Source organism: Amblyomma mixtum, chromosome 10 (assembly GCF_055824585.1).
Source record: "Amblyomma mixtum isolate Tamu chromosome 10, ASM5582458v1, whole genome shotgun sequence".
Lineage (NCBI taxonomy): Eukaryota > Metazoa > Arthropoda > Arachnida > Ixodida > Ixodidae > Amblyomma > Amblyomma mixtum.
In genome coordinates this window covers 179,186,074-179,444,937 of record NC_143021.1, presented here as the reverse complement: position 1 = coordinate 179,444,937, position 258,864 = coordinate 179,186,074, and the positions used below count along the sequence as shown (strand labels likewise).

The 258,864-nt window shown below is 48.7% G+C and overlaps 3 protein-coding genes and 1 long non-coding RNA gene across 22 annotated transcripts in view; 1 reads left to right on the top strand and 3 right to left on the bottom strand.

The window, feature by feature from the left end:
* Positions 1-33,916: 33,916 nt before the first annotated feature.
* Positions 33,917-60,156, bottom strand: LOC149327873 (stromal membrane-associated protein 1). 2 transcript variants are annotated; one of them, XM_089563751.1, is made up of 11 exons: positions 59,897-60,156; positions 58,910-59,043; positions 55,971-56,056; positions 54,742-54,829; positions 52,657-52,734; positions 51,099-51,222; positions 49,293-49,616; positions 47,572-47,648; positions 44,418-44,558; positions 40,857-41,050; positions 33,917-35,132 (listed from the first exon to the last, which is right to left on the bottom strand). In XM_089563751.1, the coding sequence occupies exons 1-10, from the start codon at positions 60,012-60,014 to the stop codon at positions 40,862-40,864; spliced, it is 1,359 nt and encodes a 452-aa protein (XP_089419877.1). In that variant the 5' UTR covers positions 60,015-60,156; the 3' UTR covers positions 33,917-35,132; positions 40,857-40,861. The 2 variants fall into 2 exon arrangements, with proteins under 2 accessions (XP_089419877.1, XP_089419878.1); XM_089563752.1 differs by having other exon boundaries at positions 33,917-35,029.
* Positions 60,157-67,360: 7,204 nt separating this feature from the next.
* On the bottom strand, positions 67,361-208,528 carry LOC149327872 (uncharacterized). 15 transcript variants are annotated; one of them, XM_089563559.1, is made up of 25 exons: positions 188,699-188,805; positions 180,618-181,536; positions 153,237-153,627; positions 150,567-150,724; positions 149,697-149,785; positions 146,082-146,427; positions 143,242-143,443; positions 127,332-127,465; positions 125,801-125,905; positions 124,146-124,880; positions 115,998-116,104; positions 114,230-114,479; positions 111,063-111,194; positions 109,133-109,276; positions 108,439-108,555; positions 108,085-108,306; positions 105,826-105,959; positions 98,120-98,312; positions 95,050-95,436; positions 92,053-92,359; positions 89,327-89,889; positions 84,653-85,339; positions 84,049-84,137; positions 77,923-78,324; positions 67,361-70,284 (listed from the first exon to the last, which is right to left on the bottom strand). In XM_089563559.1, exons 1-25 carry the CDS (start codon positions 188,719-188,721, stop codon positions 70,056-70,058), a joined length of 7,065 nt encoding a protein of 2,354 aa, XP_089419685.1. In that variant the 5' UTR covers positions 188,722-188,805; the 3' UTR covers positions 67,361-70,055. The 15 variants fall into 15 exon arrangements, with proteins under 15 accessions (XP_089419685.1, XP_089419691.1, XP_089419684.1 ...); XM_089563565.1 differs by having other exon boundaries at positions 108,085-108,555; positions 124,146-124,301; positions 124,776-124,880; positions 188,699-188,803; XM_089563562.1 differs by adding an exon at positions 71,740-71,804 and having other exon boundaries at positions 70,128-70,284; positions 108,085-108,555; positions 188,699-188,808.
* A 3,823-nt stretch (positions 208,529-212,351) lies between these two features.
* LOC149327871 (uncharacterized) lies at positions 212,352-214,488 on the bottom strand. Of its 3 annotated transcripts, none has more exons than XR_016285920.1 (4): positions 214,332-214,488; positions 213,370-213,780; positions 213,089-213,253; positions 212,352-212,714 (listed from the first exon to the last, which is right to left on the bottom strand). It is a non-coding gene; the product is annotated as an uncharacterized LOC149327871 (long non-coding RNA). The 3 variants fall into 3 exon arrangements; XR_016285919.1 differs by having other exon boundaries at positions 213,370-213,520; positions 213,633-214,482; XR_016285918.1 differs by having other exon boundaries at positions 213,370-214,481.
* Positions 214,489-250,404: 35,916 nt separating this feature from the next.
* Positions 250,405-258,864, top strand: part of LOC149327870 (uncharacterized) — a 12,496-nt gene continuing 4,036 nt past the window's right edge. Inside the window, exons 1-2 of one of the 2 annotated variants that reach the window (XM_089562462.1) lie at positions 250,405-250,818; positions 257,104-257,178. In XM_089562462.1, coding sequence (XP_089418588.1) covers positions 250,772-250,818; positions 257,104-257,178 — 122 coding nt within the window. In that variant the 5' untranslated portion in view covers positions 250,405-250,771. Of the gene's footprint in view, positions 250,823-257,103; positions 257,179-258,864 lie in introns of both variants that reach the window. The other variant, XM_089562463.1, reaches the window with a different exon arrangement.

Below are 258,864 nucleotides of genomic sequence, written 5' to 3'. Positions count from 1 at the left end.
CTTCCTGCAATGCTGCACGAAGGGTTTATCGCGAGGGGAGACGAGTCAACAGCCCTGCACTGTGTCCTTCTTCGAAAAGGTGTGCGGGGCTGCCCCCAAATCTGCGTGAACCTGAAGCCCCGCCGGACATTGCCAGCTTTCGAGGTATAGTGTAAAGGAATTTAAGTTGTGCAAAGGTTACAATGATGGATTCCCTTGACGAGTACCTGTCTCGACTCCTGTCGTTCTCGTTCCACTGTTTGTAAACTGAATTGAAGGTTCGACTGGGTTGAGGTGTGCCAGGAAATTTTCGACCTGCGATGTCTTCAGAATGCAGAAGCAGTCGTCAATGTAACAAATGAAAACTTTGCTTGAGTGCCTCCTCTTCGATGGCCTCCATCGTCAGGTTGGCAGCAGTCACCGAGATCGCGGCGCCCGCATCGCAGGCCGAAAATCTCCTTGCACACCTCCACTCAGTCGAACCTTCAATTCAGTTTTCAATGGAACGAGAAGTGAACAACGCATTGCCATTCCTTCATAAGAAGAGACGAGGTAGATCTAAGGTTCGGTGTCTATAGGAAGCCAACCCACACCGGCCGCTACCTAAATTTTAATTCCAACCACCCCACTAGCCAAAGGAATCCGTCGTCTCCTCTCTTCTGAGAAGATCAAAGGCAATCTGCTCCTCAGAAGCAGAGAAAAGAGCAGAAGAGGCCACCGTTCTCGCCGATCGACCTGCAGAAGAATGGCTACACACGTGGATTCAACGCGTTGGTCGCCGTCAGGCTCAGAGGACAGGGGGAACAGCCAACAAAGAAGACACGAAACGCACTTGCACGCATTCTGGGAAAATATGGAATCTACGTTGCTCACAAACCTGTTCCGACAATAAGCCGCTTCTTACCACGACCGAAAGACCGCGTCCCCGGAGAAAAAAAAAATCAGGGGGCACTTAATTGCTCTCTAAAGTGCTGCAAGGCGAAAGCGTTTCCTGGCCACTGTTTTTTATTTACTTTTTTATTTTTCATATTTTGTTTTTTGTTTATTTTTGCTCCTTTTCTAAATTTTATTGATTTTATTTTTATTCCCGCATCTTATTTTTATTTTCTTATTTTTATTTTTTACTTTACTTTTCTTGGCTTTCCTCAATTTATTTTATTTATGAAGCCCATGCATTCACTAGATGCGCCTTTATTCATGATGGAACCTTGAGCCTCTTGTGACGCCGAAAGGCGGACGAATCTGCCGACGCGTCTGTCGACACTCCTGCCGACGCGTCTGTCGACACGGCTGCCGACGTGTCAGCTGACGACAGTATGAGGCTTTAAAGGCTTTCGCCTTAACAACCGGGTGTCATTTACAAAATCCCGTGCTCCAAGTTCCCGGCTTCATACGTCGGCGAAACAAAAAACCTCCACCAAAGAATAACGCAACACAAGAATGACGTCCGGCTAATGAATTCGGAAGCCAACCCCCTCGCCGAGCACTGCAAGCCGTGGCGCCAAACCTGTTCAAGAGGTTTGACGCCTCTGAATATCCTAACAGACTCACAAGAAGCGTGTCGAAACTACACAAAAGGAAGGGTAGGCAAAACGACACTCAGGATCCTCAGCGAGGGGACACCCTCGGGGAGGAGAGAGAAACATAACATAATTTGGATACCAGGCCACGCGGGGGTCTGGGGCAACGAAAGGGCGGACGAACTAGCTCGAGGGCTTACTATCCGAGCTGGGGGGTCACAAGCCCCGGAGGAGCTCTGGACTAGCCTAGGGGCTGGGTACTCTGAAACACTAAGTTTATACAGGGGGCTAAGATACAAATACCCCCCACCACACAAAGAACTAAGCAAGGAAGAAGCCGCAAAACGGCGGAAGCTACAGACAGGCTCCTTCCCCAACTTATATATACTAAGCAAGATGTTCCCGACACAATACCGCGCCACATGCCCTTGGTGCGAAGCGAGGCCAACACTATGCCACATAACATGGGAATGCGACAGAAACATATCGTTCCACAAACACGACACACCAAGTGCGGAGCAATGGGAGAGCCGGCTCACCAGCTGCGAGCTAGAGGCCCAAAGGGCACTCATAGCACACGCAAGCGAGGTGGCCAGACTCAGTGGAGCCCTGGACTAGGGGACCACCCAAGGCTGAGGAGGCAACCTCAAGACTTGAAGACGACCTCCACCGCAAGCTAAATCTTAGAAATCAATAAAGTTTCTACTCACTCACTCAAGAGGCGACATGTGGAGACATGGCACATCCGGCTCACAAAGGCGGCGATGAATAGAACCCCAGGAACGCTCCCCTCTGCGTACGTTAGTAGACTGCGCCACGTCTTTAGCGGCTAAAGTGGTGAAAGGCGAAAGTCTGAGTGCTGCATTCTGCTACGCGATTGTTCACTTCACATTCTGTTGGTGCATTAATTAACTGCCAATTAATGACGCTTGTTGGATTGGAAAACGTTTATTGTCAGCACTGAGCCCTAGTGGGCATTATACTAGGTGGCTTCGAGCCCATGGCTCTTGGCGACCTTGTGAGCCCACTCAGTGGCCCGGACTTGCGTCAACGGGTCTGAGCTGGCCAGTATAGCCTCCCACCGCTCTAGAGGAGGGACTGGTAGTAGGTCCGCCGGTGGCGGCGCCTTTTTGCAGCTCCATAAAATGTGGCCATATCCGGCTATCTCGCCGCATTGTTTGCAAGTAGCGTTGTATTGTGTTGGATACATGTGTGCTAGTCTCGACGGGCTAAAGAAGGCTCGCGTCTGGAGCCGACGCCGCGTTACCTCCTGGCTTTTGTCGAGCTTTTTGTCTGGTGGCGGATAGATCCTCCTTTACAGTTTAAACTGATTGGTGTATTCGTGAAATGATATGAATGCATCTCTCGTGAAATTTGGGGACTCAACCCGGCTCACTGCTCGGCTGACATAACCTCGAGCTATACTGTGAGCGAACTCGTTTCCCCTGTTCCCCGAGTGTGCCGGCACCCATATTAGTTCCACCTCTCTTTGGTCCCAGTCTTTATCTCTTAGGATTCGTTCTGCCTCCTGGGAGATCATACCCCGCTCAAAATTGTTGATAGCCACCTTGGAGTCGCTAATTATGGTGACTGCTTTGGTGCTGGCCATTGCCATGGCGATAGCCGCCTCCTCCGCTGTCCCTGAGTTTTTTGTTTTGACCGAACCGGCCGTTAATGTTTCACCCGAGTCGTTCACGGCCACGACCACAAAGGAGCCGCCTCCTTCGTATTCCGCCGCGTCTACATAGGTTGTGTATTCCGAGCCTTCGAGCTTGGCTTCAAGGGCCTTTGCTCTGGCTCTCCTCCTGCCTTCGTGAAAAGCAGGGTGCATGTTTTTTGGAAGTGGTTTAATAGTGAGTAATTTTCTAACTTTGGTCTGTAATTTTGCCTGCGCGTTTCTTTCCGGAATTCTATCATGTAATCCTAGGTTGCTCAGGATCTTTCTCCCCGGGGGTGAGGTCGCAAGCCTCCTTAATTGCGCAAATATATGTGCCTCGCATAGTTCCGTGGTGGTGTTGTAGATCCCCAGTTTAAGAAGTCTTTCCGTAGGAGTGCAGTGGGGCAGCCCCAATGCTGCTTTATATGCCTGCCTTATGATCCCATCTATTTTGTTCTGTTCCGCCAGCCCTAGCTTGAGGTAGGGAACGGCGTAAACTATTCTGCTTATCACGAAAGCCTGAACCATTCGGCAGAGATCTTTCTCTTTGACTCCCCGTCTTTTGTTAGCTATTCGCCTTATGAGCCTGGTTGTCATGTTAATTGTAGACTTAAGCCTGTTTATTGTCTCTGTGTTCTTTCTATTGTCCTGTATTATAAGTCCTAGGACCCTGATTTTGTCAACTCTGGCTACCGCAGTCTTATTTACCAGTACGTGAATGTCTCCTGCGTTGGTATCGCGTTTCCTAGCCCCCCGGATCACCAGAAGTTCGGATTTGCTTGGCGAGCATTTTAGTCCTGCCCATTCCGCGTAATCCTGGACAATATCGATCGCGTGTTGGAGATTTTGTTCTATTTCCCCATCGTTTCCTGTATGCGTCCATATTGTTATGTCATCCGCATATAACGTATGGTTTATACCTTCGACAGTCTTCAATAGCGGCGGTAGGTTCTTCAACGCCAGGTTGAATAAGAAAGGAGAGAGCACTGAGCCCTGCGGAGTTCCCTTGTCTCCCAGCTTAATAGTTTCTGACTGGATGTCTCCTAGATTTATTTCTGCGGTTCTGCCGGTTAGAAAGTCTCTTACGTAATCGTAGGTCCGCTTTCCAGGGGCAATCTCCGCCAGATTAGTTAGTATGACCTCGTGTTTGACGTTATCGAAGGCTTTATGTAGGTCTAGGCCCAGTATAGTTTTGGCGCCCCCTTTGTTCGGCGGGTCTATGATGTCTGCTTTGAGCTGGAGCATGACGTCCTGCGTGGACAACTTGCTCCTGAAGCCTAGCATCGTTTCAGGAAATACCTCCCTTTCCTCTGCGTATTCCTGGAGTCTGTTTAATATGACATGTTCCATCAACTTCCCCAGGCAGGACGTTAGCGATATCGGCCTGAGGTTGCCCACTTCAAGTTTCTTCCCGGGTTTTGGAATAAAGATTACTTTGGCATGTTTCCATTGTGAAGGTAGACTACCTCGTTTCCAGATCTCATTTAGGTAATCTGTGACTGCCGTGACCGAGACTAGATCTAGGTTCCTTAGCATTTTGTTGGTTACCCCATCTGCCCCCTCTGCCGACGTGGTTCTTAGTTGACTCATTGCTCTCCATACCTCCGCTATCGAGATGTCCTCATCTAGCTGTGTGTTCTCTGCTCCTTGGTAAGCTGGAGATGAACCCCCTTTGTCTGTGTTAAGGTACCTGTTTTTCAGTTCCTCTATTAGGTCCGCGGCTGTTCCCTGGTATTTGTGAATCAATCGTTTAAGCTGCCCTTGTGCCGCCGACTTTGTTTGTCCTGGGTCTAGTAAGTGGCAAAGAAGATGCCACGTGTTCTTGCTTGAAATTTGCCTTTAGGAGTGGAACGCGACAGCGTGTTGTAGCGCTGCCAGGGAGTCCACGGAACGCCGCCACCCGTTCGGCGCGATGCGTTGCCCTTTGAACGCAACGCTTTCTGAGGAAAGGAAATGGCGCTGTAATTCTCTGTCATCTCGGTGGACACCTGAACCGCACCGCACAGGAAGGGAGGAAGTGGAGTGAAAGAAGAAAGAGAAAGAGGGGCCGTAATGAAGAAAATGAAAATTGTATTTGGGGAAAGGAAATTGCGCAGTAACTGTCTCTCATATTTCGGTGGACACCCGTCAAAATTCGCGCGCAGTGACGTCACGACCATTCGACCAATCTGAAACACGGACAAATTTGCTAACACGTCTTGGTCACTACAGTATGAGCCATTAAAGGCTTTCGCCTTAAAAACCCAACCAGACGTACAGTCAGGCCGGAATGAAACGCGAACAGAGCATGTCAAGAAAACAAAATATTTTACCTGCCTACTTTCAGCTGAAGTGTACAACTAGCCTGATTCATGTGCCTGGGTAAAGGGCCTACTGAAATGCATAATCGAAAATAGGTTGTAAAGGAATATCTCGCTGCAAAACAGAAATGTATGACATATGCGTGTTCGCGTTTCATTCCGGCCTGACTGTACCTCCGTCGAAGATGTTTTCGTTCACACCATCTGTTAGGCGCGGCGGCTGCTCCCCGAGGAGCACGGGGGTCCACGGACCACGCGACGAGCGGTTTGACCTGGCGTAGTAATGCTTTCGCAATAAATCGGCGTCTAAAACGCTAACGCCAATGCCAATGAACACACTTATCCTCGCGACGGCCTATGGCTTCAGTGCCGCGTTTTTGTAGCGAAAGCTGCATTGCCCGCAGTCTAGCCGCTTCGCGTGCTCTCTTGCACGACCATTACTGCGCATGCGCGAGGAGCAAGTGACGTCACTACGCACAGCTGGCGTGCCTCGCCGCGCGTGCGCTCCCCTTCCTTTCCTTAAAATGATCCGAGTGTAAAACGTTAACGCCATCGCCAATGAACGCCGACGGCCTATTTATTTATTTATTTCATAAATACTGCCGACTGCCCTTTGGCGGTCAAGGCAGGAGTGCACAAAGAAAAAAAAGAAAAAATTACAAAGTAGTAACAACCAAATAACAGCAACAAAGGGCGATTACAGTACGAGAACAAAATTCAATAAGACCAACGGGAAACAAAAAAGTACAGGCAAATCATCCGACGTCAAACAAACTAAGTGAACAGAATAAAAACAAGGAAATCGAAATACACTGTGTACTAGACGCGCTACTGCGATACATGAGCCGAAACAGCAGACAAAAAAGATTCTGAAGATACCAGGTTGGTGATATCGCTTGGCAGTCGGTTCCACTCGGAAATGGTGCGTGGAAAAAAGGAACAAAAATATGCTTTTGTTCGGCATCGTGGCATCAAGATAGTCCGTTCGTGTTTGTTACGGGTGGGGCGTGTTGTGTTGTATTGCATGTAACTCTGAAAATTCAGTTTTGTTTTATTATGTATGATATTGAACAACATTTTTAGTCGGTGCTGCTTTCGACGGGATTCAAGCGTGGGAAGCCCAGATCTGTTGAGCAAATCAGATACCGAGACCTGCCGACCATAAACGTGGTAAATAAACCGGAGTGCTTTCCTCTGGACGCCTTCAAGAATTTTTATATCCGTTTTTGTGTGCGGATCCCATACAGCGTCGGCGTATTCGAGCACTGGACGCACAAGTGATGTGTATGCGGTCAGTTTAGTTTTGCTCGTGCAATGCTTTAGGCGGTGCTTTAAAAACCGAAGTTTTTTGGACGCTGCTGAGACAATGGACTGGATGTGTACGCTCCAGTTCAGGCTGGATGTCATGGTTACCCCAAGATATTTCACCTGAGTCACTGAGTTGATCGGAAGGCCATTGATTTTGTATGTGCATTGGAGCGGTTGTTTCTTTCGTGTTACTGTCATTTTTCCACATTTTGAACTGTTTATACCCATTTGCCAAGTACAACACCAGCTGGAAACTGCTGTTAAGTAGTCGGTTAGGAGTGCCTGGTCTTCGACTGATGTGATACTATGGTATATAACACAGTCGTCGGCGAAGAACCGACAGCGTATGCGTGAGTTGAAGGACAGGTCGTTCAAATAAATAAGGAAGAGAAGCGGCCCAAGGACTGAGCCCTGGGGAACTCCTGAAAGTACTGGCGCTTTTGTGGAATTAGATTCAGATATCTGAACAAACTGATGCCGCTGTGTAAGGTAGGAATCTAACCATTGTACTACTTGCCGATTATTTAACCACCACCTTATTTTTAACAAAAGATTGCCATGCGATACCCGGTCAAACGCTTTTTCGAAGTCAATGAAAATTAAATCTACCTGTCCATTATTGTCTAGCGTCATCATAATTTCATTTGTAATATGAATAAGCTGCGTCACTGTCGACAAGCCTTGCCGAAACCCATGCTGGCTTTCAATAAAAAAACCGCTTCCCTCTAGGAATGAACTTATGTGCTTAAAAATAAAATGTTCTAATACCTTACTGGACGTACATATCAAAGAAATTGGCCTGTAATTCTTCACGCAAAGCTTGTCTCCTGATTTGTGAATGGGTACCACCTTTGCTGTTTTCCAATCGTTTGGAATTTCTCCTGTCCTGAGACTTTCAGTAAATATAATGAAAAGGTATTAGCGCACCACTCAGCATATCTGTACAGAAAAGCGTTAGGGATATCATCTGGTCCAGAGGATTTTTTTGTGTTCAACTCCAATAGAGCCGAAACAATACCCTCCTCGTTAATAATTAGGTCTGGCAGATTGAAATGGCTAGTTCGAGATTCGGAGACTGAGTTGCTGTTACTCAGGAATACAGAAGAAAAGTGCTCATTGAAGGCAGTCGCTAAGCAGAGGGAGTCGGTAACAACTGTGTTGTTAAGGAGAAGTTTGTTAACCGGGTCTTTTTTCTGTGACAGATGCCTCCAGAACTTTTGGGGGTCAGTTTTTAGAAAATTGTGCATCTTGACATTAAAAAAGTGGTACCGTGAAGATTTTATTTTTGAACGCAGTTCAGCCCGAAGAGCCGGCAAAGCACCACCAACTTTATTGCTTGACCTTGATAAGCGCTTCACGCGACGTTTTAACTGTGTGATCTCGCGTGTTATCCAGGGACACGCCATTTTCAGCTTCTTATGTTTAAGCGGCACGTACTTGTTGATACATTGATGAACCGTACTTTTGAATTCTAACCACAAGTCGTTCACACTTGTACGCCCATCAGTGTATTTTTTGGCAAAGGATTCATACGTAAGTTCAAGCTGATCTAGAACGCTTTCATCCTGAGCATTGTTGAAGTCGCGAAACACTTTTCCTGCCTGATGAACAATTACTGGTCGCAGCAATTCGCTTTTAAAGAGCACCGCTTCATGGTCTGATATTCCGGGAAAGACATCTGTCGAAAAGCCCAATTGACTAACAGGGTCCGATATAAATACTAGGTCAAGAAGAGAACTGGTATTTTCTGTAATGCGCGTAGGTTTCTGAACAACCTGGTTTAAGTTATAGTTGAAAGCAATGCTGAGCAAAGCATCCGAGTTAGCACACAAAGTTTGATCGCACAGAGAATCCCAGTTGATGTTTGGCAAGTTAAAATCGCCGCATACGATAACATGGCTATAGCGCTTTGTATGTTCATTTAAAAAGTCGTGCAAGTTGTCCAGTGCAGAAGTATCAGCATTCGGTGGTCGATAAATAACACCTATTAAAAGACTAAGCTGAAGAAGACGGAGAACAACCCAAACCATTTCAGTGTTGGTGTGATGCGGTATCAGCGTATAGTCAATGCCTTTCTTTATCAGAATAGCGACACCGCCCCCTCTTGAAGTGCGGTCGCGACGAACGATTTCGTATTGATCGGATGTGATAACTGCATCATTCGGAATTGCATCATGAAGCCATGTTTCTGTCAGAACAGCAGCGTCAGGATCGTGTGTGAAGAGGAGGCTTTCAAGTTCGTCGAATTTATTTACTATGCTTCTAGCATTAATGTTAAGCACGGAAAAGGAATTCAAGGATGTCTGTGTTCTTAGTGCTCCTGAGCTCTGTGTGTTACTTTGTGCGGACACGAGTTTGGAAACAGACCATCACTTTGGAGCGCAGGGAACTCTTTCATTGCGGGCGTCGTCCCATCGATACAGTTTGCCGTTTATTTTAATTTTGTCAAACTTGAGCATGACCTTCTCTTCTTTCAACCTTTGCTCTTTCGCACTTTCCCAAAGCTTCTTTCGTATTGACTGAACGCGAGGGGAGAAGTCCTCGGATATACTATAGCCTGAGTTTTTCAGATTTCTACAGCTTTTGAGAATTCTCTCTTTGACCCTCCCGTCAACTAGCTTAAAGATAACTGGTCTGCATTTGTCCTCAGCTGGCTTCCCTATTCTGTGGATACGCTCAATAGCCACATCCGAAATTTTCAACCGGTCCAGAAGAACATCCTTGCAAACCATGTTCTCAAGGTCTTGGGGCGTTTCGTCCTCGGTTTCCTTAACGCCAAACACATGGCTTCAGCGCCGCGTTTCTGGCAAACCTTGTTTATTATTAGGGTTAAACGTCCCAAAGCTACCGCCGTAGTGACGAGTTCCGGAAATTTTCGTCCACCTCGGGTTCTCTAACGTGCACTGACATCGCACAGCACACGGACCTCTAGACTCTCTCCTCCATCGAAATTCGGCCGCCGCGGCCGGGATGTAAAAAATGGGGACAGGCGAAAATAACCAATTGGCAGCAATTTCAAACTCAGGACGTCCCTCCCGTACTATTGTCCGACAGTTATGCGGAGTGGGCAACACAGGTCACCAACATACAGAAACAACACACGCAAACACTTCACACCACCGACGAGATCCCCGCAGTGGACAATCACCTCCTGCATCTGTGGGAGGCGCGCCGGAGCTTAACAAAACGATGGAAGAAACACAGGACGAATCGCAAGCTTAGAGCTCGCATTGCACAACTTACAGAGCAGGCTGCGGCATATGCCGCCCAGCTCACAGACACCAATTGGATAGAACGCTGCAACTCGGCAGCGCGTCAGATGAGCTCGAAGGGGACTTGGCGTCTCTTACGCAGCCTCATCGACCCTTCTCAAACGAAAGGGGTGGTGGTGGTGAACACTTTTATTTTAGGAAAAAGAGTTTGTGAGCCACAGAGTGGCCCCGCTACATGGTCGGCGTCCCTAGTCCGGGACACCGCACGACGAGGTCCCGTCTCTCGCCCGTTTCACCAGAGCCCTTTGGGACTCAAGCGAGGAGCAGTTGAGGAGGGCAGTCTCCCATGCCTCTCTGGAAGGGGAAGGGGGGAGGTGGGGATTTTGAGTACATGCCCACACCATGTGGAAGATATCACAGGTCTCCTCACAGTGTGGGCATCGCCCATCCGTGTTAGGATCGTAATGTTTTATTATTGCAGGACAGAGTAGAGTACCTGTCTGCAGGCGCCTTAAAGTTCGCTCCTCCGTCTTACTCAGCCCTTTTGCAGGGGCCGGAAAAAGGCGGTGGTTGTCGCTATAATGTGTTAATATTTCCCTGAATCGCAGCAGCGGCTGGTTAGTCTCCGAGCCAGAAGAGCTGGGATGAGGAGCCCGGTGAGTAAGCGCTCGGGCAGCCGCGTCAGCGGCCTCATTACCTCGTAAGCCCTGGTGGCCAGGAGCCCAAATGATTCGTTTGGGTGTTGGATCAGTGGCAGTCCGTCGTAGAATACAAGCAGCTAAGGGGGAGATCTCCCCTGCCAAGTAATGTTCGCATGCTTTTCGGGAGTCCGTGATGATTATTCTCGAATTGGCGTGGGCGGCAGCAAGCGCTATCGCTACTTCCTCGGCCCGCATTGAATTCGGGGCTCGAAAGGAGAGTCCATCAACGTGCATTTCCTGGTGAACGACAGCGGCCGAGTAAAATCCCGTGGGCGATGGCCCTGCTACGTCAACATAATATACACCGGGTCGGGAGCCGTGTTGTCTCTCAAGAGCCCGAGCCCGCGCTTGTCGTCTGTTTTCATGCATGTCGGTGTCCATGTTACGGGGGAGCGGGGAGACCCAGAGCATATGGCGCCATAGTACTGGGATACGCTCCGCCTCCTCTGGAGTGCAGTCGTGTTGGATGTGTAAGCGGTTTAGCAGGCGGCGCCCAGGAGCCATCTGCGTGAGCCGCGTGTATTGGTTCACGAGGTGGGCCTCCCGCAGCTCCTGGTAGGAGTTTAGCACCCCCAATGCCTTGAGTTTGGCATTAGAGGTAGCCACCGGGAGATCCAGGGCTCGCTTAGTTGCCTTGCGGATGACGGCGTCTATTCGCGCCTCGTCTTGCTTAGTAGTGCGGAGATATGGCACGGCGTAGAGGATCCGGCTAGTCACGAAGGCATAGACGAGCCGAAGCGCGTCCCTGCCCCGCAGACCACCCCGCTTGTTGGAAACGCGGCGGATCATGCGCCCTACCTGTTCGCCTACTCTCTTGAGTTTCGCTATAGTGGAGTCCGGTCTGAGTCTCTGGTGAATGAAAAGGCCCAGAATACGGAGCTCCTCCACCTCTCTAATAGGACCTCCTGACAGAAAGATGTGTATTGCTGTCCTATCCTTTGGGTTCGCTCTGACATGCAGAAGCTCTGATTTCGCTGGAGCACATTGGAGCCCACAGTCATTAGCATACGCATCGACTATGGAAGCAGCCTGCTGAAGGCGGTCCTCCATGTCCCCAAGGCTCCCCTGAGTGGTCCAAATTGTAATATCATCTGCATATAACGCGTGTTGAATGCCTTCCACCCGGGCCAATTGGCTTGGGAGGCGCCTCATAGCAATGTTGAACAGGAGCGGTGATAACACTGCTCCCTGAGGGGTACCCCGTGTTCCCATCATGTAAGGGCCGTATTCCTCGCCCTCAATCCGAAGAAAGGCCTGGCGATTAGACAAGAAATCTCTTACATACGCGTAGGTCCTAGCCCCATAATCGGTAGAACTCAAGTTGGCCAGGATGCTTCCGTGTTTCACATTGTCGAAAGCCCCTTTCAGATCAAGGGCGAGGATGGCTTTGTCATTGTGTTGCATAGTTGTGGGTCGTATTACATCCCTGTGCAGCTGGAGGAGGACATCCTGTGCAGACATGTGAGGGCGAAACCCGAACATGGTGACTGCAAAGAAGCCCTTACACTCCAGGTATGGAGAGAGGCGATCCCGTACCATCGTCTCCATAAGCTTGCCCGCACATGAGGTCAGTGATATGGGCCTCAGGTTGTCCGTATTCACGGCCTTACCTGTTTTAGGGATAAATGTCACAAGTGGCGTTTTCCACTCGGGAGGGAGTGGACGCCCGTCCCAGATCTGGTTGATGTATTCTAATAAATGAAGGTAGGCTGAGTCCGGTAGGTTCGCCAACAGGTTCACTGTTATGTGGTCCCGTCCCGGAGCCGTACCCCGGCGCATTTTTGCTAAGGCCGCCTTAAGGTCGTGCAACTCAAAAGGGGCATCGAGTGTTTCATTAGGCCTGCCAGAGTACATGTACTGTGGCCCAGGCGGGTCCTCCATACGACAGAGATATCTGTCGCACAGAGTGTCCGCAAGTTGCGCCGTCGTACCTTGGAACCCTTGCAGAGCCCGCCGGAGCTGCTTTTGCGTCTCCCCTCTCGTTTGGGAGGGGTCGATTAGACTGCGAAAGAGACGCCACGTCCCCTTCGAGCTCATCTGATGAGCTGCGGCGTCGCAGCGTGCTATCCAATTTGAATCTGAGAGCTCGGCAGCATACGCTGCAGCCTGCTCTGTGAGTTTGGCTATGCGGTCGCGTAATTTGCGATTAGTTTTCTGCTTTTTCCACCGTTTAGTTAAGCTCCGGCGCGCCTCCCACAAATGCAGGAGGTGGGTGTCCACTGCGGGGATCTCTTCGGTGGTTTGTAGTGTTGTGACGTGTTGTTTCTGAATGTTGTATATGTGGTTAGCCCATTCCGCGTAGCCGCCGGAAAATAGTACGGGAGGGATAGTGTGATTCCGGAATTTGTTCCAATCGGTCAGCTTGGCCTGACCCCATTTTTTGCGCGCTGCCTTTGCCTCGAGTGTAATCCGGAGAAGGAGGTGATCGCTGCCTAGAGAATCTCCCAAGTTCTCCCATGCAGCCGCTCTAGCATTGTTAACGAGAGAAAGGTCTGGACACGTGTCGCGGGTTACCGAATTCCCCACTCGAGTGGGATACGCCGGGTCCGTGAGCAACGTGAGGCTGAGGGTGGAGATGAGCTCCGCCAGCTTACGTCCTCTTGCCTGTTCGAAGTGGTAGCCCCAATGAAGGCTGGGAGCATTGAAGTCTCCAACGATCACTAGAGGCTCTTTGGCTGCCAATTTTATCGCGCGAAGGAAGATTTCATTGAAAGTTACGCGCGGCTTACGCGGAGGGCAGTATATGTTGAGGATATGTATTGACGGGTCGCGACGTCTGAGAGGCAGTACTCGGACCATTGTATATTCTTGCTCGGTACTCAAGTCTAAGTCGACCTGAACCACAGTGTAAGCCTTATTCACCAGGATGCACGTAGAGGGGCCCCCCTGAAAGGTGCTGTAGCCTGATAATTTAGCGTCTATGCCGGGCTCCTGTAGGGCAATGAGCGCCGGCATGTCACCTAGGGACTGCAGGTAAAGCTGGAGGTGTGAACGCTTTTTCCAAGATCTGAAACCCCTGCAGTTCCATTGGATGATCTGGAATTTTTCAGTTTTTAGCATGCCTATTACATCTGCTAGCCATCTTGTCGTATTTATTTAAGGGTGATCGGAATAGCTCTGGCCGGGAGCCGGCGCAACCCCAGTGAGGGGCCGCACCGACCCACCAGCTGCCGAGCCTGAACCATGTTCCTCCGCTGCCTGACGGAAGGCTGTCTTACGTTTGAGGTGAGGGGATTCGCAGCTTGTGGCGTTCTTAATTTGGGTGCTGACCCAGGGCTGCACGGCTTTAAGGACCGAGTCAGTGACCTGGGCCATAAGGTCGGGAAGTGCTTGCGTTAAAGCTGCCTTGAACATGTCCTGGAAGGACTCGCGGACTGCTGACATGATTTGGTTCGGGAGGGCCGCCACTTGCTCCTCCAGTTGCTCGGTTTGGCGCTGCAGTGCCTCTAGGCCGGCGACGCGACCAGCTGATCCAACTACCGTGTCCCCGCTCTGCCGCGAGACGCTAGTGAGGCAAGATGTTACGGATGATCCGTCATCCTCGTCGTCTGGCTCAGCTTCTTGCATTGGTTCAGATTACCCGGCCTGTTTGGCCTCTAATTCCTGAATTTTGCGCGCTAGAATTTGGTTCTGGCGCCTGAGCTCCTCTACCTGCTGCTGTAGGGCGGTTTCGGTAGGGGAGGGACGGGTAGGGGAGGGACGGGTGGGGGGCCCGGAGACTGCCCTACTCCAACTGCTCACCTGTGGTTGGACGGGTGCCAAGGGCGGGAAGTCCCTGGCGTTGAGGACCGGGGGAGCCGCCTGGGTCGCGGACTTCACAGGTTTCGATGGCCCGGTTTTGGCCTTGGTTTCCTGATCGGCTGACGCTTTCTTGGCCTTGGGCGGAGGAGCCTGCTTGGGCCCCGTCTTTGTCTTCGGTTTGGATCCTGGTGGGGAGCTGGGTTTGATGGGTTTCCGGAACCGCCCGGCACAGCCAGGAGCTCCGGTAGGGTGGCCGCCTCCGCAGATGAGGCAGCTCGGAACGCAGTCATGTTCCGCCGGGCCGTCAGGAGTGGCATCGGGAACCTGGACTCCGCAGCGTTTGCAGCGCCCCGGCTGCGGTCGAGGGCACGCATCGGCCCGATGGCCCACTGTGCCACAGCGGTGGCATGCAGGCACTGTTTTCTTGTACAGGCGAACAGGGAGCCGTTCGTAGCTGTACAACACCGTCCGTGGCACCTTAGTCCCCGCGAAGGTGATCACCGCAACCGGGGTTCCCCCCAGCTTGCGCACAGACACCACATTTGGTTCCGCACAGAGTTTTCTTTTAACGGTTTCAGACGTTTCGTCAGGCGAAACACTCACGACGCCGCGACAGAACGCACCGGAGAGTTTGGGGTGTCCCCGGAACGGTAGCTCGCGTTCCCCAACCCGCAGCACAACATCCCGGAGTAGCTTCTCCGCGGCGTCGACTGATTTCAACGCACATACTAGCACGTTTTGGTCCCAAACAGGCCACACCGCAAGTCCTGCATTTGCGTCGTCCCCGAGGATGCTGCGGATTGCAGCGCCGGCTTGTCCGGGACCAAAAGTTGCTCTGAGGTCGACCGTGTTTCGCGGTTTCAGCACCACGACGATGTCGTCTTTTTCGATACGCGGCGTGTTCTGCGGCCGCCACCGGAGTTGCCTGGAGCGCTTCGAGGTTGCGTTCAGCGCACTCCCGCCCTGCGTATGCGTAGAGCTAGCCGGCGCCTGTTGCTGGGTGGCACCAGCACCAGCGTCCCTCGATGCCGCCGCCGCGTTCTTCTTTCCGCGCCAGACGCGGACCATATCTTCAAGGTAATCGTCCTCGGTTGGTAGAGGATCCTCGCCTTGAGTAGTACCCTCGGATTGGTTTGTATCCATTGTTACGATCCGCAAGGACTGTGGGTCGTACCCGTCGCGTCGGTGACGGGAGCGGTCGCATGCCACGTCGGCTCCGTGATAGCTCGCAATCAATTGCGATACATCAAGTTTTCCCCCTGTAAGCCTGGTACCATCGTCTCCAGGAACCTCAGCGGCACCCGTCTACATCACGTTTGTAAAGGTGGGGCCAATTTTTGACCACTTTTCGGGCATTTGAAGTCTTCGTCACGAAAGGGGAGACGCAAAAAACAGCTCCGGCGGGCTCTGCACGTGTACCAAGGTACGACGGCGCAACTTGCGGACACTTGGTGCGACAGGTATCTCTGCCGCACAAATGACCCGATTGGGCCCGAGTACACGTACTCCGGCAAGCCAAATCAGGATTTAGACGCCCCTTTTGAGTTGCATGACCTTAAGGCGGCCCTGGCTAAAATGCGCCGAGGTGGGGCACCGGGTCAGGATCGTATAACAGTGAAACTGTTGGCGAACCTCTCCGACTCTGCATACCTGCATTTGCTACAATACATAAATCAGATCTGGGATGGGTGTCCACTCCCACTCGAATGGAAAACATCGCTTGTAACGATCACCCCCAAAGCAGGTAAAGCCGTGACTACGGACAACTTGAGACCCATCTAATTAACCTCGTGTGTGGGAAAGCTCATGGAGACGATGGTTCGGGATCGCCTCTCTCCATACATGGAGGGTAAGGGCCTCTTTGCGGACACTATGTTCGGGTTCCGCCCGCACATGTCTGCACAGGATGTCCTACTCCAACTACACAGGGACATAATACAGCCCACAACCATGCAACAAAACGACAAGGCCATTCTCGCCCTCGATCTTAAGGGGGCGTTTGACAATGTTAAACATGGCACCATACTCTCTAACTTGAACACCACTAACTGCGGGGCGAAGGTCTTCGCCTATGTCAGAGACTTCCTCTCTGCGCGTCAGGCACTCCTCCGGATCGAGGACGAGGAATACGGCCCGTACTCTATGGGTACACGAGGTACACCGCAGGGTGCGGTGTTATCACCGCTCCTTTTCAACATCGCCATGATGCACCTGCCCGGCCGACTGGCTCAGGTGGAGGGCATAAAACACCACTCTACGCAGACGACATTACAATCTGGACCACCGAGGGGAGCCTTGGGGTGATGGAGGACCGCCTTCAGCAGGCCGCCACCATAGTCGAAGCATATGCTGCCGACTGTGGTCTCCAATGTGCTCCCGCCAAATCAGAGCTTCTACACGTCAGGACAAACCACAAGGACAACACGTCTCTACACATATATCTCTGTCGGGCGGTGCCATCAGAGAAGTGGCAGAGCTCCGGATCCTGGGTCTGTTCATCAATAACAAACTTAGGCCGGACTCTACTATAGCGAAACTCAAGAGCATAGGTGAACAGGTAGGGCGCATGATCCACCGTGTTTCCAACAAGCGGGGTGGTCTGCGGGGCAGGGACGCGCTACGGCTCGCCTATGCCTTTGTGACCAGCCGGATCCTCTACGCCGTGCCGTACCTACGCACCACCAAACAACAAGACGAGCGCATTGACGCCATCATCAGGAAGGCAATAAAGTGAGCACTGGACCTCCCGGTGGCTACCTCCAACGCCAAACTGAAGGCGTTGGGAGTGGTAAACTCCTATCAGGAGTTGCGGAAGGCCCACCTCGTGAACCAATATACGCGGCTATCGCAGACGGTTCCTGGGCGCCGCCTGCTTAACTGCTTACACATCCAACACACATGCATACCAGAGGGGACGGAGAACATCCCGGTGCTGTGGCGCCACGTGCTCTGGGTCGCACGGCTTCACATGAAGGCACACGACAAGCGCGGGTTCGCACGCTTGAGAGGCAATATGGATATAAAGAGGGCGTCTACTACGTGGACATCACAGAGCAGTCGCCCACGGGATTCTTCACGGCTGCCGTAGTCCACCGGGGAATGACTGTCGATGGGCTATCTTTTCGGGCCCCAAATTCAACACGAGCGGAGGAAGTCGCAATAGCTCTCGCTGCCGCCGATCCAAAATCGAAAACTGTTATCACAGACTCTCGCGGGGCCTGTGAACATTATCTTGCAGGCGAAATATCACCTCTTGCCTCGCAAATTCTAAGACGCGCTCTCGCCGATCCAACTCGCACAAAAGTGATCTGGGCTCCTGGCCACCAGGGTCTACGAGGCAATGAGGCCGCTGATGCGGCCGCCCGAGCGCTCACACATCGGGCTCCTCATCCTAGCTCTCCTGGCTCAGAAGCTCATAAACCGCTTCTGCGGTTCCGCGAAATCCTAATTCATTATTGCGACAGCCACCGTCTCTACCCGGCACCTGCCAAGGGGCTGAGTAAGGCGGAGGAGCGAACTCTGCGGCGCCTGCAGACAGGAACCCTTCTCTGTCCTGCCATAGCAAAACGCTTCGATCCGAACACAGATGGGCGCTGCCCGCACTGTGGAGAGATCTGCGATATCTTTCACATGGTGTGGGCATGTACTCAGAATCCTCACCTTCCCCCACCCCCACCCGAGAGGCATGGGAGACTGCCCTCCTCAACTGCTCCACGCTGGAGTCCCAAAGGGCTCTGGTCAAGCGGGCGCGAGACGGGGCCTCGTCGTGCGGTGTCCCGGGCTAAGGATACCGACCATGCAGCAGGGTTTTTTAACCCTCAAGCTCTCTTTGGATAAAAGTTTTTTACCACCACCACCACCGCGGCCGGGATCGGTTGGGGTTGGGGTGTCCACTGTTCCAAGAGGGCAGTTATGCGCCTTCACTCTGGTTGTCCATCGAGATGTGGACACCTCGCCCTCACCATGACGTCATCCGCAAGAGCCGCAGCGTTTAAATAGCTGGTGATGAGTGAAATGTGAGTGTATTTCGCGTCTCGCCGCAGATAATTTATGTCCGACCTGTACCGCCGCGTGACTGAGTGAATATTCCGTGAACTGTGCGAAGCAGAAAAGAGCGGGCGCGCTCAGAAGGTTCTACTTTGTGAAAAGGTCGACCCCCCTGTAGGAATGCGGAGGCGCCGGCATGGTGTGCGACGTACAGGATTGCTGCCGCGCGCGTTGAATTCACCGGTATCGAGGCCCACCTTGTGCACGGCTTAAGTTTGCTGACAGGACAAACCTATGAGAGGGTGCAATTACTTGGCAAGCGGGTGAGTCCAAGAGCCGTGCTGAGGGTGCCGAAGGCTGAAGTGCCGTTTTTTGAGAGGTGAGTAATTCGAAGGGTCTGTTCGCTTAGCTGTAGCTTAACTTGTCACCTCTAACTGCTGAAAGTGACGTGTTGCTACGGCTTGAAGCAGCGCTACGTAGCTACAATCAAAACTGCAAAATATTCTCGTGGGTCTGACGCTCGTGCTGCGAGCATTTGTTTGACCGTTCTTCCGCTGGATTTATATCAGTTTCTGCGGCGCCAGTTTTGGAATTTCGGTAGTTAATCGTGCTGTTTATCCGCGATGTGCCCTGCATGACTAGCTGACAGTTATCAACTGATATTAAAAGCTGCAAGACGTGTATATTCTTGCGCGCAGTGCAGCCAGCCAGTTTTGCTGCCGAGTTGAGGCAGCTCTGTTTTATCACGGCACAGAGGAATTCGGCTGCAAACTTCATGCACAATAAGCGTACGCGGTCGCTGATGCATTTAACATCGTGCAAATATGTTACTGATCACTAACAGTTCAGGCCGGGTACCTCACGGCGTATCGTGTTCACTGCGCGAGCTGGCGTGAAAGGACCGCAAACATGGCGCGTTTGCCGCGGCGACGCTCGCGCCGTCTGCATGGTAGCGCGCGGCCTCAGTGAATACCTCCTATAGACAAGCGTCAGGCCGTGACGTCACGGAGATGCGGCGGCGCTGGAGTCAGCAGTGACTTTCGTTGTGTAGGCAAAAGCCGGTACCATGTGCCTTGGGTATACCATGCTTGAGCGTTTTTGAACGCATTTTGCAATAATCCGCCGAGCTGTGGTGCGGGTGGTTGAACCGCAACGCTGAAGAAATGCAGCGGCACAAGTTTCCACAAGAGTATCGCATTTAGATATGGGCCAAAGCGATGCGCAGCGGCCGTGGAGCGGGAAATGTTCGGCGACGGATCGGCTGCGCGGCTAGTATTGCATTTCTGCATCGAAATATGATAGTTTGCGCCTCTTAATCAGCATGTTTGCTCTTCAGTCGCGCGGCGAACAGTGCAGGAATCAACGTCTGCAGCTTGTTCGCGTTCTGTCGGGCTCTCATTATGAGAAGTCGGGACTCGACATTCCATGTGGGTGTGACCGTAAATTGCACGCAGCTGGGACTGTTTTCAGGCGACAATCACCCGCACTACGTCCCGGGCATCTCCTCGCACTAAAAAAAAAAGAAAAAAACAGCTACCACAGTCGCCTTCAGCATTCATGGGGCCACTAAGCGCGACGTTTGAAGCAGCACTGTAGTCGGGTAGTAGGAATATACGACACGTAATTTTTTCTTCATTTTCACTTTCACGAGCTTCAACTTGTACGTTTTTTCACCACCTATCCTAGAAAACAATTAAACGTCGCTAAGGTATCGGCAAAATCATGCAGTGTTATCTCCCATTTTACCTGAATTTTACAATTACTGGTCAATCAGAACCCGGCGAAAACAGCAAATACCCGACGAAAAACCAGTTATCAAGCAGAATAAGGCCTGCAATCAGAATAACTTAAAATATTTAGCTCTGCAGAGCAAACGTAACTTCGTTGCAGCTCGAGGTAAACTTCTATCCATTCGCCTGTGCACCTCTCAAGCAAGCGAATAAAAAGGCAAGCGAATAAAAAAGCATTTTTTCAGACATTACCAGCGAAGATCGCATTTGCATAACCCATTTAAAGTAACTGCATGGCTTCAGTGTCCAGTTGTTTTCGGCGTTCTCCGCACTGAAGCGGCGCGCTGGACGAGAGCAGGCACATCACAAGGTTCGTCATAAAAAAACTTGGCTCGCGTCGTGCATCCCGTCGTCCTTCTTGATCTTAGAGATCGGGTATGCTGTATCGCCCCAGATGTTGACACTGCAGACCTGTATACCTCGCGCTTTCTCGGTTTCATTTAATAAGTCAACCTAGTCGACCGCCGTAGCCGCGCCGTCGCTGCCAAACATAGGAGCGCAGAAGGAAGCCTATGCAGCGCTTCGCCAGATAATTCCGTCTGGCGAACAGGTTGAAAAAGTGCTGAACTGCTCTCCGGTCAGCAACAGAAATGTTTATAACCACAAGCGACGCGCACGCTTTGAAATATGCGCGCACGTGAGTTGGTTTCGAGGGCAGCATCGCTTGGCGCGGTGTAGGCATGCTACGTTTTTGCCTACACCCCGCGTCGCTGCCGACCGCAGCGCCACCTTTGATTACAAACATGACGCTTGTCTATATCCTGGCATAGCAGAGCTAAGCCACTGCCAATTTTTCGCCACAATGCCAACAAATGCAGCGCACATCTGTCACTACCGCCACATAGCTTAAAGGGACTATGCAATGGATAAGTCACGGCAGCCACGAAGTCACGGGTACGCTTCCGGTAGCCGTGAAAATCGTCTGCTCGAGCCGCCGCGCGACCCCCTCGGGCAAGCGCGAGCCAGGGCATTGCCTTCACGCATATGTTTTCAATTTACCTCTGCTGCCTCTTTCTGTCGGGAGTTCGGGAACCACTCGCAGTGCCTTTGTCGCAGTGGCAAGCAAAGAAATCCGACGTGCGCCGCGATCCAGGAAGGCGAAGAGAGACCGGAGAGACGCTGCTGCTGGGGTGCTGGGTGCGACAACCGGAAGTCGCAAACCGAACGTCAGCGATTGACGTATTCATGGCGGGGCCCAGTCCCAGAACCGTTTTCTTTATTTTTTCATGGTGCTCCGCGCGTACGAGTTGAAGGGGGAGAGGAGGAGCGTGATTTTTGATCGTCTATAACTTCGTTATTATTGATGCAAGCTCAAAAATTCTTGCGCTGTGGTGACGAGTGATGGAATTCCTATCTCTCGTCTGCTTTACTTAATCGCAATTAAAGGGTCAGTCTACTCACCGAGATGGGTGTATAAATAATGGCATATTCTGGTAGTTGGCACCCTATACCATCAATAACGAGAGAACTGCTCCCGGTTTAGGCAGGAATTTATGGCTGCGTTCCAATACTCCCGAGTAGACGTCTACTTAGACGTCTTGCCGGACAGCCGCCATTTTTAGACGCGTTCCAATTTTCACGAAGCCGTCCAACAAGACTGCTTCGCCGAAGTCCACATCGATGCAGGCTAACTTCCTGTCTAAAGATGGCGGAGCAGTTGGTGCAGTCAGAGCCAACGTTACTTTGGTCAGAGCTGAGTGAGCCGTGATCTTCGCGGGCACTGGAGCCCGGAGACGCACCATCTTTCAAGTGTCAGTCATTCCGTTAAGTTGATTTTTATAGGAACTAGCGGCAAATAAAGCCGTCTTTGTGGACCTACGATTATATTTGTGAATCGCGCGAGAGGAAATCGTGCGGGTGAGATCGTCTGCTATGCAGGTGAGATCGTCTGCTGAGGCGGTAGCGATGAACGCACCATTATTGCAGAAAAAAAAATAAAATAAGAACTAGCAAACTACTAACAGCGCGTTTTTAACTTGTTTTATTAAGATTTTTTAAGAACATAGGAGTGCAACTATTCGCAAATGTTAGTTCAGTTTATATGCGCAAGGCGGCGCGTGAAGTAGACACGTTCCAATATGTAGACATGTAGACGGCTTCCTAGACGTCACACTAGACGTCTTGTTAGACGTCTAGAGAACTGGAACGCACCCTATATTTTATTTCGGCGTTAAAAGTCGCGTAAAAATGCATGGTGGCGACCCCAAACGCTTATTTTGTTCAAGAAGGTGGTTGTCTTTTTTTGTAAAAGCATAAGTGAATATACTACATACCATTTGCATGCCCCATATCAGAAAAACGCACGTTTTGTTCTAGTAAACTGTAGAAGGCGTACCGCTCGCTTTTTCTGTAAATCACATGAATATTTATAGTTACACGTCCGCTAAACGCCGGCACATTCCCACTTTTAGTGCAGCGTATCCTAGCAGAGACGCAAAAATAAACTCAGCGTATAGTGGCGCCATCTGGTTGTCAGGACGGGAACCATTGCTGTAAACAAACCGACTGTCCACTTAAGCCTAGGAGCGGCAGAATCGTCACTCTGATTATTAAAATAAAGCAAATTTATCTGTTATATGTTTTCTTATAGCCGAGATGAGACGAAGCGAAAGACAGGCGCCCCATTTATGACCAGTGAACGGACAGAAAAAGGCAGCAACAACGAGAATTCAGCCCGAAGCGAGAGGTCCGGCTTCGACGGGCGCCGCCATGTTTGTCGCCGCGCGGCGGAAATCCAGATGGTTGCCAGATGAGACTACCATCTCATACAGATGGGTTCCCACATCAATAAATTCTATTTTAAAATGTTCTACCGCACTTCTTGGCACCACAGCTGGCTAAACGGTAATTTGAGTAAAGAGCTATCGGTAGCCGCAAAGAAAATAGGGTCGATAAAATTCAGTAGACTGACCCTTTAATTTACTGCATAGTCCCTTTAAAGCACGACTGAGGTGTCCACTGTGCCAAGGGGCCAGTTATGCGCCTTTGCTTTGCTTTCCAAGCTCCATTCATTGGCTTCGTAGCTTAAAGCGCCACTAAGGTGCCCACTGTCCCAAGGGGTCAGTTTGCGCCTTTACTTTCGAAGCTGAAGGTCATTTTGAGGTCCCGCACTGAAGCTTTCGCTTCAAAATTCAGTTTTAACCGAGAAAGGTCAGCATTCTTTAAAGTACGCCAGCTTGCTCGCTATTAAGTTACAATATGTCCCCAGAGAAAGAGTGCAGAAGCCAGGAGCACGGGGAGACATGGGATAGTATAGTTCGGTTGTATGTGCTGAGGCACTGTTCCACTACTTCAGATAAATACTGAGTGCAGATCGAGCGTCATGCTTTGTCTGCTAACATAACGCCTTCCGCTCACAGGCTCTCGTCGCAACACCAAACGTCCTGAGGACGTCCTAAAATGGTCAGAACGTCCTTATCCCGAAAAGGACATTCTGAGTACTTTTTGAGTGCATCACGAACAAACGTCCTCGTGATAATATCCTCAGTTTGTACTTTGCTGGACGAATCGAGGATGAAAACTCAAATGTTTTGCAAACGTCCAATCGCAGGACAATATTTTGGCATTAAACTGAGATAATAAAACAAGCTCTATCCCTCGCTCTCGGCTTTAATTAAAAACGTCAGGTTTATTGAGATATACTTGTGTACAATAGAAAGAAGCCATTTTGACTGAAGAAAATATGTGCCTTGAAGAGATATATCTCAAGATATTTTCGCTTCTAAACCTGTACTTATGTACGGCATGCTTCCGCTTAGATTGGAAAGTTTAGATTTCGGGGCTCCAAGTGGCTTTTGCATTGAGGTGGCAGTGTTCAACTCCTGAAAGAGTTTTAGTCATCCCTGTATGAAAATAGTGCATGATGTGCAACCTGTATATGTACCAACAAATGCAGTAAACGAACGAGTGATGAGCATGGCGAAACTTTTGAAGCGGTAGCTTCACTACTAGAGGTCTTGGGTTGAGATTGCCGTGCGTTGCTGATGACCTTCAGGGCTCAGCCAAGGTTACACCTTCAGTTTATAAGTTTGGAGAACCGGTGGATGGTCAATGGCCAAGCAATTGGACAAGTCAAGGTCAAGGTCAACCAAAATTTGGTCACATGGTCGACCACATACCTCCAAGCGCAAATCAGGCGCCCACTAACCTAAGGAGCCAGTCATGCGCATTTCCTTTTGGCTCGCCGTAAACGTGGCGTTTAGGCGATAGGGCGAGACGTCGCGCCAAAGGAGTGCCAGCGCGCCTAGGAATAAGTCGACATGTGGTGTTCCCGTGCTAGGCCGCGAAATCGGGGCTTCCTAAACCAAGAATAACGAAGTAGCACCGGCGCGCCTGGCAAAAAGTGCACATGCGGTTTTCACGTGCTAGGCTGTGACGTCAGGGTCTGCAGCAGCAGCGCGCCTATGCACGAAGTCCACATGTGGTGTTCACGTGCTAGGCCGTGATGTCAAGTGTTCAGGCGAGCATAAAAAATTAACGGTGCTTTAGCTTTGGTTAAACCGAGTGAGAACCAGTAGCGTCACGATGGTTTAGCCTGGAAAATACCAAAGGAACGCTCAAAGAACAACATAACAATGACTCTGCCAGGCTAAACAATAGTGAAGCTACCGCTTCTCACTCACTTTAACCAAAGCTAAAGCACCGTTAATTTTTACAAAATTTGTTTGCTAGAATCTAAGACAAATGAAGCAAAAAGCTGCTTCACAAGTGACCCCTGTGCACACTGCCTACAACAATCAAGCGGATAATGACCCACAATCTCTGCGCTCAGTCGTTATCTCACGTCCTGAAAACATATTGTCACGTAGTGGTGACGGCAGTCAGGCGAACAGGAACACAGCGAGAGTGTCTTCGAAACGAAACTCTTTATTCGGGCTGACTTGCGCCCGCAAAGAACTGAATCACTTGGCGGCGGCGTAGCAACAAGCGTGCTCGGCGGTCGTCGAACACAATGACCGCCGCTGTCGGCCGTGCTCTTTTTAAAGCTGATAGCGAACCTTCGATATAAAGCTTTAGAAGTTACTAGAACATTCTGGCGCAAACTAGAACCGGCTCCGTCCGGATGCGATCAATCGAGATAATTCAAGGCACGTCTTGCGTCACAAACGAACCGATAAAGCGACGTGCCGGCAGCCTTGAAGCATACAAATAAACACAACAAACAAACGCTACAAAGATTCGCGGCATTACTCCCCTCTCAAAGAAGCATCGACTCGATGCTTTAGAACATAATGCGGCTATCAACAATCAAAAACAGATTGTGCAAAAATAAACACCGAATGTGGAAACACGGCGTCCTTTAGCGTGCATGACAGGGCTTTAGGCGCACGACATGGGCTACTTCGAGTCGTACGCGGCGTCGCTGGGATGTTTGGTCAGGGACGACTTCATAGTCCAATTCACCTAGCCGACGAAGAACCTTGTACGGGCCGAAATAGCGTCGCAAAAGCTTTTCGCTCAATCCTCGGCGGCGAATGGGCGTCCAAACCCAGACTCGGTCTCCTGGCTTGTATTCCGCGTTGCGTCTTCGTAGGTTGTAGCGTGTGGCGTCGGTCCGCTGCTGGTCTTTGATCCTTAATCGGGCAAGTCTTCGGGCTTCTTCTGCGCGTTGTAGGTAGGCGGCGACGTCGACGTTATCTTCCTCGGTAACGTTCGGCAGCATGGCGTCCAGCGTGGTCGTGGCCTCTCTGCCATGGACGAGCCTAAAAGGCGTCATCTGGGTGGTCTCCTGCACTGCGGTGTTGTAGGCGAAGACTACGTAAGGCAAGATGACGTCCCAGGTCTTGTGTTCGGCATCGACATACATGGCGAGTATATCGGCGATGGTTTTGTTCAGGCGCTCGGTCAGTCCGTTGGTCTGCGGGTGGTATGCAGTTGTTCTCCGGTGACTGGTTTGGCTGTAATGGAGGATGGCTTGCGTCAGTTCCGCCGTGAATGCTGTTCCTCTGTCAGTGATGAGCACATCGAGGGCGCCGTGTCGCAGAAGAAAGATCTCCACGAAAAATTTGGCGACTTCTGCTGCTGTTCCGTTCGGTAGGGCTTTTGCCTCGGCGTAGCGGGTCAGGTAGTCGGTCGCTATAATGATCCACTTATTTCCAGATGTTGATTTCGGGAACGGGCCAAGCAAGTCCATGCCGATCTGCTGAAAGGGCCTTGAGGGGGGTTCAATGGGGTTCAGAAATCCTGCTGGTCGGGTTGGAGGGGTCTTTCGTCGCTGACAATCTCGGCAGGTTTTCACATAATGTGCGACATCGGCAGACAGTCGGGGCCAGTAATACTTGTCTTGAATGCGGCGGAGGGTGCGAGAAAACCCGAGATGTCCAGCAGTCGGCTCGTCTTGTGAGGCCTGAAGAACTTCTCCGCGCTGACTTACAGGTACAACAAGGATCGAGGTAGGCTGTCTTGTTCGCTGCAAAGTTCTTCTTCACGAGGACATCGTTCTGTAAACAGAACGAAGACAATCCTCGCTTGAACGAGGCGGGGGGTGAAGAAACCTTACCTTCCAAGTATTCGATGAAGCATTTTATGTCGGGGTCCGCGCGTTGCTGTTGTACAAAAGAGCTGGAGCTGCAGGGTCCCAGGAAGGCGTCCTCATCGTCGTCCGGCGGCGGTGCATCTACAGGGGCTCGTGACAGACAGTCGGCGTCAGAATGCTTGCGTCCGGACTTGTAAACGACGGTTATATCAAACTCCTGGAGCCGTAGGCTCCATCGAGCGAGGCGGCCGGAGGGGTCCTTCAAACTGGCGAGCCAGCACAGTGCGTGGTGATCGCTGACCACCTTGAACGGTCGTCCGTACAGGTAGGGGCGGAATTTCGACGTAGCCCAGATGATGGCAAGGCACTCCTTCTCAGTTGTCGAATAATTAGCTTCGGCTTTGGACAGGGAACGGCTAGCGTACGCGATGACCTTCTCCACTCCGTCAATTTTCTGAACGAGGATAGCGCCTAAGCCCACACTACTTGCGTCGGTATGAATTTCAGTCTCGGCGTTTTCATCGAAGTTCCTTGAAGGCTTCTATTTGCGGCGCTTCCCATTTAAATGGCACATCTGCCTTTGTCAGGTGGGTCAGTGGCTCGGCGATGCGCGAAAAGTTTTTGACGAAACGTCGGTAATACCAGCGGTAATACGCGCACAGTCCGAGGAATCTGCGCACAGCTTTCTTATCGGCCGGTGGCGGAAACATTGCGATAGCAGCTGTTTTCTGCGGGTCTGGGCGTACTCCCTCCTTGCTAACAATGTGGCCTAGAAACAGCAGCTCTTCATAGGCAAAGTGGCACTTCTCTGCTTTCAAGGTTAGCCCGGACGATTTGATTGCGTCTAGTACTGTTCGAAGCCTTTTCAGGTGCTCCTCAAAGCTCGAGGCGAAGACAACGACGTCATCTAAATATACAAGACAAATCTGCCACTTCAGGCCTGCCAGCACTGTATCCATTACTCGTTGAAATGTCGCTGGTGCGGAACAGAGACCAAACGGCATCACCTTGAACTCGAAGAGGCCATCTGGAGTGATGAATGCGGTCTTCTCGCGATCTCTTTCATCGACCTCAATTTGCCAGTAGCCGCTCTTGAGGTCCATCGATGAGAAATATCTGGCGTTGCACAGCCGGTCCAGAGTGTCGTCGATGCGAGGGAGGGGGTAGACGTTCTTCTTTGTGATGTTGTTCAAGCGCCGGTAATCAACGCAGAATCGAAGTGCACCGTCTTTCTTTCTCACTAGAACAACTGGTGCCGCCCAGGGGCTCTTTGAAGGCTGAATAACGTCGTTGCGCAGCATTTCTTCCACTTGGTTCCGGATGGCTTGTCGTTCTCGCGGCGACACCCGGTAGGGGCTCTGGCGGAGAGGTCGGGCGTGCTGGTCGGTTATAATGCGATGCTTGGCAATCAGCGTTTGTCAGACCTTCGGCGATGACGAGAAACACTCGCTGTAGCTTCGAAGGAGAGTGCGGATCTGGTCTTTTCTGTTCCGGGGCAGGGCTGGGTTTATGTCGAAAGTGGGCGAGTTCTCTTGGTCAGGCGAATCTTCTACGGATGGGTCGGAGAGCGCGAAGAAGTCTCGTACGTCGGATATTTCGTCGAGGAATGCAATTGTCCTTCCTCTGTTAACGTGCCGGTATTCTTCACTGAAGTTAGTCAGCAGTACTTCGGCTTGTCCTTTGCGGAAATGTGCGATGTCTCTTGCGATGCTGATTCCTCGGTCGAGAAGCAACTGCATGTTCCCCTCGATAATGGCTTCCGTGTTATTCGCTTCCGTGGCGCCTACGGTGATGATAACGCTTGAGCGGGGTGGGACACTCACTTCCTCCAGGACACTAAGCGCAACGTGATGTTCCGGAGTTCTCATCGATGGGATGGCCTCGTCCGTCGAAAGTGTGATCATCTTGGATCGCAGGTCGTTGGTTGGTTTATGGGGTTTAACTTCCCAAAGCGACTAAGGCTATGAGAGACGCCGTAGTGGAGGGCTCCGGAAATTTCGACCACCTGGGGTTCTTTAACGTGCACTGACATCGCACAGTACACGGGCCTCTAGAATTTCTCCTCCAAAGAAATTCAACCGCCGCGGCCGGGATCGAACCTGCGTCTTTCGGGTCAGCAGCTGAGCACCATAACCACTGAGCCACCGCGGCGGCTGGATCGCAGGTCGATGATCGCCTGATGCTCATTAAGGAAATCCATGCCCAAGATCACTTCGCGGGAACATTGACGTAGCACTACGAAGGTCGCGGGATAGGTCACTCGCGCTGTGCATCGTCCTGATGGCGTAATGAGGTGGCCCCCTGCGGTGCGAATTTGTGGGCCGTCCCAAGCGGTCGTTACTTTCCTCAGCTGCGCAGCGAATGGTCCATTCATCACCGAATAATCGGCGCCCGTATCGACTACAGCGGTGACTTTCCGGCCGTTGATAACGACTTCTAAGTCGGATGTCCTGGCTCTGGAGTTGAACGTCGTCCTCGGCGTCGGGTATGTGAATCGTGGGTGGGGCGTGTGGTCGAAGCTTTGCTTGATGGCGGCGTCGTTTTGAAGGTAGTTCGCGTCGTGGTCGAGGTTGTCTTTGTATGCGGCGTCGGCGTAGTGGGTGCGGCGTCTTCATACGGCGTGGTCGCTGGAGGATCTTCGTCGTTTCCTCGGCAAGCAACCTGACCTCCACAGGTTGCTTTGTTCAGTTTCCCCTACGGGGGCTAGGGGACCTTCCTCGGACAGCCGCGGCGTAGCTGCGGCCCGGTGATGGAAAACGTGCGGTGGACGGTGACGGGGAGCGGGAAAACCGCGGCTTGACGACACGTACTCCCCTCTGCGCAGGTAGTCGTCGATTTCCCGTGGTCGCTGGCCAGGGAATGGTCGTGGGGCGTCGATGGCGAAACCTCGCAGGCCGATATATGTTTGTACGGGCAGTGGCGAAGTATATGACCGGCTTCGACGCAATGGAAGAAGAGTGGGCGGTTGTTGGAGGTCCTCCAGGCGTCGCACTTCCTGGGGCTTGGGCGCCGGCGTCGTTCGGGGGACGGCGTTCGGGAACAGCTGGTTCACGTCGAAGAGGCGGACTTCGGCTCTCGCGTTGGGGCTGAGGACTGCGTAGTGCAGCGGCGTAGGTTAAGGCTGGAGCTTCAGCTGGAGGCAAAGATGACGACGTGCCAAGCGCATGCTGCACTTCTTCGCGTACGATTTCCTCAAGGGTCGCTACTTGAGGCTGGTTGGAAGACGGTAGGCGACGCAGCTCTTCCCGTACAATTTTTCGGATAACATTCCGCAGGTTGCCTCCGAATGCTGCGCCATCCGAGATGGCAGTCGAGGTCACTTGGGGCAGTCGAGGAAAATGACGCGCTCGTGCTTCCAAGGTTTTCTCTATGGCGGCTGCTTCAGTGGTGAATTCCGCGACCGTCGTCGGTGGGTTGCGGGTCAGACAACCGAAAAGTGCCTCTTTAGCACCACGCATCAAAAGCTGCACCTTCTTCTCCTCCGTCATGTCAGGATCGACACGTTGAAAAAGGCGCTTCATGTCTTCTACGTACGCGGTCACAGTCTCATTCGGGTGTTGGATGCGCGATTCTAGAAGCATCTGAGCTCTTTCTTAGCGTACGACGCTAGTAAATGTACCCAGGAGCTGCTTCTTGAAGGTCGCCCAGGTCGTGAGAGAAGATTCGTGGTTTTCAAACCACATTCTGGCAGGGCCGTCCAATGCAACTTAGAGCTGTCGTCCCAGGCGTTCAGTGCTGCCACACGGTCGTACATGTCCAGCCAGTCTTCTACATCTTCGTGTGATTCTCCACGAAACGTCGGTGGCTCCCGGGGCTGGCGAAGCACGACAGGTGTTGGCTGTGCACCAGGTTCCATCGTGAGGGGCATAGCTGGATAGCAGATCAGCACCTCCACCAGATGTCACGTAGTGGTGACGGCAGTCAGGCGAACAGGAACACAGCGAGAGTGTCTTCGAAACGAAACTCTTTATTTGGGCTGACTTGCGCCCGCAAAGAACTGAATCACTTGGCGGCGGCGTAGCAACAAGCGTGCTCGGCGGTCGTCGAACAAAATGACCGCCGCTGTCGGCTGTGCTCTTTTTAAAGCTGATAGCGAATTCACCTTCGATATAAAGCTTCAGAAGTTACTAGAACATTCTGGCGCAAACTAGAACCGGCTCCGTCCGGATGCGATCAATCGAGATAATTCTAGGCGCGTCTTGCGTCACAAACGAACCGATAAAGCGGCGTGCCGGCAGCCTTGAAGCATTAACAAATAAACACAACAAACAAACGCTACAAAGATTCGCGGCAATATTAAGAACGTCTTTCAGAGGTAATTTGAGGATGCCCTGAGGACATGCTGTGGCTGGACAACAGAACTTTGTGAGGACTTGCTGAGGACGTCCTCAACAAAATGTCCTAAAGAAAAATCCTCACGGCGTCCTGCCAATGTATGTGCGTCGTCTGGGTCAGCACCACATGCTTTCGTTTCAAAGCACTCCAACTAGGCTCGAAACGAGCAAAGCTCTCTCCAGTGCTTAACACAGGCGTACTCTAGACTACGATAACCTATGCTAGAGCAGTCTGGTGAATTGAGGGGAAACATCAGGCACTGCACCGTGCCGAGGTAGCCGATGCCATTCGATCCCACAGCTGCCATCCACTGTTGGGCAAAGCCTCCCTACATCACCACTATTGGGTCTGGGGCATCCCAGCCTGCTGCCACTGTTGCACAGAGCTGAGCGATGAAACGGTCAAGGCGACAGTAAGTCAATGAAACATTTATACACAATAAATTGCTGATGCTTTATCTTCAGTTAAACCTGGCTTGTAAGCGAAAGCTTCATTCCCCTGGTTACACCAAGAGTGCTGCTTGTGGTTGAAACAATTAAGAGATTCCTAGTTTGGCTTAGGGGAATGACGCCCTTGCTTACACACCAGGTTTAACTAAAGATAAACCATCAGCAATTTTTTTGTTTGGCATTGACCTGACCTATGACCTTATGGACCACCTTGGTGTAGCACCATAGCAACACACCATGGCTCCACTGCGGTTTTGACCTCTAAATTGCTTGAAGGTGAAAACCGCAAGCGCCGCGAAGAAAGCCTGAGGTCCCGTAGTGAAGCTTTCGCTTCAGTGTACAACGGCATTACTGGCGTTACTGCACAGGGGCCGAGAGCACAACAGGCTCACACAAAGGAGCGCGGCAATGCCCTGGGAGAGGTCTCATCTCGCTTGATGTCTTCGTCTGCTCCCCGTCTGCTGCTTTGGGAACCGCTGCAGCAGCCAGCTGTTCGAATACTCCAATCAGGTCACGCCACTGGTCACCGTTTGAATTGGACGAATGGACGAGAGGGGGCTCGGCGGTTCAGTTTGGAGCCGGGAAAGGGCTTCCGGAAAAGCATCAGTTGAGTCTCGAGCCAACGCTAGCGAGGAGATGGGGGGAGGGAGTGATTCCGCCGGGCGAGCGTGGATGAATCATGCTGCAGGCCGCGACATGTCCGAGAGTGCGGCCTTGCTTTGAGCGATGGCGGGTGCGCAGCGCTGGTTTCTACGGATGCCAGCAGCATGCGTGCTCGAGCAAACGTGAATAAATTAATAAATAAAACAGCCGGCTCACGCCCATAATTGTAGGGATGGGGTCCGCGAATGCGCCACCATCTGGACACGTGGCCAACGACTCCACAGGCGCAGCCAATAGGACAGTTGTCCTGCATGCACCATTGGTTTAGTGGATGCAGCCAGAGGCGGGAAATAGGACCGGAAGCTGAGGGTACAAGCTGCTGGGTCTCAAATAGATATGGCGGGGCATCTACCCATCAGCATGCTGGTGATTAAATGGCAGTGCCTCAGTGACCTGATCCTGTAAGACGCGCTGGAAGGTGCAAGTCAGCGACGGGTCATTTTTTTTTTCTTCAACTTCCTTGCGGACAAACTGCCGAGTGTGCTGGAGGAGTGACATAGTCCAGAGCACCATCTGTTACTAGAGCCAAGCTGGAAATCCTCTGGGAAGGCGGCACACCCTGTGGTGAGACGCTGTTTGCGCAGCTCATCAAAACTTTGGCAGGAGCTGATGACGTCCGACAGGGTTAAGGGGGGATGAGGATCTTAAAAACTTTTTTTTTTATTTGTGAACATATATTTCTGAAACTTAGCACCCAGATATATCACTGAATGCTGATTTCAATTATGCATCAAGATTTCAAATATCTCAGCTGGAAGGAAATATATGGAAAAATAACATATCGTAATTAGGTCATTTTTTAGGGGCATATATAGTAATTTATCAGTTAAAGATTTTTTAAGAATAAGCAGACATTTGCAAAGGCCCAAAGCACATCCTGAAGCTAACAAAATGTCTCTAAAGACTCTGTCTCTAATTTTGTTGATTATAAATAAACAGCAAAGTTGGAAATAAAAATGACGTGGCAGTAATTAACCCCCACTTGGCCTAATTGCTAATATATCATGTTTGCAGGAAAAAAGAAAGCTTTAGGATGTGTGGTGGACCTTTGGAAATGCCTGCATATTCTTAAAAAATCTTTTGTAACTGATAATTACTGTAAAGGCCGTAAGAAATTGCCTAATTGGGATGTCATTTTGCGGAGAATTTTCTTCAATGCCGAGATATTTGAAATCTAAATGCATATTTGAGATCAGCATTTTGTGATACACCTGTGTGCCAAGTTTTAACAAGTTATGACGAAAAATAAAAAACAGGTTTGTAAGACCCTCATCCCCCCTTAAACTGGAGACATGGGAGAGGCCTTTGCCCTGCAGAGGCAAAGGCTAATATTTTTTGTGAATTAAAGGGCCTGTTTTCTCTCCTCCGACTAATGCCGCCTAAACAACTTTTTCACTGCAGCTCAGACTTGTTCCACGGAAGTCAAGGGTGCCACACGTCTTCCGATTAAGAGATTTAACTTAGCACGATCCGCTAGCTAGCGCTGGCTAGCTGTTTGCACGCCTGCCCCGTCGGAACTAATCAGAGCGTGCACAGGGCGGCATGCGGAAGCACATAGAGCTGCGCTGTATCTTATACATCCTCTGCGATTTAAAGGCAACAATCAGGAACTTCGCTACGAAGAGGTTTCATGCCCCAGCTTTCTCCATCCTGGCAAGAGCCAAATTATCCACAGAATGATACCAGGTTCATAAGAATCAGCGGCTGCCACTGGCCGCAATGGCGTCCTTTGACGAGAAAAAGCCGCCATTTTCTTGACTCGTATCCGACTATAGGACTCAAGAAGTTGACGCAAAGGATTCTCAACATAATGTCACTTTTACTTCCTTGAAAAAAAAAAAAGTGAAAAAAGCTTGTACAACAAAAGTGTTTTACAAAGTGATAGTAGCCATTTTGTTTGCCTATGTACAGACAAGACTGCGTAAAAAACAAAGCAATATGCAACAAGTGGAATGTATGCAACAGCACACTTGAAAAACCTTGCAACAGTTTCCATTCATGCAAAAACAACCTACTGTAAAAGTGACTGCTACAGCTTTATCAAAATGTTTGCTCAGTCACGAAAATGGGACAGTGCTCTTGGTAGTTGCCTCGTGCTTTGAATGCAAATTTCGCAACACCTCCGCGCTAGCTTTCCAGGTTACTCCTAAATGCGCACAACCTGCGGGCATCGAAACATCAGTAGCCAGGAGTTAACCACTCTTAAAAGCTCTATCTACTCAAGCTCATTTTTCAAGCCAGTCTCGCCAAACGAGAGTTACAGAAAAAATTCAGGCAACAGACAACAACTGCACTTTGTAAAAATCGCATAAAAACAATATAAACAAAAAACAGTATCAGTATGATGGCTGTGGACCCAAAGCTCTGTCAGCTTTGCTGGGGAGGTGATGATGACATCAACACCAACAGAGACAGGGCTGTGGGTTCCAGTAAGAAAAAACAAACGATAAAGTAGTTCTGAGCAGAGCACAAGAACGAGCCCAGAGGCATTGTCCTCCCTCGCATATTCACAGGTTCAATTCCTTAGGAGTGCAGCAAATTCGGCTCCTTTTCAACCGGTTAAAACAAGCAGCAGCATTAGCTTAAACTTTTTTTCTCTTCTTTTGCGCTACGCAAAACTGTACAGTTACATCACTCACGTTTCAAAAGTAAAAAAAAAAAAAGGTGGTGGGGGGGCCTCAAAAAACTAGTTGTGGGCACTGTGGCAGCATGGACTCTTCCTCCCTCAACCTAGCCAGGCATAAATAATACATAACTTAGCGCAAGAGTGGACAGAACGCTTCTTCCTGCAACCGGGATTCCATTGTTTCGCGTAGGCATCCTCGTCGTTCACTTCTCCGGTCTTCCAGGAAGTCGCCCCGTGAAGCTCAGATGCAGGGTCACCGTGGTGGAGGTGTGAACGGTGACATCATCTGCCGATCACGAGGGGGAGGAGGAAAGAGGGGGGAGGGGGGGGGGAACAGAAGTGACGACCGAGCAGTGCGCATGCAGCCAATTTTTGCTCCTACCAGGCACCTGCACATACCAAACACACGTGCCAAACACTGGTGAGAACACTCATCGGTGAAACAACCCGGCGTACCGACCGCAAACAGCACCCTGGGCCCACATTCCAACTCGGGTACCCCGGGATACAGGTGCCCAGAAGCACTCACTGGTCAGCCGACGCAGTGGATGTTGCGGAGTTCAGTCCCACTTTCTGTGCTTAAAGGGACCATGAAAAGAATTAAAAGACGCTTGTAAATGTTAGAAGTTATGCTCAGAAGCACTGACACCAAGTATGAGTCTTCGGAACTGAGCCGCCAATTTATTATGGCTTTTTAAAAATCGCGTTTTAAAATTCGCGGGCCGATTGGTGTCGTCGTAGGGAGCGATTTTGAAACCAAAACCGGGAAAACAGACGTCACTAGTCCCATGACGTCGGTAGGCCACCACACGCTGTCATTCGCTCGAGCCGCGGCAGCTACGACGTCACGGGCACACTTCCGGTAGCGGTGAATATAGTCTTCTGCTCGAGGCGCCGCGCGACCCCCTCGGCAGGTCATTGCCTTCACGCATATGTTTCCAATTTACCTCTGCCGCCTCTTTCTGCCGGGAGTTTGGGAGCAAAGAAAGCGCCGAGACCGGAGAGACGCTGCCGACGCACGCTGCTCCTCGGGAGTGCGACAACCAGAAGTCGTAAACTGAACGTCAGCGAATGACGTATTCATGGGCGGAGCCCAGTCCCGGAGCTGTTTTCTTTATTTTTTCTTGGTGCTCCGTGCGTATGAGTTGAGGGGGGAGAGGAGGAGCGTGATTTTTAATCGTCTATAACTTCGTTATTCATGCTAGCTCGAAAATTCTTTCGCTGGGGTGACGAGTGATGGATTGCCTATCTTTACGTAATCTCAATTAATTTGTTTCATAGTCCCTTTAAGGGGGGACACTGGTCTTGAAAAAAAAATTTTTATTAATGAAGTCAGTTACGAAATCATTAGAGAATATGTATTTCTGTGTGCTGATTCTAAATATGTCATTTAATTTCATGTAAAACAATTCCTTGAGCACTTATGCACTTTTTATGCTAGTATTTTGTGGAGAGTTTTGAAGAAAATTTGCTGCGGGAAACTCGCTGAAATGTATGCCATTGGGTTCTCTTGACACCAAAGAATACAATAAGGGTGAAATTGCCTTCCTGCCTATCATAGAACTTAAGTTAGGGTTTTGAAGTTGTCGCTTCAGAAATGAGAAGGAAAATGTGTATTCCTGTTTCTGAAGTGGCAGCTTCAGTACCCTATAAGTCAAGTTCTATGAGAGCCAAGATGATAATTTCACCCTTATTGTATTCCTCGGTGTCAAGAGAACCCAATGGCATACATTTCAGCGAGTTTCCCGCGGCAAATTTTCTTCAAAACTCTCCGCAAAATACTTGCATAAAAAGTGCATAAGTGCTCAAGGAATTGTTTTACATGAAATTAAATGACATATCTAGAATCAGCGCACAAAAATACATGTGCCCTGAAAATTTCATAACTATGACTAAATTAATAAAATTTTCTTTTCAAGACCAATGTCCCCCCTTAAAACAATGCCCAAAATTATTCACCTACAATTGCAACCCTAAAAACTACATTTACTTCGTACACTTGCCTCTAAACACTGTACAAAACTATTCCTGGATTGTTTTGCCGGAAAGGAGAAAAATGAAAACAAGTAAAAAACCTGGCTTAACCACTTAGTTGGCACTGCTCTGAAAGCTTCTGTTTGCCCAAAAGTGCAAATAGGAGGGCTTGTTCCAGTTAATACGATCACAAGGGCAGTCTCAACGGCCGTTGAAGCAACGGCCATCAAAATTTTCGAGGGCCATCCAGATGCACCACTGCCGCAAGATGAATAATTACCACCGAGTAGTGAGTATGCGATTCGACAGATGGCACTAGGAGTAGCAACACTGAGTGAAAACATGAAGTGAAACAATAACAAAATGAGCTTAATATTGAAGCAAGAACAATTTTTAATTTTTTTTTTCCGGAAAAAGCTACTCAGATAGCCCTTTACAGTTCAGCATAATCCACAAGACAGCGATGACGGGAAGACGATGGGCAACAATGCACACTTTGTTTCAGAAGCATTTATTTTCCACCGGAGAAGCTTCCACAGACCAATGAACATTTTGGTTGTGTCCGCTGCTACTATCACTGCAGCACTTGTGGGGCATTTCTTTGCCTTGGTTCTCGCAAAGCACGCAAAGAGGTGAAAAGGAGCAGAACACAAGACTCGTGACGCATAAAAAGAACGGGGCAGGTTTGTTTACATCAGAGCTGTCATTGTTACTACTGAATGAAAAATTACTTCAGGAAATGGTTATAAAGATTTGCTTTATCTATTCCAAATACTAACACTTTCGTTTCTTCAACGTTTCGTGCATAAGGCTGCTCTCAGGTGCCCTTGAGATGTCAAAGGCCATTCATAAAGTTCCACCGGGTCTATACCCATCAAGTTCAATCACTGAAAACTGCCACATGGCACTACCCGATCCCCATTGAGTATCATGTCCAGTGACTCAATGGCTACTGAAATTGCCCCAGCGACAAAGGTATTAGCTCCCTCCATTCCCTCCATTTGTAGCACAGTTTTACTGTTATGCAGATTGTTCTCTCTTTTTCTAGCTAAATTATGTTGATGACTGCAGTGCATGTATTCTATTGCAACATTCACTTGTATTTCAACTATTGTAGTGCGCATGTAAAATCATTGCATGTATTCTATTGCAATAATCACTTGTGTTTGAACCACTGTAGTGTGTATATGAAGTCGCTGCTACCAAAATGGCTCCCTGACCTTGCCAAGCTGTGTTCACAGCTTTTTTGTCATGGAGGCCACCAATGTTGAAAAAATAAATTTGATTTGATTTGAAAAGGCAGTAGGAGCCGCTGTACAACGAGTGCGACCCGAGACGGTGGCAGCGATGTTTATTTTTTTAAGGCGAAAGCCTTTAATGGCTCATACTCGTGGCCTTAACTCTGTCCGTCCATCCGTTACATCTGAAATGAAAGTCATAACTAGTCATTACTAGTGACAAGTCATGACTAGCCAGTCATTAACCAGATATCAGGTAATTAGTCACGACTAGTTAGTCACTAACCAGTCACGACTACCATATTTTCCGGTGTATAAGACGCACCCGCCATATATGCAGGCTGTCATTGAAAAAGTTAATATATAAGACGCACCCGTGTATAAGACGCACCCCAGTTTACCCAGTTAGCACCCGCCATATATGCAGGCTGTCATTGAAAAAGTTAATATATAAGACGCACCCGTGTATAAGACGCACCCGTGTATAAGACGCACCCGTGTATACGACGCACCCGTGTATACGACGCACCCGTGTATAAGACGCACCCGTGTATAAGACGCACCCGTGTATAAGACGCACCCGTGTATAAGACGCACCCGTGTATAAGACGCACCCCAGTTTACCCAGTTAGCACCCGCCATATATGCAGGCTGTCATTGAAAAAGTTAATATATAAGACGCACCCGTGTATAAGACGCACCCGTGTATAAGACGCACCCCAGTTTACCCAGTTAGCACCCGCCATATATGCAGGCTGTCATTGAAAAAGTAAATATATAAGACGCACCCGTGTATAAGACGCACCCCAGTTTACCCAGTTAGCACCCGCCATATATGCAGGCTGTCATTGAAAAAGTAAATATATAAGACGCACCCGTGTATAAGACGCACCCGTGTATAAGACGCACCCGTGTATAAGACGCACCCCAGTTTACCCAGTTAGCACCCGCCATATATGCAGGCTGTCATTGAAAAAGTTAATATATAAGACGCACCCGTGTATAAGACGCACCCCAGTTTACCCAGTTAGCACCCGCCATATATGCAGGCTGTCATTGAAAAAGTTAATATATAAGACGCACCCGTGTATAAGACGCACCCGTGTATAAGACGCACCCGTGTATAAGACGCACCCGTGTATAAGACGCACCCGTGTATAAGACGCACCCGTGTATAAGACGCACCCGTGTATAAGACGCACCCGTGTATAAGACGCACCCGTGTATAAGACGCACCCGTGTATAAGACGCACCCGTGTATAAGACGCACCCGTGTATAAGACGCACCCGTGTATAAGACGCACCCGTGTATAAGACGCACCCGTGTATAAGACGCACCCGTGTATAAGACGCACCCGTGTATAAGACGCACCCGTGTATAAGACGCACCCGTGTATAAGACGCACCCGTGTATAAGACGCACCCCAGTTTACCCAGTTAGCACCCGCCATATATGCAGGCTGTCATTGAAAAAGTTAATATATAAGACGCACCCGTGTATAAGACGCACCCGTGTATAAGACGCACCCGTGTATAAGACGCACCCGTGTATAAGACGCACCCGTGTATAAGACGCACCCCAGTTTACCCAGTTAGCACCCGCCATATATGCAGGCTGTCATTGAAAAAGTAAATATATAAGACGCACCCCAGTTTACCCAGTTAGGCTAGTGAGGCTTAAATAAATGTGCTTGTGCGACCATCGCGAAATGCACCGTACCTGTCAGAAGTTCTTAAGAAACGCTAAGTGATCGAAAAAGGCAACACTACGCCATACTCACCCACGTTTTAACAAAAAAGAAAGAAAAAATGAAAGAACTCTCCCATATGTCCATAACAACATTTCATTCCTACTTAAAACCTTCGAAGTCTTCATTTTCGGGTGCGCTATCAAGAAGTCTGCCCATTTCTGAAGGCAACGCGGATGAAACATTCTCTTCGCACTACGTACACGGAGCAAAGTTGCAAAAGGTGGCTAAAAAAGAACGTCAGCTTGTCTTGGCTTGTCTTGACAATGTCGAGAGGCGCGATTGTCGCGATCTTTTGGCATTTCACATTACTTTTGCTTGGGGCCTCCGAAACGGTCGAGTGTTTGCGATCCCGGAAGTAGTCATCCCCGCCGTTTCATGATAAAGTTCACCTAAAACGAGTTGTGCACGGTGGCCCCCGCATTGAAGTATTAACCGTGTTACCGTCGCATGATTGGTAGTGATATTTTTTCGGTGAAAAAAGCTTGAACATGAACCTGAGTAATTTCTGAACTCACAAAAAAAAAGGAAAAATTCGTGTATAGACGCACCCTTGCATAGGATGCACCAGCAAGATTTTTGACAAAAAGCCGCGTCCTATACACCGGAAAATACAGTAGTTAGTCATTAACCAGTCACGACTAGTTAGTCATTAACCAGTCACGACTAGCTAGTCATTAACCAGTCACGACTAGCTGGTCAATAACCAGTCACGACTAGCTAGTCAATAACCAGTCACTAGTTAGTCAATAACCAGTCACGACTAGTTAGTCAATAACCAGTCACGACTAGTTAGTCAATAACCAGTCACGACTAGTTAGTCATTAACCAGTCACGACTAGTTAGTCAATAACCAGTCACGACTAGTTAGCCATTAACCAGTCATGACTAGTTAGTCACTGGTCAAGACTAGCCAATCAAAGTCGCACCACAGCCGCCTCGTGTATGCCTACGGCAAGCTGCATGGCAAGGCTTTCATCTCGCGCACTTTAGGTCGTCAAAGTGCCCCCTGAATTTTTTTTTCTTTTCAGAAAACACATGTCCAGTTTAAGCCTTGCCCATTTTGACACATCTCCTCGAGGACATTTCCCGAATATGGACCCAGATGTTCACAGTCCTGGCCCCACACGAACTCAAGAGCTCAAGAACTCACCAGCCTCACTGCCACAGGTTGGTGGAGAGCGTGTGGCCCTGGTGGGCAGGGTTGCTGAGGGTGGCCCAGGGGGTGGCCATGTTGGCAGGGACCCCCCCATAGGGCGAGGCAGCGGCAGCCATGCGCCCCATGGCAGGGGGCCAGGCAGCAGTGTTGGCTGCGCCCAGCTGCAGGCCCGCCATCTGCTGCTGCAGCTGAGGGGGCAGGAGACATCACGCAACAGTTAACGAGAACAGGCATATCAAAGAGGGTATAAAACGTTTCATGCGCAGCAAATTGCTTGCCATGGCAGTACGAAGAAAAATGGCAATGCCCAGACAATGAAAACAAGATTATAAAATCGAAAACTACGCAGAGGACAGGATACGTAAAAAGACGTAAAAAGCAGAGATTAGGTTTGGTTTATGGGGTTTAACGTCCCAAAGCGACTCAGGCTATGAGAGACGCCGTAGTGGAGGGCTCCGGAAATTTCGACCACCTGGGGTTCTTTAACGTGCACTGGCATCGCACAGTACACGGGCCTCTTGAATTTCTCCTCCAAAGAAATTCAACCGCCGCGGCCGGGATCGAACCCGCGTCTTTCGGGTCAGCAGCCGAGCACCATAGCCACTGAGCCACCGCAGCGGCAAAAGCAGAGATTAAAAATACTTTACCAAATCATTCACGGTGAAATTAACACCAATAAAGAAAAAATATCTGCAGCCTCCAGGTAGACTGAGCTCCCGCCTTAATCACCACAAAGCAATTCGGCCATACTTGACCCGAACTAACGTCTTTCGCTGCTCATTCTTTCCGGATGCTACTGAGCACTGGAATAAACTGCCCGCTCACGTTGCTGAGTCTACAGGTGTAGCGGCATTCCTGAATGCACTTGGGGATTCTGTCTAGGAACGAGATTCCTGTAGATGTGCGCGTAACTGATTGTCAACTGACTGATTTCTTTTTGTACAGCAGGTGGCTCTACAGTGGCGTTTCTATGCTCTCTTGTATTGTATGCTTGAAGAGGCTTGTTCATTCTTGTGTGTATATGCTTTTTCTTCTTCATTTTCCCTCCCTGTAATGACCCTCAAATGAGGGTTGACAGTATTCATAAATAAATAAATAAATAAATACAGAAGAGAAGCGGACAGAACAAACGCAGTTTTATGACAAGTTTTATGTTTTATGTTTTCGTAAGATCTACCAACTAGCCCCTCATCGCTCACTCCTGGAATGAATACAGTTCTGAACTTCCATCGAAACACCGTAGGTTTAGTTTGGTTTGTTCGGGTTTAACGTCTCAAAACGACTGAGGCTATGAGAGACGCCGTAGTGAAGGGCTCCGGAAATTTCAACCACCTGGGGTTCTTTAACGTGCACTGACATAGCACAGCACACGGGCCTCTAGAATTTCGCCTCCATTGAAATTCAGCCGCGGCGGCCGGGATCGAAACCGCGTCTTTCGGGCTAGCAGCCGAGCGCCGTAACCACTGAGCCACCACGGCGGGTCACAGTAGGTTTAATAAAGAAAATGTCAATAATGCCGCGAATCTTTGTAATGTTTTGTAGTGTTTGTTCATGCTTCAAGGCTGCCAACACGCCGCTTTATCGCTTCGTTTGTGGCGCAAGACGCGCCTAGATTTATCTCGATTGATCGCATCCAGGTGGAGCCGGTTCTACTTTGCGCCAGAATGTTCTAGTAACTTTCCAAGCTTTATCTCGAATGTTCGCTATCAGCACCTTAAAATGAGCGCCTTAGGCTAACTTCCAAACATCCTCTTTTTTTCTCAATATCCCATAGCAGCTGCATGTATATGAGTTTGTTTTTTCCCCCCCGCTTCTGATCTTTGCTTTCCATTCCGCACAGAGCATTTCAAAGGTGCCCATCAGGGTAGCCATGAATCTCTTATCTAGATCCCTCTGCAGCATAGATGTTGGCACCAACTCCATGACCAGGCACACCAAGCACTGTTCCATACACCACAGGCAATGTGTGTGGCACCGATATTCCAGCCACCTCGGTACAGCGGTAATGCAAGCTGCAACATCGCATCAGGTGAAAACGCAACCCCGAGATTTTTAAGATCCAATTCAACGAGCAGCTGCACTTTGTGTAAATGCGCCTGTAGTGTAGGAGGAAGCAACGCACAGCACGTGACGCACACGCAATGCAGGGGTGTAGGCACCCCACCTTTGCCGCATCGACAGGATAGCTTCCCCCAAAGAAAGCACGCTCCCGCCAGATGGCTTTCCCACGATTTTCCGCAAGGGAAGCCATCTTGTGGGGATCCACTTTCTTGCGTAAAAGCACTTCATATAAAGGGTGTCCCAAAAATGACCGATGGATTTTGAAAAACAATAAAAAAAGACTGAATGAGATAGAATTGTATTGTTTGCGACCTTACGCTTAGGAAATCAGGGAATTTTATCCCTTCAAAATTCAAATTTAGTCTACATTTCCACCAACAGGTGCCGGGTATTTTCTTTGGAAACTGCGCCTCGTTTCAACAAAACTGTTTGGTTTTGTAGGGTTTAACGTCCCAAAGCGACTAAGGCTATGAGAGACGCCGTAGTGAAGGGCTCCGGAAATTTCGACCACCTGGGGTTCTTTAACGTGCACTGACATCGCACAGTACACGGGCCTCTAGAATTTCTCCTCCAAAGAAATTCCAGCCGCCGCGGCCGGGATCGAACCCGCGTCTTTTGGGTCAGCAGCCGAGCACCATAGCCACTGAGCCACCGCGGCGGCGTCAACAAAACTGTGTTCCAGGCGGTGGAACTAACACAAAAACACCGGCTGTTTAACGGAATAAACCATTTTGGTACAGCAGAACTGCAATCTCAATAGCACACGCTATCAGCTTGACGGCGAACTACGGAATGATGAGCTCGAATATACTCTGTTTTCGCTATACCTGTTCCAGATCGCCTGCAGCGCCACCTGTTGGTGGAAATGTAAACTAAATTTGAATTTTGAAGGGATAAAATTCCCTGATTTCCTAAGCGTAAGGCTGCAAACAATACAATTCTATCTCATTCCGTCTTTTTTTTATTGATTTTCAAAATCCACCAGTCATTTTTGGGACGCCTAGTATATTGTCTTCCCTTGGAAGTGCTGCGCAGATTTTTTTTTTACATAGAGTCCTATGGGAAACCAAACACATGGTCACACATTGTTCATCTCTTATCCAAGAATTTGTCTTAAGCGAGTTCATCTACTGCACTTTACGAAACCCTGCAGCTAGACATCACTCGCAGGCGCTTCACAGCCAGAAATCACATTTTTGCACACACTCCCCCAGTTGGCCATTGACGATTGGTTTGGTTTATTGGGGTTTAACGTCCCAAAGCAACTCGGGCTATGAGGGACGCCATAGTATAGGGCTCCGGAAATTTCGACCACCTGGGGTTCTTCAACGTGCACTGACATCGCACAGCACACGGGCCTCTAGAATTTCTCCTCCAAAAAAATTCTACCGCCGCAGCCGGGATCGAGCCCATGTCTTTCGGGTCAGCAGCCGAGCGCCATAACCACTGAGCCACCGCGGCGGGGCGGCCATTGACGAGATGTTGGTGCAATACCTGAGGCAAGTGGTGGAAGTTGGCAGGTTGCGTAGCCACTGGACTTGTGTAGTTGTTGCTAAGGAAGGGGTTGCTGTGGAACTGCTGTGCTTCGCCTGCCGAACCATCGCTGCCGCCCACTGGCAGGTGCGGCTGTTGTGGCTGCAAAGCGACACTTGGCTGCTGAGGTCCACCCTTCGAGGCATGACACAGCAGCACTAGCACTGCACTTTAAACACTATAAATGAAACCTAACGAAAGGTGACGAAGGAATGCTGCTGCTACCTCCACAATGACCAGTGGTTATAGCCTGTTATTAAAGGTGCACTGAAGAGGAATCTGAACTCCTCTTTTTGCCGCGAGAACTCAATCTACACGTTCCGAGCATTCTTAGAAACGTCGACTTATTGCCCTGTGTGGCCGATTTCCCTAATTAAATCAGATTAACATCCAGCTCCCGCCTTTATTTTTTAAATTTTCCCCGTACAGTGGGCGGACTCGACCAACGCGTGGAGTGCCTTTCAGCCAGCTCCGTGGAGGCTTAGCTGTCGCTTTATTTTGTTTTTTAGGTTTCCGTGAATAAATAGTTTCATTCGCAGATAACATAGCCGCAAGATAAGCCCGCAGAAATAAAAATACGCGCGGACTATTTGCTACTACAGATTACTACGTATTACTCCGCCGATGGCAGAGCGGAGAGCCGCCAAGGGACTGGGTGAAAGGCACTTCATGCGTTGGTCGACTCCGCCCACCGTACGGGGAGAATTAAAAAAAAAGACGGGAGCTGGACTTTAATCCGATTTAATTAGGGAAATCGGCCACACAGGGCAATAATTAAATGTTTCTAAGAATGCTGGGAACGTATAGATCGAGTTCCCGCGGCAAAAAGACGAGTTCAGATTCCTCTTCACTGCACCTTAAAAGAAAAAAAAAAACCCGGAGGACTCCATAAATTTCTTTTCCTTGGTAAAACCTGACTGCACGGCTTTTTTTTTGGCTCTGTTCCTGTTTGTTCAACAGCAACAGAAGACTAGATTTACAAATGAACAATTTTTTTAGGCACGTGCGAATAGTGGTTACCTGGTTCAAAGCAAATTCAAAGCGAATTTCCCTCTAATAACTAAGAAGAAACGTGGAGGCTAACAAAGAGGGTTCAGGTTCAGTACAACGCAGTGTGCTATAGAAAGAAAAATGATAGGTGTAACGTTAACAGATAGGAAGCGAGTGGATTGGGTGCGGGAACAAACGCGGATTAAATACATCCTGGTCGAAATCAAGAGGAAGAAATGGGCTTGGGCAGGGCATGTAATGCGAAGGCAAGATAACTGCTGGTCCTTAAGGGTAACGGAGTGGACTCCAAGGGAAGGCGAGCGTGGCAGGGAGCAGCAGAAAGTTAGGTGGGCGGATGAGATTAAGAAGTTTGCGGGAATACGGTGGCTGCAACTGGCAAAGGACAGGGTTAATGGGAGAGACATGGGAGAGGCCTTTGCCCTGCAGTGGGCATAGTCAAGCTGATGATGATGATGATGATGAACTTCTAATTAGAAGCAAATATTTTGAATACTTTTGACGCATAAAAAAGGTCGAAAGGCACAAAAGGCATTTTCAAAATCATGTACTTTTGGAGCACACGAGGCCATTAGATGAAAAAGAATAACTGAAGCATTGTCACACTCATCGAAGCTGCGTCGACTTCCTGCAAAAATGGCCATCGAAAATTGGGGGGTCTACCTACATGAGGAGCCTATGTAATTGTGGGGTGAGAGACCAATCTACGAGACCCCGCCAAATGCTAGTCTTAATTGAGATTGTGTCATTGCACACATATTACTTTTTAAATGATGACTCCAGGAACAGCCACTAGGTGTTCGCAGTGCGCGCCCAGCGCCCCCCTGCACCGGGTCTCCGAAAGGAGAGTTCATTTCCATGTGCCTCGTGCTAGCTTCCTCTTGTGCTCTCACTGTCACACTTGATTCACAAATTTGTTGCACAGAAGAGTGGCTGCGGCACTAGCTCTCAGTTCAGACTCGTTTCGCGGAAGTCAAAGGAACTGCACATCCTCCAATTTGAGAAATTTAGCACAGCGCGATCCACTTCCGTGGAGATACACTGCGCACGTGGAGATCATGAAGATCACCCTGAGGACAGCGCCAGCCAGCTGTTTGCACGCCTCCCCTGTCAGGACCAATCAGTACGTGCACAATGGCAGCACGCGGAAGCAGACTGCCCTGTGCTAAATCTGTCAATGCACGCCGCTGTGCCAGTTACAGTGCATGTGCACCGCACTTCCACTAGCTCAAGACTGCTGCCACAAGCACGAGGAGACCGGCTCTGGCATACACGCAGGTCCGCAGGCTTGTGGCGCAGTGCCATCCCAGAGGAGGTACGCTGAACCGAAAGCGCACGAAGCAAGAGTTCCAGAAATGTTGTTCCCTCTAGTCAAATATTACTTCAAGATTTCTAAACAATCTGATCAAATTGAATGTCGAACAATTTACTATTCGACTGAATGTTCGAAGCTATTGAATATTTGCACACGCTTAATTTTTTTCCCCTGCTACTCGATTCAAACTCCCAACTTCAGTAACAAAAAGGACTTTGCAGTCACCGTTCGGAAGTGAATGGAGGTGCAGCCGAGCCTAAGTGAGCCACAGAAAAAAAAAAAAAATCGTGCTAACGTCATTGCCATTTGCTTGCAAAAAGAGGCAGCAGTAGCAATGCACACATTTCTTTTTTTTTTTTTTTTTGTTTCTAGCTCATAAAAGCTGTTTTCAGGGAGGGTATCCTTTTTGACCCTTAGAATGCGATAATATATACAGGCCAACTTACATCTGCCCTCAGTGTTCTTTTCGTGTGGCATAATGTTAAATCGATCGATGTTTGAAAATGCTTATGCCTTTCAGAGAAATCTGTGGAGCCATGGCAAACAACCTGATCCAACATGCAAGTTGTTACTACATGGCATATTCCTGCACTGTGACCAGTAGTTAAGAAAAGGACCCCTTAATGCCGTATAACAAGATCGCTAGCTTGCTTTGAGCTGTTGCATAGTCAATAGAAAAAGAACTCACCATAACAAATTCTCCAACGTTCACCACAAACTATTTCAAATATTGCAAACGCAAATTTTTCTTTTTTTTTTAAAGCAATGCCACACACCACAACATGGCAATACCTGAGGAAGGTGCATGCCAGCCCCAGGCATGGATGCAAGGCCCTGAAGAAATGCGTTCGGCGGCATGTAGCCAGCACCTGCAAGGCCAACAAAAAGCAGCAGCACACGAGAACATGTAAGCACAAAAGAGAGCAATACAGAGCAGTGGCACATGAGGCACTGCCTCGGAAACACAGAGAATGCGCAAACAACAAATTTCTGGAATAGAGGTGAACTAGCCATCATAGCAACAAACATCTAGCAGTCAATAACAAACAACTGGCGGTCAATGAAAATGCAAAATCCACAAATGACACCAACCTAACTGCACCAAGAGGCATCACTGGAACTATATGAATGGTAGGGGGGCAGTTAACCTGCCTGGGCCTCAGAAATGGTCCCAACCATAACTCCTTCAGAAACCAACAATTCTATGGGAGGAAAACCTTCAACTTTAGTTATTTTGTGAGGATCATTTCTACACTGCACAGACAAAAATTCACTCATACTGCTGCTGAGCCATTATATGTATCCACTCCGACTCCAGACTAATTCTGGGGTCTCAATTACACTTCTTTCGAATAACTTCTACCAGAAGAGGCCATTACACAAACAACTAAGCTTATTTCAGAGCATTTAAAGCACAGATGCATGAAAAACAAGCAAAGGAAAATGGGGGTTTATGGGTTTGCGGTGGTTTAAAGTCCAATGGCAACTCAGGCTATGAGGGACGCCGTAGTGAAGGGCTCCGGAAATGTCGTGCAGCTGAGGTTCTTTAACGTGCACTGACATCGCACAGTACACGGGCCTCTGGAATTTCACCTCCATCGAAATTCAACCGCCGCAGCCTGGATCGAACCTGCGTCTTTCGGGTCAGCAGCCGAGCACCGTAACCACTGAGCCACCGCGGCAGACGGAAATGAAACTTAAAACTCCAGAAGCACACCGATGCTTGTGTAAACAATGTTTCCGCCTCAGAAGCAGTTTTTTGGGTTCATTTCACATACGCCTACCTTGAATCCAGCCATTCATGGAACATTATATCCTAGAAAGGGAGTAGTTACTCAGCATCCACTCAAGCACACCTATATGGAGACGCTTCTGCGGGAGTTTTCTGTGGAAGCTGCACAGCTTTCCTTTGTAGCCATACAGCCGCGCTTGAACAGATGCTGATAAATAATTACTCCCTTTCACAAACCTACTCCGCAGCAGGGGATTCCCCTAGACAGTGGACCAATAATACTTGTATATCCTAGCAGTACCCATAACGACCACAAAAAATTCAGGGGGGCACTCTGACAATCTAAAGTACGCGAGGTGAAAGCCTTGCCACCAACGAGACGACGACCGTAGGCACACACCAGGCGGCTGTGGGGCGCCTGGCAATCACGACTAGCTAGTCGTGATTGGCCACATAATAAACTATCCATGATTGGTTAATGACTAATTCGCCATGGTTGGTTAATGCCAACCATCCATGACTAACTAGTAAGGACTGATTAATTACTAGTTAGCCATGACTAATTAGTTGATGACTAGTAATGACTGGTTAATGACTAACTAGTCATAGCTAACCAGTCATGACTGGTTAATGACAAACTAGTCATGACCAGTCACTTCAGATGTAACGGACGGATAGACAGCGTCATGGCCGCGAGTATGAGCGCTTAAAGGCTTTCACCTTAAAACAACTTGCGCGTAACTATGCTGACACCATGACCGGAGGGGTATAAGACACTCACCCGGAGCCATTCCATAGATGGCCTGCATTGGCATTCCCACGGGCGCCACCGGCGCTGCCCCATAGGCACCGACTGCCGGGGCCGGCTGAGATGTGCTGTACAGGGACAGGATGGACTCCTTGGTGAGCACGTTGCGCTGGGTCGTACTCTCCACCGGTGTGGTCTGGCCAAAGAAGGCCTTCTCTTCGGCGGTGGAGGACGCGTCTGAGACACCGGTGACGGGGGTCGTGGCGGAAGCAGTCGTGATAGGAGCGGCGCTCAGGAACTCATCAAACGGATCGTCTGCAGGCTGTGCGAGGTCACCAGTTCCCGGCGAACCGACGTCTGCACCACAAGTTAAAAAAACCAAGCCATTACGAACGCAGAATCCGCAGCACTCTGTGCACTGTCCGAGCGCTGTTTTTGGCACAGCAAGTAGCTATTTTGAACTGGAAGCTCAACACTTGGACTAAAGCAAACTTCTACATAGGCTGTGCGCTACAAGAAAAAGATATAATTCCTTGCACACGACACAACAAGTGTCTGCCACTGCTCAAGCTCGGATACCACGTGAAGTCGGCTGTTGCATTTGTCTTTTAATTCACTTAGTTTCCACGGTTGCACATCTCTGAATTAAGGCAGAGAAAAAAAAGGTTTGCATGGCTCTACAGCTCCCCACCACTTATGGTAAAGAACAGTGTCCATCATGCAGTAACTTTACAAGGCAACAATGTCCAGCAAACATTCTTGATTGTTGCCCAGTGCAATAGTTGCAGCACCATATGCCATAATCCTTGCCTAATGCTCAGTGCCACTTCTTTAAGTGAATCTGACAACACTGTGAAGGTACTAAGCCCACCGCAGCCAGGGGCAGATTTATGGGAGGAGGGGGGCGGGTGGGGGAGTCCGACCACCCTAAATGAGAAACTGTAAAAAGAAACTGTGCTCAATCCCATTTTTTAGCCGAAAGAGTCCAATAAACTGCATGGTTAGAATGGAGCCACTCCTTCCAATAGAGACCCTTAAATCCGCCCCTTACTACAGCAGTTTAGCCATTCATGTTCACTACTAGGCGAAAGTGGGACGATGAAACCACAATCCAATCCAAGCATGACCAATCCAAGCATGGCGTTACAATCCAAGCATGACCTATGCAGAGCACAGTGTAAGTGCCCATTACATATTTGCCTTTACTCTTTGCACAAACACTGGACAGGGAGCCATTCCTACATACTAGCATGCAACAACACGCAGAAAACACCAGGGAACGAAAATTAGGGGCTCATTATGATATATACATAAAAGAGCAGAGAGCCACCGAGATTAAGGAAAGCAAAATACTGCTTTTATGTTGATGTTGATCAGAATGAGAAATCAATTGCGTACCAGTTGTTTACACAGGAGATGACTTTTCAGAAAGTAGAAAAAAAAAGAGATGACCAGAAAGAGACACCAGTAACGAAAAAAAGGTTTGGTTTGGTTTATGGGGTTTAACGTCCCAAAGCGACTCAGGCTATGAGAGACGCCGTAGTGGAGGGCTCCGGAAATTTCGACCACCTGGGGTTCTTTAACGTGCACTGACATCGCACAGTACACGGGCCTCTAGAATTTCTCCTCCAAAGAAATTCCAGCCGCCGCGGCCGGGATCAAACCCGCGTCTTTCAGATCAGCAGCCGAGCACCATAACCACTGAGCCACCGCGGCGGCAGTAACGAAAAAAAACATTTCCGTACACTTTCCTTGGTTTCAATGACTGCTGGCTTTCTTTCTTCCACATGCAAGCTCGAGATGAGGCAAGGTTTTTGCAAACGGAGTTTTCAGACTAACCGAGACCGAGCAGGTCTGCCGTGTTTTGAGAGGCCGTCGAGGTGTTGGTGACCGGGCTGGGGACCGGTGTCACGTTGCCCTGGGGCCTTGGCAGCGCCACCTTTCCTCCTGCCGGCGACGGCGCCTGCATGCGACACGACGCTCTTACAACCTGCGCCAATTTCTTCCACGCCAGAATTCCCAAGTGCACGTGCAAACAATCCCCCCGAAAACAGTGCAGGACCAAATGAGAAGTGCCAAGTAGCGAAGAAAAGACACAAACAGTACAAGATGTACCCAGCGTAGTGTTCAGCACAACACCTACACACGCCAGAATCTATCTGTTGACATATCTAGGAACATCGCTTTTTCACAATTCATTGTTTGTTTCATTGTCACTGGAAAGCCCCACATTAGATACCGAAGCTAGTGTACAGTTTCTTTAGCTCGCAGCCACTGTGTCATAAGTCATAACTGCCATTGCAAGATACAGCCCCTGCTCAAACACACTGGGTAAGATATGACACTTGAGGCTTATAAACTAGCACATGTCCCTTGACTCGTTCCCTACAGTTGGCAAAATGGCAGTTTTCTGTAGGTTCCTTTTTTCTTCTTCTGTAAAGACTGTCACATCTAAGACAAACTTTATGCAATATAATAAAAAAAAGCTAAATAGATTCGCTTTGTGGCACACAAGTTTGAATATGAAGTTGCATGTTGCAACATAAAATTTTATTGCCCAAAAACTATATTTTAGGAAAAAATTGAACAAAACTTGAAGAAATGCTTTTGTAAATGAAAAAAAAATTTAACAAATTTTTCGAGGTGTACAAAATTTTGAGCATTCTATTGGCCACTGCCTGTGAAAAAAATTAACGTTCAATCTTGAATGGCATTCTTGGTAGATAATAACTGGAAGTCATATAGTAGTTTGGTAAGCCATGCAATGGAGTGCGGCCGCTGATGTTCAGGGCTGGTTTCCAACTTCATCAGTGTCAGAACTGAATTCAGACAATAAGGCAGCACCTTCAGACTCACTGCTGCTTCGTCAATAAAATCGATCACAGACAGAGCGGAGTCAGATCTGAGACGTTTTGAAGTATGCATCGCGGATGTGGATGCTGCCATTCTCGAATGACTACGACACTGCCGCATCTTCGAAGTGCGTTAAAAAACAGCTGACTCGTGCGAAAAAAAGTAAACTGCATCGAAATCGAAACTTCAGTTATGCAACTACATGCTAGATGGTGGTGCGTGTCTATAAGTGACGTGGAAGGGTTCAAAATCGACGCTTGAAGTCACCATTAGCGGGCTAACGTTGCTCAATGGGCGCGGTAGGGAAAGAGTTAATGGCTTCGTTTATTGAGACAGGCTAGAACATGGCACTGGCTCTCGTTTTACTAGCAGAAGCCTTGCCTCTACTCAATAACAGACAGGGCTTTTGCTTGTAGCACGAGTTCACCCTGTGGTTAGCCGCTGGCCACTTTCTTTTCAGGCAATTAATTTGAAACTAAAGTCTGAGAGCAAGCCCACAATGAAACGATGTCGTCCACAACTACAAAAGCAGCCACAGACTCACTGGGATATCGGTGCTGGAAGTCTTTGGCTTGGGTCGCTTTTTATCCTTCTCCTTTCGGCGGTCTTCTTCTATGTCAAACTGAAATCAATCAAGCAATTCGGCATTTTCCAAGAGCGCAACGATTAACATAGTTTGCAGACATAACATGTTCCATCACTAACACTTTCTGCATGTGAGCAACCTGAGTGATGTTACAACCCTCAGCTGCGTTCATATGTAGCACACAGGCAACCCTGACGAACAGTTTGTCCCTGCCCATAACGCTGAAACAGTTAATAATATGCTAATTCTTACTTTCCGAGAACGATAGCAGAATGGAATGATTTACCAGCATCTCTCTTAAGTCCAGTACATTAACAATGTTCGAAAAAGTATCTCCATTCCGCACTAAAAAGTTTTTTCCAGTGTCATACGCCTAATCACTTGGTGATTACAGCTCGCCTAAGGTGAAGGCCGGAAATGTAGAAATGTTTTTCTTTTTTTTCTTTTTCTGTGCGAAATAAGTGTTTCTCAAGTGAAGCTTCTGTAGAAAAAAAGAAAAACATTACGCTGCAAGAAATATGGTTGTGTAGATGAAGATGAACTTTGTATTTTTGCATAATCAAAAGGAAACATGTTACTCCTCAAGTGTCACGCCCCACCACTGTAACGGCCCCACGGCCAACAGTATTTGCAAACAACAACAATAAAAATAATAAATAACTTCATACCACAGTACTGAAGATGTGATGATGTGATGAGGTATAGTAACAAAATGAGTGGGAACTGCACAAGTAGGCAGCAGAGAAATTTCGCCCAAGCCTCACTTCTCAGTGCAGATAATCATGCACAAGGCCCACAATCAAATTTGCCCTCGCGGAAGACATCCTCGCCAAGTGGCATGCATGCATACTGTAATAATTAAACCATGCATTTTGGCACACGTGAAAGCGGCATCCTGGCTACAAGGTCTGCAGCAATGGAGATCTCCAGATAGAAACGGTCTCTGGCTTCTGACCTGGACATTGGCTTCATTACTGCAGCTTCATCTGGTAGCCTTGGTTGGGGTTAGGCTTAGCAGTTGGCCCGAAATTCCGCAAAATGGTCATTTCCAGACACCAGCGATAAAAAACCAGTGCTGCAAGCACTGCCATACTGTCCTAAAACCAGGCCTAACCATGTCTGCAATGAACAGTCTTACTACGGTCACCAAACTTGGATCTTCTCCCAATAACAAATTACGTATCTGATCAAACCCCCATCCCTTGATGCCGAAACACCAGTTTCCATAGCCAAGAATTCATTAGTGAATCACAGACACAGACGCGTAGATCAGAGCACATTAACAATTTTGACACGAAAGTGAACAACGATCAAGCACGGCACTGTGTACACAGGTGTCACTTGGTACCATGTAAATTTCTTGCTCCCTGTAGCCAGCCAGAACAAATAGCTCAACTTTTGTGGCTATGGTCCAGTGAAGGCAGTTGCTATACATAGCAACAAGCTCAAATTACAAAGCTTGAATGGTTTGGTTTGGTTTTGTGGGGTTTAACGTCCCAAAGCTACTAAGGCTATGAGAGACGCCGTAGTGGAGGGCTCCGGAAATTTCGACCACCTGGGGTTCTTTAACGTGCACTGACATCGCACAGTACACGGGCCTCTAGAATTTCTCCTCCAAAGAAATTCTAGCCGCCGCGGCCGGGATCGAACCCGCGTCTTTTGGGTCAGCAGCCGAGCACCATAGCCACTGAGCCACCGCGGCAGCACAAAGCTTGAATGGCTCGACCAGACTCTTAAAGTGACAGAAGAACAGAACAAGAACATTTTGATGCCCTGTTTCAAACAGCGTATCTGCCACAAAAATGCCACACGGGGGCATGGCATCTAACATTTTCAGCAGTGCAATAAAATCTTTTCGCTACAGATGAGGGTGTCAACAAAATGGTTTAAGATTATGTCCTAGTGTGCAGACTTGTTCCACCATTGCAACGAATAAAAATGAACAAGTTCCTTCCAATGATATCACAAGGCTGAGCTTCAAATGGCAAAAAGTGAAATATTTCAGTGCACACTTGTTCTACGAATAACAGACAAACAACTTACAGCAGGTGGTGGCATAGGAGGTGGAACCCACTCTTTGGCTATGTACTTCTTCTGTTCATACTTTGAACGAATGAAGGCCTCTAGGGACCTGTGAGGGGAAAAGTGCAAAGTATGAAAACACCAGAATGAATCAATACACTACTTGGCACACATGAAGGCAATAAATATACCAAACTCTCAGACATATCACAAGCTGCAGCACTTTCACATGCAACATTATTTTGATGAGTAGGTACTGTAGAAAGAGTAGATACAAGAGTGCAAGGCAGCACCCATTGCACATTTCACCCAAGTTGACTTGCGTAATGCCGTGGAGGGCAGACCTTTCAGAAGTGCAGGCCAAGAACATGCTCTCATGGTCATTCGAGCCTCTTCTGAATGACCCACAGCCCAAGATGTCAGCTTCACATCATGAGAGGGAATGAACAGCACGGTGGTGCCATCTGTCCCCAACAACTGTAAATTAAAGGCAAGCCCTAAGCAATTTATTCTCTTGTTTTCGATTCTGAGACAGCTCAGAAGGTTACATATCCCAAAGATGACAACAGTGCTGAGGATGAATAGTGATGCAAAAAAAGGGAAGAAAGTCTCGGAGTTCATCTGCAATTTTGCGAGCAATGCAGTCACCTTTTCATGTATGAAAAGCACTAGTCGTGTTCCCGAAGAGGGTCTAGTTGCCGTCAGTATTCCCTTTCAGTGTCCCATCAAAGGGGACCTTCCTATCTGACTGGATGCGAATGATACTAAGCACCTCTTGGGAAATTTAATCCCTCAGAGACTTACTTCCTATCAGTGTCATTTTTAATGATCTGATTGGAAACTTTTAACGACAGGTCATTCAGGACACACAAACAGGCAAGCTCTCTTAGCCCGATTTGCTTGGCCCATGAATGCAATCTAAATACCAGTGCTGTTATGCTTTACATGCATCAGATTTTTGTTGCTAAAAAGTACCTTTAAAAGTCGCAGTAATCATGCTTAATCCAAAGAAGTTCCACTATTTTGCTTGCCTAAGTGATGTGTTTTGTTTTTCATGGCCTGTAACATATCTTTAGGTTGGTGCAGTTATGGTAAGCACTTTACAAAAGCACGTCTTCTGAAAAGCGTCAGTTATGACACCGCACAAGGTGAAGTGCTCCCGCTGAAAACTGTGCTGAACACAGCCATACCAGGTGCGCAAAGCCATGCAACAAGAACCAGTTTTGTGAGAAAACGAAATAAGAACCTACGAATCTGTTTGAGGACGTCTGAAGTTGTCAGGTAGGTTAGCCTCGTAGACCGCCCTCCCCTTGCTGTTGCCCATTTGCTGGAGGCACTGCAGAGAAACGCACAGGGACAAAGGCTCATTGATCAGGATGGAACGACAGTCAGTCGGTTGACCTGCCCACGCAGCAGATCTCAACTGGACGCAGTTCTCCATTGTGTCTGCACAATGAAGAAGGTGAGCAAAGCTTCGAATGCCTTACACACACTAAAAGTACCGCTCACTTGCAAGGTCCTTAATATGCACAAAAACAAGAGATAGCTTGAACACCATCCTCCGGTGCCATGCATCAATTAGTCACATGATTTAACATACCGTATTTACTCGCATATAGGTCGACCTTTTATTTAAGAAATGATTTGGTTTGGTTTATGGGGTTTAACGTCCCAAAGCGACTAAGGCTATGAGAGACGCCGTAGTGGAGGGCTCCGGAAATTTCAACCACTTGGGGTTCTTTAACGTGCACTGACACCGCACAGTACACGGGCCTCTAGAATTTCTCCTCCAAAGAAATTCTAGCCGCCGCGGCCGGGATCGAACCCGCGTCTTTTGGGTCAGCAGCCAAGCACCATAACCGCTGAGCCACCGCGGCGGCATTTAAGAAATGTTGTCCATAATTAGTTATAGACCTACATCGTGACGCAGGTCTTCATCATCATCATCATCATGCGGCTGCACAGAGTGAATTGCTGTGCGTGTACTCGCATTGCTCTTTCGCTCATTTCTGTGGTCTTATCGTGGTAGACAGCTTAGAAAGCAGTATATTTTGGTGCCCCGGGCAGGAGCGGTTTATAGTAAAGCATGGGAGGTTTTGGAGGCGTACCACATAAGAGAAAAAAGTGTCAGCGATACATCTGTGAACCTTTTTAAAGCTACGATTTCGTATCTTGAACGGCTCTGTTGATTGCACATCAGGTTTCTTTCTTCGCATGCCTAGGTTTCTGTATATTTGCTCTCTTTTCAGAGATTAAAGTCAGATGAAGTGTGTGCTTGTCCTAAGTGCATGTTTTTCAAAAGATATGGGTCGACTTACATTGAAATAATTTTTTTTATATTTTTCGGCAAGACCAATGTATAGGGGTCGACCTATATTCGTGGTCGACCTATATGCGAGTAAATACGGTAATGCTTTACGAGTGCACTTATAAGTTAGCTCTTTCCTCTGATCTTTGGCAGAACAGCAGAGCACAACTGCCAAGATTTAAATCTCGTAGGTTGGGCTCAATACAAAATACAATAAAAAGAAAACCTGTGGGAGCCCCAGAAGTCAATTTACGAAGCAGCCTAGACGTTCAAAATGAAGGAAAAAAGGCACGTTGCAAAATTTACTTGGCAGAAATTGGTGCCATGCACTTTAACGATGAGTAGGATTTCGTGCCACTTAACAATAAGATGTTTTCAGCACGGCCCCTTGAATTCAACACACAATACAGCTGAACTTTATAGAGTAATGAATATTATAAAGGAAATGCATTTCCCCTTGAAATGTAACAGTCATTAAAAGGAATTACACAACAATGGCCACACCGAAACAATTTTACTATCTAATATCACTGCAGCATGGTCTAGTTAATATCTAAAATGTGGCACGCTATTGTGACAGCACACAAGTCCATGCAACCATAACCTCTGTTATCAGCTCCATTATCGGCTTCCACAATACTGGCAATATCAGGTTATTGTGATGGCACTTAAAGGTGCACGAGTCCATGCAACCATAATTTCCGATATCAGCTGCATTATTGGCTTCCATATTATGGCATATACTTCACACAAAAGTGCAGCTTATATACTGGCACTTGAAATTGTTCAGATAGGTGCCATTACTATACAAGCTGAAGCTTTTATGAAAAAAAAAAAATGCAAGGTTACCAAATGCATCCGTAGCTAGGCATAGTACTTAGCTCCCATTGAAGCAATAACAGGCTCAAGTAATTATCACATCAGCACATGGATACAACACTGTTGACAGATTTAGGCAGCAGTTTGAGAGACAATTCTTAGGTCATTCTGAAATTTTACTAAATTGTCAAACTCTCTACGAGCGAGTTCATGCCCCCGGACGTCATCAACCTGTACAGCGTAGTGGAGGAGACTTGTAGAGAAAAAATAAGGGCCACCTATAACAGCCACCACACCAAACAACACTGACTTCGAATGTGGAAGAAATGTATCATATGAAGTACATGTTTGAAGCTCTGAAGGCAATTCTACAAGGAAATAATTTCCGCAAGACTCTAGGAGCAGAGGAAAGCATTTAGACAGCTCTTAAGCAGAGTCAATTTACAGGCCAAGATAGACTAATGACAAGCGCATGCAGCAAGCTCAACCAACAACAGTGAAAGTCCAATTAAAACTGATTTGTTGTCTCACAGCACAGTCTGGGAGGCCAGACTGTGTCACACCATGTTTCTTTTTCTGACAGTGAGTTTACCCACAAAACGGACACACAGGCCTGCCATCACGATGATGCTTTAATAAAGGAGTAAGCACACATCTACCCCCCTCGAGGTTCGCTCAACTTGGCGCCCGAAACTGGCCTCAAAACACTTCGCCGCGCGCTCACAGATAAGAGGGCGCGGTGAAACATCCCGCCTCGAGCTGCGTGGCCGCAGCTGTTCTGGACTCGACAAAAAGGCCGCAGTGAGAGCACACGTAGCGAACGTCAGCGCACAGCCTGCGGGCAAGGAAAATTAAAGAAAAAAAAAAAGAAACTGCACGGCCGATTGAAAGCACGTGACCTCCTACCTACTTTATGCGCTTAGTTTCGCGCAAGTTTCGTCGCGTTCAATATGGTGTGATGTCAAAATGTGGCCAAAACGATGTATCGAATCAGCTGGAGGCGGCAGCAAGTGAAATGGGCATACCCGTAAGCGAAGGAAGTAACTTTTGTTTTGCACTTACGGCCACTTGCTCCGGAGTCCAGGTGTCCAGGTTCACCGACTTGACCCGAGATATGTGGACGCCGAGGTTCCGGTGGATGCCCGCACAGCGGATACAGAGGAACATGCCCAGGTTCCAAGAGGCCCATCGCGGTCCTAGGCGGAAAAAAACATCCCACAAGAATGCCGTCGAGTTAGTTTTGAATTAAGGTATTCGGTTACGTCATGGCCAGTTCCTGTGACACATCGTCTAGCCTGGCGCTTTACAGTATCCGCCAGTCAAAGTTGGGAGGATTCAGCGAACAGCCAAGAAGCCACAAACAATGAGCAGAGCATGTTCGCGTCGTCGCAATCAAAGCGCTTCTTCAAGAAGCCACAAACAATGATCGGAGCATGTTCGCGTCGTCGAAATCATAACGCTTCTCTAGGTACACGCAAAACAGGTTTAGAAACACAGTAACCACTTAGAGCAACAGTTTTGGCGTGCTCGAATCAGAAGATTATCCAATATTTGCGCGTGCATGCGTGTTCGCCCATTAGGTAGATTGATATGCCGTGCGTGTGCGCGAAAAGCAGCCTGCCACAGTGGCAACACCCGCCCCCAGTGAAACGCGAGCTTCTGCTTTCTTCAGTCGCTGTGGGAGCAGCGGTAGCAGGAACAAAGCCTGCAGTGGCAACAACGGAAAGAGACGACAGACAGGATTCGGGCACACACCCCCTGGGTAACAGATTCGGTTTCCCTGAACGCGCACACATGACGACAGCGAGGACATCCACCTCCCTCCCTGCACCCTCTCCCTTGCAAGCAGCGCGCGACCGATTTGGCAACCCGCGCACGGCTACAGTAGGCAATTATTCAGGAAACTGCACAACCGACGTGTTTGAGAAGTGTTTAACGCCCGACATTAGGGGAGGCCGAGACCCCGAGATAGTGAAAGAGCGACGACTCTAAGCCTTGTGAACAGAAAGTGAAGGATAAAACGACGGGCCACAAGTGTATAGCACGGACCTTTGGCGTCGCAGTCAACGCAGTACTTGTTGTCCTCTTCGCGAAGGAGTTGCCCCAGGATGGCCTGGCACCTGTCCTGTATCTGCTTTTGCCTCTCGCGCTCAGACTTGCTTGCCATCACAAAGCGGTCACCACGGCGGGCACACACACACGATCGAACCACGTACGGCCTGGACGCCTCGCAACTGTGTGGCAGCCGTAAGCGAAGACCGACACCAAGCAAGCCGGCCGACTGACTGCCACTGACGTCACGGCAGTTGAGGAAGTGACGCAAAATAACCTGAAGCGCTGAAGCAATTTCCTGGACCTCGCTGCGCTCGCTGCAGCTTGCGTTGATGCTTCGGATAGAGCTCGAAATACATAAGGAAGGGCGCGAAAGCCGCGATAACGTTGCACGTAACGTTACCAGAACAAAAGTGACGTTGGATGAAGGGGGTCGAAGGCCCATGAAAAAGAAAGAGCTGCGAGGAGGTTGTGATATGACGCTCTCAAAGAAGTTAACTGAGCAATAGTTATTCAAAACACTGTTGATCGGATTAAACCTTAAAACTATGCTAATAAAGGAAAGTGAAAGAATGCGTCGTCTATACCGATGGCGTCACCAAGAATGTCGCCCTTACCCTGTGAACCTATCTATCTATCTATCTATCTATCTATCTATCTATCTATCTATCTATCTATCTATCTATCTATCTATCTATCTATCTATCTATCTATCTATCTATCTATCTAATCTAATCTAATCTAAAACTCAGGAGGATTAGAGCTCAAAGCCATGCAGGATATAAATTAGATTGGTTTATAGTATGAATCTGTAGTTTTTGTTCACCGAGGGTTTTTATTTTCACTGCACATTGAACGATTGAACTTAACGAAAAGTATTGTTCATTTTCGGCAGATGGCGACACCATTCCACATGGCAAGCTGAGTCAGGCGTTGCTTCGCGGTTTAGGCGGTTTAATTATTATCGCTGACATGCATGCACACGACGGCGGTTTTGCATTTATGCCGCATACTAGGCCTATCAGTGCTCACTGAGTAATACAGAGACTTCCGTATTTATCTGTCCGGGTTAAAAAAAAATTCCAGTAGGCGCGAGAGATGACGTCACATGTACATACCGTTGCTGCGAAATCCACGTTTCGGTTTGTCGTCGCCGCAGGCGATGTGTGGAATTAACGAACGATTTTGACCAGTTTGGATAAGTGCCCCACCCGAACCAGCGCCATCGAACGTAGTATGGCTTGGTTTATGGGGTTTAACGTCCCAAAGCGACTGAGGCTATGAGAGACGCCGTAGTGAAGGGCTCCGGAAATTTCGACCACCTGGGGTTCTTTAACGTGAACTGACATCGCACAGTACACGGGCCTCTAGAATTTCTCCTCCAAAGAAATTCCAGCCGCCGCGGCCGGGATCGAACCCGCGTCTTTCGGGTCAGCAGCCGAGCACCATAACCGCTGAGCCACCGCGGCGGCTGAACGTAGTATAAAGCAAAACTGACCGCCAAATGTCTCCTGTGTGCGGGAAATTGAGTGGCAGGTCCAGCCGAGAGAATTTATTTTGTTGCGAAAGCAACACTACGCTAGTCGCCGAGCCATTTCGCGGAGCTCTGGAAAGGCCAAGCTGCGCATGCGCGAGGAGCGGGTGACGTCACACGACGCACAGCAGGCGCGCCGGGGCCGCCGCCGCGCTCTCTCCATCGCCTCGCCGACAGTCTCCGTCTCTGATGCGCAGTAGAGATTGCGCATCGCCATCTGCGTGGTTTGTGGTATATATAAATTGGCAGTGGAATTAGCTCTGCTATGCCAGGATATACCTAGCGTGAAGTGAAGGCGAGGTGTCCACATCTCGGTGGACACCTGAACCAGGGAAGGCGCATAACTAGTGGACTCCTCAACCATGCTTTAAGCTAAGTGGCGGTAGTGACAGGTGTGCGCTGCATGCGTTGGCATTGACAACGTTGTGCCAGAAACGCGGAGCTGAAGCCATAGGCCCTCGGCGTTCGTTGTGTTCAGTGACGTTGGCGTTGACCACGTTTCACGCTCCGATCGATCATTGTAAGCAAAGGAATTGCTTTGCAATCCTCCAGGTTTAACCAGAGCTAAACCACAGCCAGTCTTTTTTTTTTTTTATTCGAGCAATGGAAACCTAGCGCTCTAGCCACTGTTCCGGAAATAAACGTGCGCAGTAGAATGCTTCTCTCAGCCAAACGGGTGGATTGTTCTAACTCAAATCTTGCACAGAAATGACATTTGGTGGGCAGAATTGTTTTATACCACGTTTGTTTCGGGCACTTGCCTGGTTCGATCAGAAGTCGGATATTCGCATCGCCTGCGGCATAGAGCTAATATACCGTCTGCTGCGACGAGGAAACAATTAAAACCAGCCGTTATCTTAGTGATTGCACCGGTGGCGCCATCTCGTTTGTCGGCAGTGGAAATTCGGCAAAGGAGCAGGGTGGAGGGCGTTTTGCCTGGATGGAGTGGGTGGAGGGAGTTGGTATATTAGCTCTATGGTTTTGCCAGAGGTTTGATGACGCTTTTTCAAATGCTTTATCAATGATCACAAAAATATTAGTTTGGCCAAAATTCCACTAAATATAAACCTTACAAACAACTTGAAGGCATCAAATCTTTCGTGCTGCAATTTGCTTTGCAATGGCACAAAATACATTAGTAAACTTGGTTTACCCACTGATCTCCACTAGGGGAGCTGGATGCCGCATCGGGCTAGAGTCGGGCACCCGAAAGTGAAGCCACCGGAAGTAAGTGGCCTTGTCCCGGAAGTCAGCCTTTGGCAGTGCATGAAATCGGACCTCAGCACGGTTTTTCAGTTCCAGTTTTGTTTTCCCACTTAGCATTTCATCTTTTCGTCATTCTCGTCTTTTTACATGACAATGCCTACCTGTTGCACTGTCAATTGAGCGAGGAGACCAGCGAAGGCTTCGGGAAAGACGTTTCAAAAGTAAGGGCCCATTGCATCTCAATGGGACGACACTAGCAGACGACAGGACGTCGCTACACGCAGCAAGTATGGAGCCTCGTCTACTCGGCTCGGTGTCGTCCCGTTTGCCTAGCTTCGCCAACTCTGCTCTTTACTGTGATGCTTGTTCCCACGCTCAAGCCCAAGTTATGTTATCAATGGGGGATAAATATAAGAAAGAATAGGTTGAAACATTAACCAGGCAGCTTACTTCGCAGCGACCATTTTACCGAATTATATTTAGCGAGGGAGCGAGGGCTAGGCTACTTATCTTGTGAGGTGTCGACGGTGTTCGGTTGGTTCACATTAGCGCTTCCAAAAGGTATGGTACTGCTTTTTCGACGGAGCATGTCATGTACTGTTTCGTATTGTAGCAAGTTAAGCCTGAATGGACTTTAATTCGTGGTGCTTGGTGCAGTTGACTTCTAACAGCGTTTCTCACGCGCACTGCAGCATTCGTCTTTCTTGTCAGTCGTTCCTCTCGAGCTGTGCCTTTTCTTTCCTGCACGAAAATTCGGTTTTAAGATGACCTAGCCTCATCTTCATTCCACAACTTCTCCTTTACGCTCGGAAGACAGGAACCAGGCAAGAACATGGTGTTTAATGCACGTACCCCTTTGCCGAGGCACGGTGAGACCTGCATGCCGATTTTCTTCGCTTTCGCAGAAATTACAGGGTTCTGCACACAATGCTCACATTTCTCGCGTTCAGCTTGCTTGTTCCTTTCATATAACAGCAGACATTACTCGAGAACAGTGCAAAAAACTGCGAACGAAAGGGCGAAAGTCGCGACTATTTGCATTGAAATACACAGCAGACACCCGACTTCCGGGACAAGCGGTCCAACTTCCGGTGGCTTCACTCGCGCTCGTCCAACACCCGCGGGAATGCGGCATCCAGCCACCTAGTGGAGATCAGTGGGTTTCGGTTCCAGTAGTTGAGCGATGGCTGCGGCGTCACGCACAAGATCACGTGAGGGGCCACAAAAACTGCAACAGCCTTTTGTCCACTCTGCCATTTCGGCTTCTGGAGCAATTTAGCGTAGATGGAGTGAATTGAAACAAAGCATTACACGATACGGTATCTGTTTGTGACGTCGCAACCATCGCACTGCTACTACAACCGAAACTATGCGATAAAAGAAATTCAATTACAAATTATTGTGCGGTGGCGAATTCCACGCAGAGATCCATGTTTACTAACGCCATACGTCAATCAAAGCAAAAACACAAAAAATTGGTGTCTCCTTCCCTTTGGAGAAATATTAGTACATCAAAATTAAACTTAGCTAATTCTGATTATTTCTGCATCTCCAACAATACAGCTGCACTCAAATATGCAGGCGTATACAGTAAATCGACAGCAAGATTCAAAAGTGCTCCATCAGCCAATGCAGCATTAATGATTGCCGAGGGGGTTCATTACCATCAGATTGAGTATCTCTACCATGTCTCTCCAACTAAACCTGCCCTTCGCAAGTTGTGGCCACCGTATTCCCGCAAATTTCTCATCCGCCCACCTAACTTTCTGCCACCCCCTGCTACGCCTGCCTTCTCTTGGAGTCCACTCCACTACCCTTAACAAACATCGGTTATCTTGCCTTTGCATTACGTGCCCTGCCCAAGCCCATTTCTTCCTCTCGATTTCGACTGGGATACCATTAACCCACGTTTGTTCCCTCAACCACTCCGCCCGCTTCCGATCTTTTGACGTTACACCTATCATTTTTCTTTCCATATCTCGCTGCGTTGTCCTTCAAGCTGAACCACCTTTGTTAGCCGTACGCTTCTGCCCAGTAAGCGAGTACTGGTAAGATACAGCTGTTGTACACTATTCTCTTGAGGAATATTGGTAAACTGCCAGTCCTGATCCGAGAGAACCCGCCATTTACACTCTATCCTTCTTATCCTTACAGTTATTTCCTTCTCATGATATGGATCGGCGGTCACTACCTGACCTAAGTAGACATATTGCCTTACTACTTAGCCTATAGGTTCAACTTTTCCAGAAATTGTTCTGAGCGATACACCGGGTGTTGCAGCTAAAAGTAAACAAGATTAAAAACTGGAGTGTCCAAGGCATGTGAAACCAGTTCAGTGCTGTTGACAGTCACATCGTCTATAAGTAGACTTTTTCTCGTTCCGCAGAACTAATTAGTATACGGAACAATCATCTTTTTAAATATTGGTGTCAGGAAAAAATTGTGCCAATGTGGAAGTTCTAGATTGCCTTGCAAAATAGCTTGCAAATATGAGTGCACCAAGGTACCATTTACATAGTGTAGCCTTGCTAGCCTGAAACGAAAGCTCGAAATATGGAGCTTCAACATAATAGCGCTGCTGCTCCAGTCTCCCAAGCCGTATCTTCAAGAACAAAATCTGCTTCTCTCTGGAGTGGGCTTTGCGTGTGCATTATTTATTTATTTATTTATTACAAATACCTTAAGCCCTCGGGTGAGAGATGTGCCAGCAGCTGTCATGTGGTAGCTTTAAGGTCGGTGAATAAAGCTACAGTACAAAACACGAATAATTAATAAAGAGCGGCTTTAAGAAGTCTCTCCAGGCTCGAGCTCAAACTGCAGAAGAGCAGAGACAAGACTGTAGGACATGAAAATTTTATACGTCATCTTTTAACTATTATATACGAGCGAATATGTAATTTTTCTGCCTACATAGCATATTCAGCCCTCGATATAGTTTTCCAGTGGAAAATACCGGCCAGCAATTCTTTTTTAGGGATTTGCAAATTTTTCGCACAAAAAGAGACTATGGTGGGGCACTGTTAGATCAAAACACAAGGACTTGCCTGAGCATTTGACGTATCAGGGATTCGATGTTGTCTATTTCGAAGACACAAATATTGCTAGAAATGCAGAAAAAAAAAATGGCATAGCGGGTGACAAAAACCTGTCTGCATAAGAATGGCAGATATTGTGCTCCCACCCTATTACTGTTATGTACTGCGATTGCAAGTAGGGATAAAAAGGCACTCTCTTTAGGATTATGAAGGGTGCTAAATTAATCTGAAACAATGAAACCTGTGCTAAGTGTAGCACACTCCCAGGGAAAGTTTTGAATTCACAATGTACACTGCAGTGTACAAAAAGCCTCAAAGTGTGAATGGTACCTTAGTGTAAACATTTTAACCAGCCGCTTTTTAAGACCTACAACCTCTGAACTGACACTTGATTCCCGAAGCCAATATCCACAAAGCTAATTAGGTTTATGGTTTTAGGGGTTTTAACATCTCAAAGTGACTCAGGCTACGGGATGCGGCGTAGTGAAGGGCTCCGGAAATTTCGATCACCTGAGGTTCTTTAACGTGCACCGACACTGCACAATACACGGGCCTCTACAATTTCACCCCCACTGAAATTCGACCACCACGGCTGGGATCGAAGCCGGGTCTTTCGGGTCAGCAGCTGAGCACCTTAACCACTGAGCCACCACGGCGGCTAAAGTTAGCTAATTACTTTATTGCTTAATTATCTTAGAAGAATGAAAAAAAAAACCTCTGCAGACTAGACTCAATAGCCCTCGCCGATTTCAATGGACAAGGCCACTCCAGTCTCTTAAAAGCTTGGTTACCTTTAGCTGGGACACCTGAATATCCTCGCCCCTTTACTTTGCTCTTTTTGACCTAATGCAAGCCTGATCAAGCAGCCATGAATTGCTAGAGCCACAATAGGTCACAGTTTACCTCCCAGGTGTCGGGTGCTCACTGGATGACAGAGTTTCCTATCGGGAAAAATTTCCCCTCATTGCCAGGATGATGTTTTTCATTTTAATGGCTGCTTTTTCATTCCCTTGTGATTATATAATTAGCAACCCAACTGAGCACAACTATTTTAAGAAAGATGAGTAAGAAGCACTAATCATTTAATGGACCCTGAAATGATTTAGATGGGGCATATTCTAGTACAACAGACCTGTAGAGGTGGTCTTTTTTGAGTATTCCGAGTCAAATTTGAAAGCTCTGTGCCGACCCTATAATATATAAATAACAAAAATCACTGCTTGCACTAGCTTGCTACCAATTTAGATGACACACTTCATCATGCGTCCTTTACCCCGATGAAGTCAGTGGGCAGATGATGGGGCGAGCTTGAAGGCTGGTTCATCTGTCCACTGAGTGGTAAGGTGTGTGTGTATATGTGTGTGTACACACATACACACACAGAGATCTGTCGCACTAGAATATATATATTCTAGTGCAACAGATCAATCTGTAAAGGTGGTCTTTGTGGGTATTAGAGTCAAATTTGGGAGCCTCTGTGCAGACCCTATAACATATATGTGGGTATTAGTCAAATTTGAAAGGCTCTCAAATTTGACTCTAATACCCACAAAGACCACCTCTACAGATCTGTTGCACTAGAATATGCCCCGTCGAAATCCCTTCAGGGTCCCTTTAATGCAGACAAGCTTTACGAAGTCCCCCCAGGCATGAGCTTAAACTGCAGAAGAGCAGAGAGACACAAGATTGTAGGACATGAAAGTTGTATACAACAAGTCATCTTTTTATTATTAAATATGTACGAATATTACCTAGAAACTTGCCTTTTTTTTTTTTACTCTTCTACATCTTTACGCAAGCACTCTAATAAATGTTCAGTTGCTGCAGCCACTGCACCAGGAAACTTGCACGCAGATATAAAAGAAAGAAAAAAAAAGCAAACAGAATGGGAGGGGGGGTGCAGGCACAGGCCGCCATGTCTTTTTTTCTTTCTACACCTGTGGTCATCACTCACTCGAAAAGGTCACTAGCTTCCTTCTTCCATGCAGACCACCATTCACGCACACGACAGTCAAGCATAAACTTGCTCACACTTGCTCCAGCATCATTATCACGTGGCATCATGGACAATACGGATAGGGGAAAAAAAAAATACAGGACAAAACCGTGTAAAGAAAAAAGCACGTCAGGACAAGAACCTTCACGGAAGACTATTTTCTTTTCTCTCTCTCTCCTGCCCGCATTGTGGAACATTTCCTTTTCGGACTAACTTCATCTCACTGACTGAAACAGAGAGAGACTTGCTCACGCTCTGGGGGCTCTCTCTGTGGTCGAACAGTTTGCACAGAAGCGGTGCTTGTCCGAGTAATGCTCCCCCGCATATATAAAAAGCCGGAAAAACCAAGAAAGTTTTCACGAAACTGGCGAGTGAGCCCGACAGATTGCTCAAATACGCTACATACACGTGCACGGGGTGACGCTGTCGGGTAAAGTTGGCTGTGTGTGGCTCAACTGCGGCAATGTGCTGGAGAAGACTTAAGGCAAGCATTTCAGCATCTGACCAACCATGGGTAGCTCAGCACAGCAGATTTGCTCAGCACAGCAGATTTGCTCAAAGTGCACTTTACTGACCAGCCCCATTAGATAATAAAATGCTACCACGCTTTACTTCAAATCAGTTGGACCACAGTATCATGTACGGCAAATCCACGGGGCCTCAATTGCCACGTTTGCTAAGGAGTGCGCTGCTCTAAAAATTAAGCAAAAAAAAAAAGAAAACCACCATAAGAAAGCAGGTCACCAAAGTGACCCACAAGATGTGGTAGTGGGACATTATATTAACTCCAGGAGGCTCTGTGCTCTTGATAGATGGGGACAAAAAGCTTGGTCGACAGCTGCCAAGCGCCGGCTTAATAGTGAGATGGGGGGGAAAGGGAAAAAAACAAATTGGGGACAAGGAACGTGCCCCTATCTGAACGGCTATGCCATTTTGCGGGGCACTCCCAATATGTGACTGACTCTGGGACTTGTGTCTACATCGACGGTACGCATTGTATAAATGACTCTTTCCCAACCCCTCCACCTGGCCATCTGCTCTCTAAATGTTGCGAGGTCGCGAAGAATGGGATGACAAAGCATCCAATTCTTACCTCGAAGGTGACGCATACAGTTTTCCACACAAACGTGAGCTGTAGAGTGAGAAACTGACGAGTGTGCTTTGTGCCTGTTTTTTTTTACCTACGACCCCTCCTCAAATTAAAACTAGCCACCACAGCAGGGAGAGATATAAACAGAAGGGGACGTAGAGGAGACCCTTGTTCAATGCCACTCAAAGAAAAAAAAAATACACACACACAATATATATATATATATATAAACAATTAACGTAAAGTGAGTGATAGGCCCCTGCATTCCCCAGGTTCAGCACATTTAGCCAGGACCACTGCACTGCACGCAAGTCATGCAGTCATGAGCAACTAATTAAAAATCGCTGCCTCTCAAACATGTACCCAGTATGGTTGAAAGGCGAAGGTTTTCCGACTTAATCTGAAGCTAAAGCAGCGACTGCAAGCATGTCTATGACGCACAGTCCCAACGTTTGCACGAGAGGAGGACTGTTTTTTTTTCCACCTTGCCACCAAGTTTGGCAACAGCAACGGTGTGCGGGAAAAAAAAAAAAATGCAGAAGTGGCCCCCAGAGGTGGAGGGAGGTGGCACCAGACCTGAAAACCCTGTCAGTGCTGCAAACATGGCTAGGCATGGCAGGGCCTGTTTGAAAAGGCAATTTCCTCCCCGCACAAAAAAAAAAGGAAACTATATATATATATATATGTATAGGTGCATAATAAAAGCAACAAAACGTGGGATTTTTTCTTGGCTGCCAAAGTTTGGTGCGCAAAGACGACTTGAGAGGATGCTCCAAAAAAAAAAAAAAGCAGCGGGTGTTCTCTCCAACGCTTTGACGGGAGGAGTGTGACGTCGATGTCGATCGTAACACGTGTGTTCGTCTCGTCCTTCACAGCTGCAGCAGCCGGCGGGGGGCCGTTTTTTTTTTATTCTGCACCCCTGAAAGTGGGAGAAGAGCTCTAAGGCCCACGACACGGGAGGGAGTTCAGATCAGCCATTGCTACGACGTCACGAGGCTGCCTTTGGAGCGGACTTTGGAACTGCTGCCAGCACAGTGCCACCAAAGCCTGGCATTCGTCTCTCGCTTTCTCTTTTTTTGTTTGACCGCACAAAGAGCGGCAGGCGTGCCTGCCGCTCGCTTTCCACGCGGCGCAGCCGATCGCCATTCCTTGGTCACCCGGGATGGCGCGAACTCCTTTTGGTCGGCCAATCCCGATAGCTAGCACTGGCGGCCTGCACTGGCGATGGGCGACGCCTGGTCTCGGCGTGGTAAGCGGCACCACTGGTGGTGTTCCTTCAGCTTTCCGGCCGCTGGTCACTGGTGCCGGTGCATGCTTCGTGGCCCCCCAAACTGCAGGTGGTGAGGAGGCGGGTACATGGGAGGCGGAGAGGTCACGGGCGAGGGCGGCCCTTCCTTCAGCGGTGAGCCCAAGGGTGGCGCTGCAACATGCCTCTGTTGCATCAGCTGGTGTAGCGTTGGCTTTGGCTCGGGGCTCAGGGATGTTGGCGGGCACGTCCGAGCAGCGCCATTCAGCTGGACCAACCTGCAAAGCCCGGACAGGTAGTCAGGCCAGCTATTTCTCCCACCTCAGCCCCCGCTACAAAGCATACTTGCTGTCCAGCACAGCTCATCAGCTCTCATAGAGTCCCATGCATAATAGAGAGTTTTAGCTGAGCGGGTTTACTGTCCGCTCCGCTCGCAGTTCCCAGCGGAGCCACAGCGGAGCGTCGCGCAAGAGTAGAGTTTTAGCGCAGCGTCTTCCCCGTCTGCTCAAGCGAGGCGACTTGTTGCGCCTCCTAGTGGTGGTGACTGGACTTGCCAGAAAATGGTTATAAGTAAGCCTCCCTGATATATGCGTGAATAAATAAATGATAGCTGTTTACATTTTCTGTATGCTTTCTGGTAACAACAGTGATTTGGTTTTAGCAGTGAAGCTTTCGTATTACAAAAAAAAATTTAAATGCCTGCCAGTGCGAGAGCCAAGCCAACACCACCCAAGTCACCCCTCGCAGCGTGTGCGTGTAAGCATTTGTAGCGTTGTCTAGCGTGTGCATTCATCCTCTACGCGTGCGAGCGTCGATCGTGATCGAGTTACGTTTGCAAGTTATCCGACATCGCCTGCAATCTGTTCGCCATGCCAAAAAGTATCCGGCAAGACCCGCGCTGGCGGCCGCCATGTTGAATGTTTACGTTTGGTTCGGCTAGCACGAGCCCAGAAGGCTTTGCGCGACGCCCGCTCGTCGGCCCGCTCCGGACTCTGCTTGGCTCGCGCGGGAGCGGGGCGGAGGAGCCGTTCCGCTCGCGCGCTCCCGCCTGAGCGCTTCGCGCATGCGCAGTAGTGCTCCCGCTAGCTCGCTGAGTGGAGCGAGCGCACAAACTGGCTCGGCTAAAACTCTCTAATAATGAAGATACCTTCTTCTCTTGAAGATGCACTGAAGAGGAATCCGAACTCATCTTTTTTTACCGCGAGAACTCAGTCTACACGTTCCGAGCATTCTTAGACACTCCGAATTATTGTCCTGTGCAGCCGATTTCCATAATTGAAATCGGATTAAACGTCCCGGCTCCTTTGTTTGCAAAGTCGATGTAAACAAAAATAAACATCCAGAAACTTACAAGGTGTTTCACGTAACTTGAACCAAGGATTAGAAAAAAGTGGCGCCCCAGAAATTGTCGACACCAAATGTATATTGTTTCCCGTTATGTTGCGCTCCTCAGAGTATTTTTTAAATTCTGCTTAATTAGTCAATTAGCTAAGATTAGTTGCGCAAAATTTTTCGTATTCACTTCAGGGTCGTGTGCGTTTCATTAAGCTCTGGAGGGGGTTACGAAACAACCGATCCAGTTTTTTGTAGAAACATATCCTTTACATGGTGCTTTTTTCCAGCATTTAAAGAAAGCCCGCGAAATATGAAAAAACCTATGTGACTGTGGTCTTGCGCAACCGTATTGTAGTGCTGCCAAGTGCGTCCAGAGTAAACGAAGCATACGCGCTCACCGTCTCGAAGCGAGCGGCCGACGCCGCTCACAGCATAGTCTCCAAAGTGCGTCAGCATATTCTTCCTGAACATGGAAAGCGCGCGCCGGGATCTGCATTAAGTGATAAGCAGGCTACTGACGTCCATTTCAGACGGAACATCTATTGAACATCTATCGAACATCTATCGAACATCTATTGAACATCTATAGGAACATCGCATAGGCAAAATAAAAAGGAAGGGAAAGCAGTGGGGTCGTGTATATCAAGGTAGCCTCTTTTATTTTTATCATTTTGCAGCCCATCGAACTGAGCGGCGGCCGCCCACTTGGGCACGGTCAGCGTGCGCGTTTAGTTCATTCAAAACGCGGTTCGGAGCGCTGGAATATGGTAGCGCATGAGCGCAGTCACGTGGTTTTTTTCATAATTCGCAGGCTTTCTTTAAACGCCGGAAAAAAGAACCACATGGGAGATACGATACCGTAAAAAACTGGATGGGCTCTCTCTTAACCCCCCCCCCCCCCCCTGCTACAACATGGCACATGACCCTAAAGTGAACCATAGCAAATTTGCATAATTAACCTGAGCTAATGAACTAATTCAGCGGAATTTAAAAGATACTCCGAGGAGCACCACACGACGGGAAACAATATGTCGTTGGTTTAGCCCAGCTCCAGTGAGACACTTTTTTTAATCTTTGGTTCATGTTACTTGCAACACCCTGTATAAATAACATGTGGCTAGATATAAAGTACAAAGAATGCAATGTTGGAAGTACTTTCTAGGCTAAGCCTCTATCAAAGCACTGAAGTTCAGATTAAATAGGACTCATTAACGAGCAGTCTAAACTAGAGTGCACAGAGACATTTGTAAGCATAAGCTGAGAAATGTGCTTTTTTAACCATTCAGCAGCATGCTGTAACAAAAATCACTGCTCCATCTGCTTTAGATGCCGAGACATGCTTCTTGTAAACTTGCAAACAGCAAAAAATTTGTGCTTTCAGGAAATGAAGGATAACTAACAGAAATAAGGTGTAAATTAGAATTACGTCTGATAGTACAGTCAAACCTCGTTACAAAGAACACGGTTACCACGAATTATTGGCTATACTGAACTGTTACTACACATTTTCAACAAACACATGCATTTCTTACTCTATATATCGAACACTGTTTGCCATAAAACGGATATATCGAACAGCACCTGTAGCCGGTTAGGTGGCAGGCGACAAGCTTTGCCTCAATACATGGCTGACTGGTGGTGGAGCGGAAAGCGTTCGCACCATGGGTCACACTTTGCCTTGCTTTGACAACACAGTGGCGAAAAAAGCTGGCAGTCTGCACCCGTTCGTGACTCTTGCAACCGACAATAGCGCACCGGAACCATCGACACGCTCGGCAGTAGCAAATTTCCAGAGTGGAAGTGGTGAAAACGACGATACCTTTCAGCTTGGCATCCAATTTTTTTTGCGACACCGCTGTAATGCGAGGAAGCCACCCTAACTGTCGTTCAATCTGCCGCCGCGTGCTGCGGTGCTGTGCGGCGAAACCAACTTAAAGGGACACTGAGGAGAGCCCTATTAATATATTTTTTATAGCAAAATCCGATAGTTCGGCATGTCATGGCTTTGTTGCCACTTGGCCGGCAGCGAAAAATGCATTGATTTCTAAGAAATTTGGATTCGAAGTTGAAAAGGTTTCTCCCGCCGCTGTGATTCAAACTTGGGATTCGGCTATGACGACAGAGGACTAAGTGACGTGAAACATGACGTGACATGACGTGATGCAGACTCCGTGATTTCTGGCGGCCAGCAGTGCGGCCTAGCAGCAGCCGAAAAGAAAGCTACCGCCGGCCGCACGTTGAAGGCATCTATCGGCTATTGCGGCCGTCGCTACAGTCGCTGCGCTTACGTTTGCACCGGCGTTTTGCGAGCGTTACGATGGATCTCGTTCTCGAAGTCGTCAACGAAGTTCTCGCAAATAGACACCTTTAGCATACCGTGTACCTTGATACCGCTAGCGGAATACCGGGAGCCCGCCTAACGCCGGCGAGCAGGCGCTGATTGGTCCCGATGCTTCAGGCGAGCGCGTAGCTGCCCGGCACGTGGCGCCATCTGGCGACGTCAAGGAGATTTGCGCATGCATTGGCTGCGCCTCAGTGATTTGTGCTTGTCGTGTCCTAGCGTTGCTAGAACCATTGGTTCCAGCAACACTGTTTTGTTATATGACGTCATGACGCTTGTACTTGCGAGTTTGGCCTGTGGCGGCGATACCTGTATTTTGGTTCTTGCTCTTTTCTACGTTACAAGAGCTTTGTTGTCAGTATGAGTGGCGTTTTTGTAATCAGGAGCTGGTATTCTGTCGATACAAGCCAACTTCAATTTCTCCTCAGTGTCCCTTTAACTAGCACTAGCCTCTAGGTTTTTGCAGCCTCCGCAATCGCCGCGAGCCGCTTTGAAACAGTGCTAAAATTATGGAAAATGTCTCTACCAGTTGCGTTCTTTCGCCGACAAAATTTAGCTTCTCCATCGCAAGTTTTTTTTTGCGAGATTTAATATTGCAAATTTCGGCTATACCGAACTATTTTATGATTTTTTACCAGATCGCTACAGCGAGGTTTGACTTTTGTTTGAATGAACGAATGAAAAATATCACAGATAGGTACTATATGGGCCGCAAATTTTAAATATCCTATTTCCGGAATGTTATTTTTCCCGAGATTTCCGAGCCCCCAAGACCTCTGTCCCCCTTTAATTCAAACTTCGCGTGGCATATCAAGCGTGGCAAAACCGCCTATGCAATGCCCACACTGCTGAGCTGAAAACGTTTGGCCTTTTCTTCCCTTCCCTACTCATCACTGCACTTTTTCTAGATTTCCTTTCTAAGCGAACCACGCCGCCTTCTTTCTATGCTTATAGCCAGCTTTCCTTCCGTTTTTTTTTTTTTTTTGTGCGCGCCGCGTGCTTTGCCTCACGGCCCCAAGGCCCTCGAAAAGGTAGCTTCTCCTCGCGCTCTCAAGCTTGGTGGTGAAGCCATCTTAAAAAAAAAAAAGCGCCGTTTTATCGTCTTCGGTATCCATTTGGCACCGAATATTAAACTCGTGATCCTCGACTTCACGCGTTCAATGTGAAAAACTAGGAAAACTAGAAACTAGAACTTTACTAGAAACGAAAAAAAAAATTAGTTATCTATGGAAGGCAACATGAGAGTGCAGTTTTACTTTACTAGATCCAAGTTTACTGTAGCGGGATTCAACCGTAGTAGTTTAGACCTATTTCACTATGCAAACAGCAAAATGCTTTAGCACAACATAAAATATGGGTGAAAAGTACTGATGTCTATTCAACCAGCAGCCCCTGACTGGTTGTATGATTGAAAAAGAGTTATTAAAAAATTTGGCAGTGGCTTAGCTCTGGTTATGCAAGCGAAAAGCTGCAGTTATGCTTGGTTTGACGTCATGGCTGTCGCAGTTCGCGCACAATGCACTGGGAGCACCACGATAACGGTGGAGGTGTTTGGCCGTCCACACACTGCCTGTACGGAGGCGGAGGAGGAGACGGAAATCGGCGTGGTTAAAATTCAGGGGGCACTTTGGACGCCTGGGTGCTTCTCCTTCCATGGCGAGTGCGAGTGCCTATTCTCTGACAAGTGCATTTACAGCCCAGTAGCGCACAGCTGCATCGAAAGGTCAAGCACGCGCAGAATTGGCGAATCTGTGCACCATGGCTCCCGCAAAGCTCGGCCTTGTAGTGAAGCTTTTCGCTTCAATAATGCATTCTACCATCCGAGTAAAATCAAATTAGGACCTCGAGGGACTGAAAAAAAGGTACGAATTATCCTAAGTTCCGGCAGTCGAATGGCTTGACAAAAACTTTTCAGAAAGCAGTTTTGCAGTGCAGCGAATTTAACTGATGACAAGATAAGCAATGGTTGTCTGCTTTTCAATGTAAACTGGGCGGCAATGACAATTTTTTGCATTTAAGTCACGGTGTACTGCCTGCCCACTGCCATTAATGTCAAAGGAGAATGCTCCAAAATAGCAAAGGCCTTCTGTGGCCTCCTTCACAGGTGCAACGCAGTGGCTGGCTGTAGAGCCACCACACAATGAAAAGGTTGTGATGACCATGTATTTTTTGGCACATGACCACATGGAGGGGAGCTGCATATTTTCACCCGAATAGCGCAACACCCCAAAATAAAACAAGACCAGCGACACCCTAATCAGTGTCCGACCCGGCGTGCAGCTGAACTAGGCTCCCTGATGCGTGGCCAATAGCCGATACTGTCAAGGGCTGAGAGTGGAGCGCAGAAAAAGAAACTATGCAGAGACGGGACGACAGGCCCCCTCAGAGCGCATATGAGTTAAAGGTGCACTGAAGAGGAATCTCAACTCGTCTTTTTGCCGCGGGAACTCAATCTACATGTTCGGAGGATTCTTAGAAACTTCGATTTATTGCCCTGTGTGGCCGATTTCCCTAATAAAATCGAATTAACGTCCGGCTCCCGCCTTTATTTTTTGAATTCTGCCTCGTACGGTGGGCGGAGTCGACCGACACGGGAAGTGCCTTTCAGCCAGCTCCGTGGAGGCTTTGGTTTCGCTTCATTTTGTTTTTTAGGTTTCCGTGAATAAATAGTTTCATTTGCAGATAATATAACCACAAAATAAGCCCGCAGAAATAAAAATACGCGCGGGCTTTTTGCTTCTACGGACTACTACGTATTACTCCGCCGATGGCAGAGCGGCAAGCCGCCGTGGGACTGGGTGAAAGGCACTCCACGCGTCGGTCGACTCCGCCCATCGTACGAGGCAGAATTCAAAAAGTAAAGGCGGGAGCCGGACGTTAATTCGATTTAATTAGGGAAATCGGCCACACCGGGCAATAAGTCGAAGTTTCTAAGAATGCTAGGAACGTGTAGATCGAGTTCCCGCGGCAAAAAGAGGAGTTCAGATTCCTCTTCAGTGCACCTTTAACTGGTTGGAGGGGCGAATTTTCAGCTCATGCGGCGCTGTAAACCAGATGTATCCGACCTTGGCCACCACTTTTTCGTGTGCCGGGGGTGTTGGAGAGAGCCAAAAAGTTTGAATTAAGCGAATTTAGGAGAATCCGCGGTACAAATTAAGTGGCTTTAAAATGCACTGAAAATACAGCCAGCCAACCAAAATTTACTGCAGTTCTGCGAAACGCATTACTGCGTGCACACACTGTCGGGAGTGTTCCAACGGAAATACTCTAAAACTGCAAAGGCCTCTGTGACATCGTTCGTGCCGCGATGCGGCGTCGTCACATGCGAGTAGGCTCCACAGCACCAACTGCAAAAAACACGCAGTTTCAACACACTAGAAACACAGAACCACATGGAAGGAAGCGAGGGAAGTACGTGACGCTGTCTGAAAGAAAAATATGAGAGATGCGCCCAATCAGCATCCAAAACAGCACACAGCTGTGCTTGGCTGACTGGCCATTGCGCGGCTGCACTAATTTGTGGCGATGGGACCCTCCAATTACTGTCACGCCTGCTGTTGCACGTACACCAGAAGTGCGCCAACAGCACTGCACCATCCGATTCAGGCTTGAAGAGTGCTACTTGGAATATCGAAAGCCTTGACAGACGTACTTCAATGCAGCCTCCCAATGGGAGTCCATGAAAATTAACTGGCATGAGCCCACCGGCATGCCAACTGCAGAGCGTCCAACACCACAGGCCTACATGCGTTGGCTGGGACTATGCAGGCTAACAAAGAGCTTAATTAAGTTAAGGACAATGCAGCGAACCATGGAAAGAAAAATGATACATGTAAGGTTAAGACATCAGAAGCAGACAGAGTGGGTGAGAGAACATGCACGGGTTAATGACATCCTAGTCGAAATCAAGAGGGAGAAATGGGCTTGGGCAGGGCATGCAATGTGAAGGCAAGATAACCACTGGTCCTTAAGGGTAACGGAGTGGATTCCAAGAGAAGGCAAGCGTAGCAGGGGGCGTATAAAGTTAGGTGGGCAGATGAGATTAAGAAGTTTGCAGGGATACGGTGGCCACAACTGGCGAAGGACAGGGTTAATTGGAAACACACGGGAGAGGCCTTTGCCCTGCAGTGGGCACAGTCAGGCTGATGATGATGATGATGCAGGCACTTTGAATTCCCTGAATTTCCAGACTACGAGTTTTTACTGTATAAACCGCTTTCCCTCTTCCAACAGCACACACCTAAGCAGATCGTCGGTGAGGGTTCGAGTCCGACCCAAGGGTCTTGCACTGAGGGGGTCCGGAGGCAGGCCCTCCGAGTTGGAGCGGTGCAGACCTCGCTCCAGTGAGGCCGGCAGGTTCAGTGGCGGACTGCCGGCCCCGTGGGGGTGCGGGTAGTGGTGGTGTGTGTGCCACTCGGGTGACGACGACAAGGGTAGCGGCGGGAGTGGGCGAGGAAAGTGCGGCGCCGATTGCGAGTGCGGCAGGAGGCGCGAGGGGGGCCCCGGAGCACCGTTTGGTGCGGCCTCGCACAGGGGCCAGGCCGTAGACGAGCTTCCCATGGTACAGCTGCGGAGCCGCTGCCGCAGGCACTCGAGCTCGCGTCGGTGGCGGTTCTCCAGGTCCTCCCGCTCGCGCTGCTGCCTGCGAGAGAACAAGCAGGGGAGCTGTGATTAGCACACAAGAAACGGAACGTTCGCAGAAAATCTGCTCATCAGAGTCACACTCAGGCAACGATGTCATTACAAGGAATGTAGTGAGCATGCTCTGTGGTGGGCATGCACAGTGAAGCAGTTCTGGTTTGGTTTATTGGGGTTCAACGTCCCAAAGCAACTAAGGCTATAAGGGACGCCGTAGTGAAGGGCTCCGGAAATTTTGACCACCTGGGGTTCTTTAACCAGCACCGACATCGCACAGTACACGGGCCTCTAGAATTTCGCCTTCATCGAAATTCAGCCGCCGCGGCCGAGATCGAACCCGCGTCTTTCGGGTCAGCAGCCGAGCGCCGTAACCACTGAGCCACCGCGGCAGGAGTGAAGCTGTTCTGCTCCCGTGTACAGCTCATTCTGACAGGATCATTTGAATGCTTGGTTTGGTTTGGTTTATTGGGGTTTAACGTCCCAAAGCAACTCAGGCTATGAAGGACGCCGTAGTGAAGGGCTCTGGAGATTCCGGCCACCTGGTGTTCTTTAACGTGCACTGACATCACACAGTACATGGGCCTCTAGAATTTCGCCTTCATCGAAATTCAGCCGCCGCGGCAGGGATCGAACCCGCATCTTTCGGGTCAGCAGCCGAGCGCCGTAACCACTGAGCCACCGCGGCAGGAGTGAAGCAGTTCTGCTCCCGTGTACAGCTCATTCTGACAGGATCATTTGAATGCTTGGTTCGGTTTGGTTTATTGGGGTTTAACGTCCCAAAGCAACTCAGGCTATGAGGGACGCCGTAATGAAGGGCTCCGGAAATTTCGACCACCTGGGGTTCTTTAACGTGCACTGACACCGCACAGTACACGGGCCTCTAGAATTTCGCCAACATCGAAATTCAGCCACCGCAGCCGGAATATGCATCGAGAGAGAATGGGCCAGCCGCCTCTTTAACTATCTCTGCAGGCAGTAACGTATGTCCACGAAAACACATTACCAGAGTCATTCAATGCTCCTAATGGTCATGAAACTCCCACCAAAGTTTGGTTTGCGGAGAAAAGCAGCCAGAAGGGGGCGCCACTGGACCAAAATAATTGGTAGCAATACTGCGGAGATATTTTGGAACCGAAAATTTGTGTTTTCGGCTTAATACAGACGGGCATTGCTGTCGCAACCTACCGGTTCTCTGCCGCTGTGAAAGGCGCCATTTAGGATTTAAATGGAGTCAAATGGGCAGGCTGGCTTGGATAGGCTTGGTTATTTGTTCTGCATAGTTGCCACTTGAGACAATGGCACGTTCACCGTTGCCATAGAGATTGGTTTGGTTTGTTGGGGTTTAACGTCCCGAAGCAACTCAGGCTATGAGGGACGCCGTGGTGAAGGGCTCCGGAAATTTCGACCACCTGGGGTTCAAAATTTCCAGAGCCCTTCACTACGGCGTCCCTCATAGCCTGAGTTGCCATAGAGATGGCCTACAAGCCATGCGATTGCATTGAGAATGGGGGAGCTGCAGTGTCTGCTGGGGCTTGGACAACGCAACCAACCCATGGTGCATTCGGAGGAGCTCGCTACCGCTCGCGTCTTTCCGTGTATTACCTCTCTAGATCTAGGCTGTTCTTGCTTTCTGCGGCATGTGCATTTTTTCGTGGTATGTCTTGTGGCCAAGTCGCACTGTCTGGTATCGTGACGCGAGCTGGTGCGGACATGACGAAAGCACGACTGTGGCTCAGATGAAGTCTGCTATTATCGCTCGCAAGCGGAACATGGGGAGCAGCGAAGTTTGAAATTTTTAAAACCGGTTTTCTGCAGAAAGATTTTCTTTTGATATTCACGGACTTTTCAGACTGCTCGATTATTTGGACCATTTTCTGGGTCCCACCGAGTCCAAAAAAATCGGTCTATGACTGTATTTATAAAGTGACAATGCTAAGGCACAGTGCATTAACTGCCCTGATCCTGAGTGAATAATGCCATTTTTAATTGGAACGTCATATTATTTTCACAACTTACCCACCACAGTCTTCAGCGGTGTACATGCACAAAATGGAAAAGTGAATGTCTTGTACAGAATGAACAATTTATTCACATATACTAAGAAGAATACAAAAGGAAGCTTTAACGTAGCAGTTGTTAGTGGCTCAATTTGTTGCCTCCATTGGCTGAGCATCTTGCACGTGCAGTTGCATGCACAGTCGTGACCTATCTTGGCATTGAGATTAACTGTGATTACCGTAAAAACCGGAATACAGGTCGACCCCCCCACTAACCAATTCTAAAAATGAAAAAAAAAAAAAAATCTTTTTCAATGGCAAAAGTACCGAAAGACACCCTTACCTTGAAACAAATGCGACTCAACCGGTTGCACAATGGTGACAGTATTTTCATTTAGATGCTGCTCATATGTACGCCCGGCCAATTCTTGAACACTATTGTGCGACCATCAACCTGCGTGCTTGTGAAAGCCTTATTAAGGGGACACTGGTCTTTGAGACCAAAAAATGACCAAAAAATCGGTTTTCAAGAAGTGACATTTGTGGAATCTCAAGCTATTATTTTCCAACTGTACCAATTTTTTCCTTCAAGAAATCAGCGTTTTGACCATAATATCCAATTCAGATCATCGTTTGAGCTGAATTTGTGCAGGAGCAGACAATTTAATGGCATAAAAATTTTGGACATCTGGCTGTCTTAGTATGTCGATATCTCAACATCTAGGACAGACAGAGATGTCATAGTGTTTGCTAAGGGAAGCTGAAGGCACAGTGTGTGCAATAATCGAAGCAGATTTGTTCAATCGCACTTCAAAATTTTATAACTTTGCAAAGTTTATCGGTGCATTACACACACACCTTGAACATTGATATTCCAAGTGCTGTAAAATTACTAATGAGTGTAAATTCGAAAAATGGTTTTGATTATTGCACTCTTTAGTCACCATACTATGTAGCCATGGATTAAAAATTATTCTTTATTCAGCAGTTTTTTTGCACCGAGGTACTAATGAATGACTAATTAAAATTAATTATCTTGGGAACCCACTAATTTGTGAAAAAGGTAATTACATTGTTGAAATCAGCATAAAAAACTGAGCAAGGTGGTACAGTTTCATTAGGATTGGACTAAAAATAAGGAAAATAGGTCTAAGACCAGTGTCCCCCCTTAACAGCGCTGAGCGGCGAAACAAGTGAGATACGCATGTGTATACATATGCGCTTACTCTCGCTTCTTTTGCCGCTCCGCGATAAGGTGCTGACAAACACGCGAGGCAATGGATGCGCAATAGTGTTCAAGAATTGGCCGGGTGTACAGTAGAGTGAAGGGCACGAAGTGCGCAAGCGTTACTCCGAGTCATCCGAGACATCTGAACTCGAGTAGTCGGATGACCATTGCTTCTCGCTGCCCACGTCCCCTAGAGCATCATCCTCTGTGCCGTTTAGCGCATTGCTTAAGGGGGGACACTGGTCTTGAAATGAAAATTTTATTAATTTAGTCATAGCTATGAAATTTTCAGGGCACATGTATTTTTGTGCACTGATTCTAGGTATGTCATTTAATTTCATGTAAAACAATTCCTTGAGCACTTGTGCGCTTTTTATGCAAGTATTTTGCGGAGAGTTTTGGAGAAAATTCGCTGCGGGAAACTCGCTGAAATGTATGCCTTTGGAATCCCTTGACACTAAGGAATACAATAAGGGTAAAATTATCATCCTGGCTCTCATAGAACTTGAGTAATAGGGTACTGAAGCTGCCACTTTAGGAACAGGAATACACACTTTCCTTCTCATTTCTGAAGCGACAACTTCAAAACTCTATAACTTAAGTTCTATGATAGGCAGAAAGACAATTTCACCCTTATTGTATTCCTTGGTGTCAAGAGAACCCAATGGCATGCATTTCAGCGAGTTTCCCGCAGCAAATTTTCTCCAAAACTCTCCACAAAATACTAGCATAAAAAGTGCATAAGTGCTCAAGGAATTGTTTTACATGAAATTAAATGACATATTTAGAATCAGCACACAAAAATACATATTCCCTGAAGATTTCGTAACTGTGACTTCATTAATAAAAATTTTTTTCTCAAGACCAGTGTCCCCCTTATGCTGCATTTTCTAAAAGACTTGCGCACCATCTCTGCGCGGAGAGATCTCCCCGCCGCCAACACCCAGCCACAAACCAAAATAACTTTGTGACAACGGAAACGCAAAGTGGCGGTGTCTCAACGTTGCCATACCGCGCTGCTGCTGATGGCGTCGGTGATGGAGGCTGTTGACTTTAGCCGCTCATTGTTGCAAGACTTCTGTAGTTTTTCCGCCAATGACTGGTATATAAAACGGAGGTCGACTTTTTGCCATGTTTTTTTGAAAAAAAGTTCGACTATATTCTGGCTGTTACGGTAGCTGCTTCAGCAGTGTCGCCAAAGGCCAGGCAGTTCGGGCATGAGTTATCTGAAGTGCCCGCTATGCAATCTGGCGTTGCTTTGTTGATGGTCAAGAACATGGTTTGGGCTTGGGTAACTATCGTGGGAGTGCTTCGAGTATCCTAGGGACAGCGTCAGGCTTCAGCTTGGGCAGCTCATGTTGCAGCGACACTCTGTCCCCATTCACTACAACTTGTCATGGTGAACGATGTTCGTGGAGATCGAAACGTTTCTCACAAACACGCACATTTGGCCAATCGAAAGAGAAGCCATTAACTTCTTTTCACGGGGATGGCCTGTCTCCACTTTTCTCACAGTTCGGCATTGATGAGAAACGAAAAAATTCAGGGGGCACTTTGGCGAAAGCGTTTCCTGGCGCACTGTTTGTTTTTATTTACTTTTATTTTTCATTCTATTTTTGCTCCTTTTCTTGTTTTTATAGTTTTTTATTTCCATATCTTATTTCATTTTGTTTTTATTTTTGATTATTTTGTTATTTTTATTTTTCTTTTCTCGACTTTATTCCTTTTGTTTTATTTATGAAACCTATGCATTCACTAGATGCGCCTTTATTCATGCTGGAACCTTGAGCCTTCGTGGCGGAGTGGTAGCGTCTCCTCTTCAAATGCCGAACCCTGGTTCGATTCCCACCCTCGGCACAATTTCTTTTTAAGCAGTGACGCCGAAAGGCGGACAAATCTGCCGACGCGTCTGTCGAAATTCCTGCCGACATGTCTGTCGACACGGCTGCCGACGCGTCTGTCGACATTCCTGCCGACGCGTCTGTCAACACGGCTGCCGACGCGTCTACTAACGACAGTATGAGGCATTAAAGGCTTTCGCCTTAAAAAGCGACATATTTTTGTCGTTGCTTCAGTAGCCGGAGTGGCAGCCTACCACACAACAAGGTGAAGGTGTCGTTCACAGCCTGCCCTCGCTTGCTCACGAAAACGCATGCGTACACATACTTTGATACTGCGCCTGATAAAAACGGCAGAACAAGAAAACGACACAGTGCAAAACGCTGCTTTCTATGCAGTTAGGAGGCCTCCCACTTCGCCGCCGAAAGAACATCCTTCTCGACCAACGCCACCACTGCCGTGCGGCTCCCACAGAGTTACAGAGAAGTTTCAGGACCATAAAGCGCTACTGAAGGACTCTGATGGTACTTTAGACTACAGCTGTTTTTTTTTTTTTTTTTTGCAAACGTGTATCCGGCACAAAAGAAAACTGTTTGCTCTTTCTTTTTTTCCCCAAGGCCAGGGAAACAGTCCCACACAAAGTGGCAAACCAGACTCCACTTACCGTGCCAGGAGCTGCTTGAGAAACTCCTCCACATCTTCCGGCTCTTCCGGTTCCAGCTCCCGTGTCTGGTCGGAGGAGGTAAGAGCGGTCTGCGCAAGAGACCAACGAGAAAGAGAAGCCACAGGTGCCAGCGTATAAGGCTCGAGAAGCGAAGCTGAGGTTTTGAAAAGTGGCAAGTGCGGATTTCAGTGAGGTGGCGGAGCCCGTGGAGTCCCAGTGTCAGGCGCCATCAGCCAGGCTCGCACATTCACAGCCACCCCTCGAGTTCAAAGCCGCACACCTCCACCGAACAAAGCGGAAAGAGCACAGCGAGACAGGAGCGAGAAACCGCAATAAAGCCGAAGAAAAAATAAAACAAAAAGGAAAGCGACAAGCACCTGCCACCTGCTTGTGGATGTCTGCAGGTGAGGGGGTAAGGAGGGTGGGGTAAAGCCACGAAGAAAGGTGCCTTGGTTGTGCACAGTGTAGCGTGCCGCCCCGAGAGTTGCAGCCGAGAGAGGGATACCCAAGCTAGAAGAGACAAGCGCAGCTGCTGTCGGGCCCAAGCGGCTAAGCACGTGTGTTGGGGGGGAGGCAGCTGTGTCTCGATTGACGCCACCCTTACCAAGAACTGACTCAGGGAGAGGCTGCGCCCACAGTCAACCAGGCTTGCACCGGCCAACCTCTCACTGCTGCCCGGTATATTGCGCGGGGCACTCCGGCGTGGCGGCGGCGAGCTGCAGGGCGAGCTCCAGGGCGGGGATGCCGCGGGGCTCAGGCCCGCGCAGCGCTCGCAGCCTTCCTTCGGCCGGGGGCTGAGGGACGAGAGGCTCCGCGCCTTGGCCAGGGTCGGAGGCTCCAGGGACAGCAGAAAGCGCCGCTGGGTCGACAGCGGGGACGGCGCCGCTGGGGTCGCCGTGTTGACGGACGCGTTCTTGAGGGGCGGCCGGTCTGTTTGCGTCTCCACATCCCGCACATGAACGCGCACCTTCCAGGCCTCGCCCGCGAGGGTGGGTGGCGGCAGCGATTCCAGAGATGCCTGGGACAGCGAGGACAGGTCGCCCGAGTCGGAGGAACGCAGGTAGCCCCGCATAATCTTTGCCAGGGCAAGTTCGAGTGAGGTGGGAGCTTCGGGGCGCCTTCGGGGGTCTCCAGCGTATGGGAAGGTCGCGTAGGGGTCGACAGAATCATCGAGTGTCTGGCACGACGAGTCGTGGCTGAAGAGGTGAGACGTCAGGCGGCCCCGGGCAGACGGTAGGTCGGGATGCAGAGTGTGGCGGGATTGCGGTGGGGGTGAAGAAGGGGTCTCCCACTGGAGGCAGTACGTGCGTTGGCAACACAGGGAAGAGCTCAGATATGGCGGGGCAGGGGGAAAGTATGGATTGCTGTGTAGAGGGGGCAACTTAAGGACTTGGACGCTGTGCTCACGTGCACCAGGCTAGCAAAATTTTGCAATTTTCACTGGGGAGGACTAACACTGCGAGAGCAGCCGCTCTGAAAGAACCGAGACTACGAGGCCTAACTCACAAGTCGAGGCTTTCATTTTACTTCAGCTGATACAGGCATAACACACACCGCATGTGGTATTAGAATCTGGCTGCCAATGTGGCTGTCCTAAGGCAGCCGGTTCTTAGCCGCAAGCTCAGCATGTGAGAACGAATAATCTTTTTCCCCAAATCAGTTTTTTGATGGCCTAGTTGGCAATGCATCTTAGTGGGGGAAATTAAATGCGTTCTGAGCAGAACAGAAATGGGGAACACGGCAGATTCAACATTCCTTGCCACCAGCCAACTAGCTCAGTCCCAACCCTTTGTTATCCCTTGCTTGTCTTCCCTTGCGAACCCAAACTCAGTTCAAAATGGGAAAATAAGTTGAACACTGTCAGGTACTACTAGGGAGCAGGGAGCAATTACAGCAAGAGCTGAAAGTGACTTCCCTAGCCATCCAGGACCACAACTGAATCTGGCACTCCAAACCCTTTTAATACAGCAGCCAGAACTGAAACATCACCTGGACGTTGCATCCGAAATTACCTCGCAAACCCTCCAGCATTTGTACGAGGCCATGTAAAAACACTCTTATGTCTTCAAAAGGAACCCACGCTTCCCCACGAAGCACAAACAAAAGCAACCAAGACTTTGAAACCAGAGGAGAGAACAGGAAAGTATTACTACTAATGTCTTTTTTTTTTTTTTTTTAGAGAGGGACAGTAATTCATTCACCGCTCAAGACGGGATGCAATTTGACAGTGTAGAAGAAAACACAATATACCATCGGTGTGAGTAGAATGGCATATTGTCACATGCGGTGCGCGCTACCCACAGTGGCTCCCCCTTCATAATATTAATGAGTCCCATGTCAAATGCTTGGAATCCCTTGGCAAGAGCTCGATCCAGACACTTGCTGCTAGGTGCGAATACACTTTCTACCATAGAACTTAGTTCTGAAAGGTCAATTAATTCACTGCTTCAACTGGTCGCTTCAAGTGGGACACATTGCATTTAGGGTGCACCCATCCCCAAGCACTCAAATCACCACGTGCAAAAGTTTGGTCCGAAAAACCCAAACAGATGTGAGCGGGAACACAGCAGTGATGGGAAATGAAGAATGAAGTGAGAAACCTGCATGCTCGAAAATAATAATAAGAAAAAAAAAGCCCAGCCAGAACAAAGAACTGAGGAGCAAGTGCAGTCAACTCGATGAAACAAAAGTGACAGAGCACAAATGCTTTTCCTGCACACATAAACGTTGCTTTGTCAGTAATCTTAAATTTAAGAGCATGTGAAATGCCTGCAAGTCAACTGCATGGCAAAACGTGTCACAACAATAGGTAGAGCAGGGGCACAACTTATAAAACCACTGGCGATTGTAAATGCCAGCACCAAACATACTCATAAGCCAAGCAAAGCAGCATGGCCGCCATCAGTACCAGCTATGGCACTGTTAGCACCTTTTCTTTTTCTTGAAAAATTAGACACCTTTAGCATACCGTGTGCCGTGTTACCGCTACCGGTACCAGATTACCGGCAGCCCGCCCACCAACACGCGGTGATTGGCTCCGACGTTGCGAGCGCAAGCACAGCTGCCGGGTATGTGGCGCCATCTGGCGCCGCCAAGGCAACTTGCGCATTGGCTGCGCGCAGACTCCCGGTACTCCGGTAACGGTACCACGGTACCACGGTATGCTAAAGGTGTCTATTGTTCAACAACCTGCAGCAATCGATTCGGTGTAGAAGCCTCAGAATAACTATAACTCAGACGTAAGTTGGTAGTGCACAGTCATGATGGTGACAGTAAAACCAAAACTCAAGACGAGTGCACTGTTCCCATTAACCAAGAGATGGCTGGCGTGATTGACATGCTGAGGCAGCTCGCGAGCTCGCAGCATAAGCAAGACGCGCATAACACCGTTGCTGCTGGCCAAGAAAAGGCAGAAGTAAAGAAGCACTTTAACCACAAAAAAAGGCTTTTACAGTGATTTGCCTGCAGAGCTTTTTTGGCGGATTCTTAGCATGCTAGGAGATGAATTTCGATATAGCGAAATTTCAATATTACCAAGTAAACTGCCGATTTTACCGACTTCGTTAAACTGAGGTTTAACTGTACAAACCACAGCTTTGCATGAACGGCGTCGGCTTCTGCGACCTCGGTGTCATTTAAGAGGCAATACAGTTAAACACTCAAGACAGAATCGAACGCAGAACAACCATCTATGCAGTGCTGCCGTGCCTCCACTTCTTTCCACGTTCGTAGCCAGCATTTTTTTTTCATGCGAGCTGCACACTTTACCTATCAGCTTTAAGAGTGTCGAAAAGTTGGTCTGTCTAGTAGCTCACAAGCCTGGTGGTTAAACCATATATATAAAAAAAAAAAGCATTGGTTTATCATCTAACGCTAATCTCTGTTTGCCTCCAAATGTTGGCCTAGTGATTACGCCGCTACCTGTGAGCGGCTCTCAAATGTTCTAGACGGTGCGCATGCCACAATGTCGTCATTTTGCGGGAGGTATGTCCCCATGAACAGGCGTTCCTCACTATAACCTTGTATTGGGCGCTCTTCACTATAACCTTTCCTTCATTAAAGATGTCTATAGACTATATGAAAAAGACTGCACTGTTAGTCGTAGATGAAGGCAAAATGGGCCTGCAGTACCACTTAACTGTATCCGAGTTTTACCATATTTGAGTCTAACATAGTGGGGTTCTACTGTACTAATGTATCACACCACATTTCAGCTTGACGTGTATGAAAGACGAGCGAGTGCGCCCTCTGGTGGTTTGAAAAGTCACCCGACAAACTATCTCGACCTTGCATTTCACTTAGCACTACCCAAGACCAATTAAAGGGACACTGAGGAGAAATTGAAGTTGACTTGCATCGACAGAATACCAGCTCCTGATTACAAAAACGCCACTCATACTGACAACAAAGCTCTTGTAATGTAGAAAAGAGCAAGAACCAAAATACAGGTATCGCCGCCACAGGCCAAACTCGCAAGTACAAGCTTCATGACGTCATAGGACAAAACAGTGTTGCTAGAACCAATAGTTCTAGCAACACTAGGACACGAGAAGCCACGAATCACTGAGGCGCAGCAAATGCATGCGCAAATCTTCTTGACGTCGCCAGATGGCGCCACGTACCCGACAGCTAGCGCGCTCCTGCAGCGCCGGGACCAATCAGCGCCTGCTCGCAGCGGTATGCGGGCTCCCGGTATTCCGCTAACGGTAACAAGGTACACGGTATGCTAAAGGTGTCTATTTGCGAGAACTTCGTTGACGACTTCGAGAACAGGATCCATTGTAACGCTGGCAAAACCCCAGTGCAAACGTAAACGAAGCGACGGCCGCAATAGCCGATAGATGCCTTCAACGTGCGGCCGACGGTAGCTTTCTTTTCGGCTGCTGCTAGGCCGCACTGCTGGCAGCCAGAAATCACGGAGTCTGCGTTACGTCATGTGCACGTCATGTTTCACATCACTTAGTCCTGTGTCGTCATAGGAGAATCCCAAGTTTGAATCAGAGCGGCGGGAAAAACTTTTCCAACTTCGAATCCAAATTTCTTAGAAATAAAGGCATCTTTCGCTGCCAGCCAAGTGGCAACAAAGCCATGAAATGCCGAACTACTGGATTTTGCTATAAAGAAATATTAATAGAGCTCTCCTCAGTGTCCCTTTAAAATTGAACCTAGCACAGTGAGTACATGCAGTTATTATTTGGTTAGATTCCAAAGATGCCCTTAGTGCACATCCAGACCCAATCAGCAGATGGATAAAAGTAAATGCAGGCCAATCGCTTACCTTTGTACGCTCACTCAGGTCAGTGACCGACGGCTTTGGCTCAGCCAGTGGGAGTGTCGCTGCGGCCACATCGTCCACTACCGTCGTCACTTGAAACCGACCCCGGTTCACTGGAGCTGGAGCCGGTGCTGAAGGCCCCACGGGGGCTGCCGCAGACACCGGCGGCCGATCCGTTGCCTTCATCTCTGTGCTGCTCGTCTGTGTGGCCGTGCTCACTACAAAGCCCCCGCGCGTCACCTCGGCATCCACGTGGTTGCCAACCACCGCATCGTGGGGGCACGTAGCTGTGGTCAGTGCCGACAGCGTTGGTGGAATGGGCGACGTAGCCGTGGTGGCTACGGTCGGCGGCTCGGCGGCAGCGGAGGTGGAGCTGTTGACCGCCGTGACGGACTTGGCAAACGTGGTCACAGATGGCGTTGGCGTGGTGGCTAGGGTGCCGGAGAACGACGACGATGGCGTCGACGGCAGGCTGGTGGAGCTCCCGAGGAGAGGGTCATCACGGACGGGAGTCACGTGGAAGCGGGAAAAGCGGCCCGTCGCCGTCGTCGTGGTAGGTGGCGCGGCTGTGATCACAACGACAGAAGGTCATGAACATGCTCACGAACCACTACCTGTCACCTGTTGGCCTGTCACCCTGAGAAGGAACAGAACTCATAGATAAGGGACGAAGGAAGCATTTATGAGTGCCAAGTTCGCACTGTGGTGTCCTTTCCTTCTGCCTTTCCCTCAAGTACTATTAACTTCTCAAGATGACAAACTAGCCAGCAGGCTAACCTAGCAGTTCTCATACACAGCATCACTGAAAGCAGCACAGCTACTGCACCAAGTTTGCTCACCATACAGTTAGGCCTTGCTATCCTGACAACTAAAAATAACATGACGGGTAATAAAACTTAAATACAGTAGCCGACCGATATTTCGGACTCCAATAATTTGGACTAGCACGATATTTCGGACTTGGCTGAGGAAACATCGCGCACCTCATAGGAACGTGTACACTTTCACGACCGATATTTCGGACTTTGCGGAGTCTAAAAGTTAGAATATTCCGACTAAAATAGACGCCAAAAATATTGTGGTGATCGTTTTTCAACTGAAAGTTTGTTTTTTCGGCCTAATATAGACGCGAGCATGCATCGCTGTCACTTCCAACCCGTTTGCCGCCACTGTGAAAGGCGCCATCTTGGATTTAAACGGAATCGGCTCGGCGGCGCAATCGGACTGGCTTGGATAGGCTTGGCTATTTGTTCTCCATCGTTGCCATTCGAGATAATGAGATGCTCTCCATTGCCATTAAGATAGCCTACAAAGGGCGCGCGATCGCATTGAAAACGGTACAGCGGGACAGCTGCATCGTCCGCCGCGGCTTGGATGACGCACCCCGCGGCGCGGGGCAGCAAACGTGGCAGACGAAGGGGAGGGGGGGGAAGGACTGAATTCGGAGGCGCTTGCTTCCGCTCGCGTCTTCCCGTGGGTTACCTCTCAGTCTTCGCGAACGTCATTGCCCCATGCAAAGTGACTGTTTTTGCTTCGCGCTGCGAGTGCAATTCATTCGCGGAGTGAGTGCGGCCGCGTCGCACTATCGGTACCATGATGTGATAGGGTGTAGAAGGAAAGCACGGCTATGACTCAGATAGTCTAATATTATCACTTGCCGGCGGAACATGGGGAGCGGCGATTTTCGCGATTTTGAAAGCCGGTTTTTCACAGAAAAGTTTATTTTTTAAGTTCATGGATTTTTTGGACTGTTCGATTATTCGGACCATTTCTCGGGTCCCGCCGAGTCCGAAAAATCGGTCGGCGACTGTAATTAAGTCATCGAGGAACCAGCATAAATGCCCACGCTAATCAAAGGTCAAGCTGGGTTCAAATGACTGGCGAATGTGCGGCTGATAGCCATGGGCTGTGGTGAAGCTCAGTTACCAAAACTTATCAGCCAGGCTTCTTTTCGGCTTAGCGAGAGGGGTCCTGTTATCTTTGTCATGCTTACCGTTTCACACATGTTAGAGGTATGAAGGTTACAGTGCACCAAGCAAGAGGCAGGAATTTTATCCGATCACTTGTCCTGCCAGATGCATCGCGACCTGGCCACCCTTTGGGAGCCCCAGGTGATGTTCCGCAAATGGGCTTTCCCACAAATAGACTTTCCCTCATGCTGGATCAGTTAGGAAGGCAAGAAGACAAGTGCCATGGATGTGGGCATTAAGTGCACAACACATTATGAAACGATCAAACAATGACTCCCTTGTGATCCCAACTGAATTTTACAGATCTGGTACTTGCTCTAAGAGCACAGAATAGAGGAGGCAGAATTAAAAGGCATAAAACTAGAGCTCAGCGCTGACATAACATTACCGGGAGAAGAAGAGACTCCGCACACTGCCTTGGTTCACTTTGCTCAGGTCTAACTTGGCACACCCCGAATGAAAAGGACTGGGCAGCAGAGACAACAGGAACTTCAATAAAACTTCGGTTCGGCCTAGTTGGTACATGTCTGTTAAGGTGAAGGTTGTGCAAACACGGGACGATCCACAATGAAGAGACACAGAGACACACACAGTAAAACACACTATTGGTATGGTTGGTGTCTTGCCATGTGAAGACTGGAGCACTAAGAGACGACACACTGAAGAGTGAGTGCAAGCTCCGCTGCCGCTCTTCAACATGGCATCTTTTAGTCTCTTTTATCGAAGATATCACAAAGGTAGCCAGCTGTCTCCACTCACCACCAGCATCGGGGGGTGCAATGGGCACTGCCTGCGGCCGTGCAGCAGCCGGTTCCAGCATGGTGCAGGGCGCCGAGGTGACGATGGACACCGGGGCAGCAGTGACACCGACTGCAGTGTTGCCCGCTGACACGAGGGTCACCGGCGCTGGAATGTTGCAGCTGGTGTCGGTGGGAATCTGGCCCGTCGAGTGTGCTGTCACGAGCACGGGGGTCGCCGAGACGGCCCCGGCGACCGACAGCAGCTGCGCTTGAGGCATGACGGCCCCGACCGAATGCGAGATTGTGGCTGGGTGCTCAGCGAATACCTGCACAAACGACGGCAAGAGGGGGGGGGGCATGCTTAGATATGGTAACTGTCTGGAATATGTCCCGGGTTGTGTTCACATCATCATCACTTGGCATGCACAAGAAACGCACAAGGCGTGCACATGCAGGATGCTGATTAGCCTGCTGATCTCTGTGCACGCACAGTGACATAACGGCCTTGAATGGCCAATAATGACGCTCATACACTGGGCGAGATGGTGCTGCCACATTCTTGGCACTCCCCTTAAGGCAGGACACTGGTCTTGAAAAAAAAAAAATTTATTAATGAAGTCACAGTTACGAAATCTTCAGGGCATATGTATTTTTGTGTGCTGATTCTAAATATGTCATTTAATTTCATGTAAAACAATTCCTTGAGCACTTATGCACATTTTATGCTAGTATTTTGCGGAGAGTTTTGAAGAAAATTTGCAGCGGGAAACTCGCTGAAATGTATGTCATTGTGTTCTCTTGACACCAAGGAATGCAATAAGGGTGAAATTGTCTTCCTGCCTATCATAGAACTAAAGTTATAGAGTTTTGAAGTTGTCGCTTCAGAAATGAGAAGGAAAATGTGTATTCCTGTGTGTGAAGTGGCAGCTTCAGTACCCTATTACTCAAGTTCTATGAGAGCCAGGATGATAATTTTACCCTTATTGTATTCCTTGGTGTCAAGAGAACCAAATGGCATACATTTCAGCGAGTTCCCTGCAGCAAATTTTCTTCAAAACTCTCCGCAAAACACTTGCATAAAAAGTGCATTAAGTGCTCAAGGAATTGTTTTACATGAAATTAAATGACATATCTAGAATTAGCGCACAAAAATACATGTGCCCTGAAAATTTCATAACAATGACTAGATTAATAAAATTTTCTTTTCAAGACCACTGTCCCCCCTTAACCAAAGATTGAGCTCCGTGCGCTTAACACTGTGAGGAGTCTGTATGCCATGCTCAGCCACTAGGTGGTGCTGCTTCTGAACCATTGCATAGCCAATTGTAGCTGCTCGGTAATATAAAAATCACTGGTGACTAAAGAAAAATGCTAAGTAGGTGGGCATTATGAGAGTAGGATAGGTTATGGTTCATTTCACCGAGCACAAACTATGAGACCTGATGAATTCCACCTGACAGTTGCATTTGTCATATGCAGGGCCAATTGTACATGCCATCTACCACAAGTCATGTGCCAGAAATATAGCATACCACAATTTCTGGTTCATGAGCAGTGATTTTTTTTTTCCTGAATTTTTCATTGATGGATCTTAGACAATCTTAGACATCTGTGACGTACGTGCGGCAAATATGACACCCAACCGCGCACCATCATTTGCGCCAAGGCCAGTAACAGAGCTTGAAAGAAAATATAACAAGAACTAGTTATTTTTGAAGTGTTATCTTATGGGCAGAAACAGTCATGAGAGTTTTGATTTCGTTGTCACCTCCATTCGCCATGTTGCTACAGCATGCTTTGCGCATATTACGCGTGGCTCTGGTTGAACATGATGCTGCCTCAAATGGGGAAATTGTGCAGCAAAGAAGCAGTTTGACATCAGTGAAAAGATCATCCAGGACTGGCACAAAGCCATTAGAGTGTTCCGGTTGCGAACAACAAAAAAAAGGTGGACAACAAGGGGAAGGCACGCTGACCACACCTCGTTAATTTGTCGGCGCATGGCGGCTGCTGCAAACGTGTTTTTTCCATACTCTTTAACGAAGGGATCCTCATCGCATTTTTAATCCGCTTACAGAATGAATAGGTACGGCTTGTACACTGTGCAACTTACGTGTGATCTTTTTCAGAAAAACTGCTATTTGCAGGGGAGCGACATATACACAGATGCAACTTGTAGACTGGAAAAAACAGTAACTCTGAATCTCTATATATGTTCAGAGCAGGAAGCATGAAGAAAGCTTTGGTTAAACCTGGTAGGTTGCGTAAGCATCCATAGCGTTCCATTCGGGATCATCACTGGTTGTAGACGCTTCGGTTTCGATAGAGGCGCGGTGCACCCGTCTAGCAGCGTCTTGAGCGCGCCGCTTAGCAAGGCACTGTTCGCGTTCATCTGTCTCCGAAGCCCGTTGTCATTTCCTGGCTTCGTCAAGCCGACGTAGCCTCCCTTTCTGTTTATCAGGCGGCTTAACGACGGAGCCGGCAAGTGAGCGAATGCATTTTATATTCCCCCGCTCCCGTTCTCCAGCCTCCTCTCCACACTCCGCAGCTGGCGAGAGCGCGCCGCCCTTCAAGGTCAAACGTGCCTTGCGGCCGCCCCGACGCGAAGGGCTGAAACCTGTCGTAATATTGGTTTGGTTTGGTTTATGGGGTTTAACGTCCCAAAGCGACTAAGGCTATGAGAGACGCCGTAGTGGAGGGCTCCGGAAATTTCGACCACCTGGGGTTCTTTAACGTGCACTGACATCGCACAGTACACGGGCCTCTAGAATTTCTCCTCCAAAGAAATTCTAGCCGCCACGGCCGGCATCGGCCCTGCGTCTTTTGGGTCAGCAGCCGAGCACCATAACCGCTGAGCCACCGCGGCGGCCCGTAATATTGCTTACGCAATAAAATAAGATTACGCCATTATAGTTACTTCCACATACTGCACAAGGTTCTGTAAAGGTGGAGTCAAGGGCATGTGCAGCCCGAATCCACACACAAAACGCAAAGCACGGCAGTGGTGAACACTCACCACAAAGGGGGGTACCTGCGGCTGTGAGTGTGCCGGGGTCAGTGCGGGGGCCACGGCGTTCTGCGAGAAGATGGCCTGCAGCCCCTGCTCGATGTTGCTCTTCATCGTGTTGCCGTGCAGCTTCTGCAGCTCCAGCTTCAGGTCCTCCAGGTTGGTGGCAACAGCCGGCTTGCGGGGCTCGGGTGGCACTGACGAAGGGCGCGAGCAGGGCGGGGCCGCCACCGCAGTCGGCACGGGCGTGGCCGTCGACACGACGGTGACGGCCGTGGCCATGGCAGCGGAAGTGGCTGTGCTCAACGCCGGGTGCTTGGGCGAGGCCGGTGTAACGGTCGGGAGCGGCTCGCCAATGCTGGCACTCGTGGGGACGTGGTCGGCTGCGGGTGGCTGCTGTAGGGGAACGCAAATACCCGTGTTGTCGACGCCGGCCATTCTCAAGCGCACCCGAGTCATTTTTCACTCATTGTGCTGTCACCACGTAGCCGTTTGAACACACCACTCTTCCGATCCACATGAAACAGTAGCCTCAGCATTTTAAGGTGAAAGCCTTTAATGGCTCATACTGTCGTCCGTCTGTTAACAAAGCGTGTCACACGTGTTTAACTCGGGAACTAAAAACAGATAAAAGAAAACCACTGGTTGCTTCAGATAGAGGAGAAAAAAAATGAACCTAGAAACCAAGTTTGATGACTGTAGAGTAATTCGCTAATTTATTAGAGGCAAAAATGTTGAAATTGCGTCGAAATAGCGCGGACGTCGATATAGCCATGGAACGATGTGATGTCACATCCACTGGAAGTCGCCACGGCATAGTGAAAATTTGGTTATAGGTTTGGTTATAGGGGTTTAACGTCCCAAAGCAACTCAGGCTAAGAGAGATGCCGTAGTGAATGGCTCTGGAAATTCCGACCTCCTGGGGTTCTTTAATGTGCACTGACATTGCACAGTACACGGGCCTCTAGAATTTCGCCTCCATCGAAATTCGGCCGCCGCGGCCGGTCATAGTGAAAATTGTCACAGAATGGTTGGAAAAACGTCGGATTTGTGTCAAATTAGATGGAAAAATGTGTAATTATGCGTAATAAACACTTAAGATCCCCGAAAGATTATAATTTGGGTATCGATATAGCCAAGGGAACGGTGTGACGTCACATCTACCGGAAGTCGTCACGGCGTAGTGTTCTCGGCTTTCGCGTCTCAACATTTCAGTTGCCAAAGCGTCCTCGCAATTTTTCCAGCAGACATACATGGTGTACCGGTCTCCACTGACTAACCGTATGAGCTAATCTGGAACCTTACACTAGTAACAATCATTTTGAGCATCGTTAGTACTAAAGCATCATTTTGAATGTTGGTAGCATTAAAGCTAGTTACAACAGCATGAACTGATAACTACCATGAGCTCTTGCATGCGTGATAAAGATAACTTGCTGGTATGTGCTTCCCACACTCTTTATCACTTCCACTGCCTTCTGAAAAGCAGCGACTGATTCAAAGTCCAACTTGCAGGAGCATCGGTGGACACTGTCACCGATGCAGACATTGGGAGCTATTGCCCTGCTTTTTAGACCGGTACTGTACCGGAGACATGCCTCACACTCTATAAGACAGGTGCACCATGCCATCAGCAAGCATTTAGGTAGACTTCCCCAGCTGACTCTACACCGACCAGCCCTCCCACAAATGCAAACAAGCCATTAATGTCCAAATGCATGCTTGACTTGAAATTACACTGAGGACAGTGCAGAGGGCTCTGAAATGCAAAACAATGGGGGCAACATTATTTATTTATTAATTATTTATTAGAGCCAGAAAGGAAGAGCAGCACGGATTAGGGAAAAAACAGAAGATGACAACATGCTAGCCGAAATCAGAAAGAGGAAATGGGCATGACACAAGCACGGAATGAAGAGAACAGATAAATGACAGTTCTTTCAGGGGGCAAAGAAAGTTCCAAGATAAGGAAGACGGGGCACCTGATGACCAGAGAATCAGGTGAGTAGATAAGATTATAAAGGTTGCAGGGATGGCTGGCTGCAGCAACCTCAGGGCAAGTTTAATGATAGATAAACGAGATAGGCCTTTGCCTTGCAGTGGACGCATCCACATATACTACGATGATGACGATGGTGATGGCGACACAGAACTGTCAAGACCAGCTAATGTCACATAACGTATTGCCGTTGAGGACCAGACAGGACACTGCCACACTGTTGGCCAAACCCTTGACTATGCTCGGAAACAGATGTCACAACAGACGTTCATGCCTGAAGAACAGTTTGATAGCAAGTACCCAAGGGTAAGCCTGCCCCTATGCAAAGCAGCTCACTAAGCAATAGACAGTTTTAGCTGTGCGTCCGCAAGGGCTTAGCGTACGCAAGGAGCTTGCGGGGACCGTAGTGCACATGCGCAGAACGCAAGCGCGAGCCCTGCATCTTGCGTACGTACGCAAGCCAGCAGACTTTGCGTTGCGTTGCTTGCGTGGCTTGCGTAGCTAACGTTGGCAACATGGCGGCGCCCTGCACGCCCACTTCGAACCAAATACTGCGTCGCCGCTGCATTTTTCGACGCGATAGCTCGCTCTAAACGGTTGTATTCACTTTTATTTTGTGCATTCTCACCCCTCCGTAACGATATATGTGACAAATAGTCATCGTTTTTTAGATAAACCCAAGAATTTCTTGATGTTAAGCCTAACTATCTACGGCGTACACTGTCGCATAGCAACGACCTCCGGTAAAGTACTTCTCCAACTTTGCGCTAGAACTTATATTTTCATTTGATTCAATTGATTTACATTAAAAAAGAAACAAAGACTTCGAATGCAACCACCACTGCCATTAATAAAAGAAAAAAAGTTTCCTCAGCACACAGTTCAGGAGCTTTGACTTGCTGTCGCTAGATGGCGCCACTGTATCCTACGCTTCCCGGGCGCTACGCTAGCCACTCCTAACTAAAACTGTCATTGCCAGGACGGGTGGCACTGCGCGTAAGGTGCGCCCGTAGCGTACGCACAGCTTTTGCGGACGCACAACTAAAACTGTCTAATACGAGGGGGCCTCGGCTGCCTTACCAAGAGGGTTGTTGCAGTGACAGGCAGTGCAGCTGAGACTGCCACGTCAGACGGCAGGCTGGCAGCCACCGACACAGCTGGCGGATGGACAGTTGCCGCAGCGCTGCTCGGTGTGGTCAGCTCCACCAGCCTTTGCTGAAGGTGGCTCAGATCGGTCACCAGGGCGTATGCTTGCTGAGGCAGCGTCGAGCTGCTTTGGAAGGGGGAAGTGGGGAAAAAAAAAAAGCAGAAAAAAGAGAAGCCCAGATAGATCAATCATCTCTCACGACAACCATCACTTCTTCAGCAGTCTCGACACGATGCTCCAGGCAGTGCACAATTTGCAGCTGGAATTGTCGACAAAATAACGCACACGCCTGGGGATGACTAGAAAAGGCAGCTCATACAAAAAAAGTATATATATCTACGAAAGAAGTGCCAAAGGAAACAAGGGCAGACAGGACACACAGCATGATTGATGAATGAGCAATTTTTGTGACCTGGAGATGTGCTCAAGTCTAGAAAAAATGACCTATGGAAAGAGGACCGCTCTCGTGATCGACATGTGCTATCAAGCTAGAAAAGTCTTGACAGTCACAGCCATTTCAATTTCAGCTTACGAGGCTATGCCTTTTTATATCTAGCCACGCCCATGAATTTTAGTAACTGAGCGTGCTTTCGAATATTGCCATGTTTATCACATATATCAGATCTAAGATCACTCACACAGACTTAGAGCGAGAACATTTTTGCCCCTTGTCTTCTCAGAGTAATCACTTCTTGCTTTAACCTCACCGACTCTAAGCAGTGGGGCAAAGACATGTAATGCAGTGGTATAACATCAGAGTCCTCTTGATTTTGTTCTTTTCTAACCAACGGCCAGTTGGTAAATCACTTAAAGATAATTGATTAGAAAAGCAGAAGAAAAAACAACAATGTGGTTGTTTTTTCTTCTGCTTTTCTAATCAATTACCTTTAAGTGAAAACGTATTCAGTAATAATCTTCGTTGATCAACACCACAAATATAAAAATATATAAAAAAAACTCCTGTGTTCCTCGGTTTGTGTGGCTGTTGGCTTCTCTAAAATATATAGTACTGTGCCAACTGTGACGGGTTCTGCTACCGCCATGCGCCGACACTACGCTGCGCCTGGCGACGACGAAGTTGGCCCGCTATATATATATATATATATAACTATTTCTCGTATTGACGTCAAAATGGGAGGCAGTGGCAATGCCCGCATGTAGTTCATTTTCTGGCCTTCTATAGCATACAAAAGCTCTGCATTCACTGAAAGCAGTCTGTCTGCCATTAGATAGGACACAGTAATAAGTCGATGTAGGCCAGCTTCAATTTTATCCCCTCAGTGTCCCCTTGAACTCAGCTCACAGTAGAGCACTGAGAACACAGCCATAAATGTTCAAGGACAATGCTCTTGGAGTACTACGCTATGGGAAAAGAAACAACTGTTATGGTTAAGCTTGTGGCTTGACACAAATAACTCAGCGTGCAGCTGACACTGGAGCTTGGTTTAGCCATGAACTCTATCACGTCCGTGCTTGGCTTCACACATGGCTGGGTCTTATCACTGCTCGTGCTTTTGCTCCCAGTCACGAGCACATCTGCGAGCGGCCCCACGGATGGCTGCTCAGAAGGTACCAAGACCGCCATGCAAAACTCACTACAGTGAAACCTCGTTATAGCGAACTAGTAAAAAATCGTAAAACAGTTTGCTATAGCCGAAAATCGTAACATAAAATTTCGTCCGAAACGCGCGCAATTTAGTCATTGAAAGGACAGCAATTCTGGCGATCCTTACAAGAGAAGCGGATAGATGTTTTCCCAGGTTTTGGTGGCGTTTCGAAGACGCTCGCGGCTATTCTGAAGACCACAAAAAAAAAACGGAGCGCCAATTAGGTTGGCTCCCCCGCATAGCACCGCAAGCGCAGATTAAAGGGACACTGAGGAGAGCACTATTAATATTTCTTTTATAGTAAAATCCGATAGTTCGGCATGTCATGGCTTTGTTGCCACTTGGCCGGCAGCGAAAGATGCATTTATTTCTAAGAAATTTGGATTCGAAGTTGAAAAAGTTTTTCCCGCCGCTCTGATTCAAACTTGGGATTCGTCTATGACGACAGAGGACTAAGAGACGTGAAACATGACGTGCACATGACGTAACGCAGACTCCGTGATTTCTGGCTGCCAGCAGTGCGGCCTAGCAGCAGCCGAAAAGAAAGCTACCGCTGGCCGCACGTTGAAGGCATCTATCAGCTATTGCGGCCGTCGCTACAGTCGCTTCGATTACGTTTGCACTGGCGTTTTGCCAGCGTTACGATGGATCTCGTTCTCGAAGTCGTCAACGAAGTTCTCGCAAATAGACACCTTTAGCATACCGTGTACCTTGTTACCGCTAGCGGAATACCGGGAGCCCGTCTACCGCCGGAAAACAGGCGCTGATTTGTCCCGATGCTTCAGGAGCGCGCGTAGCAGCCGGGCACGTGGCGCCATCTGGCGACGTCAAGGAGATTTGCGCATGCATTGGCTGCGCCTCAGTGATGCATGGTTTCTCGGTTCCTGGTGTTGCTAGAACCATTCGTTCTAGCAACACTGTTTTGTTCTATGATCTCATCACGCTTGTACTTGCGAGTTTGGCCTGTGGCGGCGATACCTGTATTTTGGTTCTTGCTCTTTTCTACGTTACAAGAGCTTTGTTGTCAGTATGAGTGGCGTTTTTGTAATCAGGAGCTGGTATTCTGTCGATACAAGCTAACTTCAATTTCTCCTCAGTGTCCCTTTAAGCGTGGAAAGCGGTACTGTGGCTTCTCCGCATCACAGCTGTGTCGCGTGGAAAGCGGTACGTCAAGAGTGAAAGCTGACGCCGTTTTCACCACCTCCGCGACAGCGAGCGCCAGGATTGTTACTGAATGCTTAGAACCACCAGTGCTGCTTCCATGGCGCTGTCGCCGGATGCCAGAGGCGTGAACGCGTGCTGACTGCCGGACTTGCAACCCCACATGCCGCTGTTGGCGAGTGCGAGATGAAAGTACAAACCTTGGAGCGAACGCGTGCCGCATCACCACCAGTCACTTGTGCAGTGCGGCGAAATCTGCCGCCTGCCATCCGAACGGGCAAAGTTTGGCGCCATGGAGGTCAATATACTCGTTTCATGGCCAGCCGCGTTCGATATATAAAGTAGAAATTGCATGAATTAGTCACAAATATTTACGAAGAGTTCGATATACATGATTTTAGTTTCGATACCTGGGCGCCGCCATGTTTGTTTTACTCGAGCGCCGCCTACCGCCGACGCCATCTTGGGCTGATAATTTGCAGCCCGTGGGCTGCAGCCGAAGCAGCGTGCGATCTCTGAAAGTGTCATTCGCCAGTTTTATTCCTGCCAAGCCTAGAAATTTTGGGTGGGCGCTCGCCTCGTGTCCATCCTCGTGTGGGCTATGCCATTAGCTCCTGCAATAACCAACTGGGAGCAAGCGACCATTCCTCGACGAAGCGAACGATCAGCATCGGTGAGTGCCATGCTCGCAGTTCACGCGTGTAGTTTTTGTCGCCGGTTGCCTGTAGGGCAAATGCGGCACGGTGTTGCATGTTAGAAAAACGAAAGCAAAATGTGTTGAAACACAAGATTGCGGAGAGCAATGAATGTCTAGTTTTCCGTTGAGCTCAGTTTTTCATGAACGGTTTCGCTGCCTGCTAGAACATGGCGAGTGTGACAGTTTAGATGCTGAGCTTTCGACAGAGTACCCCGTTTACAAACTGAACATTTTGGAAACAGCGAGTACATGACCGAAACGAATCCACTTCTTATGATTAGAATGTTTGTTTGCGGAGATACGCGCGATGAAATTGAAATTTGGCCCCTCCTGCCGCTTGCGTAGGGCTGTTCGTACTACGAGCGATACAAGCCAGTTGAGTGAAAGCAATTCGCATTCTCGCCTTCTCCACTGCCGCCAGTACTTACTGGTGCACAAATACCAGAAAATGTACAATTACAAGATCTAATAGGTTGGCACGCTAATGGAACGCTATTACCACTTACTGACAGGCAGAATTGCCACACCTGTGTTGAGAATTCCAATCTCAATCGGGTCGGGGCACTGCTCAAGTCGCTGCGTTTGTTGTATCTCTGGCACGGTTATGCATAGTGTGGATTTTTTTTTTACATTGCATTAGATGCGATTTCAGTCGAATAATTTATTACAATGCATGGCAGAGTTTACCGTCCTGTGCATGCCGTGTATTTTTTCATCTTACGTTGCCATGGCTGCATTTTTCCTCACTTGTCAGTTGGGTAAAAGTTCATGTCGCCACTTCTATTCATGTCATGCTGTGCAAATTAAATTAGTATTTTTGCACTAACGACATGTTTATTTTTTTCAGGTGGCGATCCCCACACCCTCCCGAAATTGACGATCATGTGGGGCGGCGAAACGAAGTTGTGGCCAAATTTGTGAAGTCCTCACATAGTGTACTGCTGAATTAAAAGAGTTCTGCCAAGGCCGTCCAAATACTTGATCTTTTAAAATTATGCACAGAGTATAGTTTGGTAACCCAGGCGCTGCGCTTCGTTCCGCGCCCGATATTAGGCACAGGCAGTGTGTTTGTTTCTGTCTGCATTTCGTTCACAAAGTGCGCTAATGTTTAAGCTTTTTGTTGGCGCAAGTGTTTTTTGTTCGCCAACTACGTCCACTGCCAATGCAACTCGGGACCGGCGGGAAAGCGGTGAAGAAATGGACTCCGCAGACGTGCTGAGACCTTCGCATAACATGGTGCGCGTACATACTGGCGGCGTTTGTTTTTTTTTCTACTTTCGTCGACTATTTCCGAAACCGACAATAAAACAGTGATGCCCAGAGGACGTTGGTGTTCCGTACAACATTGCTGCTTTTGTTGTACAGACGCAAACACGCGCTTGACCGGTAGCTAAGCAGCCGCGGACGTTGCTCCGCGCGCCGGATTATCAGCCCAGGGAAGGACGGCAACAGTGGGGTGTCGCGCAGCGCACGTGTTTGAGAGTATTTCTCCCTCTCCTGCCCGCTCCTCGTAAAATGGTGTATAGCCAATAATTCGTAATATCCGTGTTCGTTATATCGAGGTTTGACTGTATAACATGCGCCACAAGCTGTTCCACAGTTATATATACAGTAAAAAGTTGTTAATTTGACCCCCCTCAATTCGAACTGCCGGTGAGGTCTTGGTCAATGCCCATGCAAGTCTATGGCATCGTATGCTAAGGGTGTTGCACCAACTAATTATTCCAGATCCTGAAGGGAGGCCATGTCCAGGTGCAACTGGTGCAGCAAGCGTATGTGCAAATAGCCTTACTTAAACCTGAATTCCATGCTGCAAAGTCGCTTGCGCACCTTGGACATGCATGCAATGGCGGCGTGACAAGGGGATGGCCCTGTCTCCTCCAAGAAAAGTCAGACTGCACATTTTCGGTTTTGCTTTTCTGAGCTTTGCGCCAGCCTGCATGGTCAGCCAACCGAGTCCAACCGCACGCCGTTTCAGATGCCAATTGGAGAATTGATGGTGTTTTGTATCCTTTTCTTTTCTCGGCGTTTCTGTGCCACTGAGCGTGTACGTCACCTAGTTCTTCCATTCTTCCAGTGCACTGAAACTGTGCGCTCGTCATGTGCCATTCACTGTTTGTGCAGTGAAGCCTCCAGCATCGCTGCCGCTTGTGAGGGGTGCAATGCATTAGCAACCGAGTTCTACCGCTACCGCGTTGCACCGTGAAGGTTGCCGGGCATACACTCCTGACAGTATGTACACAATAAAACATTGATGGAAATGTGAAAAACTGTCACTGTCGAGCCGTTTTCATCTCAAAAGCAACTGAACATTACCCCGTCTCTCACCAAATAAATTTACTGTGATACAAGCGGTTCTTGTTGGTTTTTATGGAATTGTTCAAAAATTCAAACAATTTTTCCTGCCCTTTGAAGTTTGAATTAACGGGCATTTACAGCATATACCGTATATACTTGTGTAAGGGCAGCACTTTTTTTCCGCGGTTTTGACACAGGACCGACATTTTTCCGTAAAATTTTTCCGACTGAAGTAGAGTCCCAATTATGCGTGCCTTTTTTATACTGCGACATGCATTTTTATGACGAAGTAGTGCAGTCCCGGTGAATCCTTCAAATACGTAATGAATTTAAAGTATGAACCAAAGGAGGTGAGCGCCTGACAATCGGCACGAATTAACCAGAAAAAGTAAAGCAGGTAGTTATAGACCACTTTACTGGTAGACGTTATGTGATTATAATTTAAGATCAACATCCTCTAAAGATCTGGCACTCAAATGAGTGATGGTATGGAGTGGCACCGTGCATGCGACATGCGGCCGTCAGTGTAAACATTGTTTAGTATGTTGTTCACTGTGAGGGGGCGTTCACCTGGCCTGCTTTTCCGCGCTCTTCACTGCCGAAGGCACAGCTGAAATCAATTATAAGTTCATTTTAAAGAGAGGTTATTATGTGATGGTAACAAGGCTGGATCTTTTATAGCAAACCATGGCTAGATTCAAAGCACTTTCAGTGCAGCTTTGATGCGCAGCATGCTAGGCCTAGCTACACCGGGCGGACGGCACGCTGCTATGGTGCCCGAGCCTGACGGGTGGCTTATCGCCGCAAAGAAATGCGCTGCTAGCACGGGTGCACCCCATTCCAGATTTTTTGCGCAGCGTAATGTTTCGTCATTTCTGGTGCGAACGCCGAGCGTGCAAGAAGTGTTAACTGCGCTGCAGCACTACATGTTCACGGTTTCAGGCGGAGTCTGGCGCGAAGGAAGACGTACCGAGTGTCGGAGGTAGTTATCCTCTATCATCTCCCAGCGTAATGTAACAAGTGAGCAAAATTATGCACACATGAAGCGACTCTTTTGGATGACCTTTTTTTTTTTCTCCTGAATTACCGGCTGCCAAGTTGGAGGTGCGGCCCTCACATGGGGGTAGCCCTTACACAAGTATATACAGCGTATATATGGATGAGTGTACAGAGCCACCACACGGCTAATCTGCTGTGCTGAAACATGCAGCGCCACCTATGATGAGTCAGTTTCACAAGGACTGGGGTGTGGTGGTGGTGTTGGTGGGAAAAGAGGGGGGGGGGGGGGGGGGGGGGGGGGAGGTCATGTGACCGGTGGTGGTGTAAATGTATAGGCAGGGTTGGCCTTACAGCGGCCTGTCGGCAATTGCTATGGCTGAGTAACTGATTTACGTGATTATGGCTCTACCACTGTTCCACAAATTCCGCCACCCTCTGGAAGACGTTGAAGTAACGAGCGTTAGCTGTTTGGTTTACTAGAATTGATATGAATGAGATTAAAGGAAGGTACACCAATGGAAATACGAATTTGTACGCTTATTTTCCCATATGATAAACACACTCACGAACACATCTACCATACTGGACCATGACGTCACCATTGGGACGTGGCAGGTGGTTGTATCTACAATGCTATTGTAGATGGCGCTACAAGTCTCAACACGGGATGTGCTGTTTTCTAGTTGCTACCACAGATGGCGCTGTGATCTCGGGGTGGTAGCAGACCCCACGAAATCTCAAAACATGATGAGTAAGAGCTAGCGCTCTTAAAAGGCCAGTGTCCTCTAAAATCTTCAATACTGATTGTGACACTAATCGCCGCTCAGTTCGGTAGCCCTCAGCTCCGACGAGAAACAGCAGAGTTGTGGAAGCTTACCCAGGATCTGACTCCGAGAAGCTGTTCTCGCTACTGAGGGCGTGGGGTGTGGCACCATGGGCAGGGGGCGTGGCCGCCTGGCTGGTGGCGCTGGCCTCTGGCACATTCTGCTGCACCGGCAGTCGCACTTCACCCTACGGCACAACGGCCACCCAGGAAGGAAACAAGACGGCTCGCATTCCCCTCTCAACTATAACACGCTGCTTGCAGACACACACGCGTGACTGAGGTCCGAGCAACACATCCATTCCTCAAGTAGTATTGCCCAAAATCAATGAGGAAAGAAGTCAACACAGAAAGCTACCACAACATCATACCTTCCAGCAATCTTCTTTGGGCCGTCGTGGCATAACCCTGAGCTGATCGACAAGGCACAAGTGCTCCCCTTTCTTTCATGTTGTTCTTTTCCTTTCTTTCATTTATTATGGCTCTGAAGCAGATGATGAAGAGGGGCCAGTGCCCAGACTAACCTGTCCCCTAACATGCCTCAATATCAAATCAAACAAATTCCGCTTTCTTGATGCAGTGGGAGCTGGGGAGATCCTAAAAAAAATGGGAGCAGTGCCTGAATCAGTGAGTGTCTGACACCATAAACTTGCATGGTCTTAGCCTGGACCACATTTGTTGTCAAAATTATCTAAACCTGGCATAACGAAGATAGAATAAACTACATTTTAGGTAACTGTGATTACTAACCCAACTGGTAAACATGTTTTGCTGCACGATCCCTGACCAAAAACACAATCCTGCAAACATGAGCTATGTCGCATGACCAAACAATTTAGGCGTGCATGCGCCAGCCATTTCTCTTCACCTTTCAGCTTTAAACACCTGCAGTAAAAATACGAGCAATCAAGAGGGCACAAGAGAGAGAGAGAGAGAAAAAAAATGTGTTGTATTACCAGCCCTTTGCTTTGTGACTGCACTTCAGTGCCATCACAACTTGACAAGCACTAGAAAGCAAGGCTACAAGCAACACCAGTGTGCACAAAAGAAATGGTAAAAAAGCCAGGAGCCACAGAAAAAAAAAACAAGAAAAGGGGAAAAGACAGAACACGGCAGCGAGCGCAGGTGCAGGCGAGAGCAGCTGTGGTGCAACAAGTGCACAGAGGGCTTGCTGAACACTGCCAGGTATGTGAATGTCGATGGTCAGCACTCCAAAAGCTGTCTACCACCTAAAGTGTGCTGCGAACAAAGCCGCAACTACAGGCCCCACCCCCCCCACGACAAGTGGTGCCGAGAGAGGCTTTTGAAAAGTGCTGTCCAAATCGCTAGACAACACTACTGCAAAGTGCAATGCAGTTAAACTTCGACATAAGAACTTTCATGTAATGAAATTCTCTATGTAATGAAGCATTCTGGTTTTCCCTCCTTCGTGTCCACAAAACGCCATGCATTTTCAGTTTCAGCCCAACAAAGTAAACTTTATCGCACTTCCAACGTAACAAAATTTCGTTGCTAGCTTAGAATGAACCAGAGGAAAAATTGAACCTCGAGCGCGAATGACTGAGGCTGCACATGGCATATGAAAATGCGATGATGGTGGAATGTGCTGCCTGCTACGCCATCTGGGCTAGTACGGCCAAGGTTCGCGAACAGGTGTCAGGCGTAGCCACTAGGTGGCACAAGCGTATACACAACACTAGATGGAGATTACACAATGCTAAAAGCAACGCAGCCAGCCAAATCAGTCACAGATCTTGCGATCTTGCCCAATATCGGCACCGAATGTGCTGCACTGCCTGTGCTCAAAGAGAGCATGCTATGATTACCATGTTTATCCATTCCTAAAACTCGGTAAAACGACTAGAAGGGTTGGCACACACGTCAGCCTGACACCCTTGCTTCCCACTCAGATGTGTGGGCATCTGCCGCTTGCGCACTAAGACGCACCTGCTCGCACCTGTGGTGAAAAAGCAACAATGTTGCGGCGTGATATGTCTCCGGGGTGCTATGTGTCTTTGCAGCGCGGTGCACCTTTAGTGCATTTAATTTCCAATGATTCCCCAATGCTTCAGTTCCAATTTGTGTTTGATTTGTGAACCTAAAAATTGGTGCACGAAATTCAGAGGCTGAAAAATCCATGCACAAAAACCTTACGAGCCGATTCTCGAAAGCTAGCACGTTTGAAGTGGCACGCAGGAGTGCTGAGACCACCTTATCAGCCGCAGCCCTCTGGCCGGATTGCACCACGACTGCTCCCTCTGCCCGATGTGGCAGCCAGACAACCAGGCATGCTACGCCCCCACCCTTACTCACAGGCGGAAGAGAGCTAGCGACAGCAGCAGAGGAGGGCGCGGACACGACCGCAGCTAGAGCAGCCCCAAGCGTCGCCGGCAGCGGAGAGTTAGCAGCAGAGGAAGCAAGCCCCCCAGTACAGCTCAAAGCCGGCGCCTGCTTCTCATCCCCGCCAGCACAGGGCGAGGCCAGCCGTGAGGTCGAGGCCGAATCCGGAGTGCCCCGCGCTGCTTCTGGAATCACCTGAGCAGCGGCGACAGAGACAGCAGCTGCCTGAGCGGGGACCGCCTTAGCCACCGGTGTGGGTGGCTGCACCAGGGCGACCGGCACAGGTGGCAGGGCGCCCGGTGCCCCGGTGGCGGCGACCGTGCCTACCGCGACATGCTGCTGCAGTGCGGGAGACGACGCTGCAGCGGCTACCGGCAGGAAGGTAGCCGGCATGGGGGGCGCCTGTTCTTCGATGGGGCTTGACGCCAAGTGGGCGATGCCGGCCTGAAGTGGGGGGGGGCGGCGGGATGGGACAGAACAAAAGCAGAGAAGGACGCGCTGCATGCAAAGGACAAAGAGACGGGGCCAGGCCAGCCAGTGGCAACAAACAAAAGCGAGTACCCGACAATTGCACTGCCTGCGAAGCGAGAAGACAAACGGAAATAGAAAGGCAAGAAGAGTGAGGTGTCTTGCGCCAGCAACCCCGCCAACTAGCATGCCGATGACATCCCTGAATCAGAGCCAGCGGCAGACTGAGCCGACTAAAGGTCGCCCAAAATCCGATTAAGGCAGCCTTACCAGCACGTTGCATCGCAAAACAGTGTCTCACCTAACTCTGCTTTTTGTGTATGTGATGACTGTTGGCAGCACGCGTAAAACATCATAATTTCAAACGAACACAATACACTGGCTGCCAAAGGAGTTTCTCATCTCTCTCTTTTTTTTGTCCCCATTCTAGGCTGGCTTTCCAACAGTATCGGCAGCGGCGCTCTCAGTGCTTTGCGGTAAAATCGAGGCCTGCTATTCCGTTACATCAGGCAAGCACAGCAGGCCAGCGGCGCGCCAAGGCACGGCTGCCCACCTGGTGAAGCTGAGCTGCTGGGAGGGCCTTGACCTGGCGCACTGGTGACCCCTGGCACGACCCAGGGGGCTCGCTCGACTCTTTCTCAAGTCGCCCGGCTGTCACCAGCACTGTGCTGTTCTCCATGTTCTCGAAGCTCAGCCGCTAAAGGGATGTAACAGCATCAAGGTGAGGCAAGCCACCTTACTTACCATAGGCAAATACAGTGGCATGAACGTCACATGTTGATCGATTGCAAACCAAGCTCAAAATATCTAGCACTCTAAGGCACTCAAGTAATCGCTTAGGCTAAGCTTTTAGTGTACACTGAGTTAGCGCATGTTTGTGAATTCACATGCTTAAACAAATAAAGACAATAAATTTTAAGGCTGCTAACGCCTTGGCAAAGACCTCCTGCATGTAAAAGGAGGCATAAAGACAAGTTGATAGCAAAGGCAAGCAATGCAAATAATACCCTATCTTTTGATTTTAAGGCATCCACGATCGAGCTCGACAGCTCCCAGAACCTGTCGTGAGCCGTATCGGCAACACGCACGAATGGGGCTCTGCAAATATGCGTCTCCCGGCATATTGACATGTGACTAGCTTAAAAAGCGTGCCGGCCACAAACTTGATGTTTATATCAAGAAAGTAGCTGCTGTCTGGCCTCGCACGTAACCTAGCAAACCTCACTCTAAGTATTCAAAAAATAGAAAATTATGAACTTTCTTGTTCACCTCAACTGCCAGCAGAACCCACAGTGCTTCCAAACGGTGCCCACTAGTTAAATTCACATCATCTCTCGCTTGTCACATTGTATACCTTGCTCTTTTCTCGTATAGTTGATTGCTAGCAGGCACCAAAACTGTATATGTAGTGCCGCTACTCAAGGTTTTTGAGCGGCATGCTGTGATGTGGTTGACTGACCTGATTTGACCACCAAAACATACAAGTTGGCAGCCAAAGAAAGGGCGTTAGGAGCATGTGGAGATGAAGGCGTTTGTTGCAACGGACCTAGAAACGGGCATTGCCACAAGGGGGTGCTAGGCGCAGGACAGTGAGAGGAAGACAGATGGGACAGAAGGGAAGTTGAATAATAGTTTTTGGTGTGGGAATCCCACTGGCCGGAGTTGCGTGCGGTGTCCCAGCTGAAGTGTGACAAGGGAATGGGCACTGGTGGCTCGCACGGCACTCCTATCGCAGTCATATATATATCCTTTTCAATCAACGCGACAAATTTCATGTCGCACTCTGAAGCAGAGCTTCTGGCTCCCACAGTGGCTGACGGTAGCACAGTGGGTGACTCCACTACATGCACGCCCTCCTGCGTTGTTTCGGAGGTGGGCGCTTACATACTGCACGATTTTTGGTGCGTTACGAAGATCTCGGAACTACTACTCTAAGTTACAGGTGCCAAGAAAAAAATTAAGCGGATGACGAAATCAACTACCACAAGATGACAGAGTGCAACCCTGCGCAACTTAATCTCGTACAGCGCCGAGTCCCATGCACCATGCCATACTCTCATTTTCATGCCTGTAGTCATGCGCTTGCTCGCTTCTTTGCAGCAATGCAACCTCATCAGCTGCTGTGACAAAATTCATGTCCACCTGCAATGCAAACACGTACAAGTGCGGAAAAATCTAAGTATACGAGGAACACAAATATTCAGTTGGAAGGCAGCGCCTGCGATGTATATTCTCTCCTTCGTACCTTGTCTAGTTCGCGCTTCTCCAACTGCCTATGCAGCAGAGAGCTTTCGGCACATGCACCATTCAAAGCAGAAAAAGCCTCCGTGATCGCCCGCCTCATCACCACCACCAGGCCCCTTCCCTGAACCGATGCCACACTGCCACCCCAGCCCTGTGCACTGCCGCTGATGTGCAAAAGGGATCAAAGAAGGAAGAAGTGCGCAGGCAGTGTCCCTTTCTCGGCCAGAGAGCTCACTCACCCCGTCGGCAGCCGCCAGTGGGTTGCACACCGTGGGCAGCCGGTCGGGGTGCTCCTTCAGCTGCTGCACAATGTCCTGCACCTGCTCCACAAACACGTCGGCATGCTGCTCGGCCAGCAGGTTCGTCACCACCTGCAGGACGACACAACGACACCACCGTCAGGGCAACCGCTGTCCGAACAGCCAGCCCCACCCTGGCACTGTCCACTGAAGCGACGCTGAGAAGTGCTCATGCCAAAGAGGTTATGCTCACTGAAATGCGAGTCTTTAGCAGCTAGAAAACAACCATAAAGTGAAATTTTGATTTATCGATTTATTGGGGTTTCACGTCCCAAAGCGACTCAGGCTATGAGGGACGTCGTAGTGAAGGGCTCCGGAAATTTCGACCACCTGGGGTTCTTTAACGTGCACTGACATCATTGCACAGTACACGGGCCTCTGGAATTTCGCCTCCATCGAAATTCAGCCGCCGCAGCCGGGATCGAACCTACTTCTTTCAAGCCAGCAGCCGAGCACCGTAACCACTGAGCCACTGTGGCGGGTCACAAAATGAAATGCAGATGCCACCGTCACTGGCTGTTGTCACCAGGAAACTGCAGCAATGTCAATGCTTTTATATTATTTTATTTTTTTACACAGACTCCCGAGGTTAGGCTTAATCGCTGCCCACTTTAAGAAGAGTGATCACAGAGTTCTTTCATTGTCGGGAGTGCAAACTCAGTGGCGGGAAAAAAATATTCTCAACTCTTAAATCTAATTTTTTTCAGCAGTAAGTGCATCACTTACTGGCGAGCAAACGTCAACAGGGCCACAGAAAGCCAAACAATCGATTTTCACAAAAGGAGGAAAATTTGATAGCATTGTCCTTAGTATCCCTTTAATACAGACAACATTCTAGCAGAATCACCATTTATTTGCTAATGTAACACCCAGCTACTGCAATTCCATTATGCTGTATCCCAATCCAGCATACCCCTCTCCATTCTCCAGCACATTAAGGCCCAAACTCTGAAAGCTTCCTTTCCTTAGAAGTCTTCCTAACCTTACGTGAGGCCGCCTTTCCGCGAATGTTCGATGGAGGAAGCCAGTCTGAAAGCTCTCCTCGCCTCTCCTCAAGTAAGGAACGCATGCCGCGTGTCTGGGTTTGAGGGTTCCTTCACATCGGCCAATAGGACGCCAAGTAGGAAGTTGCATTCCCGCGGCGACAACAAACATGGCGGCGCCCTTCGAAGCTGGGCCCCTCGATTCGAACTGAATTCGTCGTCGTTACTGCGTTTTTAAGTGCGTTCGCTGGCCATAAATGAGTCATCGGTCTTTCGCTTCCTCTCATCTCGCCTCTAAGGAAAGTATGAGCGATAAATTTGCCTTATTTTTTTATTTAGATTGGCGATTCAGCCGCTTTTAGGCTTAAGACCATCGGTTTGTTGACAGAAAGGGTTTCCGTCCTAACAACCAGATGGCGCCACTAGGCTGAGCTAGGCGGAAAACTTGTCCACCAGATGCAAACGGAATAGCCACATAAACGTCAATCGTCATGTCATTGCGTCGCTGTTTGCATAAGCTGAATTAAAAGTGGAAAGTTGAGAAACGTTGTAACGTCCCGCAAAATACCTGCGTTTAGCGTACGTAAGCATGCACACGCTTACGGTACATTGACAGCATCGATTTATGCTATTTGCTAGCCATATCTCTCACGCCACGAGCGGCGACGTGGTGGCTGGGAGGTGTGAACGAGGCAACATTTCGGCGGCGGCGGATTTCGCTCGCTCTCGCCGCCGAATGCCCAAGTGTGACGAGCCGCACCGCTGCGGAATTTGAACGCGAATTCTTCCTCTGAGTGCACTTCCACTGGATTCACCGCGTCGCGAAGCAACCTAGCTGCTCGAGGATACAGGTACACTTCATCGAATGCGTATTCACAAGCACGGTTAAAAAATTGCGTGTAGTCGCCCGCGTAGCGGTCAGTCCACGCTGCCATTTTCTCCTGTCTGCTCAACTGCGCTCACGCCGGGCTCGCGTCTCGCCGCCCGCGTGAGTGTGCGGAGTCACTTGAGGCAGCAGTGAGGTGAAGCGCTCCTCCAGGGCCAGGAGCGACGTAAGGACGCATGAAGGCAGCTGGCAGCTGCCTCAACTGTGAGGAGGCACCAAGGACGACCTTACTTAGGGCTCCTCAGTAAGGAAGCTTTCAGATTGACATGAGGGCTCCTCACTGCAGCGAAGGCTCCCTTACTGATGTAAGGAAGCTTTCAGAGTTTGGGGGTAAAGCTTCTCTCGTTCTGACCTGCTTAAAGCAATACCACATACAGGGTCTGTCCTGAAAGTAATGAGACTAGTCGCGGTGTGGCGAGTGCTTGCGCTAGATCGGGAAACCGTTTTTGGGGGAAGGAGCGGGAACCTTCAGCTTCACAATGCGACGAGCTTAGTTGGCTGCGAGCAGGCGAAGCGAGTGGACATCTTCGAGCTTGTAGCCACATTTCGTCGCTGCGTCGAGGAATCCATGGAGCGAACGTTGGAACAGCGCTACGCGGTGAAGCTTTGCAATAAACTGGGTAGGTCACCTACCGAGTCAATCAACGTGATCAAGACAGCATGTGGGAACAATGCAATGTCCACGTCGTGTGTTCTAATGGCACAAGGCATTTAAAAACGGTCGTGACAACGTTTACAACAAGCAGCGGTCCAGGCGCCTGTCGATGACGGGTACGGACGGTAACATTGACTGTGTGGTCCTGAACGTCTTCACGGCCATTTGTAAATGCTTTGTGCCATTGGAACCCTTGCGATCTGGACATTGCATCATTACCACGTGCTGTCAAATGTCTCGGTCGGTGATTTATTCAGTTTATTGCAAAGCTTCACCGCGTCGCGCTGTTCCATGGTTTCCTCGACGCAGCGACGAAACAGGGGTACACGTTTGAGCATGTCCACTCGCTTGACCTGCTCGAAGCCAACTGAGGTCTTTGCACTGTGAAGCTGAAGGTTCCCGCTCCTTCCCCCAAAAGCGGTTTCCTGATCTAGAGCATGCACGCGCCACAACGCAACTTGTCTCATTACTTTCAGACAGACCCTGTACGTGCACTTACTGCAAAAACTAACATGGAAGACGCATTCATTACACAAAATAAAATTTACTCTGGGCAATTACAATTAGCGGACAACACACGCACCAGGTTGTTGGCAATGTCCCGGGGAAACATGTCGTGTATGTCGAACTTGAAGGTGACCGTCTTGCCCTTGGAGGACTCGAGCTGGCATTCGACCACGGTGCCGCCCTCCACGGAGAGCACCAGCAGGCGTGGCCACCGCTCCGCCTGGGTCCTCCGCCGCTTGTTCACCTTCTTGCGGGCCCGCTCGCGCGCCGACGCACTCGAGTCCGTCAGGTCACTCGCCTCGCTCGCCGAGTCCAGCGCAGAGGCACTGCACGCAACAGTTATGCAGGTGGGAACTTGTGAAATGCAAGCCACATGGCTACAGCAGGAGGGAAAGAAGAGGGACTCAGTCAGGAAGGAAGAACAGCAAACACAACACAGCGCCCACCATCTTCCTGGCTCATCTGCCCTTAAAGGTGCACTGAAGAGGAATCTGAACTCGTCTTTTTGCTGCGGGAACTCAATCTACACGTTCCGAGCATTCTTAGAAACATCGACTTACTGCCCTGTGTGGCTGATTTTCCTAATTAAATCGAATTAATGTCCGGCTCCCGCCTTTTTTTTTTAATTCTCCCTCGTACGGTGGGCGGAGTTGACCAATGCGTGGAGTGCCTTGCAGCCAGCTCCGTGGAGGCTTTGCTATCGCTTTATTTTGTTTTTTAGGTTTCCATGAATAAATAGTTTCATTCGCAGATAATATAGCCGCAAAATAAGCCCGAAGAAATAAAAATACGCGCGGACTATTTGCTTCTACGGACTACTACGTATTACTCCGCCGATGGCAGAGCGGCAAGCCGCCGCGGGACTGGCTGCAAGGCACTCCACGCGTTGGTCGACTCTGCCCACCGTACGAGGGAGAATTAAAAAAAAAGGCGGGAGCCGGACGTTAATTCGATTTAATTAGGGAAATCGGCCACACAGGTCAATGAATCGATGTTTCTAAGAATGCTCGGAACGTGTAGATTGAGTTCCCGCGGCAAAAAGACGAGTTCAGATTCCTCTTTAGTGCACCTTTAACCATGAAGGTAGCACAAAGCGGCAAAAGAAAATAGCACGTTGGCAATTCTCAGCTCGGACCCTTCCGAGAAATCCCCCAACCTGGCAAGAAACCCTATGGGCATTACTCACTGAGTGTCCAATCAAAGGTAAAGCAGACATCAAAATTGCAAAGGTAGAAGCTGTGGCAGGTATACCAGCACAAGAATAAGTGGCAAGCAGGTTTTAAGCTTCCAAGGTGCAGGGTGGCATAGAGAAGGATGAACGCAATGGAACGGCAAACAAATAAAGGTTGTCAGCGCAGAAGCAATGGTCAGAGTTGTGTCACCACTGAAGTTCGACAAGCAATATGGTCAAGCATAAAAGAAAGCTGTTACAGGGTGCATGTTGTGAAATCAAAGATCACACAGAAAACAGCTGACAAGACCATATGAAACAGCTAAAGCAGGGAAGAGAGAGAGAGATGATATTTCTAGCACCCAATCTGGCACTCTGGCCATGTTTCTACCATTTCTTTCCCAGCAAGTTATGGACTGGGTTAGGCTAGGAGCAGCAGTAAAATATGTTGAAGCTACTTTGTGCGTGGCACAAGCCAGCCCTTCCATGAGGTACGGCGCAAGTTTTGGAAAAGAAGGCGTAAGGTGTTGGACATTAGTGGTGGTGAGTGTGGGAATTCACACATCGCGTGTGTATTTGATGGCAATGGGGGCAAGATGAGCATATAAGCAGCCCTATACACGAGGTATGCACTGGGGAGTTAACAGTCTTTGAAACCACGAAGCACACCCACCTGTCGCCACGAAGGTCGTCGTAAAGCTGAGATGAAACCACCCCGTGCTGAGCCTGGGCCGGATAGGTTTCCAGGTCGTGGGCTGAGGACTGGCCGGCCAGTTCATCCTGCAGGATGCACATCAAAGTCAATGTCAGCACTGTGCGAGTAGCGCACACACCACCCATGAACTTAAACTGCCAGCTCAGTGCAAACAACACGGTAGCCACAGCTACATGCGATGCCTGGATGTTACAGAGCACTTTCCCCCTACTACCATAATGCAAGACTAGACAGCTACCTTTGACGCCTTACATTTTCCAAGCTGAGACAAAACACACACCGACTTCTATTTTTTCCCTAAGTTCCTCTTCATTCAAATTCCGCAAAGCTGCCTTTTCATCCAATGAAGGAAAGTGAGGAGTCCCAGATTCAATTCCTGCATATAATTTTGCATGAACTCCAGCAAAATTAGTTTTTTGTTTATGAGTAGAGCACTACCCTTATGGCAACGGGTGCCAACAGTGTCCAGAAAACTGGACAAGGTGAATGAGCTTGATACAGAATAAGACACAGAAAGGCGCAGCTCAAAGGCCAGCTTTTGTACTTTGTTCGTATCTTGTTTTATTTCTAGATTGCTTATCTGCTCCAAAACGTTGCTCCTACTGGCTAAATACCTAGCTACCTCTGTTGAAAGCCTTGTAAAACAGCACCAAAAGAAGAGGCTAACAAAAAAAAAAATGCATACACAAACAGAAGGTTAGGAATACAAGATATTTCAAATATAAGACATTTCAAGTTATTTGCATACGCATCAAACCCTAAAATCTCATAAAAGCACAGCAGAGTTGTATAGCCGCACTGTAAAAGCTCACGGGGAATCCTTTTGCATGCGAATTACAGGCATCAACACCAACATAGCAATCTTCATTGCAAAGATATTTACTGAGACAGATTGTGAAAGTATGAGTACCAGCGAACACCTTAAGAGGAGCGCAGAGAACAACTCCATACACCTTTTGGTCTTGGTAAATATTGAGTCCATGGCTCTTTCCAGCTATGCTTATGCTTGTCCAGAAGCAGCGGACACATTTATTGTGGTGAAAATTGCATTCAGAAGTTTTCCTTCCACTCGATTCAAACCTGTGACGTCTACAGCGAGAAGAGCCCCGTGATCGCTGCTCTGAAGTGAAAGCCAGTGTAGCCTAGCTCCTGGGATTCTAACCCCTTCCTAAACTGTGTCAATGCTTCACGGTTCACTGGCAAAATGATGCCGACACCTGTATTTACAGGTGATGCTGGTGACAAAGGTGATTTAAAAGTTACAGGGAATTTACAAGCAATAATACAGGCGATGCTGACAACTGTACTTAATTTTTCGACTCTTTCAACATATAAAAGCTCCATTTTCTGCGAAAGTAGTGTCTCTTTCAACAGAATCAGACAATCAGTTGATGTAGGTCAACTTCAATTTGTTCTCTTCAATTTCTTCTCAGCGTCCCTTTAAGGGGGGAAGAAGGTTTTAGAAATGAATTTTTATTAATGAAGTCACAACTATGAAATCTTCAGGAAACATGCATTTTTGCATGCTGATTCCAAATAGTATGTAATTTAATTTTATGTACACCAAGCCCTTGTGCACTTATGCAATATGTTAGGTAACTTTAGTCGATGGTTTGAAAGAAATTCTACTGCAGGGAACATGTTAGATGGCATGCCATTGGTTTCTCTTGACATCAAGCTTATGCAAAAAGGGTAAAATTATCATCCTGCCTATCATAGAAGGTGAGTTATAGTATTCTGAAATCATCAGTGTCTTCCCGTTTGTGAAGTGGCGAATTCAAAACGCTGTAACTCAACTTCTGTGATAGGCAGGATAACCATTTTGCCATTATTGCATAGACTGATATCCAGACAACCCAATGGCATGCGTCCTAGCAAGTTTCCTGCCGCAAAATTTACTGAAAGCTCTCGGCAAAAAGTTATATAACGTATTATACAAGCGCACAAGGACTTGTTATACGTAGCACTAAAGTACTTATTTGGAATCAGCATGCAAAAATAGATTTTTCTTGAAGATTCCATTATTGTGACTCCATTAAGAAAAATATTTCTTCTAAGACTAGCTTAATGGCCACGAGAGATGTGAAGAGGTGCCACATGTCATACTATGTGCACGTGTGTGTGAGGGAGAGAGAGTAACCAAAAGAAGCAGTCAGAGAAGCAGCTGGGGGGGGGGGGGGGGGAGCTCTCAAAGTGGGCTCTAATGGGCCGAGCCGAAACATGGACATCAGCCCGTGAAGAAATGGGAGCAAGCGTAATGGCACAAGCTTCTATCTTGTCGACACACGGAAGCGAGGTCTGCATGATGGAGGGTGTCACGTGTGAGCCAGACGCAATGGAATAAGTAGCATGGTTGTGCGGGGATTGGGGGCAAAAGATTGCATGGCCTTCAAGCATAGACAGTCTCCAATCGAGGACAACATGGAGAACATCATGCAAAGGTTATTGGCTGTGGAAAGGAGGAGTGAGACCGATGCCACTTGTTGCATGGGGCGCATTTAAGGGCTAGTGCAGGCAAGTGAAGGGGGGACACTGGTCTTGGACCTATTTTCCTTATTTTTAGCCCGATCCTAATGAAAATGTAACACCTTGCTCAGTTTTTTATGCTGATTTCAACAATAAAATTACCTTTCTCATAAATTAGTTGGTTCCCAAGATAATTAATTTTAATTAGTCATTCATTAGTACCTCGGTGCAAAAAAAACTGCTCAATAAAAATTAATTTTTAAGCCATGGCTACATAGTATGGTGAGTAAAGTGTGCAATAATCAAAACCATTTTTGATTACAAGAACATTTTTGAGCCCTCTTTAGTAATTTTACAGCACTTGGAATATCAATGTTGAAGGTGTGAATGTAATGCATCGATAAACTTTGCTAAATTATATATTTTTGAAGTGCGATTGAACAAATCTGCTTCGATTATTGCACACACTGTGCCTTCAGCTTCCCTTGACAAACAATATGACATCTCTATCTGTCCTAGATGTTGAGATATCAACATACTAAGATAGCCAGATGTCCAAAATTTACATTGCTTTAAATTGTCTGCTCCTGCACAAATTCAGCCCACAGATGATATGAATTTAATATTATGGTAACAATGTTGATTTCTTGAAGGAAAAAATTGGCACAGTTGGAATATAATAGCTGTGGATTCCACAAATGTCACTTTTCGAAAAACCAATTTTTTTTGGTCGTTTTTTGGTCTCAAAGACCAGTGTCCCCCTGAAAATCAACATCTTCATCTTCACTTTGAAATGTTAGTAAGGAAATAAACAGACGCCATCACAGGATGGCATCAAGAAGACCTGAGTGGCACCCACAGTCTTTGTGTGCTTCTGATGTGCCCATGCAAAGACGCTGAAGCCAACAGACCCCTGTTTGGTATGTCACGCCAAATGTGGGACTCTGTTATGTACTCTCTAGATGGTGGCAATGAAGGCTTCACCCCCTCCCCAATCAGATTATCATTATTATTTATTATTATTATTTTTCAGAATTAAACAAAACTGGTTGGTCGTTTTGAAGGCACAAATGGAAACAATGTGGTCTACAGGCATACATTGGTGTTTTTTTTTGGATTCATACCTCTTTTTCTTTTTACCAGGGTTCTAAGACACTAAAACAGGTCCCTGAAGGACCTGCTAGGCTTGTTGGTTCGTACATTCGGAAACAAGACCAACGTAAACCAAAGGCCAGGACAAAGAAGACAGATCAGGTGCTGTACCACAGTGACAGTCCTCTCCCCTCTTACACTTATGCTGCTAAAATTTTTGCAATCTTCCCCTTGGCAAATGGTGCCACACTGGGCACAATTTTTGTACGGGTGCTGGTGGAGGCAGATGAAAAAAGTAGCTGGCTCCTCCTTCTGTCCTCTTCAGACTGCCCTACAGTCCCTATCATGCTGAACCTTAGCGAAATGGAACTGTATGTGAGCTGGCGGCACAAACACATGTCACTATGCTGTCCCCTGAGAGCTGGTGATGCAGATCAGTGTGCCGATTCCTCTGTACTGGTGACAAAGAAGCATAGCCACTCTGCTGATCCACGCTCTGAGCTGGCGACAGTGAAGCAAACTGCGGTGCTGATCCCTACAAATGGCGACACCGAAGTAAATCAATGTGCTGATCCCGAGCTGATGACACAGCGGCAGATCACTGTGCTGACTCCCACGAGCTGGTGACACCGAGAGAGATTGCTGCGCTGACTTATGAATAGATGACACCAAGGCAGACCACTCCTATGCTGTGCTGATTCCAGTGAACTGGTGACACTGAGGCAGAACGCTGTGCTGACTTATGAATTGATGACACCAAGGCAGATCACTCCTATGCTGTGCTGATTCCAGTGAACTGGTGACACTGAGGCAGAACGCTGTGCTGACTTATGAATTGATGACACCAAGGCAGATCACTCCTATGCTGTGCTGATTCCAGTGAACTGGTGACACTGAGGCAGAACGCTGTGCTGACTCCCATGAGCTGGTGACACCGAGGCAGATCACTCCTATGCTGTGCTGATTTCAGTGAACTGGTGACACTGAGGCAGAACGCTGTGCTGACTCCCATGAGCTGGTGACACTGAGGCAGATCACTGTGCTGACTCCTACGAGCTGGTGACAGTGAAGAAAACTGTGATGTTGATCGCTATGAACTGGCGACACCGAAGCAGATCAATGTGCTGGCCCCATGAGATGGTGACACTGAGGCAGATTACTGTGCTGACTTACAAGCTGGTGACACCAATGTAGATCACTCCTAGGCTATGCTGATCCCTATTAGCTGGTGACACCGAGGCAGATCACTGCGCCGATCCCTACAAGCTGGCGACACCCGAGGCACCACTTTCAGATGCCACTGGTCATTTCTTTTGATGTGCTAGCAGTCCAGTGGTACATGTTGGCAACATTTGTGTGAAGCCTCAGTAAATGCGGAACTTGAGGCGGAACTTGCATGGCGTCCGAAGTCCAGGGCAAGTTAGCAAAAGTGGTCTACCGTCGCTTCGGTAGCGGGGCCGAAGGGCCAGGTCGGACCCACTCAACTCTACCCTGCAGAAGTGCCACCCAACGCCAGCCCACCTACTTTCGCCCTCCACAAGGTCTGCACCCACTAGGAGCCCACCCAGCAGCAGAACAGAAAAAGCGAGAGCGAAACTGAATTCAAAGACGCAGTGGGAAAGCCAGCTGCACCTCCAGAAGCACCACCAACCACCCACCACCCACCCACCTACCCACTCCACCCACCAGACGCCTCACTGCCACCTGCAACCTACCTCCCAACTCCACCATCCATCCCACCCACCCACCTCCGCTCAACATTCACCTGCTGTTTGTGCGATAGAGCCAGCTCCAAGGTTTCTGTGCATTTTTGCATTTTCGGCAGGCAGAAGGCAGAGGGCAGGGGGGGGGGGGGGGGGGTTCAGTGGACACCTCAGCTGTCGTGCAGGCATTCCGGAATCACAGTGTACAAGAGTGTTATGTGAAGATATTGGAAGATATCTATAACGACTGAACAACTACCACAGGAGGTATTTATCCGGAGGCCTGAACTGGGAACAGTTGGGGATAAGAGTTAATGGAGAATACCTAAGTGATCCACAATTTGCTGATGACACTGCCTTGCTAAGTCACTCAGGACATGAATTGCAAAGCATGATCAGTGAGTTGGACAGGCGGAGCAGAACGGTGGGTCTTAAAATTAACACGCAAAAAACCAAAGTAATGTTCAACAGTCTAGCAAGGGAACAGCAGTTCAGAATTGGTAGCGAGGTGCTGGAAGTAGTAAGGCAACATGTCTGCTTAGGGCAGGTAGTGACCGCTGATCCGGATCATGAGAGGGAAATAACGAATAAGAACAGGGTGGAGCACATATGGCAGGTTCTCTCAGATCATGAATGGCAGTTTACCAATATCCCTCAAGAGAAAAGTATACAACAGCTGTATCTTACTGGTACTCACTTATGGGGCAGAAACGTGGAGGCTAACGAAGAGGGTTCAGCTTAAGCTAAGGACAACACAGCGAGCTATGGAAAGAAAACTGATAGGCACAACGTTAAGAGATTGGTAGCGGGCGGAGTGGGTGAGGGAACAAATGCGGGTTAATGACATCCTAGTCGAATTCAAGAGGAAGAAATGGGCTTGGGCCGGGCATGTAATGCGAAGGCAAACGTAGCAAGGAGCAGCAGAAAGTTAGGCGGGCGGATGAGATTAAGAAGTTTGCTGGGATACAGTGGCCGCAACTGACGAAGGACAGGGTTAATTGGAGAGACATGGGGGAGGCCTTTGCCCTGCAGTGATCATAGTCAGGCTGATGAAGATGACGATGAGGGGGCATTTGATGACTCAACCTTAGGATGATTCAGGCTATTCTTAGGGTCCCTTGAGGTCCAAATGAATGAGGCTTTACTGGCCATCATGTTATTTTTAGTTGCGAGACATGCGCCAAATCACAGACTCCATTTTGTCACTCATTTTGCATAACCACATTACAGGCCGAATACTGTTATGCTGTCTATCAAGCAGTATATATTTCTGTGAGGGTCAAGATTCTTTTTCTTTTTTTTGCACGGTGCTGAGCCAACCTAGTTTTTTTTTTAATTTCAACTGCAAAGGACATGGACTATTAAAAAAAAAAGCAAGCACAACAACACTTTCAGCCACAGCTGCCCGATGGAACCCACTAAGAACTACAACTACCAGCAGTCCATGTGGCTACGGTCACGTGCTGAAAACTATAGTGCGACCATTCTTTTCTGGCTTCTCAGACTAGACAATAGAGGGACTCCACAGGTTACATCACAAGAACTCCGAGTGGTTACCAACTGTTCTGAATATTGCATAGGCAGAGTGCAGCTCTTTTAGGTGGAGCGATAGAGACAGATTTCACCGACTGTTTCACTACGCCACTGGTGCTGCCGTTGATGCCTGCAGCTTTAATTAAGTATATGTACAATTCGAATTAAAACTGAAATTTTAACCCCAGAAACTACGGCTGGTGTCTTCTTTCGTCATTTCACTGCATGATTGGTCAATCTGAGGTCTACAGCATTTGCTTCGTAAACCACAATCTTTCAAAATGTTATCTGCTTGTTGCATTAAGAAAAACACCACGAGGCAAAACACTCCAATGCAGCTACACTAGGTACTTGTCCCAACGTTGCCTCAAGCTCAACAGCAGTGGTGATAACTACAGCCATCATGGCCACCACACAAGCTGTGCGCACGTGGAGAGAGTCTGACAAAATCAATTAAGTTCCCTGTCCCGCTACTTTGACTGTCAGAAAAAGACAAAGCTGCTGAGACCTTTACCTGCCTCAATGTGCACATGCATGCAAAAAGACGACTGAGCACTAGTGCAGTGATCTAATTTTAATTTCCCCATTACTACTGACCACACAGACCAAAGAAAAACACAAGTGCGCGTTGCATCAAAGCCCAGAGGCTGCATCAACCGGTGCCCGCTCTTGGTGCGCCTTCTCCATTTCCAAGAGTGCTTGAAGAATGCATCCAGTTAACAGCACATTCTGGTCAAAGTCCAGCTTCGCAAAGCAGATAAGTATATTGCAAGAGGCCCATGACAAGAATGCAATCCTTGCTAGCATGGATACAAAACGAACAAAAGCAGGCTCAACATTGAGTAACCAAAGTAGGTTACAGGCTTTCTATGAAAGTTTCCTAATGGTCGCCTTCCTCAATGACGTGCACAAAGCTTGCAACTCTCAGCGAGAGGTCAGCACTAACTATCAGGTCAGGGCTGAAACAGGAGGCTGACAGCCGAGTTCAGGCCAAGCAGGCATCGTACAAGCCAAAACGCTAAAAAGGCACGAAACCAAGAGAAACAGAACTGGGACCTCCGACCAAGCGCGAAACACATGCTCATCAGGGTGCTCCCGACAACTGCAGGAGGAGGAAACCAGTTGTAGCAGCGCTTGGGTGCGTCCCCTCTTGTCTAGGGGTTGGAAGGAGAGCGAGAAGAGAGTGGGTGTGCAAAGCCGTGCAGCAGCCAAGCGCAGCAGCAGCAGCCGTGGGAGGGAGGAAGCCGCCACCGGCGCGCCGCATCCCCCAAGCCGGAAGAGTGCTGGCGGGAGGGAGAGGCCGGGGCACTACCTTGGCAGCGACTGCACCCCCGCCGACACTGCCCGCCAGGATGGTGCTCAGCTGGTGACACGAGGCCGGTCGAGCCAGGGTCACGGCCGCCGGCACGGCCGACAGCGGGGGTGGGTCCGGCACCGACAGCTTCCGGCTGGCCGCCTCCGTCACCGCCTGGGGAGGCCCAGCCGAAAAGGTGCTCCGCACAAGGCTGCCACCCCGCACGCTGGCAATGGTCGTCACACCCTGCGCCATGATCCTTCGGCCCGACGCCCGAAACGACTGCTCCATCTCGCGCCCCAGCAGGGCAGCCTCGAGGCGCCCAACGTCAAGCGAGGCCCCCAGCTCGCGCCGGGGGTGGGGGGAGCCGTAACCCGCATCGTCCGAGGCCCCGACCCCTCTCCGAAGGTCGGTGGCCGACAGGGAGCGAGAGGAGGCCACCAGGTGACGCGAGTTGCGGCGCGCGGGTGGCGGCAGCAGCTCAAATGCGCTGGGGGCAAACACGTCGCCGCCGGCGACACACGCGGGGGTGGGGGTGAATGAGCGAGGGGGGGACAAGAGGATGACAGGGCTGTGGGGGCCGCCCTTGGCCAGCTGCACCAGCTCGTCCAGCGGCGGGGGGCGCATGCGGGCGGGAGCCGGGCCTACCTGCGGCTGAAGGGGCTGGGGTGCCGCCGTCTCCAGCAGGCCAGCCAGGGGAGCAGTGGGGCCAACGGCAACAGGTGGCGCACCCATTGGCTGGGACACGGGCACCTGGGGGCCACAGCACACCAGGCACGCATTGAAAACGTGCTGACATGCCCCACATCTCTTAGTCCGATAACCCAGCAATCAATTCCCTGCAAACTACCCTCAGCCCACTCTGGTACCAAATGAGGTCAAACGGGTGACTTTCGGCAACTCAATATGTTCCTTCTATTAACCCAGCAATCAATTCCCTGCAAACTACCCTCAGCCCACTCTGGTACCAAATGAGGTCAAACGGGTGACTTTCGGCAACTCAATATGTTCCTTCTATCATAGGGTGAACAGCACAACCAGACATTTACCAAAAAAAAAAAAGCTCACGGTGATACATCAATGATATGTTTGGTCAGCACCTTTCATTGATCTATTGAGTGGCTGTGCTGTTCTTTCACTGCAAGATTAACGAGCAACTATAAATCAGCTGGAAAACATGCAAGTGGGAAGCATGCGCTGTCTTCGTGTGACGTGGCCAGTAAAACTATACTTTTCCTGGGCCACACACCAGGTTCTATACGTACGCTTGCAACCACGAGAGATACCAGTAAGTTGGCATCACAAGCAACAGTAAAGTTGTGGCGCAGTTGTGGCGCAGTTGTGTCAGTTTCTACCAGTGTAGCACAGTGAAATCTTGCTAGTTTTGAACTACCAGTTTCTTTGAAATGTGGCTTCGGTCTCACCAAAACCAAACGTAATAGAAATGCTTTTCTCAATTTGTACTCCACACAACAACTTGAACAAGTTTTTTGGTCCTGCTCAGAGTTCGAAACATCAAGAGTTGACGGTAGTGTGGGCGCAGCTGCACAGTACTGAGTACAGTACAGTACAGTACAGTACAGTACAGTACAGTACAGTACAGTACAGTACAGTACAGAGTACTGCACAATACTGATTTTGCACAGTACAGAGTACAAGATCACAATAACCACCTGAGGGGCCGGACTTGTACGAGTTGCTGACACGGGAACAGTTGTAGGAATGGTTGCTCCCGGTGTGCTCACGTACTGTGGTTGCGGCTGATGAGAAGTCGTCTGCTAGAAGACAAAGAAAAAAAAAGAGAAGTAGCACAATTAAAACTTGGCCATAAATTCAATTTATTAAGCTGAGTGAAGTACTTCCCGGACCCCTATAGAATGGAAAGCTCCTCCTCTCTCAAATCCAGCACACTCTGCCAGTATACACCTACAAACCAGCAGAGTGAAGTCAAAACACCCCCACTTCCCCATCGTCGTAAATTCTCCCGATTAACTCTTTTTCACAAAATTTACCATCATCTTTTGCTTCACGACGATTTCTTTCACTTACCCACAGCAGTGTTTCCACGCCGTGACCATCCTTTCAAGATCAAACGCATCACATGTCACACTTCAAGTTTTGCCAAATCATTCATACCCAAAACCATTATTGATTGGAACCGGCTGCTTTCCACAATCGCAACTGAAACTAACGCGACATCATTTCATGAACTTTTAAAAAATCAGAGCGATGTGTAGTTTTCTTCTAGTTCTGTTCTGTTCACCGTAATGTGTTTGAGTTTCGCTTTTCGTTCTGTTTATTCCGGTGTTTTTATTTTTTTTGTTTTTTTTTTGCGTCTTGTTGTTCCGCCACATTTCGATTGTTGCTGACTACCAGTTATTGCTCTTTTCTTGCTTCTTTTTTGCCCTGTTACTCATGTTAAATGTTCTTTTTATGTATACAATTGGTAATTTTTACCACCCCCTATGTAATACCCTCGTGAAAGAGGGCCTTTAGGGGTATCTTGAAATAAATAAATATCTTGAAATAAACTTTGTGGCAGCATGAAGTCATGCTCAACAAGCATCAGTTGTTTCCTTCCTCATGCTGCCTGTTCAGGAAGCATTCACTCCACAAGAAATCCTCGATTTTTTCATTCACCCTCCCTCGGACTAAAGGACCTGTGCTGTAACCGTACTCACTCGTCTGCCGGGCTCACCTGGACTGCATGATCCCATCGTTGGCTTAATTTAACAATTCTGTTTTCCCATCTCTTGCTCTTCATCCCTGGCTGAACCACACTGCTTGTGTTATTATCGCTCCGTTTGATTGGTTTACGGTTTACGGGGCTTTAACGTCCCAAAGCCACTCAGGCTATGAGGGACGCCGTAGTGGAGGGCTCCGGAAATTTCGACCACCTGGGGTTCTTTAACGTGCACTGACATCGCACAGTACATGGGCCTCTAGCATTTCTCCTTCATAGAAATTCAACCGCCGCGGCCGGGATCGAACCCGCGTCTTTCGGGCCAGCAGCCGAGCACCATAACCACTGAGCCACCGCGGCGGCCACCATGTAGTCTAATAGAGAAGCAAGTCCCCACACACAGTTCTTGGAGTAAAATGCTTAGCAAGCCACTCTTATGAATTATACTGCAGGTCATATGGGATGCACGGAGCAGACTAGGAAGTGCAAAACGTAAGCAAAGATGTCGCGGAACCACCCACCTGAATGGGTAGCTGCCGACCGGCAGGTTGCGCCACTGACGATGACACCACAGGCATGAAGGCATTGTGCAAGTGGACCACGGTGTGGGTGGCATCGCGCGGTGCGTGCAGCGTGTCTTCTGGCGAGCCTTCAGCTGCACAAGAGACACCACACACATGCCATACTGAGCTTTTCCAGTCAACAGGCCAACAATTGGTAATGACAATAAAGGGTAGCAATATGGCCACAGCACCCTCATGGGAAAGCATGTCAGTGAACATGTATCGAAAACCGCTGCAAAAGAGGGGACCAGAGCAGGCTCCCCATGTGCCATAGGCATGAGTTTTAAAGGGACAGTGAGGAGAGCTCTATTAGTATTTTTTTTACAGCAAAATCCGATATTTCGGCATTTCATGGCCTTGTTGCCACTTGGCCGGCAGCGAAAGATGCATTTATTTTTGAGAAATTTGGATTCGAAGTTGAACAAGTTTTTCCCGCCGCTCTGATTCAAACTTGAGATTCTCTTATGACGACACAGGACTAAGTGGCGTGAAACATGACGTGCACATGACGTAACGCGGATTCCGTGATTTCTGGCGGCCAGCAGTGCGGCCTAGCAGCAGCCGAAAAGAAAGCTACCGCCGGCCGCACGTTGAAGGCATCTATCGGCTATTGCGGCCGTCGCTACCGTCGCTTCGTTTATGTTTGCACTGGCGCTTTGCCAGCGTTACGATGGATCCCGCTCTCGAAGTCGTTAATGAAGTTCTCGCAAATAGACACCTTTAGCATACCGTGTACCTTGTTACCGTTAGCGAAATACCGGGAGCCCGCCTACCGCCGGTGAGCAGGCGCTGATTGGTCCCGATGCTGCAGGCGCGCGCATAGCTGCCGGGTACGTGGCGCCATCTGGCGAGACGTCAAGGAGATTTGCGCATGCATTGGCTGCGCCTCAGTGATTCATGGCTTCTCGCGTCCTAGAACCATTGCTATGACGTCTTCACGCTTGTACTTGCGAGTTTGGCCTGTGGTGGCAAAACCTGTATTTTGGTTCTTGCTCTTTTCTATGTTACAAGAGCTTTGTTGTCAGTATGAGTGGCGTTTTTGTAATCAGGAGCTGGTATTCTGTCGATACAAGCCAACTTCAATTTTTCCTCAGTGTCCCTTTAAAGCGGAGCTAATTAAAAACCCATCAAGCTGCTCAACAACATCTTCTAGTAGTGGTAGTAGTAGTAGTAAATGGTTTTAATGACATAATGAATGGAAGGAAAAGGTTTTTGCTTGCCCCGGCATCTGCTATCGCTGCTGGAAGCACCTGAGCTGGGGCAGCGAAAATGTAGGATAGTAGGCAGTGTGTAGAAGTGAAATGAAAGGAGTGAGGGGATAATAGAAAGGACAGGGGGAGAGCTACACTGTAAAGAATCTATTTACATATTAACAGCAAATGCACAGGTCGCATGCTCGTGATGGTCTGGTTGAGTACAGTACACACACAAGCGCACAACACAATGCACAGAACAGCTGGAGTGGGGCGACCAGCTGATCGTCGTCCAAGGTAGCAAACGGTAATAACAAAATTTTACATGCCAAGGCAAGCTCGCTGCTGTAAGGCATGCCGCAAGTGAGGGTTCCAGATTAATACCGACCCCCCAAGGTGTTTTAAACATGAACTAAACTCTCGATACACAGGTGGTTTTGAATTTTGCCTCCACTGAAATGCTGCCGGACGTCACAACCACCGAGCCACAGCGACGGATCAGCACCATCTTCACCTTATTGTTTAGTTTCCCTACAAAGTGCACTGTATCATCACATCCCTGCTGGCTACAATCACAGCCTGTGTTTACAAGATAGCATTTTGATAATGCACCGCAGTAATCAATTAACTAAAGAACTGATGCATGACACCACTCTTGACGGCAGAAAAGCTGTGCCTTTCGGGCTATTTTAACCTGGAAAAAAGGCAATTACAGAAGTAAAGGGGGTGGGAATGCCCAAGAACGAAGTCATCCAAACCAAATTATGAAATACACCTGACCCCCTTCAAGACAAACTCGAAGGGACCAGAAAATTTGTTAGTCTTATCAGAAGTTCATCTTAACAGAAGTGCCCTCGGAAAAAGATATGTGAGCATGCTATGCGTGTTCAAATGTCTTACATGCAAACAATGAATAAAATGACCTTGACACGAGAGGATAATTGCAAATGGAGAACATACGGTGCTGTGAATGAAGTGGGCTGAACCATAAGGGAATGAAACGAAGTCACGTTATCCTACTTGAAAACAGCATTAGTGTAATTTTCTTTTTTTCACAGTCTCCTTTTCCCTCTTTCACAAGAGGATAATTGCAAATGGAGAACATATGGCGCTGTGAATGAAGTGGGCTGAACCATAAGGGAACGAAAAAAAGTCACGTTATCCTACTTGAAAACAGCATTAGTGTAATTTTCTTTTTTTCAGTCTCCTTTTCCCTCTTTCTCCCGCACCGACTGCGATATGTTTCCTTCTTGTTCCTTTCATTTTTGAGGCTCCAAGTGCTCTGAAAGTGTCCAGACGCAGTTTCAGTTAAAGATTCGGCTCCCAACTGTTTTGAGCCCTATGTCTGTGAGTAGGCGCACTCCGCACCTGTGTGCCTTTCAGTCCTCCAGTGCCAATGCATGGTATGTGACGCGCGCACAATACCAAGATCTGGCCTCTTTGCACTTTGCACAGACAGGAGCCAAGGTGCCCTGCCTTTTCTGCATCAGCACAAAAGCTTCCCACCACATCTTTTTGTATGCAGTTCAGCAATAATGGTAATTTTTTTTGCATGAAGAAGGAAAAAAAGAAAGGTCTAGTATTTTCATGTTTAAGCTAAGTCATTAATAATGCATCGACTGCATCAATTACATGGCAAGTCAATATTAACACCTATAAGTGATATGGCATGGCATGGCATGACTATGGCATGACTATGACATGACTATGGGATGACTATGGGACGACTATGGGACGACTATGGAATGACTATGGGATGACTATGGGATGACTATGGGATGACTACGGCATGGCTACGGCATAACTATGGGATGGCTATGGCATGGTACAGTATGGTGCAATATGATGTGTGGTCTTGAAGCTACATGTGGACTTTTGAGAGATTCCATAGTGGAGGGTCCTGCATTGATATCGACCTCCCATAATTCTTTAACATGTTCTCATATCGCATTGCATATGGGTGCTTCTGCATTTGACCTTCATCGAAATGCTATAACAGCCATAATTCATATTGCGTAGAATGTGCCTCTAGACACCCTTACGTCTGTACAAGCCAAAGGCCCACAAGTGAAGCACAGTGAACTGTAGGCACCGTAAACAAAATGACTGAATAATGTAAGGTAGCCAAATCAAGACGAAGCTGACAGATTTCCCAATAATGCTGAAGACCCATGTTTCCTTTCAATGAGAGTAAATGAATGAAGCAAGAAATTTTTTTCTGCGCTTCTTTCCTTGGTGCATCAGTTTCAGGAGTACCTAGCACTTGCCTGTAATTAAAAAATTTCGAAAGTGCTTTTTTTGCTCTTCCTGCTTTCCAAGAAATGTGTTCCCAAAGCACCACAGACAGAGTAATGCCTCCCCCCCCTCCACAATAAGCTGATTTTAAAATGCACACCAAACAGAAGCGTGGAGACATGAGCAGACAGAAATGACGATGAAGAGGGGGAGGCAGATGTTACCAGACCAGGCGCTGTCTGCCTCGCAACTTCGTGAGCACCTATATTTATATGGCAGCCACCTTTTTACAGGCAGTAAAAAAAGAGAGAACGAGGCAGACCGACGCGTCCTACCACCGAGATAAACCCAGCGCCCTCGCTGCCACCAACTAGCCATAAAGCTCCCCTTGCAGTACAATCATGCGTCGACTTATAAAATACTAACACACAGCAGTATGTGCACCGTGTCCTGCACAGAGTTGCCAGAGCCATTACGAAGATGCAATGGAAACTTATCAAATTCGGGGTTACAAATAAGCTTAGAGAAAGGAAAAAAAAAGCATTAGCACAGAACGAAAGAGAGAGAGAGAAAGAACCAAAAGGAACCCTGCACAAGCTTGAGACTGCACAGTGGCTACTATGCTTTCACTCGCTCTGTTTCCACAATGATACCAACCATATATTGACACCGACCTTCCCTTCCATTCTATACCTGCACTTTCCAGTAGCTCCCCCGTACATGCTTCATCTGGCAATCTGAGAGGTGAATTTTGCACTTGCCTCACACTATGCTGCCACAGACAAAACAACTAGTTTCACATCCTTTCAAATTTCTCATGATAATTTATCCACATAAAAACGAGTTGCGCTCTTTTTTTAAAATCATGACATGAGCGGAATCCCCAGTGGAGTGCACCTTCCCACCGCAGGCTTGTTTAAGGGGGGACACTACCCAAAAAGTGAACTTTGAACCGCCTGCTTGATTTCATTGAAACTTGCGAATATCACTTCTGGGACCACCTCTGCCAAATTTTATTATTCAATGGGGGGCTTGTCTTGAACACTATAGTGCTTAAAATGAAATGGGATGATTTTCAATCATGTGAGTCTATTTTTCTCATCTCCTGTTTCTTCAGTAAACTGTCAGCTTAGAAAAACTATCATTCAAATATTACTTGATAATATTGGAATGGAAAATAAATGGAATGAATAATATTGGAAAGTGCAGGTTTTCTAGAGGGAAATTTTATGAGAAACACAACTGTGCACTCAGTTTGTCAATTTTTTCCCTTTTTTCACACTAAAAAATGACTAAGAAAATTGACATAAAATGAAAATCCAATGTCAATCTTTATATGGTATCATTTTTTCAAAATATAGGAGAACTAAGCAAAATAATTCCATAGTTGTGTGTTCTGGACATTCCCAATGCCACATAACACAAAATATTGAATAAATTAACTTAATTTTTCAAACAATAGTTTTCTTAAGTAAGCATAGTCATCCTTGGCATAAAGGTTGCATAACCTACTTCATACTTATTCTAGAATAATTAAATTTGGTAGAGGTGGTCCCACCAGTAATATAAACTAGCCCTACAAGTTTCAATGGAATCGAGCAAGCAGTGCAAAAGTTCACTGTTTAGGGTAGTGTCCCCCCTTAATGACACTGATAGCCAACACCATTGACAACTGCCAGCCTCCTCAGCTTCCCACTTGATGCCCCATTTTTCTTTCTTCGCCGATACTCAAAAGGTACTTTCAAAGCGCATGAAAACTCTGCCTTCTACGCTTAGAAGATGGGTCTACTCGTGGCTCCCAAGAAAACAGTCCTTCGAGACCTTCAGATGAGCAGGTAAGGGCTCAATCATTTTGTTACTGCTCAATAAGTCATGCAGGAACAATTCCTTTTAGAAGACCACAATCAATAACAACAGTAAGGTTATTTGTGTCATTTTACTTTATTTTTTGCTCCAGTGCTTTACTGACAGCACAACTTCTGTCAGAACTATAATGCTAACAATGAGCACAAGAAATCTTTCTTTTCGAAACATTGGATGCATTTACCATCAGATGCACACCTTTAAAATGCTTAACTGTATCTTTGCCACAAAGGCAGAGGTATTTGCCTCCTACCTAAGCGCGCACGCACGCACGCACGCACAAAGTACCAGATGACAACACTATGTCACCACATAACTCTTAGTGCCCTACACTGGGTCTAGAAATCATGAATCTATGACTGAACACATGTGACTACACAGTGTTTAGCTATGTTTCTAGAAAACAGCCCGTTGGTAGAAGTAACTCAAGAAGCGATGCCGATCTCTCTCTCTCTCTCTCACACACACACACACACACACACACACGCACACACACACCAAAGGGCCGTACACAGAGTATAAGAAAACAAAGCAAAGATATAAAACCTACACACCTCAGAGCACAACCTAAGTGGAAGGCAAACGGATAAGAAGTAACGACCCCATGTCAATCAACGAAAACGCCAAGAGTGACATCGAAGATACATCCCAATCAATGCCAGCGCGAGCAGCAAAACAAGGCGGGAAACTCACGGTGCCAGGATGTGCAAAGGGGACACGGCCGCTGGCCTGCGCACCGGGGGTTCAGGGCCCAGACCCGAGCTGCCATGGCAGCCACGGGAAGCGACACGCGCCAAAACACACGGCCCAGCCTCGAGACGATAAGTCCCTTACACGCGTGCGCGAGAATAAAAAAGCAGAAGGAACCACGCAATCACCGCCTTATCTCGTGCCCCGGACAGCACCTCTCCGGTGTCTTTGGCGACAGACAGCTCGTACGAGACACGATAAGGTGCTCGCCAAAAAAAATCCAGAGGCAAATTTTCTGCTCGCAAAAGAAATGCTTTTCGAAGTCAAAAGACGACGAAACGCTGGACAGAAGCTCCGACTAGTCCCCCGTTTCCGCGCAACCGAAGGGGACAGCTTCACGCGTGGTGTGGAGTGTAAATGCTACAAAACGAATCAGTCTGAACGTGCTTGGACTGATTTGCTTTTCCACACTAATGTCAATGATTTGCTTCCCATCAACACTACTATACCAACATGAGGCAAACAAACACCTTGTGCAAAGAACAATACTAAACTCTCGCCTAGCTGTAGCACTCCACGTGAAAAATTTTGAAATACAGCACAAGCTAGAATTTACCAAAAGGACAATGAATTTGCAGCCATCATCCTATCTTGGCCGAATGAAGTAATGGTAGTTCAGACAAGCTTGAACACCCAAGCAACATAGTTGTTAAAGTTGGTCCCAAAAATGTTCACAAACTCATCAAAAAACGGCTGTTTCCAGTCACAGCGGTGACCAACCATCTTCTTCTAGTTGTTTTGTAATGAACCTATATGCCTTGTAGTGGTCTCGACAGAAACCACTAGGAGAAAGCTAGAAATAAATAGTTTCAACTCCTAACAACAGTGCCGTCAAGCCAAATTGAGTCTTATCTGTTACGTTTTGTGCGAGCAAAACAGAACGTTCCCTCTGCCATCTAATGACCCTTATTAGGACCATTTATGGTGTACAGTTTATAAATATAAATTTAATGATTATTTTTTTTTTTATTTATTATTGCAGCAACATGACTGACTAGTCATTTCTGAGCATTTGATGCAGCCAAAAATGGATTTTGGGCAGTGGAAACAAGCTTTTAAGACCGGTAAATTCATTCATAAGGTACTGAATTTTTACAGCCTCTATTTTGCTTTTCAGTATCGTTGAACGAGCAACAAAAGTACATAATTCAAAACTTGGAGTGTGCTCTAACAAGCACCGAAGTTTTTTTTTTTTTTTTTTTAAGGAAAAAGCAAGGTGGTGCAGTATATTATAACCTTGTGAATGCTAATAAATGTTATGTCACAAGCTTCTGGTGTGCCTTTTCATCAGCATATGGTGTGCGCACAATTCTGCCCAATCACCACCAGCCTTTCTCACACTACTGCCTCCAATGCTCATAATAACGATAAGTAAGCGACAGGTGATGGTAAGATCATGGAATGTGATTCAAGTTTCTCCAACTAGATACCTTTATACTTGTCTGCAAATTTTATCTCTGGCAAAAATAAAAAGTGCACGCACAAAAAGAAAACAGTACCAGATGACAGCACTATGTCATCACACAGCTCTTGGCGCATGACTCCGGGTCTAGAAATCAGGAATCTATGACTGAGCACATGTGACTACACAGCGCTTAGCTACAACACTGCGGCTAATCTGATACACTAGGTTTCTAAAAAAAAACAGCGCATTGGTGGAAGTAACTCAAGGAGCGACGCCTACAACAAAATATTGCAAGCATGTTTAGAGCAACTCAAAAGGCGACAGACAAGAATAGAGTATTTTGCAAATGAGTACTAAATACTGCCAGCACCATCTGACCAGAAAATTTGGTGGCTTGAGATCAGCTGATGCAGGGCACAGCTCACTGGGGACGACAGAAAGAAGCTGTTGTACCGCACTAAACTTGAATAAGCTGATGACGACTGCAACTAAGTGCTGAGATTTCGAAGCGGTACAGCTGACTTACATTAACTAGACGAGGACGTTGCATGCAAAGTCAGTCCAAATTAAGGAGTGATATGAAATTTGACCAAATAAAGCTAGCATTTCATTGAAATATATAGAGACTGTGGTTTTTATTCAGGCTTCAGATCCGTATGCAAACAGTTCTCCCTAGTTTTAATACCAAAATAGTTGAATGCCTGCACTCTTCTTCACTGGAAAGTGCGAGTACTGGCCAGCAGATATTATCCCAATCAAATTACTAATACCGACTCAGCGCTTAAGACACCAAGTCGCCTGTGTTTAAATGCAACAGCATGAGCAAATTTTTTTCGTTATACTCAGCATGAACTCATGGCGACCAGCTTCAATTTCCTACATGGTCTAAGGGATGGCTTCTGAAGGGACAGACTAAGCACTTGCTATCAACAAGAAAATTGCATGAACTACAAAAAAAATGTTCAGATTTACATACATGCACTGCTACTCCAGGTTTAAAGAAACAATAATTTAAATGCGCTTTTCTGGTCCATTACTCCTTTTTGCCAATATCACCATTGCCAACTTGCAGTGGCCAAACTGCGTGTACAGCAAGCAGATTCAACTTTAAGAAGAAGAAATTATAGATGCTGGCAATAAAATTTCGACCCTGGCCTCAAAAGATTTGCTAATGCCGGCAGCAGGAAAAAAACATCTGCAAACTAAACGAAACAAATCATCACTTAACTGCATCACAGTAATTCTGCCTATCTTCTTTCGTATAATAAACTTCCCAAACATGGAGGATGAACAAAATACCCTGGTAAGAGAAACAAATCTTTTCTTTGAATTCCCATGGCATGCAACTGGTCGTACCTGGCAAAGGGCCAACACAGTCAGCTGAAAGAACCCTAACAAGATAAAAAAAAAACATTCCAGAAGTCGCCTGTGTCATCAGCTTACCATATGGTGCACACTCATACTTTTGCGCCCTTTTATTTTGATAAAAACTACATATCTCCGGACATCTAACAGCGATTCGCATTCAGCCTGTCAACCAAAACTTGCTAACCGTGATTGCTAGCTGCCGCGGTGGCTCAGCGGTTATGGTGCTCGGCTGCTGACCCGAAAGACGCGGGTTCGATCCCGGCCGCGGCGGCTGGAATTTCTTTGGAGGAGAAATTCTAGAGGCCCGTGTACTGTGCGATGTCAGTGCACGTTAAAGAACCCCAGGTGGTCGAAATTTCCGGAGCCCTCCACTACGGCGTCCCTCATAGCCTGAGTCGCTTTGGGACGTTAAACCCCATAAACCAAACCAAACCAAACCGTGATTTTACGCCAACTGCAGGCGGCGAACGCACCACGGATGGACAAGTACACGGGACAAAAACAGGCTGCACCAGACCTGCCGCACTCTAAGCGAAACGGGTAAGTGCTTGTTGAAGCTCAATGGAGATGCCAGCCACAATACTTGTACCACACCATCAGCAAACAGATAGCCTTACCCCAGCAGCCCGGACACAATGGAGCGCACTCGAGTGCACTCGACACAGTCGGGGGGAGCACTTTTCTATCGTTTCTGCCGAGGGCTACAGTCAACAGCGGCTGTTGACCGCAGCCTGACGTTCGAGATTAGCGGTAGCTCGGGCACACACAAAACCGCTGGAAGGCGATAAGCTGCGGCTGGCAAATCGGACCACAAGAAAGGCTGAATCGAGGGAGACGGAGGTTGAATGGAAGTCGTCGAAGCGATACAACTTCCACTTATTATCCATGCTGCCGAGAGGCAGCCGGCTAAAAATAAACCCCAAAACACTTGACTGGATGCTACTGGCTGTACCGCTAAACAGCTCCCTGTGTAGCCCAGCACAGTGCGCACAAGAAAAAGACTTTGAACTTGCGTCCTTCACTGTATATAGAATTGACAGCAACAGCCATATCAAGCATGCCTGCATGAACATTTTATTAAAAATTTTAGTTTTTCTTCCTCCCAAGAAATGGACGTACTTAAACCTTATGTTTGGCACATAACAGCCTTTACTGCTTACATGCCATATAACGCAAAACAAAAATAACCACAAGCCTGCATCCAGCAGGCCTAAATTAAGGCCCACCTCGATCACATGAGCACAGACAGCACAAGAGCTAATGGTAAGGCCCAGGCCTACATGGAAACCATTCCCTTTGGCAAACAGGTGACTGAACAGCGGATTTTTGAGTTACAGCACACCACGACACCATTCCGATGCGCGGAAGAAGTTCCTTGTACAGTTATCACTGTGGAACAAATACTGCCAGCAACTTGTGGAGAATTTCAAATAGTTACAGTAGCCAAATGCAACAAATTTAAGGGTACATTTGCCTGCTATGTCAGCAATAAAAGAAAGCCACCCCTGCGGCTCACCAGGCATTAAGTGAAAGTCCGCATAATCAACTCCTTACCAGGCCAAGGCCTTTCACTTCGACCTGATGGAGTGAAGGCACATACGCAGCACAAAGTAAAGCATACGCAGAACAGATCTGCTTTAGTAAGAATAGTTTAAGCAAAAGAAGTTCCTTGTTAGGTTAAAGCTCTCCTTGCCTGATAGGTTACGCTGGTTGCCTGTACTGTGACAGTCCTTTACTTTTGCTCCTTTGCTATTTGCTACCTCCTTTGACACTGTTTGTTTGCAACGTCAAAGTGACGTAATAAAAAAGCGAGGTCTCTATACAGTGACACGAGCCATTTCAACTTGGCGAACTTGTAGACAGTAGCACCAAGGAAGTTTTACAGTAGCAGTTGTAACTGAGGGTTAATGGCATAACACCAACTCGAGCCATATTGTGCCAAGCACAAAGTGATAAGGATTACTTACAGCAATTAACATTAGAGTGTCATCACTATCTCAGGATATTGAGAAAGGGTCCAGGTGGTGCACACACACCGCAACGTGAGCCGAGACCAACTAACAACACTGTGATGAGATCACTAGCCGGCCCAATTAGAAAAGTTACTGAGATCACAAGAACCGTGTGAAGCTTGCATTACATGTGGGCAAGTCTCGGCAGGGTTTGCAGAACAAGAGTGCAGCCAATGAAGAACCACAGACTAAACGAACCAGGTTTCGACGCAAAAAAATGGTGCCCCCTTCAGCCAAATGGACAACAGAAGCCAAGCAGAATAATGTGCCGCGGCGTTTTAGAGTACAGGACTTTTACAGAGTACAGTGTGCGTTTTGGGGTACTAAGCGTTAAAGCTGCAAAGGCAACTAGGACAAAGAGTGTCATGGCTAACATTTTCTTGGTCAACTTGAGGTGGGGTCACACTTATTTTCCCGAGCGTTTCACCCCAGAGAAGCTAAACGCCAGGCCAGGGGAAGTGGAAAGCCAGTGAGTATCTGGCGGCACTGGTGACTCAAATCCGCACCTCATGCATAATGGTGGTTTGAGCTAGTTGGTACATCTTTAAAATTTCACCAGCGCTGCGACTAGGAACAAGGACACAGAAGGAAGACAAGGACAAGCGCTACTAACAACTGAAAGTTTATTTTAAAAAACACAGATTATATGCACACAACTGACAACCCAAAGCGCCTGCGCTTCCCGCAAAAAGCACGCAACAGAAAGTTACGAATCTAGATACAAAATTTCACATTCATGTAAGTTTACAGATGGTGTGCTAACGCACGTGTCGCTGTTCTTGTGAATGTGATAGGCTTCACACAACTCCCTAGTCAACTGATCTGGATGTCTGAATTTAATCTTTACCTTTTAAATGCGGCAAGAATTACATTGGGCAAACCGGGAAATGCATAAATACACGCTTACGTCAGCATAAAACCTCTTTGAATGGTGCTCCTTCATCAAATCTGTCCCTTCATTACAGAGATTGTCATCTGAACAAACCCGGTGTGTCTAATAAAAAAGCATGCTTTCCACTGCTTAACAGGGCAAAGATTAAATTCAGACATCCAGATCAGCTGACTAGGGAGTTGTGTGAAGCCTATCACATTCACAAGAACAGCGACACGTGCGTTAGCACACCATCTGTAAACTTACATGAATGTGAAATTTTGTATCTAGATTCGTAACTTCTTTTGTGTGCTTTTTGCGGGAAGCGCAGGCGCTTTGGGGTTGTCAGTTGTGTGCATATAATCTGTGTTTTTTCAAATAAACTTTCAGTTGTTAGTAGCGCTTGTCCTTGTCTTCCTTCTCTGTCCTTGTTCCTAGTCGCAGCGCTGGTGAAATTTTAAACCTTATGCATATGATGCCACCACTGTGGTACGGTGTGGTACGCGCTATTCTGCACTCATTCTGATAGCATTTGGGCTATTCTGATGCATTATTCTGACTAATAGTGCATCACCGGCCACTGCGCATTATTGGCGGGCCCGCTCACTTGGCACTGTGGAAACTAGACACGCCCGCTCCACGCATTGCCACCAGCCTCTTTATCCCGTTGAGACACTCTGCAAGACACCATCGGGCTTTTCCTTCAAGCCCTCATCCAGCCCCTTCCGTTTTCATGCACTAGACCATTCTTTTCATTTTACTTCACGCATTTTTTATTCTTTTAATAAAAAAAGGTTGGCAGCTTACAGACTTTTTCAATAAGCAGGGCACGCTTACACGAAACAAATAAGGCAGTCTAGTTCCCAGTCTAATCTTATTCGCAGTCTAAACCCTCTCTTGGGTTTCAGGTAAGGAAAAGTGAATAACCGCTGCACTTTGTCGGTGGGCACCTGGACTGCCCAAAAAAAAATGCTACCTGGCAACTCAAGCATTTAAGTGTTCAGGTGTCCACTGAAAAAGACCAAAACCAAGAGAGGGTTTAGACAGGGAACTAGACTGTCTTATTTGTTTTGCGTCCCTGTCTCACTAATGGTTCATGTTTCAGTATGTGGCAGTTGGAACCTGACACGAACAGTTGCCTTTAATTTTCCAAGGAAGTAAGCTACAATCACATAGGTTTTTTTCTTCGCATGTGTGGGGACCTGGTAAATAATAGTAAATGCTACAACTATAAGAAACGAAAAGGTATGCTTGTTGCATTTTCGTACCCTCAGATGTTCAAAGCACTTGCCAAACACGCCACTATGTCTTGCTTGAAAATTGAGAAGCTTCAGACATTGTACATGCAAAAACAGCTACACTGACTGCTTACTCCCGTTCGTTTACTTGAAGTAACAGCCGGGTGGACCACATCAGCGATGCCGTCCTTTGGTCTCTTTGAGTACGGGCGGATGCCTTTCGGGCTCCGCAACTCTGTTCAAACCTTTCAGCGGTTCACTGCCGAGGTAACGCGGGGCCTCCCTTCGGTGTTCGCGTACATCGAAGACGTCCCCATCGCCAGCCCTACACCTGAACATCACGAGCGCCATCTCCACAATTTCTTCCACCACTTACAGCAGTGTGGCCTGGTCGTGAACGCAACCAAGTGTGTCTTCGGCGCCTCTGAGCTCGAGTTCTTGGGACATCATATATCATCGCACGGTATCCGCCCTCTTCCGTCCCACGACAAGACCATCCAGGATTATCCCCAGCCCACTACATTGCGCCAGTTATGCCAATTCCTGGGGCTGGTGAATTATTCCCAGCGCTTCGTACTGCACTGTGCAGAGCTGCTCCGCCCACTCACCGACCTCCTTCGGTGCACTGGTGCCCCGTCCTCTGCCATTTCCTGGTCAGCAGAAGCCGCCTTCACTGCTGCCAACAATGCTGTGGCGAGCGCTGCACTTCTCTTTCATCCACGCATCAACGTCCCTACTCGACTCATGGTGGATGCCTCTAGTGTTGCCGTCGGAGCCGTCTTATAGCAGCTCCTTAACTCCCGAGTGGTAGCCTTTGTCCTTTTATTCTCGGAAGCTACTTCCTGCTGAGACCCGCTACAGAGTGTTCAGCTGTGAACTCCTCGCCACCTATGCTGCCATACAGCACTTTCGCCATTTACTGGAAGGATGCAAGTTTCACGTGCTCACCGATCACAAGCCACTTGCATATATTTTCCGGACCAACCCATCGAAATATGTGTCCAGCGAACTCTGCCATCTCGCTTACATCTCCAAATTTACAACTGACATCCATCGTCACGTGAAGGGTGCCGGAAACAGTGCTGCTGATGCCCTTTCGCGTATAGCCGCGATTGACTCTCCAGCTTCAACCATCGACTGGGCCGCATTCTCTTCCACACAGCAGGACGACGCTGAGCTGAAGGCTTTTCGAGAGAACCCCCGTTCCCTTCGACTGCGGCTTGTGCCTCATCCATGCTCGCCTGAGCCCTTGTGGTGCGATCTTTCAGCAGACCTTTCCCGCCCTTTTGTTCCGGCTGCACTTCGCTGCACCACTTTCCACTCGCTCCACGACGTTTGTCACCCAGGCATTCGGGCTACTCAGCGCCTTCTCATCCAGCGCTATGTCTGGCCCGGTATTAATGGTGATGTGCGTGTGTGGCTGCACATGCGTCTCCCCTGCCAGGCGACGAAAGTCTCTTGTCATACCAAGACTCCTCCCCAGGCCTCACTACCTGTCCCAACTGCGCCCACTGGGTTGATGCCTTGTCCCTTGTGCTCCTGGGTTAACGGGCTGTTCTCCGAGCAGACATGCAGTGCTCTGCAGCGGAGCTGGTGTACGGTAGCTCCCTGCATCTACCCAGAGACTTCATCGCATCAGAGCAGCTACCTGCCCAGCCGCAAGGGTTCCTGCAGTGTCTGGTTGACTCTGTTAAAGACCTCTGCCCTGTTCCGCCTCGCCCACACCGCCGCCACACCATCTTTGTTCACCCGGACCTCACCACTTCCACCCATGTTTTCATTCGCTGCGACGCTATCGGGTCACCGCTCACCCTGACTTACGACGGACCATTCTGCATCCTTTACCGCGCCCTCAAAACTGCCACCCTCCTCCGAAATGGTCGCGAAGAGATAGTATGGACCGCCTCAAGCCGGACTACATGGAGACCTCGCTTGAGTGCCTCGCAGTGCTGCCCTCCATTGGCTGTCCCCCGTCAGAGGTCTTCGACTCCTCTCTTCTCCGCCTGCGCCGCTGGCCATCGGTGCAGTTTCGACTTGACGTCTAAGCGGAGGGCCCTGTAGTGCCCTTCTCTGGCTGCCCCTAGGGGACAGCCAAAGCGTGCATGCGCGAGGAAGAAAATAAAGACAACGCGGGGCTGTGGCACATGAAGCCACGGCAGGCTGTTCTATTCTTGCTGAGATCCGAGTCAGCTGCTCGTTCCTTCGCTCCTTAGGCATAAACCTACAAGCACATTTGCTATTTGATAAATAAAGGAACTCTCTGTCTCGTGCTTGAGAGTAGACATAAGCATGAAATGCTTTGCAGTGCCAGCATAGTACTCTTTACAGACTGAACCTCATTGCAAGGCAAGGTCTCGTCTCAGCCAAGTACAACCATCCGTTCACAGTCGCTCAGGCGGGAGAGTACAACATCTCATGCAGAGCCATGGCGCCATCTTTCGGCATAGTGCAGAACCCGTTTTAAACAGTGAGGGTGGTTGAAGGCATTGCCTGAGGGCACACGGGTTATGCAACAGACACGGTGCTCTCACATCACTTGCATATCGTGAGGACTGTGCGTGCATCGCTCGGGCTGCAAATCAAGAGTGCAGGTTCCGTCGCAGCGCGCACTTACTGCCCCTGCCATTGGACTAAGTGCAGGGTGCAGGCATCAAAGGAAAGATGGAAAGTTTCGCCAAAGTTCGTCTAGATTTGCCTCTCAGTCCTCCCACCATTCTGGCCCCAAGGTCATCCGCGGTGCGCCCGACAACGAGAGCTAAAAGCATTCCATGCTTAAAAGATACCCTACCTGCGATGTGAAGGGCGCCTGCTACATTCACATGAAACGAAACTGCTAGGTGGCATACACACAGAAAAAAACTGAGTTTGCTGCGTACACCACTTTGTACACAGTGACTGAACGAGTTCAAGAGAGAATGCCGTTGGCAACTCACCTGACAGGCTGCCCTCCACAATGTTTGAAGGAACGCTGTAGGCAGGCAGGGCCGGCACCATGACGGGCTGCTGCTCACTGGTGTCACCTGGGGGCGCCACTGGTGATGCCTCGACATGACTGTCGGCCAGCTGCTGTTGTGCTGAGGCTGCTGCTGCTGCTGCTGCCGTCGCCTGCGACGTCTGTGCTGGCTGTGTTGTCTGCTGCAATGTGGGGAAGTGAATGCAAGCGCGAAGCTGTCAGGCACAAGCTCACAAACCGCCAAGACCATGCCCCCAGTCTAGAAAATTAGTTCATGCTCGAAGCCGTAAACCGCAATCCTCACGGTTGCCAACTACTTGATCTTGAAACAACCTGTGCTGGACTTTATTAGGGGACAACAAAGTAGGTCACTTCTTCTGCAGGCCTGAACTGCGAAATTCCTCACAATCACTTTACAGTCATTAACTGAGGTCAAGAAATTGCCTCAACATGCTCCAGCGAGGTATCACAGGCAAAAAATGCCATTTAGCATGCATAGGAGTAGGATACGAACAAAAAAAAAAATTGTACAAAATTAGAGAAAAAGAAAAGAGATGAAGTTAGCCAAGGGGGAGGGGATGACTTGGCTGAGAATAATCCCTGAAGTGTCTGGCGTGGCACTGTGCATACAGGGCCCTAAAAAGCAGATTCAGTGGTGCGAAAAGAGAACATCTGAGGAGGGTGCCGACAACTCATATGGCCATTCTTGCCACTGTCAAGCTTCTTTGTTTAGTGGTTATGAGTTTGCCTGGTAAACAGATTGCTTCAGTGTTTGTAGTGCTTTTGACCACCTCAGCGCTGCAATTGCCACATGCAGGTGTCGTGCCCAAATATCTGCCAAATTTCCCTCCCATCGGTCAGGGACAAGCTTGTCGAACTTATCAATGTGACAGCATTAGAAGCTGCATTGGGAAGAAAGTGCTTTGTCATTCACATAATTCCCAGGGCCAGAGGTGATGTCACCAGACCAGAAGTGACCACTATAAGTTTCAACGTATCTTCTCTGAGTCCGTGCTGCCACCTCTATACCACTTCGGGGAACCGTCTAACCACCAGCTAGATGACCCGATGAGATGTCTGGTTGTGTGCCGACGGATGTGAAGGGGTCGTGAACACAACCGCAAAAGAATGACGCAAAACTGGATGTAAAGGCATCAACAGCTTCTAATGCTACCGCATCGCCAACAGATAATGCGATTAGGTGTCCCTGTGAATTTCTCCTTTCTGAATTAGTTAAAATGCCACCTCAGTATACTTAGACTTAACTCTGCATTCAGCCCGTTCTAGATGTATGCCGCCTTTATACTTGTGTTGCTTCCTCCAATGTTTATGTCCATTGGATTCCGGGAGCAACTAATAATTTAATTTACACAATACAGAATGACAGATATTCTCAAAGAAAGACTTTTTGTCTGCATCCAGGCAGCTGCCATTGACACCTTATACATAGCTGGGCAGTGATTGCAGGTTCACGGTGGCTCTTCTCAGGCCTGCTACCAGTGCTCTACCATTAACACAAGCAGTTAAAACGGCTCTCTTTTATGTTTTTTAAAGCAGTGAAGACAGTACGCCTCTCCACGACACCACAGGCCACATCTGCAAGCTCCTCCTTTCAGATTTTTTTTTAGAGTGAGAGCTCTACTCCTTGGGGTTTCAACTTCCGATTTCAATGTGTATGAAACAATGACCTTCAGTGCCTCGCAAGGTGAAACCGAACTTAACTGCGAGGTAGTATGGCCCAAGCTATGGTAGTATGACCAAGTAATCATATGACTATGACCATTAGGTACCTGACCGTGACCTTTGACCCTAGACATTTGATTTGGGGCAGTGGGCACCACGACAATGACCTTCAACGCCTCCCAAGGTCAAACTGGACTTAAGCAGCTGAGTAGTGGTATGGCCCAAGCTAAGGTAGTATGACAATGTGGTAATATGACTATGACCATTGGGTACCTGACCTTGACCTTCACATCTGTTTCGAGAGAAAGTGCAGACCATGCTCAACAGAGCTGCTTATATAACTAGGCTCAAGCCATGCTACACCCCAGCCATTTTTTTCTGCTTTTCTTCATTTTTTTTTTCAGTTCCCTGAGCGCTTTTAAATCTACGCACGCTTCAACCCCCCCTTTCATTTTAACTACCTTATGTTGCGACCAATAGAAGACCGTAACTACTTACAGCATGCCGTTTCCCTTTACAACCAGTCATTATTAGCTGTATTTGGGAAATTTAAGGGGGTCTGTATGTCTGCATGCAGTTTTTGGCACGCATGTCGGGTGGGAGGGGACGGAGTCCGAAACATGCAGAGTTCTCCAGCTCCTCTTGAAAGCCATTGGGATAAGGGAGTAATTACTCATTGGCATCCACCCGAGCGCAGCCATACGGCTACAAAGGAAAGCTATGCAGCTTTCCCAGAAACTTCGTAGTTAAAGAAAAAAAAACTTTCTTTCACTACGAAGTTTCTGAGAAAGCTGTATAGCTTTCCTTTGTAGCCGTATGGCTGCGCTCGGGTGGATGCCAATGAGTAATCACTCCCTTATTACAAATCTACTCCACCTTGGGGGATTCCCCTAAACATTTGACCAAAGCCATTGGAGTTCCCTGAGGCAAGAAAGATTCGCAACCCCTATGCCAGTGTTTACATGAGCGCAATATCTAGGCCTCCATCCAAGAGACAAGCTCAATACAACTCCGCTGAGTTTGTGTAAACTGTGCTACTAAGGTCGCCGCATTCCTAGGACGGCTCGGACCCAATGTCACTCTTAGAGAGAGAGAGAGAGAGAGAGAGTGAGAAAGAGGCAAGTTGGGCGCACGCACCGCAGCCGAGGCCTGTAGCTGCAGGTGCTGCCGGTCTCGCACCAGGGCCGCGATCTGGTTGCGGATCAGCATGGCCACGATGCGGGCGTCCTCGTCCATGATGATGCCCGTCAGGGCCATGGCCTTGGCAATCTCGTCGGGGTTGTCGTTCTCCACGTGGAACTCAAACTGGATCGCCTCGTTCTCCCGGTGCTTGTCCTTGCGCTTCTTGGGGTCGAGGACGCGCAGCCGCAGCTCCACTTTCTCGGCCCCGCCCGAGAGGCTCTCCTCGCGGTTCACAAACTCCACCTTGAGGCCCATGTCCTCCTGGAAGAAGTCCAGCTGCAGGAGCTCCTTCACCGTTGGCCTGCACGCAGAGACAGATGAGAACGTCCTCACTTAACAACGCCTCTTGCCAGGCTAGTGAGTAAGTTCACGGTGAAGCAGAACCAAAATTCAGGGGGCACTTTGTTGACCTAAAGTGCGGTGAGGCAAAAGCCTTAAGCGCGGAGTTACTGGTTGGGTCAATGATGTGTGGTTAAGATGTTAAGCTTCGCCTCTAAGAGCGGAACGCGACAGCGTCTTGCAACGCTGCCAGGGAGTCCATAGAACGCCATCGCCCATTCGGTTCTACGCCTTGCTCGTCGGTAAATTGGTTTTTGAGGAAAGCAAATGTATCTGTCTCACATACCTCGGTGGACACCTGAACCTCCCTGTAACAGGAAGGGAGGAAGATGGGAGTGAACGAAGACACCCTATTCACTAGACGCATCTTTGTTCATTCCAAACCATCTAGCTGGCATGGCGGAGTGGTTAGCATGCTCGTCTCGCACTCCAGAGACCGAGGTTCGATTCCCGAACTCGACCAATTTCCTACTTGGTTTTATTTATTTATCTGTCCTGACTAGAAAGGTTAATTAGGCTAATTGGGTAATTAAGGAATTAACTAAACTCATTCCCGCTTACTTGGAGCATGGTTACTAGCCAAAGTACAATTGGCCCCGATTGAAAATTCGTGCACTGCGACGTCATGACCGTTTCGACCAATTGAAAAGCGTGACTTTTCTGTCGACAACTCCTGCTTACAACGATCAGGCATTAAAGGCTTCCGCCTTAAAAGTGAAAACACACACACACAAATGCATACACTTCAAAAGTACAGACGCGGACAAAAGTAAACGGAGCACGCAACTGTCTTCGAATATTTTTCACGCGTCACCTAATTGAAATTTCCAGCAGTGGTGTACGCATGCTGGTAGCGGAGGTTGGTGGGCTTTCTTGTAGACAAACAACGCTTCTTCATTACCAACGGAGAAAGCGTGATTGCACTTCGAACGCAATAGCAAGCTCCGTTTACTTATGGCCGTGCCTGTACAGTGACTGCTCTCATCTGGTCATATTTTTTAAGTGCCCCCTGCCCTCTATGCCTTATTCTCGAAGAATGTCTTTAAAGGTAGATTGAATAAACAAACACACATGAGGACAAGGACTTGCACTATTTTATTAACCAACGTAATCAACTACGTATACTAAAAAAAAAGGGAAATGGATATGAAGATACATAGGACACGTACTTCAAAACTGGAGCCTTTAAAAGAGCACGGACCTAACCAACATGTATTCCTTGTTTCTGCAAATTAGGAACCCCCTCTAGGGACAGGCATGCCCCGGTAATCTCACTTCAGACCTGAACCGTTATCCTGGAAAGATCAGGCTCATGGTCACACGTCCTGCACCTCTACTGCCTTGCTCCCACACTATCTTGCCTGGCCCACGCCGACCTTCTCACAGAACAATGGGGCAGTCAGGTATCACCACCAAATGCACACTTACAAAGTACTTTTTTTTTTATGGCTCAGCCTTCTCTGACCCCCAGCGCAGAAACAAAGCTGCGACGGCTTCACTGAAGCCAAGATACAAGGCGTACTTTGTACTACCTGACCAGTATTTCATTTTTCTCTTTTGTTTTTGCTCCTTTGTTTTTGCAAGTGTGACGTTTCGTGTGTAAGTGTGGTGAAATGTCGGGCAACACGCATGCAGTCAAAGTGCAAATCAGGCCTTGTTATTCAATACTAAGTGCCAGTCAAAAAAGAAAATGACATGGCAGCCCAGAACCACGCACTGACCGAAGAAGGCAACGATTACAAAGTGCCATACTTGAATGTGCCAAAAGTGCAGCAGTGAATTTTAGGAAGCCTAGCAAACCACACGCACGCACAAAGAAAAACTCTGTTGCCCAAACTGAGCTGCGATCAACAACAGCAGCTGTGCACAGACATGGTTCCGAGAGGTGCTTTTGAATCCAAGCACCGTTCATTTCTTCCCAACCTCCACCTCCTCAGAAAGCTAAGAAGAGCTACCAAGCTCAAGTGTGCAGTTGAGGCTTTGAGCGAACGTTATCGCACCTCTCTTCCAGCTGGCAATGCTAAATGTGACCAAGCTCAAAAGGCCGAGCACTTCTGTGCCCCCTCCTTGAAACACTAAGAGCAATCTTAAGTGTCTGCATGCTGTCACACAGTTTCTTCCCATTTTTCTTTCACAGCAGAAGTGAATGGGTGCTGCTAATGACTGAAAAGAGCACCTTGGAACTTCGCTGCATCTGTTGCCCTTCCACGCTCCTTCAGTTGCACACTGTAGGCTCCAATGACGGCCACAGCCAAGTCAGCCATGGCCCAACACCCCACACCACTTCTAGGAAATACCGGTGGACTAGCAGTTCGAACTCCAGGTGCCTCGTCTTTATCGTGTCAATGTGAACAAGTGTGCTGGTTAGTTCGTGTTCAATGCGTTGTGATATGGTGCGTTCTTTCGTACTACCGCTTTGTACTGCTTGCTCTTCTGGGCCCTACTGCCACGAGATCCATTGCACTGCTCTTTTTTTTGCTCTTTAGATTATGTTGTAGAGCATAAAAAAGGTCACTGTGATTCCTGCATGGATTACAGCCTTGAATTTAAATCAATGTCCTGATGTGCCTCGTTCCATTCAAATACAAATGCTTGTGGCACAGAAAAAAAAAAAAGATCCTGCGCAGAGTGAGAGACTGGCGCCACATTTCACCTCTCTGTAATGTTACAGACACTGCCCAGCAAGAGTCAAAAGATATAGTGTCCTTGACCTTGCAAATTAATTAGCACTTCCAGAAGATGAGGTATGGAAGAGTTCGAAATCGAAACACATCATGCTTAACACGCACTTATTCATCTCCTCGATGGCACACTCGTTCTGGCAGCCTAACCCCACTGCCACCCTGTCAAAGCTCGACATTCAGACTATGCTGCCTCGTTGACGCAGTCCCTCTTGGAAAGTTTTCACAAGGGCTTCCATCATTTTCCCCCTTTGTCCTGCCACTCTTAAACTGACATGCCTTTTGAAAGGAGGCGTGACATTGTTAGCTTAGCAGCGGCAACTCATGCGTGGAGAAAATGGAGGCTGCAGGGGGGGAAACGCCCCAAGGTGCTGGCAAGCCCAGCCTCTGGCGGCAGCTTTCAGGAACACTGCCAACCAAGCTGACTGTGCTGCACAAGGACAGGGGCAGTGCACAGGGGCAGTGCATAGGGGGAATGCACAGGGGGAGTGCACAGGGGGAGTGCACAGGGGGAGTGCACAGGGGGAGTGCACAGGGGGAGTGCACGCACCTTTCCTCCTTTTTGAGCCGTATGCACTGGCCAATGATGTCTCGCAGCTCGATGCTCTCCACCTTGTCGAAGCACTGGGGCCGCACGCCCTGGGAAAGAGAGACAGACACCTCCTTTGGAAGGGCGCATGGGAACGGGAGGCACAACACGGCACCAAAACAGAGCCGATAACCAGTAGCCACTGATGGAATCCATGGAGGAAACGCTTCTCAGACATACCTCGCCAAATGAAATCTCGCACTCAATGATACCAGCAACCAATCTGGCATAGTGCTCAGTGCAGATGAAAGGGGACTGCCATGTCTTAATTGGATTAACCATAGTGTCATGAAACACGGTCGACGCCATTGGCTCATTGGCTGGAGAGCTTATTTTGAGGGGTACGTACCTGCCACTTCGTTCCCGAGTTATAGCCAACTATGGCAACGCACCCTGTCAGTGCGTGTCCCATTTTAACAGTAACATTTGCCTCAAACACTTGTTTTCGCAATGGCATTTTAGCATTTAAATTAGCCACTTATGCGTAGCTAAAATGCACCAAAATTTGCTGCCTACCAAGTCTTGCTACTCAGAAACCCCAATGAGCCACCCTACAGCTCAAGAATAAGCACTGTTGGGAGGGAGCAACAGGTGACAAATTAAAACTGCCATTTGTTACTCACGTCTCATCAACTAGCAGCAAGATCTTTGTTTCCCTCAAACGAAAGTTCAACACTGCAAATATGGACATCTACAGTACCTTTTAGTATTTTAAATCCATTTGACACAAGTTGAATGAAACAGAGTAAATAAAGGAGGGCACGATGCTGACAACACTGGCTCGCCAGCCTCCACACTAACCACGTACATATACAAGGAGTGGGCACGTACCGTGGTGACCTTCTTGTAAATCTGGGCAGGCCCGCTGCACTCTGAGTAAGGGTATTCGGACGTGGCCATCTCCAGCATGCACATGCCGAAGGCGTACACATCCACAGATTCATCGTAGTGCTCCTCATACATCTCGGGGGCCATAAACTCCGGTGTGCCTGCACAAAGAACAGCCAAACAGAATTGAAGCCCACGAAGCGAGGGTGGCCAACTGGACATTTATCAACGGCATGGTCAGCTAGGCAGCAATGAAAAAGGGGAAACACGGATGTTGAAAGTAGACACCCATGTCTCTTTTGCCTTAGCCCCAACAGTCAAAGCTCCCTAGCTGCCACCCACAGTGCTCATGAATTAATGCAGTTCCGCAGTTCCTGCAGCTGGTTTGGCTGACCAATGATGCTTTTTTTCCCTGGTGTGATGGTCACTCTCCGATAAATGCAACAGAGCAGTATGAAAGGACCAAACCCCAATTCAGCATTGCTGTAGTTTAAGCCTAAAGTTAAGCCTAAAGTGGTCTACTTTCAAACCGTATCACTGTTCAGATGGTGACTCCTTCAGCATGGCAGTACACACAAAGTGACAATTCCATCAGACAGGAGTGTTTAGCAATGGCTGTTTATGACGACCATGAAGCTTAAAAGCAGTAAATTAGAGTACAAAACCAGACTTCACTATATACTACAACACTTAAATAACCAAGGGGAAGAATACTTGGTCTCTTAGTCTTTGCAGAAACAAGGGATGGAATGTTTCATCTAAATGCAGAAGGAAAGAAAACTTAACTCCTCAAGTGCTACAACTCTTAGGTTCTGCCAACTGAGTGAAACAGAGGACCAGCGACAATGCCTCTTGCAAGAGGTGAGACTAGCATCTTTATTTTTCACAGTATGCGTGGCAGTACTGACTGGTCTGCACCGACTTTGAGCTTTTACAATTCAGGGATCTATTTCTATCCTTGAAGTGAAACAGGCCATTTTGTGCATAATTTGCAACATAGCCAACTCAAGTCTTGCACCTAGTGCTCAAATTCACTCAATTCGAACAACTGGTATATTTAAACAGATGCCTCTATCGCGTCAACATCGAGTGTAATAAAAAAAGGTTCCCCTTAATTCGAACAAATTTGAGTTAGAGCTGTAAGAGTAGACTATGTGCACAGCTTGATCATGACGTCGCCTCGCTGTTTGGAGCAGGTGACATCCACATCAATGACTTGTGCCAACAGCGGGACAGTACGAGAGGAAAATCATGTCTGTGGTGAGTCCAACGCACTATAGCCTCCCTTATCACATATGCAGCTATGAAGGCTGCAAATGCAGCTAGCTCAGCAAGGACATAACCCACCACTGTGCCACCAGTGACAGTATCTACTTGAGCAATCTACCCTTTTCATGTCTCGCAAGAAATGAAAGAAAACACCTTACAAGACTGTACATGCGTATAAACAAATGTAAAGGTATGGTTTGGTTTGGTTTGGTTTATGGGGTTTAACGTCCCAAAGCGACTCAGGCTATGAGAGACGCCGTAGTGAAGGGCTCCGGAAATTTCGACCACCTGCGGTTCTTTAACGTACACTGACATCGCACAGTCACGGGCCTCTAGAATTTCTCCTCCAAAGAAATTCAGCCGCCGCGGTCGGGATCGAACCCGCGTCTTTTGGGTCAGCAGCCGAGCAACATAACCACTGAGCCACCGCGGCGGCAAATGTAACGGTATGGGTTTATAATTACGCCTTGGTATACTATACACGTACGAGTAAAAATTTGTGTTGCTTGCAAGAAAAAAAGTTACCAATAATGCACAGCTTTCCAGATAATTAAAACCACATTAAATGTGACCTCAGGGGACTGAAAAGAAGGCCGAATCACCGAATGACAAAAATAAATAAATAAAACAATCCCTTCGCCCCGTAGCATTTAACTGACGAAAAAATAGGCAATGTCCATCTGGTTTTTAACAAGAACTGCATGGCAATGCTTTTTGCAATTTCGTCACACACAGAACTGCTCCAAAATAATAAGGCCTTCCATAGCCTCCTTTACAGGTGCGACACAGTAGCCCTCCTCACAAGCGGCGGCGTCCATTTTTCATGCACCAAACCGTGCGGACGGAAGTGACAGGAATGCACATTTGCACTGAAACATCGAGATGCCTTCTAAAAATAACAAAAAGACCAGTGACGCGCCAGTCCACTTCACAGAAACTGCGCGCAGCTGGGCTTAGCTCACTCAAGTGCGGCCGACACCTACTATCGCTGCAGGCTGAATGCAAAGGTCAGAAAAAATGGAACTATGCACCACCGATCGCTTGGAATGCCATCGGACTTTGACGTAACCCCTCTTTAGACCGGGGCCAAGTTAACCAGTTGGACGGGCAGAATTCAGCTCATGCGGTGCCTCAAATCTGACTCATCTGACCACAGCCGCTGCATTTTCGTACACCTGGGACGTTGGAGCAAGACTAGAAGTCTGAACTGCGCGAATTTAAGCTAAATCACAGTAGGAATTAAGGAGCTTTAAAATAGTATATACTCGGCCAACCAAAATGTTTGTATGAATGAACTGAAAGTGTGAATTACCCGAGTCTGAATTATCGCACGTCTACTGCGTCTACCGTATAGAAATTTTCACCAACAACCCCACAGCAACAGTATGGGAAGCGGCTCCTCACCAATGACGCTCTTGGCAAACGAGCGGTTCTTGAGAGTGGCCAGCCCGAGGTCGCCGATCTTGACGGAGCCTGTGGTGCCTGTGATGAAGATGTTGTCGCACTTGAGATCGCGGTGGATGATGGGCGGTGGCCGCGAGTGCAGGAAGTGCAGCCCCTTGAGAATTTGGCGGCACCACGACTTGAGCACCTTCATGTTGATCTTCTTGAAGCGGCGCAGGTACGTCTTGAGGGTGCCGGACGTCATGAGCTCGGTGATGAGCACCAGGAACTTGCGCTTGGCTGTGTTCACCTCCCAGTAGTCAAAAAACCGCACAATGTTGGGGTGTTGGAGACCCTTGAGCATCTCAGCCTCCTCTCGGAATCGCTGGCGCTCACTCTTGTTCAGCCGCTCCTGAGAACAGGAAAGGGGGAAAGGTAGGTGAGCTAGGCCCAAACGTTTTGCCACAGCTCAATGGCACTGAAGTGAACCAAACATGTGTGCACCCCATTTGAAAGATCAAGAGAAAACAGGTTTCCAATTATGTTGGAAAAACAACAGCTAATACACAACCAGAGACTTTCATATGTCATGCGGAACACTGTACAGCTCAGTTTTAATCACATTTTGCATTTAGCCCACAGAAATGAGCTGCGAGGTAACACCTCTGCTAATGAAACCACCGCTGGTACAAGAAAAAAGAACAAAGCCATTGAGACGCATGCAGACAGGCTATGCCCCAGGTATTATTCGTTGATGCCCAACTCAATAACTTTCAGCCCCTTCAAATAACCTTTGCCACGTCCAGAATGGCAAGAGCATGAGTGAATTACAGCACAAGTTCAGGAACCACTTTTTTCCATTACCTGGGGTACTAGTGACCATAACTTGTGAGTGACTTGGCTAAAGTGAATATTTTTCTATTTACCAAGCACTTTTTCACTTATTTGCAGCAGACTTCAAAAAATGTTGACACTATAAAACTTGTATTTTTTGCACGAGTTCATCCATCCCTTGCTGGTGCACCAATGAGGTGCATAAATTGATCGTACTTCGGTAAATATCCAAGTTTACTGCATGATCTGAAGGAAAGAATTATGTGTTCTACAGTATCTAAAAAATGGCATAGTCCAAAGTGAAAGTTAAACCAGACGAACAAAAATACACCTATGTAATGAACAATTCTTCATAGGGCATGAATGTTGGCTCAGCAAATTTCTTCAGTGTGCTGCTGCACACTCGTCACTTATCGGCAAAACCAAACCCACTGCAATTCTTCTGGCAATCGTCAAATGCATGCGCTCAGCACAAGTTATATATGCCACTAGATCCTTGCAAAATTCTTGACCTCAACATCCCACCTCATTCCTCCCAAGCACTGCTGCATGGCCGCATGGCTGCCATGTGCCTTTCCTTGCAACTACTTAAAAGCTTTACACAGATACGCACGGAGTGTCCAAGAGGCATTTCAAAGTGCTTGGCACCGTCTTATGATTGTGCAATACGCAAGGCACGGCCTATGGGCATGGCGTGGTCACCCAATATTGAGGAAAAGCAAAGCGTGGTCAAATCATCACAGGTGAGTGAAACCCACATGAAGACGAGTATCAATGAGTGGGGTTTAACGTCCCAAAACAACACATAATCTATGAGGGATCCTGTAGTAGAGGGCTCCACATTACATTCGGGTCACCTGGGGTTCCTAGTGTGTGCTGACATCGCACAGCACACGAGCGATTTTGCACTTCAACTCTATCAGGATTCGAACCAGTGACCTTCGGATTAGCTGCTGAACACCAAAGCCACTGCAGTGGGTGGTAACATGATCTGCTACACCGCCACCATTGATACTAAACTGGCAAAGGGGGCATACACAGCTGCGCCGTAAGATGCAACGATGCGCTTGAGTAGCTTGATTGATAAGCAAGCACACCATCTTACTATGATTATAAAAGTGAGGAACAAGACAAGACAAAAGGACTTTTCAAAAGGCTATTAGAGCAGAGTAATGAAAAGAAACAGTTTCGAAGGCCACGTCACCAGCAGTGTCATGCCACCAAGCAACGTATGGAACAACTGCTCAGCAAGGCTCCAAGCCCAGACTCATGGTTCAACTTCTTTTCAGTGTTGTCCCCTCGACCTCTGTGCACAATGCTCTTGACTCCTGGCCACAAAAGGGTCCCCCTTCCCACTGAATTTTAGCACCGATAAGCCTATACCCCTCACTAACTCTTCACAAGGATCACTAACATACCTATCACTCCAGAGAATTTGCTAGTTTAGAAATTTCTTGTTTTCTGTTATGCACAGATGGCAAGAAAAAAAGAAACAAGGCAATGCACACAAGCGTCAGATTTGAATGTTTGTACAAGGGCTAGCAAATTAACACTGTCGCACCAGACCACTTTTGTGGCAGTTACTATTCAACAGCAGGTTTCCTTTGTGTTCATTTCCAGGTCTACCTCCGATGGCACGGCACTAAAAACTGTTCCCACAGTATTTTTTGCTTCCTGACATTACGATTTGAGCACGCAGCATGGAAGCCTTCGCTGAATAAGAACCATGTCGTGCGGCTGTCTGTGACTGAAACAGCAAATGCGGAATTTTAATTTGTTTATTTATTAATTTATCAGATACTGCATACATTAAGTCTGATCCAAGCAGGGAATGCATCAAAATATACCCATCCATAATCACTGGATGAACTAAGAGCAGCTAAGAGTAAACAATTGCCGACATATTACTGACACAACGGTAAGGAAAAGTTGACAATGTCAAAATAAGCACGACAGCTAAGACTGAAAAAATACCAATTACCTAAGACAATGTTAAAATAAGCACGACAGCTAAGACTGAAAAAATACCAATTACCTAAAAGGTATCAAGAGGTGCTTTGCCAGAGTCATCACAATATATATTTAGCTGCGGAATGCTGTAACTATGAGTCTACTACTAAAGCTGAGCATTGTTGAGTGCTGCCTAAATATAACTCTAAAGCCTAGAAAATTATACGTAAAATGAAATAATTTCTCATCGAATTGTGTACAAGCATGAAAACTTTTGTCACTCAAATAATCTGTTCAGTGTGCTCATCTGCAGTCATCTATTGCTTTAAACACTCCAACCAGTGTACTCAGCAGCTTATAGGAAGGATACACATCTAGCATAACCAAGCCCAAATATAAACTGAATAACTGCACTAAGAAAATAAAACACTAATAGTAACCAAATATTTACGATATCATTTTAGTTTTGCAGGGCTGAAAACTTTAACTTCAATAAAGCTGCATGTCTGCTTACAAAGCTGAGAGTTTTAAAACATTAAACCAACCTGCAAAAACAATTCTTCCAAAAGATTTCAAATTAGCTTTTGTTGCAATTTTGAAATTCAATGCTTTTTTAGTGAGCCTTGATGTGCAACTCAAATTGTGCGAATGTCAAAGGTGTTTTTACCCATCAGCACATGACACTGTTCTCACACAGCACGACGAGGACGCACAGAGCAACCCTTGCAAAATGACTATTCCTGAAATCAATGAACACTTATTATGATGATGAGTTTTTATGGCAAAAACTATTTTCCTGAATATACAAAGTGGGGTCTAAGACCCATTTCCCAAGCATTTCCCCAAGAGAAGCAGAGCCCAAGGCCAGGGGGCAGCTTGTACAGATTGCATCACTGATGGGTACCCGGAGGCAGATGATCAGAGGACCAGACCACAACTGCGGCGTAACTGAACACTACCTCGAAGGAAAACATGATGACCCGAGGACAACCTACGTCAAGGCTGAATAGATATCAAACTCCGACGCTGTTATCCGACCTTTCCCAGCATAACTGGGGAGAGGGGAGGCAGGGAGAAGAGTGAGGGACGTCACAGCTCTTCCTCCTCCTCCCCCCACTTGACGCGCAGGCGACCGCACTCCCTCCCCCGACTTTCAATAGAGGCGGCAAACAACAACAATATGGCGGCGGCGACACCGGCATAAGCGACAAATCGAAATCCAAGCAAGCAGAGGCCCACACTAAACCGGGGCCCCTTTCTCTCCACGCGCGGCGGCGACGAGGGACAAAAATAGCCGCGGCTAGGGAGCCAGCGCCTGCGGCCGCTCTTCCCTTTCCCTCCCTCCCGAGCCCGCTCTCGCACCGCTTAGCGTGCCTCTATGCATAGCGGTAGTGCCGCCCTGCCGTAATTGAGAAAAAGGAGAACAAAACAAAGAGCGCACATCCAAGCGCGTCACCCCCACCCCCCCTTCCCAACTCCCCAAGTAGCGCCCCCTGGCGCCCGACACCCATGGAGCAGCGGTGGCGGCGCCTGGTGAGGGCGCTGCAGGCAGCAGCGGGACGAAGACGGCGGCGGGCGGAGTGGCAATGAATGATGCCGAAAACAAAAACAACGACGCCAACAATGCACGAATGAGACGGGCACAAAACAAAAGCAACGACTGAGCGCATCAAAACGGAGCGTGTTCTTGCCGCTGCGTGCGGCCGCCGCACTAGGGGTGCGAGCGACGTCAGGGCTACAAGAAAGAACACGCGAGCGCCATTTAAAGCCCAGCTGACTGCAGCATCGCCGCCAGATAATATTCCAAACATATTTAGCAATGTTGTCCAGTTCATTTGTTTTAGACATGTATACAAAACTTTCACCGCGATATGTCCAAGCTGGGGTGACACGAAAAACTTCTGCCCTATATTTCGGATTATCTGCAGCAGACTAGTAAAAATATGCATCCAACGTTTACACGGATCGACTAATGCCTTTAACAAATCTTTTTTTGCCAGCAGCTATTCAAGACTGGAATCAGCTTCCAGACTCTGTTGTAACTGAATGCGATCCAGTTAGGTTTAAATAACGTCTGATGTCTTATCTTGCTGTATAAATTGTTTCATTTTCCCTTTCGTGACATTATTTCTATTTGTGTTTTTGTTGTCTGTGTTTTCTTTTATTAATTCTTATCTTCTTTTCCTCCCCACCAATGTGAGTCAAGTTGAATGTACTACTTACTACTCCCTCCCCCCACCCCCTATGTAATACCCCACCAGGGAATTTAAGGGTCAAATAAATTATGATAATTATGATGATATGCGTTGATCACACTGCGGTATGTTGTTTACCGACGCAGCCGTACGGGATAAATAAAGTTACGACTACAAGCTGCATCGAGGAAGGAATAACGTGAAAATGTTCTACGAGCACACAACAAGCATATGGAATCGCTGCCGAGATCCGAGAGGGCGGAACGGTGCAAGGCGACCCCGTTTGCAAGCGCTGCCGCAAGTGCCCGACACCAATTCCAACATTCAAACAAGCAGCGACACGGGTGGAAGGTTAGCTCTCTCTGAACACGCTACAGCAGCGGGGCAGATAAAAAGTCATCCCACGAAGATAAACGGCCGTCAACAACAGCAAGGGACGAGTGGCAACCGACGTGTGGACGGCAAAGAACAGAAGTGCGGATAAATACGAACGACGCTAACGAAGCGCGGCGACAGTTTTCAGGCATTCGAACGAAATGACACGCGGATGCTGCGTAGAAAGGAAAATAGACGGGTAATGAATAGATACACGGGCCACGGAGGGAGTGCGAAAAAAAAAAATTCGCTGCGGCTTAGCTTGGTTAAGCCCGGTAATTGCGAAAGCAATATCCGTAGCTACGCCATGGTACAGCTGGTAGTGTAGCTGGTGGTGGTGCTTGTGGGTAGACTTGTGGTGATGCATCGGTTATACAATCCAATCCAATGTAATGCAATGTAATGTAATCTAATATAATTTAATCTAATGGAATGTAGTCTAATATAATGTAATCTAATATAATTCAATCCAATCCAATTAAATCTAATCCAATTTAGTCCAATCTAATCTAATGTAATATAATCTAAGGCCGCCGGTGGTGGCACCGCCACTACTCGCAGACGGCGCGAGATGGTCGCCCAGCTCTTCGGCGTGACGTCACACAGAGGTCATGCGAAAGGTCATTTCATGTGCACAGCCGTCGCACGGCAAAGGCTTGAAAGTGCAAGTAGTACAGCTTTCGCTTTAAAAAGAAAAAAAGAAAACGGAGAGAGATGCTGGAAACAAAATGCCGCGCAAAGCAACCGGGATGCACGGCAGAAGTGTCGGCAATTCCGTGGGAAGCACAATTTTGGAAGCCAGGCAGGGCTCGGTGCTTGAAGACAAAATAATGCGGCCAACAGATTCAAGAAGCCGTCGACGGTACACAGCCCAGCTGCACAGCGCCACCGCCACAAATCACACGCAAACATCGTTCTGCTTGTGACCAATCGGCCCATGTACAGTTACTCCTACCCCCCACCCCCCCCCCCAAAAAAAAAAAAAAAATTAACAGGATTGCACTTAAGTCTGCTTAAGAGCGGAAATACGACAGCCTTTTCTTTTCCTTTTTTTTTCCTCCCTTAATTTCTTGTTTCTTTTTTGTTTGTTTTAATCTGTTTTGTTTTTCATTTTTATTTTTCATTTTGTGTTCATATCACTGCGGCGACCCTCACTGTAGCAATGTGAAAGCAAAACGTCCACATGCTATATCGACGCCACGGCTATTCTGACGTCTAAGCGTGCTCTTGGCGTTTAATTAATTAATTACTTCACATCAACCAAATTTGGAATTTAGCGGGATCTTTTTCACACACTACCTAATACGATCAAACTTTTTTTTTTCATATACGTTTATAGAAAGACATGAACTCGCAGACAAAATTTGTGGACACTTTTTGATGACGCGTACATAGCCATATAATGCTCTAGAATTAAAAATATCGCAGAAAAAGAAAAAGAAGAAAAAGGACAAAAATTATGAAGGGCTCAAAGCGAATGAATGGCCCGTACTGCGTGCAAGCTGGAAGGCCCCGTTTATGACAGCCGAGAGATTGCATTTTTTTCGCGCCATATTTTTTTTTTTTCACATAATGAGCGGGATAAAAGGGTTCAGACATGCTTTTTGAACGTGGTGAATCAACCGGCACAACCGTTTCACCACGCGGCGGTAACCATCAGAGCGAAATAAAAGTATTCGACACATAGCGCGGGATTCTATTGCTCCAAAAGTTGTTTTATTGCGAAAGCAATACTACTTGCACTTTCACGCCTTTGCCGTGCCGCGGCGGTGACCACCATTGACCTTCATTTGACCTTGATTGCATTAGATTGGATTGGACTGGGATTAGATTAGAGTAGATTACATTGGATAGGAGTGGATTGGATTTAATTGGATTGGACTGGATTGTATAACCGATGCATCACCACAAGTCTAACCACAAGCACCCCCACCGCTACACTACCAGCTGTACCATGGCGTAGCTACGGATATTGCTTTCGCAATTACCGGGCACAGCGAATTTTTTTTTCATTTTCCCTACCCGCATCGAAACCATGCCCGCGATTCATCTGGCCGCGGCGTCACTTCGACGCTATCCCGTCGAGGCAGGCGGACGACAGCCATCGGCTAATGCACGCTATCAATGAGAGGAAGCGTCAAAGAGCAGCAATTCAGAGCACTATCGCTGTTAGACATTGTTTGCGGGGTAGCGACTGGCGAAACGCGTATCGACACCGGTTTCGCAGAGGTGTCGGCATCTCAAGATCGCACGGGGCATTCTACCCCAAGGCAAGCAGGAGTTTAGAGTTACGACATACGACGCCGTACAACATGGAGGATGAATACGCCTCAAAAAGGTTTGGTTTGGTTTATTGGGGTTCAACGTCCCAAAGCGACTCAGGCTATGAGGGACGCCGTAGTGGAGGGCTCCGGAAGCCAAGGCGTTGCTTGTAACCTGCTTGTCCGTTTCGTGACATTAGAGCTTCAGACTCAATCCTTCCCCCCATCATGCAGACGATCTGTATCAGCTTCCAGCTGTACCGTACCAGACAGTGCGATACGCGAACTCGTGACCAGGTCGTCTCGCTAACCAGTTCGCACTCGTGCAGTGCGCGTATTAAAATACGGTTGGCATGCGCCACAGCAGCCCTTCCAAAAACTTTTTAGACAGTCTATAGACTTCTGTATATAGTCTATACGCTCTCTATAGACAAACCTTACAGAGTAGTATATAGGCAATACAAATGCTACAGTCTGTAGATTTATGGCCATACACTTTTAGTAGACTTGTTTATAGACAGTCTATAGACTATCAGCAGACAAAAAGAAATTCTATAGGAAGGCAATAGAGTCTATGTGAAGTCTATAGAACTGTCTGTGGACCATATTTATAAGTGAGCAGCGCCGGGCTCCGGGCCTTCATGAAAGTATGCTTGTCAAAGTGCGGAAGGAGGTCTGGTTCCACTCCGGGTTCCTGGAGCTTTGGAGTCGGCCGCCTGTGATTTGTATATACAGCCTCCGGTAGAACACTCTCTGGGTCACTCTGACCCGCTCACACGGAATGGTTGTTTGTGTTGACACATGCGTTTTCAAGCTCCGGTTGCCTCGTTGGCACACTGCCAGGATGGCCAAGTCGGGCTGTTTCTGTGGCGTGTGCAGCCGACCTCGGTCATAGCACCACGCTGCGGCCCCTTTGTTATAGGTAGGACTCTCGACCCGAAGCGGTGGGCGGAGTCGACCAACGCGTGGAGTGCCTTTCAGCCAGCTCCGTGGAGGCTTTGCTTTCGCTTTATTTAGTTGTTTAGGTTTCCGGGAATAATTAGTTTCATTCGCAGATAATGTAGCCGCAAAATAAGCCCGCAGAAATAAAAATACGCGCGGACTATTTGCTTCTACGGATTACTACGTATTACTCCGTCGATGGCAGAGCGGCAAGCCGCCACGGGACTGGGTGAAAGGCACTCCACGTGTTGGTCGACTCCGCCCACCGTACGGGGAGAATCAAAAAAAAAAAAGGCGGGAGCCGGACCTTAATTCCATTTAATTAGGGAAATCGGCTGCACAGGGCAATAAGTCGAAGTTTCTAAGAATGCTCGGAACGTGTAGATCGTGTTCCCGCGGCAAAAATACGAGTTCAGGTTCCTCTTTACTGCACCTTTAAGTTGCATCCGACTACAGGAACCGGTAGCCGGAGCAAAGGAAAGGACGGGCTGCGCCGTACGAACACAACACAACAACACAGCAGCGCATTCGGCGATCCGACAGGATGAATCGTACTATAACCGCACACAGATCCCCCCCCCCCCCCCCCCCTCTCTTCACGGGCTCTATCTCATTGAAAACCCTCGCCGCCGCCGGGCCTCACGTCTGCCTGGCCCGCGTTATCGCACTTCCCAGCGCGCCTGGCACGCGACCGTCAAAATACTACACTAGGCGACAGAGTAGAGGCATTTCCGAAAAGCGCGCCGCCGCGGGGGATAAGGGGGGGGGGGGGGGGGGGGGGAAGCGGCGCCGTCTCGCCGCAGTGCCGCCCAGTTCAATGGCCGCTCATAATTGGGCTCGCCTATACAACACACACCGCCGCCGTCTCTCGAACACAATGAATGCCCCGCAGGCAGGACGAGGCAGCATGAATGGCATTGTGCACTATACTACTACTACCACCACTACTACCGCTACGCAATGCAGCTTGCATTACAAAACCCGACCGTGCCAGCCCGAGACAACGAGTATGGTTATAAAACTACGTTTCCTCCTTGGAGTAGGGCTTTTCGTAATAGCGGCCGTCCTGTCTTTTCGCACCGGTACGCTTACAGTGGGTAGAAACTAACCCATCGCCATCGTTAGCCTTGCTTACGTCTACTGCAGGGCAGAGGCCATTCCCAACGATCTCCAATTAGTCTCCCTGTTCCCACTGTATCCTAGATAAAGAATCCGGCAGAAACCAACCACAGCCCAGAAATTAGACATACTAGTACTGATTCATTTTGGTCCGAGACTGTCTTCCCAAGCATTTTTGAACCCTGAAAAGCCGAGTACCAGGTCGGGGAAAATCTTGTACTCATGAGGAAATCGGTGGGTGCCCCGGCGGCCCTGGGGATCGAACACTGCACTTCCCGAATGAGAAGTCGGATGCTCTATGCACAAGTCCACTGGTACGGTCAGCTTAAACGAAGTTTAGACAAAGCTTAAGAAACACACAAACTTTTACATGATGACACGAACGCAATATATCAACATATATTTCAGGTACAGACCGGAGAGCTCTTAAGGAAGCCAAAGGGCAAGAAGTAAAATACAAATTTTGTGAGGGGGGAACGGCGAGGGAGGAAAAACAAAAATGAGGCCATCTGCCCACATCTGCCTGTAGAATCCCGTTCTGTTGCTGGCCTCTTCTGAAATGGCGCATACTAAGGAGAAGATATTAGGCAAAACTTTCCGATGAGTAGCGAAGGGGGTTACTGTAAAGGTTTAAAAAAGGCGAAGGCACAAGTGAACATGCACAAGTGAACAATATGAGAATGAAAATGGGTGAAGACTGTGTAGAAAACAATTCTAAACCAGACTATCTTCTCCCTATTATCTCTTTTCTTCCTATTCTTACAAGTTCACGTGAATAATTAGGGCGGTGAACGCTGTACGCGGTCATGTGTTGGTCGAATGTCCAGGAGAATCCTCTAAACATCTGACCAACACATGTGTACAGCGTACGTTCTCAAAGGCACACGGCTGTTGTACTTTGTTGCTTCGCAGGTGCGCTTAGAAACCAAGATGGTCATCCGGTCAGCTCTGATGTTCAGGGGGAAAAAGTGTTGTCGCAAACGCAGAGCTGGGTCCGCGAAAGAATTGACGGACGGTTAGTCCGTAATGCGAAGTTCGAGAGCAGCTCTTCACACGCCACCTTCCACCGCTGGAAGGTGGCGTGTTACGCTGCTAGCTCCCCTACGAGATCTTCACTTGGCAGTCACCTTTCAGGTGGCGCTCTGCTACTTGGACAACCGGTTACGCCGACAACGCCAACAACGCAGGACGAAGGAACGGGCGATAAGAGCTGCGCTCCAAAACCTGGGGCGCGCAAGACCAAGAATGCATTTCTCCCTTGAAAGACAAAACGCAGCCGTCATCAACTGCATCCGGTGTTCACCAACGACTACACTGTTACGTGCGCCAGACAGAGAGCAGGGCTGCGGTCCTGACTCAGCGGTGAGCTATGAGGATCTCACTGAGCTGCCGACAGTGGGGCGGGCCGAGCTGGCTGAATAACCCAGTCGCGGCATTCCTTTTACGAGAGACAGCCGTCTATTCCGCACGCGTACGAGCGCGAGGATTGCGTTTCTTTCGAGCACATGCGTGGGAGGGGGGAAGGATGAATGGATGCGTAGGCGGAGTGGAGGAAAGTGTGGCAGCGACTGCGTCCTCATTGAACACACGAAAGGTGCTGCTGTTGTCTGCATTTGCGCCGTAAAGCAACGTGCATGGTTGTGCATTACGCGCGTTTCGCCTGCCCTGATATGTCGGAGAAGCAGGAGAGAACAGCCGGAAAAATGACACAGCGACCGCCTCATTAGATACTAGAGAGGTATTTTATAGCACGATCCCCGCTCCGCTACCGTGATCCGCCAGCGCGCGTCACGAGTGCGTACGCGCTGATTGGTCCAGACCGAAGCTTGCCGGCACCTGGCGCCATCTGGCGTCTTTAGGACGATCTACACATGCACAGCCATGGCCTCCGCGATCGGCTCCGGCGGCGCTAACGCTGCGCACTGCTCCATCGCGGAGGCCACGGCACAGCTCCGACCCGAGGAAGTGGATCACGGTAACGTATCACGGATTGCGCTATGCTATGACTCTACTTTTAGCACAGCGCGTACCTCTGCTGCTTACCGTGCCCCGCAATGCGCACGCGCTGACTGGTCCTGACGCGGAAGGCTAGCACGGTGTTGATGGGAACGTGGCGCCATCTAGCATCCTCAGGCCGATATCATCATGATCTCTATCATCATCATTCCTCAAAAATAAAATACATTATGGAGAGGCGTTCAATCCACTTTACGCTCGGGACCATGACACCACAAACAGCGCTGCCGCCAGCAACTAGATCTTCGCCTTGATAGCGGAGCCTTCGAAAGCCCGAACTGCGCGCTTCCGCTCCCAGCGCTTAGGTTGCTTTATAGCGTAAGTCAAGCCGATAACCATTCGGACGGAAATTTACGGAAAGTTCGCCCAAGTTTGCCGAGACCGTGAGCTAAAAGCATCTGACACTTTAAAAAAAAAAATCCACGCGGGATCGGTTAGGCGCAGCAACTTGTCTCGCTTCTCAGTGGACACCGCAACTGCACCGTGAGGGAAGGGATGAAGCGAGGAGTAAAATCAGACAGAGAGAGGGAGAGACAGAGAGAGGGAGAGGAGCCGCGCAGTAGAGGTCTTCGCATTTATTTCGACCAACTCACGCGTTTTTGTAACATGCACTGAAATCACACATCACACGGTTGCGTTTTTGCATTTCACCTAATCTAAATGTGGGGGTCGCGGCTGGGGTCCGATCTTGCGAACTCGTGCTGCTCAGTAGCCGAATGACCGATGCTAAACGCAACAGGACTGGATCCTTTTCCCCGTGACGTGAAGGGTGCAGCGGAGCAGTCAACGAAGTTATCGGCGGCCTGCAAGGGAGACAGCTCTCCCAGTAGTGGGCTGCGACACTCTGACGGTGACCGCCAAAACTACGCAGAAGGCTAACAACAAACAAACAACACGAGACAACAGCCTTGTCACTGTTGTGTCGTGTCGTGTGCTGTTTATCTTGTGTGGATGTTGACACGGAGGCTGTCACTTCGAGCGCAAATCCCCCCCCTCCCCGGCTCCCAAACACCTCTACAACTAACTTATTTTTCTATGCAGGAGCTTGAGTAAAGTTTCTGAGGTTGGGCGCGTAGTCAAGTCGTGACGCCATATGACGTCAGTGCTTCCCTGACGCAGTGTACGCGCATAGCTCGCAACCTACAGGCGCAGCGTGCGTGAATTGCGGCGCCTGTAATCGCCTCTTTTTTTTTTTTTTGGGGGGGGGGGGGGGGGGGGGGCTGCGGGGAGAACGTGGGGGAGCTTAAGCTTCGCCTCTGAGTGTGGAACGTGACAGCGTCTTGCAACGCTGCCAGGGTGTCCACAGCACCCCATCGCCCGTTCGGCTCTACGCCTTGCTTGTCGGTGAATTAGTTTTTGAGGAAAGGAAATGTATCTGTCTCGCACGTCTCGGTGGACACCTAAACCTCACCGTAAGGGGAAGGGAGGAAGATGGTAGCGAACGAAGACACCGTATTCACTAGGCGTGCCTTTGTTCATTCCAAACCATCGAGCTGGCATGGCGGAGTGATTAGCTTGCTCGTCTCGCACCCCTGGTTCGTTTCCCAAACTCGATCAATTTCCTAGTCGGTTTTATGTATTTATTTTACTGGGAGCATCACTATACCATCCCTTTACTTGGTTGCATGGTTACTAGCCAAAGTACAATTGGCCCCGTTTGAAATTCGCGCACTGTGACGTCACGACCGTTTCGACCAATTAAGAAGCGTGGCATTGCTGTCTCGACAACTCCTGCTTACAACGATGAGGCATTAAAGGCTTCCGCCTTAATACCTATCTTTAATAATTGCGGAACACCTTGGAGGGAAACACCCGGTAATGTCACGTGCCCGGCGACGACAGGCACGGCAGACGGCGCCGCACGGACGACAGACAAGCGCGCTGACGCTCAACTCACAAGCGAACTCTCTTTACTGGGCGACCTTGGGGGCCGCGCAGAAAAGTAAACAACCCGGCGCCGGTGAAAGCAGCGGGGGGCGCCCGGCGGTCGCCGGTGCGACCATGCCCGTTGCTCGGGGGCCACGCTCAATTAAAAGGTGACAGCAACCGACTGTCGAGATAAGGCGCCTGAGACACCGGCAACAACCTCCGACCATCGGAGAAAGTGCCGCGGGTGATCATTACCGTTCCAGAGCACACTGGCCGCGTAGCAAACAAAAAAATGATAATGCGGCAGGCCGCCGGCGATAAAACAAGGAACACGGAGAAAACAGAAACCGCGTTCCTAAAGCGCACGCGTGCAACAATCCGCAAAATTAAAAAAAAAAAAATTCTCACCAGGTTCACACCTGGGCGACAACTATTGGAGCGTTATATTCTCCACGCGACCTAACAACTTGACAGGACTCGGAGAAAAGCAGCTAGGCCACTTTATTTGCATTTCTAATGTGATTAGAAGGCCCATGGGTCCAAAATGCGTCATCGGACATAAAATTCATCTAATCGCTGGAGAAAAGTGACGTCATCAGACAAGAACATTCCTACTGGCTGGAGGAAAGTGATGTCATCAGACCGAAGCATTCTCATTGGCTGGATGAAAGTGACGTCATCAAACGGGAGCATTCCCGTTGGCTGGATGCAAGTGACGCCATCAAACGGGAGCATGCCCATAGGCTGGGGCTGTGACGTCATCAGACCGGAAGTCACTTCCGGCAGGGGCACCACCAGCTACTAATGCCATCGCAATGCCGACGCAATGGAATTATGTGCCACTGTGAACTTTTTTAAAGTTGAAATTTACCGACACAAAAGCAGAACCCATGATGAGTAAATCGATTTTATGCCCTTTTCTGACCACGCTGACTGTTTGTACCGCATCAAAATACTCCTTCACTCCAGAGAAAATTCGAATTCATAATTTTCCGCACCCCGATACAAGCTCGTGACGGCAAGATTGAAAAGGGCTCCCTGATCACAGTTCGGAAGTGAATGAATGGCCGCGTAGCCCAGCCTCGGAGATCCGCGCCCCAAAAAACTGCCTTGACATCACCGCAGTTTACTTGCGAGCATGGCCGGTGGCGGCAGTACCAATCTTAATTTTTTTTTTTTTTTGGTGTGTTTCCTAGTTTACAAAAGCTCAGTTTTTCAGTGAAAGTATAACCTCGACGTGATTAGAACGAAGCCATTGTCGATACAGGGCAGCTTCAATTAGCACAGCGCGAACTCCGCTTTATCTACCCACCTCTTACTAACAAATTAGCTTAATATTCCCCTTATCAATAAAGCCACAATTAACAACACTCTTTGATGTGACGCAATGCCTGCAGCTGTTACCAGCAGTTTTTCGCCGACAAACATGAGAACAGTTTTTTTTTCTCAGTCAAAGTAACAGTGGTGGTCCCGTCACATACTTTAGCGATTTTACTCAATAATACATATTACTGCATGTTTTACGCGTTTATCCTGTGTATTACTTTCTCTTTTTTTTTCCCCTTCGCATACCCTCAGTTTATTTTCATGTGTGTACGGTGTCTCTTCTATCTTGAGTGAGCACAGGCCACGGAGGATGCCAGGCTGTTGACAGGCACGCCCCCCCCCCCCCCCCAAAAAAAAAAAAAAAGACCTAAATAAGCGCTTATTTACTCTGTCCGCAAGGCGCACATAATCAACGCCACTTCGCGCTGAAGTCACAAGTTTTATCTCTTCCATGGCAAAGCATCTGCAAGAAGTCACCTAATGGCACTCCTTTATTTTATGGTTTATGGGGGTTTAACGTCCCAAAGCGACTCCGGCTATGAGGGACGCCGTAGTGGAGGGCTCCGGAAATGTCGACCACCTGGGGTTCTTTAACGTGCACTGACATCGCACAGCACACGGGCCCCTGGAATTTCGCCTCCATCGAAATTCGACCGCTGCGACCGGGTACGCACCCGCGTCTTTCGGGTCAGCAGCCGAGCGCCGTAACCACTGAGCCACCCGGCGGCTCCTTTATTTCAGCCACATATATTTTTCATGTTCCACTTTGAACAAACTCCTATTTACTTTCCCTTCATGGGCTCTGCGGCGCTGTGCACTATTTCCTAATAAAAACAAAACAAATCTTTTTCGACAACTCCAACGGCTCAGACACAGACTCGAGAGAGGGGGGGGGGGGTCTCTGCCGTTCTGCCAAAACTAAACCTGATAACCACTGAAATCCGGACAGCATCGGGGTTTCAGAACAGCCACGGCGGACTTTTACTGCATTAAGTCGAAGTATGAGTACGAAGAGGTCTGAGGGTTGGTAGACGAGAGTTGATAGATCAGAGCAGTTAGGGGTAGACGGTGAGTAAAGTAACGGTTAACCCATTCGACCAACCGCCAGTCCGACGGTGGCCGCGACGAGCAAAGCAACCACGGCGCTTCCCTGACGAAACAACCGAGCTGTGCGAGCAACATACCGCGCGCACATCCCATCTCGCAGAGGGTCAGGGTCAATGAAGCGACCGAGCCGAACGACGCTGCGCAAAAAGCAATACGCGCATCGTTAGCGAGAAGTGGGCGATAGCCCTGGTGCTCTAAACAGAAAGGTGTAAAAAGGGAGTAAACTCATCTAGCGCACCCTCTTTTATAAAGGGGAGTGATGTATGTGAGTTCACTCCCTTTTTTACACCCATATAGGGGCATATTCGTGTTAGTTTACTTCCTTTTTACACCCATATAAGGGCGTATTCGTGTTCAGCGGTAGAGCCCGATCCGCAAGAGGAATTTATTTTCGCGCTCAGGCACAATGGGCACACAGTACCGATGGGCACTCAACGACAATCACCGAATGCAGTTCTGTACTCTCCAAAAAAGGCACACAGTACCGTTCAGTAGTCTCGCAAAAGCACTCTCGGTACTTCAGGGCAAAAAGAAAAAAAAACGGTACGGATTTTTAACGTCGTTAAACCGAGTAGATGTGCGAAAGCGTGTGTATGGCCTAGTTGGCTAAACCTGGTTAGTTATTTTATTCCTGCATGGTGCTAGGTTTTGTACAGGTCACTCTCAAGGTCACCCTTCCGTTAGCTACAGCCGGCGCGACACTCCTCCGGACTTACCCGAGCTTCCTCCAATAGACGATATGCGAAATTGCTTGGCGGTCTGGCAACACCGCGCCCACAACTTCCGGTTTCCATCTTGGCGCGGTCGAGCTCGTCGAGCTGGTGCATCGTTTGCTATGCGTACTTTCTTCTTGCGAGTGGAATTTCAACAGGCAAGCTTCAGCTGCTGCGTTGTTTTCACAGCTGATCTTTGACTAAATGTAGGTGCTTTCAATAAGCGCCAGCTTACTCCTACCGCGTCCTCAGCTTCGCTTGAAGTCTGGCGCTGATGATCGCAATAATCCGCACTCGAAGTGGGTTGGAAAGTCGAACAGTGACCGTGTGCTGTTGTCGTTTTAATGCTCGCATTAAAGCACCAGTTCAAGCATCACGCATTATCATGGCTATTTTATTCCCAGGTGGACGCGAATTTATCTGGTAGGGTAGCGAGCGGTTATTTTGCGGTGAGTGCGCATGTGTGTTGACAAACTTCTGTGACAGTGCGAACTTTCGTTCGCGCCGACGCCAGGAGCTTCGTGCATTGCAGTATAATCACACAAGACCCTCGACCAGCTGCGTAATTCGATTCCTTTACTGTAATGTACAATGCGCATCCGCGGTTTTCAACGTCACCGTTTCAGAGCCCGGCGTCGGTTGATTTTCGCCACAATTCGTTGAAACCGCGTCCTGTTTAAGACGCAGTCAGTCGACATCAACAAGAGGAAAGTAGGCATGCACATATAATTCAAAATATTGTAAGCAAAGACGCAGCTTTTTTTTTTTTTTCAGATAAGCACTGCCACCGCGGCGGCTTGCTTAGAGAAAGATGCTACAGTTGTAGGTGCATGCACGGACACGATACGCTGGTCAAGCTGTGTGTGCAGGGGCGAAATTAGCATGTTCGGTTGCTTCCGAAACTTAATTAGCTTACTCCCAAACTTGGACAAATGGCTTTGTTGCGAAGCAAGCTGTTGGAGCTTGCCACAACGATAATCAAATCTGATGGCCTGAAGCGTTTTCAGAACACTGTTGCACGTACTTTCTAGCTTAGACATGCGTCCCTCCGTCATAATAAAGTAGCTATATTATTCGCTTCTTTTTTTTTTAGATTTTCGTCGCCGCAGATATCGAAGGTATAGGAATCCTCAAGAAATAAACCATTCGCACCTCAGTTTTTATACGTAGGGTGTATTGCTTCACAAAGACTCCTTAACGCGCATAACATATGCGTATATGGTCCAGAGAGTTTGCTCGCCCTTCTAAAACTAATTGAACACGGGAAAAACTTAACTGAACACGTAGCAAACTAAGCAGTAATCGGCATATGGTTCTTCGAGTGAACTTATTTCGCCACGGCACAAGCTATTGGCCCGCTCAAAAAAATTACCTTCTCTATTACGTTGTTCAAATATGCGTCTATATATATTCACGCTCGACCGGAGAGTTGATATATGCACGAAATCGGCTTCTAATTTTGATCAGAGACAACAAAGGCTGTGGTTCTTATCTTAATTTAAACGCAAATCACCTCGAGAGATTTGTCAAAAATCAGCGCAGAAAGCGAAAGCTGCGCACTGATCCGCGTGCTGACACATGATACCTCGCATGGCGTTTTGTGTTACTAAAACGTTGGGACGGAGTAAAAAAATAGAAAAGTGAAAAGCTTGAACGCACCTAGTTCTGGCACGCATCGTAGTGTCTTTTCACAGTGGAGAGGGTAGCGCAACACTGCATCGGCATTTTACTTTTCAAACGAAGCGCAGCCGTTTTAACCCAACGCTGGGCAGCGGTTTCGTTTTCTGTACCGTGCCAACATGGAAGACTTAGTTCTCGCAGCGCCGAGAGATGGCGCTGCGCATTTCGCATATCGTCTATTGGCCGCAGCTTGGGCGACGCGCCTCCGAACTGACCCGAGCTTACCCGAAGTTACTCCGATGCTTCACACAAGATTCCTGGCTGGGATCGTGTTAAATAGTGTTTTAGCAATAAAACCGAGACTACCGTTTAGTACTCATAAAAAGGTTCTCATTCCGTGTACGCTACCGCCAATGCTACAGAGCACCGTTTAGTACTCTATGCCGCAGTCACCGAGTAGCGCTTGGTACTATACACCGCAAGCGGCGTACTGTGGTGACCCCGGGCGCTTCCTTTAGCGGCGGCGGCGGCAAACGTCCACGGATGGCGCGAATAACGACGTTTCCCTTCCGCCGAGGTCTCGACCGGCGCGCGCCGCAGGCGTAGTGAGCGAAGAACCGACGACCGAACGTGGCGCAACTCGGAGCGGAGGAATCCCGACGCCACCGCAATTGGGACGGCGGCGACGGCGGCCTTCGCGCCAGCAGTGCGACGGCTACAGAGAGAGAGAGAGAGAGAGAGAGAGAGAGAGAAAGAGCAAGCCCCGATGCGCGCATCACCAAAACAGAGGCCCCGGCCACGCTGACGAAGACAGGGGCTGTCCACAGCGCTTCGAAAACGCTGCCACGCAGCAGTGAGAAAGAAATCTGGAATCGCTGCGCACTTCTTCACTCAAGGGCACGAAGTCCACTCGGAGGGGGAAAAAAATAACAGATATAACGGCACAAGCACCCGACCGCGTGACATGAATCGCGGGCCGGTCAAACTTGGCCCGAGGTCGGCCAGACTGAGGAGCTTCTGGAATGGCGAGGCTGCCGCTGCGGCAGCATAGTCCGTCACTGCCGGATCACCCTCCGTCACGGCTCTTAACACCAGTGGCTCGTAAAAGCAGTCGCGTATTCACGTTAGCCGCCTCACACTCGGACTTCTTAAAAAAAAAAAAAAAACGCGGGATGGGAGCCGCATCGTTTCGACCAGACTTTGGCAGTCGCGGTCAGACTTCCGCGGCTGTCGGTTCACAGAACTCAAACTGAACCATACGAAGGAGCCCCAACAAAGCTGCACGTACAGTCCAGCCCGACTTTTAAGGTTATCACGTTCGTTATGGCTGAAACGGACCAAGATTTTTTTTTTCCTTGACGTGACGGTCACTTAGTCCGTAACAAACATGACGGCGCACGATAGGGGAATCCGCAGGCTAGTTACGCTCATGTATTCGTACAGCCTCCTTGCGAAAGCAAACCCTGTTATAGCAGTTTAATCCGATGAGGTAAAGCCCGAAGTGACCACCTTCAAATCTCGTTAGACTCAACGAGTCGAGAGCCAAGAACTGGCTTCAGGGACGGTACGTTCGTTTCCTTTTCTGTCCGGTGATCACGCGGTTTGGCCAGGCCACGGTCGTGCAACATCCAAAGCACTTCCGTTCAAGACCACGGCCGAAAGGCTGCTAGAGACGCTTTCGTCTCTGCCAGTGACGATACCGAAACTATGCCTAGCTTCAAACGCCGCGTTCTCACACACGTGACTCTGTGGCATGGCCCGGTACGGCACGGCACAGCTCGGTAAGGTGCGGTGCAATGCGGTACAGTACGCATCTATGAGGAATGCCACAGTGAAGTGTTCAGGGTAATTTTCGAGCGAGTGATACTCTCCGGCGCACAAATACGCGAACGACGCGCTTATAGCTGCTAAACACAGGGAGAGGGAGTGGAGGGGGGGCTTCGAATTAATTCCGACAACACCCGGGATTTCTTAACGTGCACCACAATCACCGGCGCCTTGCGGCGACCCGGACAACCCGGCCCTTACAAACATGGTCTATAGACAGTCTATAGACTTCTTATTGACTAATGACTTCTTATAGATATTGCTTTTTGTCTATTCATAGTCTACAGACTGTCTATACATAAAAGTCTACCAAAAGTGCATGGCCATACATCTATAGATTGTCTATAGACTGTCTATGGCATTTGTATTGCCTACAGACTGTTCTCTATGATTGTATTTGTCTATAGACAGTCTATAGACTTTATAGACAGAAGTCTATGGATACTCTATAGACATTCGAACTTTTTGTAGTGGGGGGGAAGCGCCGAGGACAATGCGAGAGCTAGGGGGCGACCGCGAAAGAGCTGCACCGCGGCGGAGAAGAAACTCGCCGGAGGCAGTGACAGTGACGCCAAACACCGACAACCCGCGGCGAACCCCTCGCGGGCGACGGAGAAGGTCGCCGCTAATGAGCTGGCGTCCTTCCGCTGACACGCGTTGTCACACGCGGGCGGCGCCGTCGTCGAACACTCCCGTGTGTCATTGCGGCGCGGCCTAAAGTCCCCTGGTATAAGTAGCTTTAAAATAAAATAAAGAACGGCTGAAGTAGCGACCTTTGTGTGGCCGACACCTTTCCACGTCCACCACACCCTTCCACAAGCGGTTCGCCGGTTGTTAGTGGCTATTTGTTAATAAAAAATAAAAATTGAACGAACAGGTGTTTCTAGCCACGGCAACTGCTATCGAAACCTGAAGCACCTGAGCTGCGGCTAGCGAGATTAAAAGGACAGGGAGAGAGGGAAAGAAAGGGTGGAGCGATAGAACAAATGATAGGGGATGGGCGGTAATACACACAATGTACAAATACAGGATATTGAAATATAAATGCATGTGGGCGGTTCTATGCACAAATACAGGATATTGAAATAAAAATACATGTGGGCGGTTCTATGTACAAATACAGGATATTGAAATAGAAATACATGTGGGCGGTTCGCCGGCGCTACTGCACGTTTCGGGGAGGCACTATGTGCACGCGCGCTTTGAGAGAATAGGCAGCAAGCGCAACGCGCTAATCGGGTAAAGTGGCTGTGACCGCGAATTTCAAGAGTGAGCAAGTAAGGGAGAAGGAAGTGGCGGATGCGCGAAGATTCTTGCAGGCTTGCGGACAAGCCTACCTAAGGACTTCCGGTAGAGATGGGTTTGCAACGCCGCGACATCATGGGCGTCATTCTTGATTCTTGTAGGCTTGCGGACAAGCCTACCTAAGGACTTCCGGTAGAGATGGGTTTGCAACGCCGTGACATCACGGGCGTCATACAGCGTCGGCCCAGGCAAAGCTTCCACAGCGCAGGTCGGAGAAGGTGGCGACAAGCAGATTTAAAAAGAAAAAAATTCAGGGGGCACTTTGGCTCTCTAGAGTGCTGCAAGGCGAAAGCCTTTCCTGGCCCACTGTTTGGCATTGACTGCGAGACTGTTTGTGCTGTACTAGTGCTTTATTTGACTACACACTTTGACTACACATTACAACTACACACTTTGACTGCCGACTTTGACTGCTTCTTTAGCACGACTCTCTCCCTGCTTCGATGAGTTCGGTTGTATTCATGGCTCTGTTCGCAGTAATGAGATATGTAATGAGGTCACCCACGGATGCCTTACGCCCCCTGTCGGAGCGGACAACTATTTTTGATTATTTGTCTAATCCAAAAAAAAAGGGCTTCAGGCATCCATGGGTGACCTCATTACTGCGAATCCGCGCACTCTGACGTCCTAACCATTTCGACCAGCCGAAAAGCGTGACAGCTCTGCTCACAACCTTCTGTCGACAACGATGGGGCATTAAAGGCTCTCGCCTTAAAAATTCGCGCCGGTTTCCGCCTTGCTTCCATGTCTCCATCATGGCGGCCACCACGATGTCGGTGCACTATGATTTCGGCCTGGCTAGAGGGGAGTGAAGCCAGTAGAACTTTAGACTTTTAGATCGAAGGGATGCGCGCTCCGGCTCTAGACCGGCCGTAACGTGCACACTCGGCACAGGCCACGCTGGAGGCGACGGCCCAGCCCCATAGTTTCGCATTATATTACCTAGAGGGAAAGCTGGCGGCTCTCCACTTCGTCCACCCCGGAGAGGCGCTCCGAAATACGAGACGAGGTCTCGTATTTCGCTTGGCTATTGCTGGGCATGCAACGCGGATTCAACCGTTGCAATGCGACTCTTCTCGAGACAAACCTCTAAGAAATGTTAAAGTGGAAAGACGGGCTAGTTGGTCTTGGTACGTAGAATGCATTTTTTTTTTTCAGCGCAACAAACACAGGACGAAGAAGGAGAGCACGCAAGACGAACGCTGACTTCAACTGATGGTTTATTGACACAAACAAAATATATACACAAGGTTACACAAGGCTACAGCTCAGCAGTCATGATTCCCTGCTCGTTTCCTGCTGCGATTATCTATGTATCATGTCTTATCCTTGTTTTTTTTGATGCCTTGAGTATATTTACCGATGTGTCAGAGCAATAAAATTTCAGTTGTTAGTCAGCGTCTGTGTCTCGTCTCCCCTTTCTGCGTCCTTGGTGAAGACTGCGCCGTTTTCGTGTGATGGAAAACTAACTAGCTCGTGATGTGCTCTTCAAGTGAAATAACCACAACACGCGCAATTTCTCGCAAAAAGTTTGTTCCCTCACATACTGCTCACCACTGTACATCCTTTAATTTCCGTAAAACGGGCAAGATGCTCGTCGAACCACATTTGGAAACGAACGCGAGCGTTTTCTGCCCGTATTCAGGACGTGCTGCTTATGCTAGCAGTGTACCTGCGTCGTTTCTCGAAAAAAAAACAACAACATAACAATACTGTAAAATTGCAGCGCAGCAGTCACAAGGACGAGACGAGCAGGACGCAAACACAAGCGCTGACTAACAACTGTGTTTTATTGCTCTGAGCCAGCCTATATAAGAACTAGGTACAAAACAACAAAACAGAAACCAACACATCACCTCACGCATTCGTGGCACGATTATCGGAATTGTCTCCCGTTCTTCCAATCTTTCGTCCTATCATTGGCGTTCAGAAATGACATTTCTTTTTCACTAAGGCGCACAGAGGGGTTGCTGACACACTTATCTGCGCATTTTGATATCGCCAGAGCTTCTGCGTCCTTCTCGTCTCGTCCTTGTTACTGCTGCGCTGCAATTTTCCAGTATGCAGAACCAACTAGCCAGTCACTATGTTTTAAGCAACGTAACAATAAACTGCGGTTTCACCGGACGTAGAAAACGAAACTACCTCGAAATCTGCCGCCTGCGTTCGAGCTTCGGAAAAAAAAAAGAAAACGATAAGCCTGGCGCTACCGGATGAGGCCCGAGAAATCGTGGACATAGTCAGCCAGCACACATCGCCGCGGAATTAGCTGACGTCTTTTTCTGCTCCCCCGAATGACGCACATGACCGCGGGAACAAAAACGTAAGATAGAAAACGTAAGATAGCTTCGGACCAACCTGCACACACATACTTATCGACCAACGGAGACAAATAGATATTCTCACAAAGGACTCGGTTCAAAGAACTCGAATATACAGCACTTATGACAAAGCCCTGCAAATAGCTCGACGTCCACCGCAGGGCGAAAATGTTCACGCGCAAATGAAGCATTCAGAACAGCCGACTGCCGAAGCACCTGTGTTGAAGTGAAACGATGCGTACCACACAAACCGGCCTGCGTATATAACACCCCTATTTGATCGTCCGTGATAGACTGCACTAACTGCTAGTTGAAAGGGTTGTTTCATGGCATACAGTGGAAGTAATCTGTGCAGTACTATTTCACAGCTACCAAGTCAATCGTCTAAGTAGCCGACTTAAGTGTCGTCATTTTGCGGCCTCGTATTCTTGCGGAGGCGTGTCAATTCCTCTAGGGTGCAAAGATTGCTGGTTTAATAGAATTAGTGCAGCGTCGGCCTCCGAGATTGCCGGTACTATACAACGTCTCATCTTTGGGACCTTCTTTCGGGGTTGCTTCCGTTATTCCCTCATCGACTATAACTGCCAGCAAACCCGTGAGAACCCAGTTTGCTTCCAGAAACTCGCGCAGTCGAGCTTATGGCAGTGTGACGTCACCATGCGCAACCCAGTTTGAAAACATTGCAGCTTGTTCTTCAGAGTCGATGCTAGGCCTAATGCGTAGTACGTCCATCTGGCTGCGGACAAACCCAGTCCCCCACGTACCCGCCGCTGACGATCGCGGTGCAGTGACGGAAATCGGGGAAAAAAAGAAATAATAATGTACAGGTTCGGACACGTTCGCCGAGTTTTCAGAGCCGTTAGCGCTGCCGACGATGCGAGACGTTCTCGCCTCGCATCCGTGGAATTGGCCATTTCCGCGTGCCGCGCGAAAGAAAAAAAGAGAAAGAAAAAACGCGAAACAACGCGACCAACCGACGAGCTCTCGCATTCCGTCGTTTCACAGAGACGCGGTGAGATGGCGCCCCCGTCCACCCTGCACGGTTCCCTACAGCGTGCTCGGGTGGGCAAGTTGCACGGCGGAGCGCAATGCAGCTAGCTCACGCTCACACAAGCGAAACCTCCCCGTGCGCTTTCGTCACAAAACCACGAACCAAGAACAGACACCTAAAATCAAAAACAAAATGACGTATATACGGAAATCTGCTGCCCAACATGCGTATACGGTAGCAAAAAGCAAGCAAACCGGACTTTTGATCCAACGAAACCCACTCGTTTCCTTTTAAAGCTAACGACGTCGGTCATGCTTCCTGAACTCCCACATGATTTCACACTAGCGCGTAGTTCACATCTAGCGAACTGTACCCCTCTGCCGGCGTCAAAAATACATAGGCCAGTGAGTTTGCTCTCGGGCCGTACCGTGCGGCTCCTTCTATAGCACCAGCGCTCCGAACCTACTTAAGTAAAGGGTAACCACAGTTTTAACCTTCCAAGCGGTTAGGAGTTCTTGGGCCGACACCCTTAAAAAAAACTTCGTCAGTCCACAAGCTATCTATATAGGAATGTCAAACTGACAGTGCTAGATAAATTTTTGCGAGGCCACAAGAGCCCCGCAAACGTGACCCCGCAGCAAAATCTTGAACAGCCAGTGCGCTTTTTGACAAAGAGCTACCCTTCCCACGCTGTGGAAATCGGCCCCATCAGCGGCGCGGATTTCGTATCGTGCTGCACCAGATAACCAACTCACTCAACGTATCTAATCCGCCGTTGCACTCGCGGTCGGCAAGCGATTGTCTGTCGCCGCGGCGGAAGGTTTGTCACGGGAGATACGGCGAGGCCAACAATCGCTCGCTACAGACAATCGCACGCGAGTCGCACGAGCGCCATGCCCAACGGATTAGACGCGTCGGTACTGGGCAGGCAGGCTGGAGTCACTGGATAATTTTTTTTTAAATGACTAAGGCAGGCCCGCGCAGATCGCCATCTTGGACCATGCAGAAATGACAAGAACCTCGCGTCACAAGAAGCACCATTTTTACAAAAGCAGGACAGTCATCACGCGCGTTCTGTCACTTCAAGATCGCGGCGGGGAGAAGCTAAAAACAAAAAAAAAAGTATGAAAAATAGATCAAGGACGCGCTGCCCAGATTAACATCGTGTAAGTTGCGCGTCAGCACTGCCATGAATCGCTTTAGGACCGCCGGCGCAACACAGGCCTTGCAGTCAGTGACTACCTAAATCAGGGGTTCTCAAACTGGGTTCCGCGGAACACAGGGGTTCCAGGGGGGGGAGGGGCTTTTGTAAGGGAGTTAAAATCTGACAACTTTACGACCTTCTCCAACCCCTCCCCTTTTCCACCGCCCATAGTGAACGAAAAAACCTCCTAAATGTTCCCTGATAGCATCAAAGAGAAACGAGTACTGACAACCTTCGGGTCGCCATGTTTCTTGCCGGCGCATATGGGCGTTTTGCAACAGCCCTGTTCTCATGCGCTTTGCGAGGTGAATGAAAAATCTAACACGACGCCGCGTCGTACGCGGGCCTTCCGAGTAAGGAAGTTGGACAGAGAACTGCAGACGCGCAAGGGCGCGACTACGGAAGCGCGGCGGCGCCCTCATCGCAAATCGGCGGCGGCCATTGTGGAATGGGGAAAAAAAAAAGAAAAAACGCGCCTTGGCGCCAGTTCTCATGGAGGCTACACGAGACAAACAGAAGTTCGGGAACCGATAATCGCTCGCTCCTCCGGATTCAACGGCTATAAGCGCGCAGATAAAAAGAAACAAGCGGCGCAGCAAACAATATCGAAACACCTGCCGTGCGCACGCGAGCAAGCCAAGGAAGGAAGGAACGCGGTCGGCGCCGATAAGAGCGCGCAGAGTTCGCTGTCGCCCCTCTGTCCATTATGTGCGACCGAAGCTCGAAGCGGCCGCATTTCTCGCCAACTGAAGTGCCGCTCAGCCGGTTGGCCCATAATGCCAGACCCCATTTGGATGCATACAACATGCGCATAAGAATTCCAGTTTGTTCTATCTTAAAAGAAATATAGACTCCTAACTTTTGGGAGCACTTTTCTTCTCTGTAATCAGGCGTAAGGCATTATTATACACGGATAACCACCTGGTACCCTCCTACGACAGCTAAAAAATTTATAATCAAATTTTCCTGACATGCTCTTTCGGTTTCAACAGCCGAACGGTGACTGTGACGTCAAAGAGTGGTTCTAGGTCACGTGAGGCATGGAAAAACTGCGATATAACCGCTGCCTCATCGTTTTAAATCACTACTGTGCTGAAACCAGCCTTCTTCAAGAGCCGGAATGACATGTGCAGAAGCACCAATTGCAGAAGCACCTTTCCACCGACAGTGGAAAGTAAAGAAAAGAAAGGTACTATTATTATTATTATTGTACAGCAGAATAAGGTGCTATCTACCATGTATGAACAAAATGACAAGAATTAGATCTGCAATAAACCTAGCCTCGCATCTCAGGTGGCCATGAAAATATGCACTACCTAGAAGGCAGTGGCTGCCACTCTCATGAAGATAACTTTCTCAGCCGGTGCTCATGGCCATTTCTGGACTAGTGCATTCCTGCATGCATTCCAAAGGAGGAGAACACTGACCTGGAGCTCGCACCAGGCGACGGCGACTCCCGTGGCAGTGTCCAGGCCCTTGTACACAGTCTTGAAAGACCCCCGGCCGATCTCCTCCTCGAACTTGAGGAACCGGCCGTCCGGCGACGTGTCCCTGGCCTGAACGTCCTCCTCCGCGGTGACCGAGGTGGCCGACGCGGCCTTCTCTGCAGCCGCTGCTGCCGCCGCCGCTGCCGCCGCACCGTCTTCGGGCTTGGCGTCCAACGCCAGCGCGTGATCACCATCGCGCACCATCACCAACACGGGCGGTGAAGGATCGGCGGCGGCGGTCGGCGGCACGCCGCCGCCGTCGCGCCCTTCTGTCCGTTCGTCCTCGCGGTGTTCGTCGGCAGCCGGCGCCGCTGCCGTCGGCGCCGGGGCCGCGGTCGGCGCGTACGGCTGGAAGGCGCCGTTCTCCAGCTCAGCTGCTCGCTGGGGCGCCGTGGTCTTGTGGTGGTGGCGGTGGTGCACCGTCAGCGGCACGTAGCGGAATGGCCGGGGCTCGGGTCGCGGCCGGGGGGTTGCCCCGGCAGCCGGCCGTCGGCCGGCGCCGCTGGCCGGGGTGCCATCGGGCGGCGTGCGCCGTCGCGGCGGCTGCTGCGCGGCAGAGGCGCCGCTGCTCGGCTGCTGGTGGCGCCCGGCGGCCGACGACGACGGCGACGCGGGCTCGCGCCGGCCGTGGCACGGCTGCCTCGCGGCGGCGGCTGACGGCTTGGACGGCGGGCGCCTCGGCGGCCCGGGCTCGCCGGACTCGTCGGAGGGCTGCTGCTGGTGCGTAGGCTGCGCGCTGCTGCTGCTACTGCTGGCGTCCTTGAGCTTGGCCGAGCCCCTCAGCATGTCCGGCGGCCGCAGGGACACACGGGCGCCCCGGGCATGGGACGGCTTCACCGCGGCCGGTCGACAGGCCCCACTGCGAGGAACCGCGCGGTCAGCAAAGCCCGTCCACGCGAACTTCTCGTCTTCGCGAAGACGCAGCTTGTGCAGGCTAATGACCCGCTCCAGAAATAAGTCAGAAAAGCGAGGTGCGCCCCCAATTTTACGGCAGCTCCACAGCAGCCTGTAACTACTACAGAAGACAAAAACACCGGTGGCGAGGCACCCTAGACGTTATGGCGGACTCAATTGACGGGCCGTCGACAGGGTTAGCGGACGTGGCGATGGAAAAACGTGCAGATAAGCTGAAGAAAGCTGTGGTGAACATTTTCGAACACAACAGCCCAGGATTAACGGAAACTAACGGTAATAAGGTATATCTCAGAATCAAGGGGAAAAAACGAAAACACTGTTTCCCGGAAAAATTTTTTCGGCTAGCCAGACTGCCACCGAAGGTATCAGTGCGTTGGGAAGTGTTACCACCGAAATCATAGAGACAATGCAGTTTCATATGGCGAAATTTACAGGGCGCCTCGGACACGATGTGCATCATCCGAAATTCTTACGATCAAAAACTCATGGAGGGAATAAATACAGACCTGATTCCCGACCACAAGTGTCCGCGCTCCACCGAAGCTCCAGTGTCATGCCACATGGTGCAACACAAGGAGATGTCGAATGCTGACGCGCCCAACAAGTTTGCGCATGTTTATATCCCTCTTTCGCGGTCAGCAAGAGAACGACTCCCGGGGCCACCCCTCGCCGTTCCCGGATTAGGCTAAGGTCAGGCGGCCCGTCCCCTTCCCTTTCCTGCCTCTCAAGAATGGACTTGGTTTTGTCCGATACCCCCTCGTCACGGCCCAAGGGGAAGTTTAAAGGCGGAGAGGGGAGTGGTTGGTAGATATGCATGGAATGCACAACAACCGCCGCTGTCAGCTCGCAGAAATACGCGGAAACACGACTCGGGACCACCATCGCAGTAGCACAGTCAGCGGTGATAAAGTGAACCCCTTCATTGCTGACGTGCACTTGTACAGGACAAGACGGGACCGACGGGACGGGATGGGAGATGTCAACGAAATGATAGTTGCTTCTCAGGAAAGGCAAGAGATAAAGTAAAGGGTAAAAAACGGGTGAGGAAGCTGCTGTGATCAACTGCGGCGAGTAGGTCAACGATGGTCACAAATGGCAACGAGCAGTCCTGATTCCCAGATTGCATTTAAATGTAATCTCCTGTGGTAACTGGGAGTATGGCTTTAGATACTTAAGAACAGGGACACCTCGTCGATAAGGGGCATAGCAGGGCAGAGTGCTACTGCAGAGTGCTATTGATTGCAGAAAGCTATTGAAAAGCCGAGATAGGACAGAACGTGAGCTTGTGGAGGCCTTCTATATCAAGAAGCGAGGTGATAGTTGTATTAGTGACACGTCAGTTGTTCTTTGCCACAGTGAAATGCTGTTTCTTGATGCGTATCTGTGAGATGTGATTGTCTGCGATCAAGAGCATGGATAAGGGCAAAGGCTATTTAAACGTTCCTCCCTGAATAAATCCTGTTGAAAGTGCAGCGCTCGTCCTGTTGCCTTCCTCGTCCGTGTCCCCGTTTTGCGCTCTCATGTCTTTCACGAATATGCACCAACAAGCCCAGCTTCAAGTACTTCATAGCAGGACGCCAGTGCGCATGCGCGATAAGGTGCCCCTATTCTAAATGCCCATTCCGGTCTTCTTCCTATCCGTCCGTCCTTTACGCTGAACCCTGGGATACATGAGAACTTAGCACGTGCGATCATAAGGCGATGCTTTGCTCTGAAACGTAACTTTACATTCTGCATATTCATCACAGTGTAGCGTTAACTGATTACCCACTTTTAACTGTTGCCGTCAAGCTTGATAAGCATTAGGCGCTGTCCAAATGGAAGGCGACAGCTATGTCAACTTGCCTGGAGTGTAACGCACGGTATTCTAGTAGCATACACAAAAAATATATCAATTAATTTGCACACAATTTGGCTGTCATCTTCACAGGCTCTCACTGCCAAAGGCGAGCACCTTTGGCAGTGTGAGCATGTCTGGGAAGTCGCAAGTTCGCGCTCAAAGTAGTAAGGCAACAAGTTGGGCTAGCTGACAAATGCTGATGACTGAACAAACCTTGCTGCACAATCTAAAAACCTAACGGTAGAGCACCGTGATAACAAATTTCGTTTTTTTTTTTTTTTGTAGCTCGATCTGCGCTGTCAAAACAACCGGGGCTGCTCGGAAGTAAGACTAGTTATCAGGAAATAAAAGACGCAGTATCCGTCTCACATATCTCGGTGGGCACCTGAACCGCGCCGTAAGGAAAGGCAGGAAGGTGGGAGTGAAAGAAGACAGACAGAAAGAGGTGAGGTAGCGGAGGGCCCCGGAATAATTTCGATAACCTGGGGATCTCGTGCAGTGACGTCGCACAGCACACGGGCGCCCTTTTGCACTTCGCTTACATCGAAACGCGGTCGCCGCTGCCGGGTTCGAGCCCGGGAACTCAGGCTCAGCAGCCGAGCGCACTAAGCCACTGCGGCGGTTGTGTCCGAAAACGTACTATATATAGCCTCGTTAAGCGGACCAGCGTATTTTTATTTCTTGATTTAATCATATCCCAAAAAAGTAGTGTAACATTTATTTATTTATTTTTATTTATACCGTGCTGCAGTCATTGAAGACCAAGCAGGAGGGCAATACAGGTCATAAGTAAACGCAATTCAGCGCCACCATTAGCAAGCAATCACAAAAAGCATCACAAGCAATCGCAAAAAAGCAACACAAGCAATCATAAGCAATCAAAGGGTATAAAACGCGCTGCATGCAGTGCAAACACAGAAAAAGAAGGAAGAAGAAATGAATCAGCAAAAGCGAAGAGTAACGTCAACCCAGAGCTTTTCGTACACGTTCTTCGAAAACTTTTACATCATGCGCGGAAAAAACTTCTATTGGGAGTGCATTCCATTGGGAGACAGTGCGTGGAAAAAATGAGTTCTTAAACCTGTTACTAGTACGCGCAAAGATTGGTTCCAGGTTAGTGCCGAGTTTGACGACCCTCACGTGGATGAATGAACAATTGCGCGTTGATACCAAGTTGGTGATTGCAGAGCCGATACAGAAACCGCAGCCTGGAAATCTTTCTTCTGCTTTCTAAGGTCAAAATGTTGTCAGCACTGATTAGAGACGATGGTGAATCTAATCTGCGGTATGAAATGAATATGAAACGAACTGCCTTTCTCTGTACCATTTCTACTTTATTTACGTCTTTTTTCAAGCGAGGGTCCCTACTGTACAGCCATATTCCAGCTGAGGTCTGATAAGGGTATCGTATGCAAGCAGCTTAACATTGGAAGGGGCCGACCTTAATTTGAAACAAATTAATTTGAAACATTTCTACATTTCGTTCACAAAAACATTCGATATTTCTTAGTTAATGGGGGTTTTTAACGTCCCAAAGCGACTCAGGCTATGAGGGACGCCGTAGTGGAGGGCTCCGGAAATTTCGACCACCTGGGGTTCTTCAACGTGCACTGACATCGCACCGTACACGGGCCTCTAGAATTTCGCCCCAATCGGAATTCGACCGCTGCGGCCGGGATCGAACCCGCGTCTTTCGGGTCAGCAGCCGAGCGCCATAACCACTGAGCCACCGCGGCGGACATTCATTATTTCTATAAGGAAGACAGACGCCATCGAAAATGTGACGTTTTGGGCGCGGACACTTAAAACGGCGGAAACCAGTCCTTCTCGGCATAGACGTCACGAGTTTCAATCGAGCGGCGGGAAATTTTTTTTTTAATTCAATTTTCTGCGCTATAAATTAGCCCCTTGTAGCCGGACAAACGTCAACATCGCCAGAAGAGAAATAGAAAAAAAATCTACTGAGAACAACGATCGCATGGACCTGTCCACATAATCCCTTAATCGCTTAAGACAGCCGCCGCGGTGGCTCAGTGGTTACGGTGCTCGGCTGCTGACCCGAAAGACGCGGGTTCGATCCCGGCCGCGGTGGTTGAATTTCTTTGCAGGAGAAATTCCAGAGGCCCGCGTACTGTGCGATGTCAGTGCACGTTAAAGAACCCCAGGCGGTCGAAATTTCCGGAGCCCTCCACTACGGCGTCTCTCATAGCCTTAGTTGCTTTGGGACGTTAAACCCCCATAAACCAAACCTTAATCGCTTAATAGCATATGGCACCCGGCATCACCAACGCAAAGGCCAACGAACCGCGCTGCCTGTGGAAGGACCACAAAGGTGAGGGGCAGCGTAGCTGCGTCAAGCCTTGTCCTCAGGACGGACAAGAATCGCTGCTAACGAAGGTGCTCCGCAAATATATCGACCTCGGTGTGTTGCGAGAACCGCTTCGTTCATTTTCGAAGATCGCCTTACCTCAACCGAGTGGCACCTGCGAGTCCGCTACTTCGCACTAAAGACTGAGGATGAGGAGGCGCGCGTCGCGTTTCGAGCTTGCGTTTTCACACGTTCGTCACAGCGGCTATCAGCGGGCGCTCTGCCGTTGGTTCCAGAACGTGGGAGCGAAGCATTTCTGCCTCCGTACACACAGCAGCCGCGCAGTGCGCTGCTTTGGGAACCGATGCCGGAGGCTGCCAGAGAGCGATAGAGATACCGGAAAGACCCGCGCACTTTGGTCACAAACAATCTCTCCCTTAGACGCTGCTGTTTGCTTGGCCGAACTACTACTGGCAAGGGAGGCAGTGCATGCAACCGAGCACTCGAAGTGAGGGGATTGCGACCCGAAATCGAAACCAGCTATAGAGCATATGTGAAGCACGTCGTCTCGAGTGCGAAAACTAACAGGCCAAGACGACTCCGGACGGGCGAACGCCACGAGTGCTGAAACAGAAAAGGCGCCCAGACTTCCCGCCCTCATCTTTCCGGACGAAGTCACAAACTTCGAGTACTACGCGACCAGCGACGACATTTTCATTAACTAGCCGGTGACCACCACACACCCCGTCCCCATTGGTCAGAAGTCAATCACGTGATCCGGGTGCGGTGACGACACCGAGTTCTACTACCGCGGGCATCGCGCGCGCACGCACGCACACACAAAGCAATTCATTCACCCTCCCTCTGCGAAGACTTGACTGTGACAGCTGTCTGCAGCCATTTCCACGTTCAAGAGCAACACCTCTGTTTCACATGGACCAAGCCTATGCACTACGTGGAGAACATAACCACAGGACTTTCTCGCCTGACATTCTCGCTGGACAAGACCACTGAGCTGGTTACCAATAACTGCTCATGGGTAACATTATTAATTTTGCGGTGTCCACAGTTATTGTTGTAAATTATAAAAAAACTACCCTACAACCTTAACACATAAGGGTATGATTTGTATCAGTTTATCATTATCATCATCAGCCTGACTACACCCACTGCAGGGCAAAGGACATGTCTCTCCAACTAACCCTGTCCTTTGCCAGTTGCAGCCACCGTATCCCCGCAAACTTCCTAATCTTACCGGCCCGCCTAACTTTCTGCCACCCCCTGCTACGCTTTCCATCTCTTGGAATCCACACCGATACCCTCAAGGACCAGCAGTTATCCTGTCTTCGCATTACATGCCCTGCCCAAGACCATTTCTTCCTCTCGATTTCGACTAGTGACTAGCAGTGGCGAGATCGTGTTCCTGCCTGAGGAAGGGTGTCGGCTATCAGTATTAGCAGGCCTTTATCAGCGGAAATACTGCTCATCTTGCATGTGCCAATCTCATTTCATCAGCTATCAACAGTACAGTGAAGCACTTCAGTAGTCTTAAAAACTGCTACAGAAGCAAGATGCCCAAAGTATATGGAACTTGTACAGTCAGGCTAGAATCAAAATAAGAGCATATATGACATCAGTCTGTTAGCTGCATTAAGTTTTAAATAAGATATATCTTGAACCTTTCATGCCTGAACAGCTCTAGGCACATGAAAAATAACTAAAAGGAATGATCAGAAAAGCAGCTATGCTTATGTCATTTTGCTTTAAGAGAAGCAGCTCACTCCTATGAACTAATGTTGAGCACAGGCCGCCTGTCAATGAATCCAGATATACAGTTAGTTAGTTAGTTAGTTATATGGGGTTTTATGGCGCATAAGCAACTATGGCTATCATGCGCCAAACACAAGATTAGATGATGTTATGTTAAGTGTATAGAGGTTACACTATAATAGGTTTAAAACATTGGCTTTCTTTAGAAACTTACAAACAAGTGAAAACTCGACAAGTGTTAGCTCGCCTAAAAGCAATGCGGGATGAAATGGAATGTGTTCATTGTAAAATACCGTAAAAATTTTTTTTCTAAGTTCTTTGAGATGTGAACAAGAAATTAAAATGTGATTTACCGTGAGCTCCTCACCACACATTTCACACACAGGTTTGGCTTTTTTTGTTAATAAGAAGCTATGTGCGATGTGTGTGTGACCTATGCGTAAACGACATAAAATTACTTCGATGAAACGCTCTTTATGGCGGCTTGATTTCCATTCCTTTAAAATGGGCTTTACAGTATGCAGCTTGTTGTTTCCTTCATTTTCCCAGGAAGCTTGCCATTTGGCTCTTAGTTTGCTACGTACTAACTTCATGTAATCCCTAGGATGCAAATTCACATGTTTCATTTCCATGGTTCTGGCTTGTGCAGCACACGTCGGCTCTCTCTATATCCCTAATGCCAACGTGACTGGGAACAAATCCAGATATACAAAAAGGCAATGAACTCTAGTTATGCGTCTAACCCGAAACATTGTGGTACATCAAAAATTTTTCTAGGTACAGAGATGGAAGTTAACATCTACCCAGACAAGCATCACAATGTGTGAAGCATGTCAGAAATTAAAGTACCGCATTAACGAGCATGCCGACAGAGCCGCTCATCCAACTAACTCTGCCTAACAAACCACAATAGGTACGGCAGCTGTTTTGCCAGGCCACACTCCACCACACTCCACCACAAAAAAAAGCGCACTTTCCCATTAACTGATGCTGCTTTCCTTTCGCTAGCTTGTTTCAAATTTTATTTCAGGAATATTCAACTCGAGTTTCAAAAGCCAAAAGACTCCCTGGCCTGCTTAACTGACACAGCTTCCCGCATATAATGGGCCGTTCTGTTTGACGACATCACTGCCCAATGCCCTGTCTGGCCACCCCTTGGAAAGCTCAAAACCATAGATGTGCACTCACAGACAGTGGCCAACTGCCGACATCTGCACTCCTTGTCGTGCTGGCGGCAGCCGCAAGCTCCTGGGCCTTGGCACTGAACAGAACCGTGCGCACGCATCTCCCGACAATGACTGACTGCGTCCCCAGCTACTTTAGTAAACACGCCTCACAAAGGCCGCCTGTCACCGGCCACTAACAAGAACAATGGTGGCAGCGGAAGCACGCAGAATGTTGGCCTCTTTCTAGCCAGAGAAGAAAAGGCGTGCGTCACACCGCGCGCCACAACCCCAAAAGAAAACAGGGCTGAAGCTACAGCCTCGTACCCTTGACATTCCGGCTGTCGGTCAGCCAGCCCATGGAAGCCGGTTTCAATGAACTAACGTCACTGGCCCCTGAACAAACGCAAACGAGTGTGCCGATATTGCGGTATGCATTCCAGCGACAGGGGGAGCCACAGACTTTGCTGAAATATCTTTGCAAAGAGTTACTCAACACTGAAGATCCAGAAGAAGAAAGGCCTGCTGCTCAGTGGAGCACTAAGAGCCCGAAAAATTCACTTTAGATGACATCATCACAAAAAATACTCCTGGAACCAGAACCGTGGCAAGAGACATTTCCGGTGGCCTCAACAAGAAAGTGGGGCATGTGTAAGCAAACACCCTGCAGTGATAGCTAAAAAATTTTAAAAATTTTTCGATAATGAGCCTAGTCAGCCGTAGCATGCACCTCAAAGTGAATGAAATGAGAGTTAAAGGGTTTACCGTAAACCAGTGATGAGATCTAACAAGCTCACAGAAACATGAACACAATGTCAAGCCCTGCCTGGCCTCCTCTGAAGCACATCGCAGCAAGATCACATGCATGCAGCGATGCGAGAACACAAATTTGCGTTACAAGTTGAACAACTTCCCTTTGCTTTTCAGTCAAGGCATAATTAGTACAACAAAACATGCTCTTGGCCTTTTCCTCCTAAAGATAACTTGCAAGGTGACAGCCATCACGACTAAGAAGAGCAGAAATAAACTGTAGCCAAATGGCAAATTTGTACCCCTGCCACACGGCAAATTTAATGTCATTCTCATCGAATGACATTTGTTCGACTTAATGTCATTTTTTTCTGCGCGCTGCTACACGGCAAAAACTAATGTCATTTGCAAGTGATGGCGATTGTGATGGAAAGAGAGTACAGCATGCAAAAATTTCGATGTATGCTTCAATATGTTGCAGAAATTATTGCTTTGCTAATGGAAACCGATTTTTAAAATCTTCATCCTCATTTCAATAGCGTGTTGATCACTGCTATCCACCACGAAACCAAGCCAAGCCAAACCTCAGCCAGCGGCGGCAGGCGGACGTCATTTTGTAAAATGCTCTCTATGGTGAAATTAGACAGTATTAGCTGCGCGTCCACAAAAGCTTTGCGCATGCTATGGGCGCACCTTGCGCGCACTGCCCCCCGTCCTCACAACAGTTTTAGCAGAGTCCCTCAGTTTTAGTTGGGAGCACGGTGGTTGGGAGTGACTAGCGTAGCGCGCGAGAAGCGTAACATACTGTGGCGCCATCTAGAGGACAGCAAGTCAAACCTCCTGAACTGAGTGCCGAAGAAACGTTTTTCTCTTTTATTAACGACAGTAATGAATGCATTCGAAGGCTTTGCTTTTTTTAAATGTAAATCAATTGGATGAAATGAAAATGTAGATTCTAATGCAAAGTTGGAGAAATACTTCGCTCGGGGTCGTTGCTATGAAAACAGTGTACGCCGTACATAGTTAAGCCTAGCATCAAGAAATTCTGAAATTTATCTCGAAAGCGACTAATATTTCAAATCTATATTATTACGGAGGGATGAGAATGCACAAAATAAAAGCGAATACAACCATTCAGAGCAAGCTATCGCGTCGAAAAATGCAGCGGCGACGCAGTATTCGGTCCGAAGCGGGCGAGCTGGGCGTCGCCATGTTGTGAATGTTAACCACGCAAGGCTGGTAGCGAGAGTGAGTTTTATTTTTTACAATTCTATTTGGCATTTGTATATAGATAAATGAACGACCGCACAATCATACGGACGCGAAAATATTGCAGTGCTTGTGACGTTTTTGTAATCGTGTTTTTCGGTGCATATTCTCACCAAGTCTCTGGTGTCGAGGGAACACATTAGCTCGGAGATCGCTGGCTAATGAGTTCTGTAAACTCATTCGGTACCTAATGTCGTTTTCATCGAATGACATTATATTTTCTCGTGTGGCAGCAAACTAATGTCATTTTGAACGAACGTCATTCGATGGGAATGACATTTAAATTTGCCGTGTGGCAGGGGTATAAAGAGCAAAGACGGACGAAAGGAAAGGTATTCCATCAGAATGAACCAAACTGCCAACCTGCATGAGCTGCGTGCACTGCTCTGCCAGCTGAGTTCGGAAGTGCCTGCCTTTCCTTGCACCAGCTGCACGTTTGAGGGTGTAGCAATAATCTGAGAGTATCGGAGAAAACAAATCCAGGCAATGAACATGTATTTACTGCATGTAAAGCAGGCTGAATCTTTAGCTGGCGTGCGTGATGGCTGCTTTCTCTGCGCTCTTGCGCTTTGTGACGAAGCAAACTTGCGGAAAGTTCAATATAAAGCACCTTAGTGAGCCTGTGCTTAGAGTTGATATTTTGGCAAGTTTCCTCAAGGAAAACGTGGCCGTCACGCACGCCAGCCAAAGATTTGGCCGGCTGTACTCCATACAGCACCAGACTTCAGCGCTGCCTGCGGAAACAAGAGGACCACATGCAAACATGCATTTCATAGTGAAGCAGTACCTTGCTTCCACCTGTTCCACTTAGTGGCATAGCGCCGGGACCCCTATTTTTCAGTCTGTTTTCTTGTTAGTCCCACCATAGTATTAGTGCTTTGCTTCCAACCAAGCCAGTGCTAAGTCAGTTTGTCAATTTCTTTTGCTTTATGAGTGACCACACAAACATTCTTTGGGTTCTTACTTTTTTCTCCCTTAATGATGTTAACGGCAATAGCTACGGCAATTTCATTTTTGTCCCAAACTAATGGTTGGATTGCCATAAACTGCTGCGACTTCGGCTTGGGCAGGGCATGTAATGCGAAGGCAAGATAACCGCTGGTCCTTAAGGGTAACGGAGTGAATTCCAAGAGAAGGCAAGCATAGCAGAGGGCGGCAGAAAGTTAGGTAGGCGGATGAGATTAAGAAGTTTGCGGGGATACGGTGGCTGCAAGTGGCAAAGGACATGGTTAATTGGAGAGACATGGGAGAGGCCTTTGCCCTGCAGTGGGTGTAGTCAGGCTGACGATGATGATGACGATGATGCTGAGACTATGCCAAGTGTGGTCATGCGGTTAGGTGAACACTGCAGTGTGCAATTAATGGGGTTCGGGGAATTAGGTGCAGGTTTTGCAGTCAAGCGTGGGCACCGCCAAAACCTACCTACACCTACTAAGTAACTTTCAGCGAAGAGGGTATTGATTCCTTGAGCCAGCTAGAGTAACCGTACATGTATGTCCTCAACGAGATACAAAGGTTCATATTCTTTTCCATATGCTGCTCATGCCACTACCATCATCATCATCATCAGCCTGACTACACCCACTGCAGGGCAAAGGCCTCTCCCATGTCTCTCCAATTAACCCTGTCCTTTGCTAGTTGCCGCCACTGTATCCCCGCAAACTTCTTAATCTCATCCACCCACCTAACCTTCTGCCGTCCCCTGCTACGTTTGCTCTCTCTTGGAATCCACTCCGTTACCCTTAAGGACCAGCAGTCATCTTGTCTTCGCATTACATGCCCTGCCCAAGCCCACTTCCTCTTGATTTCAACTAGGATGTCATTAACCCGCGTTTGTTCCCTCACCCACTCCGCCCTCTTCCGATCTCTTAACGTTACACCTATCATTTTCCTTTCCATAGCTCGCTGCGTTGTTCTTAACTTAAGCAGAACCCTCTTTGTTAGCCTCCACATTTCTGCCCCATAGGTGAGTACCGGTAGGATACAGCTGTTATATACTTTTCTCTTCATGGATATTGGTAAGCTACCATTCATGACCTGAGAGAACCTGCCATACGCGCTCCACCCCATTCTTATTCTTCTAGTTATTTCCCTCTCATGATCCGGATCTGCGGTCACTACCTGCCTTAAGTAGACATATTCTCTTACTACTTCTAGCACCTCGCTACCAATTGCGAACTGCTGTTCCCTTGCAAGGCTATTGAAAATTACTTTGGTTTTCTGCATGTTAATTCTTAGCCCCACTGTTCTACTCTGCCTGTCTAGCTGATTGATCATGCTTTGCAGTTCTTGTCCTGAGTGGCTTAGCAAGGCAATGTCATCAGCGAATCGCAAATTACTCAGGTATTCTTCATTAACTCTTATCCCCAATTGTTCCCATTCCAGTCCCCGGAATACCTCCAGTAAGCAGGCAGTGAAGAGCATTGGCGAGATCGTGTCTCCCTGCCTGACACCTTTCCGTATTGGAATTTTATTGCTGACTTTATGGAGAAATATAGTAGCTGTGCAATCGTTATAAATCACCGACAATCGTTATAAATACCAGCAATATGCAATCACATGGATCTAAAGTGTCTCTACACAATACAGAAGATGACACCTCGACAACACTTTGCACTCAATTGCTGCCGTAAGCCTCATGCGGTCTTGGGTTCTTTCTGCCACAACACCACGGTCTAGTGAAGACTTCCAGCAAGTGATTGCATCTCCAATACAGCTCAGCCCACTTATAACGGCCGCAGTTATAACGAACACTCGCTTGTTACGAATAAGGGAGGAGCTACCGTTGAAAAACGTTTTAAGGCTATGGGACTGCATCTCATATAGAACTAACTGTCGTAGCCACACCATTCGGTTATAATGAACGAAGAGGTGCCCTATACTCTCCCTCGCAGTTGAAACACGCATGCTTACCCCCAGCAAATGTCCCCTAGCTCTCGTGATCCCTTTCAAAGAAAGTGTAGACCTCCAGAAAAGCAATAAGAAAGGCAGCAATGAAATTGCAGTCAACCACTGGCCCACAACACCCCAATCTACAAGGTCAATCAATGCCTGCGTGTCTGCAGGCTGCGTAAAGTGTTTAAAGTGGGAGCAGTAGGGTGGTAAGGTCGATACAAGGGCAGTGTTGAAAGAGAAACTACTGCACATGGCCACTGATCAACCGATAAGAGCGATATGAGAAGTTTGAATACTAGTCACAAGGTATGCTTTGCTGGCCTAAATGGTCACATGGCGTGCATCACTAGCCCCATCGGATCTCCAACCTCCTCCACTCCTGTTACATGCAACCAGCGAGCAGGCAGTAGAGTCTGCGTCACTTTTGTGCAGAGCGGTTGTGCAGTGCGCACCGATCAATGAAAACCGAGATCAGACAGCAACCAATGCTTTTCGAATGAAGTGCAAGTTAACATGTCGTTTGTAGGTCTACGCGTCTTTACTTCAACGCAAAGGTTGCTTCAAGAGCCTAGTAGCTACGGTGAGGTGCCCTTATTTGGAGCCCAATTCGCTGCTCAAGCGCATTACACAAGGTTTGGTTTGGTTTGGTTTATTGGGGCTTAACGTCCCGAAGCAACTCAGGCTATGAGGGACGCCGTAGTGAAGGTCTACGGAAATTTCGACCACCTGGGGTTCTTTAACGTGCACTGACATCGCACAGCACACGGGCCTCTGGAATTTCGCCTTCATCGAAATTCAGCCGCCGCAGCCGACACAAGGGTGATACATACTGCAAGTTCTACATGCATATGCGCTGCATTAGCTTCGCAGCTGTATCCGTAAACTTTGTCGAGGACTGAAGGCAAGGATGCCTAAATATCATGATTTACCGTGAGCGCCGCAATCGCTGTTGGTATTATCAAGGGTCTCGGCCCGGAGCACATGACTTCACTGGAGAGCTTAGAAAGCGGCTTGATAATGTCTGTTTTGAAGAAACGGACGTGAACAATGCACTTTTTAATGAAATGAACGGCAGTTTTGTCTGACTATTTTTTGGCTGCAATAGGGCAAGCCCATTTATTGCTAACTTCAGATACAACAAACGCAATCCGCGTCACTCTCAGGTTTGTTATAAGTGGGCTCGACTGTAGATTCCTACACCGCGGGTCACATGGCAAGCATTCCAAGCCATGGCAAGGGATTGGCCATACTGCAAATGCAACTTACATGGAAGAGATGCTCATTACATCAGTGTAATAGTGTTGTTTGCCAAACCGTTGAAAAAACCCCTGCCACTAAAAATGCTGCGCCAAGCAATAGCAGCTTTCCCTCCCAATTTGGATGCTTTGAGGAGCAAGATGGTGAACCTTTGTAGAACTATTCGGCCGTTTCAGCCATGTGCAGCAATGTGGTCTCTTTCTGAAGCAAGGAGCCTGTGATAACTCTTCGCAGTGCAGGTGACTGCAATGGTTTGGAGCACAAAAGTATGACCCGAAAACGAGAATATTTTAGGATTCCATGATGTGCGAGTCAATGAACATCTGAAAAAGCCAGCATGTTGTTCTTGCCACCAAGTAAAAAAGTGGTTTGTTGACTTGACGCCGCAAGGCTGCGTCGTCAATGCATTCCTGTTTAGAGTTTTGTTTATACGACAATTGTTGAAAACTGCAGCAGCATGAAAGCAGTACAGTGCTTCAAAACTAAGCTGATGTGAAGTATATTAGCGACATCTTTTGGTGGACATTCACAGAGAATGAAGATTTTTCTTCATTTGTACATACATTTCTCTATGCTGCAGCGGTTCGTTACTGCTGTTATCCAGCTTCAGTCGACTCAGCTTGAAATTAAACACAGCTTTCCAGCAACAGCGCGATTGTGAAATGGCGATATGAATGACAAGAATTACACACAGTTGTATCTTAGTTTCTCGGATGTAAGGCTCAAGGCGGCTGAATAACTGCAAACATGCCTTGACAAATGCCGTCTGCTCAATTGATCACGGCACTTTTACTCTGCTAATCGAAAACACATTTCGAGCACTAATTTCGGCTGTTCCATTAAGCTTGAATGATCCTCTGGCTGCCGCTTCAAACAACAGTATAGCATAGGCTGCCTCCTCTATTACCGCATATGCGACCAATGTACAATGCTACCAAAGTTGTAGGGATACTTAGTATAAGATGAGCACGCAATAAATAAAAAACTGCGAGGACACTTTGCCAACTGAAGTGTTGAGAGGCGAAAGCTGAGGACACTATGCCGTGACGACTACCGGTGGATGTGACGCCACACAATTTCCGTGGCTATATCAATACCCAAATTATACACCTTTCGGGAACCTCAAGAATTAATTACACTTAATTACACATTTTCCCATCTAATTTGACACAAATCCGACGTTTTTCCGACCATTCTGTGACAATTTTCACTGTGCCATGATGGACATCACACCGTTCCCATGGCTATATCGACGTCCACGTTATTTCAACACAATTTTGACATTTCTGCCTAGAATTAATTAACTAATTAGTTTGGTTTGTTGGGGTTTTAACGTCCCAAAGTAACTCAAGCTATGAGACACGCCGTAGTGAAGGGCTCCGGAAATTTCGACCACCTGGGGTTCTTTAACGTGCACTGACATCGCATAGTACACGGGCCTCTAGAATTTCGCCTTCATCGAAATTCAGCCGCCGCGGCCGGGATCGAACCCGCGTCTTTCTGGTCAGCAGCAGAGCGCCGTAACCACTCAGCCACCACGGCGGGGCTAATTAACTAATTCATTTACAGTCATTGAACTTGGCTTCCAGGTACATTTTTTCCTCCTCTATCTAAAGCAACCATTGGTTTTCTTCTATCTTTTTTAGTTCGCGAGTTCAACGCGTGTGATACGCTTTGCTAATGGACGACAGGATGAGCCAGGATGAGCCATTAACTTTTTCACTATCACGCCACAGGCCATTGTTCACATATGAACGATTCAAATCGCCCGCGGAAAAAAATCTCATTTCGGAGCGTCGTGGACGTGCTCCACCATCTAATTTGCGAGCTCAACAACTGCTCTTTCAATTGCAGCCTTGGTTTCAGTGTTTTGACATGAGGGGGCGCCGTGAAAAAAAACTTTGAACGGCCGCAGCAGCGTCAGCCGGAGAAAATGGCGTCCACATCACTGCACGCTCCCCGAAAGCGAAAGCTGACACCGAGCAGCCGGCTTCGGTTTCGTTTTTTGCGACGAAAGCATCGGTTATTAGTCGGGCAACGATAAACAAACGTCGGATTTTGGTTTCGAGAGCGAGACTTCGCCTCAGGCACCTGGAACGTCAGCGTGTACTTACATGTAAGTTTTGTTTTCGTTCGCTGTGTGTTTTCTGCAGTGCATGCAGTTTGCAATCGATGACAGTGGTTTATTTTTGTGCTTCAGGGTCTTCACAACGTATGGCGAAGACAGTTTGCCAAATTCTCAAGGTCGCGTCGCGTTTTTCAACCAAGACGAGAGCCAGGTGTCGATAACCGCGCATCACTGCGGAGCGGCGCTCGGAGATTCGCTCTACCTCTAGACTTTTTTAAGCATGAAATGCTTTTAGCTCCCATTGTCGGCAGTGGGGTGATGTCACGCCGAGACCGAGAGCCAACATCCAGGCACTGAATTCCACTCATCCGGGCACTGAATTCCACTCATCCGGGCACTGAAACGAGAACATCCGGGCACCGTACGAGATTTAACGAGACACTCTATGCCCTCCTACAGGACCGGCATACAAGCGCCGGTAACTTTGCGCCGAACGGGTGGTGGCGTTCTGATGTTCCTCCCTTCCTGTACAGTGCAGTTCGGGTGTCCACCGAGATGATAGAGAATTACTGTGCCATTTCCTTTCCTCAAAAAGCATTGGGTTCCTGCTTAACAGGTGGTGGAATGCGGTTCGGGTGTCCACCGAGATGACAGAGAATTACTGTGCCATTTCCTTTCCTCAAAAAGCGTCCTTCCATGGGCATCGCACCGAACGGGTGGTGGCGTTTGGTGGTTCCATGGGCTGCCTGGCAGCGCTATAACACGCTGTCGCGTTCCACTCCTAAAGGCGAAGCTTAAGCGTCATTAATTAGCAGTTAATTAGTATTTTGTCATTAATCAGAAATTAGTCACCAATTAGTTACTTGTCATTACTTCGTCATCAATTATGTGTGAGGTCATCCAGTGGTGACGTCACCAGTGTCACATAGGCAAAGTGGTGTGGAAAACGCTTTCGCCTCTACGCACTTTAGACAGTTTCGAACACGCTGCATATACATTCTTGTCAGGCCTGCGTCTCGTCATGTCTGCGTACGCTTCTGCATCGTTCTGCATTTCATGCTTACCCTACTCTCGGTTACGGGGGAGGCACAGATTTTTTTGATGCTCTTCACGGCAGAAGTGATCAAGACCGTCTGCGAAAACACTAATAAGTATGCATGAATGAAGATTTTGGACAAGCAAACATACGATCGGCATGACGGCTCATGCGAAGACGTGAATTCGTTGGACATGCTGAAGTTCATCGGAATCACCATATACTTTGGAATTGTTGACCTGCCGCGACTAAACCTCTACTGAAATACCAAAATAATCTATTCTGGTCTTCTGCCATCAAAAATCATTTCCCAAAGTTGGTTTTTCACTTTTTTGTTTGTTTTGCACGTAACGGACCTGGGTGATTCAGTGGCGGCAGCATCTATTTGCAAGACTTGGAAAGTGTCCTGGCTTTTGAACCACATCGATAAACCTTACTTCATCCATCCTGATGTTTTAGAGCTCGCCTAAAATGCCAAATTTTATCAGCTGGCTTTCAGGGAGCAGCTCGTCCAAGAAATCTTCAGGTATGATGAGGTAAAAGAAGTCCACGCCCCCAATCCTCCCTAGAATCCATTCATCATCAACCGAAAAAATTGGAAAAAAGAAGAAATTGCAAGCTCGGCTATCAGAGAAAAAGAGAGGAACAAAGATAAAACATTATGTGAAGCACCTGTCAGTCTACCTCTGCTTCACATCTTCACGCCTGATTGCTTTTCACAGAGGCACCGCAGTCATGACCCCTGACTTGACCGGCCATGAAAAGTGCAATAATTTTTTCATAGCTGAAACTGGGAATAATGATAGCTACAAAAATGTGCAACAGTTTGTATGTTCCAGTTTTCCTCTAATCAAGTTCTGACTTAGTGCAGCCGGTAATCTTTGTTTTTGTTATATACTTTTTCGTGTTTTTGGCGAATTTCAAAAATAAATGTTCATATACTTTTGCACACACAACTCTGCTATTTATTTCATTCAGAAGTGTAACTAATAAGCTACAATTTCATGCATTGCAATATGTGCTGGGCGTGTTAGTTCTTGTGAAAAAATTTTTTCTTTCGGTGCACTCCAAATCGTCCATTTTTCCGTAATAGTGAAAGAGTTAAAGGCTTTCGCCTTAATATGCCATATATATGCGGGTAAGCGGTGCACGCATGTGGGAGCCAAATATGGCTTCAGACTGTATGGATCAATAAAGTAGTTTCTTCAGACTGTAGCTTGAAACCTGAACTGCAGAATTCCACTTTTGAGTAGGAGCCGAAAACAGTCAAAATTCCAAAAAAGTGCGGCCTAGCGCATATATACTGCAGAAACACGCCAAAAAAAAAAAAAAAAGTGAAAGTTCAGAAAAACTACAGCTTAAAGTGTTTGTCGCACTTTGCTGTGCGGAGTTTGGTGCATTTTTTTAATGCCATCTGTCACCAGCTAGTTAACCATGATGACCGCAATGACTTGCACGTTCATGCTAGCAGTAAAATAGTCGTGCACTGAACCCGCCCTTGCTCTCTTTTACTTGAGCTGTGCTTCCCACTCTTCATATTACTTTCCAAAGCAGCCTTTCCCGTGGCAAACAAGTCAAAAGATTTCCCGTACGTATGGTTTGCATCTCGCTCGGTGCGAATTTGTTGCATCCGGTGCCACCCAGTCCTTGTAATTGCTGTGGCTCAGCCAGGCGCTTTGAAATTTACTTTCCAGGCATTCTTTCACATGCAGATCTGAAAGCTTGTCAGTGCAAATTCTTCGCGTCTAGTCAAACGCCAACACACGTGGAACGCAAAACAAGCCGAACGATCGGTGATGGTGATGGCGATACAGCCGCACCTTTTTGAACGGGCAATTATACCACCTCAATGGGCCAGCCATAACACACATCCACCAAACTTGTGAAATTTCCAATTTTTTTTTAAAAACGTCTCAAGTAGAAATATACATGCTGAGAAAATAAAGAATTATCCATTTCGCATGAGTTTTGAGAGCTTTTTTTAGCTTAAATCGCGACTTCCATCTTTGGAACAAGCTTTTTCAAGGACTTTCAATGGTTAAAAAAAAAAATTCAAGTACTTTCAAGGGCCTTGAAAATCGGGTTTTCAAGGTCCAGTGTGCACCCTGGCACCGGCAAATTGCTCTGATTCAATCCACGCCTAAAAAAGTAGTTCACACGAAGTGAGAATTATAGATAGTTTTCACGTGACGTCACGACATCATCTTTGGGTACTGTGGCTAGCTTCCACAGTGTATGCGGGAACCAGATGGTAATGGGCGGGTTAACAAAACACCGAGGCTTTCGCTGCGCTTTTGGGACGTAGAGATGGCGGCCGCTATGGCGTTGGTGAAAACTATAGCCAGAGGGCCTGAACACTGAGTGTCTCACAGTTCCAATGGCGATTTTCAGTGACCGCATCTCGTTTTAAACCACTCTTAATTTTCATCCAAACACTCACCGAGACTTCGAGAAGTACAAGGTGGCACAGTAATATGGTTTCGCGGACACACTACTTCCACAGCTTCCACAGCGTTGCCTGCTATATATGAAACTGATGGTGTCTTCGACTGGTCGTTTGAGATTGCTCTAGAGTGCTCTGAGATGCAGCCGCACCATCGGCTGGTTGAAATGAAGCGCTCTGACTACACTCGGCTGGTTCTTTCAGAGCGCCCGCCTCCAGCTCAGAGCGCTCTGAGGCGCTCCGAGAAAAAAGTCGGAGCGGCCCCGAGATGTGCTCACGTGACAGAGCCACTTCCGCCGTTTCGCGGAGACGGATGCGAAGCCAAGGTAGCCAGGGCACACCACGACCGGTCTGGCGAGGCCTATCGCGTCGGTTCTTACGCATCCGTAGAAGCAAGTTTAGGCGCTTTAGGTATTAGACGCCGTTAAAACGTCCCTGCTGTGTGGCTCTGTGAGGCGAAATGTGTGATTGCTGTCGTTGACACCAGCGGCAACGGCGGCGCCACTGCGGGGTGGCGGTTCTGGAAGTTACGTCCTTTTCTGCTTCCTGCGCTTTCGCTCTGAAAACTTGCTGACCATTCGGCTTGACCGGTCTCGCTATGCACTCGGAGCTAGAGCGGCTCTCACTTTGCCAAATCCGAACCGGATCGTGCGAGCGACCAGTCAAAGACACCATGAGTATAATCTGTCGATACCCAACTTCATGAACCGGTTATGACGGCCAAAGACATCTCAATCAGGCTTGAGTGAAGGCTTCCGATTTGACAGCTGGATGCAGCACCACTAATCTTACGAGTGACCAAAAGGGAGCAGCACAATGCAGAAACAACTTATGCTTGTGCAGAGGTGTTGAGACAGCTGTCCCTCCCATAATATACTGCAACATTATACCGAAAACTGTGGTATTCAGGCTTTGAAGAGCGCGAAACTTGTCAAAACCCACTGAAGAATAAAAGATCCATATCGTCACATGACTGTCAAGCCAACAAGTGTACGCGTGGGCTGTGAAGTTCTAATATGGTGCGAGTTCAAAACAGAGCCGCCTCAATGAGGTAATGCACACAAATAGTGACAACTTGCTACATTTCAGTTGCTGAAGCCATCACAAGAGGAAATGGATTAAAAAGCTGCAGGTTTGGAATAAGTAATCTGTCAGCAGGCAATATCCGTGACGTTCTGGAGTTCCATATTGTATCTGCACAGTGAGTATGAAACCATGTGGCTGCTGAATTGGAAGAGTGATGAGTTGACACCTGATAGGAATGCCTACTAAAAAGGTCTCTCTTTCTCTCTTGAGAAAATAAATTGCTAGTTTTGGAGCAACACACAACCAGAATATGTCTACTTAGGGCAGGTAGTGACCGCAGATCTGGATCATGAGAGGGAAATAACTAGAAGAATAAGAATGGGGTGGAGCACATATGGCAGGTTCTCTCAGATCATGAATGGTAGCTTACCAATATCCCTGAAGAGAAAAGTATATAACAGCTGTACCCTACCGGTACTCACCTATGGGGCAGAAACATGGAGGCTAACAAAGAGGGTTCAGCTTAAGTTAAGAACAACGCAGGGAGCTATGGAAAGGAAAATGATAGGTGTAACGTTAAGAGATCGGAAGAGGGCGGAGTGGGTGAGGGAACAAACGCAGGTTAATGACATCCTAGTTGAAATCAAGAGGAAGAAGTGGGCTTGGGCAGGGCATGTAATGCGAAGGCAAGATAACCGCTGGTCCTTAAGGGTAACGGAGTGGATTCCAAGAGAAAGCAAACGTAGCAGGGGACGGCAGAAAGTTAGGTGGGCAGATGAGATTAAGAAGTTTGCGGGGATACAGTGGCGGCAACTGACAAAGGACAGGGTTAATTGGAGAGACATGGGAGAGGCCTTTGCCCTGCAGTGGGTGTAGTCAGGCTGATGATGATGATGATGACAACCAGGATGAACATAGTCATGACCGTAACACAAGCAGCAATCTCCAAAATCACCTGCCTCTAGAAGCAAGCTGCAACTATGCGGGCCCGGCTGGTACAAGGGTTCTTTTGCGATATGACATTGAATAGGTTGGGGCAACCGAAAAGGAAATAAAAATAACAGGCCCCTGCCTGCACCGTTTACACACAACAGGCTTAACCCAATTGGAAAATAAAAGAGGATGCCCGTAGGCAAGTTGTAATTTGACCACCCGTGGGTGGAAAAATAAAATATTAGGGATAATGCTACATTAGCGACCCACAGCCGAGAGAGCGGGCCCGGGGAGGCTCCCCTGACCTCCCCTGGGAAGTAGCGGAAAGGGAAATGGGACAGTGCGTCTTGTTACAATACACAGGTTGCACGTGACGCCACTTCCGCCCCCACCAAGCGCATGCGGCCATGCTGCCAAACCATTCAGCCGTCCCCACATGTCCGCCCTGCAATGCCTGGCCACTCCTCGGATGCTTTGGACTATTTTCTTATCTTTCGGGTGTGATGCCTACTTCACAGACGAATGAAACATTCAGTGCAGGCTACTGGTCTGAATTTATTCGATCGGCGCGCGTAGGCTACGCAGACAAAGTGTACTCTTTCCAGCTTGTGAAGTTGGAAGAAATGAAAGCCCTTAAATCAATGGAGGCACGCAATGATTTCTACAGCAGGTGGGTGAGAAGCCTGTCTGCGATGCGCAAGCAACGAGACGAAAAGCTCGGCCTCGGCACGCCGCTTTCTCTGCCGTCATTGCTCGCTGCGGTCGTGGCGATGCGAACCGGCTTGCCTAGTGCTGTAGCTAGGATGCAGAGACACGGGACCCAGTCTGGGTTTGTGTTGTCAGACAAATTGGATGGCGTCAATCAAAACAGCAACATTCAAGAGTGTAGCCATTGCTTCCCACGTTTTCGTAAACATTTAGTTGACGACACAAGCCTCTTACCTGTCACAAAGTGCACTCCGCACACAAGTAAATTTGGGTTGACGGGTTCCAAATCGTCGCGCTTAATGCGAGCCAGCCACAGCTCGCGCAGATTCGTACTGAGTCATGGAGCGCTCGCACTTGCATGCCTACGATTACCTTAAGAATGCAGATGAAGTTCGTGTTAAACGGCTTCTTCTTTCACCTGAAACTGTCACTATGGTTGTAGTAGCCAAGGGTGGCACACAAAACCATACTGAATCTACAGATGGACGAGAACCGACACGTCGCGAGCTAACGTAAGCAGCAGAAAACTAGAGGCGGTCTGGTGGTGGTTCGGCAGCATGGCCGACTAGCAATTGACGGCTACTGGATGTGACGTCGGTGCAAGATAGGTATTCACTTGTTGCTACGAGCTGGTACAAGGGTTCCTTTGCGATATGACAGTATGTTCCATTACAAGTCACTTGTTGCTACAATCCACTCTGTTTATCAAATGTCTTTCCCATTTGCCATTTTTGACAGCACCCTGATTGTCAAATATCTCGAAAACTTGAAGCAGTTCATTCTTTGACCTACATCGAGAATTGCAACAATCTGGACAAGATTTTTGTTAACCGGCACTGAGGATCTTTAGCGACAAATCTGTACGCAGGGGGCAGAGGCCTCGTCAGGTGTTCTTACAAAAGCATTTAGCCCCCCTCCCTGGATCTGCTCTAAAAAATAATGACACAAAACTGGCCTGAAATGGTAGGGTACAGCGTTCTGAACTCAAAGAGACCACCCTCACTGAAAACGGAGCTTCTAGCTAGAAAAGACCAAAAACGAAATACAGGAGTCGCTATCACCGGCCAATATCGCCAAGTGAAATGCATGCGTCGACACAGATTTCTAGGTGCAGACACCAGAGGCTATGCTACAGAGCCATTCACTTAAGAACGGTGGCAACCATCCTTTTTGATGAGGACATCACGAATTCAAATCGATTGGAAGGAAGAATTTGAAATCAGATTTTCTCGTCGATAAATGCATCTATTCCTGCCGGCCAAACGTCAACGCACCCAGAAAGAGTCAATCAATCAATCAATCGATCAACCAATCGATCCTCAGTGCCCCTTTAAATTCCGACGACCTCCAGGTAATGTCTTTCCACAACACTGGCATGGCAGGCGAAAAAAATTTAGGTCACTAGCTTGGATCTAATGTCACTTTTTGTTTCAGGGCCAATAAAATACTGTGGCCACTGGTGCTACGGTTAGCAGCAAGACTAGCAGTGTTATATGTGAAAAATTTCTTCAGGGCCACTAGGGCAACACACACCACACAGTGAGAGAGTTCTCTCTCTTCTGCTACGATTCCTTTCCAGATGTCACTGTCACGCGATTTAAGGTAACGTTTGCGCATGACTAAGGGAAAAAAAGTGTGATACAAGCAGCTATTTCTAGCAGTTACTTCATGAGATGAGCGAAGCATTCGCGTAAATTAACAGAACATTGCCAACCAAGCAACATACATGCATAAAAGTAAAACAAGGGCTCCAGGAATTGCAGGAATTCTGCACATGCACTTCAAAACGGTGTTTCAAGCATGCGAGCGACTCCTCCTTCACCACGACTTCGGTTTCGAGCAAGGACGACGGTTAGGGCGAGTGAAAAAAAAAAAAAAAAAGACGCGAGCGCCGTAGTACCGCTTCAGCGCAGCCGGCGGTGTGGCCCAAAACCGCAGTGACTCACTAGACGTCGGCGGCGCGACGTCCCCCCGACGATCGGCCATCGAGGCACGCAGGGACCATTTGACGGCGGCGTACGGCCGGCTCGCAGACGGCGATTCGAGGCCGCGCCGTCGGGCGCGCAGACGCGCGGAACGCGTCACGCCACGCGCCGTTCAAAAAAACAACACGCGCGCGCGAGCACCCAAATGCACGCACGCAGGAACACGCACACATACACAAGAGCGGGCCGTCTGCTGCTCTCCAGGGCGGCCACAACTAGCGGGCGGCGGCGAATCAGGTCATTGTCAAGAACGGTGCTCGGGCCAGTCTCCTCCCCGGGCCGGGAAAGCGTTTTTCACCGTCTAGACTGGACTTCCCGTTACTTTTGCTTATGGTGTTTGGGTCCCCTCACGGCGCTTATTACGCCGTCGCCGCTGCGGCACCCCCCCCCCCCCCCCCCCCCCCCCCCTCCCAAAACGGGTCAACAGACGGCGCGCATACCAACGCCTGCGTAGCAAACGTGACGCTGCCTTGCAGACGACGGGACTCGGGCTACTTCCAGGCTACATCCCGTCCCTTCCAGCCGCCTCATCACGATCAGGGCCCGCCGCTAACGGTTCTACAACGCGAGGCACCAAGCCTCGTATCGCCATGCATATGCTACATACATGGCTGAGGGCCACATAGCCGAGGGCCCCCATAGCTGAGGGCCTCTAACAGCAGGCCACACAGCGAATAAGCTGGTGCCTCAATTTGGTCTTTCATATCTAGGCCAAAAAAATAAAAACAATAAAGCGTCCCACGAATCTGGGCCTGAAAATGGTGCTCCGGCTGTTTACACGGTATGCTGCTATCGGTCAGTCGGATGTTTGCAGTTAATTAGCGCGCCGAAAAATAGCTAACGCGGTTTCGCCAGACGCCGCGACTACAACGGTGCCTGTCGGCGGCCCCAACAAGCTACGAGGTCTGAGCGCAAGACGCCAATGTGACGGGAGTAGTGATGAAAAGCAGCCATGGGAAAAAAGCTACTTTTTTTGTTGTTTGAGCGCATGCCTACACGCACAAAATCCGACAGGCGCAGCCGGCTCAGCAGCTTTTCGTTAGTTGTTTTTTTTTTCTCTCCCTCACCTGACAGCGCGCGTGCCAATACGCGTCGTTAAGTCAGCAGGTCAGACTGTTCGAAGATAACACCCACAGAAACGGTCAACCGGAAACTCGGATCCCGAAAAGCCGATTTCAAAAATTTGCACCCCCCCCCCCCCCCCTACCGATATTTTATCAAGCATAATACTTTCGAAATCTCAAGAACTTGGTCGACGTTAAAAGCCCTTTAGATGACGAAGTTTTAAAATAAATTCACCAGACTTAATTAATAACCCTGCAGAATGATAAGCATTTCAAACAATGCTCTCCAAATTGTAAGTGGCAGAATGGTTAACAAACACGCACGCTCGCCACACACATACAGAAATAAATGAAACTTTGACAAACAGCGGGCGCAGGCAAAAACTTGTTCGACGGTATATCCGCCGGTTCCCTGCGATTACCATGGCAAGATCCCATACAAACAAGGTTTTGAATATTTCAGTGCAATAAGGGCCTCAGAGTACCATACGGAACGCGATGAGCAGGGGCGCACGCCCTCTGAGACCAGACGCAAGTCTTACCAGCCAGCCTGACAGCTTGCAGCTATGCAGTAAGTACCCACGCAATGGAATCGTGTTTTGAAAGGCCTGCGTGTTTTTCTGTTCTCATCGCAAAATTTCTCGCGTGAAAACTCGCCGCGATCGCGCTGACGCCGCTTTCAGAGCGCGCGATAGGACATGTTACGCCGCCTGGAGGCGCCGATGAGTCACTCGCAAAATCGGGGTGAAAGGCCGACAAACTTCCGAACGAGCGCGACATCACTAATCATCCAGAGCCGAGAGAGGGTTGCCTTCCTCCGCGAATGGGGCGGGTTGCGGAATACCACTACGCACCTCCTCTCCCGTTCTGGAGAAATGAAAAACAAGAAAGAAAAAGGACTACGCGACGTTGCGGACAAGTCACGCGGTCGCCGCACGTACGCCAAGGAATTCTCGAAGTCTTCTTGTACAAGGCCGGGCGGTCTGTCGCGAACAGCGGCGGTTCGCAGGCGCAACGTCTTCTATGCTAATCTCCGCTCGCTAGTCGGGCGCGCAGCAGATACTGTTGTTGCCCTCCCTTCTGGGTAGTCGGGGCCGTGTTGTTTGTCCAGCTAGCCCCGGGAGGATTCGCCGGAACGACAGTCGCGCGGCGCCTCGGCCTGACGTGAACCACGTAAGCCGATCGGTCTGCCAGTCCCAACGCACAGACTCCGCGTCGGCGCAGCACGGAACGGCCCAACACCACGACCTACCACGGCACCATGAAACGAACAACAGAAGCGGGTGTTGCACTGCTCAGCGAAAGGGAAGGAGTCAAGCCTACACCCACACAGACACAGCCGAACTGTCCTTCCAGCAACGAGCGCCAGCGCAGAGGAGAGTGACAAGGGCGCGAAGATATGGATATTAGCAACGAGAGAATAAGGGCGAGCCGGAAAGACATCGCCGCTGTGACACCAACCGCCGCACTCGTTTCAAACTTTAAACAAGGGCTAACGGCATTGAGCCGTCGGAAAACTGCTTGCCTTTGGTGCTGCCGAAGGCAGAGTACAGCGTTGTCACTTCAACCGACCGACAACAGAACAGAAAGAGTGGACTTGAATGCGCGGATTTGAAGGGGAGTGAAAGGGTGGGGGCAGTGTCTGGAAACGTCAGGACTGTTGTCACGCGAGTGATGCCCGTCCCAGACAAGGTTGAATACCCCGTTCACTGGCTAAGCTTAGAAAACGTCTGACACGGGTCTGACTACTAGGTGCAGATGTGAGCGAACAACCCGATACCCGCCCCACCGTCGCCAGCGCAGTCACAGTTGGTCTCGCGCTCACAAAACGCGTGCGCTTGTTACTCCGCCAATGCTTACCTGGATGTCTCAAGGAATCCATCATGTTTCGGCCTGAGGAGCCTGGACTCCTGATTGCGCGACAGCCGAGCAACGTGCACGGCCGGAGCCGAAACCACAGGCACACTTTTTTTCTCTCTTTTAGGCTTAGGCACGCGTCTGTGACGCTGCCGTGGTACGTTCACCGATGCGAGTCCCAATCGCCACAGGGAGCAGCGGACAGCGCTGAGCGTGCAGCCATCCTGCGCTGCTGTTCAGGCGACAGCGCCTAGGCGCCGCAGGCACTTCGACGGCGCACCACCACACCAACCACAGACACACACACACACACACGCACCGCGGCAGACTTTTTTCTCTTCTCCTCTCCGAGGGTGCACTGCTGCTGCTCTTGGGTCCGCGCTGAACTCTGAAGGGTTCGTCCCACGCCGCTCGGACGGTCACGGTGGGGATGGCGTCTCCGGACGAAGACGTCGGCGCCGACGTCGCGTAGATCGGCACCGCCAATGGCCGCCGACGCTTCCCGGAGCCTCAGAGCGCCCCGAAACGGTTGCGTAGTTTACGGACTACTTTCTGCCACGGACGCGCGACCCGACAGAAGTGAGCTTTAGTGGGCGCCGTGGCGCTACGAGCGGACGTAACCCGAACTATTTCCAAGTTGTTTTCCTGTTGTACCCGTCATCGCACTAAGCGGCTTTAGAATAAAGACTATCAGAGTAGCCTGAGCATGAACAAAGCCAGAACGCAGAATGTGGTTTCTGTAAAACTTCTGTTGCATTTTAGGCGTGCCTTTATGTTGCATGAAAACAGCAATACACTTCATTTCGATGCACAGATATGTAATACACAAACCACTTTATTGGTGCAAAAATGTAAACTGCTCTTCAGAAAGGAAGTACGAAAAAATTAGGAATATCAGCGCGGAGTGCAGCACTTAGTTTTCACTGTGTGAAAATTCGTATTTGGCTTTAATTTTGATATAAAAGTAAAGACTGAGAAAAAAAGAGAACGTAGATATTATACACGACAAATGTTTCAACTCTTCATTTAAAGACATCAAAAAATAAAACCAAACACCCAAACAATAGTTGTTGTTTTTATGGAGCGGTCTTGATCAAAACTCTGGTTTCGATTTCAGTTTTCAGTACTTTTAGTGGACACAGCTGTTAGACAACTGTGGTTCATAAAAAGAGCTCATCCGCTTGGAGCGCAGCGGACGTTAGCCACCTGTCTGTTTCCGCGTGATAAGCATTAGAAGCGCGGTTGAAAACAGAGCAATCAACATAGCTCTGCGGAGTTCAGCATAGGTTCACCTGCAAGGTGATCAAGTTTGTATTTTAATTTTATCTGGAAACAAAAGTGCAGGAAACGAGAAATCGCGGAAGCATGCATGGTAAGTACGCAAGCATCAGCCCCGTGCGCTCTTTTTCATCTTGTGATTTCTTCGCCGGAAGGGTGCAACATATCAATAAACATGGAACGCCACGTGAATTCACCTGTGCCCGCGAAATTAAATTTATCCGAATTTATTAACTATAGCTCTTCAATGTCGTTCAGGTTTCAGCACCTGAAGGTCGCTCTGACATTAAAGGAGTATAGACAGCTAACAACTGGGTGCGTGTTTTCTTCTTTGTAATGATGCGCAAGGTATTATTATACTTGGATTACTGCGTGGTATTCTCCCAGAGCCGCTCAATATTTTAGAATCAAATTTCTTTCTCATATCGTTTCGGTTTCGGTTTCAACAACCGACTGATAACTGCGATGTCAACGTGTGTTTGTAGGTCACGGAAGACATGAAAAACTGTGATATAATCATTTCTTTGCCGTTTTAATTCACTACAATGCTAAAGCCACCCTGCCTCAACAGCCGGAATGACAACGAACATAGAAGCGACGATTATTTTGCTGTTTTTTTTTTATTGCACGTTGACGTCACAGTCATTGTTCGGCTATTCAACATGAAACCGCAATGGCATGACACAAAAATTCTATTATAATTTATTTAGCTTTTGTAGAAGAAAATCATGCGGCGATTCATGCATAGTGCAGATTTCCGTATCATTATACAGAGGAAATCATAACACCAAAATTCGATGCCTATATTCCTTTAAAAAAAAAAAAACGTTAACGCGGTCACTTGCTGCCATTTCAACTTCTGGGACAGGCTGTTGAAATATTTAAGCGAATTAAAAAGGCTCTTTTTGTAAGCCTAACGTTTACTCCTATAGTGACAACACAATCAATAATTCTTTTTTTTTTAAACAATGAAACCGAAATCAAAAGTACATGACAAAAAAAAATTGATTTTTGCTTCATTATGTAAAGTAGGCAATGTCGAAGCAGCAATCCGCACTTAGTGATATTTTGCGCTTTAGTGCAAAAAAAATTGCTAAACTTTGGTGTTTTTTCTCCTTTAAGTCCTCGAACGGTTTATTCTTTCTGCCGCTAGGGCCGCAACTCTACGAGATACGTAGCGCTAGTCATCCGAATCCTTGAAAAGCATATTGAAAAGTGTTTTGGGCCATGCGATGTAGTAACTCTCGGCCATGTTCTAGATATAAGCGGGCGATTTTTAGAACCCTCCTTTAATCATGAAGCGAAATAACAGGGAAAAAAGCCGGGCGAGGCCGTCGACCGATATTCGCCTTGCAACTAGCGTACTTTACTCAGATACTTGTACTACATGCTACAGTTAGAGGCGATGCCCTCACCTGAGTGAGCCGTCTGGGAGCCGTCCAGAGCGAGCAACTCGAGTCAAGTTTTATCGCATTTAGTACCACCGAAAACTCGTCCTTCGCTGTTTCAATGGTGACGGCAACAGCGCGCCCTGACGCTGGAAATACAAACGTCTTGGCTAAAGGTGCGCTCGTAAAAAAAAAGAAATAAAAGAAAAAGTTATGCATTTGAGCGGGCATTAAGTGTTGTCCATAAACCATGAATTATCGTTTGTGCATGCAAGCTAACTGTGACGCCTTTTTTTAGCGATGGTTTGATTATTTGAGTTAAACAATCAAGGGGGGTGCCCAGGTAGCACCAAGCATTTAAAGGGGTTGTGAAAAGAAAATGAAGCTGCCCGGTTTTAATTTTTACTGCTTCCATAAACATTAGACATGCTGATTCCGAAATATTTCGACTCAATATTGAGTCTGCATTTAATAAAGCCCGTTCGAAATCGCTGCCTTTTTGTGCTCATGAAACGACCATGCGCCGCCGTCGGGTGGAACACGCACTACTCGACTACGTCATTTTAAGAACTTCAGAAACGTACCGATATCTTCAACTTTCGTTTGCCCTAAAATAATAGGTTTATGAGAAATTCAGAAAGTGAAACAATGTTTTCCAATTATTTGCACGCGTAATTACACTCTGTTAAACTGCAGCGCGTGGTCATACATCAATCACTGACCTGGGACCAGTTTCGGTTTCGGTTCTGTTTCTCCATCCTCTTTGGCTTAAGTATCAGCGGTTCGATATAGCCTTGCTTACGTGAACCTACCTAGGCGGTGTTCCTTGACAGCGGTGGTTTGAGTCAGAGAATCGAGCTGAGCAAGGTCAGTCCATCTCGACGACTCTCCGTTTACATGAACTCGATACGAACGAGTCAGCTATCGCGGCGCGCATCGGCTCCGCGCTTCCCTTCTTTCCTGCAGAAAAATATATTCCAGAAGCGTGAAGAGGGTTAGGCATAATTTGCAGACGGGGCTGCGAGTCAACCCACCCCTTGCGATAGAGATGAAGACTCGAGTCCACGACCGGGTTCGGAGGTTCACGGTCGGGGCTCCCGCAGGCAGAGATGTCACGGGCTCTCGGCATGACTGCTACTTGCCGGGCGCGCGACGTGCCGTTGCGAGCAGCGTAACAACGACTGACAGCAGCTCGCCGCCTGCGCCCAACCGATGTCAATGACAGGCCGCACGCGGCGCGTCGCACTCACAAGGGGCAGAATGCAAGCGCGCAGAGCGCCAGCATCATAATGACGCGGGGGCGCCCCACGAAACACAAAAAGCGCTAATAGACGTCTAAAAAAAGTCTCGGAAATAAAAGCTTGACATCTAGAAGAAGTTTCATCTAAGCAGTGTTTTAGACTTAGACGTTTACTAGCCCTCTATTCGCTCTGCTAACGCTACGCTTGTATACGGCTAGAAAACTTCTGAGGTAGATCTTTTCTAGAATTTTTTTAGACGTTCCTTTTTTTTTCCGAAATGGGTGCCTGTAATATCTTACGCATTTCAAGACTGATTTTTAGTGCTGCTTTTAAACCCTCTAAATCTTTAAAAATGTTACAGTTCATTTTTCTGGTATACACTCTCAAAAATGAACTCAAAGCTGATTTGCAATGACCCGAACAATAAGCTCACGTTACAAGGGATGTATGGCTGTAGTAATGAGCCATAAATGCATGTGCTAGCACACTTTTCAGTCACTGCGTTACTCTTTATTGAATCCAGTGCATACAACCACACAATAAAAGAAAGAAAGACCAGGAAATTAATGTTAGAAGCCATGGAGAATGTAGCTTCACTGGTTTGGCTGACATTACAATGGTAAGCACTTGGATGGCGGGAAAGTGTCGAGCAGCAACCAACTGTTAAATCAAAAATTCATTTGGCCCCAGGCCTTGTTCACAACTGATGCGTTGATGATCAAGTTGCTGTGATGTGGATGGCAATGAAGAGCTCGCTAGGTGTTCCAAACATCGCTTTTCTTGCAAGGAGGATACCAACTAGACGGTAACAAGGGGAAGTCAAATCCAGCTCTGTTCAGCAGCCTGCAGAGGTGAAAAATTAATATTAGATTAACCAAAAGTACAGTCAGTCAGGTGCATGTAGAATGGCATATGAGGAGTCGGAAGCAAGTAACACCAGGAAATGGCAAGGAGTGACAGCACAGGCAATAAAATAAGCTAACCAAAAACATATATGCATATGATGTCATTGCAAGCGGCATTTCAGCAGAGTGCTACGGCTCACCATAAACTCAAGAAGTCAATCACTGTGGAGGCCTTTAACAGAAGCAAAATTCAAACAGCGTGCATGGACACTGAAAGCCAAGCAGTCAATAGCAAGTGTACTGCCTTACTGTGATGCACACTGTACTCATAGAACCTCATAAGCTGCATCTTGCAAACAGGCTTTCTCTTACCTGCAAGATGTGGCTGAATCAAAAGTGGTTGATGTTTGACATCTTGCACCGTCGCATGAAAACATAGCAGAGATGCTGCTGTCCTGGTAATGCCTGCATCACTTCAGTATACACCAGAGATGTGTTAAATCTTGGACCTTAACTTGACAGCCACACAGGGCACATCTGAAAGATAAGACAAATAAAAGTGCATGTGTATAAGGTTCCTAACACTGCATTGCCAACGAAGCCCTTTCTAATCTGTACGATGAAGCTCAAACAGTGGGCAAGAGATTACTTACACCACTGCACAAGAAGCATTAGTCCAGGTTCCCACCTCAGAACTGAAACAATCTCCAGGCCAAGTCGTCTGAACAACCAAGTACAAGGTGCTGCTATTAATTTGCGTGAAACTAGACCAGGTCCTTGCTCCTCCGGCCAACAGTCGGAGTTCTAAAGGACAAACAAATAATGGGGCTTGTGGAATGAACATTAGCAAAGAGCCTAGACCTATACAAGAAATCATGAAGTGAAAGAAAGGGTGTCAGCTGCAAAGTGTGCTTACCAAAACTTGAGAAGTTGAGCAGGCAAGGAGGTCCCCTGAAAACCACTGTTGAACAGCCTGTACCCAAAACGAAATGTACACAGTGAAGTAGGGACAACGCCAGCTGTGCACGGTGCAATGGTTTTCCAAAAAATAAAAGCTGCCATGCCTGCAAAGAGCCGTAGTACTTCACTGCACTGTCAAACAGCCTGCACACATACAGAGCAGCACCACTGAGTAAACTACCTTTGTGCCGGGGCTCTCAATCGCAATGAAATAAAAGCTTGACGCAGTTAAGATAACCAACGCCTTTTTAACGCGAGTTTCACTGACGGCAATCACAGCAAGGAGAATTGGAGCACACAGGTGGCCAGATGAGAGTCCTTGGCAAGAATAAAACCGTGTAGGAAAAAATTCGCGCCTTACCAACGTACGCTTAAACAAAGCTGGTTGGTTTGAAGCTTTGTCACGTTCACCTTGTCATCGCCTTGGTAAAGAAAGCAACTCGCATGCGAGAGCAGCCTAGCTGTATCCACTTAACAAAAGCTCAAATACATGCAAATGCCCTGTTTTAATATATTCAACGCTGCACTTTGGTATGTAAAACACTGGCTGATACTGTTTTGTGTTTTGTAAACCAAAGGTTAAATCAGGCGCGTTAGTGACTTAGCCGGCAAAGCCGACGCTTTCACCACAGAAGAGAAATGGAAGGTTACTTACTTTTGCGGAAAACCAGGCTCACATCTCAGTGCCACACTGGTAGTAAACGATACCGCAGAAAAAGGGGAAAATGCAAACTGCAGCGGCGTGCCAACCAGCGCGGAAAAAAGTGCGCAGCGAAACGTACTACAACGTGCACAGCATCCGCTTCGCGCGCGTAGCTATCGCTAGCCTCTGCAACGCCAAATGACCAAATGAAGTACTAAATTTCTAAACGTAAAAATAAACATATCATCAAAGAACCAAAAAACAAATTGAATCTAATACTTTCATGTAAAACTAAGCACTTGAAGCTTCCATTTTTTTCTGCTTTAAACGGTTAAAACCACTTTGGCAAACTATCCTGCATCGCCACCGTGCGGAGCGACACTAAGCAGCAAGCTGCGGCGTGACTCAAGAAAGATTGCCTCCAAGATACGCCGCCACGAAAAGATAGCGCGCGGGTGATCTGCGCGATAAACCGCGCGAGCGAGCTCGGCGAAGGCGGCGGGAAGGCGGCGAAGGCAGCGTGCGCTGCGCCTGTCAATCCGCATGCTGCCGCCAGCTAGCCGAGGCGTCAGAGGCGTTCGCAACATGCAGCAAATTTTTTCACTCGCGTAACTACCGTCGGCTTTCAGGGCCATTATATGTTACCTAAATCCAGTCTTACGAGTGGCGGGTTAGCTGCACTCGATGTGGAACGTGATTCGGGCTCCGTAGGAGAAAACGCGCTTTCTGTGTTCGAATACAAAGAGCGGTCTTTGCACCGGCGCGCCTGCTCTTCGAAACGTCAAGCAGGAGAGCCATCTAATTTATGTGCCGTGATTTTACAGCATGTTTAATCCACGGTGGCAACTCTCTGCTGATTGCTGGCGCATCTCCTTGACGTGGTCTCAAGTTCCACGTGTTAGAATCAAGTCTAGAAAACATCTGACTACAGATGTTTCACAGAAGTTTCACAGCAAACGTCTGACTGCAGATGTTTAAGAGACGTCGCAGAGGAAACTTCTTCTTGTCGACATCTATGAGACGTTTGAACACAGCGCAAGACGTTTGTAGTCATTTGAAGCTGTTCCGAGACGTTCGTAAGACGTTTTGTGTTTCGTGGGGCGTTTCTCGGGGCCGTCCTGCCAGCCTGGATGCCGGCCGCCGGCGTCAGAAAAACACGCTAGTATTATTTGTTCACGCTCATAACAAGCCCTGGAATAGATGAATGGCAAAAATGAATCATTTTTGAGGATCGTTGGCTGATGCCGAGTTGCTGGCAGTATTTAATTCGGCGATACAAGCAAATTTCATCTCATGACCGTTTTATTTACTGCCTGGTCGCCGCTCGCATAGCTGGCATTTGCTAGCTCCGCTGGCGTCGCGGAAATCGAGCATATCTTTATTTTATTATGGGACAGGTTCACAGTTAAAGGGGTGACGAGAGTAGTACCTTTTACAGCGCTGACCAGTTCCCAAGCTCCCTCAGCTGCGGTATCGATAGTATCGATGCAAAACCAGGTAGGCTTAGCGACGACCAGGGCCGCCGGCAAGCCTCGCAGTTCATCGCCCGGCGCGTCCGCAGGCGGCGTCGTTGCAGAAAGCTCGGCATGCTGCCACTGCTCGAACATCACAGGCAGCCTTTCTGATAGCATGGCTGTTTTGTCATTTCTGGTGCGAATGTAAAATACAGCGAGTCTGCAGGCCGGCCGGCAAGCTTGGATCCCGTCCGCTGGCGTCATAAAAATGAGCTAAAGATTTTTATTCAAGTAAATAATAAACTGTGGGAGCAAGAAGTGTATAAAATAGATCATTTTTGAGGATCGTTGAATAATGCCGAGTTGCTCGTAGAAGCAGCAACTGTAATACGAGCAAATTTCTTGCCACAGCCGCCGCTCAGCTGCCGCTGCCCGGCCGTTGCGGTCCGGCTTGCGCGCCTGGCGTCCGCTATATAGCTCCGCTGCCGAGCGCACCGCAACAATGACCATATTTTTTGTTGTGAGACGATGCTGTTGACAGTAAAGCGATGCCAAAAGCAGGCATTTTATTATAACCCAGGCTACTTCCGAAGCGCTGTCCACCGCGGCTTCGATGTGTGAAACAGACCTAGCGACGACCAGGGCAGCCAGAGAGCAGTGCAGTTCGTCGCCCGGCGCGCCCGCGTCCAGCGCCGTTGCCGAAAGCGCGCTACGTGGGCAGGCATGCTTTGTCGCCGCCCGAGTACAGCCCGCAGTCTTTCTGATAACATCGCTATTTTGTCTTTTCTGGTGCGAACTTCAGTAGCCAAGCAGCGCGCAGGCGCTGGTGTGCGGTGGCAAAGTGTTACACCGGATGTGGCCCGGGCATGAGTCTAGCGGCGCAAAGATGCTTGCCGCTCCGTGTCCCTGCTTGCAGTAGGCGGCCGTTCTCAAGCGGCGACTGGTGCGGCGCGCCGGCCAAGTTTTCGCACATATGTCAGCTTGACAGCTAGCAGATACCATTCTGAGCAGACGACAGTGCCACATTCGAGTCAATATGCGTGGTGTAACCCCGGTCAACTATGGCTAAACAGGCCTCGCTAAGTCGCCATGTTGTGTTGACGACAGAAGCCTCTGATTGGCTTCTTAAAATGACGTTTGCTGTGAGTTGAGGGGGACGCGCGCTGGGAAACCGAAATTTGGTTTTTTTCGCAATTCAATCAACCCAGACGATGAAACGAACCAAGGTATACTTTTGAATGAAGGGTCAGAATTCCAAATACACACGTCGTTCAAAATTTTCGGAAAACGTTTCACGACCCCTTTAAATGTTATAAAATGGGAGTGTACGTTGCACTAATATTACGTGTTGCATTCGAACGTTATTTCAATGCTAATCATTAAAAAATAACGTAATATTTTGTATCACGAGCATTAGCACAACATTAAAAGTAAACACTGTGCTCATGATGTGCCCTAAATGTTGTTATAATGCAAACAGCAAGTAATGTCATATGTTGCATCGTAAACTTTAGGTTGACGTTCAAACTAAACACTGTTCTAATACTGCCTTCCGGGTGTTACTACAATGTTCAAATCATGACTGCACAAAATTGCAAATATTTATTTATTTATTTATTCAAATACCCTAAAGGCCCTCTGCAAGAGGGTATTACATAGGGGGGGGGGGGGGGGGGGGGGGCACACGAAACACACTAATAAGAATATGCGAGAAACAAAATAGTAAGAATAAACAATTTCAGCAAACATAGCAAGAAAACCACAAAATACGCAAACACCAATATTAGAAGTGGATTAAAGTTCGAATAAAGATAAGATATAAAAGTGTTAAAATTGAAACACCGGGGGTTCAAGGATAACACAAAAAGAAAAAACTACAATACGATATCGAACAAGATGCACAGGTATTAAATTACAAACAGCTAAATTATTAAATTAAAAGGTATTAAATTAAAAAAACAGCTAACCACAAAAACGCACAGAGACGTCAAATTCTGATATGAGTCCACAGCATTTGATGAAATTGATCGGTGTTAACTTCAGTGGCAATATCTGATGGTAGGTTATTCCCGTCAGCTATGGTTTTGGGGATGAATGATTGTGCGTAATGGGCCGAGTGGCATGCTGGGCGTTTGACTTTGCAGGGATGATCACGGCGAGGAAAAATGACAGGGGGTGACTGAAAGAAGTCGTCGCGCAAACGATCATGATGATAAAGTTTGTGAAATAGAGATAAGCGGGCGTGTTTCCGTCGTAGTGATAGCGGATGCAGTTCGGCACGAATTTTTAAAGATGAAACACTGGAGTACGGAGAATAATCTGAAAAAATGAAGCGAGCAGCACGGCTTTGCAGGGATTCAATGTTACGTATAATGTAGTCTTGGCTCGGGTCCCAGATGGCACGTGCATATTCAATTTTAGGCCTGATTAACGTGATGTACGCGAGTTTCTTTAGATGTGAAGGCGCTTGCTTTAGTCTGTGTTTCATGATTCCGAAAGATATCTTGCCATGACGATGTGATCACGGATTTGTTTTTGTTTTTGTTTTTGTCTTGACAATGCCTATATATACATGCACTCAGAAATAAACTTGCAGTTGATAGTTTGCGCACATCTGTTCTGTGTCGTCCCTGATTGTGTCCAAGTTCCTTCGTAAGCGCAACAATGCACGAGAATAACAACCACCAACTAGCCCAATTTGAAACTCTCCGAAAGTACGGTTAGCAGATGCAAGAGTAACGTTGATGTGATGATGCCATGTTAGATCCGATTGCAAGTTGACTCCTAAGTATTTGTACGTGGTAGTAAGTTCGACAACGTTGTTACCTATAAAGTATGAAGTTGGAATACGGGAAGAGGAGTGTGTCAATGACATGCACTTAGTTTTAGTATGATTTAGGGTCATTTGCCAGTCTGAACACCATCTGTTTATTGCGTTGAGGTCTGACTGCAATGCTTGATGGTCAGTGTCAGTAGAAATATATTTCAAGTATTGTGTCCAAGAACTTTTGTCAATGCTGTCACAGTAAATGTGTTCTTCAACTAGCAGTAGTTTGTAATAAATTTATGATTATGCCTGCCATAATCGCATACATAGCCCCAATCACAGGTACCACTGAACATTAAAATAATTTTATAAAGTTCATGCGCAAGTCGCAGGAACGTTACATGCTCAGTTAGAATTATATTTTAATGTTAAAAATTAACTAATGGCGTTTAATGGTGTATCATAAACATTAGTTTAACATTAAAAAAGCATTGCGGTAATGCCGTGTTAGCACAGCGTTCTAACAGTCCTCGAGCCCTGCTAAAGTTCATCAACGAAACCAGCCTGTATGTACCTTTCCCAAAGGGCACATTCGCGCAAAAGAGTGTTGTAAATGTTATCACAGTGTTGAAATGTTATATGATCCGTTGTAAACATTACTTTAGCGTTAAAACTAAGCATTTTTCTAACATTGTGTTCTAAATGTTATAGTAATGCTTAAATCATAACTATAAAGACAAATATATTTCAAGCGTTGTGTCCGAAAACTTTTCCAACTGTTCTTACAGCAAAGACTTCAATTAGCAGTACTTTTTAATTAATCTCTTAACTGTGCCAGCCGTAGATTGCATGGCCAGCCCCATTATTTTGTTAAAAAACTATGCTTATTACCCACTGCCCCTATCACTCATGGGACACCCTTCAATGATGGCTATATAAGCTTGTTCCGTTCGGAGGTAAGTTGCATGTTGATTGCGGTGTATTGTAGGACTCAAGTCTCGACCTCGTTGTTTGTCCTTGAACAGCGTTGGGTAAGTTGTGCGTGAGCGAAATTGGCGGGACAACATGCTTTCGCGAACTTACGTGCAGTACGGTCCATTGTTAAAGGGAGCATGCGATCGCGTGGCCTCCCCGCTTTGCGAAGCTCTGTTGCCTAGATGCGGCGAGAATGGGCGGCATCAGGCGGATGCGGGGAAAGACCAGACGCCATGCTTACTGTGCATGCAACTTGTGCCGTCAATTCTTGTATGGTCTAGGCGGCAGCGCTTCGCGAAGCGCGGAAGCCACGCGATCGCATGTTCCCTTTAACAGTGGACCGTACTGTACTTTACCGATTTAGAGAGAGGTGCCTTTAAGTTGTCCAAATATTTTTTATGGCAGGGCTATTCTGACACTTATTCGTGACGTTTCAGAAAAATTAGGAGCAAAATGTACATTAAAAACACCGTATTAACATTTGGCCGACACAGGTTTAGGTTGGGGTTTAACGCTATGAGGGACGCCGTAGTGGAGGGCTCCGGAGGGTTCAGCAGTCGAGCGCAAAGCACTGGGCGACCGCGGCGGCTTATTTCACCAAAACAAAAAGCAACAGTGTTGTAAAGTTTCGGTGCTACCTGCAGCTGGGTGGTTATACAAATGAAAGAGCTTGGCTGTTCGAGTGAAGTCTAGGAATACGGCGAAAGACACTGCCGCGGTGACTCAGTGGTTACGGTGCTAGGCTGCTGACCCGATAGACGCGGGGGAGATTCCGGCCGCGGCAGTCAAATTTCGATGGAGGCGAAATTCTAGAGGCCCGTGTACTGTGCGATGTCAGTGCACGTTAAAGAACCCCAGGTAGTCGAAATTTCCGGAGCCCTTCACTACGGCGTCCCTCATAGCCTGAGTCGCTTTGGGACGCTAAACCCCAACAAACCACAAACCACTGCGACCAGGTGCCGGATCCTTGTCGGTATCAAAGTTGGACAGACACACAGTATATATAGATGGTGAACACCTGCTTCCACGTCTTGTGTTTGGCATACTGGACAACCAAAGTGAGAAACAAGGCTTGGAAGTGAAGCCAGTTCCAAGTGGCGGCCGAAGTGAGGGCAACCTCACTTCGGCTGATGATGATGATGAACCCCGACCTGCTTCCGAAGCTCAACGCGATCTTCTGCGCAGCTGAAACCACGAGGTAGGGCTAACACTCACGGATGTATTAGGGCACATATACCTTCATTGTATTTTCAAAGAACAGAGATGCACTTCCCACCACCCCCTGAACACCCAAGGGCACGATTTCTGAGTAACAAGTTTCAGGTGCCTCGATCGTGGGATTTTTAACAGGCAGCCTCCTCGATGTTTCTGCGCCAGAGTTCTTAAACGTCATGAGTTACGAAGCTGCGACTGCGACTTCAGGCATGACCTACGTAGGTAAACAGTTTGTGCAGTACGTACGTGCTATCGTGAACAAAAGGGGTCTCTCCCCACGTGTTCCGAACCTTGCCGCTCTGCATAGGGGCGCCACTTGACGAAGCATTCCTGGTGCCGATACAGTGCCTAATGTTGAGAGCGGCTGCTTCGTCAGGTCGCGGCCACATGCAAAGCGGCAAGGTTCGGAATACCTTGCTCACGATAGTACGTATACCCCGTTTCATATATAGCAGGCAACGCTGCCAAAGCTAGCGCGCCTGCTCGCGCAGGCTAAGTCCGCACACAAAAAGTAGTTCGCCATACAACCAAAGCGAACACGAACATATTTCGCAGCGACAAATCTTAAGTGCCGTGACTGGCACCTCCTGAACTTCGTTTTACCTCTTGCCACGTTCTCGTCCTGCGACTCGTCGAGATTTCGAGAAGCAAAAAGTACACGTGGCGGTATGATATGCTGTTGGTAGGGCGAATCGCTTCTACTAAATCCGCGCCTAAAAAGTAGTTCTCACTCCGTGAAAATTATGGCCAGAGAGCCCGAACACTGAGCGCCTCACAGCTTCGACCGTGATTTTTGTTGCTACCACATCGTTTCATACCGCTCTTTGTATTCGTGCAAACAATGACCGAAGTTTCGAGAAGAACGAATGATCCGTGGCGGAGCCGGGGAGCCTCTCCGGAGTTCTTTCCTTCCTCCATGACAGCGAGCAGTACAGCCGCCTGTCGACCTTGGAAACAAACGGACTGCCAGTTCAGAAAAATAAAAACCTGCTTGCAGTAATTAAATATATGGCAGACACACTTAAAATCGGTGTCTATACCATGATAAAGACGTGATCGCGGTTTATCGCCTCCCGGCACTAGATCTGCTGGTCCAGTTTTGTCATCTAATATATGTGAAATGACATATGGCTGGTGATGATGATGATGATGATGATGATGATGTGTGAGAAATGCAAAGGGCCACTCAGGGCCCTTGTCAGTCAAGAACATGTTCCTTCAAGTTTTCTAAATGAAAACACGCCTACAGTGAACTGTTTTGGAAGGCGTGGAAGCGCGATAAGGAAACTGCCTACATGTTTATCTGGGTAAAGACCAGAAGAATCTTTGCTCACAAGATGAAAAATGTTCTGGTTGTGCGGATGACTTCACTGCCGGATCTCGACAAGATTGTCTGTAATCTGATTATTTACATGACGTCATTGTCTAGTTTTTGACGCATGACTTAAAACCTTTCCGCTCGCTTTTAGGCATCCATGCACTATTCTAAGTCAATATTGGATGCCTTAGAAAATACTTGGAAGAATTTAGAGCAACTGGTAAAAATTTAGTTGGTGTGTTCGAAATTTTTGCTTTCACAAAGGTGAATATTACCGATGATTAAATGTATCTATTACGTTTGGCAGGTTTCAGTGAACATTTATATATGCTTAAAAACAGCAAAGGTGTGAATATTACCGATGATTAAATGTATCTATTACGTTTGGCAGGTTTCAGTGAACATTTCTATATACTTAAAAACAGCAAAGATTCCCCTGTAACCAGTGCTACTGCACGATAATGTGCGCTAAACCGTCTGCCATTTTTTTTTAACAGTTGCTGCCTCACTTCGTCCAAGGGTAATAGGCTGCTGTGACCATAGCGCCAATTACAGCAGATAATCCACAAACAAAATAACAACCGTGTCCTGAAACACGGATGCCAACACCGAGCGGGCTCACCTTCCGAACTTCTTTGGTCGGGGTTTGCCGGGATGTCTTTTTGATATCGGAATTATACAAAAATAACCATGTCTCATTCACTGCGGCAAGCCTATGCAAAAAAAAAAATTGCTTTGAAAAGACGAAGTGTTGCCGCTCAGTGCGCTGATTTTATTCGATCCTTGCTTTTTGTCGTCGAGTGACGTCGAGACTAACCCCGATCTTTCAAACAATTGTCCGGCGGCCAATAGACATTGATTGCAGAAGTTCAAGATTTTAGCAGCCATTTTCTCGCGACAGATAAACTTATATCTGACTTGAGCAAACGGGTCAATGGACTTGAAAGTCAAGCCAAACCCTACCATCAATATGCACAAAGAGAGAAAAGCACTCAGAAGACTCGCTAAGACTTTGATAACTAAACTCTACCATCGCTACACACATAGATATATATTATCAGCACTAACGCCGCTCAGATGGCTCGCTAGGTCTTTGACCTCGGCGCCAGTGCAGACGATGTAGAAAATCGTTCGCAGCGAAGTAATCAGTGATTGTACAACATTCAGGATTATAACGCATTTCAAATATCTGCTTAGTCAGAACAAACCAATTCTCCACTGCTCTAATCTCTTGAAAATAACCCTTGACACCCAAAAAATATAGCGCGTTCACAGCCTTGGGCGCTGGCTCTAAACCGCTCCGTCCGCAAGAGTTAAAAACAAGGAGGCCTTTGGCCGCGAGTTCAAGGGTACCAATTGCAGCATATATAGGCGAAAATTTCTCACGTCCCGTTTGCAGTATGCGCAAGCAATTTGTCACCTTCGCCGGAAGCAAATTTGTTCCTCTTCATAACGGTATACAATACCCTTTCAATCGACTCCCGACTGTCTTCGACGACTCATTACAATCTGTGAAAGAGATTGCATAGCGCTTACTGCATTGTCCGCAACCACTGCTCGTATCTATACCATCCCTCAATCTAATCTTTCTTTTTCTGCGATCTTCTCTAATATACGTAGCTTTCTTTCTAAACACGTGAGATCATCTTTAATCTTGTGCGGTCATCTCTCAGTAATCTACTGGCACTTACAGAAACATGGCTCACTAATCAAGTCACTGAAGATAGAGTTCTTGCAGACGTGCCGAAGTTTAATCTATTCCGCAAAGGTCGCGCAAATATTCAGGGGCGGCGGGGTTCTCCCTGCCGTTAATAAAGAGTTGTCATGTACACAGCAAATAATATTTCATCAGGCGTTTAAATGCTGTGGCTAATTTGTCGCGCTGCTCCCCAAACCGTACCGTTGGGTGTTTGTTACAAACAACAAAATAACAACTCTGATTTTTCGCGTAAACTTAACTTTATCACCTACTTAACCCGACAATGCCCAAAGTCACATACTGCCCTCTTTGGAGTACCCGGGTTCGAACCCGGCCGCGGCGGCCGCATTTCGATGGCGGCGGAACGCAAAAGGCGCCCGTGTGCCGTGCGGTGTCAGTGCACGTTAAAGATTCCCAGGTGGTCGAAATTATTCCGGAGCCCTCCACAACGGCACCTCTTTCTTCCTTTCTTCTTACACCTCTTGCTTTATCCCTACGCCACTTCCCAAGAACATGAATCCGGCCTTCCATGAAGGGAGAACAAGGGATCGAGCGGAAACCCCGCAAAAGAAACGCGCGGGGGACGGGCGGAGTGGTGTATTCGGACGCAGCCGCGTACAGGCATCGGAAGGCCATGGCGGCGGTGGTGGCCGATGAAGACAATAGCCTAAAAGCGTGCTGTACTGTCAGAAGCGGATCTATTGTCGCGGCAGAGGAGGTTGCGATAGCTGTTGCGGCAGTTCAGAGAGGGACTAAAGTGATTATTAGTGACTCAAAGAGCGCTGTACACAACTTCAACAAAGGCAGAGTCTCTGCAGAAGCGGTTAGGATTCTGGTGGCGGGAAAAGGGGTAGATCAGCCGATTTTGCTGGTCTGGACACCCCCACACCAAGCCCTACGAGGGAATGAAAGAGCACACGAGCTTGCCCGAGGACTCACTCGCCGGCCGGAGAGCTCCAGCTCTCCCGCAAACGAACTGACAGCAACAGAAAAGGATAGGATGCTCAACTATCGTGAAATCACGCAGTACTACAAATTAACTAGAACGGAATATCTGCAAGTTTTTAGTAAAAAGGAGGAGACAGCTTGGAGGAAACTCCAGGTCGGGGTATTTCCAAACCCATATAGATCTATAGCAAAACATATCCATGGCAATTCAATGCTAGATGTAAGCACTGTGACGGATGTGCGAAAATGGTACACATGATTTAGACGTGCCCATGTCATAAAGACAACACATACACACCAGGCTCACGGGAGGCTTGATGCACAACCCAGACCCAGAAGTCCAAAGAAACATCGTCAGTCAAGCTTTGGCTGCCGCCGAGTACCAGGGGGTTACGGTTAACGCCGAGCCGGGGCGGGGGGGGATGTCCTGCGACCCTCCGATCAAAATAAAGTTTTTCCATCCATCCATTCATTTCCTTACGGCGCGGTTCAGGTGCCCACCGAGATATGTGAGACAGATACTGCGCCATTTCCTTTCCACAAAAAACAATTTTTCATTTTTTTCTTTAGCGACCTCAGTATCCCAGAAATCAACTGGAAAGCCTAGACAGGATTTGGCAACAGGGACGCGATGGACTTTCTCGATGCATGACTGAATTTTAAACTCAACGCAAATGGTGTCGGAACTACCCATGTTGCAGGAGCATCCGCAAACATCATAGTTATATTATCCTAACAATCCTCTCATCTAAACTTATCTACACAAAGTCAGTGACCATAAAGTTATCCGCATTCCTCCAAGCACTACGCCAAATATAAAGTTATCCGCATTCCTCCAAGCACTACGCCAAATTTACAAGGAGGTGGTGACGAATCGCGGCTGCGGCCGCTTATCTGTTTTTTTCAGCCAGCGTACGCTTCGGCGGACGAGGTTGTTGCTGCGACGCGCGTTTTTTCTTTTATTTTTCTGTTTCGTCTTTCCTCTGATCTTTTAACTCTCCTCTATCTGCACGTGGCAGCGGTGGTGGCTCGGCTGGAGCCAGTTGGCAGGCCCGTGCAGTTTCCTTTTCATCCTTCTCTCAGTCGCAACAACAATGCCAAATTTACAGTAAAACCTTTTGCCTGTGCGATAAAGGGAACTATGAAGCCATTAAGCAGGAATTGAGCGAATATCGCCCAACCTTTAGTACGCCTTTCCTAAATCAGTCTGTACAGGCTAGTATGGTTACTGTTTAAAACAAGATCAGTGAACTTGTTTACAAATGCGTTCCTCAAATAAGTTTTCACTCCACCAACCACCAGAAAACGCGGCACAATGAGATAAAAAAAACGCTACAAAAAGAAATCTTTTTACGCAGTGCGAAAGTAAAGAAAAACGACTATTGCGCATGGGAAATATACTAAGCAGGTAAGCACTCATGTCTATGATCCTATATGCCAAATACTCTCTTCTATGGTGATCTTCACAAAATTTCGACTGATAATTCTATGAAATTATGGCAGGTAATAAACTCTCACCTCGCGCATAGCATCGCTCTTTGTAATGAATTTGGATAAGAAGCTAATGATATCTAATGGGATATTATAGATATATACACCAGACGCCGGTGAGTAATTGGTGCAAAGACAACTTGAATGTTATCACATTAAAAATTACAGTGCCATCATCTGCCTACGCGTGGGTGATGTTAGCTTGATAATATTGCGCAATACTAACGACGTTTCCGCAGTGTACGCTTCCTAATTGTTCTCGCAGTAGCTTTCTACACTACATACCGGATGACTAGAAAATGGGAAAGGTCGTTCCTGTCTATAAATCAAGTAGCAAAGGTGTCCCACTAAATTATCGTCCAATCTCAACGACCAGCGTGCTTGTAAAATCATGGAACACTTGAACTTTTTCGGAAGTTACAACGCCATCCTTCATGACATGGGTTCCGAAAATGTTTGTCATGCGAAACACGGCTTGCCATCGTCCTTCATGATGGCCATGTAAACTCGACGTGAGTTCATAGACTGGCACTATTTTCCTAGACTTCGCGAAATGATTTGGCAAAGTATCCCACAAGCGTTTACTGGGATGTCGTTTACTGACGTTTACTGCGCGTTTACAGGGATATTAAATGGGATGTCATAGGACTTAGGTTAGGAGTACAGAGGAGGCGTATACAGTGATAGAGGGCGGGTAGGTATATGGTATCGTAGATTAGCGGACAGCCGAGAACTAGGTCTGGGATTCCTCATCAATTCGGATGTGGGTGGAAACATAGAAGAATTCAGTAGCATTAACGTGCCGTCCATGGCTCGGCGTTACCTTCACGAATCAGTATGCTTTCCGGATCGCGATGGCCGACAGCCCTTCTTGTGTAAACTGTGCCTGTGAAGAGAGAATTAATCATCTCTTGTGCGAGTGCCCTGTCTTCGTGAACGAAAGACATAAGCTGCGTTGTGCTCTGGACCGCCTTGATCCTCGCCGTTTCACAGAGGCCAAGATCCTCGGTCCGTGGCCACAACAGTCGACTGCCACCAAGGCTTACAAGGCACTGTTTTGTTTTTTTACGAGAGACTGCCTTGATTGACAGATTGTGACTGTGTTTCCCGTTCCTTCTCTCTTTCCTCCTTAATCCCCTCATTCCCTTCCCTTGTGCAGGGTAGCCAACATCCTTGCCTTTCCGCTTTCTCTGTATCTCTCTCTCTCAGCAGCATTAACGAGAGGGGTTAGCGTAATTAAGCTTAATATGAGGTAAAAATTTTAGGTGGCACAGGCCTACGCGCCTCGATCCAGCCGTGATCACCAGATCGTCGAAAGCTTCTATGCAGACTTGGAATCGGCAATAAGCAAAGTAAAAACACATGTACAGTCTTTGTCAAAAGTAACCAGGCTGCACGGTTTGCTTCTCAGTCGTATAGTAAAGCTATTATGCCAGCCCTCAAGATCAATCTCTGTGTGGTAAGGAGAACACCTGCCCTCACCTTCAAAGAAGTTCTTGATCTTTAGCGAAGACGTGAGAGGTCTACTATACGAATGAGAAGCAAACCATGTAGCCTGGCTACTTTTGACAAAGTCTGTACGGTCTGTACATTGTACTGATGGGTGACTTCTATAGGTATAGGCAAGGAGGCTGGAGACCAGGCAGGCAGTGGGCGACTATGGCACAGGTTACAGGAACAGCAGAGGTGAGTTATTAGTAGAATTCGCAGGAAGAAATAGCTTACGGATCGTAAATATCTTCTCCCGCAAACGGGAGAACAGAAAGTGCGCGTGGAAAAGCCCCGATGGCAAGACTAAAAACGAAATAGACTTCATACTGTGCGCTCAGGCTGGCACCATGAGGAATGTGGAGGTCCTTGGAAAGGTGCGGATATTCAAAATTCCGCAAGTGCGCTTTCCCGCATAACAATGTTGCCCCTAACAAGATGGCCGACTTCGCTATAAAGGAACTACATGGGCTTCAGGACAGGCGCTAAAGGTGTGGATATAATGTAAGAAACGCATTTTGGAAGAATCAAACAAAAAACCAGTCTTTCTTGCTTTGTTTCAGCTGGAAACGCATGATCCGCCATCTTGTTTGGGGCAACATTGTTATGCGGGAAACCGCACTTGCGGAATTTTGAATATCCCCTATAGTAAGGTCTGGAATCAGCCTAGACTTGAAAAAGGAACGGAAGAAACTAGTGAAGCGGAATCCCATCAATGCAGTAAGAGGGAAAGTAGAACAATTCAGGATATCGTTGGAGAACAGATATTCGGTTTTAACTGGGAACGACGTCCTTGAAGTTCAAGCAGTGAACGGTAATCTCGCAGCTATCACTGCGGAGTGTGCAGCAGAAGTAGGCGTTAGGATGGTTGGACAAGATACCGGCTGATTAAAGGGCAACTGCAGCACTTTTTTGAGGATTTCGCGATATTCAAGGATTAAAATCTATATAGGCTTTAGGTAAAGCATGCCAAGTGTTTTTGCACTAGCATTTAAAATAGTGACGTAATCGACGATTGAATTTGCGCTTCTCCTCAATGCACCGGAGGAGTGCAGAGAAACTCAGCGTGACGTCACGGAACGTATGATTGCAAATTACCGCTGTCGTTAGCCACGCCCTGTCCTGACTCGTTAGACGCTGCCAAACAACTCTCGGCAGGGTTCGCCTTCGGTGGCGTTGATTTTTTTTCCTCAAAAGCAGGCGTTTGTGCGTTGGAAATGTATCGATACCTTCGATGACGTCATCATGCCCCCCCCCCCCCCCCCACTTGGCGTTGTGCGCTGCGGAGAAGCTTGGATTTTAATCGACGATTACTTCACTATTTCAAGTGCTAGCCCAAAAAGTCTTCGCATGCTTTACCTGCAAGTTTCACACATTCGACCCTCTTTAAGCTCGTTGATTTCTAAAACCTATGCAGTTTCCCTTTAAGAAACGGCAATGTATGAAAGCCTCTCAACCAACAGACAAAATAGAACTGGAAGAGCTATCGAAGTTAGCACTAAGAGCAAGGTAACCTATATAAGGATGTATAATATGGTGAGAATTGAGCGCGGCAGGAAAATGGTCAAGAGGAAACTAAGCATCAGCATGGGCGTCCGGAGGGGGGGGGCAAGGGGGGGCGGCTGCACCCCCCTGGAAAATCACTCACTCGAACCGTGAGTGATGGCCGCACGTCAGGGGCGGCGGTGCGCTCAGCCAAAAGAGTAAAAGCGGCCCTGCTTCCACGCTTTGGGTCACATCTGCAAAGTGCCGCGTCCGGGGACGCGTCGTTGCAGACATACAGCGGCACCGGCGAGCATGTGTTTCGAGCCGTCTTGAGATGTGTGCCTGTTTCTTTGATCTCTAGAGAGATAGCGACACGGAGGCAGACAGTGCACACCCCGGCCACCGATGAATTCTTCAGGAGGGAGGGACAAATCAGCCGTGTCCATCCCCGCTTTGTCGGACTGCTCAGGGGCAAGCGGGCGATGAGTTGGCGCCGCCGCCGCTCGCTGTCTCCTCCGATCCACGGGAGAGCGCAGTTCGGTACAAGCGCCGCTTTCAGAATTTTCGGCAAAGGGGATTAGCTGCTTTTGTTCACGGCGACGCAGTCTCCAGAGGCGCCCCCACACCAGCGTTCCTTGCGTCTTCTCCGGAAACCAGCGCCTTTGGTCAAGGCAGCCCGATGGCGCCTGCCTGGCTCGCCTGTCACCTCTGGCTGGGCCTCAAATCCCAACAGCGCCCATGTACTGTGCGATGTCAGTGCATGGTAAAGAGACCGTCCGTCCCTCATAGCCTGAGTCGTTTTGGGGCTCTGAACCTCATAAAAACACACAAAACAAATTTTCCGACCGGAGTGGCGAGTGTCCCTTCCCCTCGGAAGTCGCGCGGCGTTCCTTGCGTGTGCTGTAATGATCGGAGGCCCAGCCAGCGGAGAACGGCGAGACAGTCAGGCGTCATCAGGTATGCGGCCAAAAGCGCTGCTGTTTCTCGGAGAAGACGCAAGGAAAAGCTGGCCTGGAGGCGGCTTCTGGCTCGGCGTTTGCGGGGACAAAGGCTCTAATCCCCTTCGCCGGCGATGCTGAATGCGGCTCTGGTGCCGGACTGCGTTCCTGGGGACTGGCAGCGGAAACAGGCGAGCCAGACCGGCGTCATCAGGCTACTGCGACGGAAAGCGCTGCTGTCCGGGGGAGACAAAAGAGACACTGCGTGGGGCAGCTACTGGCGACGGCGTCGGCGTACACAAAGACGTCTAATCCCTTCGCCGGGAAGGCTGAGCGCGGTGCTTCTCCCGGACTGCCCGTGGACTGACCGACGAGACCCAGTGGCGACGACGGCGGGGCGGCGGCGCCGCTAACTCATTACCCGCGTGCGCCCTGGGCAGCAGACAAAGCCGAGGGGCGACACGGCTGATTTGTCCCTTCCACCGAACTGAAGAGGTCACCGGTGTGAGCGGTCAGCGCTCGCGTCCCCATCGATCAGGATCGTCACTCAGCAGCAAACGACCTTTGGGCCTGGGAAAACAGTTCGCGACTCAGAGACGCCAAGTTCCTCCTTGCCCGTGTATGTGTGTGTCTGTGCGGTGTGCGCCGTCACGTGGGGAGGGCGGAGCCAAAGAAGACGCTAGCAGCCCATTGGACGCTCAACCCGAGATCAGATTCCCTACCTGGGTACCTGGGGAATCTGAACTGCATTTAAGCAGCAATCTGTGGGGTGCCAGATCATCCTCCCTCATTTTCTGACTTTGGTCTCCGTGCTACTGTACAAAATGTAAAATAAACCTTCCAGCTTTGCTATTCCTCCCGAAGGCTTCCCTCCGTAGTCTGGCTGCTTCGTCCTAATGCGGTGAAGACCCTGGTCCCGATCTCCGAGCACAACAGTGCGCACCTCTTTGTTTGTGCTTCGGTGTTTTTAGTGGCCGGTTGTCAACGAAGCTGAGAACAACCAAGACAGCGGACGAGAAAACGACGAGCGGCGAGTAGTGTGTGTGCAAATACTCGACTGTGCGGTTGCGCGAGCAAGATGGAGCGAGGTGTATGAAGCTGCGAGCGTGCATTTATCTTGTAAATAAGTTTTCGCTGCATACATAGTCATTTTTTGTTTTCAACGTACGCATTCAACCGTTTTTCCAATCAATGTGTATATATTTTTAACACTACCAACCCCGAGGAACTCCATAGCCAGCTTTGTCTCGCGCGGTCCCGAATGATGGATATTCGACGCTTCTTCAAGCGTCAGCGGTTGTCTGACGAAGCATTATCCAAATGCGCCCCTGCAGATTCTGGTGTGACATGTGACAACGGTGTAGCATTTGAACAGAGTGATGCAAGCTTTTATCATCGGACAGTAGCTGATTTCGTCGACTCCATGGAAGGGACTCTGTCAACAGTGAGTTCAGGTGATGCAGCAGGCCGAGATGATTCCATTTCTCCTTTCTTGGGATTCAAGTCCGGATTTGACCAGAGCGATGCAACCTTTCATCACCGGACAGTAGCCGGCGTCGTCGTCTCCATGGAAGGAACTCCACCAGCGAGCTCCGGTCACGCAGTAAGCCGAAACGATTCCCTTTCTCCTTGCTTGGGATCGAAGTCCGGAGACAACATCAAGAAAACAAATAACTTGCCTCAAGAATATGACTTAGGAGAGTTTCTAGGCAAAGCTAAACTCACTGGCATACCGGACTTTTTGAAGTTACGTCTTCTTACTAAGCCATGGTCGCCAAATGTCACATATGATTTTAAGAAGGATGTAACACCTGGAAAGAGGCCTTTTCGACATCAGTGGCTGGGAGATTACGCCCCCTGGCTTGCGTACTCAGCGACAGCGAAAGGCGCCTTTTGTCGTTTTTGCGTCATTTTTCCTCCGCGTGTTCACCGGGGTACTCAAGGTAGTTTTATCGTGCGCGCTTTCAGTAACTACAGAAAAATGCACGAGGCGTGCAGGGATCACGTAAAATCCCAATGGCACCAGGAGGCAATGACGGCCTCACAGAACTTTATGGATGTGATGAAAGGCAAGCAGCCACCCGTTGTACAGCAGCTGAACAGAGCACTGCACGCGCAAGTTGAAAGGAACCGTGAGAAACTATTTCCAATAGTTTCCACCATTGTCTTTTGCGCGACGCATGACTTGCCGATTCGCGGCAAGCAGTCCGATAGTGGAGTCTTCAATGATCTGCTTGACTTTCGTGTAGAAGCTGGAGATACTCTACTTCAGGAGCACTTCGCTTCTTCTGCTGGCAATGCCAAGTACACTTCTGTCCGCGTCCAGAACGAGATCATCACAATCTGTGGCGACATCCTGAGAGAGCAGATAGTTACCGAAACTAACAAAGCGTTTGCTTTTTCCGTTCTTGCTGACGAAACTGCAGATATTTCAGGAAAAGAGCAGATGTCTATAGGCGTTCGCTTTATTGACAAGGCGGAAGTCGAAGTGTGCGTTCGAGAGCAGTTTTTGGGATTTGTAGAGCTGGAGCAATTAAACTCCGCTTGCATCGCCGCGGCAATCTTGAAGCTTTTGACGAATGTCGGACTGATTCTTTCGAACCTTGTTGGACAGGGGTACGATGGATGCTCTACAATGGCTGGAAAAGAAGCTGGAGTGAACAAAATTATACAAAAACAGTTCCCGAAGGCACTATTTTTCCACTGTGCAAGTCACAAACTAAATCTCGTCATCAACGATTTGAACGACGTCTCTGAAATTCGAAACACAATTGGGATAATCAAACAAACCATAAACTTCTTCCGCGAGAGCGTGCTCCGGAGAAAATTGGTGCCCAACATTCCGATGCTGTGTGAGACAAGATGGTCTGCAAAGTACAAGTCTATTAGGATCTTCTCTCAGCATTACGTGGCCATAGTCGAAGCACTCGAGCAGCTCGCGTCCACGGAATCATGCTCGAACGCTGCAACTAGACAACGAGCTCACATCCTCTACTGCGCAACAACAAGCTCATCTTTCATCGTCTGCTTGCATATTGTAGCGAAGTACAGCGCTCGGCTCGAACCAGCTACGAACATTCTGCAAGGTGTATCCATGGACTTCCATTCTGTGCATGGCCACATCACTGAGCTACAACGTATTTTTCGCGGCCACCGGACAAACGCTGTAGAGGAGTTCTCTAACATCATGAATGCAGCAAGGGAGGCAGCCAATCACTTAAATGTGGTGATATCTGTACCAAGACAAGTCTCTCGTCAGGCCCACCGAGACAACTACGGGATTCAGTCGCCAGAGGAATACTACCGTGTGGCAATATATGTGCCGTACTTGGACTCCCTCACTGCTTCTTTAGCTCGGCGCTTTTCTGAAAGCAATGAGAGGAGCTTCAAACTTCTCCAGCTGCATCCATTAAAAATGAAGCACTTGAGCCGTGTTGAGTTCGCTGTTCTCGCCGAAGAACTCCAGTGCTTTTACGGCATCGACAACTTCAAGGAAGAGGCCATCTCTTGGTACGAGATGTGGTGCAACAAAACTGGGGACCCATCAGAAATAACTTACTGCGAGCTTCTACATCAGGCCAAGACATTCTTCCCTGGTGTTGCAAAAGCCATTGAGGTGGCTCTGGCTTTGCCAGTTACTACCTGTACGGTCGAACGCTCCTTCAGTACAATGAGGAAAGTGAAAACGTGGCTACGCTCAACGATGACAAACGACAGACTGGACGGCCTTTGTATGATGAGTGTGCACCGAGAGCGTGTAATGAAGCACAGAAATGAATTTATCACCAGTGTCATCACGCAATTCGCCCAGAAAAATCCGAGGCGTCTACAGTTTCTGTTCAAGGAAGACTGACTGAGTGACTGTCGTTGCGTGTTTGTGAACATATTGTGCTGTGTGCTGGTCATCAATCCGGGTGTGTCGAGAACCCGTATGCAGCAAGACTGAGCACTCTTCTCCACGAAGTGATAGTATCTTTTTGCATTTTTATTAATTTTAATTGTTTCTTCGTTGATAAACTCCAATGTATCTCTCCTAGCCTCGCTTTAATTTGCTGTTTGTAATTTTTCTTTCATGCGTGTATTTTACTTATTTATTTTAGTTGTATATAAATAAATAAATTTACTCCGCAAATAGTGCCTTTTTGCTACGAACATACCCCCCCCCCCCCCCTCCGGCGCCAACAACCAATGGGGCCCCCCCCTGCAAAAAATTCTGCGGACGCCCTTGAGCATCAGAAACAAATAAGATGTATGAGGTAAGAGACAAGCAGGGTAATGCCATTAGCAATATACCGTGTGTTTCAACGAACACTTTTCAAAAATTTTCATAAATAGGCTTTTTGCGGTAAAAATGTGGCCTTTACGGCAGAGTATTACCAGTGTTGGCGGGCACCAGAAAACTGGTAAATCGTCTTGAGTAGTAAGGTGGTTAACTAATTTTTAATAATTAACTTCTTAACTAGCAGACTTAGGCGCCTAGTTGCAATTAGAGATTTCTAGCCGGCCGTTAGTAACAGCCATATCAGTTTTTAGATATTAGAAAACGCGAATACCCCTGGCGCTGTGCCTCCACAAAATTTGGATTTTTCGACTAGTTACGTGCACTGGAGGGGTTGCTTTGCCTGCATGCTTTCGAAAGCCCATGTATTTTCGCACGATGCAGCCAGATTTTTTCGAGTCACAGCGGCAAGGGTAACCGCGTTTTCCAAATTATAAAAACTGATGTGGCTATTACTAGCGACCGGCAACAAATCTCTAATTGCAACTATAGGCGCCTAACTCTAGTAGTTAAAAAGTTAATTATTAAAAATTACTTAACCATTAAGAAAATACACCGCTTTTCTGGGTGTCCGCCAAAACTAGTAACACTGTGCCGCAAAAGCCGTTTTTTTACCCCAAAACCAAATTTATAAAATTTTTTGAAAGTGTTCCCTGAAACATCCGGTAGATAAGATAGTTAAAGCAGCCGAAGAGTTCTACACAAATCTATACAGTAGCCATGTGTAATCAGGACGTTAATGTGAGAGGCAGTGGCGCACAGCAACTGGGCATCCCGCCAGTAACGAAGGAGGAAGTAATTAGAAAGCCTTAGGAGCAATGCCTTAAGATAACCGACCTCAGGGTAACCAGGACATTTCTTCCAGTAACTACGAATTAATGAGGTTTTACAAGCCATCATGCTATTTTTTGTTGCCAGTCTTGTCATTTCATGGATTTCATTTTTCACGACCCCAGTGCACGTTGGATACCGTTATGTTGTCTAATCAAGTTTTATGCGTTTCGGTGCACATCATGTTTTTTTAAGGGGTTGAGGCAGTCTAGTGTTGTTTATTTCAGTTGCAAAGACTGTGCACTATTTCGAACAAAAAAAAATAATAAGGGCAACATTTGCTTGTTCCTCATTTTCAGAATTTTTTTATTGTATGGAACGATATTCGATTCGATATTCGAAGCCATTATTCCTTTATTCATATTCGATTCGTATTCGAAAATTTCAATACTCGCAAACCCCTAGAGGAAAGTAAATGCTGTATCTTACCGATAGCCTACGGGGCAGAAACGTGAGGGTTCAACTTCAAGTGAAGAGAACGCAGTGAGCCATGAACAGGAAAATGGTAGGTGTAACTTGAACGGAAAGGAAGAGGGCAGAGTGGGTGAGGGAACAAACGCGGGTTAATGACATCCTAGTCGAAATCAAGAGGAAGAAATGGGCTTGGGCAGAGCACGCAATGCGAATGCAAGACAGCCGATGGTTGTTAAAGGGCAACTGCAGCACTTTTTTGAGAATCGCGATATTCAAGGATTCAAATCTATATAGACTGTAGATAAAGCATGCCAAGTGTTTTTGCACTAGCATTTAAAATAGTGACGTAATCAGCGATTGAATTTTGCGCTTCTCCTCAATGCACCGGAGGAGTGCGGGGAAATTCAGCGTGACGTCACGGAACGCATGACTTTAAATTACCGCTCTCGTCAGCCACACCCTGCTCTGACTCGTTAGACGCTTCCAAACAACTCTCGGCAAGGTTTGTCTTCGGTGGCGTTGGTTTTTTTCCTTCAAAGCAGGCGTTTGTGCGTTGGAAATGTACCGATACCTTCGATGACGTCAACACGCGCCCCTCACTTGGTGTTGTGCGCTGCGGAGAAGCTTGAAGGGCGTCCGGATTTTAATCGGCGATTACTTTACTGTTTCAAGTGGTAGCCCAAAAAGACTTCGCGTGATTTACCTGCAAGTTTCGCACATTAGACCCTCTTAAGCTCGTTGATTAAGCCTATATGCAGTTTCCCTTGTGGGAATCTGGCTTTCCGCCGTCGCCTTTGCGCGGCTGTGCCGGCCGCCCGCGTTGTTTCTCCTCTTTCCCTTGCTCCCGCCTCAGGCGGTGGAGAGGCGGCTGGGTGACTAATCACTGTCATTTAGCCACAGCTCCGCCCCGGCTCCCCAAGGGCCTTTGCCATTGGCGCCTTTTGGCGGGAATTCGGGACCCCGCTTTGGGCGGCCGCGCGCCGCGCGACCGTCCGAGCGGGGCCCAGAGAGAGAGAGATCCCTCCGAGACAGCGTAAGGTGCGTACGTTACTGTTTGTCCGTGCCGGCTTTGCCGCTCGGACCAGTGCTTACTCGAGCTCGCCCGCACGTGTCCTCTGACCTGCAGCGGCTCGAGCCTGTCCAGCGGGGTCCAGCGACCTCTGACAGGCGTACCTTGCGTTGAATGCCCACTCTCTCTCGCAACCGGCCCAACGGTCGACACGAGAGAGAGATCACAGCACTGCCGCGGGGACATTCTCCTGCAGCGGCGTGCTAGCGGCGCACATTGCTCGAGTCGCTTCGTGCGCGCAGCGGAGCCTTGCTCCTCGCGCGCCCCCGGGACGGGGTGACTATTGAGTGTGTGTGTATCAGCTGGAGGACGATGTGAATAAACGTCTCCTTTGTGAACTTGGAGGCCTATTTCTTTGCGGCGAATCGCTCTCCTCCCAGCGGAGGTTGAGTGCGCTGCAACGGTGTCCCAGTGTGTGTGTGGTGACGGCTGATCGGGGCCCTTGGCTCGCGCGAAGCTCGAACCCGCGGTGGGTGGTGGCCTGTGTCCACTTAGAAACCCACAACTGGCGCCCAACGTGATAAGTCATTGGCGCTTACGCCTTTGATGACACATTAGCCGAGCAGGTCGCCTTGCCGATCACGCTTGCGCACCATGTCTACCCCCAGCGGGGCACTCGGTAGCTACTTGTCGGCTCCCTACGGAGTTGTAGCGTCGTTTGATCCGCTGGCTGCTGTTCCTTCGAATAGCCAGACACCGTGGTTGGCCGCGGCCCCCGTTGGGGTTTACGGCGCCACAACCCAAAATGTCGACCACACGGCTCCCATTGGAGCTGTATCGGAAGCACCCTGCGGTGCATCCGCTGGTCACATGCCTCAGCTGTGCACGCTTTCCGCCCAGTGCGAAAGCAGTTCGTGTCACGCTGCCGCAACCGGCAGTTTCGAACAGCAGCAGCCGTGCCCCGCGAGCAGTCAATTCTGCTCTGGGAACGGCGAGGCGCTGGCCCGGTTCCCTGCGGAAACCGCGCCGCTCATCGAACTAGGAGCCTTGCCTCCCTCGTTCGTGCAGCCCGCCCAAGCCTCCACTGAGGCCGGGGCGCAGGCGCTGCTAGCCAGTGCTGCCCAGATGATCCAGTCGCTGTCAGGGGCTGTTGGGACACTTTTGGCCACGCCGAAGTTGTCTCACCCCGCGGTCAAGTTGCCCATGCCAACATACCGCGGGTATGATGACCTACTCAGTGCCCGGGATTTCCTTGAGTCCCTCACCCATTATCAGAGAACTATGGGTCTCACTGAGCAGGTGGTGCTTGCACACATCATCCCCGCAGCGCTGACTGACACGGCAGCTCGGTGGCATCGGCTTTCCGGCCACCGGGCAGCGACTCTCGAGGAGTTCCGTGCAGCATTCCTGCGCGAATTCCTGCCCGCTGACTACGAGCGTAGGATGCGGCGAGAGCTGGAGCTCCGTACTCAGGCTCCGGATGAGTCGCTGCAAGAGTATGTTCGTGCGATGGAAGACCTTTTCTCAATCGCCGAGCCCAGAGCCTCGAACGAGGAGCGTGTCGAAAGGACGATCAGGCAGGCACCTTTTCGGCTTACCTGCGCGGCGGCCGATTCCGAGATTTGGAGGAGCTGGCCGCCGAGGCAAAGCGCATTCAAGGCGACATTCTCGCCGCGCGCGCCTATCGTCCGCCACCGCCGGCAAGCGAGGCCCTTGAGCCACGCTGTGCATGGAGAGGGGCCTTGCCCTTACCCAACCGGCGACCACCCGCACAACCTGCCTTTGCAGCTGTTAGCGGGCAAAACGAGTCATGGGAGTTGAGCGACAGAGCTCTCGATCCCTACTCGTACGGGAGACGGGCAGCCTGCGCTGCACCGTTTTCTGAAGCGCGTGCTGAGGGGCGCCAAGCGCTCCAACGCACAGCGGAGGGGGAAACCCGACTCGGCCGACCCTTTGGTCGTGCAGCGGGCGGACCCAGGCAGGGAGAGGCGCAATTGTCCCGCGACCAAGCTCGCGGCGGTGTGCGCTGTTTCCGCTGCCAAGAGAGGGGCCACTTAGCAAGAGAGTGCACCGTAGCCAGGCCTCCTGCGAGGCAGGGAAACGGCGGCGGGGGTCGGTCGTAAAGGGACCACCGGCCCAATCTCTGCTAATTCCCTCTGCGTACAGAGCAAGCTGCCTTGCTAATGCGCACGCGCCGTTTATTCCGGTCACCATTGCTGGCCGCGAATTTTCGGCGTTACTGGATACGGGAGCCAGCGCTTCCTTGTTCGGTGAAGAGGTTTTGTCCCACTTGCAAAAGCACTCTGTGCGCTTGCGGGACTGCCGTACGGCATTCAACCTTGCGAAAGGCGTAGCCCATTCGGCTGGCGCCGCGAGGCTGACTGTCAGGTGGGGAGAACGGACGAGACGCACGCGTTTCATCCATCTCCCAGGGCTCAGTGTGCCCATGATTCTCGGACGGGACTTTCTCCTGAAAACCGGGATCGTGGTGGACATTGCGAATGGCGGCTATCGCGACGGACCATTTTCCCAGCTTAAGCCGTTCATTAGCCCACCGGCGTCAGTATCTGCCTGCGCAGTGAAGGCGTTCGGAGAGTGCCACGCTCAGCGGACAGGGCCACGCCCTTGTGTCGAGCGTTCCGTCGTTCAGCCTCCCTTTTGGGACCGAGCGGCGCGGCACGACCAGGCACCACATCCGCTGGCCGCCTGTGCGGTAACATTGGATGACACACAGAAGGCTCGTTTGACAGCGCTATTGCGTCAGTACGATGAGCTCTTCACGGATCAACCTGGCTGTACCACTTTAGTGAGCCACAAGATCCACACGGGAGACGCGCTTCCTTTGAAGTGCAACCCTAGACCCGTCAGCCTTGCGAAAAGGCAGGTGATTGATGGGTTGCTGGATGAGATGCTGTCGGCGGACATTATCCGCCGCTCGTCCAGCGCCTGGGCGTCTCCGGTGGTGTTGGTGCCTAAGAAAGATGGCAGCCACCGTTTGTGTGTGGATTATCGCCGTCTAAATGCGCTGACTCGCAAGGATGCCTATCCGCTCCCGACGATCAGCTCAATCGTAGGAAACCTGGGCAGCGCGCGGTACTTTTCCACGCTAGATGCCTCCAAAGGTTACCTACAGGTCCAGATGGCTGACACTGACCGGTCTAAGACCGCGTTCACGTGTCACAGAGGGCTGTTTGAGTTCACTCGTATGCCCTTTGGTCTCTGCAATGGTCCTGCGACTTTTCAGAGGCTCATGGACCGCGTCCTGGGGGAAGCGAAATGGTCCCACGCCATGTGCTACCTGGACGATATCGTGATTTATTCACGAACCTTCGATGAGCACTTAGGCCACATTGCCGACGTGCTCGAGAGGGTACGGGCTGCTGGGATGACTTTGAATCCTGCGAAAGCCCAAATAGCGCGGACCCGGGCTCAGTTACTAGGGTTCACGCTGGGCGAGGGCTCCATTGAGCCTGATGCGGAGAAACTTCGAGCCATACTCGAATTTCCCGCGCCCAAGGACGTACGCGGCCTCCGCCGCTTTCTGGGAATGGCCAATTTTTATCGGTCGTTCATCCCGTCCTGTGCCCGCGTGCAGGCACCCTTGACCAAGCTCTTGGGAAAGACTGCAGCGTGGCGATGGGGGCCCGAGCAAGAGCGATCCTTTCGCCTCCTGTCTAGTGCCATTGCCGAGACAGCGCAGCTCAGGCTACCCGACCTGACCAGACAGTTCGTAGTCCAGACTGACGCGAGCGATCTGGGTTTAGGAGCAGTTCTCCTACAGGAATTCGATGGCGTGCTGCAACCGCTGGCCTTTGCCAGCCGCTCCTTGCTGCCCTCGGAGAGGAATTATTCCGTGACCGAGAAGGAGTGCCTCGCCATCGTGTTTGCACTGCGCAAATTTGACGTCTACCTTGATGGAACGCAATTCGTGGTGCAGACAGACCACAGTGCGCTCAGTTGGCTGATGCGGCTCCGTGAGCCTGCGGGTCGGCTGGCGCGCTGGGCTCTCCTGATACAGCACTACGACTTTTCCGTGCAGTATCGAAAGGGGAGCACAAACGTGGTAGCTGACGCGCTATCCCGTGCCCCACTCGCCAGCGGCGCCTTGACGCCTGTAGGCGGAGGGGGCGAAACAGCGGACGAGCCGCCGGGCGGCAAGGAGGGAGAGCCCGCGAACGGGTTAACCCATTCCGCTAACCAGGCAAGCAGCGCTTCGCAAAGAGGACGAGAGGCGAAGCTCTTCGTGAGCGCCTCGGAGTTGCCGACGCGAACGGAAATTTTGGCTGCAAACCTGAGTGGGGACGAGACCACGCTCCCCTCTGGGATGACTGGAATCGTTTTCAGCCGTAAAGAGCTACTGAAAGCCCAGCAAAATGACCCCTTTTGTCGCATAATGAGCGACGGTCTCAGGGAGACGGAGCGCCGTGACGCTACTGGTATTGTAGCGGGCGCAGGGGGGCAGAAGCCAGCGTGTGTCGCGGCGAACCCCGGGGATTCATATTTGCTGGACAATGACGGGCTCGTGCTGAAGTACATAGCCACCGATGACGAGTCCATCGACCCGTTCAAGGTGGTTATCCCCAAAAGTCTGAGAGGCGCACTTTTGCGATTCTCTCATGACGAACCACTGGCCGGTCATCTGAGTGGCTCCAAAGTTTTTGCAAAACTGAGTCAATCGGTGACGTGGCCCGGCATGAAGCGTGACATTTTCCGCTATTGCCGTTCCTGCCATGTCTGTCAAGCGGTGAAGTCACGGGGCGGCAAGCCGCCTGGAATGATGAAACCAATTGACAGTGTGCGTCCGTGGCAGATGGCCACCTGCGATTTGATGGGGCCTTTCCCCAGGAGCAAGCAGGGGTTCATTTACCTGATGGTAGTCGCTGACCACTTTTCCAAATGGGTTGAGTTGTACCCCCTTCGGAAAGTGTCAGCACGAGCGGTGCTGGATAAACTCCAGGAAGTGTTTTGTCGGTTCGGCTTTCCGGAAAGACTGATCACGGACAATGCGTCCTATTTCACCGCTCGGGTGTTCGGTAACACGTGCCGTTCCCTCGGAATCGAGCACTACACCACTTCACCCTACCACCCCCAGTCCAATTTGACCGAGCGAATCAACCGAACGCTCAAGCCAATGCTTGCGGCCTTTGCCGAGTGTCAAAAGGATTGGGCAGACCATTTGAGCGAGTTCGCGTTCGCCATCCGAACAGCTGAGAATCGCTCAACTGGTTTCTCTCCCGCCTTCCTCAATTTCGGGAGGGAGCTGGCGAATCCGATGTCAAACGTCGTGCAGAGCCAGCTCGGGGATGAGCAGACGCGGGCAGACTGCTCTGCTTATGCGTCGACGCTTCGGGACCGGCTTGGTCGGGCTCTCAACAGAGCAAGGCAGAGTTTGGCGGCAGCCAGAGCCCAACAGAAGGCTCAATATGACCGCAAGCACCGCCGTCTGACTTTTCAGGTGGGTGACCTTGTCCTGAAGCGCAACCACGTTCTTAGCGATGCGAGCAAGGGGTTCTCAGCCTCGCTCGCTCCTAAGTGGCTTGGTCCGTACCGAGTGGTCAGAGTCTGGTCGCCACTCGCGTACCTGCTGGAGGATCCCCTTACGGGGAAAACCAGCCGTGCCCACATCGCAGACCTGAAGGCCTACGCGTCACGGTCTGACGAGCTTGCGCCGGTACCCATTGGTATCAAAGGCAAGCGCAAAGGCACAACTGGTGCTGCGGAACGCAAGCGTACGGAGCACCGGTACAATCTGAGGCGACGGTCACCGGTGTGATTGATGCCGGACGGCGGACTTTTCCGCAACCGAAGGCACGCAGCCTCAGCTAGCTGGCGAGCTTTCTCGTCAGGCCCTACCCGGGCGAAGCACGGTGTGTTATTTTTATTTTTGTTTTTGCAGCATGCTCAGTTCCAGTCTTGTGTGTTTATCAGTTTATTTATTTGTTTGTTTGAGTCAGTTTCTAGCCACTTTCGTTTCCCCGCTTGTTCGTCTGGTTTTGTTCTAACTTACCGAGATGTACATAGGCAAACTTCAGCCCGCTCGTGCTTGCTCTTATCTTCTAGAAGGAATAGATTGGATAGGTGTCGTTTGTACAGCGAGCCTTTTCTCATTTCCGGCCCGACTGTGGGTGGTTGGCTCGTTAAGGAGCCGTGTGTCGCGGTGCGAGTTTTGTGCGGCCCGCATGGAGGGGAAGTTGGGGGGGCGTTTGGGGCGATGGGGGCGGAAAGTGCACCCTTTGACCCTCGCCGCGGCGCCTCTGTACGCTTCTGATGAGGGGGATCGTTGTCGCCGACCAGCGTCCGCGTACGTGCCGGTGTATGCGTGGTTGTGGCTGTGACTGTGTGCGCGCGTAACCATGAGCCAAGGCGACGCCTGTGAGTTGTGCCGTTGTGTCCTTCTGCGTGAGCGCGAGGATGAGAAGGACCCCTCGCTGTGGACAAGGTTACACATCTGGACGCCGCCGAACGTCCTCGCCCGTTTCAGCCGGCGTGAAAGGGGTGCACTAACTTTCTTGTGCCCGAACGTGATGTCGTGTCCAAGGGCTCGAGGTCAGTGCTCTGCCGCGGCCCCGTCGTCATCAACGCACCTACAACGGAAAGACCGCCATCAGTCGTTGGCCCTCCCAACCTGTTCAACTTGAAGTCTGCGAGCGGTGAGTCGCCGACCGGCCCATTGGGCCGCGCCACCGAACTTTGAGGCTGGCATCCACCCATAGTTGTACAGTTGTATTCACATCTTCTTGTGTACCGTGTATATAATCTGCAAGCTGTTTTTTTTTTTCACAAAGGAGACGTTTATTCACGTCGTTTTTCAGCAGGTACACAAACACTCAATCGTCACCCCGTCCCGGGGGCGCGCGAGGAGCAAGGCTCCGCTGCGCGCACGAAGCGACTCGAGTAATGCGCGCCGCTAGCACGCCGCTGCAGGAGAATGTCCCCGCGGCAGTGCTGTGATCTCTCTCTCGTGTCGACCGTTGGGCCGGTTGCGAGAGGGAGTGGGCAATAAACGCAAGGTACGCCTGTCGGAGGTCGCTGGACCCCGCTGGACAGGCTCGAGCCGCTGCAGGTCAGAGGACACGTGCGGGCGAGCTCGAGTAAGCACTGGTCCGAACGGCAAAGGCCGGCACGGGCAAACAGTAACGTACGCACCTTACGCTGTCTCGGAGGGATCTCTCTCTCTGGGCCCCGCTCGGACGGTCGCGGGGTGCGCGGCCGCCAAAACGGGTCCCGGATTCCCGCCAAAAGGCGCCAATGGCAAAGGCCCTTGGGGAGCCGGGGCGGAGCTGTGGCTAAATGACAGTGATTAGTCACCCAGCCGCCTCTCCACCGCCTGAGGCGGGAGCAAGGGAAAGAGGAAAAACAACGCGGGAGGCCGGCACAGCCACGCAAAGGCGACGGCGGAAAGCCCGGAAATGAGAAAAGGCTCGCTGTACAAACGACACCTATCCAATCTATTCCTTCTAGAAGATAAGAGCAAGCACGAGCGGGCTGAAGTTTGCCTATGTACATCTCGGGTAACGGACTGTATTTCTAGAGATGGCAAGCGTAGCATGGAGCAGGATAAGATTAGGCGGACGGATGAGATTAAAAAAGGTTGCCAGGATAGGGTGGCCGCGGCTGGCACACGACAGGGTTAATTGCCGAGATATAGCAGAGGCGTTTGTCCTGTAGTGGGTGTAGTCAGGCTGTCGATGATTACGGGGAAACTACTACATCGCACTACACAGCCCTGAATATATATCTGGCGGCTACTTGTAGTTACCGTTAAGTTGCTTCATCGCTCCTCTTACTCTCTATTTTTCCTCTCTTCCCTAACTGGGACTCGCCCAGTACGGCCACGTGCCAGCAGTGTGTTTTTTTCTCTCCTTATTGGAATTTATTCATTTATCCATTTCCTTTCGGGAAAAGAGACAACTTCGGCGCATGTGCACTCACATCAAACACTGATTATAATCGAGGCATAAAACAATGGACCCGCCGCGGTGGCTCAGTGTTTAAGGCGCTCATATACCGAGCCAGAGTACCCGGGTTCGAACCCAACCGCGGCGGCCCCGTTTAGATGGAGGCGAAACGCAAAAAGGCGCCCGTGTACGGAGCGATGTCAGTGCACGTTAAAGATCCCCAGGTGGTCGAAATTATTCCGGAGACCTCCACTGCGGCACCTCTTTCTCTCTTTCTTCTCTCATTCTCACCTTCCTCCCTTCCCTTACGGCGCGGTTCAGGTGTCCACAGAGATATGTGAGACAGATACTGCGCCGCTTTTTATTGCGAAAGCAATACTACTTGCACTTTCACGCCTTTGCCGTGCCGCGGCGGTGACCACCATTGACCTTCATTTGACCTTGATTGCATTAGATTGGATTAGATTACATTAGATTACATTACATTGGATTGGAGTGGATTGCAATGGATTGAATTGGGTTGGATTGGACTGGATTGGATTGAATTGGTTTGGATTGGATTGTATAACCGATGCATCACCACAAGTATAACCACAAACACCACCACCAGCTACACTACCAGCTGAACCATGGCGTAGGTACGGATATTTCTTTCGCAATTACCGGGCTTAACCAAGCTAAGCCACAGCGAATTTTTTTCCCTCAAAAACCAATTTTCATTTTTTTTTTCAATTTTATGAAACAATGGCGAAGTTTCTGGCTATTTATATCCACCGAGAAGTTTTCACCCTTCTTGGAGGAGCTCGTAAGTGGGCAAGGAGGTACGAGAAGGAAATCGGCAGGAAACGGAGAATGCCGCTACCTTCTCAGTACAAACATAGACCTTCAATGGTAAAAGGGAAGCTTGACTTGAGCTGAGCTTCAGTGGTGAATTCACTGTCATAACCTCCGAGGGCGTGTTTGCGGCGTCAGTTCGCAGCTCACGCCCAGCATCGCCAATTTCCGTGTGCCGCGCGCCTACGACGTGACGCTTTTTATCAGCGGTCTCCGACGTCAGCCTAGAGCGTGGCGCGTCCGGAGGTGTCAGACACGGTTTTTTGACGCAGCAACGATGGCGGTTTAGGCGCACACGCCCCAAACGCCATGATGCCCCGGCCTACGCGATGCGATTTCTTCCGCTCTTCACGCGTCAACGGCTCGATAGAGAAACGTTTTTTATTATTATTTTATTAGGCCAGACGTCAGGCGCCGAAGCGCGCTAAGATGATGTCATATATCACCTGCAATCTCATTTTCAAGGCATAACAGTCTCAGCATTTTCTTTTTCTTCCCTCTTTGGAAAAAGGATGGGAGCGCTGGTGCTATAGGTATTGCAGTCGCTCACGTGTCTCATACTAAATAATACGGCGGCCTGCCAACAAACGGAAGGGGTTAATTATGGTATGGTATGATAGGGTATGGTATGGTATGGTATGACATGGCACGGAATGGTATAGTATGGTATAGTATGGTATGGTATGACAGGGTATGGTATGGTATGACATGGCACGGCATGGTATTGTATGGTATGGTATGACATGGCACGGTATGGTATGACAGGGTATGGTATGGTATGACATGGCACGGCACGGTATGGTATGGTGTGGTATGACAGGGTATGGTATGGAATAACATGGCATGGCATGGCATGGTATGGTATGGTATATGAAGTTTAATGTCCCGAATCGACGCGCGTATTATGAGAGGCGCCATTGTGGAAGCACTCGAATCAATTCAGATCACCTGAGGTTCCTCACTGAGCCCTGACGCCGCACAACACACTGGCCTGTTCGCCTTGAGCTTCTACTGAAATGAGATCGCCGCTGTCGGGATTCGATCCCACGTCCTTGGGCTCAAGCCGAAAGCCATATATACAGCTTAGCGACCGAGGAATTAATTGATTAAAAATTATGCCAGCACAAAGTGCCACGGTAAAGACGAAGGGAAAGAGCCGAAAGGGGAAATTATACATCCAGCCGCCGCGGTGACTCAGTGGTTATGGCGCTAAGCTGCTGACCCGAAAGACGCGGGTTTGATCCCGGCTGCGACGGTCGAATATCGATGGAGGCGAAATTCTAGAGGCCCGTGTACTGTGCGATGTCAGCGCACGTTAAAGAACCCCAGGTGGTCGAAACTTCCGGAGCCCTTCACTACGGCGTCTCTCATAGCCTGAGTCGCTTTGGGACGTTAAACCGCCATAAACCACAGCAAATTATACATCTGACGATCGGTGCCCCCTCGCGCGCAGATTTCCAGAGCGAAGCACGAATCAGTCAATGACTGTTATTCTTCAAGGTAGTACGTACAGTCCATGGTGGGTAAGTGGTGACGCCTGTCCGAAGGCGCCTAATACTTCTGATGTCATGGCACTCGGGACAGTTTCATAGCCCGATTTTCTTTAATTGCGAAAGCTTGCCTCCTGTTGTATACAGGAGAGAGATGAAATGTACAAATGGAAAAAATGGCTCCCGACAGAAAGGCCCGTATAGAATGAAGGTGCGGGCCTCATACGGAACGTTTGCAGGTCACGAGGTCGGCCCGTATGGAGGCCTTGCATGCATTGAAGACGGCGAAGGCGGAGAGAGGGTAGGCAACTGCAGGGCGATGAGTGCCCTGTGTCAGCTTCGTAACAGGCGTTGGATAGAATTCAGAGTTGTTATGACTGTCCGCAAAGAGGGCAAGAAGTCGTGGTTGCTGTCAATCCGTGGTGACTGGAGGAGGGTGAAGGTCACACCAAGCAATTCAGGACCTCCTATCTACAGGTTGCACATCGCGATTCGGACGCCGCAGCCGGGATCGAACCCGCGTCTTTCGGGTCAGCAGCCGAGCACCATGACCACTGAGCCACCGCGGCGGCCCACAACGTACAGCGCAGCAAAGTAACTGGTAACACAGAAATGATGGCTGCTAGTTATACAATATTACCTAACTGGGTTCGTGATGCGCTGGTTAATAGAATATAGCTCAGTACATATAGAGCAGCAATACAGTCAAAAATTGTTGGTACAGAAAAAAAAACTACAGAGAATGTTTACTATAATTCGAATCGAAGCGAAAGCACGGATTGGTGCTGCGTAGAAGACGGACGGTGAGCAGGCAGTGCCGCGGGACGGAGCAGATGCATCTGTTCCCGCAGGCACGGGTTCGACTCCGAGTCATGGATATTGATTCAATTTCTTTCATTTTGTCATGGTCTGAGGTGAAATTTACACGGCCCACGAATGAAGACCGAGGTCCCGTAGTGAAGCCTTTGCTTCAAAATGAATAGATCTCCTACTTATGCAATGTTCTCTAATTCGATATTGAATCGTTGGTTGCCAACAACTGTAGCGGTTGATGCGGAAAGGCGATTCCACTCAATAGCTCTGCGCGGAAGGAATGACTGAAACATGGCATTGGTTTTGCATAACGGAATTTCGACTTTCTTATTGTGATCTAACCTTGATGAAATGTATTTAGAAGGGAGAACAAGCCTGTGTTTGAAACAGCCACCTGCCGGGGTAGTGGCGCATCGTGACGTCATCAACGCCGCGTGACCACCAATGGACCAATCATAGGGCTCCGCCAAAGTTGAAAATGCGAGGACCCCAAATTTGCAAGCTAGCCCTTAAATGCTATCGCAGTTTCTTTTTTAAGAATGTGATCAAGAAGGCCTCCAAGTTTTTATATTCGGGAGTGGGGGAGGGGGGTGTGCCCTCGTGCCTCCCCCTTGAATACTGATAGCAAATTTTGATTGTCTGTTTCTTTTCTTTCGAATGATGCGCAAGTACTTGCTGCATAGGTGCATAGGCCTGTACGTCAGGTAAATTATTTGGGACTGAATTTCTCCTGCTGAACTATGACGCCAGACGTGAGTTCAAGTAAAGACTTCACTATAATTGTTGCTTTGTCATTTTAATTCCCTCTTAAGCTAGCCTACACCAAGAAATGGAATGACAGCAAGCGTGCAAGCAACTATTATACTGCAGTCCAGTTACGGCAACCTGAACAAACAGCTATCCACGCCACACCATCGATATCAAGTCTTGTTTGTCTTCCTATGCAAATGGACTGCTCTGTATTCCAAAAGACAACTCAAACGGTGATCCGGCGAAGGTTCTTATTTCATGCGTTTCGCAAAAAAAAAAAAGAACTTTCAGGTAAAGGCCTGCCACTCTAAACAGAAATGAGTAAAAAGGAAGTATTCATTCATTCATTTTATTTGTTTTTCACAACATGACGTACACATTGTGAAAGGGGCCAAGAAGAAAAGCCGTTCCTTTACGGCTTGAAAAAAAATCTTGGTCCCCCCTGGCATTGACAGCAACGAAGCAACACAATCCAGAAACAAATGTACAGAACAAAATGTACAGATATATACAGAAACAAACAAAATTATAACTCTCTTCTATGCTCTCTTCTAGCGCACACCCTACAAGCATCAATACAAGGTACAAACATCAATACAAAACGGGAACGAGTGCATCTGATGGAATGGAAATAACTCTTCTGAATAACGCAATAAATAACAAACAACCAGGGTCCAGGGACATAAAACATAACGCACCTAGCAAATGGGGATCATTGAAATAAATAAGGAGTGCTAAACAATTTAAAGAAGGTGAAGTCTAATAACACTTTTAAATGAACAAAGAGTTCCGAATCCGAGATTTCAAAATTCATGATGCCTAACACTTTCCTATTCTAGGGTTAGGTGACGGAAGGTGTCTTCTACAACCTTGTGCCCATTATGACGGCGGGCCTCTTATTCCAAACCACGGAGGAAGGAAATAACTTTTCCAAACCTAGGGGCCGGAGTAACGGGTGTCTCCGAATGTGTGCGGACATTTATCTGCGCCAGAAATCACGCCGCACATCCTGCCCGAGCCGTTTCGTCGGGAGAGCCAAAAGGCGCCTTGGCCAGCTCCGCCAAGATTGCCGGCCGACGTTGCAATATGTCGTGCGAACAGCTTTACCCAACTGCCGCCTTACCGATGTCCGTTCAGTCGGACCCACTGGCGTCTGCACAAAATCTACAAGCGAGCCGGGTTTACGGAAGCGCCGATCTGGCGTGGGCGAGATCGGCTTGTGATTGTAAACAAGAGCGCAAGAAAGGCGGACGTGACACGAACGAAGAGTCACCGCTTGACCCATCTCTCGCTGTTGTTTACAATTAGAGTTCCCCCAGTTGTCCAATTATCAGCATTGAGCGGTTTGTGAGAGGAGCTTTTGGCGCTCTTCCAATCAAGTGAGTTATCGCCCCCCCCCCCCCTCCCTCCCTCTTCCCCTGTCCACTTCCTTATTCACGAGAAACTAATCCGCTTCCAGGAGTCGTCATGAATATCGGAACAGTTTGAGAGATCATTACGACCGCTAGGAGGCACGGTACGTCGAGCCACACTCCATAATATAGGATAATATTGCAATAATGATAAATAATTAATCGGCTCAATACAAAGCGTCATATGAACTCAGGAGCGCCAGAAGACCTCCGGCAATAGCACTCGTTTTGGTTTCTGTATTTAGACAACACGTTTTTAAACTTTTGCCTGTAGGACTTAGTGCTGGGCCGCATGCGTCCGTTCTCATGCATTAATCAGATTCGTGTCTGGGAAGTGTCGATAACTATTACACGTGGTACCAGAAAGCTCGACTGCGGAGGAAGAGGAAATATATGCGGTTCCTCGAAACACGCAGACGTGCTTGTCGCAACGTGCGCCGTCTGCTCTTCGTCAAAACCAAAACAACTTGCGTCAACTACAGGTCTCTTGCGCATGGACGAATGACAAAAAGAATGAAAACCCTAGATATATACACGATCTCGGAAGTTATTTCGCCTGACTCATGCGGAGGTCACAGCAACGGGATCTTGCGAGAGCTCCTTTTGCCGAAGACGTCGACCGGCACGCGTCAACGCCACCGTCGAAACGCGCGACTCCAAAACTGAGGAGACCGTATCAGTCGGCGTCGTCGCAAAGCAACGCGAGAGGACGGATATGCCGTCAACTACTCCCCCCTCCCTTTTTTTTGCTGTCTCGCGGCAGGAAGCGACAACCTCCGGCGGCCGTGCAAAGCTAGGAGCTGCTGCAGCTACAGACTGACGAGAAGCACAACAGTTCGACCAGCTGCGGATCTACGCAGGTGTGCTCCTTGTTTAGAGACCCTGAAAGCTTCTGCAGCGGCACGCTGCGCACATTACGCCGACGCCAACACCACCGGGAGACCATGGCTGTGGAGAAGAGGTGCTGTGTACTACCCAGCAGCGACGAAGAGTAAGTATCCATGAGCTTGCACCGTTGGTTGTTTGTAAAGGCTTGGCTTCTGCTGTAGACGCATCGTAAATGCAGAAATCGTAAGTGAAAGCACTTCGTTCCTTGCCTTGCGGAGTTAAACGTATCCAAGTACGAGCTAAGACTTTTATTCACCAAGCTGTGCGTTGGTATCCCTCGAGGGCGTTTCTTATGTGCTCCAGCAAGGGCGATGGGCGCGTTCGTCCGACGGAAGAGGCAGGGTTATGGGAAGTGCATGTCCGTGCTTCGATATATAGCTGCTGGTTTGCGTTGATATGCTGCTATGCCTGCTTTGCCGCTGAAAATCGTTCTTTCCACGCTTGGCGAATGTATAGGGAAGTTTATACTATTTCGTTTTCTCTTTGTGGCACTGTGTACGTGCATGATACATGGATCTACCGGGAACCTATCTAGCATCCGCTTGCAGCCAGTTGCGAAAGTGAAGTGTGCGATCCGATCACTTTGCACTACCAGCGCTTTATTACTCCTTCACTGGCACCCTGGACACCTACCTTCTCCATGCCTTATAACTGCACTTCTTGAGAAAGGTTAAGGCTTAGGACTGTGCAGTTACAGCGATGTGTGCGACGAAGGCGCTTCCGAGTTTCCTCAGTGTCACAATGATTACCTCCGCCCTGACAGTAATCGCATGAGTGTATCTGTGTGCGCGCGATTTTTGGGCGAATGACGTTAGGTCGCCGCTCCATTTGATGGTTCGTCTCCCACCAAATTATCATGCAAACATCTCCAGCCGTCATTTAAAAGTGCTCATTCTACCTATCGGCAGGAAAAAAGCAAAAAACGCAATGATTGCGTTGTATGAAATTCCGCAGAATACGAGGTCTACGGAATTTTTTTTTAGTTGAGTTGTGCCAGAATTCTGCTTGTTGTACACGCAGTCAAAATTCGGACGGAACTGGAAGTGAAAGGGCGTCTGGAAATGCCCATGCTCGATCACACGCAACTCCTCACGGGATCACATGGATCACACGATGTTGCTCAGGTGAAGGCACGATTCATAAAGATAGACATTTTCGGTAAAAATATGCCTGGCTAAGCACAACGCAGTGTAGGCGAAAACGACTCCAGCCAACCTCTTCGAGAAAGCGACGGTTCGAGACCGCTTTGCTGTCTGCTTTGCCGGTGACCGCAACGTTCAACGGTCGGTCACGTGGTGCAGTACTCGGGTTGTAAGCAGTTGACAAAACCCCAATTACCTGTTGATAGTTCCACGGGTATTTTAAAAGTGCCACGACTCTAACAAAAACCTTTCTTTTAGTGGATTGGTTGCAGTGTCGATTACACTGTCTTTGTCGCACTTCCATGCAGTGGCAGTGTTTTTCACACTGCGTTCTGCCAGAGCCCCGCGTCCAGCTTCGCACTTTCGGTCGTCATTTTCTGTCCGCGAAATGTTTACGAAAAGTTTATTATCTAGCCGACGTACACATCAAAGCATTATGAAAGGGAACTTCTTACTTTCACGTGGCCAACTAGCTGCTCTTGGTATGCGGGAATTTTTTTGTTGTTGTTGTTTAAAGTCCCAAAACTGCCCGTGGGTTATATGTGGGAGGCCGTATGAGAGGTCAGGGCATCGACCACCCGAGGTTCTTTAAAAAACAGCACTGATATCGCGCAGCACACGGCGCTTTTCTTTTCGCTTCCATCGAAAGCGATGCGTAAGGCTGCGATTCCCTCCCACGACCTTAAGCTCATCGCAGGCACATTTTCTTTTTTAGGACGGGTTCAAGGTACTTTCATAGATCGATGGGAGGAGGAGAAGGCGGGGGGGGGGGGGGTGTTCGGTGATGCATGTCCGACAAGAGCACTGCCAAGGGTATTGACTTCCTTTTGAATGGGTGCCAGCTGAGCAGACGAACGCCAAAGCGACTGATCCACAACGACGGGTATACCGATTGTAGCCTGAGAATGCCCGAGAAGCAAGCTATTTTTTTTAACGCGGTGTTCGTGAGGAAGGATGAGCCCCATGTGTATAAAAACACTGTAGCGCAACCAATGACGAGGACAAGAATGAACAGAAGGAACATCACGAGCGCTAACTTCCTACAAACTTTATTGTTCTCAAGCAGCACACTTATACGAAAGAAAAAAACACGTAGTCAGTTTTGTACAACATTATCGCGTTCGCGAAAAAGCGAGCTATTTATCACTCCGAAAGATGGAAGGCGTGCTAGCACGTGTGTGACCATAACTATTTATCTTCTCAGCTTCAATGATTTCTCTTGTTAACCCATCTCTGCTTTTTGCTATGGCAACACATTTATCCAGAAAAGCTTTGCATGCATTTGTCTGGCACGCAAGAACATGCTCAACGAGCTTCCCTCCTTTTCTGTTCTTGATATTGAGAGCATGATCCATTAGGCGCTCATTGAGCCACCTTCCTGTCTGCCCTACATATTTGTTGCCGCAAGATAGCAGAATCTGATACACGACTCCTTCATCGCCCGCTACGTACGGTTTCTGCTGCTTGACTGTGCATCCACGTGGCTTGCTGCTAGTTTTTCCGAGTTTGCACATGGTAGCAAGTTTTTTAGGGGCCGAAAACTCCACGCTTGTATTCGTCCTTTGACCTAATCTGACCGAATACAAGCGTGGAGTTTTCGGCCCCTAAAAAACTTGCTACCATGTGCAAACTCGGAAAAACTAGCAGCAAGCCACGTGGAAGCACAGTCAAGCAGCAGAAACCGTACGTAGCGGGCGATGAAGGAGTCGTGTATCAGATTCTGCTATCTTGCGGCAACAAATATGTAGGGCAGACAGGAAGGTGGCTCAATGAGCGCCTAATGGATCATGCTCTCAATATCAAGAACAGAAAAGGAGGGAAGCTCGTTGAGCATGTTCTTGCGTGCCAGACAAAAACATGCAAAGCTTTTCTGGATAAATGTGTTGTCATACCAAAAAGCAGAGATGGGTTAACAAGAGAAATCACTGAAGCTGAGAAGATAAATAGTTCAGGTCACACATGTGTTAGCACGCCTTCCATCTTTCTCAGTGATAAAGAGCTCGCTTTTTTGCGAACGCGATAATGTTGTGCAAAAACTGACTACGTGTTTTTTCTGGCGTATAAATGAGCTGCTTGAGAACAATAAAGTTTGTTGGAAGTTAGCGCTCGTGGTGCTCCTTATGTTCATTTTGTAGCGTGAACTACATTGACCACAGTCTCGCCGTTTCGCATGCTCCCTCCGTCGACCATACTGCGCATGCGCGAGGAGCGAGTGACGTCACTGCGCACAGATGGCGCGCTCCTCGCCGCGCGCGCTCGCCGCTGCTGCCGCCGGCGCAGAGCCACGTGACGTCCCTGCTCACGTTATGTATATCCTGGCATAGCAGAGCTAAGCCATTGCCAACATTTTGTCCTCGTCTTTGGTCGCGCTGCAGTGTTTTGAAACTATGTACAACTAACAAGCCCAAAAAGCCACCCTACTGAACCCCATGCGTACTTTTTCTGAAGCTCAATACAGACTTAAACGTAAAACTGTTTCTTGAGCGAGAGCAGATTAAGCGCCCCCTTCCGTAATACCGCTATACCTGAACTTGACAAGGCGCTCAGCGCATGCCATCTGGCGCTACGACACAGTGCATATCCGTGAACGGTCCAGTGCCAGAATTTCGCAACTGCTATTTCCTTACTCATAATTCTGCGTCACTATACCATTGGTGAGTACAGTCTGCAGGCGATGTCATGACCAATACCTATCAAGCCGCCGGCTCCGTAATCAGAGACAGTTATCAATCAATTCGCTCTCACTGCAAGCTTGCCGTCCAGGTTAGCCCAATTGGTAGAGCGACTGCTCCGGTGAAGTGGTGGTCCTGGGTTCGAACCTCGGACCAGGACAAATTTTTCTTTAACTATGAAGTTTCTGAGAAAGCCGTATGGCTGCGCTCGGGTGGACGTCAATGAATAGTCACTCCCTTATTACAAATATACTCCACCTTGGGGGATTCCCTTAAACATTGTACCAACAGTGCTATTCAGTACCAAAGCGGAATACGGAGATTCGTCACGAAATGCAGTTAAAGAAGAGGTGATGTGTGGCTGCATCCTGCCAAATGTTATTACTGAAGAATGTGCGGCGTTGACGCATGTCTAGGACTGTTCTGGCGATCCGTTTGGCAACGTCGCGATTGGGGTTGGCCACGTCATTTAGGTTGCAGCTTTGTTTCTTGGTGGAATGCATATCAAAGTGACCCCTTTCGGTGTAGATTGGCCAGGAAATGCGCACCAGGATATGGCAGCCACGTCAAGACGTCTCTGAAGGCGACCCGACGATGATAAGGAGTTTGAGACACACATCCGTGAATAGCACGACAGTGTGTTGACATATAGCTATAGCGGATACCAAAGACTTCACTGAATCCTTCATGCCTTTTGTTTGCTTTTAATACAAAAGAGAACAATAAAAAGGTCTATGCATTCATTGAGACCGTCAGTGAGCCATGTTTCCAGTTCTTGCCGCGGATACATGCTTTGTTATCGACGACCACTCACTGTTATGTACATATAGCCATAGGGACATCCAGAAGGACAAGATTAAAGCCTTGTCGTCAATCGGGACATCGCAGGCCGTTTTATCGGTCGAGTTAAACCGCCCTAAATTTCCCTCTCGTGTACTTCACAAACGTGAAACAGTAATTGTCCCATCAAATCTCGATAATCAGAACCCTGATGAGGACTGAAAATTCAGTTTGAATAACGCGGAGTGGGAATTGAAAGCAGCCGGATCGCGCTACACTTAACGCAACCATCGCGTCAATTCGAATAAACCGGGAGTTCGGATTAAGTGACAACATGAACTGGTGGGCGAGTTGGTCTGACATATCTAGTGAAGCAGCGCAACGGCACAAGGCCAAGGAAAGAAGAGGACAAACACAGCGCTGATTTTGTCCTCTTCTTCCCTTGGCCTTGTGCCGTTGCGCTGCTTCACTAGATATGGATTAAGTGAGTTGCAATTAACGAAATTACGCTGATATAGTGGTCGCATCGAAACGCATAGCTGTGTGAATATAAGGCACCAGATACGAAATCAGGACTGTATCGAAACATAAATGTGTGTACCGTATTCAAGGACCAATTGTGACAGTGTTCATCACTGCACAAAAAAAGCATACTGTACACTGCTGGAGGAAACTGCGATAAGTTTTTTTTTTGTTCTCCCAAAGTCAGCGAAGTTGGTGGGAACGAAAACAAGGTCACTTCTTAGAAGTGTTCACGCGCCGTGTTATAGGTTGGAATGAAGCGATTTTGTTTATTTATTTGTTTTTTTTTGCGTTTTGCCGACGCGCTACAGCACTGGCGCTGATGAAGTCGGTGGTCTCCGTGCACACGGCACCATGACGAGAAGAGTACACAATTCCAACTCTTTCACCTTGACCCCAGGTGCTTAACACGAACTTAGCGTTGCGTTATCGTTGCGGGATAAGTGCCATATTAGACACCTTTAGCATACCTTTCTACCGTTACCGGAGTACCGGCAGCCCGCCCGCCGGCGGTGAGTACGCGCTGATTGGTTCCGACGCTGCGGGCGCGAGCACAGCTGCTGGGTATGTGGCGCCATCTGGCGCCGTCAAGGCAATTTGCGCATGCGCATTGGCTGCGCGCAGGCTCCCGGTACTCCGGTACCGGTAACACGCTACACGGTATGCTAAAGGTGTCTATTAAACACCTTTAGCATACCGTGTACCGAGTTACCGGAGTACCGCTACGGGATTACCATTACCGGGATCCCGTCCACTGCCAGTGAACACGCACTGATTGGTCCGGATGCGGCAGGCGTGCGCATAGCTGCACGGTAGCTGGCGCCATCTGGCACTCTCGAGGCGATCTGCGCATGCGCCCTGGTGGTGGGCGGGCTCCCGGTGCTCCGTTAACGGTAACACGGTATGCTAAAGGTGTCTATTGTTACGCATACCCCATTCCTCGTGCTGCTGCACTGGGCTTCTGCACCCTGTGGACAAGAGGGGAGTGGCAGAGAGAAAGCGAGAGAGATAACTCGCGTTGCTCCCTACAATCTTTCTCTAAGCGCGGGTCACCGCTCTTATCACATCCGAGCAAACACTCTCAAAGCGCCCTTGGCATCCATCTTGGCTTCCGTCTTTGGCGGCAGCACACGGTCTGCTGACCAGCCACAGCGCTGATTAGAGCCCCGTGTACGGGTTGGCGTCGCGCACGACTCGGACGCATGGCATCTTCTGCGCGACGGATTCTCGGTACTGTGTGCGGTGTGAACTACAACTGACTGATGTGCGCAGGGAGGAGACGGAGGTGAAGCCAGTCATCGTCGGAGTCACCCAGCGTCATCCAAAAGCCAGCCGCCTGCTGAGACCGTAAGGAGCTGTCCTTTCATGCTTTCTGTGTCTACGCGTGCGATGTACATATTAGGGTGCAATCGACGATAATACCCTCCAACTATACGAGTGAGAAGCATATATACTGTTCTGAGCGGTTTTCGCCTATAGATGTATGTTACCTTTGATGTCTTTTAAAGCTGGATGCAGTAGTAGAAATCAATTTGGCTCTTGAGTGCATGCCAGCTAACCGTTTGTTTTCATGCTCCTCGTATACAAATGACTGGAAGTGGTAAGTGGTTATATTTAGAGGCTATAACTGCGTCTCCACAGCCGTCCGTAGCAACCATTACTTTCTTGGAGATTATAACTGCTAAAGGACGTGTACATAATCTCCCCACTAGCCTTTCGTCGCTAGAATTCTAAGTGCTGTTAGTCTCGCTTTAACCCTTCTTTTTGGCCTAGAGTGTACCTGCACGTCATGTGTATTGCTCGTATGCACACGCACACAATGAAGAAAGTGCACACCTTGCAAGCTACTTCCTTTTTTTTTTCGCTCTTTGCTAAGATGGTCCATGTTGTTGTACTGTACACGCCTTTGCCATGCCCCGCGGTGCATGCCGCCCCATTTACATAAGCATGGATTCGTGCATTATCTGATCTGCACAACTGTTGGCAAGGTGTGGCCCTTGAAGTGTGCAGATGATGTCATCAGTAGCTGCTTCCGTGCTCTCAGCGGTGACAAGCAGCGCAGCGCACTTGACTTCACACAGGCGTGCACATGGCGCTGATTTGCTCTCCTATGTGCACGGTCAGTGAAAACGATCGAATAATAAGTTGTCCGCCGAGAAAAATTACGCAGAACCAAATCTCTGACACGCCATGCAAAGCGCCGAAGGGATTGCCCGTTGCAAAATGATCCGACTTTGCCAAAGTAGCCCTAAAATTTTTGATACATAGAACCGTACAGATGACCTTAATAGCCGTTGCATATATATTTACCGAGCAGCTGCGTAGCAAATATATAGAATTGATCAGGTCAAAAGCAGTGCGCCGTCGGATGGCCCGGTGACCGCGTGTACGTAAAGGCGTTTTTGTGGCCCTCGCTTACGTGAATGTATAGCCAGGTTCCCGATTTTTCCTGTATAATTAGCCTACAAAAAGAGAGTGAGTGAGTGAGAGAGAGATCATGTGCGTCCCCTTGGCTCTCCCGCTGTGCAAATCTTTTTCCACAAAAGTTCGAAAAAAAAAAATCCTAGAGTATGGAAAGTGAAGACTTTTCCCGCCGTTTTCCTGCCCAGTTGTAAGTACCTCGCCTGCGACAACGATGCAAGGCAGGGAACGCGCGGTCAGCGATTACTCCCGAAGTATACGATTGAGAAGCGCAAACTTTCTGATTTCGAATAGTGCGTTCTTGCGCAATAAGACAAAGGACGAAACACATGCAAATACATGCGCTCTGTACTTGTCTTATGTGTTTCGTCCTTTGTCGTATTGCGCAAAAACGTACTATGAACCAACTTACCCAAACGAAATTACTAAACATTTTTCTGATTTCGTCGAGTGGCTTTTCAGTGCACACGTTCAACCCTTTAATTCCTTTTAAAGTTTTATGCGCAGCTAAAAACAGATGTGGTTCTTGATAGCGAACTACTTAGCAGTACAACTCGAACCTGCGGCATGGTGTTTTAAGATTCGAGTTCTAGCTACCGCCACAAATGATAT

Coding starts and splice junctions, on each gene's coding strand:
- LOC149327873 (XM_089563751.1), bottom strand. CDS start 60,014: ATGGCAAGCAAGTCTGAGCGCGAGAGGCAAAAGCAGATACAGGACAGG. Junction 59,044..59,896: donor CGTTGACTGCGACGCCAAAG/GTCCGTGCTATA, acceptor TTTTCCGCCTAG/GACCGCGATGGGCCTCTTGG. Junction 56,057..58,909: donor GGACTCCGGAGCAAGTGGCC/GTAAGTGCAAAA, acceptor GTTTCTCTGCAG/TGCCTCCAGCAAATGGGCAA.
- LOC149327872 (XM_089563553.1), bottom strand. CDS start 188,721: ATGTCGGCAGTTGGCCACTGTCT. Junction 98,313..105,825: donor TTCTCGGAGTCAGATCCTGG/GTAAGCTTCCAC, acceptor CCCCTTCCAAAG/CAGCTCGACGCTGCCTCAGC. Junction 78,325..84,048: donor CTCAAGCAGCTCCTGGCACG/GTAAGTGGAGTC, acceptor GTTCTCTCGCAG/GCAGCAGCGCGAGCGGGAGG.